The sequence below is a fragment of the Vulpes vulpes genome, chromosome 15, assembly GCF_048418805.1.
Source record: "Vulpes vulpes isolate BD-2025 chromosome 15, VulVul3, whole genome shotgun sequence".
Taxonomy (NCBI): Eukaryota; Metazoa; Chordata; class Mammalia; order Carnivora; family Canidae; genus Vulpes; species Vulpes vulpes.
Window position 1 is genome coordinate 54,725,665 of NC_132794.1, and position 249,297 is coordinate 54,974,961.

General features: G+C 39.0%; 3 protein-coding genes and 1 non-coding gene across 10 annotated transcripts; 1 reads left to right on the forward strand and 3 right to left on the reverse strand.

Annotated features, from left to right (window-relative positions):
* Positions 1-5,930: 5,930 nt before the first annotated feature.
* CEP152 (centrosomal protein 152) lies at positions 5,931-94,037 on the reverse strand. Of its 7 annotated transcripts, none has more exons than XM_025998673.2 (27): positions 93,898-94,037; positions 88,103-88,196; positions 79,736-79,839; positions 79,450-79,522; positions 79,084-79,362; positions 76,899-77,064; positions 74,479-74,619; positions 73,259-73,398; positions 69,997-70,197; positions 65,176-65,323; positions 63,250-63,341; positions 62,255-62,418; positions 47,223-47,427; positions 40,742-40,870; positions 40,068-40,177; positions 39,175-39,303; positions 38,905-39,040; positions 33,875-34,156; positions 31,322-31,453; positions 26,636-27,286; positions 23,163-23,304; positions 18,810-18,977; positions 15,510-15,606; positions 14,383-14,486; positions 12,479-12,635; positions 12,126-12,229; positions 5,931-7,281 (listed from the first exon to the last, which is right to left on the reverse strand). In XM_025998673.2, exons 2-27 carry the CDS (start codon positions 88,187-88,189, stop codon positions 6,248-6,250), a joined length of 5,175 nt encoding a protein of 1,724 aa, XP_025854458.2. In that variant the 5' UTR covers positions 88,190-88,196; positions 93,898-94,037; the 3' UTR covers positions 5,931-6,247. The 7 variants fall into 7 exon arrangements, with proteins under 7 accessions (XP_025854458.2, XP_072594575.1, XP_072594577.1 ...); XM_072738474.1 differs by having other exon boundaries at positions 93,984-94,023; XM_072738476.1 differs by lacking the exon at positions 18,810-18,977.
* Positions 94,038-103,057: 9,020 nt separating this feature from the next.
* SHC4 (SHC adaptor protein 4) lies at positions 103,058-230,982 on the reverse strand. The gene is made up of 12 exons (XM_025998674.2): positions 230,103-230,982; positions 191,597-191,667; positions 163,049-163,112; positions 159,758-159,877; positions 148,923-148,976; positions 143,833-143,884; positions 133,704-133,827; positions 132,048-132,219; positions 129,382-129,442; positions 122,344-122,523; positions 112,353-112,606; positions 103,058-105,484 (listed from the first exon to the last, which is right to left on the reverse strand). The coding sequence occupies exons 1-12, from the start codon at positions 230,688-230,690 to the stop codon at positions 105,329-105,331; spliced, it is 1,896 nt and encodes a 631-aa protein (XP_025854459.1). The 5' UTR covers positions 230,691-230,982; the 3' UTR covers positions 103,058-105,328.
* Positions 152,543-154,457, forward strand: EID1 (EP300 interacting inhibitor of differentiation 1). The gene has a single exon (XM_025998675.2). The coding sequence runs from the start codon at positions 152,790-152,792 to the stop codon at positions 153,363-153,365; it is 576 nt and encodes a 191-aa protein (XP_025854460.2). The 5' UTR covers positions 152,543-152,789; the 3' UTR covers positions 153,366-154,457.
* LOC112920105 (U6 spliceosomal RNA) lies at positions 161,317-161,421 on the reverse strand. The gene has a single exon (XR_003235026.1). It is a non-coding gene; the product is annotated as a U6 spliceosomal RNA (small nuclear RNA).
* Positions 230,983-249,297: the final 18,315 nt, after the last annotated feature.

Below are 249,297 nucleotides of genomic sequence, written 5' to 3' on the forward strand. Positions count from 1 at the left end.
CAGATTATTGTGATAATTAGAGCAATCTTGAATATAGACTATGTATATGTTTATCAATATACTATTTTCTAAAAATGACAATTGTATTTATGTAGAATGTCTTTGTTCTTAAGAGATGCATGTTGGAATATTTAAGGATGAATTGCCATGCTGTCTGCAACTAACTTTCATAGTATAGTTAAGAGAAAAAATTTATATATTACATATATGCGGTGTGTATTTACAAATAAATATAGAGCAAATATAGGAATCTAGCAATTGGTAAATCTAAATGAAGAGTATACAGGTGTTTATTTCTACAGATTAAGAAGTTTTTCAAGATAATTATCAAGATAAAGGAAAAATGAGTACATAAAAGAAGAGTTTAGGAGAATACATAAAAATAAGAGAACTTCTGGCAGAATAAGACGTCCGCTATAACAGTAGGGGGGAAAAAGTCAAAACCCACCATATTTCAGGGGTCTGGAGATAAACCAAAGGGAAATAGCAACTTGAAAAGGGGAGCCTGAGGCATTCTTACCTGGGGCTATTTCCATTCTCTCCAGCTTGATGAGCAGGATGGTAGTGAAAACTAAGAGCTTCTCCCTCCAGCGTGGAAGGCAGGAAGCCCACACTCAGCAGTTTTGTTAGTCAAAATAGAAAGCTGTTAGAGGGGCAAAACAAAGTGTATAGTTCTGCTTGCCAGAGACTGTGGTCCCATTTGAGACAAGAATCCAGCAGACTAGTGAAAAAATTGGCAAGAAGACTGCAATGAGGGGTTCAATATGCTCTCTGCACATCTGTGCCTGAGTGGCTGCATGATATAGGGAAGACTTAGAGGGCCCAAGCTCACCACATATCCCTGGGCTGACAAAGAGGATGTACACATGTGCACAAAAGATCTGGAAAGGCTCAGGGAAATAAAAGTGGAGGCAGACAAAAAATTGTCTGAACTTGGACTGCATATCTCCACACACCCAAGGGTATTATCAGCAGAGGGTAGAAGAGCTACTTATTCAAGATTTTTGAGTACAGTCTGACTAATCTTTGGATGACTATATATATATATATATATATATATATATAGTCATAAATAGTCATATGCATATAAAACAGCATATATATACATATATATATATATATATATATATATACAAGGGCATCCTCTAAAAGCCAGCTTAAAAACTAAAAACACAAACTAAAATAACTGAGCAGAGAAATAAGCAGAAGGAGAGAGATTTTTCAGATTAAGTCCAGGCAAATTACAAAACAAACAAATTAATAATGATTATAACAAAAGCCTTGCTGAAACACTCAGGGGAAAAAATGCCAAATTCAAAGTTGCTGTAATGTTACACAATATCTCCAGTTTTCAGTAAATTTATGAAGCATATAAAGAAATAGTAAAGTGTGACCCATACTCAAGAAAAAAACTATCAAGAGAAACTATGCTTAGATGTTGAATTTAATAAACAAAGACTACAACTCACAGAAGAACAGATACTGCACAATAATACATATATGAGGTGTCTCAAACAGCCAAACTCATAGAAACAGAATAGAAAAGTAATTGACAGGAGGAAGAAATGGAGAGTTGCTGTGGGTATAAAATTTTACTTATGCAAGATGATTAAGTTCTAGAGATCTGCTGTACAACACTATGCCTCTAGTTAACAATACTGTATTGTGCAATTTAAAAACGATTAAGAGAATAGATCTCATATTAGTGTTCATAGTACAATAAAAAAGGACTATAATGCAGCCATTATAAATTTGTTTAAAAATTTAAAGGAAACAATGATTAAGAGGAAATAGGACAATGAATCAACAAGGAATCTCGAAAAACAGCAATTATTAAAAATCCATTAAAATTCTAGAGTCAAAAACAGTAATTGGAAATTCCTAGACAGGCTCAATAACAGAATTTAGATGGTGTTAGAATCAGCAAAGTTGTAGATGAATAAAAAATGATCCAATTAAAACATAAGATAATAAAGATTAAAGAAATACGTACAGAACCTTAAAACCTGTGGCACAGCAGCAAATATATCAATATACATATAAGCCCCAGAAAGGGACAGAAAAAAATAATGGAAAGAATAATGGCCAAAAAGCCTCCTAATTTGATAAAAATATTAATCTACAAATCCCTACATCTCAAGAGATCCCAAGTAGGATAAACACAAACAAATGCACACCTAGACACACTATGCTCAAACTGTTGAAAGCCAGAGAGAAAATTTTAAAAGCAGTAGGAGAAAAACAATCACAAATAGGAAAACAATATGATTAACAGCTAACTTCTTATCAAAAACAATGGTGGCCATAAGGCAGTGCAAGGACACATTCAAAGTGCTGGGGGTGGAGTGGTAGGAACCAAAAATTCTAAATCCATCAAACTCTATCCTTCAAAAATTATTAATTTGAAGTATATTCCTAAAAAAGAATTTGTGGCTGGCATAGTTACCTTATGTGGAATGATAAAAAAAAAAACAAAAAACAACAACATAAAAATTTTAAAAAATTAAAAAGTCCTTTAGATGAAAGGAAATGGAAATAGACTCAGTAACATGAGTCCAGGGGGAAATAGGAGAAGCAGAAGCAATAATAAACATTTTTAAATGTATACATGTTCCCTTATACATATCCTCTTCTCTTTTCTTAAATTCTTTAGGAGACATTGTATAAAACAATAATTATAACAGTATTGTGTGTAGTGTGTGTGTATATATATATACATAATAAAACATACATGTAATATAAATGACAATAGCACAAAGGAAGGGGAAGGAAATAAAGCTATGCTGGAACAAAGTTGCTACACTATACCAGAAGTTAGTTAATACTAATCTAAAGTAGTCTGCAATAAGTTAAGATGCCTAATGAAATACCTAGAGCCACTCAGAAAATGACTTAAAAATAGTAAAAACCTAAAATAAAAATGGTACCCTAATAAACATGTTTAAAACACAAAAAGGGTAAAGGAATAACCCGATAATAAAAAGACATAAGATATAGAGAAAGCAAATAGCAAAATGGCAGATGTAAATCCAACCATAATTTTATTAAATTTTATGGACCAAAAACTCCAATCCAAGAGCAAAGCTGTGCTGTGTGGGAAAATAAACAAAGAAAACAAAAACCAAGATCCAACAATGTGACGACTGCCAGAAACCCACTTCAAATTAAAAGACACAGGTAAGTTAAAAGAACAGAAAAATATATGTCACATAAAGTTATAAAAAGAGTGTTGAAATGGCTGTATTAATAAAGGACAAACTGGACTTTAAGACAAGAAATATCACTTGAAACACCGTGAGACATTTTATAATAATAAAAAGGTCAATACTTCAGAAAGACATAACAAATATAAAGATATGTATGCCTAAAAACAGAGTCCCAAAATACATGAAGTAAAAACTGACAGAATTGAAAAGAAAAATAGACAATTTAACAATTATGGTTGAAAGTGACAATGTTCTACTCTTAATAACAGAACAGACCAAAAAAGTCAGCAAGACTATAGCAGACTTGAGTAACACTGTCACCAAATTGACCTGACATTTTCTAATTCTCCATTAAATAAGAGAAGAATATGCATTCTTGTCAGATGCATGTGAAACATTCTCCAGTATAGACCATATGCTAGACCATAAAACAAGTCTCAAGAAATTTGAAAGGGTTCAAATCATTCAAACTTTATTCTCCGACAAATAAAAACAAACAAACAAATTCAGAAAATATCCAATACTTGGGAGGATGAAGTGACATATTCCTAAATAATCCATGGTTATAACCAAAAGAAATCATAAGAGAAATTAGGCAATATTTTAATTAAATGAAAATAAAAATACAACATATAAAAATTTATGAGGTATAGCTTATTCAGCGCTAAGAGGAAAATTCGGAAGTTTAAATATACTAGAAAAGAAAGGTTTCATATCAATAATCGAAGCTTCTACTTTAAGAATAGACAAAGAAGAGCAAATTAAATCTAAAGCAAGCAGAAGGAAAGAAACAATGAAATAGGAAACAAAAACAAAAAAGAAAATCAAAGAAATCGAAGTTCTTTGCGAAAAATAATCAACAAAACCGGTAAAACTTCGATTAGGCTAAGAAAAAACAAGAGATGACACAGAATACCAAAATCAGAGATGAAATAAGGGACATAAATAACCACCCAAATTAAAAGGGCTATAAAAGAACTAATCTTACACAAATACTTTCAGAAAATAGAAGCCAGGGAACTGTCCAACTCATTGAGACCAGTATCCCTTGTGAGCATTCACATGCAAATCCTCAACATACTAGCAAGTAAAACCCAGCAACATATAAAAAAGATAAGCACAATGATGAAGTTGGATTTATGTGACCATGACATCTATGAGGCTCCAACTTCCTTTCTGTTCTGACATCACCCTTCAAACTGATGTAAATTGCTGGTAGTTTGTGCAATCTCTTCATTTATACATGAATCAATATAAACCTTCCTTGGTGGTTGTTGTGTAGAGTGTACAAAATAAAGTAACTTAATCTTACTGAAATTATGGACATTAAAAAATATTGAGGATACCATAAAAGCAGCAGAGACCAAGAAGATTTCCAACTTCAACCTTGATGTTGAGGGTTGAGATACCTGACAAAGATTTAAAACAAAGATGAAAAAGAAGGTGAGCAATGAGCTAGATTTTCAGTTCAGTTATAACCAGAGTTTAAATCAATCAATCACCAACCAGATCCATGAGAAACATGGATGGTTTAGGGGTTTGCCTAGAATGAGAAATGACACCCTAACTGTTGGAAAATGAGCATTGTGTCTCCAGGAATACAAGAAGGACTTATATTCCTGCTCATTTCAACCCAAATTCTGAAATCCAGGTCTAAATTTTAAGATTATCTATATCAGGTCACCAATTTCCAACTTCTCAAAGGTTCACTTCTAGGTTCTTGCTTTTAGAGATGGTTATCAGCAGGATGATGATGCACCTTGCCAACCATCCAACCACAACCCAACTTAGCCTGGTAAAAAATACACCCAATCAATCCATAAATACAGTCCATAACACAATTGAGGGTAAGAGATATGAAGGAAAGCTATAATAAACGTTTTAAAAGCATTTGTACTCACCAAAAACTTTCATATCCATGTCTAGGAAGCTGAAAAAAAATTCATCTAGAAACAATATTTAGGTGGACATTCATTTCTGCATGGTTTAGAATTATAAGCTTCTCCCCAAAGCATTAGTAAGTTAGCCAGTTTGGCACTATAAATGAACATAAAAATCTAATAGTTTAAAATTTTTGCTATATGATGTTTTATTATTTCAAATTTTAAAAAATATTTTATTTATTTATTTGATAGAGAGCTCACAAGCAGGGGGAGCTGCAGGGAGAGGGAGAGGGAGAGACAGAGGGAAAGGGAGAGGAAAAAGCAGGTCCTCTTCTGATAAGCAGAGAGCCTGATGCAGGGCTCAATACCAGGACCCTAAGATAGCGACCCAAGCTGAAGGCAGACACTTAACTAACTGAGCCACCTAGACACCCTTATTATTTCAATTTTTAAAAAGTAGTATTTCAGATGAAAAAAAGACTGTGTAAAACCACAAAAGACAAAGTCTCTATCACATGAGATTTGAAATAATGCAAATGTCAATTTTAAAAATTCAGATTAATATTTTAAATAATGAAACCAGGACACAACTATGAATTTTGTGGCAATCCTTGCAATACTTCTTTTCCGCTGATTGAGAGCAAGAATCCAAAGTCTGAGTAGATATTTCCTGGAAAAGTAGGTCAAGTAAATCTACAACCTCAAAACATGACTAATTTCAAATATTGAATTTGGCTGATCATAAATACAAATCATCAAGATTTATATTTTATTCTGGATGAATTTCAAACATATCAATATAACACTTCTATATTATGAATTACAAAAGAATTCATAACTATTCAATAGACCATATGCAAGTTTATTTAAAATAATTTAACATTGCACAGAAAGCTAATTTATAAGTATAAAAATAGATGGTTTAGCAACCAGATATAAAGCACCACACAGAAGCAGATTACATATATAACACCAGGCCTTTGGAAGATTAAGGCAACATTAATATCTCATATAATTTTATGAGAACACTTTACTCATATGATAGATGTTATTAAGCATCTCAAAATAGACAGAGCCCACCATTTTTTCAGTATAAAGTCTTCCCTTCCAGTTTTCTTGTCAATATATTAATGATTCTTCTTAAATACTGTACAACAATTAGTCTAGATTGACAAATGGGCTATCAAAGCCACTGTCTTGTTGGCTAGGTAGAGGAGCAATTAATTTTCTCGAAGGCTGCTGACATACAGATGATGGTACTGCACTGCTCAGTTTTTTGAAATCTGACTTTAATTTATCAGCCTTATGGTGATGTAGGTGTCTAAGAGTCACACTGATCTCTGGCTGGGAACAAAAGGTTTCTTCTGACAGGTCTGAAGTGTGACCACTATGACATTTCATTGGTTGACAAATCACATTATTTTTCTCTGTATCTGAAAGACAACTGGCTGCGGAAAACTGTTTGAAATTAACAACTTCAGCAGGTATATCCAGAGTTTCTTGTGGTCTACCGTGTAAGAATGACACTTCGTGACTGTTGCAAGGTAAAGTGGCACTGCTGGAATGCCAGCCTATGGAGTCATCAAGGTCCCCTCCATCCTTCACTGGAGTTTCCCGAACACTCAAACTTTGACTTTTCTCAGATGCAGCATTTTCACTTTCCATTAGTGGATTACACTTATAGACTTTTAAACCACGTCTTTCATTAGGACCTTGAAAGGTTGTATGTGTGGATCCAGATTCAGAAAGATTAGGGGTATATCTAGGGGAGGGTTTATTTCCAAAGGATCCAAGAAAGGAGTATCCAGTTGAATGCTGAAGTGATTCAGAGCTGGTATCACGGAGGTCTTTCTTCTTGTGCAAACCAAAGCCTTTTTCACCTTCACAAGGAACAAACTCAGGAGAAAAATTTTTTGGCAACGTGTCTGGCTGTCTGTAATTGTTATCTCCAAACTGGAAGTCTGAGTGTGACCCTTTGGAACCCATGTGCTTTATGTCCCCATGCTCTGTGTCCTCTAACCGTCTTCGTAAGTTACAAGCAGCCCTTCTCTTCGGAACTTGGTCACACATACTTCTAGGAACAGTTTGTATACTGTTTGATTTGCTTTCTGTATGACGTGGTGTATTCTGATTCACATCATTTCTTTTTGACTTTTCAACTCCAGTCAGCATCTCTGAAGTCACAGGTAGTACTATTATACACAAGGGAACACAAAATTAGGGGAAAACAAAATTAGGAGAAATTTAACATTAAAAGATGAGGGGAAAAATTATGATTTTATGTATTTCCAAAGAATGCATATGTTTTAATCATTCTCAAAGAAAATACACTAATGCTGGACATTTTAAAATATGATCTTACATATTCCACTAAATAAAGTTAGGTAATTTTGTTACTGAAATCTGACATTATTGTTATGCATCTGATTATTTTCTGCAACAGATATAGCATTTCAAGAGCTAACTGTAATGTTTCTAATTCTGCTCTGATGAAGAAAATTTGCTAGAAGAACCCCAACGCCCAATGCCTACATAAGCACACCTACACACACACACTCACACAGAGTAAAAGCTAAAACAGAGTTTCTGATTTAAGCTATGATTTAAGCTACCTAAGACACTAAATCTAATCACAGGCAAAGCAGCCACACAGCAAATATCAGAGGCAGCATCTCTCTGAGTAGTGTATCTTAGACCCTGGATTATGAAAAGGGTTTGCATTTACTAGGCACATTTGCACAGCTGCCCCAAATCTTTTATACCCAAGGTTTACACCACCATTCTCAAATTTATACAAATAATCTCTGCGCTTTTTTGAAGAATGTCTACTAGTATCAGACTTGTGGATTCCTGAACAATCTCTGCTTCAAGCTTTCTAGAAGTTCAAAAGCCCCATTTCCCCACAGATACGTTCAAAATCCCCCAGTGTGACTGGATATGTATCACATTTTTTATACCTTTCCATCAGCTTTTGCTTTATATATTCTAAACTTATTTTATTATAAACAGAACCCATTTATAGGTTTTCAGGAGTCTTCTTTACCATTATCAACTTCACTTTAATCCCTTCAGATGCTAAGTATAATTTGCTTAATACTGTATTTATCTAATATCAACACTGCATTGCTTCGTATATTATTCTTAATTCCTTCATTTTGAATTTTTGATGTTCTCATAGAAATAACATGTCTGGATTTTTAAAAAATTAAAATTATGGTCTTTTAAAAAGTGAGTTTAACCTATTTATGTTTAGCATGATTGCTGGTATTTGATCCTACAATAATTTTCTATTTACCCATGCTTTCTAGTTGTATTTTTCCTCTTTCATGATTCTGCTAGATTGAAAACCTCTTCTTACAAGTTTTTCGCCCTACTAGCTTGAGAGTTATATATTCTGTTTCTCTACAGACTAGGCTTAAGTCTTAGTACACATACTTAAACTTGCATTTTTCTAGCAATGGCTAGAGTTATCAGTAACTGTATCTTTTCCTTGAAAAAGCAAACCTTTTAGCATATTTGTTAAATTTCTTCTACAATATGTTCTTATATCATTTTGAGAATACTATAATTTTCTAATATTCTCAGGTCCTTTTGTTTGTTCTGTTGTTTCCATAGGTATAAGTTCTGTTGGTTTTTTTTTTTTTGGCTTGTCTTACTTTCAGTTTGGTACCTTTTACCATGGTGCTGGCTTTCTACAGATACTTGGTGATTTTTAGTTGAATGCTTATCTTCTAGATGTTCTGAGTATGGCATTAGCTTGTTTAAAAAAGTTGAGGGCAGCCCAGGTGGCTCAGCGGTTTAGTGCAACCTTTGGCCCAGGGCATGGTACTGGAGTCCCAGGATCGAGTCCCATGTCGGGCTCCCTGCATGCAGCCTGCTTCTCCCTCTGCCTGTGTCTCTGCCTCTCTCCCTATGTCTCGAATGAATGAATGAATGAATGAGTAAATAAATAAATAAATAAAATCTTAAAAAAAAAAAGTTGAGAATGTAGTGAAAGGAACAAGCCGAAGGGCAGAAAAACCTAATAGCTGGTACTCTGAGCATGTAGGCTCTAAGTTCCTCCTTGGTGTGACCAGCAATCTAGAGCCTTTCCCTTTCTAAGACTCTTTGTTCCTGTTGCTCTTACTCCAACCCAGTGTTAAGGGGAAGGGAAGGGAAAGGAGAAGGACTTATAAAAAGGGTGACCCCACCTAGTTACTGTGCTCTAGAACACCAACTATTTATCTCACTGGTATCCCCTAGGCTTACAACTTTCCCTGCCATATCCTGTCTTCACACATGGAACAGTCTTTGATTCTTCTCCTACTTTTAGCTGTCATTTTCTGGCAGTTTCGAACTGAGGTTTCCATGTTTCATGTGTCTGTTGGCCACTTGTATGACTTGTTTGGAGAATTGTCTGTTCATTTCTTCTATCTTTTGATTTTTAATTTTTGTTTTTTGGGTGCTAAGTTGAAGTTCTTGATATATATTTTAGATATTAACTCCTTATATATATCATTTGCAAATATGCTCTACCATTCAGGAAGTTGCCTTTTTGTTTTGTCAATTGTTTCCTTCACTATGCAGAAACTTATTTTGCTGTAGTCTCAACAGTTTGTTTTTGTTTTCCTTGGCTAAGAAGACATACTCAGAAAAAAGCTGCTAAGGCCAATGTTCAAGAGATCACTGCCTATGTTTTCTTTTAGGAGTTTTATGGTTTGATGTCTTACACTTAGGTCTTTAATATATTTTGAGTATATTTTTGTGTATGGTTTAACAAAGTGATACAGTTCATTCTTTGGCACGTAGCTGTGCAGTTTTCCCATCATTAAAGAGACTGTTTTCTTCCCATTGTATACCCTTGCCTCCTTTGTCATAGATTAATTGACCATATAATCATGAGTTTATTTCTGGACTTCCTATCCTGTTCTACTTATCTATGTGTCTACTATTGTGCCAGCACCACAGTTTGATTACTACAATTTGTAGTTTAGGTTGAAATCTGGAATTGTGATACCTCCACTTTTGTTCTTCGTTCTCAAGATTGTTTCTGCTATTCAAGGTCTTTAGTGGTTTCATACAAATTCTAGAGTTGTTTTATTTCTGTGAAAAATACTATTAACACTTTGATTGGGATTGCACTCAATCTGTAGATTGCTTTGGGTAGTATGGGCATTTTAACAATATTACTTCTTCCAATCCATGAGCATGGTATGTCCTCCCATTTGTTTATACCATATTCAATTTCTTTCATCAAGGTCCTAAAGTCTTCAGAGTATAGGTCTTTCACTTCCTTCATTAAATTTATTCTTAGGTATTTCATTCTATTTGATGAAATTATAAATGGGATCATTTTATTTCTCTTTCTGATACTTTGTTATTAGCACATACAAACACAGCAAATTTCTGTATGTTAATTTTATTTATTTATTTATTTTTATTTTTAATTTTTTTTAGAATTTTATTTTATTTTATTTATGATAGTCACAGAGAGAGAGAGAGAGAGGCAGAGACACAGGCAGAGGGAGGAGAAGCAGGCTCCATGCACCGGGAGCCCGACATGGGATTCGATCCCGGGTCTTCAGGATCGCGCCCTGGGCCAAAGGAAGGCGCCAAACTGCTGCGCCACCCAGGGATCCCCTGTATGTTAATTTTATACCCTACAACACTACTGAATTCATTTATTTTAGTCATTTTTAGGTGTTGTCTTTAGGGTCTTTTATTTATAGTATCATGTTATCTGCAAAAAAGTGACAGTTTTGCTCCTTTCTTACCAATTTGGATTTTTCTTATCTGACTGCTATGACTAGGACTTCCAGTACTATGTTGAATAAAAGTGGTAAGAGTAGACATCTTTGTCTTGTTTTTGATTGTAAAGGAAAAGCTTTTAGTTTTTCCTCATTATGATGTCAGCTGTGGGTTTATTATATATGGCCTACACCATACTGAAGTATAATTCCTCTAAACCTACTTTGTTGAGAGTTTTTATCGTAAACTGATGTTGAGTTTTATCAATAGCTTTTTCTATATCTATTGTGATGATCATATGGTTATATGGTTTGTGGACTTAATTTTGTTAATGTAGTGTATCATATAGATTGATTTGTGGATAATGGACCATCCTTACATGTGCAGAATAAATCCCACTTGATTATGGTGAATGATCCTTTTCAGGTAACTACTGAATTTAGTGCTAATATTTTTTCAAGGATTTTTGCACCTGTATCTGTCAGAGATTTGGCTTCTAATTTTATTTTTTTATAGTATCTTTTTCTGGGTTGGTATCAGGGTAATGCTGGCCTCATAGAAATGAATTTAGAAGTTTTACTTCCTCTTGTATTTTTTGGAGTAGTTTGAGGAGGATAGGCATTAAGTGTTTGGTAGCATTCACCTTTGAATCCTTCTGGCTCTCAACTTGTGTTTGTTGAAGTTTTTGTAATTACAGATTCAATTTCAATTCTAGTAACTGGTCTGTTCAGATTTTCTATTGCCTTCTGATTCAGTCTCAGAAGACCCTATATTTTGAGAAATGTATTCCTTTCCTCTAGGTTGTCAATTTTTTGACATATAATTTTTTGTAGCAGTCTCTCTTACAATCCTCTGTATTTTAGTTGCTACTTCTCTTTCATTTCTAATTTTATTTATTTGAGTTCTATCTTTTTTTCTTGAAGAGTCTGGCTAAAGGTTTATCAATTTTATCTTTTTAAAAAACCAGCTCTTGGTTTTGTTGATCTTTCCTACTATTTTTTTTAAATCTCTATTTCATTTATTTCTGCTCTGATCTTTAGCATTCCCTCTCTTCTACTAACTTGTTTAAAATGTTTTCTGTCATTTCTAGGAATGGAAACTACTATAGGGAGCTGATGGGTATGCTCAGTCTGCCTACTTGAACTGAAAACTCTATACTCTTTTTTGGAAGTTTCTAGCATAAGTAAAACACAGGCACAACTTTATAAATTCTCACTCCTTACATTCCTGTTCTTCTTCATACTAAAAATATTAAATATTTAAAAGAGAAGGGAGGAAAAAACTCTTCAAGTGACTCATTTTGACATACCTGACTGTGGAGTTTTGCTCTGGGATTTATTAGAAATTGGTGTTTCCAGCAATTTTGCCATTGTAGCAAGTTTGCTAGCAGCATTCATAATCTTTTTCTCAGCCCTGTGGGGAATTCCAGAATATTAAATTAATAATAGTTTAAAGGAAAAAATGAGTTTCCTTAGCCCCAGGATTTCTGTTTTCCTATTAGTCCTGCCAATATTTGGGGTAGTACAGACATAAGCCTCTCTTAACCCCTAATGGATGATCATGTAGAAATAGTTAATTTTGTGGTTCAGGAAAATGTTTAGAAAATGACAACATGCTGTCCTGGTAGTTTCAGGACACATTGTTTGTTTAGATTGAACTTACCCTTCATGTTTTCCATCATCCTGTAAAATCTGTTGGAGGCAAGTCAAGTAATATTTGCGCATCTTTCGGGCGGTTTCTTGACGTTCTCGCAACACCTCTGCTTTTACCATTTCTGCAGCTCTTTCCTTACTCTCTTGAATATAACGAAGCATATCACCTAGTTGCGAGGTGAGGGAGGGAGTTGGTGGGGAGGAACCCCAAAAAAATGCACATTTACTAGCAGTTTTTCAAAAACGGGGGAGGCAGACTTCAGATCAATTTTCTGGGAGGTGAAGTGACCAGAGATATAAACATTGGACTTTTCCACAATCATTAAAATGGAATGTTTCAGATCCCTATTTTGGGAGATTCAAAGGAGAAATAATCTAAAAGTCCTTTTAGAATGATGATAGCCACATATGTTAAGGAAACAGCATATCCTTTAGCAAAACATTGTCATATTCTAAAACACTGAGGCAAGAAAATAAATATGAGAGGCAGAAACTTACACATTTCAAGTATGTATTGTCTGATTAAGAGAGGGAGAAAAATATACATAAAAGGTGAGGAAGAAAAGAAGAAAGAACACACAAAGAAATACAGAAGGAGGATATAAGAAGTGGAGATTCATATTCCCATTTACTTAAGCTCTGAAAATCCATGTTTCATTATTTATTCAATTCTTTCAGCAGCACTTATGAGAATCCAAGTAAATATAATACTACAATCCATGTACAAAATGCCAAGGAGGAGGATGAGACTTATGTTGCCTTCTGAAATTTACATTTAAAAATAGTTCACTGCTTTGAAGTTTTCTTTTTATCTTTGATTCAACATGATTTGATTAAAACTACCATTACTTAAGGTCAACATTTTTTTTTTTTACTAAATCTAGGGCTACATCCTACCTCTAGAATATCATCACTCGATTATATTAAAGATTCAATTCATAGAGCAATCTCCCTCAATATCAGTAAGCTCTTCCTGAAAATTAGATGCTCTACACAAAAAAACACTAACTGAAAGATTATTTCTCATTATGTGAAGTGGGACAAATTGGAATACATGTCAACAGAAAACCTCCAACCAACATCTAGAATGTTAAACAATACACATACATACAAGTTAACATATGAGAATGAAAAAAAAGCTTAAAATTTGACTTCCCAACCAATATGATTGTTAACAAAAAGTTGCTTTGTTTGATTTGTAGTAACATGCCCTGTGTTGGCACCATCAACAACTGAGAAACAATTTGTCTTTATTGATACTGAGTGGGCTTTTCAAAACATCTACACAAGATTCTCATAATCTACCAATTACATTTGGAACTTACCTCTTCCACTCATTTTGTTAAAAATGAAACCAATTTTAAAAGGTAAACATACATTTCTCCTGTATCAGCACTGGTTAGTGTTCTGGGACAAACATACAATCAAAGCAATATTGTAATTAAAATACAGGAGACATTCTACTGAGAAAACATAAACCAGAGAAATGCTCTGCAGGGTATGCTGCATCACCTCTTACTGCAAAGGACCTGAAAATGGCTTAATCTATTACCAAAATATTTGAGAAAGAATAGAATGATGCCAAACTAGATCTAGTTTCTATGGTCTTTAAAAGCTTATGGTAGAAAGTAATACTTGGTAATTTAAAACCCACATGACATTTTTAGCTATTTAAGTTTTAAGATTATGAAATTTTTAGTTCAATATTAGTGCCCAAGAAAGAAAAAGCATAATTAACAATATAAAATAACTCTACCCTCAGGTCACTTCCACAAGATATTGGGCAAAACGATTCATCGCTGTGTAATTTAGAAAAGAACAAGGTGGTTTGGCAAATTCTCTGAAATTACTAGTGCTACTAATAAAACAGGCTCAAACCACCTTAAAATCTTAGGACTCTCCTTAAGGACTTACGCTTAATTTTTTTTACAGCTTTAATGTACTGTCCACGAAGTTCTTCCAAGGCCCTCCCATTGCACAGCAGGCAAGCACTTTCTATGGCCCCTTCTGACAATGACCTAAAAATGAACCAAATATTGCAAATAAAAAATAAATAAATAAATAAATAAAAATAAAAAAAACAAATATTGCAAATAGAGATTAAATATCTATCTATATATTCTAATACCAATTGAGATGTGCTTTAAAAAAATCATGTGAGAATCTTCGCTATAGTTATTTAAAATAGAAGAAAAAGAAACAAATGTTATGGTTATTTATATAAATTATGATAAATCCACATAATGAAAATATATGAAGTTACTAAAAAGCATATTATAGGAGAATATTTAATGACATATGGAAATGTTTATCTTATAACATTAATAAAAGCTTACAAAATAGCTTACACAATAACCTCAGTTTTTAAAACATGTACATGTGAGTATAAAGGAACTTAAATGATATAAAACAAGAGGTTAACAGAGGGTATCTACTAGGAATAGGGTTTGGAAGATTTTCCTTTTTTATAGTTCTTGCTATATAACAAGTTTTATATTCTTGGTATGAACATTATTTATATAATTGATGTTAAAAAATTAAAATACTTAGAAATAAATAATTTCTTTAAAATAGTAAAAGTTGGGGCACCTGGGTGGCTCAGTTGGTTAAGGAACCAACTCTTGATTTCAGCCTCAGGACGTGATCTCAGGGCTGTGAGATCAAACCCCAAGTTGGGCTCTGTGCTGGACATGCAGCCTACTTAGGATTCTCTCTCCCTCTCCCTCAGTCCTTTCCACCCCCCCCCCCAGGTCCCCACTCCCCCCCTCACATGTGTCCTCCCTCTCTCAAAAAAATAAATAAAAATAATTTTTTTTAAAATTTTTATTTATTTATGATAGTCACACAGAGAGAGAGAGAGAGAGAGGGGCTGAGACATAGGCAGAGGGAGAAGCAGGCCCCGTGCACCGGGAGCCTGACGTGGGATTCGATCCAGGGTCTCCAGGATTGCGCCCTGGGCCAAAGGCAGGCACCAAACCGCTGCGCCACCCAGGGATCCCAAAAATAAATTTTAAAATAAAAATAAAATAGTTAAAATCTACCTTGGTGGTGTTTTACAAAGTGTTCTCAGTTCCTCCAATTTATTCTTCATGTCATTGTTTTCTTCTATTAATTCTTCAACAACTTTACTATTCTCTTCTAAAAAAAGAAAATTAATGGTATATTGGTTAATCTTTTCTTTCCTTAATCTTCCTCTCCCTGAAATTCCCAGTGCACATGGTGCACATAGAGGAGATTGTAGAAATGGCAGTTGCTCCCTGTATCATTCATTCCCTGATAATCCTAATCTGACCATTCCCTATTCCGATTTCTCAGCACTTAAAATCAATATTACATCCACATCTTGCTTTGGGTTACACACTGTCTTGGAATAGGTTTCCAACTGTTTCATATGCATCTATTTTGTTTCCCAGCTAGATTGAAGCTCTGTGGAAACATACTGGGTCTTCTATTCCCATGTTTCTCCTGGATCCTGGTATACAGTCTATGCTCATATAAATGAACATTGAACAAGCACTGCTATACAAAATAAGAAGAAAATTAAGATTAAGTAAGTACCACTTTCACAATTAATGCAAGATTTTCAATTCTTTGGACTTTTAAAAAGAGGATGAGAAGACTGATGGAGTCCATATGGAACAGAAGACAAAGCATGAACTTCAGAGTGAGAGAGACATGGGTTTAAATCCTAGCTCTGCTTCTTGGGCAAATTACTTAAACTTTCTGAACCTGAGTTTTTTCATATGTAAAACAGAGATAGTATTACTTACCATTAAGATAATAGAAATAAAATAATAAGTCCACAGCACCTTATACAAAGTCTGGCAATACCAATGTTTAATAAATATGAACAAGACACACCATGTTTCCTATGCCACCCTCTCAACACACCCTGTAAATTGAGTAATGAATCATTCTATTCCTCCTAGTGATTGATATAACTTGCATGTTTTTAAATTACTCACTCTTATTCCAACACTTTTCAATAAGTGCTACCAAATCAACATGGAAAATGAAATTTAAGAAACAAAAAAGAAGTAACCATTATAGCAAAAACATTGTCAACTAAAAGATGTACACTAAGACAAACATTGAAATCAAATTATCAAATGACTTAATTCTGACCCTGAACCCTTTTATAGCCTCATGTTTTGAGCTAAGTACCAATTTCCTAGATTATTTCTAAATCTATGAATTACAGAAGATAGCCTCAAAAAGCACTACACAGAATAACTATAATCACAATGCATGGTGATAAATATTATTTATAAATAATGAACGTATCCAGCTGCCTTTGTCACTTTATTACATAAAATAAATATTCTTGATTTTCATCAAATTTTACAAGAGCTACAAATAGCTCGTTTACCCTTCTGGCCTCTCCCAAAAAACTAAACCATCACCATGGGAATTACAGTTGTTAAAGTTTTTACTTCAAAATTCTTAAAATCCTATCTTGCCTTAAAATAATTATCATCTATCACTAACAGATTTGGTAAGCAGTAGGTGGAAATGAAGCAAATGGCTTCTCTTTGTCAATATTATTTACCGAGTGTGCTATGTTGCCAGGTACTGTGTGCTAAGTGCTCAGTCAGGACTTGATCCTTCTCATCACCAAGGCTACGCTCCAAAGGACAATATAGACAAAAATTAATTACAAGGATGATATGGTAAATGTTAAGAAAATCATTGGAGCTGCCGGCAGTGTCAAACAGAAGCAACCAAGTTGGGGGTGGTTAGGAAAGCTTCCCTGAGGAAGCAATGTAGTGGGGGAGGGAGGAGTAGGAGTTAGCCGGGCAATGTGATCAGGATGGGAATACTGATGTTTTGGTAAAGGGAGATGAAACAGACAAGAGAAAAGAGACAATAAAATCCATTCTATAGCCCTAGGAGAGAATAAAGGGGCTGGAGCAAGATGAGGCTAAGGGGCTAGCAGATACTAAATCATGAAAGGCTTCTTAGCCTTAAATAAAGTGTTTCTATTTCATACTGAGGGCCAGATAAGCCACGGAAGGACTTTAAACAAGACAGTGTCATGATCCAATTTACTTTTTTAAAAGGTCACTCGAGCTGCTTGATGGGGAATGGATAGGAGGGACAAGATTAGAAACAGAAAGGGCCAGGAGGTAACCTAACTGCTGTCCAGGCAAGCAACAGAGTTGACATACAGAAAAAAAGGAAACCTATCTATCCACCTGTTTTTTTCTGGGTCACATAATTTTGGGGACCCTTGCATTCAATCCCTCATTCATTGAAACATTTATTATCATCGGCATGTTAACAGGCATCAGGACTACAATGATGAACAAGATACAATATATTCCTTATTATCAGGGAACTTAAAGGTTGGAAATGGTATCAGGCAAGTAAGCAAAAAATTAAATACAGAATGGTAACAGAGTAGGAGCCAAGACTGCTATGGGGCTACACAGAAGTGGTCCATTTGCAAGGAAAATCAAAGAGGTCTCTGCAGATAAAGGCATCTTTCTCAGCTGAACCCAAAAGGAGGAGGAAGAATTAGGCTAAATGAGAATGAAAGGATATGTAGGGCAGGGTGACAACACTGTACGCGAGGTCCAGCAGTACAATTCCTGACCAGCTCAGCAATCTGAGCCATTTCAAGTGTACAGAGAATGAGCACAGGAGATAAGTTTAAAAGGTAAGAGGAAGCTCCCTCAGAAGCCCAGTAGCCTCCCTTGTGCAAAAGCGGAAGTGGAGACAGCAGCAGATATCCCTTCCTGACAGCACTGTGAAGAACAGACTGAAAATACTGGAAGGATGCCAGATTGGGCCCATATGTCTTTGTGCACATGTCTCCCCTCTGCCTCGAATGCTGTCCTCATATTTCAAGGTTTAGTCAAGCCTTCCTTAACTCAAGCAAGAGAAAGAGTTCATTCATATCCTTTCTTCCAAGTTTACACAAGCATATCACCAGGAGCACTCGGTGCTGCACTTACTTATTAATCTCTTTTTAGGTCTCCTCACTTGAGGACAAGCTTCTTGAAGGAAGGAAACAGTCTTGTACGCCTATATCAGAACTGGAATTCTGTATGATGTATTCACTGCTGTGTCCCTAGTGCCTAGAACCCTGCCTGACACATAGTGGGCACTCAGTACCTATTCAATCCAAAAAGGAAGAAAGGAATGTGACCTTTTAATCAGAGCTCCAATTTTCCTCTTTGTAGTTCAGGAATAATAATTTGATTGGTAAAAAAAAAAAAAGGGGGCCAAATTAGTTTACCTTAATCCTCAAAGAGAATTGGTGCCTACATTAACTAAAATGTCACATTTGAACATTTCAAAGATCAAACACCGGTAGTAGGGCTACTTTAAATGCTAACCTCCAATTTTTTCCACTACAGCTTTGTGCTTTCTTTCTAAATGCTGAAGATGCCTACAGCATTTCTCCAGTTTTCTTTTCAGATCTTGACATTCCTGCTTTGCCTTTTCAAGTTCTTGGAAGCAGTGTCCACAGCATGAATCCTTAATTTCAAGGATCTTTTTCTTATCTGCAAAAATTAAATGATAGCAAACTTTTACATCAATTTAAACTAAGAACTGAAAAAGGAAAGGAAAGGAAGGAAGGAAGAAAGGAAGGAAACCAGGTGACATGACTAGAGGCAACAGTGCAATCAAAAAGAATGTGATGCTTAAGAGAGATCTGGGTTTAAATCTTCTTTATTTATTGGCAATAAGGCTCAGAGTATATTATATAACCTGAGACTTAGTTTTTTAGTATGTAAAACAATACCATCTATTTTAAAAATTGCTCTGAAACATAATGTTCAGCTCTTAGTATTGAATACCATTCCCCAGTAAAGGAACCAAGGACCTTCAAGAATTGGCTAACTCCAATACTGGGACAAGGGATATACAAGATGAAAGCCAGAAAGAAATTCCCAAAAAATACAGGCATGCCACAAGGTCGTAGCAGCCAGTTTGAAAGGATCCACCAGTTGAATATGGGGCAATTTTAACAGTAAGTACAATAATGAATTATAAAATAATAAAAAAATAGAAATTCATGAGCCATACCAATAATCCTACTCATAATGGAATGGATGGGTAGATATATGGATAAGTAGATTAAGTTGATACATAAATAGGTAAATGGATTGAGGGACAGATTGATAAATAAACAAAAAGACAGAAAAATAAATAACTATACCAACTAACAGGAGGATTCACAATTATAACAACATGCCAAATGCCAACTGATAAAAGTGGAGGGAAGTCTAGAGCTGGAAAAATTATAATTTTGCAAATACCACAGTAAAGATAGAATCAGACAAACATCATCAATGATTACTAAATATAAGGGAAATGTTTATGAGAAGGTGATTTTCATGGTTTTGGAAGTGTCTGCTAGAGATTGCTTATTAGTTGTGAGGTGGGGGAAAGCCACTGAAGAAACTGGACAACACCTTGACCAGGTGCTCAAATGAACTTCACCAATAAAAGACAAATGGACACTGTGCACCTCCACATGTGATAACACATCACCTATGCAGCGTTTCAGCCCAGAAAATGCAACCTGAATCTAATTATGAAAAAACATCAGACAAACTCAAAATGAGGAAAAGTTCTACCAAAAGCTGGAGGTGGGGTGGGGTGGTGGGGAGAAGGGAGATTAAGTCTTTCAGAAATGTCAGTATCATAAAAGTAAAAAAGAGGCCTTGAAAATATTCTAGGCTATCCCGGTGCATGGAGCCTGTTTCTCCCTCTGCCTATGTCTCTGCCTCTCTCTCTGTCTCTCTGTGACTATCATAAATAAATAAAAAAATTAAAAAAAAAAAGAAAAAGAAAATATTCTAGGCTAAAGGTAACTAAAGAGATGTGACATCTAAAGATTATACCTGACCCTGGACAGATTCGTGTACTGTAGGGGGAAAAAATAATGAGACATTATTGGGTCAGTTGACAAAATCAGAATACAAACAAGTTGATACAATATGTTTATCAAATGTTAAATTTACTATACTAACGTTATAAAAGAAAAAACTCCTATTTTTTGAAAATACCCACTGAAGTATTTAGCGGTAAAAGGGCACAATGTATATATTATATAACATCCTCAAATGGTTCAGGAAAGGAAATGTTCACATACTCACACACACTGAAGAGCATAAAACCGTATAAAACATTATCAACAAATATATCTAGGTAAAGGATATATGAGTGCTACTTGCAACTATTTTTACTTTTGTAACTTTTCTGTAAGTTTGAAATTGGCTCCAAATGAAAAAAATATTTATTTATTTATTTATTTTTTTAATTTTTATTTATTTATGATAGTCACACAGAGAGAGAGAGAGAGGCAGAGACACAGGCAGAGGGAGAAGCAGGCTCCATGCACTGGGAGCCTGACGTGGGATTCGATCCCGGGTCTCCAGGATCGCGCCCTGGGCCAAAGGCAGGCGCCAAACCGCTGCGCCACCCAGGGTTCCCTGAAAAAAATATTTAAAGCTATCAGGAGGTACAAATGTATATAAATTGTGTCGCACGGTACCTGGCAGAGAGCAGCATACAATAAATAACAGCTATTGCTATTAGAAATATATGGAATTTGTAAAATTTAAATAATATAAAAAGTGATACAAAAAAATAGATTATTACTATTCACATAATTGGTATAATAAAGTAGGAACACAAATTGGCACAGGCTCAAAAGCCAGTACCCAAAAATTTGATGTAAAATCACTGGTCCAACAAAATTATTCTTGGATCTTCCCTGACTTCAGTTTCCTTTAAACTGTGCCATTTATGTCCACAAGCATCAAAGAATTAATGAAGCATCACAGTGGTATTATACGTGGCATTTATATTTTTCATTTAAGATACTGTTTTAAAACTAGAAACCAGGCAAATGCTCACTGACAAGATAATAAATTACAGTATATTCATAGAAAGGAACACTATGCAGCAACTAGAGCTACATGCATTAGCATAGGCAGGTATCAGAAGCTTGCTATGAAGCAGAGAAGAGCAAGTTACAAAGACTACAGTGAACATTTTTATAATGCTATTAGACAACGAAACAGCTTTTTCAGGATTACCTGTATTTGGTCAAAACATAAAGAAAAGCAAGAGAATAATTTTTAAAAATCAGAATATGTGTTACCTTGGATTGTAAGGAAGTTACAGGGATGGGACTGTGGTCAAATACACAGGAGTCTTCAACAGTACTGGTGACGCTCTAGTTCTTAAGTCAAAGAGTGGGCTCCTGGTTGGTAGGCTTCATGACTTACAAGTGTATCACATATTTTCTTTGCATGTATCAACTATTTCATAAATTTAACTTACTTTAAAGAATTATAAGATATTAGGAGAATATAATCAAACAGTTAGCAATGGTACTCTCTGGTGGTAGTATTATAAAGGACTATAGCACTTAGTATATATTTAGGATTACTAGCCCTTTCTAATGAATTGGTTGATGTGTTTGGTTTTAGGGAAAAAAAGACTGAAGAAAGAAAAATCCTTTTGTACTCTGATTTGTCTTAAGTAAAAACTAATTCCTTTCATATTGATAGGACTTCCCAAAGCCAAATAATATCCAAAATTTGTTGCTACGCATTTCATAAATTTTTAAATAAATTCTCGGGTTATTCCAAATATAGTAACAGACATACAATGACACTGAAAAGTAAGAAACAAAATATAAATTAAGTAGTATTCCCATATACCTAATTAATAATAAGTTATCCTCAACCATCTAGAATCTAGTAGTGAGGAAAAAGGGTCTATGGATGATCAGGAAAATAAACTGTCAACTCTTAGGAAAGGCAGGGGTTCTTTACAATTCTGGTAATATAACTGACTAAATTAGAAATTGTGGAAACTAAAATTATTAACCTAGTATATATGAGTTGTTCTGACAATTCTTAGTTCTTTTCCAGGCTGCAATAGAGGCAGCAGAAAAGAAACAGAAAGAGTGGGTATGTGTTTGTATGTGGAGGGAGAGCAGGCTGCAAGAGATCAATACCTTGAAAAGGACTGGAGCCTATAAAGGATACATCAGATGCTTGTTCAGAATTCTAGGTGATTAGGCAATATAAATCCAATCAGCATGCCTCAGTGAGCTCTGAATATGTCAAGGGGCTTCAGTACAATACAATAATTATTTTTCAGAATAACAACTGTAAGTCATTATGGAAATGTTAAGCTATTAATTTACCAAATATTCAAGAACACAAACTATGTGCCATTCACTCTGCCATGTATTGGAGAGGAAAAGATAAAACACTGCTCCTGCCCTCACAAAACTCACAAATCAGGAAACACCTCTTCAGAAAGATTTCCATCAAAAAATTGTTGAAATAAGCTTCAATTATATGAATGAGAAGGTCTCCGTTATTTGGCAATTCTTTTACATGAGCCCTGGGACTTCTCAATAAAGCCAGGGAATGAAAACATGACTATTAAAATTCTCATTATTCTCCTTATAATAAGAACTACTTATGAATGGAGCGAAGACCATGAAAAGATAGAATTCAGAGGGTCTAAAGCAGCCCCATTTCCTAAATGCAAAATGAAATCTAAAGAGAAGACACAGATTAGGCACAAGTAACAGTAGCCACTTATTTACTCATAAAAGTTGTCCACATCTTTGACTTCCTTTTATCCTCAAACCAACCCTCTGGAACTGTTGAGTATGAATGTTACAAAGACCAGTAGGAATAAAATCCCATTACCAGCTTCTGCTTCTGTTTCTTGAAAGGCTAAGGGCTGAGCACAGCGTCCAAAAGTAGGTGCAGGAAGGACTGCCAGGACTCCAGGGTCTCCTCTGCCAGTGACATCTGTGGCAGGATCCTTAGAGATCTTGGCCATATTTCTCTAAAAGAGATTATCTTCACAGTTAATGCCATGTAAAAATCTTTACACAATTCTCTATTTAAAATGCTAATATTAAAAATGTAGAAAGAAAACATTGCCTGAAAAAAATCTTGCCTAAACCATCACCAGTACTTTTCTTAGGGTGTTATGTGAATATTGTCATTACTATGAAGTAGTCTACTATGACTGTAATTCTCAAATTAGAACATTATCTGACAGAGGACTGGTGGGCCAACTATGAGACAGACAGGAGATAGTTTGCACACATACATGTAAATTTAAGATTTTTAATGGTCTATGTGATCAAATCACAGGACAAACTATCTGAAATCACAAAGGTTCTTGAAAATCCAAAACATTTCACTGCAGTAGGGATCGAACTCATTAGAAACTATAATACCAAACTTTTGCCTTTCGAGACTTTAAAGTAACAAGAGAAAAAAAAAAAAAACATTTATACAGTATGTCACATTTCTAAATACTTTAATATACACTGTCATTTTGTCAGGAAGTTCAGCTGAATTCCAAAATTAGAAAGAGAAACTGAAGCTAACCTAAACATTCTGTACAAGACTATTTCTTCACTAACACTTAGTGAACACTTTCAGTGTTCTAGTCCCTGTTATGACAATACAGCTACTAAATTCATTAACGGTGAGACATTCCTTTTAGGCAGTATTTTCAGGTTCTGGACAACTACTAAATCCCAGTGGAACACAAGTGATCTTGAGAAAGCTACCTTGTTTAATTACTTAAAACAGATCATATAAATTTGATTCTAGAAGCCTTGATTTTGATTATAAGAAACTCATTTAACTGGCTTTTGGGAACCTACCTATGATATGCATCAGAAGCAGAGGTCAGCAGTTATCGAGAAAATGCAAACTCCAGGCAATCGAGAGGATATGAGGCTGAGGCCAAAAGAAGTAATAAAAGTTGAACTCTAAGGTAGCCAATGTTTCCAGTTTCTGCTCAAAACTGGAGAAAAGCCAGGACGACAAAAAAGCAGGAGCAGCAACCTTCTTGTCTTAGTTTTAACTTGACTTTGGTGGTAGAAGACAGAACACACATCCTTAAATTTGTTTGAAAATTCTGTTCCAATTGATGTTTTTGTTTTCTTTCTTTCCATTATGACCTGTAGTATTGTATTCTGATAAGGCATTCATTTTCTTGGAAACTACATTTTTAATTGATTGCATTCTGTCCATTTTTAAAAAGTTTTGATCACCTAAGTTATTTTAATGAAGACTTGTTTTATATATACTGATCATTTTTTCCTGTCTTAATTTTCATGAACAGTTCTAAAAATGACACATTTCATCAATTATAATTCATAGTTCTTCATATTTATGGCACCTCTATTGCAAATTTATAATCACTGTTTACAGTCATTGCTTACCTCAAGCTCCTGAGCTCAGATAGCTCTCAAACAGCAAAAGATCAAGTATTCTTCTATGACAAATGCCAGAGAAGGCATTTGAAAGCCATGATTATCTCAGGAATAGAATCTAATCCCACCCAACAAAAGTCTAAGTTCTTAACCAAATTATGTGGTTCTATCTTCACAGACATGTGGGCTACATTAAGTCATACAGATGATTTTCACACTGCCATAGCACAATTATAAGCCCAATACAGAGACCCTAGGATTGATTATATATTAATAGCAGAGGAACAGTATTATATTTTCCTGATTTTTGTAGCAGAGATTGCCTTCTCAGGAAAGTAAACCTGAAAGCATAAAACATGATTTTCCATCACTGCTTATGCTTATAACTGGCTATAACTAATTCTTCATTATTTTTTTCCAAAAAATTTTCAGTTGAGTAGTATAAGCAGTATTCATGGAAAGTGTGATTTTTTTTTTAAAGATTTTATTTATTTATTCATGAGAGACACACAGAGAGAAAGAAAGAGAGAGGCAGAGACACAAGCAGAGGGAGAAGCAGGCTTCATGCAGGGAGCCTGATGTGGGACTTGATCCCAGGTCTCCAGGATCACACCCTGGGCTGAAGGCAGCGCTAAACCGCTGAGCCACCCAGGGATCCCCATGGGAAGTGTGATCTTACTGTGTTATTTTTACATTGAAAACAACTCTTAACAACTCTACAAAACCCAAGGAATTAGGCCATACATTTGTACCTTCTTTTTAGATAAGCAACTATAATATATGACTACACAGGTAACAGACTAGTTATCCTCAAGTGTGGAACTGGAACTTAGATTTTTTTCTTCAGTTTATAACCCTTCCCAGTAAGTATTAAAACCAAATGTTCAATCTTGGCCTTGAAAAATTGTTCATCATGATATCTTAATGAAACTTTACTTTATTTTAAGATTTTATTTATTTATTTATTCATGAGAGACATAGAGAGGCAAAGACACTGCAGAGGGAGAAGCAGAGGGAGAAGCAGGCTCCCCCTGCTGAGCAGGGAGCGCCACATGGAGCTTGAACCCAGGACCCCAGGATCACGACCCACGCTGACCCAAGCCAAAAGTAGACACTCAACCACTGAGTCACCCAGGCATCCCATGAAACTTAACTCTTTCGTCTCCTCTCAGACAAACCTTATTATGTCAGCAATTTTTTTTCCACCTCTAATTCCAAATGTTGAAATTGGCTGATCACAATGCCTACATATCATTCTGGATTTTTCATGCATATCTCATTTCTTTAATCATAAGCCAGCAAGACTTCAGTTTTTTCAGATCTTCCACAGAAACTAAAAGCTGGTGTCAGAGACTATTTAGACAACTAAAAGGATACAATTAACTCATTTTACATGTCACATATAGTACACCAACAAAACTGGGATTCAGAGTTTTGTGTGAGTGAGCCATACTTCTAATTGCTTGTTTCAACAACAATATTTTTTGTACTTGGTTGGCATTTTTTGGCCTTTGTGACACATATTCCTGGAGGGCAAGAAACAGGCTTCCAAACTCTTTAGAAGCTCTTAAGAAACCCTAGTTTAATACAATGCATATTTCTTGAAGTGGTCATGCCCAAAAAACAAAAACAGGAATGAAAGTTATTCAGTTTTTCATAGCTCAGGCCCCTACAAAGAACGGCATATATTTTTTAGGAAAGAGGTCTAGTGCCTAAAAGCTCTGCCTCATATCTGTAGCACTCTGAAGAAGCAAAAGTTTTTTTGGCAAAAAGAAATAAGATTCTTTGGATTCACTACAAAAAGTTGTTAAGCTACTGGTAAAAACACAAGTTTTATGTCTATAAAACTGTAAAACGAAGAAAGGAAAAAAATACCATTTGCAACTTCTACAATCACCTTTGATGTTTATTAATAGTGCTTTTCACTTATCAGGAACATACCTTTTCCCACTCTGAGTTGGTACTTTCTATAGCTAGGGAGAGGATATCTTGAAATGCTTTCTGTATGCAGGCCTTTAGTTTTTCAAAATATTGTGCAGATACCCATTTTGAAGAACAAGTTGAAATGAGATCCAAGAGTTGCTTGTCCTCTGAACCACTGACATGTTCCTTTTGGGTGTCCTTCAAGAGAAATTCAAGTATACTGAGGATGTCTTCCTCATACTGATAGATTTCCAGTTGGATCCGCCTGGCTTCCTGCATGGCCCATTCTCTACGACTCTGGTCTAGACATGTTTGCAATTCTGTCTCCTTCTGAAGAAGTAGTTCAGTTTTTTGTTTCACAAAGTCTTCTTTGGCTGCTGCAAGTACCTCATTAATTTTATTTCGATGATCATCTAAAAATTGCCGGTAATCTTGCTCATTTTGTTCCTGAATTCTGTGGATTTCTTCTTGCTTTTCTTTGTTCCATTCACTCCGGGCCTTCGCCAGCTCAGCCCTGACAACCACAGGGACTTCCTCGTTCTTTAACTCAAGCTCTCTCTGAAGAGAATGAATCTTCTCTTCCAATTCTTTTCCAGGTATTCCACTTTTTTTCATATTTTCAAGCTCGCTTTTCCATTTCTCTTTAGCTTCAGAAATAGCATATGATATCTAAAAGATATAATGATGTACATTTAAAATCTTTAGGATGTCCTCATGAATTAAAAAATAAAAGTAACTATTTGGGATAAGACATTGCTCCTAAAATATACTTATACTATACTCAAAGATCCTTTCCTTCACTGTTTTTAAAATACTTCATTTATTTATTTGAGAGAGGGAGAGAAAGAGCAGGAGGAGGGGCAGAGGTAGAGGGACAAGCAAACTCTCCTTGCTGAGCAGGGAGCCCCAACATGGTGCTTGAACCTAGGACCCCGGGATCATGACAGAACTGAAAACAGATGCTTAACTGACTGAGCCACCCAGATACCTGTCTTTCCTTCACTTTAAATCACCTAATATATTTTATGACTTATATTATTTAGAAAACACAGAAAGAAACACTTTTTTGTATTTATTGTCTTCACTTACATAAGGAGCAGATTAGATAATGACCTAGAGTCACTTTTTATAAATTCAAAAAAGTTACAAGGATTTAAGTGTTAAAAGAAGAGGGCACTCCAAAAGTTTGGCCTAGAAAGTGGTGATTGCTAGAAATCAATTCTATCTATCTATCTATCTATCTATCTATCTATCCATCCATCCATCTATCCCTCCCTCCCTCCCTAGCTCCCTCCCTCCACCTATTCTAGTTGTTGAAATAGGGTATCTATTTCCTGAATCTTCAGGTATTATATAATCTTAGCAAACATCAACTACAAAAATTCTTAAACATGTTATACGGCTTTATTCAATAATGCATTCCTGAATAGTTGAACATAAATCAAAATTTTCAAATTGTATTTTAAATTTACCATCTAAGATGAGCTTGTAAAATTCTTTTGCTACCAGCAGAATGATTGAGTAGCGATGTGAAACATGTTTAAAGAGTGCTGTTTGGGAAAACAGTCTTGTCACAGTGGATCCTGGAAATCATTACCAGGTAACTTGGTGGAGGTGGCATATCCCATGGAATTTGGATGACCTGCTGACCTCACCAAAAGTGTGCATCCTCTCACATGAAGTTGTACAAAGCAAATCTGACAGCATTAATCGAGTCAGTGGTTCCTGATAGTTTCCACACATTAGATCACCCAAGAAGCCTTTAAAAATCCTAATACCCAGGCCACACTCTGTACCATTAAAACATTAAAGCCTGGGGGATGGGAGCTAGGCAATAGTAGTTTTTTTTTTTTTTTTTAACAGATCCTCAGGTTTTTCTAATGTTTTCTAATGCAGCAAAGTTTAGGAACTTTGACACTTCCGGACTTCAGAAAAACTGGCTTTAAATTTTTATAGATCTTGATGGATCACTCTCATCTTACAAGAATTCTCCAGCCAATGCTATGTAACTGGCCCTTGCTCACCTTTTTTGGTTTGGAGGAGGGATCCACAAAATGTTAACGTTACGTTCTGTGGCTGAATAATTATTTAGAATGGTGCTACTCAAACTCTACTGTGCTCTAAAAAACCAGCAGTGTGTATCACCTAGAAGCCTGTTAGAAATGCAAATTCTCAAGATTCACTGCAGGCCCACCAAATCAGCATCTCTAGGAATAAAGCCCAGGAATCTGCTTTAACAAACTCTCTACAAATCTCATGCTTGCTAAAGTTTGAGAAGTAACACATTGTCCTCTCATTTTTTTTTCCTAAAGATTTTATTTATTTATTCATGAGAGACAGAGAGAGAGAGAGAGAGGCATAGACACAGGCAGAGGGAGAAGCAGGAAGCCCAATGTAGAACTTGATCCTGGGACTCCAGGATCACACCCTGGGCTGAAGGCAGACACTCAACTGCTGAGCCACCCAGGCGTCCCTGTCCTCTCATTTCTGTATTTCTGCATCCACATACATTTGGGTCTCCTATGTTCTTAAGGAAAGGTCTCTTGACTACTTTATTTTCTATATCCTACCCAACTTAATTATTCTTGACTTCTGAGGTCTGAGACACATGCACATTACCACATTATTTCCTCTTTCTCTTAAATTTCCTTCTGAAATATTTCAGCATACTAAAAAAGTATAGAGAATAATGCAATGAACCCACATAATATCACGTAACTTAAGGAAAATGTTAAAATAGTTTACTTAGGCTGAATTATTTCCTTAAGTAATCTGTGGAATAAGATCATGAATATGACATATGAATGATTCAATGTCTATTACACACTTTTTTTCCCCCAAAATGGTTGTAATATTGTGAGAACAGTATATATCTGACACTGCAATCTATTATAGTGTTTGTATTACAATTAGGAAGAGAGATTTTACACATACGGCAGAAAAGAGCACCTTAAGTTTGTTATTTGGACTTCTCATGAAGACTGTATGTCCATATTCTTGGTGTACTTATCCATAGATTCTTGTTTTTCTCATAAATTTGTATTGTTTTTCTTATATATTAATATTAATGTTTCTCATATTTAGTTCATTTATTTTGCTTATTTTTATTATCCTGTCACTTTTTTTTATTACAAAAGCAAATGTGTTAAATGTTTGTACCTGTTTTATCCTCTTCATCTATCTTTGCTACTTTTTCCGTTGTCCCAAAATTAAGTTATTATGGTATAGATCTGAAATATTCAATTTCCTTTTTTTATACTTTCATTTAAAAATGTTTAACTTTGGGGATCCCTGGGTGGCTCAGCGGTTTAGCGCCTGCCTTTGGCCCAGGGCGCGGTCCTGGAGTCCCGGGATCGAGTCCCACGTCAGGCTCCTGGCATGGAGCCTGCTTCTCCCTCCTCCTGTGTCTCTGCCTCTCTTGCACTCTCTCTCTCTCTCTCTCTCTCTCTCTGTGCCTATCATAAATAAATAAATAAATAAATCTTTAAAAAAAATGTTTAAATTCTTTTGGGGGAGCAGGGGGGCAGAAAAGCAAAGTTTACTGAGTGATAGTACAAAGCTCCAGAAGAGGGAAGGGACCCTACTAGAGAGTTGCCCTAAAAATGTTTAACATATATATATATATATATATATATATATATATATATATATTTTTTTTTTTTTTTTTTTTTTTTTAAGATTTTTTTCAGAGGGAGAGAAAGGGAGAGCCAGGGACAGAGAGCATGAACAGGGTGGAGGGGCAGAGAGAAAGGAACAAGTAGATTCCCTCTGAGCATGGAGCCCCATGCGGGACTCAATCCTGGAACCCCAGGATCATGACCAGAGTTGAAGGCAGATGCTTAACCAACCGAGCTACCCAGACACCCCAAAATGTTTTCTTGATCAATTTAGACTTTCTTGTGATGTATGTGTGGGTAATCTTAATTTTTCCAAAGTGCTATCTGGCTATCATAAGACTACTTATTATGGAATAACTCCTTATCCCCTTGTTTTGAAACATTTAAGCTTTTACTCATAGTTGGGCCTATCTCTGAAGTCTATATAATACAGAATGAAAAAGAATTCTATTTTTGTGACTCAACACTGAATTGTCGCTTTCCAACATATTCTATTATGTGTTAGGGCTGGACTACTATTTCTTTTCCAGAACATTTAAAAAATTTCTAGTCCTTTCCAAGTAAATTTTAGTACTATTGTGTCAAATTTCAAAACCATGTTCAGTTTATTGGCATCTTGATTAGAATTGGTTTACTCTAATAAATTGTAAGAATGCAAATGATTACATTTCTGGTCAAACAACATGACATATCTGGAAAGGAGAGTTGGCTATTTTCCAAGGAGATTATAAGACAACTGACAGAGCATAGGAAACAAAGCATATGAAAGAAAATGGACAGCTATTAATAAACAGATAAACACCTGTTCTGAATTTCTTCTATAGATAAGGCAAGATCAAATGGGATTTAGTTTTACAGTTAAGGTTACCTTCCTGATTACGAGTTTCAAGACTCTAAAATACATTCTTTCTCCCTCAACATCTTGATGATGAGAACAGACACCATCAGCTAGGCTCTGAGCTAATGCTTAACATGCCTGACTGTATTTAATCCTTCTATAACACTGTGAGTAGATACAAATTCCTGGGGTGAAGATGAGAGGTCAGGAAAGAGGCCTTCTTGAAGCTTCTTTCCAGAGAGTGCTTACCCGTCTGGCCACAGTGATGTCTTGTTGTTCTTCCCACTTCTTCTGTTCTGCTCTTACACGTGCTTTATACTCTGCAAGATCAGGCATTTCTTCCAGCCATCGATGACGAGCATTTTGTACAGCTGTTTCTACCTGCAATTGGGTATTGCAAGAGAAGGAGGTAAAGTAAGGTATAAACTTTCAGAAGGATCCCATATGCAAATAGCAACTATGATTTCATGTGCATTTTATACTGTATTGCACTACATTAGGTACACTGACTTCAAGTACTCCACCTTATCCCAAACAGTGGATTCTAATCCTTCTGTTCTAAACCTCTCATACTGTTCCATGCAAATGCCACCACAGGAAGTAGGAATCTGTAAACATTTGATGGCCAATACTATTATTGGAAAGCTTCCTACAAAGTAACGATTGTCATTTCCAACAAACTCCTATTTATCTTGAGAAAAAGGAGAAGACATGCAGGAATGCTGCTTGGAGTCAGCGGCTGTCCAATCAGCACACTCACCATATCCACAGACTTCATGCCTTACCTATAAACACATTAACACATGCCAGCATGCACCAATATAGTTTATAGCCTTGTACCTAGCAAGTTTTCCTACTATCTTGAGTTTGCAACTAAAGAATGAGGGTGATACATCAATTCGGGAAAAAATTTAAGACCTGATGAATTACGAAGGCAATCTGGTTGTAAATCTGTCATGAGTTACCACAAGATCATTTATTAAATAATCTTTCCTTATTTCCTTATTTTGAAATACACACAGACACATACATATCTATATCCATACAAACATACAAAACCAAAATTGACATAAGGGGCTGAATTGCTTTGGAAAATGCTAATAAATACATTTAGAGGTAAAATCTGGGAGTCAAAAATACAGGGAAGAGATAAAGCTCCTATAGAAGTTTATATTCTTTAAAAAGTTATTATAAATATTTCCTTCTGGGCAGCCCCAGTGGCCCAGCAGTTTAGCGCCGCTTTCAGCCCGGGGTTTGATCCTGGAGACCCAGGATCGAGTCCCACATCAGGTTCCCTGCATGGAGCCTGCTTCTCCCTCTGCTTGTGTCTCTGCCTCTCTCTCTTACTCCTCTCTCTCTTTCTCTGCCTCTCTCTCTCTCTGTGTGTCTGTCATGAATGAATAAATAAAATTTTAAATAAATAAATAAATAAATAAATATTTCCTTCCTACTGTATCAGGTTTTTCTTCATAAGATCTATGATTGTATACACCAGAGCAGCACCCATAAATACGTCTCTTTGCCCACAGAACATTTTATTAACTTTGTTCAAACCTTAGCATTACAGAAAATTATTTAACTGACTGAAGATGCCCTCAATTCCATTACATACATTTGTACATACATTACATCCTATACTGTAAGGATTCTGTAAAATCATGTAGAACAATTTTAAAAATAGGCTGAATTCCAAGTATTTACCAAAAGCTAAATATATTTTCTAAAACTTTAGGTATTATCCTAAGATTTTATGTCTAAAATAGTAAATAAAAAATAAATAATATTATAGTAAGGCCCAGGAACCTCTAAGGAACTAAATACCCTGTCAGGTGCTCTGTGAGGTCAAAACTATTTTCAAAATAATATTCAGACCTTATCTTTTTTCACTCCCATTCCTTCATGTGTAAGTAATACAATGCTCCAGAGGCTACATGCTATGTGGTATGTCACTGCTCTGACAGCCAATGGAAAGTGTGCTTCAGTATTTTTGTTTTTAAAAAATTTCTCAGATTCATTTTCCAATAAGTAGACATAACACATACAGAGAAAAGCTTTTTAGAGTCGTAAGTTTTTAAAAGTGTAAAGGCATACTGAAACCAAAAAAATTCAAAACTCACTATAATGATATAGATTTTTAAAAAATTAACTCTTCATTCCATTAATACAGAGCTATACTTTCTCAGTATGACATTTCTTGGAAACCAAGTAACATGCTCCAGTTAAAAATGAGCTAGCTTTCTGAGTGCTTCCAAGGGAAGGCAATGGCACTGCTTTCTGGCAATGTATGGGATTTACAGACAACGTCCCATTTAATGGGGCATGCTTGCAGATTTAACTCTGCAAGTCTCAATGTAATTACCGGGGAATATCTTACTTGCTTTAAGTTTGCTTAATCTAAAATTACCTTAATCTAAAATTACCACTAATTTTAGATTAGTGATTAGTTTATAGTGAAGTATGAACATAGAACATAGTGGAGTATGCTCTATAAAGTTAGATACGAAGATTCACAGTGAAATTATGGTTCATTCCATTATAAAACCACCACCTTTAACCTCAAGCATCCTAATGCTTAGACTGAACTCAATGGGGCAGTCTGAAAACTTAAAGAATACACAGAAAAAACAAGGAATAACAGAAACATAATGAAGAAAATTTTAGTAACAACCTAAGAGGTTCTCTATCCTAGAATGCACAAAATTTTTAAAATATAAAGTTATGAACAAGTTCAATGGTACCATTTTACATGTTTTCATTAGTAGGCAGTTTCAATAATTTTACTATAATAAGCCATAATATTACCTGTTTGGCAATATTTTCACAATATTTGAGTTCTAATTCAACCTCAAGTTTCTTCAACTCCCCACTGATAGCTGTTTCTTTTTCTTGCTCTAAATCTTGCCGGATCCTTCGCTTCTGTTCTTCTATCATGACTGTCATCTCTTTCTTAGAAATAACATCTGCGGTGGTTACTTGGTCAGTTTGGCTGCAACAATCTGAGGTCTTCTTTTTCATTGCCTTTATAGTTTGATCCAGCTTAGACTGCCACTCCTTTTCAAGCTGTTGAATAAGTTCTTGTTTGATCTGTTTTCAGAAGAAAAATCATATGAAAAGAAAAAATATTCAAATAAGCAAAAACTGGAATTAATAGCTAGCCAAAAGAGCAACCACAGCTGTGTTTGAAAACCATCTAGACATTGTTGTAGTAATTCCATGAGATTTAGAAACTTAGTCAATGAAAATATATTCTCAAGTAAATCCTGAAAGTTACTGTTGGACCCTATATATGTGACATAAATGACATGGAAGATTTGAGTATACTGCATAAGGTTAGGCTATCTTGTTCTCAAGATGCAACCTTCTGGAAGCTTTGACTTTGCCACTACAAAGATGGCATGATTTTTTTTTTCTTATGAAGAAAACTTCTATTATGTTTTTTCCATCAACACCAGGCTTTCCACAAAGCAGGCACTGGGTTAAGTCTAATTAATGAACTTAAAACTGAATAATCTAAAAAAATAGTTTTACTTACTTGAACAAGTTAGAAACTTATTTGTTATGATATTAAATTCTACTGAGTCAACTGTGCATTCAAGAAGAGGGAGGCAGCATTATTAGAATAATATCTTAATGATAACTTTCTACTTTCAACAGTGTACTGGAATGGATCCAAGCAGTCTGTCTTAGGCAAAACTATGAAACAGCAAAACTTGCTTTTCCCTTTTCCTGTTTTCCACCTTCTGGGTATCCGGAGTTCTCAAACTGCTTCCCTGGCTACCACAATCCCAGGCTGCTGTATTGCTGCAATTGAAATGGCAACCTTGTGTAACAGTTTATGCTTTCCTGATAGTCTCACAAAAACATTACCAATTCAGATTGGTATTTTTTTTCATTACTAAAGACAAAATGTTTTATCAAAACTAGCTGAAGAATTATCAAATAGTAATTGTCAAGTGTCAGATAAAATTTAATAATTTGAACTATTCATATAACATTCTCTATGTACTCTAGAAATCCAGTTGATCTGAAAACTCTAATAAAGTTCTACTCAGGGATCCAATAACCTATAACAGTTTCCATCTGAAAATTTTTAAAGCGGTTCTCTGGAGGTTCCACCGAGATGCAACGAGAAATAACACACTGAAGTCCACAAGACATAATGCTAAAAGAAGTATACACTTCACATACCTATTGACATTCAAAAGAGAGCTTTTGTCCCTTTACCATTAGTTCTGATTCATGACTACCTGGTTGTCTGGATTTTTTCTGGTTCACACCTGACCCGGCTTATTTTGGTCTGAATTGCCATCTGATACCTTTCCACCAATGGCACATGCCAAAAAGATGCTATCTATTTTTTTTCAATGTTGTATGATGTTGGAAACTGGTGACTGAAGAACCCATTTCCTCACAATCTGGTCATGGAAACCATAGTTGTACTAATGCTATAGGGCAGTCTCAATTACATGGCTGAGAAAGTTGTTCAGGATCATATCATATATCACTGTTACTTTCTGTTGACTTTAGAAGGAATCTTCAAATTGTCTTATCTGTGTATATCTATCCTTCAGGAGTTGTTCCATATGTATCCACGTTTCCTTTTGACCCACAGCAGAACACTGCTACTAATTTTCTGTTTGTTTGTGCATAGGTAGATTTACTACATAATAAGCCAGCCAAAATTTAACTATAACAGAACTAAACTAAAACAGCAAACATCTATTATTTCTTATCAATCTCTGGGTCAGCTGGGTGGTGGTTCTGACCTAAGTCAACACTGTTGATCTCTGCAGGCAGTTGAGGTACATGATCTATAATATAGTTTCATTCACATGTCTGGGGGTTAGCTCGATATCTGCTAGAAAGTTGACTTGGTCACAATGTGTCATCACTCAGCAGGGTATCCCAGATCATTCACACAGTGGTGGTCACTGCATTTTTCAGAGCATCAAGCTTGTATGCCCCAATGCATAAATGCTTTTTAAGGCTCTTTTTACGTAATGTTTACTAACATCTCAGTGGCCAGAGCCAATCATGTGGCCAAGATCAGATTCAAGGTGTGAGAAACAGACCACCTCTTACTGAGAATAGCTACAAACTCATACTACAATACTAGTGCATGCATTCACTGATGGGAAGAACGTGCAGCCATTTTTGCAATCTACCACAGTGGGGAAAACCTTGCTTACCTCTCTTTATAGAAGTAACAGATTTATCAAGCACAGGGATTTGCCATTTGAACATACTGGAGGTATATCTAACTTTAAAAGTTTTATCATTAAAAGGAAGTACATTTTTGGATAGTTTTAAAATATTTAAGCTTGATTTGCATGCCCCAGAAAGCAAAAGAACTCTAAGGACAGACTCAGCATGTATTACAACCATATAAATGAGCCTTAAGGTGTATAGAAGTGAAATTATGAATGGGAATACTGCCCACTTTTGCCTTGTCTGAAAATTCATGACCTCCAATGATTATTAATACACAGGCTGAAGAGTTCTGTGTATGTGACCTTTTCCCATTCTCTGAACAAGCCAGGCAAAAATGTAAGCAAAGTTCTATGTGTCAATAAAAGTTCTAAAACATGGAATTCAGCCCCTACTTAACCCACAGCCTGACTCAATAAGCATTTCAGAAAAGAGCACATACAGAACAGGAAAATACACCCCAGGCCTCTCAGGGTTGCCTATCTTATGAATTCTGTATCCAGACTAAGTTACTGACCCGAAAGCCAATTGCAGGGAAAATGGTTTATGTCCTGCAAAAAAGGACTACTCTGAAAGTTCCCTAGCTTGCTTGCTTGAGTTTAGAAAGATTCTTCTATTGTGTGCGTGTGAAACATTACCTAGGAAAACAGATTGGTATATCTTTGCCTACCTCTAGAGGATATGAAAAGATTAAATAAATTCTCTTAAATTTAAAGTTCTGTTCTGACTGGCTTATAAAGATTAGTAAGTTTTATAATGGGTTTATGTAAGTCTAAATAAAAAACTAAAGTATTTCCAGAGAAGGAAGGAATTATATATACTTCTAATGTGGTAAGTACTCTGGCCCTTTCAATAAGGGTGGATATAACTACAAAGGGCTAGCACAAAGCAGTGTTGCAGGGTGATAAGTCTTCTGTACCTTCATCATTCTATACATGCATTAAATCCTATGTTAAAAAAGTGTAGAACGCCACAACAAATGAAAAAAGTCAATTTCATTACATGACAATTAAAAATTTTTAAAGAAAAAAAATATATCCTGTAAGCTGTTTTGGAAGGGCCAAATAGTAATATTAACTTTTCTTCTGTCCTTGTGTACAAGCATTCATGAGCCAACATCGTAGAGCTGTTACTTGCAAGTGACCAATTTATGTGATCCAATTTTATAGTTAAATTGATTCTTTAGAAGTAAAAGAAAATATTCCTGAAAAGAATGACCTCTTTGAGAGAATTGCTCTTTTGTTCTTGTTAATTTATATATTTATAAAGAAAGAATCACAGTAGAGATCTATTTCAATTTTTTTAAACATTACTAAAAGCTAAGTCCTTAATTTCTAAGTAATTTAAGATCCCTCCTAACTTTTAAACTGCCAGCTCTAACTAAAATAGCTCTTTAGAAGCTCTTTTTCCATTAGATGATATGTATACATGACATGTTTTTCTATTCAAAAATAATCAAAATATTAAATGAGCTGAATTCCTCATCTGCTCTTTACTATTCTTTTTAAGTCTGTAGTAGCAATAGCCTGCTTTTATATAACTTTGTTCAGGAGCGCGTGGCTGGCTCAGGTAGTTAAGCATCTGCCTTCAGCTCAGGTTGTGATCTGTGGGGTCCTGGGATCCAGCCTTGAGTCAGGCTCCCTGCTCAGTGGGGAATCTGCCTCTCTCCCCCACTTGTACTCTCTCCTGCTATCACTATCTCTCTTTCTCTCAAAAAATAAAGTCTTTAAAGATATATATAGAACTTTGTTCAGAAAAGCCTCTGTATAGAACGTTCACTCAAGCCTTTAAAAATATTTTCTAATCTTGACGCAGGTGGCTTTCAAATTGTGGTCTGTCGGCTGGTCCAAAGTGGAAGGGAAAGTCAGACATGTGTCTGGATGAGACTCTGGCCAGGACAGGGAAGAAAAGAGGGATGACTGTTTACATGTGATTTTACTTCTGGACACTCACCAACAGCAACTTGGATTCGGGCAGGAGGAGGGAGTACAGCTTCCCTAAAAATGAGAACTTCCCTGGAAGAGGTCACATTAACAGTGTGACCTTGCTCTCCATGGCTCCATACCACCACCTTCCTTGTCATAAGTCCCAAGTTCAAATTCCTGCCCTTCCCCCCAGAAGAATAAAATGACACTTAGGTACTGAGAGAGAAATGGGTCGGAGAAAAATGTTTCAGAGCCAATGTTGTATGCAGTGCTCACAGGACTAGGAGGTTCATCTGCAGCCAACAAATGATTGCAAAATGAGGATCCCTGGGTTTCAGACTCACAGTGACCCAGGTCCACTCTTGTTTATTCATTCATTCATTCATTCATTCATTCACTTGTTCATTCATTCGTTCATTCATTCATTTATTTTTTAACCCAGTTTTGGCTCTTAGAATAAAGACATAAGGAAGAATCATTTTCTTCTATATGGATGTCATTTTCTACTAAGATTTTAGTAATCATCTCAAGATTTCTATGCTTTATGAGCTATATTGGTGTGATACAGCCAAAAGTAAAGGGACTTACTTCTATGTATGCCTTCCGCATGTCACAAAAGAATAAGTGTACTGGTTTCCATGACAACAGTGAAGCCAGAGGAATGAGATGGAGCAAACATAACATGAACTTTTCCCATACCTTCTGCTCCTGCGCCTGTTGCTCCTTTTCAATGGTCTTCCTGAGAGCTGATTCCAGATCATCCTTCTCTCTGCACACTTCCAGATAACATTCTTGCACAGCAGCCATCTCCTTATTCATCTTATCTAACTCAGACCTTGAATACACAAAACCAGCAGCTAAATGACCACAAAAAAATATAAGGGCTGCAAAATAATTTTTCTCTCAACTACAAAACAGGAGAACGCTGTCTCTACAGCTTAAAGGATAGTTATACTCTCTTGTTCTCACCTAAGTTGCAAGCGAGCCCCCTCGTAAACTTCAAAGAGCTGCTGCTTCTCCAAAGCATGCTTTGCTAACAGGCTTTCACGTATTTGGGCTTTCATGGCTTCATGGTGCTGCTGGTAAGTCCTCTCACATCTAGAAAAAAAGAGAGCAGACAGCAGAATCTAAAGCAGTACCTAGCATTACTAGAAACACCAAGATGAATTGTTGTTCTTTTTTTCTTCTTCCTTCCCTACCCACTCCCTCCCTCCCTCTAATACAAATTATAATTAAGGTCAGGTTGGTTTGCTCCAACCAAAAGTGGTAATAATTAATTCCCAATGGAGGAGCTTAAAGAATCTTCAAAATTTTCTTTCTTCAAATGTTTCTAGAGAAAAACGTGGGTAGCAACATGGGTAGGAGAATGCTCCAGTCTTTCAAACAGATAATAGTCTTTGGTTGAGGACTTGCTTACAAATAATTAATTGAAATAACATTGTTCCAAAATTTCAAGGTATCTATACTAAACATAAATACTAGCAGTACTCAACTCACAAGTAAGTTATGTTCCAAAAATCTGTTTCCAAGTTTATGATTTGGTATTTGGAAGACATACTCTCTTCCAGATTTCTTCCTTATAAAGAACAGTTTCCCAGACAGTCTATAAAAACCATAAAGCTATACTATTTCAATGAACTACAGCTTTGATGGTGATATAGAACCCAACCCACTACATAACATCACTGCCATGGAAAATGTGTTCCGAATTCTAATTTGAGAAGCCAGAGACTCATATTCTTCAGTCTGAGATCTCAGTAGGGAGGGTTCATTCCATAACTTTTCTTGAATCTTTTCTTTAGCCACAGGGGGAAGGAGGATAGAGGCTGGAGGCAGGCATTAGACCTCCATATACTCCTTACCTATCCACAGCTTCCTGTTTGTCACGGTCAAAATCTTGTACCATTTGTCTCATCTGATTACATAAGTCTTGGTTTGTATTTCTCAGTTTTTCTTCAGTTTCTTTAAGTTCCTATATACAAAAGAATACAGTAGAGGAAATAAACATCATTTTCATTGATGTGCCCAATCTTATTTTTTAATATCCTCTGTGCTTTATCTCTAGCCTGTAATGATGATGTATCATTTTCATCATTCTACAAAGTCTCTTTAAGCCTTCTAAGAGTAGAGAAGCAGCTTTCTGATAGGGCTAAGACTTAAAATTTTGTACTCATTTTGAACTATATGAAATGAAAACATTAAACGAGAGAAGTATTAGCTAACCAATGTCTTAAGTCTTAGAATTCAATAATCTTCACAACCATATAAATAAACAATGTTGAACTATTTGGTCAAGAAAAGAACACCTCTGGTAGCCATGCTTCTCTATAAATAGGAAACTGGAATTACACCAACTTACCTTCTGATGAAAGTACTACCTCATGACCAGTAATGGGAAATAACTGGAATCCTTATTCACCTACTAATAAACCTATCTACTAAATCACATTACCTCTGGATTTTTGAAGTCTGTTATATCCTTTGAATTTAATGAGGTCATAAAAATTCTCACAAAATACAGGAGACTTTTAATTACCTGATTTTGTTGCTGTAAAACATGAATTTCATTTTCAAATCGCAGAATGTCATCTTTGACAATCATATCAGAATTAGAAGAGCCAGGCCAGAATTGATTAGTTGGGTTTTCCGAGGTATCTATTTTAGTCTAAATGTTAAAAGAAATCAAAAGCTTTTCAGATTTTAAAAAAATTCTAAGTTATGCTTTTAAAATAATTTCATACTTAAAAAGAAATTGCAAAAACAGCACAAATAATTTCCATAACTTTTATCACTGTATCCAAATATAACCACAATACAATGATTAAAACCAGGAAATTAACTCAGATGTGATCTACAGATCTTATACAAAATTCTCCAATTTTCCTCTAATGTTCTTTTTTTCAATCTGGATCTAGTCAACAATTCCACATGGCATTTAGTTGTCATGTCTGATTAGTCTCCTTCAATCTAGGGACAGTTCAGTCTTTGTCTTTCAAACCTAAGACTTTGGAGGATCCCTGGGTGGCTCAGCAGTTTAGCGCCTGCCTTTGGCCCAGGGCGCAATCCTGTAGTCCGAGATCGAGTCCCGCGTCGGGCTCCCAGTGTGGAGCCTGCTTCTCCCTCTGCCTGTGTCTCTCTCTGTCTATCATGAATAAATAAATAAAATCTTAAAAAAAAAACTAAGACTTTTTGGTGCCAACTAGTTATTTTGTAAGATGCCTTTCAATGTAGGTTTCTCTGATATTACTTCATTACTAAATTCAGGTCATCCGTTTATAGCATGAATGCCAGAGAAGTGATGTGTGTGCTCTTCAGGAAACACATGATGTCAATGTGTTTCATCAACTGATTATGATCAATAAATGAAGGTAATATCTGCAGGAACCTTCACTTTTTCTACTTGTTATTAGGAATAAGTATCTTATGAAAAGATACTAGGAGACTATGCAAATATTCTATTTTTTTATATTATACTATGTTTAGCATCTATTTTTTTTCTGTACTTATTTATGTAATCAGCATTAACTCATAGATCTGTATTTTATTCAACAGGTACAGTATTTTAAGATTCATTATAAACTTTGGCAAATTGTTTCCCACAAGATCATGCAAATGTATACTGTCAGGTAGTCCATCTGTGAGACTGTCCAATTCTCTTTGCCTCCCCAAGGTCAATGACTGTTTTGAAATAATTACTGTATTTTATGGGGAAAGGGTAGCCAACACCTGCTATCATTTGCATTTCTTGCATTGCCATCAGAGCAGAACCTCTTAACATGCCTTCATAATTTGTTTTTCATCTTCCCAGATTTGTCTGCTTATACAATTTCACATTTTACTCTTACCATCTAAGTGTCTTCTTTATCTACCTTTGTGAATTATTTATTCATTGTATTCACAAAGATTTTTTTTTAAATATCTACTCCATTTGACTTGTTGGTTTATGTATTTACCTGAAGTCTGAGCTCTCTTTTACAATGTATAAAAAATATCCTGTATCAAGATTCATTCTCCTCATTGGGGAGGTACGGGTATCTCATTCACATGTAGGGTAACAGAACACCCAGGTTCTGGTTCAGTCTTCTGATTCTTAGCCTTCACTTTTCTTTACAGGGAGACTGCTCCAGTTGTTGATTTTCCCCTTTTCACTTGCCATCATTGTCCAGAAGCCACTGCTTCTACTCTAGCCAGAGGAGAGAAGAGCTACAAATATCTACTCTGTGAGGCTCTCTCCAGATGTAGAGGTACTAATGAGACTTTCAAGGATTTTACTGACTCATTAGAATGGCTTTAATTTTCCTAACTTGGCCTCCACTTTTTAAAGTTTATGATATTCATTTGTGCTTCCTTCCCCATTGGTGAGTTTTATATTATTATGAAATGAAATGATTGAAAATAACGTCATACTGATATGACAGGGGAAACCAATTTTCACAGCTAGGTATTACGCTCTGTTTTGACATATTATCAAATTGCAGGCACACACGGACTAGGTACTTGTACCTATCAGCACAAAACCCTTACTTAAGGGTTGCCTGGGTGGCTGAGTTGGTTAAGTGCCTGCCTTCAGCTCAGGTTGTGGGCCCAGAGTCCTGGCATCGAGTCCTGCATCAGGCTCACTACAGGGAGCCTGCTGCTCCCTCTACCTATGTCTCTGTCTCTATCTGTCAAGAATAAATAAATAAAATCTAAAAGAAAAAAAAAAGACCTTTAAAAAGAAAAAGACCGGGATCCCTGGGTGGCGCAGTGGTTTAGCGCCTGTCTTTGGCCCAGGGCGCGATCCTGGAGACCCGGGATCGAATCCCACATCGGGCTCCCGATGCATGGAGCCTGCTTCTCCCTTTGCCTGTGTCTCTGCCTCTCTCTCTCTGTGTGACTATCATAAATAAATAAAAATTAAAAAAAATTTTATAAAAAAATAAATAAAATAAAAAAAAATAAAAAAGAAAAAGAAAAAGACCACTTGAATGTTACAATGAAACTTCTTTCTAAAGTCAGAATACTAAAGACATTACCTTCAAGAAAAAAAGACACGTAATATACCAATTCTTACATTACCTTCCTAATTTCTATGTCTAAAAAGATTCTGGATAAGAACTTTCTGAGTTGGCTACTGAACATTGCCTATCAAGTACCTTGGAATCAGAGTATTGTTTTAACCACAGCTCGTGGCTAGGTAATGATCTCCACTGAGTAGCAGATACAAAAAGGCCTCTGTGTTTTATTTATTATGCTAACAAAAAATTCAGTGTAGATATGGATCCTGACTGCTAGACTTATCTTCCTAAAGACTTTACTACATTCTACCTTAAAGGCCCAGTTGTTCAACTGGAATGAACAGCAACGAATTTAGTTCACTCTCAATTAGTGCATAGTGCTACATATGGACAAGTTCCTAATATTCATCTTAATGATCCTGGAAATGTCAGAGAGCAGTACTGTTTGAATACTCAAATGATATGAAAGCAAAAACAACAGAATTTCTGTGATAATCTTTAATTTTTCTGTATAAGATGGATATGAATAAAAATAAAATATACTACAAAGTTATAAAGCAATAAATACAACCAAATACTTTTAAACATTCATAAAAGAAACATGCTAATTAAGATTACAGAGTAAATATTTTGCTGCCCTTTTCAATACTTAGAAAGGCTGTAGGAAAGGATTTTGATGACCTAGTTCTCTTTAAAAAGATATCCAAGGAAGTTTAAATTGACATGTTCTTTCTCTTAACATCCCTATAGCAAGCAGAGAAGTTCAACATTACTTCATTAACCTCAGGACTTAATGCCAGCTATATTATTCCAAAAATTGATATAACATCTATATGTTTTTGGCCTCAAAGATTCCAGACAATTGAAACTTATACAATATAGACTTCTAGACACATGCCCTACTCCCTAGTTATACCAGTTATTTGTTACATCCTTTTTTATATACTTCTGCTCAAGTCTGACATGTTCTTTCCTACCTTCTCTCCTGCCTTTATCCTTCAGGATAGAGATCAAATATTCCCTCCTTAAAAACCTCACTAAGGTTTGCCTTACCATCTCCCCTACAACCATGCCTGGTTAGTTATTCCTTCTTAGAGCACTTTGCAACCAGTATCATCCTTATTACACAAAGTTATACATGTTCATCTCCCTCCGGATCTGTACTGTTGAATACAGTAGCCATTAACCACAGATGGCTATTGAGCACTTGAAAAATGTTCATTGACGATGAATGGATAAAGAAGATGTGGTATGTGTTTGTATATACATGTGTGTATATAAACACACACACAATGGTAAATATAAATGGATATATATACAAAGGCAATGGTAAAGATCTCTGTGATAGAAAGATCTTGGGGGAAAAATATATATATATATGTACATATATATGTACACACACACATACACATATATATAATGGAATATTACTCAGTCATCAAAAAGAATGAAATCTTGAAGTTTGGAATGATGTGGATGGAACTAGAGGGAACTAGAAAGACAAATACCATATGATTTCATTCATATATGGAAATTAAGAAACAAAACATGAACAGAGAGGAAGGGAAGGAAAAATAAATTAAGACGAAAACAGGAAGGCAAAGACTTGACTACAAGAAACAAACTGAGGATTGCTGGAAGGGAGGTGGGTGGTAGAATGGGATAATTGGGTGATGGGCATTAAGGAGGGCACTTGAAGTAATAAGCACTGGGTTTTTTATGAAACTGATGAATCACTAAATTCTATCTCTGAAATTAATAATATAGTATGTTAATTAAATTGAATTTAAATAAATAATTTTTAAAAAGAGAAACATATCTTATCCAATTGAAATGTGCTATAAATGGACAACACAGGTCAGATTTCAAGGACTTGGCACAATCATGAAAAAAGCAAACAAAAAAAATTCAAACCATCCCATTAATAATTTTACATTGATTACATATTGAGAAGATAATATTTTGAATATATTGGGCTAAGTAAAATATATTATTAAAATTAATTTCACCATTACTTTTACTTTAATGGAATCACTAGAACATTTTAAGTTACATATGTAGCTCCATTATATTTCTATTGGATAGTGCTGTTCTAGATTCTAAATTCCTTCAAGGAATGGCCATTGTTTCTTTCACTGAATCCCACAAGACCTTGCACAGAGTAGATTTTTAAAAAAAGCTTCAGCTGAATGATTTGCTCTTCTTTCATGTACTTCCCAACCCTGCTTTCTAATGTTACAGACTAAGTAGAAAGTTCATTAGAAAAGATGTGGGAAATAAGAAGCAAAGGCATAGTTTGAAGGTGTCCATGAACTAATTAGATGACCATGAACTTGAGTGTTTATCTAAAAAGTATGTTGGTTAAATTACTACTTCCTCTCCCTTTCCCCCATCTAGAAAGGGATCAATATGTGTATTAATTCAACAAAGATTTACTGAGCAAACACGCAGAGAATCATCAAGACAATACTCCCAAGAAATCCCTATATAGTAAGTGGAAGCAGGACAGACATAAGCAGCAGAGGCTGGTAAGTCACACTTTTAAGAAAAACCAAACGTGGACTGCTGAGAAATCACTATGGTAAAAGAGTGGCTGGACAAAAAGTATTCAACAATGAGATAGCTCTCTTCATACTATGGAGGCAAAAGTTAAAGTTTTAAAAGCATAAGACATGGCCACCATCATCTACTACATACGTGGATGCATATCTGTAGAGCAAATGCCATCAGTAATTCCAGTACAGAACAAAGAAAGAACCATGGACACCTGAGCTAAAGTTCAGACTCAAAACCAGGTTCCTACTCTCCTAAATCTTAGGCTACTCTCACCAAAACACTTGAACTAACCAACTCTAACACAAATTGAAACATGAGGGTTTATTCCCATCTTTTGTAAAAAACATGGAAACAAGACAGCTTGATTTAGAGATGTTACATGTGCTGAGGGGAAGGGAGGTTCTTTCTCATTTGATTATTAACACTGAAATCAACATTGTCATTGTACTTATCAGATACAGTTACTCAGCAGAAGGAACCAGACTGGTCAGAACTTTAACAGTGAAAACACACTATTATTTTTTGGAAAACTGATACAATTAAAATTTCATAATAATAAACATCATAAAACATCTTGCATAATTTAATAGGATCGTTTTAATGAATACAACTCCTAGTTGTATCAGGAGATAAAACAGTAATAAAGGGAGAAGTAAAAATCATTTCCATCCAGAAGGAAAAGGAATATAGCACCCACATTCATTTCCTCCTTCCCTTTCCTTTTAGTTACTAGGTCTTGTATGTATCCTTTTCTACTGAGACCATAGATGGATTGGGAGTTGGACATATGGTAGGGTGAAAAGGCAACTATGAAATGAGGGCAATGGTAAAGATCTCTGTGATAGAAAGATCTTGGGGAAATAACCTTGACCAACTCACTAGTCAAGTGTTTTCATTTCGATTTGCCTTAAGATTGACTCTGTGACCTCAGAAGTGCCACATTTTCTTCCAGCTTCCTTTTCCTCATCTGTAAAGTGAGGACACTAACTGAAGGATATAAAAGTGGATTCAGTGATTTTGACTTAACTGGTTTCTGCACCTTTCCCACTCATAACATCACTACTACATAATTAATTTCCTTATATAGAATGAAGCTTATTACAGGAACATGGGCCAGAGAAATCTCATGGACAAAGTGCTAAAGGATCTAGTTGTGGAGAACTTAAGACTAGAACACTGTTGGTATAAACCAATCTTGAGGAAATGTAGGTATTTGTTACATAGATTACTTCCTTGGATTTGTGGTAAAGGAATTTTACCTAATTAGCATGTCATTTACAAGATGCCAAAAGGAACTAGAAAATATATTACTTTATGTGGCATTCCTTTCTTTATACTAGACTTCTAAATAATGTCAAATGAAACCCTGGAAGAGAAAGGTTTGATTTAAACATGAAGATTATAAGCATGTTTTTTTATTAAAGCTTTTAAAGATGGGTTTTTAACTCTACAAATTCTACAAACCTCAACCTTGATGCTTTTTTCATCTTTCTCCGCTTGTTGAAGAGTTTCAATTTTCTTACGGCAGTCTCTGAGATCATTTTGTAACTGAGACACCAGATGACGCTTTACCGAGTTGCTACCCAGCAAACGCTGCACTTCTGCTTTCAGCTTCAGAATGACCTCATCTTTGGAAAGCTCGTCATTTGGCTCTTCTTGCTGTACAATGCTAATGGAGAAATTATCATATTTAATATTAAAGCAAGTAACAAATCAAGCATGGTCATTCCCTGACTAACTGACTAACTGCAGTTGCGACCAAGTTGTGTGACCTATACAACTACACACTAGTATTTCAAAAACAATTTTAAGCTTTGTCTTAAACAAGGATATCATTTTTGCTATGTCCCCATATATAGAAGTAAGTTTATTCATAAGAAGACTATTATTATGCTTAGATTGCCTGCCTCACTGAAAGGAGTTCAGTCATGTGAATTTCAATATGGCATGCTTTTTTTGTTTTTGGTTAAGTTGCATGCTGTATATGCATGCCCTTTATGACCCTATGAGAAACAACATGAAAATAAAGGAGGCAGTGAAAAGTAAAATACTACTCATCTTAACAATTTCTGTATCTCTTTTATTAATACACAAGTCTGGGTGGTTATCTGAGCAACTGGGGCAAAAGTAACAAAAATAAAGGCCATGCTAATTTAATTCCAACTTTAGTTTCAATAAATTTCAGAACCGAAATTAGAACTTTGCTCCTAGCCATAATGGATTCAAAGTACCAGATTTGTCTTCCCGCCTTAAAAAAGAAAACCTAGAAAACCAAACAAAATATATTAAATGGTGGTTTTCAATCATTAGACAATAGGCAGCACTGCATAATGATCTCTCAGAAAAAGAAAACAAACAACGTGAGCTCTGATTGCTGTTGCTTTCTCCCTGGGAATTTTGTAGCCTGTGGCACAGGGAGAGAAAAGCCAAAAGCAGCCTAGCAATTTCACCAAGTTGTAGAGCTCAGTTTGGGAAGGCCAAAATGGCTAGAATTTGATGAGGGAAATACTATGGGAAAGGTAGCTACACAGAAAGAGAGCTCTAGATATTTGTATATCCATGTGAGAATATTACTGCAAGGCCAGGGAAAGAACCATAGGAAATGAATAGAGCTGGGGATATTGGGGATTCCAATGAACCATACTGGAAAGGTCATCAAATTCACAAATTATCAAATATTGCCTTAGTAATGGGGCCAAATTAGCCCCAGATTAAATAAAATCTCCTCTAAATCTGACCCAACAAAACCTATAAAGCCGTGAAAGGGCCAAATGGATTCCAGAAAACTTAAGTGTGTCACAGAAAAAGAATAACAATATTTTTTTTAAATACAACAAAAATCTAACATCTCAAACATAAAATTCAAAATGTGCAGCATCTAATCAAAACTTATGAGGCATGCAAGTAAGGAAAGAAAATATAAACCATAACCAGAAGAAAAATCAATCAACAGAAACTGACCCAGCAATGATGCTGGCAGTAGAATTAATTAAATATATTCCATATGTTCGAGGTAAGAGAAAAAGCATGAACATAGTGAGGAGAGAAACAGAGGATATAAAAATGACCCAAACTGAACTTAGACTAAAAATTATAACATCTGAAATGAAAAATATCCTGGATGAGATTAACAGCTTATTTAATTGCAGAAAAGATCATCAGGCATAAAGACATAGCAATAGAATCCTACAAAATTAAACACAGAAAGGCGAGTAAACAGAAATATATTGAGCATGTTAAGTTTTCTAACCTCATTGTACCTGAAATCTTATCAAAGAAGAAAGGAAGGTTGCAGAAAAAAAATTTTTTTTTTAGGATTTTATTTATTTCAGAGAGAGAGAGAGAGAGCAAGCAAGAGCAGGAGACAGAGAGTGGAAGAAGGGGAAGCAGACTCCCTGCTGAGCAAAGAGCCTAGTGTGGGGCCAGAACCCTGGGATCATGATCTGAGCCAAAGGCAGATGCTTAATGGACTGGGCACCCAGGTGCCCCCCCAAATTTTTAAATGACCAAAATTCTATTTGATGAAAACTAAAACCCTACTAAAACCTACAAGCTCAATGAATCTCAAGTAAAAAAATGAAGAAAACCACCATAAGTTATATTAACATCAAATTGCTGAAAACCAATGATAGAAACCACAGGAAAACTCCTAGAGAGGAGAGAATCAGAGAATGGAGTCATGAATTCTGTGCATAAATACGTATAAGCCTCAGTCAAAACCCTGAACTATGTATACATGCACAGAATAGACCCACAAGCCAACAGAGCAAATATTTGGAGAATTTAACTGAAATTTGAACCACACACACAAATCTCACAATCTCAATGACTAACTCTTGAGCTATGCATTCAAGGACAGGTTGGTACCAATGTGGCAAAGGCTTGGACAAATAAACTGAGATCTGAAACACCCATACAAGCTTCTACGCAACCTAAAAATCTTAACATCTAATACAAGCACACCACAGTGGTATCACAGATTTGGATGCAGACCACCACATTAAACAAATATTGCAATAAAGTGACTCAAATGAATGGCCAACTAAGTTGAGCAATAGTGTGGCCTAAAAAACAATACACGAATTTTAATTTAAAAATACTCTGTTGCTAAAATATGTTAACCATTGTCGGAGCTTTTAGCGAGTTGTAATCATAGATCACAGATCACCACAACAAATATAATAAGAAAGTTTGAAATATAGTGAGAATTACCAAAATGTGACACAGAGACATATGATTGGCACACACTGTTGGCGAAATGGCATCAATAGACTTGATTGATGCAGGATTGCCAATTTGTAAAGAAAATGCAGTATCTGCAAAGCACAATAAAACAAGGTATCCTTGTATATAATCTAAAATTATTCAACATGCAACTAACCAAGAAAATGGGACCAATTTGCAAGAAAAAAAGAAAACCTATAGATGACACAAATGCTAGAGCTACTATCACAGAGAGTCTTCAAAGTTTAAAGTAGCTATTATGTCTCTATTCTATGAAATAAAGGAAAACATATTAAAAATGAATGAAAAGATAGGAATTGTCAACAGAGAAATAAAAACTATAAAGGAACCAAACAGAAATTTTATCATTGAAAAATACTTACCTGAAAGTTAAAAAAAAAACAAAAACAAAAAAAACCCCTCACTGGATAAGTTTAATAAAACAGATGACAAAAGAAAGAAAAGAATGAGTAAACTTGAAAATAGCTCAGTAGAAATTATCCAGTGTGAAAACAGAAAAAAAAAAAAAAAAGAATCAGAAAAAAAGAACAGTGTCTCAGGAACTGTGGGACAACACAAAAAAATTTAAGTTGTATAATTGGAGACCTAGAATAGGACAGAAGAAAGAAGCAGGGACAGAAAAATATCTGAATAATGATCAATATTTCACAAATTTGATAAAGGACATGATAAATTTACATTTTCAATAAGCTCAGTAAACCCCAAATGAAATGAAAAAAACAAAAACAAAAAACAGACACATCATAACCAAAATGCTGAAAAGGGGAAAAAAATTCTTTAAAACAAAAGAAAAACGACACTTTACACACAGGATAATGGTCCAAATAACAGATTTTTCTTTAGAAACCACCAAGGCCAGAGATAGTAGAAGAACATATCTTTAACACGCTGAAATAAAAGAACTGTTGATCCAGAATTCTATAATCAGCAAATAAAAAGATGTTTTCATATAAGGACACCTAGAATTTGTTGCCAAGAAATGCTAAAGAAAATTCTTCAAACTAAAGGAAAAATGTTATCTACCAAAGGGAAATCTCTAAAACTACAAAACATTACTGTAGAGAAATTAAAGACATAAGAGAGAGGTATAACATATGCCCTGAAATTGGAAGACTCATTTTTTTCCCCTCCAGCTTTATTTATGTATAATTAAATAGCAATTTCTTAAGATATCAATTCTCCCCAAATTGGCCTACAGATTCAACATAATCCCAATTAAGATTCAAGTAGATTTTGTTGGCGATATTGATTAGCTAATCATTAAATTTATTTTGAGATACAAAGATCTTCGAATACTCAGAACAATTTTGAAAATAAACAGAGTTGAAGGACTTGTCCAACACATTTCAAGACTTACAGTAAAGTTACAGTATCAGGACTGGTATTAACAAAAAGAGTAGGGAAACAGAATGGAGAGTACAGAAAGAGGCCACAAATGGTCCATTAATTATCAACAAAGATATTAAAGCAATTCAATGAGGAAAGAAAAGTTTTGCTGACAAACGGTATTAGATCAACTGGATATTGCTATGAAAAAAATGGACATCAATCCTTACCTCATATCATACTAAAAACCTAATTCGTAATGGATCATAGATATAAATGTAAGAGGTAAAACTATTAAATTTCTAAAATCTTAAGAAAATTTTTGTGATACGGTTACATTAGAACACAAAACCATGAACTACAAAAGAGATAACTAATAAATTTGAATTCTTAAAAACTTAAACTTTTGCTCTTCAAAAGATACCATTAAGAACATGATAAGGTAAACCAGAAAGTAGAAGAAAATATTCACAACATATATATATCAGATAAAGGGCTTGTATACTGGAATATATAAAGACCAAACAACATATACAAATAGCAATTAAACACATCAGGAAAAAAAGAAGAAAAAGAAAGAAAAGCACATCAAAAGATGCTTTGGGGTATCTAGGTGGCTCAGTGTTAAGCATCCAACTTTTGACTTTGGCTCAAGACATAATCTCAGGGTTGTGAGATTAATCCCAATGTTGGCTCCATCTATGCTGGGCCTGAACCTGCTTAAGATTTTCTCTCTCCTTCTGCCCTTTCCCCCCCACCTTGTGCATGTGCAATCTCTCCCTCTTTCCGTCTCTCTCAAATAAACAAATACATTTAAAAAAAAAAAAATCCTTAGATCATTAGTCATTAGGTAAATAAAAATTAAAACCAGGGGATCCCTGGGTGGCTCAGCGGTTTAGTGCCTGCCTTGGGCCCAGGGCGTGATCCTGGAGACCCGGGATCAAGTCCCACATCAGGCTCCCTGCATGGAGCCTGCTTCTCCCTCTGCCTGTGGCCCGCCTCTCTCTCTCTCTCTCTCTCTCTCTGTCTCTCATGAATAAATAAGTAATCTAAAAAAAAAAAAAATTAAAACCACAATAAGATTATCACTACACACACTACAAATGCTCAAATTAAAAAAGATTAACACCACCAAGTTTTAACTGAAACTTCAGACATTGCTTTTGGTAATGCAAAATAGTATGGTTACTTTGAAAAACAGCATTTATACTATCAATATCTACATAAAATAAAACAGAGGACCTCTAATGCAACCTTAAAGAGAAAACAATTTGGAGCATAAGTGGAGCAAAAATGGTACAATTTTCTCCATTATTTGCTAATAATATAATTATATCTAGAAAAACCTAAAATATAATGGAAAAATTACTGAAAACAATAAGAGAGTTAGAAAGTAACACGTTAGGGACACCTGGGTAGCTCAGCAGTTGAACAACTGCCTTTGGCTCAGGGCGTGATCCCGGGGTCCTGGAATCAAGTTCCACATCAGGCTCCCTACAGGGAACTTGCTTCTTACTCTGCCTATGTCTCTGCCTCTCTGTCTCTCATGAATAAATAAAATCTTAAAAAAAAAAAAAATAGGTTATAACTCTCTCTCTCTCTCTCTCTATATATATATATATACACACACACATACATATATGTGTGTGTGTGTGTATATATATGTACAAAAAAATACTCAAGAAGAAATAATAGAAATGAATACCCTATTTACTATCGTAAAAATACATCAATTTTACAAGAATTGTGCAATAACCTAAATATAAAAAACTAAAACAATTCTTGAGAGACAAAAATAGATATAAGTAAATGAAAAGGCATGGTATATTCTTGGATAAAAAAAATTCAACATCATTATAATATCAACTCTCCCTAGGTCAATGTATAAGTTTAATGTGATCCTAATAAAATATTCTCAGGATTTTTTTTCCTGGAGCAGAACAAGTTAATCATAAAGTTCATTTGAATGTAGGATCAAGAATAATCAGAAAAATCCTAACAAAAAACAGCAATTCCAGAGCGATGGTAAAAACAAAATATAAGGCAAAGCATTAAAGCTTTTAGAAGGTATCATAGGGCTAACAGGAAAGGTTTCTCTTTTTTTTTTTTTAAGAGATATTTATTTATTTTAGAGAAAAAGTGTAAGCAAGAGCATGAGCAGGGTGGGAGAGAGAGAGAGACAGAATCACTGAGTCAACTCCCTAATGAGCACAAAGCTGGATCCCAGGACTCTGAGACCATGACCTTAGCCAAATCCAAGAGTTGGTCACTTAACCAACTGAGCCACCCAGGCACCCCAACAGGAAAGATTTCTTAAAGGGAACATACAAAGCACTAACCACAAAGAATGATAAATTTGACTAAAGTTAAAAAAAAAAACTTCCATTCATCAAAAGACAAAAGGTTAAAAAGTGAGAGATATTTACAATACATATAACCATCAAAGAATTCATATGTGGAACAGATATTTATAAAAGAAAAAAACTTCTAAAAATCAACAGAACGCATGTACACACAAAGTCACTTAAAAATTGAAGAGGGACATGAACAAGTCACACACATACACTGACAGACACACACACCCCACACCCAAAAGCCAATAAACAGTTTTTTCAATGGAGCTCGATCTCATTAATATAGGACAATAGAAATTAAAACCACAATAAAATATCACTACACATTATATGGCTTAAAGTAAAAAAACTTAAAATATCAAGTATTAACAAAGAGAGCAACCAAGACTTTCATACACTTCTCATGTAAATTGGAACAACCACTATGGAAAAGAGTTTCCAATACCTGTTAAAGTGAAACACATATACCACAAGCAATTTTACTTCTATGTATATACCCAACAGGAATGTATGCACATTATACTAGGAAGTAACATAAAGAATCTATGGTTAGTAGGATGGCAAATAAACTAGACTATTCATATAAATAAAGCACACATATACATATTTATATATCTAAGTGAATGAGCTACAGTTATATGCCACACCATGAGTTTCACAACAAAATGTTAAGTGGAAAAAAATCTAAAGAACATCTATATCTATGAAAAACACACAGGATTAGCATTAATGCTTAATGGAGAATGACTGAATGCTTCCCCATGAGATGAAGAGCAAAACAAGAGTATCAGTTTTTACCACTTCTATTCAACATTTTACTAGAGATTCTAGCTAAAGCAATTAGTTAAGAAAAATAAAAGGCATTCAGATTGGAAAGAAAGACATAAAATGATCTCTATTTTCAGATGATATGATCCTATACCAAAAAAAAAAAAATCCTAAGCAGTCCACTAAAAAACTATTTGAACTAAATTAACAAGTTCAGCAACGTATCAGGATACAAGATCAATATATAAAATTAAATGTTATCTCTATACACTAGGAATTCACCACCTCAAAATAAAATTAAGAAAACAATCCAGCAAAAAAGAATAGCCAAGAGAATAACTAGGAGTAAATTTAACAAAAGAAGTATAAGACTCTAATACACTGAAAACCACAAAAATACAAAATACATTAGTATATGGAAAGAGATGAAAGACCTAAGTAATTGGAAAGACATCCTGTGTTCATGAATCAGAACCCAATATTGCTAAGATTACAATACTCCCCTAAACTTATCTACAGACTATATGCAACACCAAACAAAATCCCAGCTGGTTTCTTTGTAGAAACTGATAAACTAATCCTAAAATTTATTAGGAAATGCAAGAGATCCAGAATAGCCTAAGCAATCTTGAAAAAGACAAAGTTGAAAGATTCATACTTTCTAATTTCAAAACTTATTACACCAACAAGACAGTATGGTACTGGCATAAGGACATACAGGTCAATGGGATAGAAGTGAGAGCCTAGAAATAAACCCTCCATTTAGAGTCAACTGATTTTTCACAAGGATGTCAAAACAATTTTGGTACTGGGTCAATTAGATATCACATGCAAAAGAATGAAGTTCTACATCATATCATATAGTAAAAATTAATTCAAAATGAATCCAAGATCTAATGTAAGAGATGAAACTCTTGGAGAAGAAAACATAGGTATAAATCTTCAGGATCTGGGATTAGAGAGTGGTTTCTTAGATAATCAAAAGCACAAGCAACTAAACAAAAAATATGTTGTTTGACTTCATAAAATTAAAGACTGTGCTTCAAAGGATGCTATCAAGAAAGTGAAAAGACAACCAACAGGAGAAAATTCTTGCAAATCATATATCTGACACAAGATTTGTATTTGGAATATATAAAGAACTCTCAAAACCAAAAAAAAAAGGACAACCCAATGTTAAAATGGGCAAAAGATTTGAAGAGGTCTCTCCAAAGAAGACATACAAATGGTCAAAAAACACAGCAAAAGATGTTCAACATCATTAGCCATCAAATAAAAACTATATCATTGGCAAATCAAAGCCAAATAGCAAGTGGTGGCAAGGATATAAAAAAACTGGAACCCTCATATATCGCTGGTGGGAACATAAAATGATACAGCCACTTTGGAAAACACCATGACCATTTTTCAAAATGCTAAACACAGAATTACATCACTCTGCAATTCCACTCCCAGATATACAGTTGACCCTTGCTTGAATAATATAAGTTTGAACTGCACAGATCCACTTATACATGGAATTTTTTTTTTTTTTTTTAATGTATGATAGTCACAGAGAGAGAGAGGGAGACGCAGAGACACAGGCAGAGGGAGAAGCAGGCTCCATGCACCGGAAGCCCGATGTGGGATTCAATCCCGGGTCTCCAGGATTGCGCCCTGGGCCAAAGGCAGGTGCTAAACCGCTGCGCCACCCAGGGATCCCGGAATTTTTTTTTATACAGAAGTTTCGTAAATGTATTTTCTCATCCTTATGACTGTCTTAACATTTTCTTTTCTTTAGCTTACTTTAAGGTAAGAATAAAATATATTAATACACATAACATACAAAATACATGTGTTTTTTTTTTTTTTTTACAAAATACATGTTAATCAACAGTTTATGTTATTGGTAAGGTTTCTGATCAACAGTAGACAGTTAAGTTTTTGGAAAGTCAAAAGTCATATGCAGATTCTCAATTGCACAGCAGGTCAGTGCCCCTAATCCTGTGCACTGATCAAGGGTCAACTGTCTATCTAAGAGAAATGAAAACATATATCCACACAAATCTGTGTACAAATGTTCCCAGTAACATTATTCATAATAGCCTAAGTAGAAATAACCCAAATAAATGTCCAATCAGCTGATGCATGATTAAGTCAAATGTGATATATACTCACACAACGGAATATTATTTGGCTACAAAACAGAATAAAGCACTGATAACACACTGCAACGTGAATGAACTCTGAAAGCATTATGCTAAATGAAAGAAGCCAGCTACAAAACACCACATACTATACAATTCCATTCATGTGAAGTATACCGAATAGGCAAATCCATAGATAGAAGGCAGATTAGTGATTCCCTGGAGCTGTCAGGACAAGAAGGGGTAATGAAGGATGTAGGTAAAGCGTTTCTTTTTGGGGAAACATTCCCAAAACGTTTATTGAAATGTTCTAAATTAGGTTATGGTACTGGGTGCACAACTCTCAATATAGTAGACATCACTGAACTGTACACTTCAAATGGGTAAATTTTATGGTATTTTAAATACATCTCAGTAAAATTATAGAAGAAAAAGAGCATCTAATGTATGAGTTACCCTTTGTATAAAGGCAAACCTAATCTATAGTGTTTAGGTATGATTAGGTCTTACAAGATAACAGAAAACAATTGCTACAGCATTTAGGATAGTCATTAACTTCAAGGTTATGATTAGGAAGAGACATATGTACAGCTGCTGGCGTTTATTTCTGGGGGGTGGTTTCATGGGCATTCACTTTAAAAATCAGTGTTTACGCTATACACTTAGGGTTTCATGCACTTGTCTCAATTTTAAAAGGTTTTTTTTTTTTTTAAAAGGTTTTAAAAGTAAAACAAAACTATAAAAATTACTAGAAAAATCCCATCAAGAAATCATACAGCTAGAGAGTGATGGATCTAACTGCATAAAAATTTTAAACAGGAAAACTCTCAGTATCCAGCTAGGATACACAGAAATAGATACTGCCACATGATGTGGGTAATAAATTACAGAGCTGCTTGGTAGCATGTATCAAAAACCTCAAATATGTGCACACCTCCTAGCGAGGATATTAACTCACATCCTAAGGAAATAAAGATGTGAATGAAGACTTGACTACAAAGATGCTTATGATAAAATAATATTGTATTACTTATCATAAAAAATTAAACAGTGCATTACTATAGTTCCTTCATCTACAAATCCATCTCTAAATATATACAATATTTATTGACATCTTGAGACTTCAGAATATACTAAGTTAAAAAAACACATTAAAACAATACATTCAAAAAAAATTTAAAAAAAATAAAACAATACATTCATTATTATTTTATCTTTTAGAAATACACAAAATAGATAATATGGAAATTATACATCAAAATGTTAAAGTGGTTTTCTTCATGGCAGGTAAAGTGAGGTAATGTTGCCTTTAATTTTCTTCTATTTTCTTAATCTGTATTTTCTAATTTTTCCATAATAAAGGAAAAAGTTACTTTTGACAAGAAGTAGTTGATAGTATGTACTCTTAATATGTGATGAAAATGGCACCTCATCTCTGTGAGATGCCACAAAACCCATGAGAAAAACATCCATCAAATTCCAAGAGGGGCTTCCTACAGAATACTTGACCAGTATTTCTCAAAACTTCAGTGTCATCAGAAATAAGGAAAGTTAAGAGAAACCTAAGGAAACATGATTCCAAAATGCAATGGGGGTATCCTGGATGCAATCCTGGAACAGAAAAAAGGACATCAGGCAAAAACTGAGGACATCTAAATAAATTATGGACATTAGTCAATAACAAATGTGTCAATATTAGTTCATTAATAGTAACAAAAGCATCATGCTGGTATAAGATGTTAACAGAGGAAAATGGGTGCAGAGTATAGGGAAATTGTACTAGTTTTTCTGATAATCAAAACTGTTCTAAAAACCTAAAAGGTAGTTCTAAGAAATAAATAATAGTATCTTAGTTTAATTTTTACTGTTCTTCAGTTTCAGAGGATTCCAAATGAAATGTTATACACACACACACACAGAGTGACAGAGGGGAAAGGAGAAAGAATGAACAAAATATTCAGGGTTTTTAGATGTTACATTATCAAAGGAGTTCCTTGTAATACACTACATATTTATCAATATACACAACATCTGTATAGGTAATAGATATGGTGTAAGTATGTCTATATAGATTTCATCTACTTAAACCACTTCTATTTATACAGAAATATAAGATAAAAATATAATTCACAGAAAATAATTATATAAGAAATATAAAATATATTACAATGCATCTTCCTGTGCTGTAAGATGCGGTGAACTTTTAACAGAATGCTTACTTTGCTCAGTTAACAAATTAGGCATCCCTAATTTCTTTTCTTACTGAATGCTGACCACTGAAATAGCACATCATGTACTCCTAGAGAAAGCCAAGTTAGAGAGTGGGGAAAGTGCTTGCTAAAATAATTTTCTCTTCTTTCCCAAAAGGGAAAAAGTCAGCAGTGGTGACCAGTCCTGCTGAGCCCCGTGGAAGTCAGTTCCCCTAAGTCCAAATAAACTGTAGTCCCTTATGAAGCCTGCTGAGAAGACCAAAGGGAAAAGGCATTCCACTTGTTAAATGTTTATTATTTGAGCTTCGCAGCCAACTATAATACGGGAGAGGGGAAGCTGTCTGCAAGCTGCATGCAGATTTAGCTACTCAAATTCCATGAATGTGAAATAGAACACTGAGGCTAAACCCTTCAAATTTACTAGGCAGTAGCTTAAGGGAGGTGGTAGTTGAGAATAAAAGCTTGGAGCCGCTAATATTTGGGTCAGTGATTTGAAAGCAGCTCAAGTCAACAAAGAACTAAAATTCTCGACACTGGGAAAACTGTGGCTTCCTCTTGTTGTAAGAATCACAATCCAGCAGAGAAAAGGTACAAATCTCTTCTCTCCTATATCTCCTCACTTTGATCTACGAATAAATATTTTTACTTTTTCCTCAAAGCCGAATATCTATTAAACTGCTGGTGGGTGGGATGGCTAAAAGCTAACTTTTCTTTTTTTCACTAACCTGTGATTCAGAGACTTCTAGCTAAATCTCAATGACCACTCATTCTGTGCTTAGTTATTCTCCACTTTCCCAGCTACATGTGGTAGAAGTCCTTTTACTATGTCAGTGATGTGATATGTCTCAGGTTGGATATTTATAGGACTGTGTTTTATATTACTGTAGGATTTTGGCTATGAGTACTAACTAAATACAAAGGGAAGAAGCAGAATACATTTTAGAAGTTATCGTGATGAAGTTAGTCTACCTGAAAAGGTAAAACATATAGACACACACACATATATATAATTTTTATATAACATATATATGTATTATTTTCCAAATTCCCTGGTTAATTATAGCTCAAAGTAAAATAATAACTAGAGAAAAATCTTTTTTGAGATGAACTAAATCTTTAACCCTCTAAAATAGAAGACATAAGGAAGAATGAAGTTGAAATTAAAAAGGTTTGTCATGTAACTACAAACCAACAGATTTACATGACAATAAAGTTTTGGGCTCAAGTATTGGTTCTGCTAATGGTCTCTCTTTATAGGCAAAAAGAGTTCAGATCTTTGAGAACTAGTTTTCCCAACCCGAAAATGAAAATAGAGATCTGATGTTTCTCCAAGGTTGAAATGAAGATCAAAAACTTTTTACAAAGTATATGTTGAATTAAAAAAGAATTAATATGAAAAATGAATGCTATATTTTAGCCAATCATCTACTAAATAATAATATTAATAGCTATCAATGACTAAATGTCTAGTATGTGCGGGGTGCCTGGGTGGCTCTTGATTTTGGCTCTGGTCATGATCTCAGGGTCCTGGAACCCAGCTTTGTGTTGGTCTCTGTCTTAGTGGAGAGTCTGCTTGAGATTCTCTCTCTCTCTCTCTCCTTCACCCCATACTCTACCACTCACAGGTGCATACTCTAATAAATAAATATTTTTTTAAATGCCTAATATGTGCAAGAACATATTATATGGGGCCCTTTATGCCTTAATCCTCATTTAACCTCCAAGAGACATCTATAATCTACTTAACAGAAAAAAACTTGATGCAAAAACAGGCTCAGAAAAGCCAAGAAATTTGCCCAGGATCACAAAGCCAGTGATAAATGGCAAAACTACAAATCAAAACAAAATCTGGATGTAAAGACCATGCTCCTTCCACTAGCCATTTAGAACTAATCTGGCATTCAGAGGAAACGAGGCATTCACAGTAGTAAATTTTCCAGATAACTAACTGGAAACTTTTATGTAAATCTACCTAAAAACTATAATACATACAACCTTTTTTTGCTTTAATTAACCAAAGGGGAAGGCTTTCTTCAATAACAGGATCATGACTGTGGGCATTTTGAGGGAGATCACAGCTATAGTTCTGTAGCTCTCTCCTTGCTAAGTCTGGGCTATCTGACCAAAACATTGGTATTACCTCTCCTAACCCGCTGCCCCAGCTACTCTGCAGTCAGGAACTCAGATAACTCATGAGATACAAACACAAATCTAAGTCAGTAAGAGCCTGAAGGTGCTAGTTGTGCTATTGGCATCCTAGTTGTGCACATATGCTAGTTGTGCTATTGGCATCCTAGCTTCCTTCTGGATTGTATCTGTAATCTGTTGATGAGAGTCCCTAAAGATTGACCCTCCAGATAAATGGAGCCTTATTAAACCGAATTAACATCTTGTTTCACAGGATTACCAGATCACTTTATATTTCAATTTTCTGAATGTCATCTTACTATTTTGAAAATGAAATCACAGGATTAAAATACTTAACTTCTAAAATCTATTATAGAGCAAACCCTTCAGGAGATTCATATACGTAAACATAACAGGTAGTAAACACTCTCATGGAACAAAAATGATGGTACCCAGTCTGAAACTATACACTTGCTGGTGCAAGTGTGACATTTGTATGTATTCAAGAAAGGCTCTCCTTAGCTTAAATGCAATCTCTGCCAAATATCCATCTTTCATCCTTTTTCCACACCAGCAGAAGGAATGACTGGATAGATGCCTCTTTGTATATCCAGGATAATGTGTAGCACACAGCATTTAGCTGCTCACAAGTATGCCTCCCTTTCCTTGCCCACACACATGTGAACTCCCTAGAGGGAGAGTTTCATCCTCATCTTTTGTCCTCTACTCCCAGAGCCTTGCATAGCACCTTCCAGACCACAAGTGCTTCAAAAATATACATCCTGTCCTTCATTCATCTCTTAAGTGTTTAACAATACCAAAATGTGTTCCCTCTCCCACCACCCCATCCTTTTCCCCTCTGTTCCTTTCATGAGATTGCTAAAGCATCTGTGTCAAACAGTGGTATAAAAGACAGAATCCATATTTTAAAAGTAAGATCACAGTCAAGATCCTAGGGAAAATTAACGCTTATTTTTTCACATGCCATTGATAAATGCCTTCCACACACAGTTCAAATAAAAATAATACATCCTTACCTCAATAATAAAAGATACATAACCTCAGTCATAGAATTTACTCTGTATATTTTAACTTTAATCATTTTTTACCTTATTGAAATTGACATGTCTATTGGTACTGAAGATAGTTCAATATCAATAGTTGAGGTTTCTGTTCATTTTTATTTCACACATTTACACCTCATTAGAAATAACTAAGGCATACTGTCCCACATTCAAGAATCCCTAGTCAGCTCTCATTTCATGCCTGGTGCCACTCATTTACATGTCTCTTCAGTACTATTAATGAGACTTTTCTATAGTAAACTATTTGCTTAATACCTCTTCACTTTGGATTTTTTCCAGTTGACTTTCTTAATACCCAAATCCACATATGATTCAGTGAGTTCTATATTTAATTCTCCTTCTGAGTCACTTGGAAGTATTCCTAATTTTGCGGCAGATTCATAGAGAGAAATTTCATCTTTCAGTTCTGTTAATTCTTCCTAAAACACAAAATTGTTGACAATTATTTTCCTACATGAAGGAATCAGTCATTTATCTATGCTTCAAAATTCATTTTAATGATCAACAGAAAGCAGAAAGGCTTCTTCACATACATTAAATAACAACTTTAAAATGATGCTGCTACGAACATGGGTGTATAATTAAAATATCTATATAACTTTAGAAAGGCTAGCACATATCAGGTTTTCCAGAAAACTGAATGAACCAAGGAATAAATGAATGAGAAAGCAAACATAAGGAGCTTCTCTCATCCCTCCCTTACTTTTTGTCCTCCATAAAAAGTGTCCCTTGAGCTGACAAACTGATGGCAGCACTTTTTGGCTTCCTGGAGGATAGAGTAGACTGGTTTGCCAAGAACGTGTTGTACTTTAGTCTGCCGGTGAGAAAAGGCAAAATATGTCTTTCCAACAGAGGTAATACTGGAACTCTTCCTCCAGTGGAAAATGTAAGAAGGCTGGAGGAGGATGTGAGAGAATTGCAGCTAAACTGCAGGTCTCCCACACCTGTAGATATACTTATCTCTGGGATATACCCATAAATGAAAGGACATGCCACATGGAGGTAACAGACAGGCAGACTGATGGGGGGTGGGGGTGTGGACAGGTGGTGGACAGGCCCTGGCTCTGCAGTCAAGACAGACCTGGGCTTGACTACCTAACTGTGTGGGTGAGACTGTGAACAACTCTCATTGCCTGGTCTGGAGATGGGCCAACCACCTCTTTTATAGAGAAATCCAAGGTTTAGAAAAGTGATGTAAGCACTGCCTAATTCAGTTACCCACAGAGTCTCTTCCAGGTGGCAACACTCACTTGCAAAGCCTTGTTCATGTTTTCACTCATAGCGTGTGCTTTTTGTGCTTGCTGCAGCTGGAACCGTAGCTGAGCCACCTCCTGTACTGAGCCTACGGAGGGGGGGAAATCATAGAACACACCAAAAGTAAAGGGACAAAGTACCTATGATGTACAGAAGACTACAGAAGGTGGAGTTCTGCATTATCACCTTTTCATTACTTTCCTAGGAGCTCGAAGGTATAACCAGTGGGACCCAGAAAGCATGGGTCCAGACACTTCCAAGATGTGTCCACACACTTAGTATGGCTCTTCATATGTCCTTGGGAGGTTGAAGACTTGGACTACTGTGATCGTGCTATGAATCAAATCAGCCACGTCTACAGACCTTAATACCAAGAGTCCTTTAATAGGAGCATAATGTTCCAACTCATAGAAAGCCAAAGCAAAAATTCTTTGGAACCCATTTCTACCCTCTAATAAGAAAACTACATCTTGCTGCCTTTAGCTTCTTTCGAAATGCTTTTATTTCCACCACCCCCACCTCCACATGTGAAAAAAGCATATTCGGGCAATGCTTTGGAAACTTCGGTAACCTAATGTTTTAAATGTACTAGGGGAAGGCTCCCATGTAAAAGGGACTTTATTGGGCTTCCTCAAAAGAAAAAAGAGCATCTGGGAAATGGTTAAGCAAAGCAATGATGGCATATTATGCAACTAAAGAAAATCATATTTTCAAAGCCTTTAGTGGCAAGGAAAAAAGGCTCACTAAATAATGCCATGTGAAACATGAGGATACTAAAATGGGAGAGGGGGCCAAACAGTGTATGAGCCAAATTCTGCCCCCACCAAAAACATATGCACACTCATATTCTGACAGTCTTTGAAATCTTTCAACTTTTGAGTAAGCTGCTCTTATATACATTGTGCCAACAGTCTGAATTGGCTTTATATGCCATTGTGTGACTTTCGTATGTCAGCTAATGAATAACCATTGAGCTATTTTCACAGCAGGAGCTACTCACCAGCAAACAGGGAAGTTTTATCTGTAGGGCAGTTTGCATAAATGTGATTATTTTATTGCCTTTTACTCTAATGTCATTCTATAAAAACAAGAAACAAAAGGACTGCTGAAACTAAGGACAAAAAGTGTATGTCTCAAACTTAATACCATGAAAACCATATGAGAAATCATAAGCGGGATGCCTGGGTGGCTCAGCAGTTGAGCATCTGCCTTTGGCTCAGGGCTTGATCCTGGAGTCCCGGGATCGAGTCCCACATCGTGGTCCTTGCCTGCTTCTCCCTCTACCTGTGTCTCTGTCTGTCTCTCTCTGTGTCTCTCATCAATAAATACATAAGATCTTTAAAAAAAAAAAAAAAAAGAAAAGAAAAGAAATCATGACAAAAATATAACTCCCTAGCTTCAACTGACCAGATAAGTGTGAAAGGGGAAAAAAAATTTAAAGAAGTTTCACAAAATGGTAGAAATGCAGGATCAGTTTGAGTCTAAAAAGTGGGATTTCATAATCATTTTTACTTCCCAGGGAGAGAATATGCCTTAAAACATATTTTATTGTTCAATTTTTGCACATTCGGCCTCAGTATGTTTTCAAAAAATGCGCTATGTACAGAAGCAGGGAATTGCCTACAGTGTGGGTAGGTAATTTTGCTTGAAGGAAATACATTCAAACATTAACAATAGTTCTGTGTAGTAGGATCATTGGTTATTTTTATTTGCCGTTATCTTTATTTGCCACTTTGTACTTGCTTGTGTTCTCTAAATTATCTAATGAAAATACACCATACCTTTATGCATATACAGTTAACAATGTTAAAAAAATTGTCACTAGTGAACTTTTCTGGATTTTTATAATTCGTGGATCCTATGTTCTCTCTGCTCATCATACTAGCTTCGTGGGATGACAAGAGCCAATCTTGGACACCCACCTGAGTGCAAAAGGTTGGCACACTGTTTCTGACTCTCCTCCAGACTTCTCGTCAATCTGTTAATGATCTCAGTCTTTTCTAATTTGGTTGCTTCTTGATTCCTTTCCAGTTCTTTCACTTGATCTTTCAAATGACAACAGATATCTTCCTAAGGAGAAAAAGTATCCAAGAAGTCACTTTCATGATCAGTTATTAAACACTAAGCTAACAAATATGATACATAGATCAAACATAAAATCACTACAGAGCAGCATCACCTCTTTGACAAGGTTAAGTGCACAGGACTGGGAGTTAGAATAAACTTTAATGATCTTGGGTGAGTCATCAACTTCTCCATCTGTTTTTTCTTTTGTAATTATGTTAATAAAGATTAAATCCAGTAATTTCTAAAGTCCTTTCTGTTCTACAATCACAACTCACTGATATTCTAAAATTAGATTCTATTCAAGCCAAAGAAAATGTATTATAATTCAATTTACATTTTACACTGTCACTATAAGGGTACGTATATATATTTAGGCAGACCACTTTGAACCATGCAATCTGTATCCTAAGACAGCAAGGATACAGATAAACACATGGAAACTCACTCTATTCTGAAGAGCCAAAAGCTCATTCTACTGAGCAGCCAAAAATAATCTCTCCCTCTTCTGAACTTCTTTTATACTTAATCTGTTTCTCTTATATTTTTCTTTCTACCTTTTACGTATTTTTCTTAATAAAATCTCCTTGAAGGTACCTATGCAGTATCTTACACACAGTGAGTGCTACAAAAACAAACAAAAAAACCTTTAAAAATAAATGACAAAGAAAACCAGACAGGATAAATGTGTATGTGTGTTTGTGTGTGTGCACCCATTCATTCATGTGTGTAACTATATGGAGATATATAGAAAACATGGAGCATGCATACAATATATTCAAATTTCTTTAAAAAGAAAAATGCATTTGGGAGTAATAAGCCATGGGAGTCCCATGCCTAGGTAGTAGAAATCACCACTTCTCATTCAAAAAAGACTATGTAGGCTGGATTCCACACAAAAAATAGAGCATGAGATAGGCAGAAGTAAATTAAAGGAACTGGTTGAAGTTACCTGAAAAAGCCTGAAGAAAGTAAATAGTAAGAAGAATATCAAGAAAGAGATTTGAAGCAGAGAAGGCAATTGGGGCCTGATCCGTAGGATAATCTAAAGCTTAATACTGCCCTAAGGACAGTACCACAAGGTACACCTTATAAGGATAATGACAGCATCATTAAGCAGGGAAAAGAGACTCTGAAGTCTCTTGTTTTAGTTTGCAAATCCATGTGAATTTTGCATACTATTTCATAATGTAGTCATGTCTGCTTTAAATTTTTTCTACCAAATTTCTGAGCAAAGTGAAACTTCTGGAAACTGCTCCATGTTTATTCAACAGTGCAAACCTCTTGGCACACTGCTGCTGATTCCCAGGCCAGCTTGAAAAGCATGGTTCTGAAGCGCCAAAATAACATGGCAAACACAAGAATGGGCTAACATTAATGACAGTGTGAATGTGTGTGAGAGAAGGGGTGGGGAGGCCATAATACCTTTTATAAATAAGAGACTAAGAGCTGACAAAAAGAAAGTTCAAGAAAAGGGAGATATGAAAAACATACTATAAAGAGAAGGCTGACTGTGGCAATAACTTGACTAAATGCAACAATCAACTGAACCACATTTCTTCCTGTTGACAAGTTCAGGGGAAACCAATTACACTCATAATAAACCTATGCGGTCTCTCTTTTTTTTTTTTTTTTTTTTTAATTTATTCAGAGAGAGAGAGAGAGAGGCAGAGTCACAGGCAGAGGGAGAAGCAGGCTCCATGCAGGGAGCCCGACGTGGGACTCGATCCCGGGTCTCCAGGATCACACCCCGGGCTGCAGGAGGCGCTAAACCACTGCGCCACCGGGGCTGCCCCCTGTGCAGTTTCAATATCAAAAAACAAAATGAGTGGTTCCTTCTTTTCTATGAGTAGCTTGAGTGAGAACATTTAGTTCAAGAGGGTTAAAGGCAGACATCTATCTTTAAGACTGAATGAGAAGGGTGGTGATAGAATAGCTGAATCTTTGGGAGCAAATAGAGCTCAACAAGATTTCTAGTGCACAGAAAAATGAGGATTAGGCCACACAGAGGTCTGTGGGAATTTCTCAGCCAAGAGAAAGTGTTTCACTGGAGCCTTTAAATCTAACACTAAAAGAAAGTTAGAAAGTAGACCAGGCAAAAGTCATGACATAGAAACCAAAGTTCACAACTTTACCTAAAGCTGTAGATTTCAAGACCAGAATGAAGAAAGATTCTTTACCATCAAAGAGATAATCGGAGATCTAAGCCTGACATTCAGAGATCTCAGAACACGACATGTCCATGAATGGGAGACAGAAGGCAGGAGAGCCCAGGAGAGGGTTTGCTATCAGAGAGTCTGTCACAGAAGGAACACAGAGCTCCAAGAAGTTTTGGTTGAGTATAATAATATGATTAGTTTACAATTATAGTCCTTTCCCACCAAGAACAAGCTGTTCATAAAGCAGTGATTTTTAACCTTTTGCAAGAACCTCTTGCACGGAGAACCTCCTGCATGAACTTCTTGGGAAATCTGAGCACGTTTGTGGGTCTTCTCAAAAAACAAAACGAAAAACACATATATGGACGTGTAAAAGAAAATCATACCCACAATTTGAGAGGATCTATCAAAGCCTTGGCATCTAATCATAAACTGCCTTAGGGGATGCCAGGTTAAAAGTGTATAACTAGCACAACGTGCTCCATGTAAACATTGACTCTGTTAGCACGGTACGCATATAGTGCATAGCACATAGGGACACAGCTATATGTAACTATGTGAAAGCTGCTCAGAACCTTCCTCAGAAACTGGCAAACTTATTTAAGTTCATTTACTAAATTATCCAGTTATTTGTACCTTGCTCCTATTTTCAAAGAGTTGTTTTACTTGTCTGGGTGATGTGCTGAATGGAACATAGGAAAAGGTTTATCTGAAAGGGAAATATTTTATAGCTCTTCAATAACTTTTATAAATAGAAAAAAGGACAAGGGACAAAATGTAGAATGTATGTATGGTTACCAGTTAGTTAAGAAATCAACCCGCTCTATTTAGAACACACTCATATACTTTTCTGATTAAAGGCAGGGATCTCCCATCTCCTGGTTGATCTTTACAGCACCTCTCTAATCAGAAATCTCAATATGTATTCTGAGATAATATGGATTGTCCTTTTATTAAAAATACTGCTGAGCCAAATGATTCCAAATTGACAACACAAAAGAAATAACCTCAGAAACATCCCCAAAACGAGAAACTATAAGCACTGTGGAATCATCACTTTGCAAAACAGTTATGCAATTATATCCACAGGCTAGTATCAGTGCTATGGTCTGCTTAAAAAAATAAAATAAAAACAGTCACAGAATGTAACAGTGGAAAAGATCTTAATCACACTTTCAATTTATGGTTCAGGTATCTGAAGCCCAGTCAGCATAGAATCAAGACTTGGTTCTGTGTTCTAGTCCAGGGTCCTTCTATTAAAGTGGGGGTCAGGGGAGTGGTAAGAACAGAGAATAGAGTGAGCACAGGGGTTGAACACAGCAAGAATTTCTTCCAGCCCTTCTGTGTAACCAAAGTCAGCAGAGAATGGCACTCTATCCTCAACCCTGCATGGAAAAGCCACCAGATTCCACCCCTCTTGTCATCCAAGAAGGCCCACTATCCAAGTCCAACTAACTTTAATGCTACTACACAAACACAGCCAAGATAAATAAAACTATATCTCAAATGCCATTTGCTTAAATACTAAAGATTTTTTCAATAATTTGGCATAGCCCTTGTCCTTCCCCACATATTCTTCACACCAATCAAAATCACAATATTCCTATTAAAAAAAGCTATTTAGGAAAATAAATTTAATAAAAAGTCATATAAATACATATAAAAATAAAATAAGACAGTATACATTTATTACTGGCAATAATTCAGTACTTGTGTCCTTATGTACATAATCTTCTGTACTTCTACCTAAAACACGGAAAAATTTAGGCAGGTGCATAAATAAGAAATAACCCAAATCAGGATGAATTTTAAGTGCACTGGGATTTGCCATACCCTCCCATCTTATTTTTCTGCTCTTCTTCTCTCAGGTTAATTCTGAAATTACATGAAGAAAAGTACACTCTGAAATTTTATTCATTCAAGTGATTACCTGGGGTTTGGAACACAAGCAAACCCACCAACTGACTCACCCACATCTTACATTTTGTTCCCTTTGGGGCAAAAATAATACACAGAGATGCTCAAGTTACAAATCTCAGTGATTTTAGGTCAGACTTTCTTCCCTTTTTTTTTTTTTTTTACAGTATTCTCAAAAATTAACTCCCAAGAACCACTTCTAGAATTGTCTAGAATTTACTCACAGGTTAATTACTCAAGAAAGGCTTTCAATAACTTGTGTCCCAGGATACCTCTCAAATTCAGACCAGCTCCCAGAACATTCACTCTTTTCAGTATCAATTTACTCCAGGGCAATAAGAACAATATGTATAAATACTCTACAAATAAAGGACTAGTAATATGAGAATTGAGAAAGTACTGACCAGTCCTCTAAGAGAATTTCCAAAATTAAGCCTTCAGGGCATATTAATAGATTGAAAATATTTGGCTCTTAAGTTTTACTCACAAACACCTACTGCAAGCATCCAAAATTTCCATATTATGAACCCCACAAAATATCAGTTGCAAAAAATAACCAGCTTTACTGGTTTAGAACAGTTGTTCATGTGAAATCATCCTAACCTGCTCCTTAAGTGCAGTAACTGTAGCATCCAATTTCCTTTGTAAGGACAACACTTGCTCTTCATGCTTCTTCGTGAGGCCCATAACAACACTCTCATGTTGCTCTCTAGAACGCTGAAGTGATTCAGAATGATGGAGGTCCAGCAGCTGCTGTTTCAGGCTCTCAAGAGCCATTTCAGTTGTCCTGGACTTCTTAATCATCTAGTTAGATACACACAAGATAGCCATGTTTAAAGTATTTTGACTCTGTACTCTCCTTATGGACTTTAACTCTAAAAATCAACCATCCTTTAAGAAAAACAGACAAGGAAGGGTCTCCCTATGGTGGCTCTAGTTCCTTAAGACTTCCCCTAGCTGGAACCCACCAGGCCCATGGTTGCTGGAAACATTATTCTCTGAGAAAAAAAGTCTGTAGTTATCTGAGGAGAGTGATAGAGGATTTTGCTTTGCATGATGGCAGTATGGGTACCAGAAAAGGAATCTGCAGCTACTGTCCTGGCCCCAGTGCTGTTTGCATTGCTCTGAGCCCAGGAGGGGTGGGGATGCAATCCAACTGTTAAAAAAATCCAACTCAGAGAAAAATGACAACTGTTTCCTGAAAGACTAATGAAAATTGTCAATGATCACTTGCTAAAAACAAAGTTTTGAAAACTGTATCTATACAGTTGTTGAAAAATAATGCAGTACTAGGCTAAATAATGGCTCCCAAAAGAGGTCCATAAACCCTATGAATATATTATGTTACATGGCAAGGGAAAAGTAAGGCCATAAACCAAATTAAAATTGTTAATCAGAAAACCTTAAAATAAAAATGATTATCCTGGATAATCTGGGTGGGCCCAATGTATCCAGAAAAGTCCTTAAATGAGGCAAACTGAGGCAGGAAATTCAGAACCAGTGACTTCTGGCTCTGAAGATGAAAATGGGCCATAAGCTAAGAAATGCCAGTGGCCGCTAGCAGCTGGAAAAGGCAAGGAAATGGATTCTTCCCTAGAGTCTCCAAAAAGCAGTATAGCCCTGCTGACACCTTGAATTTTGCCCATGTCAGACTTCTGACTTCTGAACTGTAAGATAATAAGCATTGTTTCAAGCCATTAAGTTCATGTTAATGATAGAAAATCAGTACACTTTGTGATTCTGTTTTACTTATATTTTCATTTATTTTTTTCTTAAGATTTTATTTATTTATGAGAGCAAGAGAGAGAGAGGCAAAGAGGGAGAAGGGGGAGGCAAAGAGGGAGAAGGAGAAGTAGACTCCTTGCTGAGCAGGGAGCCTCACAACAGGGTTCTATCCCAAGACCTGACCCGGGGATCATGACTTGAGCCAAAGGCAGCCACTTAACCAACTGAGCTACCCAACCATCCACTTATGTTTTCATTTATGCTTTATTTCTTATACACACAATTTCTAACTTATAAAAAGATTAAAAAGTTATAACCTTTTACTATATAAAAGTAATTCAACTTTTTTATAAGAGCTATCAGTTTTCAAAAAGCTAAAAATGTTAATAGTCTCTATCACACACAAAAATTAAAATTTCAAATGAGGCCTATTCTTCATTTCTATTCCAGAGATTGACTATTTCAATATTGTTTTAAGTGCTTAGGACATTTATTCATTTGTTCAATCAATAATGTGAATACTTTGTACCAAGCAGGTTCTAAGCACTTAAGGACATGATGACAAGATAGGCAAGGTCCAAACTCACTACTTTCTGGTGGGAAGAGACAATCAATAACAAGTAAACAAATGAGATTGTTTCAGATAGTTTTAAAATAGAATAATAGGATATGGCATGATGAAGGAGAGTAGGAATATGGAGCTATGGGCTACTTTAGAGATAAAGTGACTTGTTTGGGGGGACACTGGAAGGATAAGGAACCAGATGATACAGCATTGTTCAAATTCTTTCACAAAACCATCCTCAGAATTAGCCACAAATCTCATCCAAAACCTAACTCACAATTTTATAGTCACTTCAATTTTAACCACCACCCTCCTCCAAAATGTTATTACTCTCATGAGTCACCCCCACCCCCACCCAGCTTGGCTACTAATGTCTTGGGACCATTTCCAATCATTATATGGCTATCTATCTCATTAACCAAAGAACATACCACCGCTTTATCTGTTTTTAAGATTTTATTTTGAAGTAATCTCTACACCCAACTTGGGGCTCAAACCCACAACCCCCAGACCAAGAGTCACACGCTCCACTGACTGAACCGCCCAGGTGCCCCTGTGCCACCACTTTAAAGGTAAGTCTGTTGGGGTCAGGAAATTTAGGTGCTGCTGTTTTGTCAATAACTGGCTTTGTAACCTTGGGCAAGTAATTTGGCCTCTCCAAAACTTGATTAACTCATCGATAAAATCATAAACACAATGCTTCACTAATCAAAATCCCAGTAAGATTTCTTACAAACATGAAAAGTTGATATGCAAAATCTAGTAAAGAAAATGTGACAAAGAGCTACAAAATTTTTTAAGAATACTAACAGTAGCCCTTGTTTATCACATTTCAAAACAAACCATAAAACTATAATCATGATAGTATCAGAGTAGGAATAGAGATATATATGTGATAGAAGGCAGGGAAGACTTAGAAAAGAAACCCCTTGAGCAAGGGGTGTTAATCAACTAGCAGTGTGCTGTGGAAAGGACCTTCCAGAGAGAAGAGACAGCATATACAAGTACATAAAAACAACACACCCACTACAGAGTTTGAGGAGAATAAGGGAAGACGTAGGCAAGGATCAGATGGCCATTTCAGTGCCATACCTCATCCCATAAGCAAAGCAGGGTCAGGCTTTAAGCAGGGGAAAAACAATCAGTATTTCAAAAAGACCAACCATAAGAGAGAATTTGGAGAAGGGGTAAAAGACCAGAGACTTTTACCCTGCACCTGAGCGGCTCAGTCAGTAAAATGTCCAACTCTCAATTTTAGCTCAGGTCATGATCTCAGGGTCATGAGATCAAACCCCAAGCTGGTCTCTGCACTGGGCGTGTAGCCTGTTTAAGATTCTTTCCCTCTCTCCCACCCTCACTCCTACTCCCCCAAAAGAGACTAGAGACTATCACAAATGACTGGGTGAATGCAAGCACCATCCCTCCGAGGTAAGGGAAACAAAAGCAGACTTATGGTAGAAAATGATATAAACTGTAAAGTTCTGCTACATTTAGTCCCACATTACCAAAAGTTAAGTAACCATTTCATTAAAATAAACAACCTTTTACCACAAATAATCATGATAAAATATTTACCTGTTCTTCGTTCACTTTTAATGCTTGTATTTGAGTCTCCAGTGCTTTTATTTGTGCTTCAAGCTGTATTTCTCTTTCTTTTCCATTCTGAAAGAGTTTCTGTGATTCTCGAAGGCTGAGGGTCAAACCATCCTTTTCATCTAGAACATTAAAAATGTTTATATAAATAATAAATTCCTGTACAGGGATCCCAATTGTCACAATCTCTATCAAGTATCAGATACAAATGTTCAGTTCAATTCAGATAGTAAACTTGAGCTGATTTAGAGAAAACCAGGAAAAGTTCCAAAAAAGAATGCACGAGTGACACCAAAAAAAAATTGAGAGAACCAGAACCACTTCCTTCAAAAATCTTACTGTATTTTTTGGGGGACCACAAGATTTCCTAACAATGATTTCAGCATTTGTTTACTTGAGAAGCAACATGGATGTGACAAATCTCTACTAACCAAAGAAAGACTCTGAGAACTATTTGTTTTTTATACACAATGCAATGAACTTTTAAATTCACCTAATCTTAAATTCTTCCCACATACTTTACTGTAACAGTTTACAAGTTCTTCTCTCAAAATAAATTCTAAAAATATTACAGAAAGAGACCTTTTCACTATCAATTAAGTTTGAAACAAGTTAGAGTTCAGTCACAAAATTATTCTATAAATGAAAAGTCCAGCACTGACCAAAACTACAGAAAGCGTGAAGAGTAAGCAATTTTCATTTGAACTTGTGTTTATTCTATGTGCTTTCCCAGTAATGGCTCCATTTTTCTCCTTGACACACCCAAAGGAGTTCAGGATCACTAACTCTTACTTGGATTAAAATCTTATGTTAATTTGTAGGCTTAGAAAATGTATTACAAGCTAAACACAAGTCTCTGGGAATTGGAATACTTCATCCAAGGTAAACTGTACAAGGAAGCAACAACTTATTAGGATAGAATGCTATCAGCATAGTTAAATAATGTTCACTGATTCTAACAGCCTATAGAAGAGAAAGGGAGAAAACGAGGACCTCGAAATAGAATGTTCTGGTGAAAAGTAATCCCAAGGCAAGGTGTCAAAAGTCCAGGGTTTTTGTTTCATGTTGACTGACTCATTACTGAGCTCTCTGACCAAGTACATCAACTCTCTAAGCTTCATATTTAAAATGAGGCTATTAGAAAAAGATATCTAGTTCTAGTGTACCTCATAAATGATAGCACCCAACAGGTGTCATCTTACCTTTGATTATTAGAAGCTGGTGATTCAGATATCTAATTTGATGCTCACTTTCACTTAACTTTTCAACTAAATTGTCTAGTTGTCTCTCTTTTGCTTTGTTAAGAACCTGAAGTTGGATAATCTGCATATTTTCTGCAGAATCTGCATTAAAATTAAAGATAATTTATTAGATAAATGTAAATTTGTGGATACAACTCATTATCATGAAATCAATTCAATGGATTGTGACTAGCATTAAAAAGAAGAATATATCAGAGTGCATCATGTAGTATGAAAAACGATTATTTTGTGAAACTTTTTAGTTATATATACTTATTTACATAAATAATATTATGAGACCTCATCACAATGTAAAAAATGTACTTCTTACTGTGGTCACTGTTAGAAAAGTTTAAGTCGTCACTGGTCTAGAGTGTAACCCTGAGTCACTACTATTTTGGCTGAAGATTAGCATATACCAATTACAGTGGAACAGCATTCAGTGTGCTCATAAAACTGAAAAAAAAAATCAGCTTCTATAAAGCCATTTTTAAAGAACATTTCTGGACATTCTTCTCGAAATATTTTATTTTAAACAGGAGTGGGAATTATAGTGCATTTACATTTATGCTAGCACATAACTGCTACATTACCAAATGAATGAATAGATTAATAAAGAATTTTTGAGGTCTTCTTTCAGACATGAATAAAGTCATTTTAAGAACCATTTAAAAATGACTGGAGATTAAAAGAGAAAAAATATTGTGTAGAAGAATAGTGCCTCAACAACAAAATGACAAATATTTTCTTAATTTTCTACTAGAACAATGCTTCTACTTGCTAACAAGCAAAACAATCATTTTTTTTAACAATCTTCATTTTTTAAAAAAGAGATATGGTTAAGACCAAAAGAAACCCTTAGAGACTGAAAATTTTGTTACAAATCAACTTAGAATAGGGCTAGCCCAGGAATGAGCAGCCTATAGGCTACACCACTCCCCAAAGTCATTTTTTTAAACTACTGTAGCTAAAAAGCTGTAATCACTAAATTCAGCACTATCATGCCATGAAGTTATTTAATTAATTTCCAAATGTCAAATTTAGGCAAATGTGTAACTTACTTAACCAAAAGATAAATCAACTTGATAAAATTCAGACTGTTAGAGTGACAAGGTTATATACAAAGAAAGACCAGAAATACAAATGCAACTAACACAATGAAACTGAAAGAGCAAATACCAAGATGTGAGGCCACTGATGTGATGCTTATTTACTCAGTCTAAAACCAGTTATGCCACACAGGCTGGACTTCCTCATCTCATTCCATAAAACCTCTAAACAAAGAGAGGTGACCTCATATTTGCTCTTGATTCCTTTGGGGGAAGTGAGGTCTCGCCTCCCCCTATAACTACCCCACAGCCCACGTGTATGATGGAAGCAGTACTCTGAAGTTATAGCATGAAGTCCAGTTTACTTGGTGTAGCCCAGGAAACCCAGAAAAGTCAATGACTTTTCCCCTGCCTCTTAAATGTGAAACAAACAAAAGTCTTGCTGCCACACTCTAGAGTCACACTGGCTCTTCAAAATGCACAACAACTAAGCTATTTCACATGCCAGAAAGTGTAACAATAAAAGTTAAATGTATGAAACACTTCATAGGTCAGTCACAGCATAAGTTCTAGCTTTTGGTTTTGGATGTGTCCTCACCTTAAAACTCTAGTAACACTTTTCTCATTCTCATATTTATATATGCACTATATAAAGGGAATTTTTTTTTTTTTTGGAAATGCCACATGACTAAATTTGAGAAAAAGCTAGTTTAAATTCTGAATATTAAATACTTTATATCAGAGTTGCCCAATTATTACACTAAAAGTCTAAAAATAAAAAAAAACTTAAGATAATGGCTGACTTACTAAATTACATATCTACATAGTAATGAAAAATCCAAGATTGAAGGGAAAATTCTATTTCACTATCCAAATTAGACTTCAGTAAGAAAAACATGAATCTAATGAAAAATCTTAACCAATTAGAACTGAAATATATCGTTGAGAAGAACATTATTAATGTTTTATTTTTTTTATATTAATGATTTATTATGGTAAGTTTCAGATAGATAAGGTAGAGAGAAGAGCACAATGAACCCCATGGACCCATCTCCCAGATTCAATAATTATGAACCTATGGCCAGTCTTGCTTTATCTATATCTCCACCCAACATTTCTTCCAGCAACATATTATTTAAAGTAAATCCAAGACTTCAATCAGTTTACTCATAAATACTTCAGGATCTCTAACAATAAGGGAACTTAAAAAAAAGAAAATCAACCACAATTCCATTATCATACTTTGAGAAAAAATAACAACTATTGAGTATGTCCAGTGTTCAAAACTCTCCATTTCTGTTATTAAGAAATAAATATAAACTTGATACATACTTCCATTAGCTTCTAAAAATTGTTGTTGCAGGCTTTCAAATGTGTCACTTCCTGCTATCTCCTGGGCTGGTGAGTCATTATTCTGGGCAGAAGACTGATAAGGTTTGTACGTCACTTTATATGGTTCCAAAGCTTGACAACTGGGACCTTGTGATGTAACAAATTGCTATCAAAAGATAATAAATGAAATTGACAATCAGGATTTGGCCTTTTCTTTGAAAATGATCTAAATTAGACACCTCAATTTTGTTATGAAATTTAATTGTGGTACAATCACAAACTTTATACATATAATCTTTGCTTAAAAATGTATCGCTTAGAGTTATTTAACTCTCTTAATTAAAAGTCTATAATATATATAATTTTATGTACCTTAATTGTACTTCTGAGCATACAATGGGGCCAATTCCATAAATAACACTCAAGAATTCCAAAGATTGTATATAAATATTTAAGAATGATTTAGTTGATGCCAACATCTTTGGAACATAAAAATGTATGTATTAAATAACAAGAATATGTGGTACAAGGCCTCATATGTAATAAATATTCAGTAACATTTGTGGAATAATTAACATTCCACAGAGTTAGAAGAGAAAATGACCACCTTAAAAGGATCAAAAAGTCATCCTGTCATTGGGTGACACAGAATAGCTGTTGGCAAAAAGAGAAAAGCTATTGGCAAAATCAATGTCACTCAGACTAAGAAGCAGCCACCTATATCCTAAAATCTTATAAACTCTCCCAGGGTAAGAAATTTAAAAAGTGTTTCTTTCCTTAACATTCATCCTATCTACTGCTGTTATCATCACAAAACAAGTATCAGCTTAAAAGTAGTCAACCTAGGGCAGCCCTGGTGGCTCAGCGGTTTAGCACCTGACTTCAGCCCAGGGCGTGATCCTGGAGACTCGGGATCGAGTCCCACGTCAGGCTCCCTGCATGGAACCTGCTTCTCCCTCTGCCTGTGTCTCTGCCTCTCTCTCTCTCTCTCTCTCTCTCTCTCTCTCTGTGTGTGTGTGTGTGTGTGTGTGTGTGTCCCTCATGAATAAATAATAAAATATTTTTTAAAAAAAGTAGTCAACCTAAAATTTGTCATAAAGGTGATAAGCTAGACAAATCAAGATAATAACTAAACAGTGTCATCTACATAGATTTACCACTTTAAAACTATATCAAGAGACCTGAATGTGGGGATCCTGGGGTGGCTCAGTGGTTTAGCGCCTGCCTTCGGCCCAGGGCGTGATCCTGGAGACCCGGGATCGAGTCCCACATCAGGCTCCCTGCATGGAGCCTGCTTCTCCCTCTGCCTGTGTCTCTGCCTGCCTCTCGCGCGCGCTCTCTCTGTCTTTCATAAATTCATAAATGAATAAATTTAAAAAAAAATCTTAAAAAAAAAAAAAAAGGAGACCTGAATGTAGCTTCTCACTGAAGCTTGGTGAAATGGTAGAAGCCAGAAGCAGCAGCAAGTGAGGATGGTTATTCTCTGGTAAACTTAACTTTTGCCATTTAACTGTTTCTATAAAGCCTCTCTTTAAAAACTCTAACTTAAGATCATGATTTCATTAGATTGTAAACAGAAAATAGCATGACTAATTTAATTTTTTTTTTTATTATTTATTTATGATAGTCACAGAGAGAGAGAGAGAGAGAGGCAGAGACATAGGCAGAGGGAGAAGCAGGCTCCATGCACTGGGAGCCCGACGTGGGATTCAATCCCGGGTCTCCAGGATCACGCCCTGGGCCAAAGGCAGGCGCCGAACCGCTGCGCCACCCAGGGATCCCTTTTTTTTTTTTTAATTTTTTTTTTTATTGTTTATTTATGATAGTCACAGAGAGAGAGAGAGAGAGAGAGAGAGACATAGGTAGAGGGAGAAGCAGGCTCCATGCACTGGGAGCTCGACGTTTTTTTAATTTTTTTTTTTATTATTTATTTATGATAGAGAGAGAGAGAGAGAGAGAGAGGCAGAGACATAGGCAGAGGGAGAAGCAGGCTCCTAGCATGACTAATTTAACATGAACCTGAATAAAAGCACTCTCAGGGATTTTTGTACTGAAAATAAAGCCTACCTTTGCACTTATGTGCATATTTTAAATATGCACATTTTATGTACATTTTTAAAATATGCACACAAGCAAATATGTGCACACATACACACAAATTTCTGAAAGTCAATCCTTACAATACCTGGAAATGATTCCTTTGAGGTTCTGAAAATTTAATTACATTGGTTGGTTGACTATTAAATTCCTGCTTCTGACCATTGATAAATGGCCTAAAGTTTTCTGGAAGATGATATAAATCCGTCTGTTCATAATTACTTGGAGGACTATAACCACTCCCGCCTTCATCTCCACCTTCTTTGGGATGGTAGCCAGGATGCTGGTCATCATTTTTACTTTGATTGTCTTCCCAGCCGTTGCTACGTTTCTTTCCAACATATATATCCCGAATCTCATTATAGTCCTATTAGATAACAAGAGTAAAAATAAAAACAAAGGGACTACGATCCATTCCCACTCTCACCAAAGTCATTACCCACCAGATACTTACATTTACATTTTGAGATTTAGGCAGCACTTGATGCTCATGCCAATTCATCTCCAACTGCTCAGAGCGATGTAGCCTTGAGAAAAATCAATACTTTAGAGCCTATCACTTATTTGGACATAGATATCACAAAGAACCCAATATTATAACATGTTTTTCCTCCAATCTTCACCTAAAATTCTAACAATTAATCTACAATTTTACAACCATGTACATTATTGCCTACTGAGAATCAAAAGAAAGAGCATTATAGAATTGCAATGTACAAGAAAAAGCGTTCAGTCCTTACTCTTCGTCTGTGCCATCCTCGCTGCAGTCCGAATAGTGGAGCTCGGGGGAGGACAAGTCATCATCTAGCATATCATGCGGAAGGTCAGTGAGTAACTGCTGCAACTGAGACAGGAAAGTCAGCATCAATATCACCCTGAATGAAACATGAGATGCCAAACCACAGCTGCCTTGCAATGAGTGATTTTGACTTTAGAATCAAAGAAGTTCCGAATTTCTCCATTTAATAAATTATTGAAATTCCACATAAATTATGTTCATCATTTCACTTGGGAAACAGGGGAATACACAATATCAGGATTTATATTAGAAGGCTTTTTTTCTACAAATGTCTTAAATACACTTAACATTACAATAGAATTTTAAAACTTCTTTATGGAAACACAGCAAGTCGTGATAATGGTACAATCATAGTATTATGTTATCATGGGGCAGACTGGAGTCTCAGAATCCTGTCCTGCCAGTAATCAGACCTTGGGGACTTGACAACCACACATCCCCCCGGGGAATCTGAGTAGCCAGCTCTACTGTGCCCAGGTGGTAAGAACAGAAATACCAGCAGCAGGTGGCCAGAAACCCTTAAAAGCTCTAATAATCTGACAGAAACCCCTTGGAGAGTGACTAATTAGCAGACTGCCATCTAATTCCAAAGATGAAAAGATACATGATACTCAGCTCTGGTAACACAGTTGAGTAAAAACAGAGCTTTAAGATTCAGTTTTCTACAGAAAATACTCTGAAAAGCATAATTCCAAACCTGACATAAAAGCATTTGACTTCACTCTCCAATTTTTTTCTAGAAAAAATTTTTCTTTAGCATTCTGCCTATAAAAACTAGATAAATTCATTTAAGTTTCAAGATAAATGGTGATTAAGAGATGAATGAATTGTCTTATTTGTCGACTGTCAGTATCTGTAATGTCTTTCTTCAAGTCCCAATATATTGTCCTAAAATGTATAGCAATCAGAAGATTCAAATGCTATATTAAACAGAAGAGGGCTGCTTATGACTTCTATTTTTTTTTTAAGATTTATTTATTTATTCATGATAGACACAGAGAGAGAGAGAGGCAGAGACACAGGCAGAGGGAGAAGCAGGCTCCATGCCAGGAGCCTGACGCAGGACTTGATCCCGGGACCCCAGGATCGTGCCCCGGGCCAAAGGCAGGTGCCAAACCACTGAGCCACCCAGGGATCCCCAGGACTTCTCTTTAAAATTAAGCACTAGTTAAATCAACAAGTTGACTGAGTCCTCCATAGTACATAAATGAACCCTAGAGAATTATGCAATGAGTGAATTTTAAAGATACTAAATACTCTGCAGAACCTTGGGGAAAAAATGAGATGCTCCTTAGTCTATGGCAAGTTATTTTTCTCCATTTTAGAAGAAATGAAATGTAGTATAAAGCATTTTTCAGTATTATATTTATAATTAAAAACCTTATGAAAGGAAATAAGTATGCGAAAAGTTAAATGAAAGTATTACGGGGGCACCTGGATGGCTAGTTGGCTAAATGTCCAACTTTTGATCTGAGCTCAGGTCTTGATCTCAGGGTCATGAGTTCAAACCCTCCATTGCCAGCATGGAGCTTACTTAAAAAAAAAAAATATATATATATATATATATATATATATATATATATATATAGTATGTATATATACATGTATACACACACACACACACACACACACACATATTAAGAAAGGTCTCAAAGGAATGTTTCAATTGCTAACTGAATTTGGGAGAAGTCAAATTAGGGAATGGAAAAGGAGTACATGAAGAGGGGAGGGAGATACTTCCTTGTTCCCACATATATTTCTAATATTCACTGTATTATTTTTTCTTTTAGTTTTCTCAATCTATTTTGTTCTTTAAAAATGACACAAGAGAAAAATATTCCATTCCAATGAAAAGTTAATTTCATCTCAAAATTTATTTGATATTAATATTAATAACTAAGACCTTGATTTATTGGTCACCTGCTCATGCTGGGTAATTGAAAAACCATTTTGAGAATTAGCTATATCAGTCAGACTTAACCCAAAGGTATAAAGAATAAGAATCACACAAAAGAATCACTAAAAGCTAACAGAACACATCAACATATTAGTATGCTACATGTGTGCCTCAAGTGAAAGGTAGCAAAGTGATTTGAGAAAGATACAAAATTCACTAAGTAAAAAACATATATGAGGTCTTTTAAAAGTAGTCCAGCCTGTTTTATCTGTAATTATGCATCACTCCTTTAACGAAAAAGACCGTCCCCATATACTACACAGAGAAAAATTACAACAAAATAAATTTCTTATACTTACATCAAGTAAGGACTCCTGTACAGAAAGAATATTTTCTTCTAAGCCTTCAGTGAGGTCCAAGTACATAGCCTTATAATTAAGGAAAACGTTGACAGGGACATCTGTACAGTACATATTTTCCTCTCACCAGGATAGAAAAAGCTATACAATAACTAAGCAGTTCTTGTAGCTTTTTTTGTGATACCACAAAATTAACAAAACTGGCATCCACAGAGGAAAATTAATTTGAGCCTAAGCAGTAAGTTCATCAAAATGCTTCTGGATCCACGGGTGAACTTAACAACTAGCAAAATCATCCCTATAGTGTTTTATAGGGATGACTATAAAATATTTTACATATATGCTAACACTTTGAAAGCGTTTCATTCACCTTCAAAAAATTTTTCCATGAAGTTCTTTGGCATAGCTGGGCCATATTCCTTGGCTTCCATAACTCTCAAGACAGGGAAAAGCTAAATGAGGTGAGTTCTCCTAATAAGGCCATTCAAGAACAAAATCCCACCCCCAAGGCTTCCATTCCCAGAACCCAAGTGTGCCCTTCCCATATACATTGTCAAATGGATTTTGGTTTTGGTCACTAAACTTTATACCATAAAACACAGAATTATCAGATCAACTTAGCATGTTACCAAGTCGAGAATTTTATAAACTATAAATTTTCTTCGTTAAAGATCAACTTAGCTACCAAATACAGATTCAAAGGCAAAGAGAACTATCTTTATAAATGATGACATTTAATCCCACTCATTACTTTGAAATTCATCAGATTGTTTTTTGGTCCCAAATGCAATCTTTTCAGTGGGATGTTATTGTGCGTCAACTGAACTTAATAATTAAAGAGATACCTTCCCTACAAAAAAAGATCATTTGCCATTGCTAAGGCTTCCACTGAAATGCATTCTAAGCCATTCCATAAACTCCTCTCCCTTTACTACTTCACAGGTTTCTTCTCTAACAAGAAAAAACTGAGGGAATTTTACTCAAAGAATTTCAGCAGCAAAACACTTTGCAATTACCCATGCAGAACATCCAAAACAGCTAGGTTTAGGGGGAATGTAAAACAGAGAACATGTAAACCTTTTGTTAGGGTTTTCAATTTAAATTAACGAAACAGACTGTCTTTGGAGACTATGATCTTCAATATTCATGAAAGAAAGAGCTCTGATTACAAACCAGACATATTCTTCCTGTAGAAAAGCAGCATATGGAGTAGCCAACATTCATATGGCTTTTAAACAGGTTAGTTAATAAGTATACTGGAAAGATTCTGATATTTTAAAATATAAATTACTAAATAATGCTTTTGGGAATATACAGTAAATAGAATCTTCATTTTAACATAAGAGCCAAGTTAAAAACATCCTTGGAAAGGCTCAATATGGGAATGAGAAAGGGCCAAATAACTTGGCAGCTAGAGCCTTAGTTTATGAATTATACTACACGAAGAATTTTTTTTTTTTAAAAATCCATTCCATTAGTAAGCTACATTTTATGTTAGTGGGGAAAACTCTGTCTAGATTACCACATATCTGAAAAAGAAATACAGCAGCATTTGTTAGACAATATCAGCCCCACAAATGACACAGTACTTTAGGCCTGGAAAGAACACTGGAGCTCCTCCAAGCCAAATCTCTCCTTCTTTATAAAGGGTCTGAACAAACCAAGGCCCAGAGGAGGGGAAGGGCATGCCCATGAAAGTGAGAGTTACAGCCCCAGAGCTGGCACCAGAACCTGTATCTCTCCATTTCCACTCCAATTTTCTTCTACATGACATTCCATTGGTCATCAGAAGTCACTTATTTCTACCTGTTTATATACAATCAAGCTACAGTTTGCCAGTCATGTTTTTGTTCCCATTGTGACAGTCCCTGAAAAACACCTGTATGTTTTGAGAAATATCCAAAGAAACAATCCAGAGGAAGTATAAGAAATTGCTAAAGAAAAACATCAACCATAGGAATACTCAACCATTTGTTCCTTTTTCTCAGGTGATAACAAGAAAAGGCCACTAAATAAGGCAAATAATATAAAATGTAAACAAATACTAGCTTCATAACTCCCTCTAGTGGGGACAAAATGCCCATCTTTCTATAATTACATCAAACAAGGCAATTAAAAAGTAGAAGAAAGGCTATGCAGTAGAAGCCCTACCTTTTTAAAATATAGGATTTCAAGCTCAAATGAGCTTTATTATTCTATTAGAGAAGCACCAATATAAAAACCAAATGGACTCAAACCAGCATGGCCAGGTGTGAGTTTCTCTCTGCCATCTGCTTCTAAACCACCTGCATTTCTACTCAGGATCATTTTTCAGACTTCAGATTAATCATTACTAAATAAACCATCATCAGCAAGTCTCATTTTGACATTGCAGATTACTAGTACTTTTGCCCCAAAACACCAGCTCCAAAATACATGCATACATACATAGAGTCAAACAATCACAGAGCTGTTTTTGGTGACACTGAAGAAAGTACATGTATACTCCAGCAAACTGTGAGATCCCCAAAGGACAATCTACCCTAACCTATGGGTGTACCAATAACTTTGGAACCTGTAACCACTCCTATCACAACAGTAACAACTATAGGTCTCTAACCTTCCACAATGAAATGACAAAGCACACTGACTTAAGTGAAAAGTATTTTGAAAAAAATCACATTGTTACATTATGAATGAGTTAATAAAAGAACTTTTGAATTCCTCTTTCCTGGGCCAGCTTTTTTTTTTTTTTTTATAAACTTATTTTTTATTGGTGTTCAATTTGCCAACATATAGAATAACAGCCAGTGCTCATCCTGTCAAGTTCCTGGGCCAGCTTTATAAGTAAAAGTTTGCCTAGAATACTTTGGATGAGGTCTACTTAATAGCAAAGACAACTACATCCATAATTCTTAAATGGTACAGCAAGAAAGTAAAGGGCTCCAATAAGCTGCAAGGAATATGGGTGATATAAATACTAACTGATGTGACAGCCTATCTCTATGGTATCCTCACCCTTGCTCATCTGCACCCTAATCTGCTGTTTACTGCATAGAAGATTGAGTTTTGGGTGTAACATGGGGTGAGGCTGTGGATTACGCACTTCTCTGCTATGCCTTGGCCCACAGTGAGCAAACTTGTACCATTAAAGAACTGATACTTTAGAAATGATTATAGTACCTCACTTTTCTGCAAAACTCTTGGGGATTTTTTTCAAAATACGGGTCTCATCATGTGGTTTAAGATTCCACTGGTCTAAATGTCCTCTGAATATTGAAACACTCTAAAAAATGAAGTGATTATTTCCTTTTCTGAAGATTAAATGCAAATGTACCTTCTCCCCTCACTCTTCAAAGCAAACAATGGCTTGAACAGAAATGGAAAAGGCAAGATCATAGTTGTAGAGCTGCTACTGGGATGGCATGGAAGTTGGAACTTGACTGTGGCTTATTCACTGACTTAAGGATAAGTGTAGACAAAATCTCAATTGCCCCAAAGTACCCAAATTAAGCTCAGCAACTGGCCATTCATACCAGAGGGTCAAAATCAGGATTACTCTACCATTTACAGAGAGAGGATCTCACAAATCCTTAGTAGGAGAGACTATGAGTCAGATATGGTCCACTTGGCCCTACAGTACATCCTCAGGGATACAGACATTCCCCCTACATATGTGAACTGACTACCAAGTGATTCACTAAGTAGAGAAAGCAATATGCATTAGCCCTCTACTAACACTTATAAGCCAGCCGTTGATTCCAAAACTACCAACCAGGGAACAGGAAAAGACCACTCTTTTCTTTAACCTCACAAGGCTGTGAAATGTTTTTCTATAGTAGGTTTAGACAGGTCAATCGGAGGAGATTGAAATAGCCTCTGGATATGCAAACAAACCTAGGTTTGATTAACCAATTTGTCATTTTAACTTGCAGTGATGATATATACAAAACTGAATTTTTATGAATAATCCTGAATTTTGTTGGTGAAAATCTGAAACCCTCTAGCCTCTGATCTTACTTCTTCCCTTGCAGCAATTAGAAAGAAAAAAAAAAAGGCAAAAACACTTATTAACATGAAACATAATCATCATGTCGGAGTCAAGTTGGCTAATATGGTCTTTTCTTCTACTTTGCTAGAAACTCATTCTTAGATATTTTTACTTCTTGAGAGCTCTTTGTCCTCTGGAAATTCCCTATCCCAGTTTATAACCTATCAAGAAGTGATCCCTAGGGCTATTTTCTATATACCTAGAATTAATTGCCTCTTTAACTAATGTCCCCCTTAAAACTTTCACCACACAATACACCTCTAATTAGTTCCCTCTAATACCCTAACCATCTCTCTAATATCTTTTCCAATGAAAAATCACCTGTCAGATTGTTTTTTCTTCTTCTTTAAAGTCTACTATAATAATTACTTAAACTGATCCCCTCAAGAATCCCAGTAGCTAAATTCCAGCAAACTATCCAAAGCCATCAGGGGTCATGAAGACCTCGTGCTGTGAGTTCACAAAGTAATAGAAAATCCTCACCCCCATCCTTGCCACAACAATTGTGGTGAAGGACCCTGTCAAAATCTAGAAACCCTGGTCGGGGTAAGACTCCAATGCCCTCAGCGGCCTGGCGGAGAATTTACAAGAGCGTAGCTGGCAAGTCCAAGTGAATCAGCCCATGTTGGTGTGAGAGGACAATGGCCAGCTGGGGATGGACAGCCACTGCTCAGATTCAGCCTGCCTGCTGCCATGTGCATATGTGGCCAGGGCTTAGGACCTTTCCAGACAAGCCAGAAATTCTGAGTTGTTACATGAAATTTTCCAATCTTTAAATATAGACTGAACTTTTAAAAACACTGCACAATCAAACAAGACAAAATGTCTATGGACAAAAATCCACTGAGCTGCCAGTTTTCTATCTCTACCCTAACTCTACTGCCAACTACATGGGCAAATGATCATATTCTTTGCTTCTTCTTAATACTAGTCCACAGTAACTATTAAAAAGGATTGTTTTACATATTAGAAAATGGATCATATCAAGCATAGCCTCAATACAAAAGAAGCTTATCATAGTCAATCAAGAAATTTATCTCAAACTAAAAACAATCCTAATAAATTGACTTTCACCAACTGCTGCTACTACTGCTGCCACCATTTACTGAACATTACTATGTGCCAGGAATTCTGTTAAACTCGTAGATGTATATAAAATATAATCTCCTCCTTTGAGGAGATTATAGTCCTTTTCTCCTTGAGTCTATTCACCACACAGCATACAGTAAGATCTTTATATACATGATCAGGTAACACTTCCCTGCTTAAAATCCTCCTGACTTCCATTTTCTCCTGGAATAAAATACAAACAACTTACCATGACAAACGATTTGGCCCTAGCCAACCTCTTTAGCCTGTTTCCACACTCATTCCTTGGTTACCCAATCCCCATATCACTGCCTTCTGGTTGTTCTGCAAATATACAAGGTCTCTTCCCAACTTGTATGCTTTACACTTGTTGCATGTCTTGGCCGAGAATATTCTTCCTCAGGCTTCTGCACTGGCTGTTCCTTTTCATAAGTCAGAGTCTAAGCTCAGGCATTTCCCCCTCCAAAAGACCTTCTTTTATCAGTGCCCTACCAGTTACTTTAATTTCATTCTATTTTGTTCCCTTATCATTTATCAGTGCTAAATTATCACTCACTCAAATTATTTTATTCATTGGTTTACTTGCTTATTGCCTGCTTCCACAAGGATGTAAGATACCTGAAGCAAAGAACCTTGCTGGACTTGTTCAAGGCAAAGTTCCAGGCAACCAGAAACAAGGTCTCTGCCTCCAAAGCCAACCACTACCACCTAAATGCAAAGATCTTAAAGAATCTAATCATTTACTGCATTTTAGTCTTGTTTCAAAAAAGGAAACATTCCACTCAACCACATTTTAAAAGTTCAAATACTGATCAAGTTTTAGGGGGTGACAAAAAAATTCTAAATCCCTTCCAAATGACACAAGATGGTATCATTTTGATCAGGATAAAAACTTCAATATTGGGTTTAGAGTCTTTTTTCTGAGTAACTTACCTCTTTCTCCCTTTCATAATCTTCTTTGTCATACTCTTCATCTTCGTTTTGTGTCTGCAGTGCCACACTGCCAAAATCTAATGACATGGTCTTCCTGTGGAAAGAGGAAGATGCTTGATTTCTAAATATCCCATAAAATCTCCCCAGACCAAACTACACAAGAGATGCCATATGCAAAAAAGACAACAGCAGCCAGGGAAAAAGATATATGTAACTCATGCATGACAAATGGTTACTATTCCAAATATAAGGAGAGTGCTTACAAATCAATGTGATTTACAGAAAAATAGCTGTATGACATTAATTCATAGAAAAGAAAAATGCATCGAGGTGGCTTAGTAGGTCAAGGGACTGCCTTTGGCTCAGGTCATGATGCCAAGACACTGGGATCCAGCCCTGTGCTCCCAGCTCCCTGCTCAACAGGGAACCTGCTTCTTCCTCTCCCCACACCAAACCTCCCCCCTCCCATACTTGTGCGCACTCTCTCTCTCTCTCTCTCTCTCTCTCAAATAATTAAATAAAACCTTAAAAAAAGAAAAGAAAACTGCAAAAAGCTAATAAACCTGTGACTAGACCTTTCTCATGGTCTGGAACATATAACTTAAAACAGGAAGATTTTTTTGTTCACACACAAAAAATAAGATAATAAACTAGAAATATGCCAAGACAAAAATTTTAAGAATATGCTCAAAGTTACTAAGTTGGTTTATTAAATATCGCAAAGGGAGCATCCTCCACAATTTGTTTCATCCTTTGAATATCACAAATCCAAATGTCATGTTTCACAAAAAGAAAGCCACTAAATCCTGAGTTAATGACTGCCACCCAAAAACCATTTACCATCTGGTAAACTGTGTAGCATACAACAAAAATATCACTGTTAGACGTCCTGCTCTTTGGCTTGATAAAATCAGGTTGTAGCAAAAAAAAAATACTCAGGAAAAACAGAAGTGAAGACTGTGAAGCTGTACCACTGTAGAGTTCCAATTCCAAAAGCAACAGCAAAAACTCTCTGCAGAATGGCTACTGCTGGGGCAGAAGCAGCAGCAGCAGGAGGTGGGTTTTCAAGTACTTACAGTCAAGAGCCTGCTGATGATTTGAATTATACTTAGGAATCGTGGCTACACAGACTACCCAGAATTTCAAAGGTCCAAAGAATCCCAACAAAAAAGGAGGCAGGCGTCATCAATTACCCAGCCTAATACTGCCTTCCATTCACTCCGCTCTTCTGCATGCCAGGGAAATGCACTTTGATGTGAGCCTGAGCCACAATTCATTCACTGCACTTTTCCAGACTCTAAAACGATATTAAACTGGAAATGAATTGAGAAGCATAGGCCCAGGAATTCAAATACATTTTACCATAAAGAACTTAGCTCCTTCATGTTAACAGTTGAGAACTATGATCACAAACTTTTCGGTAAGGCAATAGCTCTACAAGCAAAAGATATTCCACTTCATCAGACCTAGCGCACCTCTGATTATATGACACCGTTCCATTTGTACCACTAAGAAAAAGATGTGGCCAATTAAATTATGACACATCATTAATTTTAAACTGCAGCCTGACTTTGCAGATATTAAAATTTGAAAAGAAAATGTGTACTTTAGAATGGATGAAATAGGGCATTACAGACTAACACAAATATGAATTTTAATGTTGAAAATCCCCATACAATGAGTTTCTGTTTTTCAAAGACTAACTTATGTTTCTTGTCCCAACTGTAATTTGCAGTCCACCTTCTTTATCCCTCCCGCTCTGGTTCCTACACCCAGACCATCCCTTTCGACTGATCAAATCAAACCCCTTACATCAACTAGCTTCTGTTTCTTAGACCAGACCTGCTCCTTTCTATTCTTGTGCCAGAGCTAAGAGGAGGAAGGGAAATGTGCATTTTTTCACTAAGAGGGAAAATACGTAAATTTAAGGAATCTAAACCTCATCTCCACCCAACCGCTAAAAGAACCTTTTTGTACACCTGCATAAGTTAGAGAACTGAATGTAAAGAGCCTATAACATAGCTGAAATGGTAAGGGAAAAATACACAAGCTCATGTCTCTAGGGTTTTTTCATTACTGCAAGTGAACATGAAGTCTACAGAATTAAACAAATAATGAAAATACTAGGCCACTGAAATCCTGGCTCCTTTAAAGAAATTAGATTAAATTGGACCTTAAGGACAACCCTGAATTCTCCAGGCAGAAATCATCTTTCCTCCTTCTGATATTTATAGTATTCTCCACCTCTTCTTGTATTTTATAGTTAAAGCCAAAATATTGATTTGGGTTAATTTCTCCTGTATTAGACAAAAGAAAGGAGAGGTTTTCTTTTTTCAATCCTTCACTAACATGCCATCAATTCCTGTTGAATATTGAAAAAGAACATCAAGCTTTACAACAGCCCATTGCTAAATACAGCTATTTTAAATAAAGAGCTACTTTTTCTCAGAGAATAGTGAATTCTGCATGTATTTTCAAGTGAAGAAAATATAAGAGACCAAAGTGTATCTCTTTCCAATGGCTTTTTAATCCAAACTATGTCATTAAATAAAGATCTGCAAATATCTGGAAAGACCAAAATCTCTCCAGACTGGAGAAGAAAAGATACAAATTAAGTTTTTCTTCTCAAAAATGCAAACTACTGGAGACCTTAAGAAACTATTTCAGCATAAAGAGAAATCAGATAAACTTAACTGTGGATAAATAATCAGCATTTTAACTAAAATTTAAAATAAAAGCTAATTCTTTTCCACAATTTATTAATCACTACTAATTACCACTGTTATCAGAGACTTTAATAGAACAATAAAAGAAACTTTTTTTATTTTTTTTAAGATTTTATTTATTTATTCATAGAGACAGAGAGAGAGAGAGAGAGAGAGAGAGGCAGAGACACAGGCAGAGGGAGAAGCAGGCATCATACAGAGAGCCCGATGTGGGACTCGATCCAGGGTCTCCAGGATCACGCCCTGGGCTGCAGGCGGCGCTAAACCGCTGTGCCACTGGGGCTGCCCTAAAAGAAACTTTTTTAGAAGAAAAAAATAATAGTAAGACAGTAAACCCAGAAGCCATAAAGGAAAAACTTGACAGAAACTTCACCACAAAAAATAAATTCTTTATATGGCAAAAGAGACCTAGTTGACAAGTCAGATATTATGTATGAAAAAAACACTAACAAAGTTGAGAGATAAAATAATAGTAAATGTATCATAAGAAAAATATTTGCAAAACACATGACAAAAATCCCAATATACAACTTTCAAAAAGAAATGAGAAAGAGACAACCCAATTTAAAATGGGCAACCAACACAATTCATTTTTAAAAATAAGTGTTAAATGTTCAATTAACTTAGAAGATGTGTAAGTCATGAAGAATGCAGTGTCATTTAAACACTGAAATGATTTCCAACCGCTAAATTTAAAAAGAAAAAAAGGTTAATAACACTTAGTGGTGGCTATTTTGTAGAAAATAGGTAACCTCAGGAATTGCTGCTGAGAAGCATGAATTGCAAAAACCATCCTGAAAATTACCATATTAATGTATTGAAAAAGAACATTTGTCCTAGTAAAAGTACTTTTGAATGAATTTGGTGATACTATACTATTAATAGAAATAATGATGTATTTCTTTGATAGCTGATCATTAATCAAGATGCAGGATAAGTGAACTATATGCTTTTTTAAAAATAGTTAATACTTTCTTCCCAAATAACTTTTTCTGAACCTATTGATAAGACTATGTTCTTTTTTTCTTTTTCTTTTTTTTTTTTTTTTTTAATTTATTTATGATAGTCACACACAGAGAGAGAGAGAGAGAGAGAAGCAGAGACACAGGCAGAGGAAGAAGCAGGCTCCATGCACCGGGAGCCTGACGTGGGATTTGATCCCGGGTCTCCAGGATCGCGCCCTGGGCCAAAGGCAGGCCCCAAACCGCTGCGCCACCCAGGGATCCCCCTTTTTTCTTTTTAAACACTGAGATCAGAAGGACTCCATCTCAGTACTCGTTTTGTAGTTACTGGCTACATTTTCTTTGCCTTTCTTGCTGTGAGAGGGAAAACCAATGAGTGTCTTGGTAGGACAAAAATATCAAAAACCAAAAACACTGTTTTCATGTCATCCAAAAACCTGTAAGCTCTCTGAAGGCAGAATTAAAATGCATGTCCCCCACGTGTTGCACATAGCAAGCACATAATAAATATTTGTTGAATATGATACATTCATGGGGCCCTATAGGATTCAATATTTCAATAAAACTTTCCCGGGCACCCACTTTATAACCTAGATGACATGTTATCAGCCTTCGAGAAACAATGATATAAATTAATAGTTACCATAATACATTGTAATAAGTTCTGTAATAGAGGAAAGTATAAAGCACAAATTAACTCTGACTAAAAAGAAAGGGCAGCTGAGAGAAGTTTCACAGAAAGAAAAGGCTTTTGGTTACAACGGACACAATACTGCAGAAAGTGGTTAAGAATAAGGGCGCTCGATTCTAGCTCTCTACCTATCAGCTGTGCAAGCCTAAGGACACGACTTCCATTTTCTTATGAATAAAATGGGGGTAAAAAGAGTACCTACCTCAAAGATTGGTTATGAAGATTCACAAGATAATGAATATAGAGTGCTTAGCACTAAGTACCAATCGATACATTTTAGTTTTGTTATTATTATAGCATTCTTACCAATGAAGAGCCTGCAGCTACAAAAGAGGTCAAAACAAAGAGGATTCAGTGCATCCCAGAAAGGTGAATATGCAGCAGGTAGGAAACCTTACTTCGACTAATGCAACCTTTTCTAGGATGAAAATGCCACCTCCTTATCGTGTTGCCCCAGGAATCAGCCACTTTTTTGCACTCTCAGACTATATTTCTTACACTTTTCTTAAGCCTCCAATTTCAGCCTCTCACTTAGTTGGGTGCATTTACATATCCAGGGAGTGCATAGCAACTGCCACGCGCTGTGAAGGATATGGTGAAATTCAGCTTAAATCAAACTCAAGTTCGTGACTACAAGACAAAGGTCAAGTGCCACAGCGGGGGGTGGGGGGTTGGGGATCGTGTATAAACGCCCTAGGAAATTCCACTTACTTGCTTACAGGCTAGCTTCCCTTCCAGGATGAGAACAACCAGGACACTGTCTGAGACTTGCAACGCCAGGCTTAAAAGGCCTGGTCGCTCGTTCAATTATTTACCAAGCACTTGCTCCAGATTACAAAGTCTAACAGGACTTCGCAGAGGAAAAGACAACAGACGTGTAAAGAAGTGATGGCAATGGTCTGCGATCAGCGCTCACGACGGCAGCCTGGACGAGGTGCTGACGCCGATTGCAGGTGCGGGAGGAAGGCGGCGGGGAGGCAGCCGCGGGCTGCAGCGGTCCCCACCGAGGAACCCCCAGCTCGGCGAGCGCGAACCGCCAGGGCGAGGCTGCAGCGCGGGCGCAGGGAGCCCGGGGCTGGCTCCGGCCGCCTGGGCTGCCCGCGCCACCCGCGCCGGGTCGCCACGCGTGGAGTCCCCACTGTGAGCCGGGCGCGCGCCAGGCCGGCCACCGCGGGGCTCCCCAGGGCGCGGACCCCCGAGGCGCCGGGGGGCTCCCACCCGCCCCTACTAAGCAGAAACCTGGGGTCTCGCCGACTCTTCCAAGTCCAAGCCTGAGTCCCGCAGCCCCCGGACAGTCCATCCCCGCGGGGTCGGAGGAGGGGGCGGCTCAGCCCCCGGGACGCCACAGCCCGAATCCCCAGGGCCCCGCACCTTCTCCAGCCCCAGCTCCAAGGCCAGCCGAGAAGCGAAACTCACCGGCGGCCGCGACGCTGTCACCACGGGGAAACCCTGCCCCCGCCGGAGACCGACTCCTAACAACCCCCCTTGCCGGGGTCTCTAACCTGCTAGCGCCTTCCTCGTCACAACCGAACCCAGGGGCGCGGGGCCGCTGACGAGCAGCCGCCTCCTCCAATCGGCGGCTAGAGGCTGGCCCGGGGGGCGGGGCCGTGCCTGCCCGAGCCTGGGCGCGGAGGCGGAGGCGGAGGCGGAGGTCTCCGCCCCTCTCAAGCTTGCTTGAGAATCCCGCCCGCAGTTGCGACTGTGTGGCTGTTTAAAAGCGGGCGCCAGAGGTGGCGGGAAGGTCCTCCCGTGCGCCCATTGGTGAGTTAGCGAGCCAATGACGAAAGGGTTGGCTCTAGAGGGGGCGGGCTTACGGTTGCTTAGAGACGCCGAGCGCCAGGGTTTGGGCCTTCGCAGAGCATGAATCCGCCTGGACGGGGGCCCCTTGCTGCCTCCTGCACCTGCTGGTACCCCCTGGGCCCCCCCGCCCCGCGCCTTCCACTCCTAAACCTCAGGTCTCGGCCGCAGCACACGGAATCCCTCACATTCCCCCACCGAATCCTTTCCCTTAAAGGTTTTTGCGCTTGCCCCTTTGATTCTATAAGGTTCCTGCTTCCCCATCACCTAAACACGCTTAGGTGTAGTTTTATTTTGTCTTCTTGCTTACTGGGTCCTGCCTCGTTTGAATTTGTGTTTTCTTGCATTACCCAGGAGATGGCACATTTCCCCCACGTGTCTATTCACTTCTTGAATTTCCCCCAGGTGTGAATGTTCTTGCCACTTTAGGTATAGTTAGCCTGTCCTTTAAGAAAGGGCTGCCTAGTGTAGACTAAAGCCTGTTCTGTATCCACCTTCCAACTTAAAAGGGCTTCAGTGCATATCAAGGAGTTGGTAGCAGTAGGTTCGCACTTCTTTTTAACACTTTCCCATATATAGGAGGAAACCTTTCCCATACAGTATGGAGCAAAATGGTTGTTTAAGGCTCTTCATAATCCGTCTAGTTTTCTTTTGCTACCTAATCCATCCAACTTACTGATCCCTGTAACCCCATTGACTAGCATAAGGGTACACATGCCACGTAATAGGTACTCTCACTCAATCCTTAGCAGTAAGTGACTGAAATTACTGGCTGAGCTTCCTATGGTTCTCAGAGTGCTTTTGTTTTGCTCAAATTCTTTCTTTTTTAAAAAGATTTTATTTATTTATTCATGAGAGACACCGGCAGAGGGAGAAGCAGGTTCCATGCAGGCAGCCTGATGCGAGACTTGATCTGGGGACCCTGGTATCACACCCTGAGCTGAAGGCAGACACTCGACCGCTGAGCCACCCAGGCGCCCCTTTTTTTTTCACCTTCATTGCCCTATCTTACTTACCTACTCAGTCTTCAAGATAGATGAGCAACTCCTCATCTATCTTGACATGTGTTTTTCATTTATCTTGACAAGCCTTTCATGACACACTTGTCCCCCTTGACAGAAATGATCCTCCATCTGTACACAGTATACATATCTTATCATGTTTATTATCTTCTATAATTAGCTGTGTGTCTGTTTTACTCAGTTCAATGTTAATAACTTGAGGTACTTACATTACTTCTTGGATATCAAGCATGCTTAAAAATTTTTGTTAAATGAGTAAATGAATGAACAAATAAATGATGACTTCTGTGCCAGAAAAATGTGAATAAAAGGCATTCAGGTAAATGGCAGTTGTTGAAACCTGAGCCAAGGTATCTGTTAGTGGGAACTAGGCTTGGGTGAAGATGGAATGCTATAGCAAGGATGCTAAGTGATTCCTGTTTCTTTTCTTATAAAAAAAAAAAAAGAAAAGAAAACTTTACTTATTTATGACAGAGGGGGGCGGAGCGCAGAGGGAGAAGCAGGCTCTGTGCAGGGAGCCTGACATGGGTGGGACTCGATCCCGGATTTCCAGGATCACACCCCCGGGGCCAAAGGCGTTACTAAACCACTGAGCCACCCGGGCTGCCACCGGTGATTCCTGTTTCTTACAGTGATGAACACATAGAAGATATAAGGGGGAAAGCACATGAGGTGACAATGTTTATAATCCCTTACCTAGTGCTTTAGAATTTGAGTTCTTTCACAGACACTAGCTCATGTCCTTACAACAAACTTATGAGGGGCTAGGACAGGTATTCATATCCCATTTTACCACAGAAGAAACTGAGAAAAAAAATTAAATGACTTGTCCAAGGCTACACAGCTAATGCAAGACAGAAAGGATCTGAGCACATTTCCTTTATCTCCAAATCCAGAGCTATTTATATTTAATATTATATGTAAGTGAGAGTTAAACATGTATGTCACAAAAGATGAAAAGTAAAGAATAAATCAGAGCCTCAGAGCCCCCTTGCCTCTAAAAATGGATTTGGGTGAAGTTATGGGTATAATCAATGAAATTTTCTTGACTGCCTATCCTGTTTAATTCCTTGCCTAGGTGCTTGAATATAAAATGTGAGGCAGGACCCCACCCTCGAGATACTCATTCTCTTTGACAGTGCAAAATACATAATAAGACAAATACACACACGCACATACACAAACCCACAAAATAATAGTTTACTACATGCAATGTAAGAATGGGGGTGATTCTGAGGGAAAGTGATCATCTAGGAAAAGATCTATCAGACAAAGTTCTTGGAGGAAGAGGAAAAGAGAGTCAACAGGAAGGTTGTTAGCATGAGTGATTGCAATGTGAAACCAAACCAGCAAAAATAAAAGATCCTTATATTTATGGGGCACCTGGGTGGCTCAGGTCATGATCACAGGGTCCTGAGATTCAAGCCCCACCTTCAGGTTCCCTCCTCAGTGAAGAGTCTATTTGTCTCCCTCTTCCTCCCCCTTCCCTCTCCTCCTCTCCCTGTGCTCTCTCCCTCTCTCTGTCTCGCTCTCTCAAATAAATAATGTTTTTTAAAAAAAGGGTTCTTATATTTAGACCTAAGAGTGGAGAAGCAGACCAGAAGGAGGCAGCCAGTGGGAGAGCTCGATGCCTAAAGAAATGGGAAAGACATGCTACAAAAGTAAGGTATGGTATACACAAGGAATGAACATGTCCAGAGAAATGCAAGTAGACAAAGTCAATCAGGAGTAATAAAAATAAATGTGGGGTAAGAGAGAAAAGCTGCCAAAGGTCTTACATGCTGGATTAGAGATTATTTCTGGAATGTTGGGTCATTTGCATTTTCTAAACAGACACACCTGTGAGCTGGGAGGGACGCTACCTCTACTAGACTTGTTTACATTTCAAGGGGCAGTGTCTTTTTTTTTTTTAAGATTTTATTTATTTATTCATGAGAGGCACAGAGAGAGGCAGAGACACAGGCAGTGGGAGAAGCAGGCTCCTCACAGGGAGCCTGATACGTACTTGATCCCTGGACTGGAATCACATCCTGAGCCAAAGGCAGACACTTAACCGCTGAGCCACCCAGGAGTCCCTGAAGTGCCATGTTGTTGATGAGATATAGTCCTTCCCAGGCGGCCGGGGTGGCTCAGTGGTTTAGCGCTGCCTTTAGCCCAGGGCGTGATCTGGGAGACCCGTGATTGGATGATTCCCTCCCTGCATGGAGCCTCTCTCTCTCTCTCTCTCTCTCTCTCTCTAATAAATAAATAAAATCTTAAAAAAAAAGAGAGAGAGAGAGAGATGTGGTCCTTCCCATTCAGAAGATATCTAAAGGTAGAGCTAAACCATCATCCCTCCCTTTTCCTACCTTCTTCTTGGGGTCAAAAGTATTAGGTCAAAGCAAAGCCATCATGAAATAAAGAGCACTATCCTTAAAAGAGGCCTGAACTTAAAGATTTGAGTTCAAGTTCCTACCCACTAGCTTTTATTCAACAGTTTATTTAACCCCTCTGAGACTCAATGTTCTTATTTAAAAAGAGAAATGATAATATCCACTTTGCAGGATTGCAAAAAGGATGAAATAAGATTGTGCGAAAGAACTTATAAACTGTAGAAATGCTATTTAACTGTTACTTAACTGAGGAAGATCAGACCATTATTTGCAGTTTATTGATTTAATAATATTTTTTGAGGAGCCACTTTGCACCAAGCACTATTCCAGGGGCTCATTTAATATTGACACATGAGTCAAAATGCCTGCTCCAATTAAGCCTCTAATAATGGAATCTACTCCTGCCCGCAGCCACTATAATTTCACCACCATCACTTCCCCACTGCCCTAATATCTGGTCATACCTGACTGTGTCAAAAGTGAGCACCAGACCCAAGTTGGGTCACTCATATTCTCTTCCCAAGTAACTGAAATAAGACTTCATGAAAGTGACTCAGCTGGCAAACATACAGAGGAGAAACAGGCTTTTTTACAGTTGCCTGTATTTTATGGGAAATATACTGCTTCCATACATGGAAGTATATGTATATAGTGGAGCCTAGACTGAAGATCACGACCTTCTGGCACTCAAAGCCATGGATGTGCCTGAGGCTTGCAGTTTGTGAAGCCTCACAGTTCAGCTTTTCCTTGAATCCTACGATAAACTGAAACTCAAAACAATCTTTTGACTTGAGCTGACTCAGGTCATTTAGGATTTGAATAGTGTGTCCTCTCCACAAATTTCATATCCACCCAGAACTCAGAATGTGACCTTATTTGGAATAGAGTCTTTACAAATGTAATTAGTTAATATACATGAGGACAGATCCTAAATCTAAAACTGGTGTCCTTTATTTATTATTTATTTATTTATTTATTTAAAGATTTTATTTATTTACTCATGAGAGAGAGGCAGAGACACAGGCAGAGGGAGAAGCAGGCTCCATGCAGGCTCCATCCCGGGACTCCAGGATCACGCCCTGGGCCGAAGGCATGCGCTAAACCACTGAACAACCCAGGGATCCCCCAGACCGGTGTCCTTTAAAGAAGAGAAGAACTCGCAACCAATGTAACATCCTGTGTCAATTAAACACACGTGCACACAAATATATACATTATCATAGTACAGAGTTCACTTTTAAAATAAAAATTTTAATTTCCTAAAAAAAAAGAGGAGAACATAGACACACAAGAAGAAGACAGTCATGTGAAGATGAAAGGAAGAAATAGGAGTTATGTCACCACAAGCCAAGGAACACCAAGGGTCACCAGAAACTGGCAAGGAATTCTTCCTCAGAACCTTCAGAAGGAGCATGGCCCTGTCAACACCTTGATTTCAGACTTCTAATCTCCAATACTGTAGAGAATAAATTTCTATTGTTTTAAGCCACCTCGTTTATAGTACTTTGCTGCAGTAGCCCTAGGAAATTAATACAGGTGTGTTTTCATTCCTTGAAACCAAATAATTATGATTAAGATGCATTTGTGACAATAGATTGATTAGATCGATTATATGTGAATAGTCTAAACCAGTGATTCTCCAAGTATGATCCATGACCCTCTGGTGGACCTCACGGATATTCCTGATGGTTCATTAAATGATACAGATCACATAAGTTGTTTCTTCAGTTCTCATGGGAAAATAACTTGCAATTTTATAGGTTTTTATTTTTACATACAACTAAGGTTTGCCTAATAGGAATCTATCAAGTAAGATATGAGGCATTACTAATGTTTTGAATTTGTAAACTAAAATTATCACATTATTTAAACTTACCAAAAATGGTGTTTCATCATTTCTATGTGCAAAATTATAAAACTCCTGCTCGGGCACACTTGAAGGTAACTGAAATACCCACTTTTGGGAGAAAATTGTAAGTTTCTTTCCCAGGAAATTTTGGGTTTTAAGAGGCGCTTTTCCTATGTCTTAGTTATGAACTATCTTTGCTTGGCTTCATCAATATCAATTTAGTTTGTTGTACAGTGTTGGGTTACCTCAGGTGTGTGTAATGTTAACTCCTTTAATACATAAATTCACACTTTTCCTATAACTTGACTTTAACATAATATCCAGGTTCAGGTTCAATTTTTATCATTGGTCATTACTAAAGTCATCAATTTATAATTCCTCTGAAGTCTGCTTATTACTTTATTGAAATGTATTAGTTAAAATTTGTTCTATTTAAACAACTGATGACATATTATCAAGGCAAGTGAGAAAATTACTCCTTTTTCAAAAAATCTGTAAGGCAGTATTTTGGAAAATAAAATCATGTAAATGATATTTCTCCCTTAAAAGTAAATAAATAAGCAAATCCTGATGTTCCTCTTCAGTTCTCTGTTGTCACAGAGTTATTTTTTCACTACCCTCCAAAAAATTAATAAGTAATAAAGGAGGATTAGGGGATGGAAGGTATGTGGGACAATAGGTCTTCTGCCTCTTATGGAAGAGGTCTTTGGCCAAAAATGTGAGAGCCAATGGGCTGGATTTAATGTTCAGGATTTTCAACAATAACAAAGTTTTTAATCAGAAAGCCTGTAAAAGCTATCAGAAGAAGTGACAATGACCATTTGATAAAGATCCAAAGCTACAAAACTCGTAACCGAGTGTGAAATGCAGACCTTCCCAGATGCCATAGTACTTCTGTTTCTTAAAACAAGATCATTAAATTGGTGTATATTTCAAACGCTTACATAACATGTTCAATGCATATTAATGTAATACAACATAATACCATTCACACAATTACAGGATTTATTAAAAATGTTCAGGGATTTGAACACTTAAATAGTATAGTCCAGTAATGGGATACATGTTTAAAGTTATTTGACGTTTGTCTGGCTTAGGTCATGTTCCCAGAAGTGAACCCTGGGATAAAATTTGCTACATAGGATTTCCTAAAGAAAGGCTTCCCAGGGAAAGCTGTTAGGGAGTGAGGAACCAGGACAGGAAAGGGGAAAGGCCAAGCAGGTGTGTGGTTTTAGGAGATACACTGACCAGTTGACCCCACTGGGGATCTCTGGAGTTTAAACAGGATGGGATACACTCTTGCAACAGTGATGGTGGCAGGGAAGGGGTGAAGGAAACTCACAGGCTCATCTGGCTCTTGGTGACTCAAAACAACTCCCCTTACCTGAGGCTGTCCTCAGAAAAAAGAGCCACTCTGCAGGCAGTTGGGGGCAAAACACACAGAAGCCAGCAGAGGGACATGCCTAAATGAATCAAGGGATCTGAGAGAGTCCGGGCAAAGCTGGCAATGTCTCCGTACATCTGTGTTTGCCATCCTTTGATCTTGTCAGCATTATCTCTGGAGACAACATCAAACATTACATTTGAAGCCCTTCATGAAGGTGGCTTCATGCAGCTCATTTAGATGACCCCTTCTAGTCCTAGTACAAGGGGACCTAAGGTGACCAAGATGATCCTACCAGTGAAAGTGTTATCTACGTTTTACCCCCAAACATTTGTTAAATTAAACTTTGTATTTTGGTAAAAATTGTAGGTTCCCATGTAGTTAGTTGTAAGAAATAATACAGGGAGATCTCCTGTAAACTTTACCCAATTGTCACCAATAATAACATCTTTTTCAAAACTATACTACAATATCACAACTATGATATCCACATTGATAGTCATAATTCAAAACAACTGCACCACACAAGGATTCCTCATGTTGCCTTTTTAAAAAATATTTTATTTATTTATTCATGAGAGACATAGAGAGAGGTAGAGACACAGGCAGAGGGAGAAGCAGGCTCCTTGCAGGGAACCTAATGTGGGACTCGATCCCAGGACCTCAGGATCATGACCTGAGTGGAAGGCAGACGCTCAACCACTGAGAGCCACCCAGGTGCCCCAACTCATGTTGACCTTTTATATCTGTACCCACTTTCCTCCCTCCTGCTGGCTCCTTCCTTAACACCTATTCTCCATTTCTGTAATTTTATCATTTCACGAATGTTAGGTAAATGTAGTCCTATACTAAGTAACCTTTTGGGATCAGCTTTTTGCTCTGCATAATTATTTGCAGATTCAGCCACGTTGTATGTATCAGCCTGTTATTCCTTTTTATTGCTGAGTAGTGTTCCACGGTATGTCTGTACCACAGTCTGTTTAACCATTCACCCACTGAAGGAACATCTGGGATATTGCCAGCTTTAGGTCATACAAACAAAGCTACTATAAACATTCCTATCCGAGTGTTTGTGTAAACATAAGTTTTCATTTCTCTGTGATCCAAGCCCAATGGTGTAATTACTGGATTGAATGTTAGCTGCATGCTTAGTTTCTTAGATAAGCTATCAAACTGCTTTCCAGAATGACTGCACTATTTCACATTCTCACCGGAATGCGAGAAAGATGATGAGAAAGTGTGATCCACTTTCTCCTCATCAAGTCAGCATTTAATATTGTCAATATTGTTCATTTTACCCATTCAGATATGTGTGTGGTAATATCTAATTGTGATTTTAATTTGCATTTCCTAACTGGTTAGTGATTTTGGACATATTTTCATGTGCTTGTTTGACATCTATATATCTTCAGTGAATTGTCTGTTCATGTTTCTACTTTCTTTTTACTGTTGAGTTTTGAGTCTTTTATATATTCTAGATATTAGCCCTCTGTCAGATAGGTGATTTGCAAATTTTTCCCCAGTCTACAGCCTGCCCTTCATCCTTTTTACAGAGTCTTTCACAGAGCAAAAATTTATTATTTTGATGAAATGCAATGTATTAGTTTTTCCTTTACCAGATCATATCAAGTCTAAAAACTCTGTTTTGCCCCATATCCTAAAAGTTTTCTCCTGTGTCTTTCTTTCCTAAAAGTTTCATAGTTTTATATTTTACGTTTAAATCCATAATCCATTTGAGTTAATGTTTACGTAAAGTGTGAGGTTTGTTCTCTTGCCTACAGACGTCCAGTTGCTCCAATGCCATTTGTTGAAAAGGCTGTCCTTCTTCCACTGAGTATACTATCCCTAGCCTCCTCCTTGTGGAGTCACCAGAGCTGGTGGAGTCCCTCCACTGGTGTCCACAGGTGCTAGGAGGCAGTCCTCCCAGAGAGTTCGCTCCAGATTATGTTACCACACAATTCACTGGCCCCAGGGCACTGCACGCTTCCTTGTGGTTTCCCAAGGTTCTGCCCACACCTTTGTAAAAAATCCCTTTATTAAACCCTCCTCGCATTACCCAATTTAAGTGAACCATCTGTTGTCTGTCAGGACCCTGATACATCCTGCAAATGATAAAGTTTCCAAATCCTAAACATCAGACATATACTCTCAATTGTCACAAAGCAATGATCATTTATTTTTTTTTTGAAAAGTTGTTTACAGATATTTATAGGCAAATGGATTTCCACTTTAAAACAGATGAAGATAAGTGTGTGTGATTAAAATAGCATGCAATAAAATATTTCTTCTGTTGTTTCATTTTGTTTGAACTGTGTCTGCGGTACTTGTAAGTGCAGTATTTGCTTATCTAACTACTATAACATTACAGTCAAATACTGATTATCCATGTACTGGTGCATCATGTACCAGTATCCATGTTCTGCTCATATTGTTTATACTCTCTGCACCTATTTCTACCAGGAACTTCTTCCTGAAACCCAGTTAACACTCTGCTCAACCAGACTGAGATCACAACCCTACTCTGACTCTGATAGGTGACTAGATCACCCACAAATTTCTATGATCTATACTCACGCTGACCCCCTTCACGAAGACAGATCATCAAAAACCAAGATATATGTAAAAGTGATGAAACAGCCATTATTTCCTAGTTGTATAAAAGGAAACAAACCTACCTAAGCAATCAGTGGCAGTAGAGTAGAATAAAATCATAAACCCTTGCAGAAAAATATTACAGTTCAGTGTGCTTGATTTCTGATGATTTCTACCCCAAAAAAGTTTCTTGTATTTTATTTAAAACTTAGCAAATATATCATAATTACAAAGATTAAGTTGTATCTAGCCAAAATGAAGTGGGGTTAAGGCAACTGTCCAGATTACTCAGGATAAAAAAGCATCCTAAAGTAATGGCCAAACCACTATATGCAAAGGCAAGTAAAAGACTGAAGCAGTTTTCTGCTACTCCAAACAACCCAATCCACTTCCACCATCACTACTGAGAGTACTCCAAAGTTTCAATGTTTTTGACAGAAAGGCTCATGGTCTCTGCTACCTGAATGTTGATTTCAGTTGTGCCTTTTATTCTGTGAGTACAGATACAGACTAAAGGAATAAACTCAAGTTTTCATCTTAATTATACAAACTATCAGTGCTGACCCCTAATAAATGGAAAACTTGCTTTTTATAGACTCATGTTAGGGCAGAGATACATCTCTGAATTCACCTAATCCCACTCCCTTATTTCATAGACAAGGAAACGGGAGTCCAGTCAGGTTCAGCAGCTAGCTCAAGGTCACTTCGAGAGACCTGGCCAGCACTCTTCTCTACACAACACTTAATTACACCATCAGTTGATCAGTGTACCTACATGTGGCAGACCTTTCCAAATGTTTCATTCAATGTGTTTTCTCCCTTCTGCATTTTGTCTGATCATATCTAGAAAAGACGCTGAGGATACATGTAGGTGAGAGACTATGACTCAGTCACAGCCAATCAGGAGGATATTTCCTGATACTTTCAAATAAATTCATTCTTTAAATAAGAATGAAACCAATTTGGATGTTGAATATGAACACTGGTCTGCCTTCCATGTTTTCAATCTATGCACTCAGGAGCTTTCTCATGAGTGGGGGTGGGGGAGGAAAGAGGGAGAAATATGATGAACTAGAAATGACTGATAGATTTGGCCTCTCTTCAGCTTGTTCTATGCTGCATATATGCAGTTTGAATAGCAAAGATTGAGAAATACGAGGCCAAAGAATCTAGGCTCCAACCCTTTAACTAGTGAATGGGACAGGCCAATGAAACAGACCAATGCTTTCAGTGGCTTTTGATTTGATTCTACCGGCATAGACAGAATCCAAATTCAACGTCAAATTTATTTTAATGTTGCAGTGAAAGTGCTACTAAACAGAAAACGTAGTAAAGTTAGTAACTATCAAGCAGATTGCTTCTTATTTTTGTAACAAGGAAAAACTCTTTTTGGCAAATAGTTCTATAGTTATAGAATATGAAGACAGTTAGAACTAATCTCCCCAATATGAAAATGTCCCCAAATTATCAAGTTGAAAGGCACATACCACTGCCCCAGCAGTTCATCCAAATAGTCTCTAGCATGGGAAATTTTAATTGTGCTTTTAGCTTGCTATCAATGCAATATGGCCTTAAAAAGTGACATCCGTGCATATGTATAATTTCTTTTCAAATGGACTAATCCTCTTCCCCTTTTATAAGTTTCACTTTCTGAAGATCAATCTTTGTTATTTCTTTGTCTGATAAAGGACATAGTCCCATGACGGTCTTGGAAAAAATGTACTTCACAGTTTGTGCTCTATTTTGTCTATAAACCAAGTTTGGATTATCTTTGTGTCCTAACACAAAATGAACTTTTTTGAAATATTAGTGTGATGGCACTTCCATACTGTCATTTGTTAGAATGCAAAAGTCCTGGATTATTATCTTTTCTCACTGGTTGTTTAAGGCTTACTTCGCTTCCAGAAGAGATGATTGGCAAACTGTTATCCATGTGGTATCTGATAAGGTGGCCGACGTTATCGAATACGTGATCCTTGGTCCTTACCTTGAAAAGGAAGTACAAAGTACTTAGGTTAAATGATAATAGTTCTCTCAAAAGATGTAAACAATCAGGAAGAAAAACAGACACATCCTCAAAGGAGATATTTGGCTGAACAACAACAACAAAAAAACCAAACATACTTTTCAACTCTATATCCCTTAGTAGACAATTGTCTCATTCCCCATTACCTCTTTTTAAAACAAATAAAAAATATATTTTATTTATTTATTTATGAGAGACACAGAAAAAGAAAGAGACATGGGCAGAAGGAGAGGGAGAGACAGGCTCCCTGCGAGGAGCCCAATGCAGGACTCGATCCCAGGACCTTGGGATCATGACCTGAGCCAAAGGCAGATGCTCAACCACTGAGCCCCCCAAGTGCTCCCCCATTATGTTTTTAAAGCAATTTTCCCTCTGAGTTAGAAAAATCCAAATTTGCAACCAACGTTTTGCCATGTTATTGTTTGACATATTCTATCATGTCACCAGTCCTATAAATATTTAACTGTACATACAAGCATGAAGTCTATAATTGGTTATAATTATAACCCAGCAAGCAGACTGTTTCAAAATATCTTGTGTCCGTAGGAAGCAGGCCCTTCTGGAGAAGTCCTGCCTCTCCTTGGAGGCTTAACACAAATCCTGTCTCCTTTGAGAAGCCTCCTCAGACCTTCCTAATAGGCATTCATGTCTTCTTCCTGAAGACTTCATGGTAGCTGATTCCTAAATATTTGTTATATGGAACTTCTTGTCTGCCTGCCATAGAAACTTGGTTTCCCTTCACCTGCTTTCTCCTGAGGACTTTCCTCCCTAATGTTACTGCATCCTTACTCTGCACTGGCAGAAGAAATTACTCCCCATCATGACTCCACTGGCCATAAATATTCCTGTTGGGAGGGTGGCTGAGAATTGTCCAAGAGTGGGAAGTCACAGCCAGAGAATACCTTGCTACATGATTCTGCTACCTCTCTCTACAAGGTATTTTTTAGTTCTGTTTCGATATTGGTTTTCAGCATATTAAAAAAACACAAACTTATTGGAATTGACCTAATCTGAATACAACTATGAATTAGATCATGGTAGTGTATCAACGTATAAATTTGATTTTGATCACTGTACTATGTCTGTGTAAGAGAATAGCTTTATTCTTGGGCAAGGAGTATGAGGCAAAGAGCACAATGTTTCCAACTTAGCCTCAAATGGCTCCAAGCCTTGAAAACATTTTTAACTCCTTCATTTCAACACCAACCTATGTCAGATCAGCTGATCAGTCCTGCCAGTCTGTGTTTTTAATTCCAGCTCACTCTGCCCTCCTCTCTGTATTTCTCCTGCTTCCATTCTGGTTCAGGCTTTCATTAGTTTTTATTTGGAAGCCCCTCATTATTTTTTTCTCCAAGCAATCCTACATACAGATGTCCAATGAATCTTCCAGTGCAGGGATTATAAACTATCCACTCTGTAGCCAAACATCCCAGGGATGTTTAAGTTTGCTGGGGTGTGTTAAGTGGGAGATGCCCAATAGAGATTTTTTAAGTATTTTGAATTAAAAATGGGGAGATTTCCTACAAAAATTTAGTTTTGTGGCTTCTTTGGTAAAATCGAATCTGGCTACTCTGGGCCCTTACTCCAAGTGGCAGCAATTGACTGAAGCTGCATGTGACTGTCCCTCTGACACAGGACACTTCCCAGGTCATCATAGCCTACTGCACTCCATGCTCATTCACCTTAAATTCACCATTTGCCCACCTTTACACACTGCAAACATCTGCTGCTATGACCCCAATCACAAGGTGCCTGGGTGCACATTTGTGCACATGTGTGTGAGATAACAAACCCCTATTATGAGATCTACCTCCTGAACAAGTTTTTAAGTGTACGATAGTATAGTTAACTCTAAGAACAATGCTGTACACCAGATCACTAGAACTTTTTCATCTTACATGACTGAACTATACATTATACATTATACATTATACATTATACATTATACATTAAACAACAACCCATCTCCTCCTCCTCACCGGGCCCTGGCAACTACTATTCTTTCTGTTTCCATGAGTCTGACTACTTTTGATATCTCATATCACTGGAATCATGCAGTAGTTGTAATTCTGTGACTGGCTTATTTTAATTAGCAGGATGTTCTCCAGGTTCATTCATGTTGTAGCATGTAACAGATTCTTGACTTTGGCTGAATAGTACTCCATTGTATATGTGTGTATGTATACATACACATTTTCTTAATCCATTAATCCATCAAGGGACATTTAGCATGTTCCTACCACTTGGCTATTGCAAATAATGCTGCAATGAAGATGGGAGTGCAAATGTCTCTTTAAGTTCCTGATTTCAACTCATTTGGGATAAAAACCCAACCAATAAATATAGACCATATGTGGGTACTATTTTGAATTTTTTGAGGAAAATCCATACTATTTTCCCCAGCAGCTACACCATTTTACATTCTCACTAACAAGATACGAAGGTTCCAATTTCTGCACACCCTCACCAAAACGTGTTCTTTTCTGTATGTTTGTTTTTGATCATGGTCATCCTAACAGGTGTGAGGTGATATATTACCATGAATTTTGTTGCATTTCCCTGAGGATTATAGCCGTTGAGCATCTTTTTAAGTAGCTGCTGGCCATATGTATATCTTTTTTAGAGACATGACTATTCAAGTCATCTGTCCATTTTTTAAAATTTTTATTTATTTATGATAGTCACACAGAGAGAAAGAGAGAGAGAGAGAGAGGCAGAGACATAGGCAGAGGGAGAAGCAGGCTCCATGCACCGGGAGCCCGATGTGGGATTTGATCCCGGGTCTCCAGGATCGCGCCCTGGGCCAAAGGCAGGCGCTAAACCGCTGCGCCACCCAGGGATCCCCCATTTGTCCATTTTTTAATCAGATTGTCTTTTTGCTATTGAGTTGTAGAAATTTCTTATATACTTTGAAAATCAACCCCTTATCAGACATATGGTTTGCAAATATTATCTCCCATTCTTATTGCCTTTCACTCTGTTGATTGCTTTCTTTGCTGTGTAGAAATTTTTTAGTTTTATATAGTCTCACTTGTCTGTTTTTGCATTTGCTTGTATTCTTGGTGTTACATCCAAGAAATCATTGTCAAGAGCAATATTATGAAATTTCCCCCTTATGTTTTCTCCTAGGAGTTTTACAGTGCCAGATCTTACGTATAAGTCTTTAATCTATTTTGAGTTAATTTTTGTGTGTGGTGTAAGATAAGGGTCCAATTTATTCTTTTATGTATGGATATCATTTTCCCAAAACCATTTGTTGATAAGAGTATTCTTTCCCCATTGTGTATTCTTGGCAACCTTTGCAAAGATCATTTGACCATTTATGCAGAGGTTTCTCTCTGGGTCTCTATTCCATTCCATTGGTCTATATGTCTGTCTTTATGCCAGTACCATACTGGTTTGATTACTCTAGCTTTTAAATCAGTAAGTGTGATGTCTCCAGCTTTGTTTTTCTTTCTCAAGATTGTTTTGGCTATTCAGGGTTCTCTGTAGTTCCAAATGAATACTAAGATTATACTTCTATTTTTATAAAAAATGCTCTGAGAATTTTTATGGAGATTGCATTGAATTTGTAGATTACTTTGGGTAATATAGAGATTTTAACAATATTAAATTTTCTAATCAATGAACATGGGATGTCTTTCCATTTGTGTCTTCTTTAATTGCTCTCAGCAGTGTTTTACAGTTTTAGTGTATAAGTCTTTTGCCTTCTTGGTTACACTTATTCTTAAGTATTTTATTCTTTTTGATGGTATTGTAAATGAGATTGTTTTCCTTACTTCATTTTCAGATTGTTCATTATTATTATTATATACAAATGCAACTGATCTTTATATATTCACTTTCTGAATTGTTCATTGTCATAACAAGTTTTTTTGTGTAATCTTTAGGATTTTCTAACATATAAGATTATATCATCTGAGGACATTATTTTACTTCTTTCTTTCCAATTTGGATGCCTTTTATTTCTTTATCTTGCCTAATTTCCCTGGCTACTACTTCCAGTACTATGTTGAACAAAAGTGGTGAGGGGAAAAACTTTGTTTTTCACTGTGGGTATGGTATTAGCTCTAGGCGTTATACATATGGCCTTTGCCATGCTAAGGTAATTTCCTTCTACTCTTAGCTTGTTGATTGGGGTGTTTTTTATCATGAAGGTGTGTTGAGTTTTGTCAAATGCTTTTTGTTCATCTATTGAGATGACCATATGATTTTTATCAATCATTTTGTTCATGTAGCGTGCCACATAGATTGATTTTCTTTGTTGAACCTTCCTGGCAATCCAGGGATAAATTCTACTTGGTCACAGTGTATGATCCTTTAATGAACTGTTGAATGCGGTTTGCTAATTTTTTGTTAAGGATTTTTGTATATATGTCCATCAGACATACTGCCCTTTTTTTTTTCTTATAGTGTCTTTTTCTAGTTTTGTTATATGGGTAATGCAGGCCTCATAAAGTGAGTTTGTAAGTATTTTTTCCTCTTCATTTTTTTAATAAAGATTTTATCTATTTATTTGAGAGCGAGAGAGAATGCACAAGAGCACAGGTGGGTGGAGGAGCAGAGGAAGAGGGAGAAGCAGACTCCTCTCTGAGCAAGGTACCCAACTCTGGCCACTGGATCCCAGGACCTAGAGATCATGACCTGAGTAGAAGGCAGAGGCTTAACCAACTGAGCCACTCAGGCACCCCTCCTCTTTTTTTTTTTTTTTTTGAATATTTAAGAAGTAAATTAATTAATTCTTTAAATGTTTGAAAGAATTTACCAGTGAAACCATCTGGTCATGGACTTTTTTATTGGACAGTTTTTGATTGGTGATCCAGTCTCCTTATTAGTAATTTGTTCAGATTTTCTATTTCTTCATGATTCAATCTTGGTAGGTTGTAAATTTTTAGGAATTTATCCATTTCTTCTGGGTTATCCAACTTGTTGGCATACAATTGTTCTTAATAATCTCTGGTAATCATTTAATTTAATATAATCAATTAATTTGGCATCAGTTGTAATGTCTCTTATTTCCTTTCTGATTTTATTTGAGTCTTCCCTCTTGCTTTCTTAGCAACCTAGCTAAAGGTTTGTCAGTTTTGTGTATCTTTTCAAAATATCAAGTTGTAGTTTGTGGATTTTTCCTATTATATTTCTACTCTTTCATTTATTTCTGCTGTAATATGAAATATTTCCTTCCTTTTGCTAACTTTGGATTTAGTTTGCTCTTTTTATAGTTCCTTGAGGTGTAAAGTTAGATTGTTTATTTGAGATCTTTCCTTTTTTTCAGAGTAGGTATTTATCACCATCAACTTCCTTCATATTGCTTCTGCTGCATCCCATAGTTTTGGTATGTTGTGTTGTTTTCAGATTTTTTCTAATTTCCCTTTGATTTCTTCTTTGAAACTAGTTGTTCAAGAGTGTGTTGTTTTATTCCACCTATTTATGAATTTTCTTTCTGCTATTATTTTCTAGTTTCATTCCATTGTGATAAGAAAAGATACTTGGTATGATTTCACTCTTCTCAAATCTCCTAAGACTTGTTTTGTGACCTAACATGTGATCCATCCAAGTATTTGTGATCTAACGTGTGAATGCTCTGAGTATGCTTGAGAGGAATGTATATTCTGCTGCAGTTGGGTGGAATGTTCTGTATATGTTTCTTAGGTCCATTTGGTCTACACCGTTGTTCAAATCCTTCTGACTGGACATTCATTCAATCCATTATTGAAAGTGGGGCATTGAGATCTCCCACTATTATGGGATTATTATTTCTCCCTTCAGTTCTGTCAATGTTTGTCATATATTTGGGTACTCTGATGTTGGGTGCATATACATTTATAATTATTATATCTCCCTGGTAAATTGATCCTTTTATCATTATATAATGTCCTTCTATGTCTCTTTTGACAGTTTTTGACTTGAAGTCTATTTTGTCTGATACAAGTATGGCCATCTCTGCTCTCTTTTGGTTACCATTTGAATGGAATATCTTTGTCCATCCTTTTACTTTCAGCCTATATGTGTCCTTCAATCTAAAGTGAGTCTCTTCTAGACAGCATATAGTCGGATCTTGCTTTTTATTTATTCAACTGTTCTATATTCTTTGGCTGGGGAGCCTAATCCATTAACATTTAAACTAATTATTAATAGGGAAGAACTATTACCATTTTGTTAACTGGTTTTTGTCCAGGATCATCTCGTCTATAGGCATTTTCTGCCTAGCCATACATTTTTTTTTATTGGCTTAATACTATTCTTCTGCTCTGTCTGTCCTTGTACTTCCTTCCCTATGCTCTAAATGTACCCCTTTTAAAATGTTGCTGTCTCTCAAGGTTCATCTTACATGTCAGACCCTGCAAGAAGCCTTTAGTTTGCCTCAACCAGAGCACTCCTTTATCCTGAGAAACACCATAATACTTTGGTTGAACCATTCCCATGTCATTCTTGGATTTTTCTTAATTATTCTTAATTATTCAAGTTTCTGTTTTACGAAATTATAAGCTATAAGCACTCTGATAGCAATGAAAATGTATGTAATATTGGACAACGGTCAACTGTGAAGTAGGTATTCATTGTACTTCCATGTAGTAGGTATTCATTTAGTTTACTGAATTGAATTGAGAAGGGGCAGAAAGTGCTGTCCTCTACTTAATACTCCAGGGTGACTCCCTCCCAAATGCCTCCACTAGCAATTAGTGAGCACTTCCTAATCTAGGTGGAGGGTTCAAGAGAAAGGAAACCCTTAGCTTTATCGTGCTTCAATATCAGGGTTTGGACCAATCATTCAGAATAATCTTAATTAGAACATTCTTTGAAAACCATAGTAAGAGGTCAGTGATACCTTCCCTTCAGGATCCACCAGAAGAAGATGCTTTGCCTGGCCTCCCTGTAGTCCACTTAGCACATACTGGCCAGGAGATGTTGCACTCTCTCGAACCAGAAAGTCCCCATCTTTCACCAAGAGGCTCTCTGCTGCCTTTCGGCTCAGCTTGCCATGGTAGCAGTCTTCACTCCGCAGCTGCTGCTTAACATGTGGCAAAGAATGTGAGCTGGCAGGCTGGGCCGTGGCACCAGGCTGAACAGTTTCTGGTGCTTCTAGAGTCCAAACATAAATAGAGACATCACCAAGTTACCTCCTCATTCATTCATTCATTCATTCAGCACATACAATTTGAGGCCCTACTGTGTGCCATGCACTGTTTAAATGATGCTGCTTCTGGAACAAATGGGGTTTTTGTTTCTAGAACTTCCAACAGGCTTTAATTTTAATGGTCCAAACATTGCCTTTGGCTTCTGTTACCAGGAAAAGCTTCCCCAGGTGCAGTTTTCTTTTCAGATGAGAAATGGAACTGACCCATGAAAACTGCTTTCATAACTGCAGAAAGAAGCACTTTATGTCCTAGGGGCTGTATGTTAAAGAGAAAGAGGCTTATGCAGTACCTGGATCGCAGATAACTTCTAAAAACATTCCCAAACTCTGAAAAATGCCTTCAGTAACTTTACACTATGCCTGTTTTTAGTAATTAGCTTTTTTCTTTCAAACCAAATTACTAATGTGCTTCAGAGATGCTTCTTACCAAAAACTCCAAAGCTATGCTGAACCTCACAGCATAGCTATTAAATGGCCTCCTATTTAAATGGCCAATCTGGTGTTTGTGTCATTCACCTGCATGAACAAAGCAGAGTTCATCTGGTAAAAGAAGGCAAAACATCAGGGAGGCCCTGGTCTGAGGCAGCTCCCCACAGTTCTGCAAAATAAATATCATCTAGAGTCAAGTGAGGATGAAGAGGTATATCCAGGTGGCACTTAATTATATTATTGATATTCAGAGTGATAATAATTATTCTATAGTTCCCACTTATTAAGTATGATAGGCACTGCTCAATGCTCTCTATATATTATCTTGTTTGGTTCTCAAAACAGGGCAGGCAAGGAAATGGATTTTAAAAAGACTAAATGAAAAAAAAAAATAAATAAATAAAATAAAAAGACTAAATGACTTACCCAAAGTCACACTGCTAATATGTTGTAAATCTATATGAAATAAGATCTATTTGACTCCAAAGCCCAAGTTCTTAATCACCATGCTCAAAGACCATTGCCTTGAATGTGAAAATCTTTCAGTTTTCGAAATTGGCCTAGCCATTCTACTTCCATAGTACCTACAACGGTCCCTACCAGAGAGCAAGGTTATCTGGATCATATACAGCAGAAGTAATAACATAAAATTCTTAGGTCTGAAGATATGTTCTTTTTTTTTTTTAATTTATTTATGACAGTCACACAGAGAGAGAGAGAGAGAGGCAGAGACACAGGCAGAGGGAGAAGCAGGCTCCATGCACCGGGAGCCCAACGTGGGATTCGATCCCGGGTCTCCAGGATCGCGCCCTGGGCCAAAGGCAGGCGCCAAACCACTGCGTCACCCAGGGATCCCTGAAGATATGTTCTATATGGTAAATTTACTAGGAAAGTCACCACAGAAATCAGGCTTTGTCTTTTTAAATGCAAAGGATCTTTTACATAGAAACTAGCTTTCATCTTTATAAATGCAAAGGTGTGTTTCCATGTCCTTATGCAAGGGCATAAGAAATCCTCTTAACTCTAAGTTTTATGACTTATATGTGATAATCTCATGAAGTCATGTGTATCATATATATTATACATAAAATAGGCAACCAGGGCATTGTAGACATAACCCAATTCCCCTGTTAATATGTAATAGTTTTGTCTCTACTTAGGCACTTCCCTCTGCATGACACAATTATGATGCAGCACTCACAAATATATATTTTTGAAAATATCTTTAGTCTATATTTAATGGCTGAAAATATTCTCTCCACAAACAACCAGATCTATCTACTGTTGCCAGAAAAAGGCTGAAGAAACGTGTCCAGATTTGATGAATAATAAATGAAGTTGGCCTTAGTGCTGCTTGCTTGCAGGCATAAAAAAAGAACTCAGAGAAGCAGCCATCTACATGTTTGTGTAAGTAAAAGGGAAAGTGTATGAGTGGAAGAAAGATGCATGCATGCGTGTGTGCACACACATCATAATGCATGATGGCTTCCAGTTTATTCTGAGATAAGGGTGGAGAGCTTTTGGACAAGGACAAAACAAAAGAAAAACAGACATTATATCATCTTGAAAAGAGGCAACAGATCACAGGCCAGTCTGAGGTTATGGACAATATTTTCCTAACACAGTTTCCCAAATTAGCACAAGAACAATATACACTGTACTGGGACATTTTAATCATCTAAATATTTGCCGAAAATCTAATTTTCCTAAAAGCAGAATATCTGACAGATTTTTTAAAAATTTTGTTTTAATTTTTAAAGTTATGCATGCTGCTTTTTAATATCTGGGAAACACAGAAAAACAAAGAAAATGAACCACTAGTGGTCCCATCACCAAATACAACTACTCTTTAACATTGTGGTGCATTACCTATTATCGACTGCTTCCTTACATAATGTTAACTTTGAGAAAGATAATCATAATTTAAATCTAGTTATTTAAAGTTGCCCTACAAAATTTAATAAGCTATTGATGTTATATAATTAATAACATATTTTTTCAGAAGTAGCAAAGGTTAAGGAAGCAACAAGAAAGGCCACTTTATATTTAATAGAGACCTAAAAAGAAAGTGATAGGAATCATGGAAGAAAGTAATCATGTTATCTTGGAGTTCCCATAGCAACTGAAGACATTTATTGCTCATGATCAGAAATTCAGGTAAGCACAAGATAGATATGAATATCTACACCCATAAACATCTGATCAAATAAAGAGGGCATATGGCTTAAGGGAGAAAAAAAATCTAACATGCAAAATTAAACAACTGTAAGTAACCCCAATGACAAAGAATGAGACACTTAAAGAAACCAATGTGAACTGGGAAGACAGCATAATAATGCATTCAATTTTTTTTAAGGATTTCATTTATTTATTTACAAGAGACACAGAGAGAGAGAGTCAGAGACATAGTCTGAGGGAGAAGCAGACTCCCTGTAGGGAGCCCGATGCAGGACTTGTTTTGGGACCCCAGGATCAGGCCCGGAGCCGAAGGCAGACACTCAACCGCTGAGCCACCCAGGCATCCCGATGCATTCGATTTTTAAAAAGCACATGCAATTGGGTATTTTGGAGTAGTAATGACTATTATATTAGCAAAGACTGAAAAAAAATCAGATGTTCATCAATAAGGGAATGGATATATAAACTATGATGTACTTATACAATATAATACTATAAAACAATAGAAAATAACAAAGGTTTGTTCATCCAACATAGGAGGACCTAAATATGTAAAGCAAATATTAAGAGATTTGAAGGGAGAAACAGCAGCACAGTAGTAGTAAGGAACTTCAATATCCCATTTTCAATAGATAGGTCATCCAGACAGAAAATCAGTAAGGAAACATTGGATGTAAACTATACATTAGACTAGATTGACTCAACAGACATCCACAAAACATTTTATCCAAAACCAATAGACGCACATTCTTCTCAAGTGCACATGGGACATTTTCCAGGATAGATCATATGTTAGGCCAAAACAAGTCAATAAATTTTAAAAGAATGAAATCATATCAAGCATCTTTTCTGACCACAAGGATATGAAACTAGAAATGAATTACAAGAAGAAAACTAAGAAATTCACAAATATGTGAAAATTAAACAGCATGATACTGAACAACAAATGGGTCCAAGAATAAATCAAAAGATAAGTCAGAAAATATCTTGAATACCACATACCAAAATACTACATATCAAAACTTGTGGGATGCTATCAAAGGCAGTTCTAAGAGGGAAGTTCAAAGCAACTAACACCTATATTAAGAAAAAAGAGAGATCTCAAATAAACAACCTAACTTTACACCTCAAGGCTACCCTGAAATAAATAAACTAAGCCCAAACATAATAGAAGAAAAAAATATCAAAGAATAAATGAAATAGAGAATAATGAATAAATTAAATAGAGAGTAAAAAGACAACACAAAATAGTCAATAAAACTAAATAAACAGAATAAGCAAACTTTTAGCTAGACTTACCAAGAAAGGAGTGACTCAAATAAAATTATAAATGAAAGGGGAGACATTACAAGTGACACCGCACAAAGGATCATAAGAGACTACTCTGAACAATTATATGCCAATAAACTGGATAACCTAGAAAAATGGATAAATTCCTAAAAACATAAAAACTATCAAGACTAAATAATGAAGAAATAGAAAATCTGAACAAGTGAATTAGTAGTAAGGAGACTGAATCACCAATCAAAAACCTCCCAGCAAAGAAAAGTCCAGAACATGATGGCTTCACAGGTGAATTCTACCAAACAGTTAAAGAGAAAGTAATTCCAATCTTTCAAACAGTCTTTTTTTTTTTATTTTATTTTTATTTATTTATGATAGTCACAGAGAGAGAAAGAGAGAGAGGCAGAGACATAGGCAGAGGGAGAAGCAGGCTCCATGCACCGGAAGCCCGATGTGGGATTCGATCCCGGGTCTCCAGGATTGCGCCCTGGGCCAAAGGCAGGTGCCAAACCGCTGCACCACCCAGGGATCCCGCAACTATAGTTAACAATAGTGTGTTGCATATTTAAAAGTTCCTAAGAGAGTAAATCTTAAAAGTTCTCAACATAAGAAATTTTGTAACTATGTGAGGTGATGAATGGATACCACACTAAAGTTAGTGTGTTAATCATTTTGCAATATATACATATATCAAATCACTAGTACAATGTTATATGTCAATTATATTTCAATAAAACTGGAAAAAAGAAAATAACAAAGGATATTACATGCTAATTTGTAAATCTCTAAAATGGAAGAGTGAAATAAGCAAGTATAGAAGGAGGTTATCATAACTTCTAAGGGGGTATAACTTTTATTTCTTTTTAAAGGAGATAGATAGGGGCACCTGGGTGGTTCAGTGGTTGAGCATCTGCCTTTAGTTCAGGGCATGATCCTAGGGTCCTGAGATAGAGTCCCACATGGGGCTCCCTGCATGGAGCCTGCTTCTCCCTCTGCCTATGTCTCTGCCTCTGTGTGTGTGTGTGTGTGTGTGTGTGTGTCTCTCATGAATAAATAAATAAAATCTTTAAAAAAAAATAAAGGAGATAGATGATAGGTTGATAGGTAGGTAGATAGATGGGTGGATGGATATGCATAAGTATGCAGATAGATACTTAACTATTCATTAACATTCTGGTAGTAATCAGAAGAAACTGCTAATATGTAGGGAGTTGAATACAGTATTAAAGCTTGAGAAGGGACATTTTATTTTATTTTAAATACCATATTTATTATTTGGATTTTTTTCCATGAGTACTTGTGTTACTTTTGTTTTTGTTTTTTTTGTTTTTTGTTTTTAATTAATTAATTATTTATTTATTTATGATAGTCACAGAGAGAGAGAGAGGCAGAGACACAGGCGGAGGGAGAAGCAGGCTCCATGCACCGGGAGCCTAATGTGGGATTCGATCCCAGGTCTCCAGGATCGCGCCCTGGGCCAAAGGCAGGCGCCAAACCGCTGCGCCACCCAGGGATCCCCTTGTGTTACTTTTGAATTAGAAAAAAAAACCCTGTTTATAGAATAAAAAATGTATACAAATATCAGGATAGGCACATAACTAAAGACAAAATCGGAAGATTAAATTTGTGAGAAAAGTGTTGGGGCTGGCGGGCAACTCTCAGTTTTCTGTTGTGGGAAGAAAAGCCTACGCTTTTGTTCCCCCACGACATGTTAAAAACGACTCCATTTCTGATTTGAAAGGACTGAGAGTAGTCAGTTCTCTTCATTGAGAGTTTTATTTTACAAAGTTGCTATGAATGCTGATTTAGTGAAAACTGAAACACCATCCACAGGAGAAATGCAGGGTTAGTTTTCTCTGAGCCTCAGGACACAGCAAGTTCCTGAGTCGATCAATATATAACCTTGTTTTATGTGTATTTCTATTTAAAGTTACCTTATTTCATATACATTGTTGATTCAAGAACACTGAACTTAAAAGCCAACACATGCCTGAATGAAGCTTATCTAATATGTGGATGTGGATTTTCTCTGTAAGGTACATCACAATCTTCTGCACTTACGAGCGATATATGGCACTTCAGCACAACACTTGGAGATGATATTAATGAGCAAAATCAGCAGCAAATAGCACAAAAACTCAAAGTACATGGCAATAAATGGACTGCAGAAGGTACTTGTTTATAACAGAAGAGACGGAACAAGAAGGCAGAGCATGACCCTACTTTCACCTTAGCTGGAAATGGGTGCATTGGGCAACTCGAATTTTTTGTTGCTCTGTGCACATCTACGTATGACCACAGAAGTTCCACATGAGTGTTTTGGTGTTACAAACTAATATTAGCAAGTAAACAAATTCTCAAATATGGAATCCATGAAGTATGAGAACTGACTGCATACCGTTTATCAATATGGAATCTTGGGCATATAAAAATTATAGAACAGGAATTTATTTGCATTATTGAGGGGAAAAACACATTCACCTCTGTAGAGTGTCTAAAACGTTGTTAGAAAAAGATATTAACAAAAAAAATGTCAATAATAGGGCAGCCTGGGTGGCTCAGTGGTTTAGTGCCGCCTTCAGTCCAGGGTGTGATCCTGGAGACCTGGGACTGAGTCCCACATTGGGCTCCCTACATGGAGCCTGCTTCTGCCTCTGCTTATGTGTCTGCCTCTCTCCCTCTCTCTCTCTCTCTCTCTCCCATGAATAAATAAAATAAAATCTTTTTAAAAATGTCAATAATAAGTGAAAGTTCGAGATAGTACCCAGAGAAAAATTATCTGTAATATAAAGGAAGAATTATATGCCTATTAAGATATATTATAAAGCCATACTAGTTAATATACTGGTAATAGAACAGGGAAGTAGGGCAATAGAAAAAGTATAATAAAGGCCTAGAAACAGATTCACATACAAAGAAAGAATCTAGTCTAGTGGAGAGTGATATTAGAGAAAGAGGAGATTATTTAGTCAATGGTGTTTGCAAAACTGGATCACTTACATAGGCAAAATTAAGTTAGACCCTCTACTTCACAGAAAATATAAAGTTCATGAGAAATAAATATGTAACTGTGGAAATAAAACTACAAAGACAGTGGAAGAAAATATAGTACAAGCTAGATAAAGAAGAGAAAATTTAATCGATAGTGGAAGGAAAGCACAGAAAAGGTAAAAATGGAAATCAATGAAACAGAAAATAGAAAATAACAGACAAAATGAAACCAAAACCTGGGTCCTTTAGAAAGATCAATTAAATTAATAAATCTCAAAGAACACAGATCAATAAGAGAGAACACAGAAATTATATCAATAACAGGAAAGAAAGAAGGCATCCTTCGGGCAATGAGGATAATAAAAGAACATTGTGGGCAATTTCATGAGGAATTGACTCTAAGCAAATAAAGGAGAATCCTAAAAAAAAAAGAAAAAAAAAAAGGAGAATCCTACTAAGTTTTTAAGGAAATTACATTGCCAATGAATCATAATTTCTCCTTGTCTATGGCTTTTGGGCCTCCAAAGCAACTCCAATTTATCAAGTCCCCACCCACAGAAAATAGGCTATAAATGTGGTGAAGCCCCTAAAAAGGGCACTTTCTCCAACATTAACTTTGGATGTGTACACAAAGGATAATGGCAGGAACAACCCAGAGGACAGTCGAGGCCCACAGATAACAATGGACAAAGAAATTCCTCTCATAAAGCTGGACCAGAGTCCAAGCAAATCATTTTCTCCACTTCCAGCTCAAGGAGTCTTCACAATTACCGCACTACGGGATTTGGTAATTGCTATGTACCAGTGACCCCTGTGTGTCTTGCAAGCTTCTCTTTTGTGAACATAGGTTTTTTATTATGGTAATCTTATCCCTCTTTTCACTACTAAATTTGGTTGTGGAAGGCGACAGACAACTTAGCAAATAATAAAAAAACAATAAGAATAATAAGAATTCCCATCCAATCCTGACTGAAAGGACTTTACATTATCCAGATGTCATGAACTTTAAGCTACATGCCCTAGCCGTTTTTTAAATTTATTTTTAAATGTAAATTTAATTAATTAACATATAATGTATTATTGGTTCAGAAGTAGAGGTCAGTGATTCATCAGTCTTATATAATGCCCAGTGCTCATTATATCACATGTCCTCCTTAATGCCCATCACCCAGTTACTTCTTCCCTTACCCCCTCCCCTCCATCAACCCTCCTCAGTTTCCCATGATTAAGAATCTCTTATAGTTTGTCTCCCTCTCTGATTTCATCCTGTTTTATATTTTCCTCTCTTCCTCTATAGATCATCTGTTTTGTTTCTTAAATTCCATATATGAGTGAGGTCATAGGATAATTGTCTTTCTCTGATTCACTTATTTCATTTAGCATAATATCTTCTAGTTCATCCACGTCATTGCAAATGTCAAGATTTCACTTTTTTTGATGGCTGATCCCTTCCTGATAGGGATCCCAATAAAGACCCTGCATGCCAAAGCCCCATCTCAGTGTTTGCTTCCAGAGAACCCAATCAGGTTGTTTGGGTGCCAAGGCTGATTTTGGAAAGCTTGCAAGACAATGGCTCACTTGTCCCATGGCTGGCAACCAGGACCTTTGTTTCTCAGTTTAGGAGTTAAGGTGGTCTGGTAAAGCCCAGGCTCACCAAAATCTGCTAAATTTCATCTTGTCATTGCTCATACTAACTGGAAAGTTGCCCTTGGCAGTCTGGAGAGGCATTCTCATCTAGCAAAAGGACTTTCTGAATGATTGGATCTCCATCTTTGGAGTGAACCAGGTTTGGCTCACCCAAATTTGAACCCAATACACTTTAATATTTTATAAAAAGCATTTTTGGGTTTACTTGTTTTTTAATTGGCTGTAGGCTTTTGATTTGCTTTGATTTTACTTATTTATGTTCCTGTTTATACATTTACCTCTGGAAGCAATTTAGTAGGAAAATGATGTTTGTCTTACTGTATTTTACTCACAGTATCCTAAAGAAAGGAGCCACTTTATTTTAGTACCATATAGATGACTTACCAAGGAATTTTGAAATGAATAAAATTAAAACCATCACTAAACAGAGCCAAATAATAGTCACTGTTCCTCATGCAAACCAACAAATTCAAAATTATCTCCTGGTTTAGATAGTCCTTCCTTCAGCAAAAGCACACAGCAGAAACTAAAAGTTGGGAGCCAATTTAAAGTGTCTGAAAAGATTATTCAAAATCAAAGTCCCAAAACCTCGAAATTCATAACACTTCACAATTAACTGTGGTATAATATTGAGGTGAGAAACAATCCTTTTCATTCCCTAAAAATGAGGCCACTGAAACAGCCTTCCTGAAACTGAAAGACAGTATAGTGAGTTGAACAGCAGCACCCAAAAGGATATGTTCAAGTCCCGATCCATAGTCCCCATCAATGTGTCTTCATTTGGTAAAAGGGCTTTTGCAGGTATAATTAAGTTAAGGATCTCGAGATGAGATCTTCCTGGATTTAGAGCCCACCTAGAAGAGGAAGGTATTGTCCTAGAAAAAGGAGGGAGAAGTTTGGAGACATAGAGGTGAAGGCCATGTGAAGACTGAGGCAGAGATTGATATGTTGACAAGCCAAAGAACACCAAGAATTGCTAATAGTGACCAGAAGCTGGGAAAGAGGCATGGAACAGATCCTCCTCCAGAGTCTCTAGAGGGAACCACTCCAAAACTGTGAGAAAATAAATTTCTGTTGCTTGAAGACACTCAGTTTGTGGTAACTTGTTACAGTAGCCACAGGAAATTCATACAGATAGTGAGCAGTGACTTACTTTCACGGTGCCATGGGCTCCCCAACACGTGAGCTGAGCTTTGATTTGGGGCAGAGCCAAGTGTACTTTGAAAAGCCTGTGTGTTTATGTAGCAGGGATCATTGAAGAAATCCACTCGACATGTGTGCTTCATTAATGAGGCATCTCGATGGGACTGCACTCCTCTCTCCTGTGCATTACCTGTAATGATTAATGATCAACATATGTCTTACTTTGTAAACAATAAGTAAAATCATGTTTGAGTCTAGAACTGATAGGAAAGGAAGAGCCACTCCCCTCCTATACATATTTGAGTACTGACTTCTAGACCTGTAAAAACAAGATACACACCAGGCTTTCAGGGAAAGCACCCTCTCCTTGGCCTCCCAGACCCTCCCCGCCCATCCCTCAGCTGACCTACTGCTTCAACACCAGGTAGGAAACAAACTAGGAAGACCCAAGAGAGGAGCAGCCAGAGAAAAAAAGACAGCCGACTGTCCAGCAAACATCACAAACCCACACATAACACTGCTCAGGGCTGTGGTCCAGGAATCAAGAAAACACATATGTCATACAGAACATGAATATCTATTATTTAAACTGCTTTAAAAAAAAGATTTTGTTTGAGAGAGATATGCAAACAGTGGGGAGGAACAGAGAGGGAGACACACAGGCCAACTTGGGGCTCAATCCTTGACCTGAGTTGAAACCAAGAGTTCGATGCTTAACCCACTGAGCCACTCAGGCACCCTACCTTTTTTTAGAGAGAGCATGTGCACATGGGGCATGAGTGGGCAGGGGAGGTGCAGAGGGAGAGGGAGAGAGAACATCTTAAACAGGCTCCACATCCAGCCCAATGTGGGGCTCAATCTCACCACCCTGAGATTATGACCTGAGCCAAAATCAAGAGTTGGATGTTGAACCAGCTGAGACACTCAGGTGTCCCTAAACTGTTTTTCAAAACCTTATTACTTAAATTATTAAGAATGGAAAGTCTGTCTTCTCTCTATGCCCAAAGTTTTGTTTTGCCAAGCTCAGCCTCTAACCAACTGTTGATGTTTATTCTGGAATTTAATGGAAAGACCTCACCCCTTAGGTTATCACCTTCTTCCCTCTTACCCTGTTCCCTTCTCTTCCATTCTGTTCTATACACTGTGGCCAAAATGATCTTTTTTTTGAAAACCTAGTCATATTTTTCAGCGGCTTAAAAAACTCTTTACTGCCTCCCATTCCTCTTTGGATAAAGCTCAAACTTTTTTTGTCTTTTTTTAAAGATGTTATTTATTTATTCATGAGAGACACAGAAAGAGAGGCAGAGACATAGGCAGAGGGAGAAGCAGGCTCCCCGTGGGAAGCCCGATGTGGAACTCGATCCCAGGACCCCAGGATCACACCCTGAGCCAAAGGCAGATGCTCAACCACTAGGCCACCCAGGAGGTGTCCCAAAGCTCAAACTTTTCAACAAGCCCCAAGTTCTGGTTCCATCTACCCAGCTTCCCTTGCAACTCCATGTTCCTCAGTCACTTTGCCCTTCTGGAAGAATAATCTCCACTGTAAGGCCATTTTCTCTGATTGCCAGGCTCTTCCCACACTCTTCAGGTGTCAGTATAAGCATCTCTTTTCTCAGTAGAGCCTTCTCTGACCTTCTTAGACTACACCAAGTCTCTCTGCTTTGCTAGAAGTTTCTTCTTCACCTTTGAAGTCCATATCACAAGAAAAATTAATTCTATTATGTCATTTTGTTTAATGCCATCTAGACTGCATGTTCCGTGAATGTAGAGATCTTTTCTTCTAGCACATGCCTGGCACATACTTATGACAACAAAGTGTTACTGAATGGATGGGTAATAGCACCATATTTCAGTACCTGATGTCAGGAAATATTTTGTACCATCCAGATGGTTCTGTCCTCAGAATGTCAGGATAGATGGAACATTTATATTTTTGGCCATATGTGCTATCATGAAGCTGCCCTGAAGTAATGACATTCACATTCCATTGTCTTATCATAAAGCATCAGTCAACATCAGTCCTTTTATTGTTTCAGTCATTAAACCCCTTTAATGTGGTCCAAAAAGAACCAACTTTATATCAGATTTCACATCATGATGAATAGTGCTAAAATTCTTATAAAATATGGAGACCCAAGAGTATATCAAATAGGAGAAGCCCAGTCAGAAGACTACAGCCTTACTACCTACTCCTTTTCTCTTGGTCTGTCAGCTGTTACACATCACCTTGTCCTCCCTCATATTCTATATGTGGAATATCCTGAGGGAGGAGTGAGATTTCTAAAGAAGGAGGGGTGGTCAGGGCATTTCGTTTCTTTGTTGCATTTTACAATATATGACAGTCTCCATTTGTTTGGTTACATGGATCTATGAATATTATCTAGTTTAAACTAAACTTACTTTCATAAATGGCTAAGTGGTTAAAGATCACTACAAATAAATCAAAGATTGAAGATCACTTTTTTTGTTACAAAATCTTCCTCAGCTGCATTATGAGCTTATAAACAAGAATGACCTAATTAAATCAGAACATTGGTCTCCCAAAAGTTAAAATGATCAAGATTTGAAATGTGGATTTATGTCTATTTTCTTTATCAAATGCTCTATTGTATTTTGGGATATACATTTAGATATTATCTTGAGATACTGAAACATTATCTAATGATAGTACTCACAGCCACTATAATTAGCAGGACTCCTAACTCTGGGGAACAACAAAGGGTTGCAGAAGGGGAAGTGGGAAGTTGGGTAGGTAACTGGGTGACGGGCTTTAAGGAGGGCATGTGATGCAATGAGCAATGGGTGTTATACTATATGTTGGCAAATTGCATTTAAATAAAAAAATATGGTAGTGAGGATTAAATGAAAGAATGTGGATGAGACACTAACAGAATAGTGCCTGCTTAATAAATAATTAATATCTGCTCAGTTACCTATTTATTCATTGATGCTGGTGCTCTGCAAATGGTTCTTATCTCCTGCTATCCCTTTCTGTCTGTACCTAACTCCTATTTGTCCTTTAAGATTCTGTTCTGAATCCACCTCCTTCAAGAAGCTTCCCCCTTAGTGCTTCCCTCCCCAAGGCTGGGTCAGGCGCCACTCCATAACATAATATAGGTATGTGCTTACTTGTTCGTCTGTCTTCCCCTTGAGACTGCAAATTCCTCGAGTCCTTAAGAAGAGATTAGAACCCATTTATCTGCATATCTTCATCTTCAATGCCTAGTATAAAGCAGGTGCTCAAAAGAAAAATGTTTGTCAGCTGAATGAACAGATGCTGAATCTGCCTCAGTCTTCCTTTCTCAGCATATTTGACCCCGGTACGTTCTGAGTCAAACTTTAGCACAGGGCACGGACTCATTTGCCCCTTATAGAGAATGGCATGAGGTAACAACATCAGGTTTACCATCCCATAGAATTACACAAAAGCATTAATGCCTGTATCCAGTCTCTCTTGAAAATGACCATTTCTTTTTTCCAAATGCACTATTATATTTAACTCAGTAATGTTGCCTTTAATATGTATTTCACTCTATACCCAAATTTAAAATCTTTATTGGGTAAAGTATGTGGCTGATGAGAGTTTAACCACATACGCCAGCCATTGTGCATTCCAAAATTTATTTTTGCCAAGTATTACTCCAAGAACCGATCCAACCTGTTGAAGAGAGGATTGGTGGCAAAAAACAAATACATAGTGTACATAGTGTATATACTGTAAGAACCAAAGTTTTTAAGTGCAAGCCCTTAGGGCTTGTGAGAATTTAATGTCTTTTTGATCAAAAATATCTTATTTCCATTTAGAAAACATTATTCTATTTTGCTAATTTTTTCCATAAAGGAATTTAAAAGTAGGGATAGAGGGACACTGGGGTGGCTCAGTGGTTGAGCGTCTGCCTTCAGCTCAGGGCATGATGAGATCAAGTCCCACATCAGGCTTCCTACATGGAGCCTGCTTCTCCCTCTGCCTGTCTCTGCCTCTTTCTCTCTGTGTCTCATGAGTAAATAAAATCTTTTAAAAAAAGAAAGCTTTAAAAAAAGAAAAGTAGGGATAGGTATCTTTTATAAGTCTGGTGATAAATATAGTTAACTTCTCCAAAAACCAGAAGACTATTGCAGTACTTATAATATACTGAAATTCAAGTTGTAAGTCAGTATTTGAATAAATAAATGTCTTGGGAGGAAAAGGCCAGATCTTACTGAAAATATTTGTATAGGTGTCTCTCAAATGCTTATGTATAAATCTCAAGGAAAAGCCATAAAAATTATGTATTTGCTATTCTGGCAACTGCTATTAATTTGCTCACTGGTCAAGAATTTCAGATAAGTTTTTAAACATATGCCCTAGTAGTCACAGGCAGGCCCCAAGATAGGAGTACTTGATTTCTGGGTGTCTGTGAATGAATGGACACCATAGTAGTAAAGTCCTCCCTACAACAATAGGAGTGGCCTTAATTGTTGTTGCTCCTGGAGCAGGGGTTGAGTTCTTCTAACTTATGGTCTTAGTGGCTGAGGTCTAGGGAGATGGCTTCCTAGCATTCTGGATTCTCACTGGAACTTAGAACTGCTTTTCTAAGAAAACAATGTTGTAGCTCTGATTTTCAAGGGAAGAAAGTATCCAGCTGAAGGACTTTTTCCAAACTGTGAATACCATCTCTCACCTCACCAAGATTCTGAAAAGTTCCCAGTTATTAACTGTTACCTTAAGGCCACCACAAGGAAGGTAGCTCTGTACTGGTTTCCAACCCTCTCAAAGTTGGAGTGCAACTGAAGAACAGCCACTTGCAATAGAAACTTCTATTGTATTTGTCATTCCAAAATATGTATTTAAGCTCTAGTACAGGCAAACCAGAAGAGTAGAACATGGTGCACTTGTCTAGGAGATAGTCATCATGGCTAAAATTAATTCTGGAATGAACTAATTCTGGAAATATATTCCAGGCTCTCAGTAAAGTCTGTTCATAAGTTTGGATCTGCTTATATTGGCTTAGGACATATATAAATCACAAAAGAATAAGGGGTTACATTGTTTGTTGGATTTGAAGGAGAAATAAAACCAAGATAAACAGAAACAATAAGTTGGATTCTATGACAAGATTACATTTACAAAAAGAAATATCTTGAATAAGACTGAGACAGTACCTCTATAACCTCTATAACCATTAGTTCCTTCACAAATGTATGTTTTGGGGGCTCTTGACAAAAAACTAGGAGACCATGCCCCTTTTCTTCAATGGTAGTGTTGTGATTTAGCATATGGTACATCATTCTAGTAATGTTGATTTTCCTTCAGTGAGTTCCCCTCAGAAGCCATGTGACTGTGCCACATGTCACATGGCTGCCACACAGGCTGTGCCATCAAGACTGTTTAACGGAGAGGAGGAAGATGAGCTGGGAAGGGAGGTATTTGATAGGACCAAAAATTCGGGAGTTCTTTGTCTAGGTCCAAGACTCTCTCTGCTGTCCTCTCTATGTGCAGTGATCTAGGATGTGGTCCTGGCACACCAGGAATTCTAGTTTCCATTTATACTTTTCTTCTAGGAGCCTTTGCACTTACCTTTAATTTAATTTGTTTTAGTCATATTACTTAGAGTTAGGTTAAAATTGTAAATAACTTTAAAGAATGGCATGGAATTTTAATAGCTACCAAAAAGAACCATATTTTTAAAGAATTAACAATACCATCTAAACCCACTACTTCTGTTATTTTTGCATGGTGGAGGAAGGTAGGAATCATAGCTGTACCTAAAATGATAAATTTTTATGTATCTCCCACATATAAGAAATAATAAAATTTAAGGCACCTGGGTGGCTCAGTCAGTTAAGTGTCTGACTCTTGATTTTAGCTCAGGTCATAATATCAGAGTTGTGAGATCGAGTCTTATGTCATGCTGGGTGGAGCCTGCTTGGGATTCTCTCTCACCCTCTGCCTCTGCCCCCTACCCCCTGCGCGCGCTCTCTCTCTCTCTCTGTCTCTCTGTCTCAAAAGAAGTAAATTAAATTAATAGGTTACAATGGCATAATTCCATAAGAAGAATGAAAATATTCTAGGGGTGCCAGAGTGGTTCAGTCAGTTAAGCATCTTCCTTCAGTCCCAGGATCAAATCGTACATCGGGCCTCCTGCTCAGCAGGGTGTCTGCTTCTCCCTCTGCCCCTCGCCCTGCTTGTGCTCTCTCTCATGTGCTTGGGCATGCTCTCTCTCTCTCTCAGATGGATAGATAAAATCTCTTAATAAATAAATAAGTAAAATATATATATACCCTTAGAAGTGACTACCTTCTAGGTGCCAAATTCCTGCTAATTTAATTTGAGTCCCTAAGCATGGCTATCCAACTCTATTTCTCCACCATCTTATCAATACCATCCAGTTATCTCCCTCTCTAATGCTATAAAACTTTGCTTCCCAAAGAAATATGTACCTTCAACAATTTAAAAAAATCAAATTACTAACTAGGGCATAACTTTATGACAACGTATGTCCAACCTGGATGGTTGATATTCTACATTTGTGTTGTGGAAAAGTTGTGCCCAACATAACTATCACGTGCAGTAATAAGACATTTAATGCCCTAGGAAGTAGGGCAAGTAGAGTAGATGGGACCCCCTAATTGAGTCTCTTGCATTTCAGATTTCTTTTTGTTTTCTGCTTAAAGATTTTACCTTAATTCTAATGGATCTGACAAGCATTGATTTTCACATTAGCTTAATGTCTGATCTTCTTTGAAGTGGAACTCCCTTGAGTTTTAAGCAGAGAAGCATCTTTCCAGGAAGACCTCTCATGATGTTACAGCAGTGAAAGACCTCATAAGGTAGAATGATAGTGTGGTAGAGCCCACAAGAGTGAGTCTAAGTCATGAGCCTGTCAAGTGACACATGCGTGGCATTCTGGGACTCTCAGAGTGTGGAAAGCCGGCCGCTGAAGCATTATATGTTTGGTTATATAAACCGGACTTCCCCAGGAAGTCTTTAAGAGCCAGGGCCACACACAACCACATGACCTACAAGGAATAAGGAGAGCGGCAGATGGCGGAGGACAATTGTACCTACCTATTGCCCTGCTTTGTTCTAAACAGTTCTCATACACACTGCTGCACTTGGAGTTTCCAGGCTGCACAAACAACAAATTGTGAAACATTTACAAACATAGTATATATCCATACTTTCAAAAAGCAACACTAGCAGATGCTCCCAGCAGAATACAGCTGACAAATTCACTTTCCGACAGGAACTGAGATTCTGGGTGGGGAGCATAGACTCCTATGGGAGTGCATTATTTGGGGGCTGCAAAGATGGGTCTGGAGCGAGGAGTCATAAAGGCTGCCAACATAAGGCCTATATCCTGAGGGTTGCTGCCTGTGCTTGGGAGGTTCCCAGCCAGGACTCAATCCAAGTCTCAGGCCAGAAAGTGTGATTTCCAGGACACTTTGTATAAATAGTATTTAGCAAACCTCTATCTAATAGTGACAGATTGGAGCCCTATTCTACTGAGGTTTATGCCAGGCTCATTTTTCAACCTTGACAATCTCATCCATCAGGGGTTGCACTGATCCCCTATGGATCTAGATCTAGATTGTCTTCAACAGTGGGATGATATCACTGATGCCTTCGAGAAGGGCAATATCTATCCTTCAGAAAGACTGATCTGGAAGTACCATGCAGAATGGTTTGGGGGAATGAAACTGGAGACAAGGAAGGAGTTTTCAGAATCACCTGGGCAAGTAAAGACCAGAGCTCAGAAAGGTGCAACAGGAATATGAGAGGTAGGATAGATTCAAACGATTTCATGGCAGAATTCTAGGTCTTAAAGACTGAGTTGATGTGGAGCCCAAAGTGAGAAAAGCAAAAGACTGCAGATTAATGAAAGAAGAGCAGTACTATTAATAAACATGAGTAAATCTGTAGAGGAATCTGATTTGGAATCAAGGAGAAAATGCTGATTTCAATCTTAACATAAGCAATGTAATGTCTATTGCATTATAGCTGGAGAGATAGGTAGTAATTGAAAACAAAGGAGCTGGAACAATGTGTATACAGGTGGCATACCAGAGGAGAAACCAAGGTCGAGGCCAAACACAGAGCAAGGGTGGTAAGGGCAAGGGCTTGGATTTGTAGGTGAGTGGAAGAAAATAAGGTCTAACAAGAAAAGATGTGATAGCATTATCAACAATAGCCAAGCTATGGAGAAAGCCCAAAAGTCCATTGACTGATGAATGGATAAAGAAGATGTGGTATGTGTGTATACACACACACACACACACACACACACAAATGGAATATTACTCAGCCATCGAAATCTTGCCGTTTGCAATAATGTGGACAGAGCTAAAGTGTATTATGTCAAGTGAAATAAGTCAGTGAGAGAAAGACAAATACCATATGATCTCACATGTGGAATTTGAGAAAGAAATCAGATGAGGGGCCCACCCCCCGAGTGTTACAGCCCCCCGGCAGCAGAAAAAAAAAAAAAGAAATCAGATGAATATATGGGGGGGGAGAAGAAAGAGGGAAATAAGCAACAAGCCATAAGTGACTCTTAATGACAGAGAACACACTGAAGGTGGATGGAGGGGACTGGGTGGGGGATGGGCTAGACAGATGATGGGTATTAAGGAAGGCACTTGTTGTGAGGAACATTGGGTGTTATATGTAAGTGCTGGATTACTGAATTCTAGTCCAGAAACCAATTTTACACTCTATGTTAACTAACAAAATTTAAATTAAAAAAAAGATGTAACTTACTTTGAAACATACCAAAATTAAGACGTGCTGATGGATGATAGCTATATAGGATGACAGGGCAAACCTGGTGAAATGTTAAATGTAGTTAATCGTAGACTCTAGACAGTGAGTGTATGAGTGTTCAATGTATAACTCTTACATAACTTTTCTGTATGTTTGAAAAAATTGATAATAAAATGTTGGACAAAGGTTTCAAAAGCTGCAAAAGAGATGGGGGATAAGAATGACACAGCCTTAGAAGATAATAGAAGAGGTCTACAAAAAGGAAGGGGCAGCCTACAGGTATCAAATTCTATAGACAGATTCAGAATATTGATGAAGAAAATTGATTTGAACCATCAGTGACCAAAAAAACCATTGGTGACCACTGTAAAAGTGATTCCCATCAAGTCGTCAAGCAGAATTCAGATCTTAGAAATATAGTGCTGATGTGAAACCTGGGATAGAGACAATGTTTTCTAGTTTATGGGTAAAAAAGGAAGATGAGAAGGAGACAAGACATTATGAGCTGGTTGGAGGAATCCAAATTTATTAGCAGATGGAAGAGGGATAACCAGTAGACAAAGAGAAAATAAAGACTGAGACAGGGGTTGATGCAACAGAACAAAGGCAGAGGGTTGAAAGGAGGAGAGGATATCAGGAGGTCAGGTGAAGGATCAGCTGTGGAGGCCGTAGCTAAGGATGAGCAGCAAGGAGAACATAGGAAGACTGGAGATGGAGAAGGGTGATGTTAAAAATAACATGCTGGACTTCCTAGTGAAGGGAGATGTGAAGTCATCCACATCGGCCAAAGTTGGGGGATTCACAGCAAAAATGATCTAGTGCAGGCTCCAACAATGATTCATTCTCTGGCTCTGTATTGAGGAAGATGATACTTTCTCTAAACTAGTGCTTGAAAACTCTCAAATTAAACTCTCTAGTGACAAGGACAGAATCACATTGCTAAGTTCCGGTAACAATAAAACATGACTTACCAAGTAGCACAACTTTTCACACCGTATGGGGCAGTAAGCCATTTGTTCTGTGGCTTGGACTTTGATCCGCACATCTGAAACACCACCTGCAGGTGGCTGCTTCCCTGGGATTTCATTGTAATACTCATGATCTTCTCGCTCCTCAGCATGATCATCAATAGGCACCCCCTCACTGTAAGGGAAAAAAGAATCCCCAAGAGGCTGGGCGGGAATTCAAATGCTGTAGGGGAGGCAGAGGGATCAGAACCATGCAAATCATCTGAAAAACTTTGCATTCATGTTTTAAGTTTATAGCTCTTCTTAAGTGATGTCAAACATCTGGATGGAAGCAACCAGATGGTTGAGTTGTTTAGCTTTCCATAGACAATTAAAGTAGGGTAAGCCAACAAAAAGTGCCAAGGGTGATGCTTTTGTGTCTCCTCCCAGTGATTAAGAAACACACATACACACACAAACACATATATGAACTCTGAATGTAAGTCATTTTTGCCAGTGGAGCATAAAAAAAAGTTTTCCTGAGTATCTTCAGCACACTTTGATTGTACCATTTTGGAAATATTCTCCTAAAAAAAATGTTAGATATTGGGCAGAGGGCCTAGTCCAGTTTATTAAACCAAGATGAGAAAAATAAGAGAGCTATGGCCAGTTATCTTGTCTGCACAAATCTGGAGGAGTATATGGGATTCATAAAGAAATATTAGAACCATATGTGGCAAGTGGGTAGATTTATGTAAACATGCATTGTTTTAAAAATTGAAACAGGACAAAAAAAACCAAAAAACAAACAACTTTTCTTCCAAATTGGAATTAGTAAAAGTTTCTTATGAAAAAGAATAAATCAAGTCCTTTTGGACTGAACTGATTCCACTAACAACTCACACAGTCTTGTTGGGTTCATTACATGTCAACAAAACGATAGCACTAAGATATTGAGTGTTACCCTGGGAAAAATTCAACATCAAGGCCTCCTAAGAACCCCCCTCCTTTGTTACCCCAGACCACCTTATAAAGGGTGTTGGCTGATACACAACATAACTAATTGGGGGAGGAGTATATTTAAAATTAAACAAGATTGAGTTTTTGTCCCTTGGGTGTGAGAGACCTCACTGCACTCCACACATGCTGAAGTCTGTCAGGCCTAAAGGGCTTGGCTTTCCTTCCAGAGTTTCTGTGCCTCAGATAGAACAACCAGATCCTTGGGTCACATCACCTTTCAGCCCTCCCACCGTTTAGCTGGAGCTCATCTATTTACACTGCAAACCAGCAAACTAATGGTGATTCTTGTTACAGACATTTGATTCTTACTATTTTGTTCTTCATTCTTGATTTTTTCTTTTCTTTTTTTAGTTGCAAGAGATCTGGGATTGGAATGATTCTGAGAAATGTATTGATGTCTGTTATTTTATGATAATAGTTCATTAAGTCGTAGCTCTCTATATCAGAGAAACAGGGCATATTCCTGTTTCTCTGATACAAAGCAAGAGGAAATATCTGGATAAATATAAATGGAAGAAGAATAGAAAATGACATTATTAGTTTGTACTGAAACTGCCTATTTGTAAGAAAAAAATATTAATTTCATTAGTTTGAAAATTCACTTTAAAATAAAACAAAACAAATATAGTAAGTCAAATAATTATAGAACTCTTGGCTGACCTTTCACAAGAAGTATTCAAAGAAGGATTTTTCAAATACTGTTTAAACCGGAGTTCAAAAGCCTGCCCTATGGTGCTTATGACATCTTGGGCCATTCCACTGCGGCACTCCAATATATGGCAGGCTGCAAGAGAACATACCAAAACAAAAACAAAAACAAAAACAAAAACAACAAAACACCTGTAATAAGTTGTCAACAAGTAAAGGTTTTATATAAAGTCAAAATCATTCCACAACACAAACTTTTAATTGAGTGAAACGGAGCAGGTTTACAAGTTCTTTTCAGTTCTGAAGTAGCGGAAAAGAATACCTCATTTTTCATATGGATCAAAGAGAAGAAACAGTCATATTTTACATTTAAATATCGCAAAAAAATTGACAAATTCTGGTCTCCAGACAGGTATTTTTGGGCCTCCATTTTTTATAAAACTAGAGTGATCTTAATCATGTGACTTGTATTCAATGTTAGCTCTAGAATTCGGTACAAAAGATGCTTAGGGCAGCAATCTGACAGGAAGATAAGGATCATGCTGTCATCTTTGCATGGTATTTTGTCTTTGCAAAAATATAACTTTCCAAATCTCCCCCATACCCTGCTCCCCTCAAAGTGAGGGATGAGCTGCTGGTGAAGATAGGAGCTTATAATACCCCTTTGCCCTGTCATTGCCACTAGAAAGTAGTGATGGCGTGGTAATCCCTGTCTTCAAAATTCTACTAAAGTACTATCTCCATCAAGCATCAAAAACAAGATTAAAAAAAAAAAAACAAGATTTTGTGACAATGACATGACCAGAAGATATTAAAATTTTTATTAGATAATTTCTCTGACAAGCAGCTACTGAGAAGGGGGGAGTTTGCACATGTAATTTAAATAAATAAATTATGAAGGGTGCAGCTGATGGAATATCACAAATGAGCAAATCTGCTGCTGCTGCATAAAAACAGGAGCTTCTGTTCAGGGACTATAAATTCACCTCCCACCATATGGAATACCATTCTTGCTTCGGTGGGATATGGGGTCTTGCTTAGAGCCTTGCAACATGGCAATTTATTGAAATGGAAGTTTCATAAGGATGGCTTAGAAAGAGCCCTGAGGATAATTTTTATTTGGAGGCAATAAGTCCCATGAGAAATAACATTTTTCAAAAATATGTTGGTTTGTGTAGCCTGAAGAATGGAGGGATGAGAAAAAGCTTGATAACAGTTAAATATATGCAATAATGTTGCAAAAATTGTTAGCTATTCTCTAAGAACAGAAAGGCTTAAGCAAGTGCATGGGGAATTAGAGTAGATGCCGAGAGTAGATGTGTGTGAAACCAACAGAAGGACACATTACTAAAAGAGACACCTAAAGAGAGAAGAGCTGTCTTTATAGCATGATTCAACTGTGCTGACTTGGAAGCATGATTTCACACTTGCATTCTCTTGGAAAGGATTCTATATCTATTTAAAGCAGAAGGCAATTCATTTACATCTGGTAGAATTTGCAAAGCCTATACCAGTACGTAATAGTAGAACCTACAAGTGTTTCTTCTCTTAGCCTTCTATTAATAATTATATCTCAAGGAATCTCAGACAATTCTTATTCCAGAACTAACTTGACTTTCATTTAAAGGATTTAGATGAAGGAGCACCTTGGTGGTGCAGTACGTCAGGTCATGATCTTGGGGTCATGAGATGGAGCCCCGTGCCAAGCCCCCAGGCAGGTCTCCAAGGTGAGCTCAAGTCTGCTTGGGATTCTCTCTCCCTCTCCCCTTTCTACTTGTGCTCCCTCTCTAAAATAAATAAATAAATCTGTAAAAAAAATAAAATAAAAGATTTAAATTAAATTTTTAGAAGGCATGTGTTTGTATGTGCCTGTGGGGGGGGGGGGAGGAGTTATTAAATCAAACAATGCCAAGGTGTCAAACCTCTAGAATTATCATTACCATCTCTTATAAGGTTGTCCCTTTAAAGAAGTGACTTGGATCCTAATATAGACTTAGGAGCTAATTCTAGCTTCAAAACTTAATTAAGAATGTCTATAAATATATATCCTTTCTAACAAAGAAAAATGATTGATCTATCTTTAGGCTGTCATTTTAAATTGCTCTTTCTTTTTCTCTGCAGTAGCTTCACACATGACCAACACATAGAAGGTGTTTTAAAAATTGTGTTGAATAAATCCATATTGATTTTCCTGAATTGCATCAATACTTCTAGTGTGAGAAGTTGTCTTCAATTGCATTGAAATGGCACCTGCAGTGGACCCCTAGTGAGGCAGGTTCTTCCAGCCATTGAGTGGTACGAATCACTACTTGGTTTGCTCTTGGAGATATCCTTAAACCTACAAAGTGCCCTTGGAAAGTGCCCTCCAGTTGAGCCAAGAGAAGTCGTATTACCTTATGATAAGAAAAGGCAATTCACTTGAATTCTTTTGTTTTTCATCTCACAAATTTCTGGGTCAATTAAAAATAAAGTTAAGATCAGAAATCATAAAAGGATACAGGAAATTATTTTTTAAATTTAAATTTTTCTTACGTTCAAGAAGAGGTCTAGAGCTGAAGATAGGGAAGATAATGAGAGAGACAGGAAATTCAAATATTTGCACATACATATACACACCCGAAGGAAAATGAAAATGTATTTCCCTTTGAAGGGATGAGAAAACAAGAACACTTAAAAGAACTCCATGGAAAGATCCAGATTCAAGTTCAAATTCCAATTATGCCACAATCTGCATGATCCCGAACAAATCACTTTTCAGAAATACCCTCATCTGCCAAGACAGAGCACAGGTGATGTTTGAAGTCCCTTACTGCTTTATAGAAATCCTAACCTCCCTCTTTCACAGCAGCTTACACCCTCTGAGGAACAGACATGTGGGCTCTTGTGGCATGTGGGTACTCAGGAAGGAAGGAAACACCAAATCCACCAAACATCTTCTACCTCTTCTCACATACTTCTAAAATGGTTTTACTTGTCTCAATTCTTCTGATTCTGATACTTTGAGGATTTGGTCCTGTTCTTGGGCTGATGCCACCAACACGTTCTGCTTTGCTTTGGATAACCTCATCAATGCCATATTACTTTTTTGAGAAGATTAATAGAAAACAAACAGTGGTGCCCATCACCATGAAAGGATGACACTGGACGAAATGGTTGACCCTGTGCGATGTTCTGTGCAGCCTCACTACTTTCAGCGAACACACATAGTGCTGTTGTTGCTACTCAAAGTATGCTGCTCTGTAAAAAACTGTCTTTTTGAGGTTGGTCATGGGCCAGACGGGCTCTGAATCACATACAAATGTGCCCACTTCCCAGTATTAGGCTCACCTCCAAAGGTCTGGATAAGCAGCTAGGTTGGCCAAGAACTGACCAATCTTTAGCTAACGGGAAGAATGAAAGACAAGTATATGGAAAGTCCCAATTGCCAAAAAATAATGTGACTTTCCAATGATATGATAACTTGGTATGGAGGCCTGAGATGGAATCAGATGCAAAATGGGTTCTTTTCATTTCACCTGTAGCCAGATAGACCCACAACTCTACCTTTGGGTATCAAGTATCATATTAAGGAGAATTTTTTAAAGTCTTAGATTCATATTCTTCAGCCTTTTTCATTTGGTTTCCTAATTGGAACAAATGAACAAATGAACAAATGGCTGAGAACTATTCTTAGAGGATAATGGGCCCTTCCCTACTAGTTTTATATTTATTTTTAATAGACCAGGGGTATTTTTTAGATTTAGATTTGTTTTTTTAATAAACTAGAAATTCAAAAGTGCAACTTCTCAGGTCAACCACCAGATGGTGCTGGGGTACTGAGCAAGGAGTCCTCCATGCCTAGGAAGAAACCAGACCAAAGAAGCAAGCTTCCAGTCAGACCAGAGTTAACCCAGGGCAATCGTGCATATATTTTATAACCATAACCATAAATATAACTAAATAGGTTAATTGAAACTGTTTTTACAGTCTTTAAAAAAAATTTTTTTTTAGCTTTCTTCAGAGACTGAGAACCATGGCCATCCTCTACCCAGGTAAACTAGGGCCTTCTTTCACATCTTAGACTCAGAGAAAATCTGTAAACCTTCCTGGATGATGACATATTTGGAATAAGAGGTGAAGAGAATATAGATTTCCTATTTACAGCAATTACAGGGGCAAGCCGTATTAGTCACTAAGTAAACTCAAAATGTTCTTAGAGAAACTTAGCTTTTCTACAGAAAAGGCCTTTTATAAAATGAGGAGTTCACTCAAGGGTCCTAGCCAAGATGGGAAAAAGTGACAACTGCCCTGCCTTGAATAGACTAATGCTGAAAAAAAAAAAAAAAGTGAATCATGCAAATGGGAGACAGTGGGAACATTCAGGATTCTCAGCATGGAGCCTGGGTTTCCTCAGTCAGCTAGGCTCTTCCTCATCCCTGAGGTCTGGCTCTGTTAACTGCCCCACTCAAAGGCTTTTTCCACCTTCACTCCCCCTAACTCCTTTTCAGTGTGTGACATTCTGTGCTGTCTTATTCTGGGATGACTTTTCTCCCCTAGAAGTTTGCTCTTCCTCCTTCTTAGATGATACTCATCTCCTGGTTTTCTCTCCTCCTCATTCCCACTCATCTGGCTCTTTGCTGTCTCCTCTGACGACTTCTACTCCCTGAGGCCCTCAGCCCTCTTCTTTGCAAGCTCCTCCTTGGGTGATCTTGCTTACTCTTAGGGTTATGAAGTTGCAGTTTTTCCAAACCTGCACCTGAAGGCCTGGTCCCTGTTTCTTTGTCTGTCTCTCCCACCCCCACACTCCCATCCCCCATAACAGTAACACCCCTCCCTATATCCTCCTGCCTGCTAAACATTTTCCCCAGATGAACAAAACTCACTAGGTAATTCTGTAACTTCTTCTTTCTGGTTTCACTATTTTCTTTACTTATTCAAGGATTTAGAACATATTTTCTTTTTACAAATATAATAAATATTCACTGCAGGAGTTTTAGAAAACTAAAAAGGCACCAAAAAAAAATTATGCAAGTCTCCCTACCTAAAGATAACTGCTATTAATATTTTTGGCATCTTTTTCTTTCCAATATTTTTTCTATACCTCCAAAAAATTACCTGGCGTCATATTATACACGTTGTTTCACAATCTACTTTTTTGCACTTCATAACATTGTCAAAATTTTCCCCATGTCATTATTTATTCTTCTATAGCACTAGCTTTATTTTTTTAAAGATTTTATTTGTTTATTCATGAGAGACACACAGAGAGAAAGGCAGAGGGAGAAGCAGAGGGAGAAGCAGGCTCTCCATGCAGGGAGCTGAACATGGGACTCGATTCCGGGACTCCAGGAACACACCCTGGGCCGAAGGCAGCGCTAAACTGCTGAGCCCCTTGGGCTGCCCTCTAACACTAGCTTTATATCAAAGCATAGTAGTACATTCTATAGATTCATTTACACAATTTGCTATTTATGAATATTGAATTAATTGTATTTTTTCAATTATATAAATATTATATGACAATGATCTTTATTGCTTAATCTTTGTGCATGTCCTAATTATTTCATTAGAAGTTAAACTGCTGGTTCAATTTACCTTTTTAAGGCTTTGGCTGCAAATTGTCAACTTGCTTTCCAAAACATTTGGATCCACACTCCTACCAACATTGTTAAGAATAAACTACTTTATTTTTTTTTAATTAATTTTTATTGGTGTTCAATTAACCAACATACAGAAAAACACCCAGTGCTCATCCCGTCAAGTGTCCACCTCAGTGCCCGTCACCCATTCCCCTCCAACACCCGCCCTCCTCCCCTTCCACCACCCCTAGTTCGTTTCCCAGGGTTAGGAGTCTTTATGTTCTGTCTCCCTTCCTGATATTTCCCAACATTTCTTTTCCCTTCCTTTATATTCCCTTTCACTATTATTTATATTCCCCAAATGAATGAGAACATACACTGTCCTTCTCCGATTGACTTATTTCACTCAGCATAATACCCTCCAGTTCCATCCACGTTGAAGCAAATGGTGGGTATTTGTCGTTTCTAATTGCTGAGTAATATTCCATTGTATACATAAACCAAGAATAAACTACTTTAAACCCCATTTTACCTGTCTTCAATATTTGGAATTTGAAGATGAAATGTGCTACCTATTTATAATTTAATTGCTAACAAGGTAGCTAGTAAACTTGCAAATTTTTTAAATGTTTCTTCGTGCCTTGTGATGTTCTTTTGTAAAGGTATGCTGAAGACCTGGGGGCTGATTCACTTGTTTATTAGCTGGCTAAGCTTAGGAAAACAATCTCACTTTTTTCAATGCCAGTGTTTGCTTTTATAATAAAAGAATAAATTAATACCAACCTCAGTTGCTGTAAGGATGAAATGACACAATGCCTGCCATATGGTGAGCACGCAATAAATGGTAGATTCCCCCTTTCCCCTGTTTCTTTAGTGGATTCTTTTTCCAATGTATAATAATCCCTGTTTCTTTAATTGCAATACTATTCCAAATCACACAGGGTAATAATAATGATAATAATAATAATAAGCTTTCATTTATTATATACTTACTATGAGACACATATTGAGATATTTGCATCGTATATAATTTCACATTAAGTCCTCAGGAACATCTGGTTTCTATTTCTTCAACAACCTTCATATCTAAATTGTTGCCAAGTTCCATTAGTTCACAGATTTGTCCAAACTTTTCCTTCCTCTCCGGAATATAATCTAAACCGGACCACTCCTGCCTAGGACTAATGAGATGTCCTCCAAATTGGACTCTACAATTCCAGACTATTTTCTGCACTCCAGTATCACTTTCACAGATACAAATGCCAGAAAAATAATCAATCTGCAAATTCAGTAAAATGGCAGAAGTCAGAATAGTTGTTATAAAGCTCAAAATCTTCCATGGCTCGCAATGACCTTTTGGCCACCATTTAAAGCCCTCTACAATTTGTTTCTAGCTGATCTTTTTGCGATGGCTCCCCTACTTCTATTCCTTCTGTTTTCTGGCAACCCCACCCTCACACACACTCACACACCACCCAAACATATGACCCTAAGCTCTCATCACAGGGTTCTTTCCCCTGGGCCTGTGTTCGATTCTCCCATAGATCCTGATGGAGCACCTGCGATGTCCCACATGCTGCTGTTCAAACACCCTTTTCCATGACATCCTACATGCTGTGTGTTTCTCTCTCCCACTAAATGAGGAGTCCAGATTGGCCAGGAATTATTTTGCTTTCACAATAATTAGCTCAGCCCCTTCTGTATTAGTATGGAATTAATAATTATTTGCAGGCTTAAAAGCTGTATCAGCACCTCTGTGTACAAACCAAAGTCCAGGGGCTCAGGCGAGGAGAAAGGATTTGACACTAGATGGGTGTGCAAGGCGGGGCTATGATGACAATAAAATGGCTTCTCACAGAAGTTTCTATAACCAAGTAAATAAGAAAGGGGAGGAGAGGGACACCTGGGTGGCTTAGTGGTTGAGCACCTGCCTTTGGCCCAGGGGCGTGATCCTGGAGTACTGGGATCAGGTCCCACATCGGGCTCCCAGCATGGAGCCTGCCTCTCTCTGTATGTGTCTCTCATGAATAAATAAATAAACTCTTTTGAAAAAAGAAAGGGAAGGAAGAGGGGCGCCTGGGTGGTGACTCAGTGGTTGAGCATCTGCCTTTGGCTCAGGTTGTGATCCTGGGGTTCTGGGATTGAGTCCTGCATCGGTCTCCTCACAGGGAGCCTGCTTCTCCCTCTGCCTATGTCTCTGCCTCTCTCTGTGTGTCTCTCATGAATAAATAAAATCTTTTTTAAAAAAAAAGAAGAAGAAAGGGAAAGAGGAAACTGGAAACGGAGGAATAAGGATGAGGAGATGCTAACTTCTTAATCCAAAAAATTACCCTATTTTTTTAAGATTTCTTTATTTATCCTAGAAAGAGTGCACAGGGGGAGGGACAGAGAGAGAGAGAGAGGAACCTCTAGCAGACTCCCTGCCGAGCATGCCCCCCCCCCCAGGTAGAGCTTAATCTCAAGACCCTGAGATCATGACCCTTAGATCATGTCCTGAGCTAAAATCAAGAGTCAGATGCTTTAACAGACTGAGCCACCCAGATGCCAGCAAAGTTACCTTATGTTTCTAAGTCATCTATTTTCGAGGCAGACCCATTATCCCAGAGAAGCAAGCAAGCAATGGACATCAATCTTTGAACTCCTCACCACTGTGTTGACTGAAGAGCAATGACCTGCCTGAGCTATTCAGTGACTGATGACAAAGTTACCAAACATCTAGACTTCCCGATCTATTTGTACTTCCTTTCACCTTTTCCTTTCAGGTTAAAAGGCTTTGTTGTTCAGAGGCCTTACCCAAAATAGCATGCAGTTATTCTTTCAGGAAACACAGGCTTAATTAAAAGAGGTTGTTCTTTTCTAGTATCTTTTCTTGTCTTCCATTCCTAAGCCCTTATTCCCCTTCACTAGTTCCTGTCTCTCCTACTCATCTTTGATGGTTATCCATTCATTATACAATTTACAGTGAATCCCTTTCAATGGAGTATTGCTTAGTTCTTGTCACCTGTTTCTTCTTTTCCATCTCTCAGAACCATGTTCTTTTGGCATTCGCTGAACATCTACTACATCCCAAGTCCTTTGTTAGCAGCTGGTCCTCATCATTTCCTTTTTGACCATCATAATGGCTTCCAAACAGATCTCTCTGCCTTAAGGTTCTCTCTGAATCCATCCTATTCCTAAATCAATCTTCCTGAAGCTCTGCTTTGTAAACAGCATTCTCCACCCATTTGCTCAAAGATTAAGTCCTTATTTATCAGTTCTATCCTATCTGTCCTCTACATGTCTTTATAGCTCTTTGAATTTCCAAATTCTACTTCACATGTACCTAATAAATGTGTTGGGGCAAACTCTATCTCTGGGGTGGAGAAGATGTTGCCCTAATTAGTTTCTAGTTAAGGAGAAGAAGCAACCTGAGACTTATCCCTAAGAGGAGTCTGAATGTCCCAGAATCAGGGATGAGAAACAACACAAACCATGTCTGTCTAAGGAGGTCCAATGACCTAAGAAACTTCAGGCCTTTATCCCAAAGTTTCACTGGGAGATGAGTTTACTTAGGCAACCTTGCTAAATCTTGAGATAGGAAATCCAATCAACTTACCCTTCCATTTATTGAGACACTCAACAAAAATAGTTATTTTTGTTGCAACACCTATGTACCTGGCTTTTTTTTTTAATTTTTTAGTTATTTATGATAGTCACACAGAGAGAGAGAGAGGCAGAGACACAGGCAGAGGGAGAAGCAGGCTCCATGCACCGGGAGCCCGACGTGGGATTCGATCCTGGGTCTCCAGGATCGTGCCCTGGGCCAAAGGCAGGCGCTAAACCGCTGCGCCACCCAGGGATCCCTGTACCTGGCTTTTTGATGGGTGTTTTGGAAACAACAGTGAATAAGGTAAGCAGGTTCCTGCCCTCAGGGAGCTTTCAATAGGAAGGACAGACACTAAACATATCAACAAATGAGAGAATAAAATAATAAAAATGTAGGCTAAGTGCTAATAAGAAGAGATATAAAGTATGATGCAGCAGGTTGGGATATGCTCCTGGAGATAGGAGGTGGTATCAGTCAAAGAAGTCTCTCTGAAGAAGTGACATTTAAACTAAGATCCAAAAATGAGAAGAAGACAAACACTCAAAGTAACATGCCAGATTCTTTGAACAAACGCACAGGTTCAACACACAAATGTGTTGAACATAAACACACACATACACACCAAGGCTGAGACCAATGCAGGCCAATAATCTCACTGGCTTGGGTCTTCTGTGTAATTCATTCATCCACTGGAGATGAGGCAGCCAGCTGCAGTATAACCAAAACAACTTCTCTTTTAATTATACAAATAGATAATAAGCTTTTCGTATAAGTATCCCTCAAATGACTGGGATTTAAATCCCAACTGTATATTTATTTCTACTTCATTCTGCTAGCAGGGCTATTTATTTCCAACTCAAATTCACATAATATTTCTAGAACCCAGTATAGCACTCTAGTGATCCTCATCACTCTGTATATTGAAAAGAACTATTTGTTACTTTTTAAAGGTGGTATAAATCAGCTCTTAAGAAAATCTAGAAGTTGCTTTCCATACCTCGTTGATTAACTGGATCTTTAGCTACGTAGGCAACATAGTCTGTAGTATCCTACAAAAGAGGGAAAATGATTGCATTTAAAATGAATGGATTGTACTGTTGAAAGATAAGAGTACATTTAGGACATGTAATGAGATGAGGACTTAAATACAAATGTTTCTGCCTAAAGAGAATAGAAAAGCATGCTAGGAGAGAACATAAATACACACTGCATAGCTTGGCCAATATGGAGTCCACATCCTCTGCCCCTTGGAGAGAGAAGTTGAAAATATAAAATTTAGAGGCAGATTTAGTGATACTTATTCACTAAGAATAAAAAAGAATCCAGATAGGGAATATGTTAAGATATACGTTCTTTTTTTTAAATTTTACTTAAATCTAATTAACATATAATGTAATTGTTTCAGAGGCAGATGTCAGTGACTCATCAGTTTTATATAACACCCAGTGCTCATTACATCACGTGCCCTCCTTAATGTCCATCACCCATATACATATCCAGCTGTACAGTGGAAAGGAAACAAACAAATAGTAGAGACAAATATATATAATATAATTCCTTGGCTTTATGAATGGAATGGTAAAGTTGAGTTAGCAGCAGGGCCAGATTCATGGGCATGTGACCTGTGTAGTCACACAGGGTCCTGTACTTAGAAAGACCCATGCTTGGTTTAATACTATGCTATTACTGTCTTTTAAAAAATTTTTATTTAAATCCAATTAATTAACATATAATGTATTATTGGTTTCAGAGGTAGAGGAGAGGTCAGTGATTCATCAGTCTTTTAACACCCAGTGCTCATTACATCACCTGCCCTCCTTAATGTCAATCATCCAGTTAACCCATCCCCCCACTCCCCACCCCTCCAGCAACCCTCAGTTTGTTTCCTATGATTAAGAGTCTCTTATGGTTTGTCTCCCTCTCTGATTTCATCCTGTTTTATATTTTCCTCTCTTCCTCTATGATCCTCTGTTTTTTTTTTCCTTAAATTCCACATATAATTTGAGGTCATAGGATAATTGTCTTTCTCTGATTGACTTATTTCACTTAGCATAATATCCTCTAGTTCTATCCATGTCATTGTAAATGACAATATTTCATTTTTTGTGGCTGAATAATATTCCATTGTGTGTGTGTGTGTGTGCGTGTGTGTGTGTATATATAAAACATCTCCTTTATTCATCTGTTGATGGACATCTGGGCTCTTCCCATAGTTTGGCTATTGTGGACATTGCTGCTATGAACATTGGGATGCAGTTGCCCCTTCGGATCACTACATGTATATCTTTAGGGTAAATATCCAGTAGTGCAATTTCTGAGTTGTAGGACATACATTCTTAAAAAATGGTTAGGGAGCATGACTGTCTCCTGTGTTGAAAGGTGAAATACCAGGGGTTATGCCATTAGAAAAAAGGCATAAACTAGGAGGGGTGCCATGATTTCCCAGTTGTCCAAAGAGACACCATGTATGTCAGAAAAAAGTCAATTACAGAGACACATTGGGTTCTGTGGTTGTTAGTTTGCTTTTGTGTAGTGCGAGTTAACTTAAATAACAAAGCAAAAATATAAAACATTTATTTGATCAATATCTAGAGAGGAAAAATCATTTTTGAAAAAGAGAACCCACAAAAAATCTAAGGAGTTCAAAAAGATGTGTTGCTGACTTTGTAAAAACAAACAGAAAGCTACTTGGTAATTCTGACTCTTACTGAAAACAGTAAAGTGATGAGTGATAAGATTTTAATAATTAAAGATGCTTTTTGTTATCTCAGTTCTCAGGGAAAAAAAAATACACACAATGCCATTTGCAGATTAGAAGTACGACTCTCCAGAGGGAAGATGCAATCAACTGGCAGGAAATAAAAGCCCGCGTGTAATACCCTCAAGGACAATCACTTAATAACCCACAGTGAAACACACAGGAAGCAGATCTCAGGGTCAGCATAACTTGTCTTCAGTTATTTTAAAAAATAACAAACACCTAAACAAATTTATCTTTTGATAAAAGATAAAAGGGTTGAAACATCTTGTAAATAAATAAGGTCATATCTATGAGCTTTGTTTTATATGAATGTAGAAGTAAAGCCACAAGTGCTGGGGGCGTGGCTGCTATTTATAAAGTTGAAGAGATGGTAAGATGCCAGCAACACTCTCAGATGCATTAGATGATGGGAAAGAGGTTGTGGGACCTCATCCTCAAAACATTATCTAATAGTCTTATAGTTATAAAATTCTATTAACTGTAAATATCTAGAAGAATCTAAAGAATGTTAAATGTCACAAATAGTGGAAAAAAATACAAGAAAATATATTTGTGACATACTTCTAGGGCACTTTTAAAAAGGAGAAAGTATATATAGATACAGAAGCATTACCAAGAACTATCTTCAGGGCTGACTGGAGGAAGACAAGTAAATTATCTTTGACAAAAGAGTAAAGGTAAGAATGAGCAAAGATCAAGAGGTAAGGAAGAGTAGCCAGTATTTCTTAAACTTGGGGGAGAAATCCAGTTGAAAGAAAGGTATTACTTTGGGCCACGGAGACTTTTAGCATCTTGCAGCCAGTTAGCTGTGAAGTTGTAAATTATCTCAGTGAGTATCCTAAAAAAAAAAAAAAGCTATGTGCTAGCAATAATGCGATAGCTATCTCCCATCACACTGTGCTAGGCATGGTGCTAGCAGGTTAGGTGCATCAATTCACATAATTCTCACAATGCTTTAAGGCAAGGGGGATCATAGATGAGGACCCTGAAGCCGGGAGAGGTTAAATAAGTCAAGTCTCCCTGACTCCAAAGCCTGGCACTTCACTTGGGGGACCCTGAATGCCAAAGCTGTGGTCACTCCAGTTTTCTGTTTTAAATTTGAAGAGCAGACTTTTGCCCCAGCTACAGAGAACACAGGGGTCCCACTCAAATCTAGGTACAAACTTCCCCACAGCATTACAAATTCTTTACCATTTGTTTTTGATAAAGGCAGTGCTTTGGTGGGTTGAAAGTACTAAAGAACTAAAGGTATGTCATGATGATCTAAAAAGAATTAGGATTCTGGAGAACTATGATAGACATCATGTAGGGCTTGCCTAGGGTAAACGATGATTTGCGTATCAGTTCTGAAATGACAGCAACCCTTGAAACCTGAAGCAGAAATTTAGGGCAAACATCTATAATTATTTTTAACACTTCACTTATAGAACTCATTACTTTAAATAGTTTAAGGAAAGTATTGGAGTTCCTTTATGGATGACTGAGCTATAATGGGTTAGGAAGAGAAGAGACAATGCTGGCCTTTTCAGGCTGGATTCAGTCAATCCTCTGCTACCAAACATATCCCTTTTTGTCATTGTCAAGGCCAGATTTCAAGGCTGGATGGATGGGAGTTCAGGTTCAGTACTGGACCCCCATTGCCACTGCTACTTGCTAGGCACCTTGCATGCCCCCTATTTGTACTGAATCCACAATTAGGCATCTGTGGAATCTCTTGAGGAAGAAGTAGAGCTCTTAAAATTTGGTTTACATGTTAATTAAATGGTACCACCATGGAACTAATATATTCATTTGAAAATAATTATGCCCCAGATTGAAACATAAGGAAGTAGAGAAGCCCAAAGGGAAAATTAAGTATCCACTAATAAAAAAAACAATGATTTGAAGTCCTATAAATACTGCTTTTCTTCCATATGCTTCAAATAAGTTCTAGAGACAGGGTGTTTAGGTTTGACATGCTTGAATATTTTGAGTCCCTGGTAGTCAATGTGAAGACAAGTTATTATTCAAATGTTTTAAAGAATAGGGTAATTAAACAGTATTTAAGTATATATTTCAGACATAAAAAAGTTACATCAACAATCAAGTGAAGAAAGTTGCTCACTTTAGATGCCAGTAAGGCAAGCAATGATTATAGCAGAGTAACTTCAGAACATTATTTCCTTTTAGGATAGACAATAATTTTTCCTTTTAAATATTTAGCATAGAGGTCAAAACTTTGCAGGCACATCAGCCACCAGATTTAGTTTTTACTACGGTTCCATACTTCTCTCTTAGGTTTCTGAGTTATATGTCCTATCACTTATGACCCTCCATTTTATTCCTGAGTTGGAAGTGAGAAACTAAATGTAGTGGATAGGGAAGAAAAAAAAAACTGTTATAGTGGATTTTATTGCCTCGTTTCTGAAGGATACAGTCTTGAATAATAAATGCTCAGCAGAAAAGAAGATAATACATTGTCAATTATAATAAGGCCTACATTTGTTTCCCCCCCCCCCATACGTCTTCTTGACTTTACTACTGTTCAACCCTTATGAAAATCAAAGTCGGTCCTCTTTTAGCCTCTATATGTTTGCAGGGAGAAGAAAAACATCCCAATGTCATGGAGCAGCAAATTCCTCCTTCTACTCCCTCAGTTCAAACAGATCTGTTTCTTGGTCAGTCACAGGCTTCCTAAGCCTTCACTGCATCTCTCCTTTAAATCTGGTTCAGAAGTGATAGAGTAGGGAGTCAGGAAATGACCCTCCACTCTGTAAAGTAGGCTGGGAGAGCGAGCACTTGCTCAGTCTCCCACAGTTCATGGGAAATGAGCATCCCATGGCCTCTATGGAGGAAGGAACTGAAATTCTCTCCTGCCAGCTAAGTGTTCCTTCCATGAGCCTCTGCAAACCTGGATGCCCATTTTAGATTAGACTTAATTGCCTTGGTTGACAGCCAGAATGGCAACCAGGCTTCCCCTCACATGACAAATCCAATTGCTTAATAGGATCTACCTGGAACTCTGTGTTAAGAAAAATGCTGAGAGGGGACTGGCAACACATGTATGACATATTTGTTTTTCATGACTTAGATAATTATCTACAAGAAGAGTCTCAGATGAGAACTCCATGACTCACAACACGATGGAATACTGATAGCTCATCTATGAATCCAAATATTTTAAAAAATCAGTAACAGAAAATATTTTATCAAGACCAAATTTTGTATTGTACATGGCTATTCACAAATCATAATAAAACATTGGAAAAGATACATCATGGCTAACATGCTTTACATGGAAGCTCTTTTAACTATTATAAAAAGAACTTTTATGAATCCATACTTACAGGATCTCCTCCAGAGGCAAAAGAAATAGATTGCATATGATGATTTGCAATAATCTGTAAAATACAAACAAACATATATAATGCTGCAGATTAATTATGCCTAGTTACACACAATCTAATAGTAATGGACATACATTTGCATGTTTTGTTTTTGCCTGCTCAGCATCCCTTTGGAAACTACTGTATCCATAATCTGTAAGAATCTCCTGAGGTTCAAGTAGGTTTGACATGCCCATCTCACTGAGACTCTCCTTATGGCTGGACATGTGATCCAGGGTTCACCCATCAGAAAATACCATCCCCTCTGGATACAGCAAAGCCAATCAGTATCACGGGGAGGAACTGAAATGGGCAACAGGAAGGATTGCACTTCTCTCTGCCATTAGGGCCTTAGTTTAAGTCCAAATCTTCTGGGAGCCATCTTTTGCTGCCATGTGGGAAAAGCCTAATGGAAAAATAAAGCTTTCCCTCTGGGGAATATCAGAGTCGAGAGTTAAAAATATTTAAAAATCTGATGGTAACATCTGTTCCATCACTTCAACTAACCATCCCTCTTTATCTTTTTATGCATTTTTTATATTTACTTATTTTTATATAAGTTAGCTTGAATTGGATTTCAGTCATTCACCACCAAACACAAACTAAGGCACTAACATTAAGATCCTCAATATGAAGTTATCCATGTGAACTGCATTAATGTCAGAAGACCATCTCCTTCATTTGAGATTTTAGACTTGCTTATTTGGAAACCACAGCATAATGACATATTTATTTATTTAGATTTTATTTATTTATTCATGAGAGACACAGAGAGAGAGAAAGGCAGAGACACAGGCAGAGGGAGAAGGAGGCTCCATGCAGGGAGTGGGACTCGATCCTGGGTCTCCAGGATCACACCCTGGGCGGAAGGCGGCGCTAAACTGCTGGGCCACCAAGGCTGCCCTATGACCAATTTATAGAGACGTATCTGTCATGCTGTTTTGAAGGGTCACTGAAAATATCAACTGCATCAGTTGGCTAATCTCATCTTCAGAATTGTTTAACCTAATCTACATAGGATTCTGCTTATTGATTTGATAAGATGGACAATTTTATTCTTAGATGCATTTTAATGGAATTGTATAAATACGTGCATCAAAGAACTTCTCAAGAAAGATAATTTTTTCTTTCTTTGTAATATCCCCAAAGTGGAAACAATCCCAATGATGAGTACTGTGATATTCAAAAATGGACTGCTATGTAGCGAAAAAACATATTTCTTGGGCAAAAGAAGCTAGACACAAAAAATATACACTGCATGGTTTAATTTACATAAAGTTCAAAACCAGGCAAAAATGTTTTATTCTGTTTGAAATGAGGATGGTGGTAATAATGGGGCAAAAAAAAAAAAAAAAGAGAGAGAGAGCAAATGGTTTTATGGGATTCTGCAAATGGTATTTCTCAATCTGGGTAGTGGTTACAAAAATATGTCCGTTTTGTGATAACCAAGGTGCACATTTACAACTTGCATACTTTCCTATGTTTATATTTCAGTTATGAGTGATTACTAAAAATAAATCAATATACAAAGATCAATGTCATTCCAACACAGCAGCACTAGCCAATTATACACTGTATTGGGTAAGGGGTACATTTTACAAGAGTACCACTATAAAACTAGTACAAATCATGTAAGGCTTTTTAGAAAATTTCATTGAAGGATATAAATAAGACACAAACAAGCAGTAAGATACACATCACTTCTATGGATGAGAAGACAATATTGTAAAGATGTCAATTCTCCCCCAAATTAATCTGTAAATTCCATGCAACTCCAATGAAACTTCCAACTGTCATTTCAAGCTACTTCTAAAATTCACATGGAAGAACAAATGTGCAAAAAGAGCTAAGATAATTTTTTAAAGAACAAAGAGAGAAGACTTTCCTTATCAGCAAGACACATTGTAAAATTGTAGAAATTTATTTAAATACAAAGTCTAAAAACAAACTCACACATTCATTGTCTTTCAGTCTATGATAAATGTGGCACCAAACAGCCAACAAAAGGACAGTGATTAAATTAGTCGAGTTGAATGAATTAGCTGTATATATGTAAATAACTATTTAAATAAATCCTGTCCTCATAGTATTTATATAAGTGAATGTTTTATCCATAAAAGATCTATTCAAACAGTAGAAGACAAATACAAGATTACGCTGTGATCTGTGAGGTAGGAAAACCCATCTTGATAGAAAGGAAAAGACATACAGAAAAAATTAAAAGCCTTCTATTTGATTACAGGAAAACACATTTTAAAACTTTTGTCACCAGAAAAGACCCCTGAAACAGGACAAATAACAGGCAGGGAGAATCTATTTGCAACATGTAAAACAAAGTATTCATTTAGTTTGTAAGAAATTCCTACAAGTCTATAAGAAAAAGAAATAAACCAAACATAAGAGCAGTTAATTTTCATAAATAACACAAATGTTCAATAAGCACACTGAAAAATACCCAATTTCCAAGAAATCAAGGCTATGGAAAATAAAACAAGATGTCATTAAATTGATAAAATTGCTCAACAAAACTATGTGCGGCAAGGATACAGATATTCTCAAACACTGCCGAGGACAGGCTACATTTGTACAGCAATCTTGGGAGGCAGTTTGAGAGCATGAATTAAAAACTAAAGTATGCATACCCCACAATTATGCCTTCCCACTTCTAGGTTATTTATTCTAGAGAAACCCATAGTTTATAATATTGAAAAATCGGAAAATTTGCGTGCAAAGTTAGGTCAACAACCGTATAGCTACACAAATGAAATGCTATAAACACACACACCACCACCACCACCACCACCACCACCACTCATCTGCGTACACCAACAAAGCTAACCCTTCAAGACATTGCAGAGGGGCTTTTTGTTTTGTAATCTGAAGACAGTTACGTAAGACATGCAAAAACAAAACAAAACAAAAAAACCCACACACAGAACAAGATTTTTGCACAGGCTGTAAAGGAAAAGGACAAATGCAAAGGAAAAGGATTTAAAGAATACACACTGAAACTGACGACAGTTAACCTCCTGTGGAAATAGAGTCAAGTACTGCTTCAGCGGGTAGCTAAGAAGATAGATAATATGTTTGTGAATTTAATTTTTTTTTTTTAAAAATGGGGGAAACAGAAGTAGAGCTGAATGGATCAGTTCATAGTATGTTGGTCTGTGGTTGAGAACACTGTGATTTAGCGGTGTGGATGCGGGAGCCCTGCGCACAGACGACAGGTGCAGATGCGAGGGTCTAGGGGAGGGAAGGGGAGGAGGGATGGGGAGGGGGGAGGAAGGATGGGGAGGGGGGAGGAGGGAGGGGGAGGGGGTGGAGGGATGGGGAGGGGGAGGAGGGATGGGGAGGGGGAGGAGGGATGGGGAGGGGGAAGGAGGGAGGGAGGAGGAGAGAGGGGGAGAGGAAAGGGGAGAGGGGGAGGGAGAGGGATAGAGGGGGAGGAAGAAGGAGGGAGGGGGAAGGAGGGGGAGAGAGGGGGAGGGGGCAGGGGGGAGGCTGAAACGTCGTAACAGAGGCCACGTAAAGTATCTCCAAGTTTACAGCACCGTAAGGAGCGGGACGGTTAAGCAAAGCGAGGATAAGGCGAAGGCGACTCTCCTAAACGCAGGGCCTAGCTAAGCAGTAGGAACGCACGGCCAACGGGAGCCCCTCCCGCCGCAGGAGTCAGCACGCCCCGCCCCACGGGCCCCCGGGAGGCGGCGTCTGGGGTCGCGCAGACGCACGGGGTCACGCAGGCGCGCGGCGTTGGCGCACGCGCAGAAGCGCCCGGCCGCGTAGCTCCGTCTGCAGGGACGCCTGGCTAGAGGTTGCGCCGCGAGTACGATGTCGGAGATGAGCGAGCTGTCCGAGCTGTATGAAGAGAGCAATGACCTGCAGATGGATGTGATGCCCGGCGAGGGTGACCTTCCGCAGATGGAGGTAGGCGGCGGGAGCCGGGAGCCCTCCCCGAACCCCTCCCGCCACGGGGCCCAGCCGCAGCTGGAGGAGGAAGGCCCAATGGAGGAGGAGGCGGCCCAGCCAATGGCGGAGCCGCAGGGGGAACGAGGCCTTGCTCACCGGCCCAGCCCGGGGGAGCAGCCGGGCCAGCTCGCCGGCCCTGACTTCGAGAGCGAGGACGAGGGTGAGGAGTTTGATGACTGGGAGGACGACTACGATTATCCGGAAGAGGAGCAACTGAGTGGTGCCGGCTACAGAGTATCCGCGGCGCTGGAGGAAGCCAACAAGATGTTTCTGAGAACATCCAGAGCCAGAGAAGCAGCCCTGGATGGCGGGTTTCAAATGCATTACGAGAAGACCCCGTTCGATCAGTTGGCTTTTATCGAAGAGCTTTTTTCACTTATGGTTGTCAATCGCCTGACCGAAGAACTCGGCTGTGATGAGATTATTGACAGAGAGTGATTCCATGCTGTTCAAAGAGGAGGAAGCTACTTGAGGAGAGACCCGACATTCCACGGTCTTTTGGGCTCATTCCAGATAGATAGTAACGGTGCCAAGGAAAAAAGTCGATCTTCAAAGAAAATTGTTGTTGTTGTTGTGCAGAGTAGAATAGGGCAGTGACTGCGCTCTTAGGAAAGCATTGTTGGAGACGAAGAAGAAACCTACCAGGACTGTGGAAATCTGTTTTCAAGAATGTTCCTGAAACACCTGCCGCTTAGACTTTGTTACTGATCCCGGTTATTTTCCTTGCATTGGGGAAAATAACCTTTCATATTTCACTATAAGGAATGGTTTTGCAAGAATAAGTTATGACCAAGACAAACTGCCAGTACAAGACCCCCACTGATACCAATTACGTGAGAAAAAGTAGTAACATCCAATTTAGGACACAAGATGTCTGAATCGTTTGGACTGAAAGCCTACTGAGAGAACTCTGGAGGTTCCACTTTGTGGTCTGTCCAAGCCAGTGTTTAAAGGCTAAATTGTTAGTGTAAAAAAAAAAAAAAAAGGGTATTCTTCACTCTCCCAAAAAGATAAGCCCAAGAAGAAATATGTATCATGTGTGATCTATCTCAAAATGTTTTCAAGAGCATCTGAAATTTTGTTTGTACATGTATCTTGATCATTTATAAAGCTACTATGATCTATAATTCAAGAAAATTTGTCTTGCCATTTTTAAAACTCAAAAATTAAGACGTCCGTAATTTCAAAGTTAGACATTAAAATGTATGTGAAAGAACAGATTATTTCTGATACTCTTACATACTAGAGAAGTTGTTTTACTTGCTCTCTGTTTTTCATTTAACTTACAGGTGAAGGACTTTGGTTGAACTTCATAATATAAGAACTGTTAAAGTGAAAATGTCAAGTAAAAGGAAAGCCCTACAGCCAAAAAGAAAGACTGAACAATTATGCCCTCAACCCTTAAAGGTTTTAAAACCTGCCCAGAAATCCACCTCAGTATCTGAAGTTTCCCTCTGTCTCCTCCTCTAATTACGCTTGTCATTGGTTATGCACCAGCATTCGAGATAATAAAATTTCTTGTTCTGTGTATTTTGTTTGTTTGGCCAAGAATATTGTTCCCATACTTTATCTAAACACTATATTTTATTGTATTGTGCTATTTTATCTTATCATTGAAACCACTTTATGATTCAAATTTAACCACTATATGGGAAAGTGCTCCAGCTTCAAATAACTGATTTATAAATTAACTTGTGGATATTAAACTTGGCAAATTCCTATGAAAGAACTTGCCAGCCTGAGAAAACCTGTCCTATTAGCATGTTGCTGTGGTTATTAAGGTTCTGAAGTTGTATAAGAATAGTAGTGATTCTGTCAGAAAGCTGTGCCCAGTAAAACAGTATATTAGTAGGTCTGATGATCAATAAAAAGGTACTGGATGTTCCTGCTCCTTATGGCACTAAAGGACACATCCAGTACAATACCACAGCTCAGCCTCAGTTACAGTCATCTTGCCTCTTATGGGGGTGGGAGGGTCCTTTTCCATAAAGTAGAGGACTGGCGAGGGTGACCATAGTTACTGAAACACTAGCTTGGTGAGGAGGAGGATAGGTAGATGGGACAATAATAAGCGAGATGTTAGCACTTACCATCCTAATCTGCCTCTCCGATGCCTTACTTTCATTGCATTTTCAAACAGCTAGTAGCTGCAGCTAGATGAGTCTGATTATTGCTTCTATGATGTGAATTAACTGAATGTGGGAGTGGGGCAAAGGATGCCAACACACACATAACTAACCAGTAGCATGTACTTCCAGATAGAGGTGTCAGGAAAAAAACTGATCTTCCAACCAGGAATTGTGATTAGGTTCGTCTCTGGGACTGAGTAGGGAGCAAGAGGAGAGGAAAAGAAAACTACTCCCTGTTGGGTTTGAAGGCTCATTTTGAGAAGGACCTAGACTCCACAGTGGACCCCTCTGATGGTAGGTCTTAGAAAAATAGGCAGTAATCTGAGAGACCACTGAAATTAATACTTGTTTGTATTTACTAAAGATAGAAAATAATAACATTTTAACACCCCTTTTAGAAGCATAAAATCGCTTGTGTTTCTTTTAAAGGTTAAAGCTAACACTGGAATGAGGTGACCTAGTTCAAATCTGGGTTAATGGGAACTAAAGAACAGAGTTCTAGAGAGATTCTGGTCCTTACTTTGTGAACAGGGGAAAGGAAACCTTAAAAAGCTTATGAGTATGTGGGGTGATGGGGCATAGTTTTCTGGATCTTTTCATATACATTTTTATTAGAGCAGACTGTCTTACCCTGGCTGCCCTAAGGACACATCTATTTTGTTTAACTCATGCTTGAAATTTTCATTTTTAATTAAAGAGCAACATCTCATAATCCAGAGACAGCAAAACTCCCAGATTTCCATTTTTTTCCCCCAAAAGTTGAAGATCTGGCAGCCCTTGACCTATAGTTATGTGGGAAAAAGCATCCAATTCCCCTTTATATAGAGAAGGTATTGTACTGCCATGTTTCCCAGTGTTGTCTCCCCAACGTGGAAGCCAAGTGGCACTCACCGTATATCATTATGCTTGCACCATTGTTTTTCTTGCACCTGGACAGTTAGCATTACCTGTCTGGCCTCTATATATTTGAAGTTGCCTCTCTTCATAAAGACTAAAAAATGTCTCCATTTTCTGCCTATTTTACTTTCTTTATCTCTTTATTACCCTTCTCGGTAAAATTTTACCACCTCTTAGACTTGGTAGTAGGATTGTAGATATGAGTAAAGAATAGTGGGAGGAGGAGCTACTGAGACTGACATTTTTGCTTAAGTCCCTAACATATTAAAGTATATCAAGGAAGTCTGCTTGGATTTTTAAAATGAGTATATAAAAATCCTTAAAACTTGCTTTTCCAAAATGTATCTTCCATCCCAAAATATGGTAAATTTTAAAAATTGCAATCATTATATGTTTAATATAATTTCATTCTCTGCCTCTGAAGTTCTTTCGAAAGGACATTTTCTGGGAATGATCTGAAAGACCATTTCTGTGAATGGTTATATTCTTGAAGTTGTTTTCAGTGGCTGAAGATGAATGCGAACTGACCCATAAATACTCTGTCATCTATGAATGTATCTATTAACTTGAAACTGTTTATGTTTTCAGTCCAAAATATATCTTAGAAGCATGAGGGGAGGCATTAGTATTTCCTGGTATTTATCTTAGAACTTCAAAGGGTAGCTGTCTTTAAGGAGAATTTAATTACTAGATCATTTTCTCATGTACATCTATCTATACGGTTGATTCTCTGCTGCCTTCATACCTTGAACATGTTACATGCCCTTTTGATGGGATTTATAAAGCTTCTTGAGTCGAAGCATCCACAGTGACACATCTTTTTTTATACCCCACCACCACCAAGCCATTCCTACCAGGCCTGCCGAATGATTCAAAATTATTCTTAAAAATCAACACCTGGGTCTGAGATCAATGAGATCCTAACTTCAGTCTTCACTCCAGCAGTGGGCTGAACATAACCCCATTCCACGCCACCAATACAGAAAAGATGTCTCACTTCTAGAGGCACTCACTGCTACAACTACTGGTAGTGGAAGCCACTCATGCCCACTGTCCCTACTTCTATTCTGCCAAAACGATGATGGGCATGTCACAATACCCCCCTCTAATAGCAGTAGCCTGGAAAAATTGTAGAAGGAGAGAAACAAATGAGAATAAACTATGCCCCCTACCCTTACACACCACAACTCTATTCTTACTAAATTCCACATTCCTTCAGTCACTCCATAGAAAGTACCATTTTTTAAAGTGCTTGTTATATTCTGCACATAAGGCTGTCACCATGATGGCTGTAGATTTGCCTACTCTTCCTCTCCTTCAAAATTATGAGATAATTCAAGTGCTTCTATACTCAATGAATCTCACTCATACTAAGGCAATAAGCACTCCTGGTACCATGCACGTGGATGAAAACTAAAAATAAATTTTCCATTTACAAATGTCTTAAGAGCAAAGCATCTGAAAGACTGAATGATTGTTTCACCTTCCACCTAGACTTGCATCTTCAAAGCACAGCCTCAAATGTTCTGCTGTCATTATACCAATGGTACCACCTCTCTTGTATAACCAATCAGGGCCCAACTAGACACGAATTTGTTTTGAACTATTTCAGATTAACCATTTTCCTCTATGGTGTTTTATACTACTGTGTAAGCAATATATTTTATTCTGCTTTTTTTTTTTTAAAGAGTTCATTTACTTATTCATGACAGAGAGAGAGAGAGAGACAGGCAGAGAGACACAGGCAGAGGGAGAAGCAGGCTCCATGCAGGGAGCTGGACATGGGACTCGATCCCCGTCTCTAGGATCAGGCCCTGGGCTGAAGGTGGCGCTAAACCACTGAGCCACGTGGGCTGCCCCTTATTCTGCTTTTGAACTTAGAAGATAAAGCAGCCCTCAGAACAGCAAGTGATTTTTTTTGGCAAAAATATCAGAGTCAAAATGTATATAGCTGTACTTATATGTTACTGAAAATTTCATAATTTTATGTTTTAAAATATGCTTTCCCTGTTTATGACTAGTTTATGAAAATGTCTCAAGGAAATAGGAAAAATGGTTGAGTAAATAACAGTTGGTACTGGGAGACTGGCACTGTGCTAAGTGATTTACATTGATGATCTTACTGAATCCCCTAAATAACCCAATGAGACATATACTACTGGTAAATCCACTCTCTCAAAAAAATGAGTGGGAAATATCAGAAAGGGAGACAGAACATGAGAGACTCCTAACTCTGGGAAACAAACTAGGGGTGGTAGAAAGGGAGGTGGGCGGGGGGTGGGGGTGACTGGGTGACGGGCACTGAGGGGGGCACCTGATGGGATGACCACTGGGTGTTGTTCTATATGTTGGCAAATTGAACACCAATAAAAAATAAATGTATAAAAAATACATAAATAAAAATTAAAAAAACAAAATAGGAATAATAATTTTAAAAATCCACTCTCTCAGAAACTCTGTGAATAGGTAGTATTATCTCATTTCACTGACAAGGAAAATTGAGTGGTAGAGTAAATTGCTGGTTAGTGGCAGAGCCAGGATTTCAACCTATGCTGTGACCTCAAAGCCCCATAGTGGTTTTGTTTGTTTGTTTGTATTCATGAGAGACACAGAGAGAGAGGCAGAGACATAGGCTGAGGGAGAAGCAGGCTCCCCATGGAGAGCCTGATGTGGGACTTGATCGCAGGACCCCCAGGATCACGACCTAAGCTGAAGGCAGACGCCCAACCACTGAGCCACCCAGGCAGCCCCCATAGTGTTTTATCTCAGCCAGTTACACATTAAATCTTCCAGGTGTCCTTGATCAACAACAATCCAGAGAGGAAAACCTTAAATATTAAGAACCTTGAATCACAACATATTAGACCAAGAACAAAAATAGACTCTAACACACATAAATAACCTGATACAGGGAATTTAGCTTAAAACATAAAAAGCAAGTCAAACAGTGCCCTAGTTTATAAGGTACACATTTAGTCCAGGGCCTGTATATCTTTTATATTTGCTTCCACCATGCTGTTCTTTGAGAAATAAGGTTCACAACGAGAACTCAGGCATATATACCATGGTATCATAAATCATCAAAGAAACTGTGTTTATGTTATAACATTTTTTTTTTAAACATAAAGATTATTTTCTATTTTTTTAAATTTTTATTTATTTATGATAGTCACACACAGAGAGAGAGAGAGAGAGAGAGAGAGAGGCAGAGGGAGAAGCAGGCTCCATGCACTGGGAGCCCGACGTGGGATTCGATCCCGGGTCTCCAGGATCGCGCCCTGGGCCAAAGGCAGGCGCCAAACCGCTGCGCCACCCAGGGATCCCTATGTTATAACATTTTACAAAGCATTTCAACCTTAAGAGTTGGAAGAAAATGTTTTATGCTTAAATTTCAATTAGCTAGAATATTAACCCTAACATCACCCCGCCCCTCTGTCCTTCATTTGCACCCTCATCCAACACAGTCTGTTAGTTCTGAAAATGGAATTGCTTTCCCTTTGGGGAGCACTGATGGACAGTAATAAACAACTTGCCAAATGGTATTTACAATGTTATTTGCACCTTAGTTCCTATTACAAAGCCAATTAGGTAGGGGCAAGTATGCAAGCAGTTAAATGCCATGACGGGTTAATAATACTGTCGTTCTAATTATTGTCATGCATAAATCCTTGGCAGATTTTTTTCCCCTTGTGCCTTATTAAATTTTAGGCACACTCTGTCTGAAATTTTATTTTCTTTATTGTGCCCAGACTCTTCTAGAAAAAACATGATATGTTAAACTATAAATGACATTCGTGATCTTACCTGTTGGTTGTCAATATTCATCAATGTGAGGCTGCATGTTGAGATGGTCAGTTTAATATTCATTCCCGAAAACTGAAGATTACTTTTGCCAAGAACTGTTGATAGGAACTTAACTGGAGGCTTTAAAAATAGCAAAACAACACTCTAAGTTAAGGGTTTTGTTACAAAATAATATGAATGTTTTTATGTGTTAAAAATGGGTCAAAACACATGCTCTTCCTCTCTATTTTACTTTACTTTAAACAAATTAAATGAGACGGAATGCTATTTTTTTAATGAACAGTTTTTAAAAACGGAATGAAGCAAATTCTTTAATAAGTAGTGAAATCTGAGCCCTCGAACCTTTCTCGTACATCCCAAGTGTTGGGAGAAGGGATCTGCTTTATATAAAAGGAATTCCGGTGAGAGTTTGGGCTAGCTGAACTTTCCGGTCCCTTTGAACACCAGAATCAAAAAAGAAAAAAAAAAAAAGAGCTGGTGTAGGTTTTTTTGTGATCATTAAAAAAAGTACTATGAGACATACCAAATGTATGGGACACAGGGAAGGTGGTGCTAAGGAGAAAATTTATAATTATAAATACTAACATTAAAAAGGATGAAAACTCTCAATTCAAGAACCTAACTTTACAACTTAAGGAATTAAAAAAAAAAAAAAAAAGAACAAACTAAACCCAAAGCTAGTAGAAGCAAGGAAGATTAGAGCAGAGATCAATGACTAGAGAGACTAGAAAAACAATAGAGAAAATCAATGAAACCAAAAATTAGTTCTTTAAAAGATCAACAAAATTGACCAATCTTTAGCCAAATGAACTAAGAAAGAAAGAAAGAAAGAAAGACGACCCAAATCACTAAAATCAGGAACAAAAGTAAGATGGAGATCTAACTACCAACTCAACAGAAACAAAAAGGATTATAAAAGAGTGCTATGAACAATTGCATATCAACAAACTGAATGACCTAGATGAAACAAATTCCTAGAAACATTAAACCTACCAAGACTTAATGATGAAGAAATAGAAAATCTAGATAACTAAAACTAATAGAAAACAAAAGCAGAAATAACAATAGAAAATAACAAATGTTGGAAAGGATGTGGAGAAATAGAAATCCTGTGCACTAATGGCAGGAGCATACCATAGTACAACTGCTATGGAAAACAGTATGGCAGTTCCCAGTTCCTCAAAAAATTAAAAGTAGTATTACCAAATAATCCAGCAATCCTCCCACTTGTTATATACTCAAAAGAACTGAAAGCAGGGACTTGAATAGGTAGTTATATATCCATGTTCCTAGAAGCATTATTCACAACACCTAAAACATGGAAACAATCCAAGTGTCCATCAACAGAAGAATAGATAAGCAAAGCATGGTACATACATACCATGGAATATTATTCTCTTAAAAAGGGAGGAAATTCCTTTTTTTTTCTTTAAATTCAATTTAATTAACATATACTGTATTATTAGTTTCAGAGGTAGAATTAAGTGACTCATCAGTTGTGTACAACACCCAGTGCTCATTACTTCAAGTGCCCTCTTTAATGCCCACCACCCAGTTATGAAAATATGGAATGCTTCATGAATTTGCAACTCATCTTTGTGCAGGGGCCATGCTAATCTTCTCCGTATCATTCCAATTTTAGTACATGTGCTGCCAAAACGAACATGGGAGGAAATTCTAACACATGCTACAGCATGGATGAATCTTGAGGACATTAAGTGCAGTGGAATAGCCCAGTCACACAAAAAAAAATACTATGATTCCACTTACGTGAGGCACTTAGAGTAGTCAAAATCATAGAGACAGCAAGTAGAATGGTGGCCGTCAGGGCTGGAGAAATCAGGGAGTGCAGTCATTGTTTAATGTGTATAGAGTTTCAGTTTTACAAAATGAAAAGAGTTATGGAGACGGGTAGTGGCGATGGTTGCACAATAATGTGAATGTATATAATATCACTGAGCTGTACACTTAAAAATGGTTAAAATGGTAAATTTTATGTTATGCATATTTTACCATAATTTTTTAAATTGGAAGGGAAAAGAGCATAAAAATATACAGCGCATAGAAGAGTTCCTGGAATGTATTAAGTATGCAATAAATGTTAGATATCAAAGGAAATTAACTGAATTTTTTTTCCTTCCATGTGTACTTTTTTGGAAAGATGATAACCTGCTTTGTTTTGTTTTATTTTGTTTTGGGGTATGAGCTCCCCATTTTTGAAATGAGAAAGTCTTAAATGAGTGAGCCTGTTTGTTGGGATCATCCAGTAAAAGCATCCTATTTGCAGACATTACAGAGGCAGGAGGAGGCCAGAGGCTACTTTGGGGCCATAGGTTTCATCAAAGAAACTAGTAAATAGGGAGCTCTAATAGAATTCAAGGCTACTTATCAGTGGTTTTCTATGCCTTGTGGCTCATCTGAGTCACTCTGGGTGACACTGGATTAGCCCTATACAAAATAATGAAGAATAATAAAGAATGAGGCAGGGTGGTATGAAAATAAAGCACTAAGCTGGAAATCTAAATACCTGGCTTCTATAGCTGGCTGTTACCATCATCATCCAAGTTACTCAAGACAGATCTCCTATGAGCCAGTCTAGTAGCTGGCAAAATAAGAGGGCTAGACTGGAAGATCTCTAAAAATTCTTTCTCTCTTAAACAACCTATAATTCCATGATATCCATAGTTATCTTAAGGCCCTTTGCACCTCCCCTTTGGACATTCCAAAGCAATAAATGTTCTAGGGTTAAATCCAAGTCTATGCAACACCAAATCTTATGTTTTCTTTCAAGCATGAGCAGTGCCTTCCACTCATGGGTTATTATCTCACCTCTACCAGCACCCACATTTCCATTTGAAAATAGGCCAAGGAGTCTAAAAATTCTAAAATGTTAAAATGCAGAATAGATACATTATAAAATAATGAAATTGGAAGGAACCACACCGGTCATCTGGTTCAACTTAACTTTACAGGAACAAGGATGGGGTCTTAGAGAGAGATGAGATACTTCAAAGGTAAGTAAACACGCAGGACTGGAACCCAGACTTTTTGACTTGAAACCCAGGCGCTTTCTTCATTCTGTGGCTCAAGGCATCACCATTTCAGACAGTGTCAGGCAAGTCAGAAATATTGGAGAGACAAGAACAACTTTCAGTGCATTTCTGGTGTCATGCCAACTGATAAAGGCCATCCTGGACTTCAGCTCATTGGGTAGAATGAACTAACAACTATTTTGATATTCTCTTTTATGTTTAGAAAAACATAAAACAAGAAAACCACACTGATATTTACCTTTCTCTTTTTAATGGCTCCATTTGCCCCAGAGACGGCTTCACACAGGCGACTTATTGCTTCCCTACAGAACAGAAACCATAGAAAGACTTAGCATACTAACATGCAGTGAATGATCAATAAATGCTAGCAAGTGTTACAGATAAAATGTGCACACATATAATGGAGAGTCTGACATAAATTATCTTCCCCTATTCCCACAGGATAAAGCATTGTACCTTGTCCCTCTGCCGTAAACTCCCAGAAACCCAGCAACAAAAAAATAAGCAAAGGAGAGCAACAAAGCCACTTTACAATAAGGAGTCCTACTATTCACCTTCTTGATCTCTTTTTTCCTTGATTTTCAGGTTTGATTTTGAGCCAAAAAAGAGGGGTAGAACTTTGTTGTCTGAGGATAATTCAGTTTTACTTTCAGCAAAATCCTCCCTGTGGTGTTATGAATAAAAAGCTTCCTAGTTTCTCAGCACCAAAGACAATGAAATACAAAAGAATCTGACAGTAGGGGAAGTTTAAAAGGATGGGGAGAGAATTGAACTTCAAGGTGGTCTCAAATGGAGCTTTATTGACTGAGATACTGCGACAAGTCATTGAGCTTTCACATAATTCCGCAGAAGAACTGAAAATCAATAATAAATTTCCTCCTTTGCTTATTTTATTTATTTATTTTTTTCGCCCTTACTCTGCACTGTACTTCCTGAGAGAAAGGCACCACGAATATATGAAGTTGGTCCTTAATGGAAGTGGTGAATGAACTGGCGCCCTCCACTCCAGAAATGCAGTTATAACTAAGAGCTTTTGTCTCTGGAACTCAGCATTCACAACAGCCGGAGCTTTCACTCAGTGTAATCTGAACCATAACCTTGTGGCTTTCAACACATATATTAAACATTTCACAAAGCACATCTCTAAGCTCTTTCCTGGATTCACTGGAGATCATTGCTTAAATTAGTAAACTGAATTAGTACACACACATATGCGCACGTGCAGCATTGCATTATAATTTTTATACATATTTCATGAAAAATATTTTCTTTGAGGTATTTTTGATTACTAAAGGAAGGAAGGAACATTCAGAGGAATGCAGACCCACTAAAGAAATCTCTCCATCTATATATAGTACAGATACAGCTATATAGATAAAGGTGCATTACTGCAGATTTAATTCTCAGTGTTCTTCTAGAAGACAGTTTGGAAAGATAAGTAGAATTCCCAAAAATTCTGGGCATAGTTTTAGATTTATAGTGTGTGTTTTAGTTTTAGTTCAGAGTCCTTTTTTTTTTTTTTTCCGGTATATGAAACTCTTCTCCAATGTATTCTATTGTCTGATTTTTGCATAATTACCTGTAACCAAAACACAGAATGGCTTTTTGGTTTGGCATATTTTCTCAGGATTTTATATTTATAGTTTCTGTTGGATTCCAACCTTTGTTCTCTGGATGAAACAGGACTGCTCAGAGAGTTTGGCTATTTGGTTGGTTGATTAATGTTTGAGTCATCTTAATGATTATTCAAGAATTGATGAGACACATAATAATAAATCTGAATTAGCCTCTGGCGTTGCCAAAATAGCTAGTTCAAGCACCTATGTTGTTGATAGCTAATAAAGAGGGATTATATAAAAGGTATTATCAGATCCTTTACTCCATGAGAGCAAACTGGGGTGCTTTTGTCTAAAAAAGCCCCTTGTAAATGGTTTGAAATAAAAGTAGAAACAAAGGTGGGCATTGATGCTGCCAAGTATAACAACAGTTATTATTAGTTGTTACTTTTTTATAGCACCTTGTAGTTTTACAAAGTGCTTTCTCAGGCATTGTTTTTTTTTTTTTTATTCTCAACAGGCAATATCGTCCAGCAAAAAGTAAAGTTGTAAATGGGAATTAAAGGGAGTGCTTTATAGCATGAGTACCTCTCGAGGACCGTTTGGAAGGATGAAGCTTCCTGGCAGAGTGGAGTTTGGAAATTCCAGACAGAAGGAGGAGCATGCGTAAAGACAGGAAAATATAAATTATCATTATCTGAGGGGAACTACAAGTACTTTGATATTGCTGGAAGAACAAGAGTGGATAAAAGCTCAGAGATAGGATTAGACTGAAAACTTTTTCTGTAAAGGGCGATAAATATTTTAGACTTTCCTCTGTTACAACTACTCAACTCTGCCATTATAACTCAAAAGCAGCATTAGACAATATGCAAACAAATGAGCATGGCTATGTTCCAATAAAACTCTATTTCCAAAAGCAGGCAGCTGGCTATATTTAGCTGAAGGGCCATAGTTTGCCAACCCCCGGATTAGATAATTCATACAAAAGAGATAGAAATAGTTCAGTTTTTAAAAACAGGAAAATGTTCACATTCATTATAATTTTAAAATTGAAAATTAAAACAACTATGAGACACTCACTTTACTCACATTAAGTAAGCAAAAAAAAAAAAAATTACAAAGGCACTGTTGGGGAAGATGGGAAAGAGTCCACTTCAGACGTACTTATCCATTCCTGGGGGCCTGATTAGCATTTATACTGTTTTCCTAGAGAGTGATTTGGTGAAAGACGATAAATCTCTTCACCTTTGTCAGGGCTTTTGACAAAATGAGGAGATTTTGTATTGAAATAGCATTGAGTATGTAGTAGAATAAACATTTTAGAGTAAAAAAACCAACTCCATAGCTTGTGATATAGGCATAAAATGTATCATATAAGTATTTCCACTTGGAATGTTAAGTATGAAGACTATAGAAATAAGGGTCTATATAAATGAGTAGGTGGAAAAGTAGAACTTGGAATGGTATACACACCTTGGTAGCAGCTACATAAAATTAATTGTCAATAAATAGTGATATACAAAGAGGTTTTTTTTTTGTTTTGTTTTTTGTTTTTTGGTTTTTTTTTTACAAAGAGCTTATAAACAATGACTTGGTTTGTGTGTTTTTTGTGTGTGGTTTGTTCTCTATTTTTATTCTATCAATATTTAGCTCTAAATAATGTTTTCCCTTCACTGTGCAGTTGACTGAATAAGAAATCTTTTAAAATATTAAAAGAATGCAAAGTAAGTTCTTCAGCAAGAGTTTTGCTTATCTGCTATGAAAATGTGAGGGCATGTCAAAGATGTCCCAGTGAGGGAGGGATACAGCTTTCTCTCTTTTTGTCAACACCCACAGAGAAATGTGGCAATGTTCATGTTACAGATAATAAATGATTTTCTTTATTTGTATCTTTTTCTCACCTCACCTTAGCCTTTAACTCTTCCCATCTTTATGGCTGCTAAATCCAGATTTATTTTTTCAGTTCATTTGGTAGACTTGCTTATTTTATTTCCCCAAAGTTTCATAAGAAAAATCTTTATCGATTTAGCAACACTTTCAAAATAGAAATCCCTACCTTTAGAATAATACACAATGCCACTGCAGGGAGCCTGGATTTGTTTTTGTTGTTGTTGTTGTTGTTTTAATTTAAATTTAATTTGCCAACATACACTGTAACACCCAGTGCTCATTTCATCATGTTCCCTCCTTAAGGGAGCCTGGGTTTTAAAAGGAATGGCTCCTATTTAGATGGCCAGGCCCAGTACTAAGTACCTTATGTACATCATCTCATTTATTCTTAACAATGTCATTTAAGGGACACCTAGGTGGCTTAGCGGTTGAGCCTCTGACTTTGGCTGAGGGGATGATCTCTGAGTCCCGGAATCGAGTCCCACGTCGGGCTCCTTGCATGGAGCCTGCTTCTCCCTCTGCATATGTCTCTGTCTCCCTGTCTCTATCTCTCTCTGTGTGTCTCTCATGAATAAATAAATAAAATCTTTAAAAAAAAAAACAATGTCATTTAAATCTTTAGTTCTTTATGATTCCACTCGACAAAAGAGCTGCAGAAGTGGATCATTTGGGTATTTGGAGAGGATACATTTGGTGGTTTTGGAGAAAACTTTTTCACTCCGTACTCAAATGTGCTTTATTGCCAAGTACATATTTAGACTTGGTTCTTGAATTATAATGGTGATCTGATGCTTTAATGAAATTTGGCTGACAATGTTTGATATTTTTTAAATGTGTAATCAAAGAAGTACAGCTACTATTCCATATTAGTCCTGCATTTCTCCCCTAAGTTCCATTTAGGTTAAATCAGTTTTCTTTTTCTCTGAGTTTTAATTCCACAAAATAACTTCAGAATAGATTAGAAGTTGAGTATAACAATTAGTGTTTTAATTTCATAGAAATCTCATTGTGACCTTTTTCCTGATACGTAAAACAGTCCATTGGCAAAAGTGTATTTTCCTGCTTATTTGTAAGATTATATTTAGTGACATTCTTTTGATTATCAAAGATTCTCACTACAGGCAGTGCTATTTCTTGTGCCTAAGAATGTTTCTCAAAGTTTCATCACTAATGTCCTTGCTGAGTTGAGTGTAGAGAAAGTTTCTCATCTCCTATTCAAGTCAATATCAAGCACATGTGGATGCTTTAGGGTGAGACTATAGTACAGAATGCATAAATTTTGTCCCCAGGAAATCTGCAGTGAAGCAGTGCTGGATAGGGTTTTTCCCCCTACTCCATGAGCTCTGTTAACTCTGTCTTCAGTAGGTGTCATGTTTAAATAAACCAGATGTCTAATAAATTTTAAAAAATAAACAATATCATTTCAAGATAGCTATTTTATACCCACTTTACAAATGTGGAAACTAAAGTTCAAAGAATTTAAATAACTGCTTCCAAATAATGCAGATGGTGGGAGGAGCATAATACAAATCCAGGTCTGAATTCAAAACCTACACTCATTCTGTGACCATACTGGTAGGTGCATGGAAAGGAAGGCATCTCACACTCTCAGGACCAGGAAAAGAATATCAGACCTTCCCTTGTCCACTCTCCCCAACAAATGAAGGTTTCCTTTTTGCCTAATCCTTACTCTAATGTGTCTGGAGTAAACTAGCAAGAGAATAAGGCAGAGTGGCAGGGATCAATTCCAGAAAAATCTCAAATGGATGACCCCTGCCCTTTCCCAGACACTACATTCTCTACACTGGCTGTTCTCTCCTCATGGAAAAAAAGAGCATCCAGAGCCCAGCTGTATGCCCATGTGGGCAAACATTCTCATGTATGCATGGGTATACTCACTCTAAATTTTAAAGTCTGGGACACCACAAAAAAGGAAAATCAGAGGCCAGTATCCTTGATGAACATCGATGTAAAAATCCTTGTTAAAAAAACATTAGCAAGCCAATTCAACAATACATTTAAAGGATCATATATCATGATCAAGTGAGATCTACTCCAGGATGTAAAGATGGTTCAACATCTGCAATCAACATGACACTCCACATTAACAAAATGAAGGATAGAAACCATATTATCTCAATAGATGCAAAAAAAAAAGTATTTCACAAAATTTAACGCCCATTTATGATTTTAAAAACTGTCAACAAATTGGGTATAGAGAAAATATACCTTAACATAATAAAGGCCATATATGACAAACCCACAGCTAATATCATCCTCAGTGGTGAAAATATGAAAACTTTTCTTCTAAGATCAGGAACAAGACAAGGATGCCCTCTCTCCCCACTTTTATTCAAGATAGTACTGGAAGTCCCAGACAGAGCAATTAGGCAAAAGATAATAATAAAAAAAGAAATAAAAGGCATCTAAACTGGAAAGGAAGAAGTAAAACTATCACTATTTATAGATGACATGATACTACATAGAAAACCCTAAAGACTCCACCAAGAAAATGTTAGGATTAATAAATTAATTCAGTAAAGTTGTAGGATACAAAATTAATATATAGAAATCTGTTGCATTTCTATGTACTAATAATGAACTATCAAAAAAGAGAAAGGAAAACAAACCCCTACAATCAACAACACAAGAAACAACAGGTGTTGATGAGGCTGTTGAGAAAAAGGAACCCTTGTGCACTGTTGATGGGAATGCGAACTGAACCGGTGTAGCCATTGTGGAAAACAGTATAGAGGCTCCTCCAAAAGTTAAAAATGGAACTACCTTATGATCCAGCAATTGCACTAGGAGGTATTTACCCAAAGGATACAAAAATAATAATTCAAAGGATACATGTACCCCTATGTTTACTGTGGCATTATTTAAAATAGCCAAAATATGGAAGCAGCCCAAGTGTCCATTGCCTGATGAATATATAAAGAAGATGTGGAAGTTATATATATAATGAAATATTATTCAGCCACAAAAAGAATGAGATCTTGACATTCGCAATGACATGGATGGAGCTAGAGATTATGCTAAGTGAAATAAGTCAGTCAGAGAAAGACAAATACTATATGATTTCAGTCATATGTGGAATTTAAGAAACAAAATAAGCAAAGGGAAAAAGACAAACCAAGAAACAGATTCTCAACTATACAGAACAAATTGATGGTTACCAGAGGGAAGGTGAGTTGGGGGGTGGTGGTGAATGAAATAGGTGATGGGAATGAAGGAGTGCACTTGCTGTGATGAGCAGTGGGTGTTGTATGGAAGCACTGAATCACTATATTGTACATCTGAAACTAATATAACACTGTATGTTAATTTACTGGAATTAAAATAAAAACACAAAAAGAAAAAACAATCCCATTTGCAATCATACCAAAAAGAATATCTAGGAATCAATTTAACCAAGAAGGTGAAAGACCTGTATGCTAAAAAGTGTAAGACTTTGATGAAAGAAACAGAAGAAAACACACATAAATGGAAAGATATTCAATGCTCACATACTGGAAAAATTAATGTTGTTAAAATGTCCATAGTACCCAAAGCAATCTACACATTCAACGCAATCCCTATCAAAATACCAGTGGCATTTTCCACAAAACTAGAACAAATAATTCTTTTTTAGATTGATTGATTGATTGATTGATTGGTTTTGGAAAGAGAGAAAGAACACACACATACACACACATGTACAAGTTGGAGAAGGGGCAGAAGGAAAGGCAGAGAATCTCAAACAGACAGAATGCAGAGCCCAGTGCAGGCTCCATCTCTTGACCCATGAGATCATGACCTGAGCTGAAACCAAGAGTCTAATGCTTAACAACTGAGCTACCCAGGTGCCCCTAGAACAAGTAATTCTTAAAGTTTATGTAGTACCACAAAGACCCTGAATTGCCAAGCAATCTTGAGAAAGAAAAACAAAGCTGGAGATATCATGCTTCCTGATTTCAAACTATACTACAAAGCTATAGTAATCACAACAGTGAGGTACTGGCATAAGAAACATACATATAGATCAATGAAACAGAATAGAGAGCTGGAAATAAACATATGAATATATGATCAATTAATTTATGACAAAGGGGGAAGAATATATAATGGAGAAAGGATAGTTTTTTCAATAAATGGTGCTGGGAAAACTGGACAGTCTCATGTGAAGGAATGAAACCAGACCACTATCTTAGAGCATAAGCAAAAATTAATTCAAAATGGATTAAAAGTTGGAATGTAAGACCTGAAACTATAAAATTATTATAAGAAAATATAAGCTCCTTGACATCAATCTTAACACCCTCTTTTTAGATCTGACACCAAAGGCAAGAGAAACAAAAGTAAAAATAAACAAATGGGACTACATAAAATTAAAAGCTTCCGCACAGTGAAAAACCATCAACAAAATGAAAAAACAACCTTCTAAACGGGACAAGGTATTTACAAATCATATGCTAATAATAGGTTAATATCCAAAATATATAAAGAACTCATATGACACATAACAAAAAATAATCTAATTTAAAAATGGGCGGGGCAGCCCCGGTGGCGCAGTGGTTTAGCGCCGCCTGCAGCCTAGGGTATGGTCCTGGAGACCCCAGATCGAGTCCGTGTTGGGCTCCCTGCATGGAGCCTGCTTCTCCCTCTGCATGTGTCTCTGCCTCTCTCTGTGTGTCTCTATGAATAAGTAAATAATTTTTAAAAAATGGGCAAAGGATCTGAATAAACAATTTTCAAAGAAGACATACAGATGGCCAACAGACACACGAATAGATGCTCAACATCACTCACCATCAAGGAAATGCAAATCAAAACCATAATGAGATATCACTTCACATCCTTTAGAATGGCTACTTTCAAAAAGACAAGAAATAAGAATTACTGGCAAGGATACGGAGAGAAGGGAATCCTTGTACACTGTTGTTGGGAATGTAAATTGATGCAGCCACTACGGAAAACAGTATAGAATTTCTCAAAAAATTTAAAATAGAAATACCATGTGACCCAGCAAATCCACTACTGGGTTTCCATCAGAAGAAAACAAAAACACTGACTTAAAAAGACATATATGCACCCTAGGTTCATTGCAGCACTATTTACAATAATCAAGATATGGAAACAACCTAAGTATCCATCAATGGACAAATGGATAAAGAAGATGTGTGTGTGTGCATGTGTGTACACTATGAAATAATACTCAGCCATAAAAATAATGAAATCTTGCCATTTGTGACAACATGGACAGAGCTTGAGGGTATAATGCTAAGTGAAACAAGTTTAGAGAGTAAAGGCAAATACTGCATGATTTCACTTATATAGGGAATCTAAAAAACAACAAAAGAAACCCAGACTCATAGATACAGAGCACAGACTAGTGTATACGTGTGTATGTGTATACGTGTGTAAAATCTGTATGTCCTGAAACCATTGACTGATTGCCAGAGGAGAAGGCATTGGGACAGGGGCAAAATGAGTGAAGGGGATCAAGATACACAAATCTCAATTATAAAATAGTCATGAGATGCAATGCACAGCATGGGCAGCATACGCTCTCTAGTCAATAATACTGTATTAACTTTGTATAGTGGCAGGTGGTAGCTAGACTTATTGTGCTGATCATTTCACAATGAACACAAATGTCAAATCACTATGCTGTACGCCTGCAATTAATATAATATTGTATGTCATTTATATCTTAATTTTTAAAAAGGAATATTACAGTCAGTCAAGGCTTAGCAGCATTACAGATTCTGAAAATCTCTTAATATATAATTCTGCTCAAAAGAAAAAAAGAGGAACTTGGGCTCATGAACTTGCTTTTAAAAAGTGGTGATATTGTACATCTCTGTTCATAGCAGCATTATTCATAATAGCTGAAACACGGAAGCCACCTAAATGTCCACCAATGGATGATTGGATAAGCAAAATGTGGTATATACAGGCAACGGAATATTAGTTAACTTTGAAAAGTAAGGAAATCCTGAAATATGCTATAACATGTTAAATGAAATATACCAGTCACAAACATCTAACTACTACACATTTCTACTTACCTGAGGTATTTACAGTAGTCAAATTCATAAAGATGGAAAGTAGAATGGTGGTAGCCAGGGCTTGGGGTTAAGAGGGACTAGGGTGTTATTGTTTAATGGGTACAGAGTTACAGTTTTGCAAGATGAAAAGAATTATGGGGTTGGCTGGTGGTGATGGCTGCATGACAAAATGAATGTATTTAATAGCACTGAACTGTACACTTAAAAATGGTTAAGATGGCACATTTTATGTTATGTTTATTTTACCACAATAAACAAAGAAAAGAATACAAAGAAAGTGGTTATTAATTTTTTTTTCAGAGATTTGAGACTCCAGAAAGTCACAGGCTCTCTCTTCAATGAAAGGTCTGTTTGTATAAACTTTTCTGTTCAGTTTTAGAGGATCCCCCACTCTATCCCACCCCCACCACAGCCAGAAAACCATCTGTGGGGGCTCTTGGGAATCCGGAGATCCCAGGCTAAGAACCGCTGCTTTAAAATAACCTCTCAGATCCTGCTTTCTCTGCTGATATCAGAGTTAACAAATCTGCAACCGCAGCCAGGGAAGAGAGGGATGCTTGCATTTTGTTGCCTTTCTTCACAAAGATCTTTTCTTTCCCTCAGACTAGGACCCAGAGATTAACTGTAATGTTTTCAAGAACAAATAGTACTTTCAATGCTTTTCTGGAGTTTCAGCCACACCCTCAGACATTTTACAAATGCAGGAGAAAAAGAAAACAGAGAACCCAGAAGCAGGGATTTCTCACAGGACTTGGGGGTGTCCTCACCATCCCAGCTGCCTCTGCAGCCTGCATTTCTGCATCACCCTTTTAAAACTGACTCATCATGAGATGTTCTCCAGCTAGCAAACATTCAGCAAATGTCCTCTCCCAGAGAAGCAGAATTTTCAGAGTTTAAATGGCTAAAGCTTTCCATTCTTGAGCCTGCACTAGAAAGAAAGAGGGAGAAAGGCCCCACAGCACCAACAGTGGCCACTTTGTTTATTGTTTTGCCACATGAGAGGGAAGGGGAGAGTGGGCTGATGTAAGAGAATGAGAATGCAGTGGAAGATTGCTTTTAAGCATATAAAACCCTGCCTACGCCATAAGACCAAAAAAAGATATTTTGTCTGTCTTAACAGAGTCCAAACGAACCATCCAAACAAAGCCACCTTTCTTCATTGACCCTTGGCCACTACAGTGCTTAAGTTATAATTTTTCTGTGTCTTTAACCCTTAAACAGTGAAGCTCTTCTGGAAGCAAAGTTGCCTAGCCCCACCCTCGTTTTAGGTTTGGAAGGCAATATCACAATCCAAGACAAAGCAGAGTGTTTAATCGAGGGAGGGCTGTCGGACAGATTGTTTGGAGTGAATGTCAAAATGCAGCTCTTCAGTAAATAGGAAAGTCAGAAAATGTGGAACATGAAACCAGGCAACAGGCCCAGGGGAATGGTTCAAGGCAACTCTTCCCATCTCCTTGCGTGCGCGCGCGCCACACACACACACACACACACACACACACACACACACACAGTGAAGGAGTGGTTTCAATTTTGTCCAGGCATGTAGAAATGATAATAATTTTTAAGCACAGCAAAAACCTCTCCCAAATAAAACTCAAAAATAATCCGGCAAAACAAAATCACCTGTGTCTCCCAAAGGACTTTACCTTCCTTTTCATCTCCAACCTGAATCCTTAAAGAAATCAGTTCACCATGTCAAAGGGACAAGTTGTCAACATCTCAGAGTTCCTTCGAACTGATGAATGAAGGGACTTGTGAGTACGTCAAGTCCCACGTCAGGGTGGTATTACATCTTAAGGTTGTTTTAGGAAAACTAGTACCTTCTTTGAAATCTTGGCCCGCAGAAGATCAAGGCCCCGCGATCTATGTGTTCAGTTTTGTTCAGCTTGGTGAAATTAAAGACATTTAAAATTTGGTGTCGGCCCTCAGACAAGACACTTTAGAACATGAGCCTGCCTCCATGGCGATAAGCGCACAATGAATGCACTCAGTGCCCACAGATGGGTAGAAAATCGAAAGCTTCAAACTCCCTTTGTGCTATTATCAAGGGGCATCATCCCTGCACCCTAGGAGAGTAGACACAGCCCATAAAATATATCCTTTCATTTAGAAATAGACACTTCAGGTCCCAAGACGGTCAAATAAAACCTTTCAGTACTGCCCACGGCTCCTACTCTCACGCTGACTTATTGCACCTCTCTGTTCAACCTGAATTATATTTAAAATCTGATTCTAAAGCACGCTTGCAATTCTACCCAGCTCAGCAACCACAGAGCACAGTTGTTCTGTCTGCTTCATGATGCTGCCTTTTGGCTGTGATGTAAATGTAGCCCCATCAGGTGCACTTTCATGAAGTGAAGGGCCCCAGCAGCACGCCTCCCCTACAAGTCTACCCTGGTGAACAGAAGTGAAGCGCCGATTTTCTCCTCTCCCCACAATGATTTCCTGTAATGGAATCACATATTTCAAAATGCAAATACCTACACCCAAAGTGTTCAAGCCCTATGAAAATGACAAGAGAGATATGGGGTTGACTTCATACAAAACACCCTGAAATTTGTAAATCCAAAAATCTGTTTTCCATTACTTTGGGATAAACTAGGCTATTCTAAAACTACTCCTGTTTTAGACAAAATATTCGAAATATTATGAAGGCATGTCTTTGGAAGTGAAAGAGTGAACAGTATGGTCACTTCCAAGTCAAAGCTCGTCTTTTCAAAAGCTAAAACAGATCCAACTTATCCACCCTATTTCACTCCAAAGGATGTTTATCTACTTCCAAAAAAGTAGACCTATCTTCAAAGAAAGAAGATTGGCACTATTTCAGATATTTCAAATAGTTTGCTATAGAGGTATCTACACTACTGAGCTAGACAGTAATTGGTAGAATGAGTATATGACTTTCACACTGCTTTTTTAAAAAAATAACTCTGATTATTGAAAGGCCATTTGGCATATATATTTTAGATTTTACCTGGTAAGTCCCCCCCCCCCTTTTTTTAAATGTGTGCACACACTTCAGAGCAATCAATAACTGGCCTTGCCAGTTGAGTCCACTGTGGCAAAAAATGGTAGGACAGCGACTTGCCTGCATTTCTGCTAAAAATTCAACAGCATAACCATTTAAGTAGGTAGGTAGGTTGATTTAAGAATCAACTAGGATGCTAGTTAAAATGTAGATTCTGGGACTATTTCTGGAGATTTTAATTCTATAGGTCTGGAGTATGCCTAAGAGCCTCCAGTTGATTCTTTTTCTTTTTTAAGATTTTATTTTTATTTATTTATTCATGAGAGACACACTGAGAGAGAGAGAGGCAGAGGGAGAAGCAGGATCCATACAGAGAGCCTGACATGGGACTCAATCCCAGGTCTCCAGGATCACACCCTGGGCTGAAGATGGCGCTAAACCGCTGAGCCACCTGGGCTGCCCCCTCTAGGTGATTCTGAAGCAGATCATTTCAGGCACCACACAGTTGATTAAAACTTCTATTGGACCCACTGCACAGGATACCTGGTTCTGTGTTCCACAGTTTCAACCAGATGGTTGAAACTAGTAGATGCTAAGGAATTAGGTCACCTATTCTGAGCAGCTAGGGTAAGGATGGCCACACTGCCCATACACTTGATGATGTTCCATTTAGGGGAAAAATTGTCTTCAACTCAGTCATTCAGTATGCTGGGATAGATATTTGGTCTAGTCCCCTCTATTCCCCCATCCTCTTCATCTCTGCCAGCCTCCTTGTAGGAAGGGCTTTCTCCCAGAGGGCATCTGGAGATCCTGAACATCTTTGCTTATATCGCCCCCAGAACAAACAGGTGATGAGCAGTGACCTGCATTCTCTCTCCCATATGGCAGCCTGGATGCCAACAGGCCTCATCCACCTGTCTTTCAAAATGCACTCACGCTCTAGGCAGTGGTTCTCAAGCTTGGCCACACACTGGGGAACACAAGGGAACTTTAACAAATCCAGAAGACAGGGTCTCATCTCCAGACTGATTTAATTGGTGCAGAGTGGGGCTTGGAGACTGGGAGTTTTAAAAGCTCCCTCAAGTGTTTCTAACAGAGATGAAGTTGAGAGTCCCTTAACAGCAGCAGTTGGCATGCCTCTCCTGTAAAGGGCCGGTTAGTAAAAACACGAGGCTTTGCTGGCCATCCGATCTCTGTCACAACGACTCAATTCTGCAGCCGCAGTAGGCCAGTAGCCACAGACAATACAACAGATAAATGGGCATGAACGTATGACGGTAACACTCATGGACACTGAAATTTGAATTCCATATAATTTTCATGTGAAATGAAACATTCTTTCAGAAATATTCTTCTTTTGATTTTTTTTCCTGAACCCTTTAAAAAGGTCAAAGCTATTCTCGGGTCACAAGGTGGCAAAATCAAAATCAGGTGGTAGGCTGAATTAGGTCCCAAGGCTGTGGTTTGCTGAGCCTTGTCTGGAGCAAACCAAAAATGAATGTTAGAGCCTTTGAGATCATGATCGTCTCTAATGGAAAACCATTAGAGCACCTTTAATCTTTACAAAGATTATTTATATAGATTTTGGACTTGGTCTTATTCAGTTTCCTGGTACAGGAAGCGGGGTTTTATAAGAGATGGGACTTCTATGTAAATATGAGAATTCTGGAACTCCTTTTACAAACTGTGAATTATCATCTCCCATTCTTTATATCTCCCATTGGAGCTCAGTGGAGAAAGAGGGGAACTGAAATCCTTTTTTGTTTGTTTGTTTTAATATCAACTAACCTTCATAAAGTGATGCTATGTGCATTACATCCTGTGCAAAGTACATGAAAGAATACAGAAGTGGAAGTGCAAAATTATAGTAAATGTTAAAAGGAAAAAATATGAAGGGCTTTAACTGATCTATAATTCTTCTTCCACATGATAACAGAACCTGGGGAAAGGCTGGTCAAGTGGGCTCTGCAAGGAGACAGCCAAAGTTCAAAAAGTAGTGCTCTTACAAGTTCTGTGACCCCGAGCGAGTAATTGCTTTATCCTAATATATCTGTCTGCTTTAAGAAATGGGTCTAACCTGCTTTTTACAATGCCTAGTGCCCAGAAGAGTACTCTCTGTGTTATAACTGGCGTGTTACAGATATGTTGTGGAAGAGATCCTATTACGTCTGTTATACTAATGGACAGTACAAGTTTCTACAAGGGCAGAATGTGTAAATGTTTAGGCATCTCCATGGCATTGAAACACAGACTGATCCCTTCTTCCCAGCTTCCCCGTTAGCACAGAGGTACTCACTGCCCCTATTGTTGGAGTGTTCACTGCTAATGGCTCACAGCTAAGTTCCTTCCCCTAGAAACTCTCTTCTCCTTAAGGCAGTTGCCTTGCCCACAGTTATGTCCCTTCTCCAGAGACAGCAGGCATCCAATGACAAGGCAATATGAAGCTCGAAGGCCTGGTCTGTTTGCCCATGAGACCTGTTCAGGCCTTTGTTGAGATGACATTGCTGGTCAACCTCTCCCTGGCGGGTCCTGCATCCTTCACTCTCTCATGTGTTGATCCTGAGAGCCCACACAGTAAGCCTCTGCATTTAGCTGTCCACCTCAAAGTCTGTTTCTACACCCAGCCTAAGCCCTGCTAATGAGCTGCTGCCAGAATTATGCTACCTTACATTGGCATAGCCATTTAACCAGAAGATATCTTTTTTTAAAAAAAATCTGTGTTGTCACAGGTGACAGTGGAAAAAAATTATTTTCAGAGAAATTCTCATTAGTGGCTCAGATAATCTGAATCAAAAATATAACACCCTCATATTGTTCAAACGTACGTGAAAACACCCATTTTCATAGAGTAGGTGCAGCTCTCACAAGCTATGATTCATGTTTAATTAAAGGGGTCAGAGCTGCACACTTATTCTGTTAGGCAATTCTCAGTTTTCCTAAGGAGAATACCAATAGGAAATGGAACAAATCTGCCTGGCAGGTGGAGAGATGCACCAACTGTCCTGCATTTCCTTTGGCCACAAAGCTCTCTTTTTATCAAAGAAAGGACTCTTTCATGCTGAGATTAGTTTTTAATGAATTTTGAGTGCCTTCCATCTGGCTCACTCTTCCCAAAAGGAACTGCATCATTGATTTTTCTGGCTATATATACACATACATATAGCAAAATTAGAACACGCTGCTCTGGCATTCCCCAGGCTTTGCCCTTTTCTTTAAAACAAAAACAGAACAACAGGCGAAAAAAAAAACCTTCAGATGCTTTTGGGGATTTTCTGAAGAATCGCGTTTTCAAAATGAAGGGAATTCCCTGAATTCCCTATGATCCATGGCCTAACTGTAAAGCTCACTTTGAAACCACAGGATATACTTCCCTTATACCTGTGGTTCTCAAAGTGTGGTTCCCAGACCAGCAGCATCAGTTATACCTGGGAACCTAGTAGGCATGCAAATTCTTGAATCTTAAACTCTGGAAGTGGGGTACAACATTCTGTGTTTCCACAAGTCCTCCCAGGGACTGATTCCATTGCAGGCTAAAGTTTGAGAACCACTATCTGACACAATCTTTATTTTTTCCTTAGTAGAGATCAGAAAACATCACTAGAAGTATCTTCACCTACAGATTTATGAGTTTCTTTATGAAGGTTCTTCCAGAAAGAACTCACTAATAAGGAATCTGGCATGTTGAACCCGTGCCAAATTCCAAGCTGAGGACAGAACATTTCCTTATTCTGCCACTTTTGGCTTTCAGCATTTATTTTCCTGAGCTTTGTTCCTTAAAGTTCTCTCATTTTGATGAAGCCGAGTACACAAGAGTCAGGCTGATCTGGTTTCTGGTTCCACCACTTGTTAACCTGCTAGGTGACCTTGGTGAGTTCCGTAATTTCCCTAAGTCTCAGTATCCTCATGGGCAAAATGAGATTAATAGTGATATCTATTCTACAAATGTTAACTTTTGTGATGATGACAATGCTGATGATAGCAACTGTTACTTAGTCATAAACTACTCTGTAGACTGCTTGCTAATAGTTGAAACTAGAAAGAGGTTAAGGCCAGGTCCATAGGGATTGAGAAAACTTTTTCTTCATTTGAGTCAGCTCCTTGAGCCCCAAGGGTCTTTGAACCAAACTAAGCATCTTCAGTGAATTAAATTTTATTCCTTTGTTTAACAATATGTATGAATGGTACCATGTGCCAAGCACTCTGCCTTGGAGCTAGGGGCCAGATCCAATTGTCTAAGAGCTCCTCACTCTGGAATTTGACCTCATTCCGCCAGATTCCATGTTCGTAGATTCTCTAGGTCTTTTCTTTTCTCTGACTACCAGCAGTGACCATGGAGCCTTCAAGACCTCCAGAGTCACCTCAAGATCTGTGATCAAAGCCTGAGAAGACCTGAAACCTCTCTCTTAATAAAAAAATATTTATTGATCCAAATATATCTAGGGCACTGTTGCTTGGAAACCTGCCAGGGCTATGGACCAGGCTTCCACAAGAACCTTCAAACCCAAAGATGATGGATGGTGGAGCTCTTATGATTAGTCCATTGAAGTAGAACCATAGGGGGCCCAACCCCTTCTGGGCCAGACACAGTCTGGGATGCACTCTGGGCTTTTTCAGGAGGCTTCTGCAGTTATAGTCTTGGTGTTTCTAGGAACAGAGGTTCAAAAACCCTATTCTACTTGCACTGTTAAATGATTCAGACCAGTGTGTCTGTCAAAATCAAAATTAGAAATCTATTCTCTTGCTCCTGAAGAACATTTGCACTGAGTATAATTCAGAATGCTTGGTGTGCTACAAAAATTCAGTTCTGACTTCTACAGGAAACCAAAAAGGGCTACAAAAGGGAGATACTAAACTGCCTTCTCATCTGGCTCTGCAAATAAAGAAGGCCTGGGGGGAAAAATCACTGGAGAAAGCTATTTCACTAAGCAATCAGAGCTAAACACACTGAGGTCTCCCCAAAATGCATAGGCTTTAACATTCATGCATTTTAAGCTCTGAATTAACTTGTTCCTCCTCAAATACTTGAGGCCATCCTCTACCATCCACACTTAGACATGGACAGCTAACCATCCACTTAGCTCAGTACACGTGTATACATGACCTTTTTGAGTGTGTGTGCTTGTGTATGTCTGATAATATCTACATACCTGTAAGTTTCTGTACACTCGTATGGATAAATTAGCAGGCCCTGATTTTAGCTGCAACATATTTTTAGAAACCACTTCATAAAATGGATCACATTTTCCATGGAAAAGATGCTATAATTGGGAGTTTCATTCCTGACCAAAGCGTCCTCCACAAATAAAATGTAGATACTGTAAACAACTTGTCATAGGACAAAAATAATGACCATTTTACAAATCTTTATAAATAGTTAAAGCATTAAAACACTGCCCTAAGTCCTGTAAAAGGGAAATAAACATATACAATATCTATACATGTAGTCTCAAAGTGTCTGTCACCCCACAAAAATACAGCTCAATTGAATTATGTTCTAAAAGTAATGTGCTAGCTATCATAACATGAAACATTGGATTAACAATTTAGCAAACCTTGGATTTCAGTGGAGCATTTTGGAGATGATTTAAATAGTCTCAATCTTCTTCTTCTTCTTCTTCTTCTTTTTTTTTTTTAAAGATCTCCAAGGAAATTGACCTAATGTCTTTTTTCCCCTATGAGGTCGAAACCTATGTTTTACTGCATCTGCTACCTCCATTTTATAAGCTTCTTTCTCCTCTTGCTTTTTCTGTTCTTCCTCCTCTTCAGCCATTCCACTTCCAAATACTGGATTATTATGGAAGTACTATATTTTCACAGTGCAACTCTGTCCTGGCCAAAGATGATTAGGGCAGGATTAGATCCCAATCACTGTCTCCCCTGGGAATTTGATATTTGGAACTGAGAAAACCAGAGATGGGTAATCTCTGTAGTCCTCCTGCTGAGGCCTTGGGACCCCTGTCCTTCTACTGGTTTGCTCACTGCTTTTCTGGTTCTATGAGCTGCCCTCTTTTGGCTTAAGCAAGGGAAAGTCGTTTTCTATTATTCGAAGTAAAAAGACTCAATAAATACACCTATGACAGGTAGATGCGCTTAAAATTATTTCTTCCACCTGAAAGCTCAGGTCAAAGCAAGTACTACTCATTCTTAACAACCTAGAAAATGTGCACAGCCAATGATAAAAACACATAACAAATCAATAAGCGCTATGTATTTTCAGTTTCGGTATTAAACAGATGATAGGAAACCCCTTATACCAAACTGTTACTCTTGGTTATCTCCAGTGATTTGTCTGGTTTTTTCTTTTATTTCACCTTACTTTCCAGTTCCCACAATAAGACAAATTTACTTTTTGTAATCAGGGGGAGAAAACACAGTGAAACAATATTAAGAATGAGATGTCCCACAGAGGATTGACATCGGTGATGATGAGCACAGCCATGCTGTTGTTCTCCCACTTAAAAGTGAATTTTAAGGATGACTCAGGCCTGCTGTAATTCCCTTAATTGTTCCCCACCATCTTAATCTGGCTAAGAGAGCAGTTTCTTCGCTTCAAAGCAACGTCACTAGGAAACATTAAGTAGTGCAGGGATAGGGTATGGAATGAGAGTACTTGGGTTTGAGCCCTGGCAAAAGAGCTGTGTGGTCATGGGATGGTCATTACCTTCTCCAAGCCTCAGCTTCCCCTGCTTTAACACAGGAAATTATAGTGCCCTCTTCTCAGGGTGTCTGTGCTGGTCATAAGAGACCATGGATGCAAAAGCTCTGTGCATTAGCTGTTGGTACCTAGTCTCTTCTCCTGTCCTACGGGCCATCCTCTCACCAGTGTTACATTTCTTTGTTAAGAAATTAAGAAGAAGCCATTCTGGCCTCCTTACCAAATTATCTTGGCTGATAAACTCAGGCCCTGAAGCTTTAAGAGGATAACTTTCTCCTACTGGCTTTCAACAAAATAAAGTTCACTTATACAATACTGAATACTCCCAAAATAGAACTCATCTAGTAACTAGACTTCAAAAAAAATAGTGAAATACACATATCATAGAATTTACCATTATGACTGTTTTAAGTGTCCAGTTCAGTGGCATTAATTTGTCCACATTGTCATGGAATGATCACTATCATCCATCTCCAGAACTCTTCAACTTCCCAAACTGAAACTCAGTCCCCCATGAAGCACTCCCTCCCTCCCAAGCATCCCAGCCCCTGGCAACCACCATTCTACTTTCTGTCTCTGGATCTGACAACTCTAGTTACTTTATATAAGTGAAATCACAAAATATCTGTCCCTTTGTGACTGGCTTATATCACTTTGTGTAATATCTTCAAGATTTGCTAGGATCTGAATGTTTGTGTTTCCCCAAAATTTGTATGATGCAATCCTAACCCCCAAAGGTGATGGTAGTAGTAGGTGGGGTCTCTGGGAGGTAATTATGTCATAAGGATGGAGCCCTCATAAATGATATTAATACTCTTACAAAAGAGATATCACAGAGCTCCCCAGCCCCTTTAGCAATACAGTTAAGTCTGTGATTCAGAAAAGGGCTCTCACCCAACCATGCTGTCCCTTGATCTCAGACATCCAGACTCTAGAACCGTGAAAAATAAATATCTGTTTTTTATAAACTACCCAGTCTGTGGCATCTTGTTACAGCAGCCCAAACAGATTAAGACAAGGCTCATCCATGTGGTAGTGTGTACCAATTTCCTTACTTTTTTTCTCGACTTTATTGAGGTATCATTGACAAATAAAATTGTAATATTTTTAAAGTGTGCAATGTGATCATTTGATATACATATCCATTATGGAAGGACTCTCACAATCAAGTGAATTAACACATCCATCACCTCCCATATTTAACTTTTGTGTGTGTCTGTGTGTGTGAAAATATTTAAGATCTAATTCAGCAAATTTCAATTATACAACGCAGCATTATCAGTTATAGTCACCATGCTCTGCATTAGATCCTCAGACCTTGATTACCTTAAAACTAAAAGTTGGTACCCTTTTACCAACATCTCCACATTTCCCCCAACCTGCAACTCCTGGCAACTACCAGCACCATTCTACCCTGCTTCTAAAGTTGGACTCTTTGTTGTTGTTCCACTTTTTTTTTTTTTTTAAGATTCCATATATAAGTGATACAATGCAGTATTTGTCTTCTCTGGCTTATTTCACTTAGCATAATGCCTTCCAGGTTCATGGATGTTGTCACAATTGGCAGGACTTTCTTCTTCTTTTTTTTTTAAGATTTTATTTATTTACTCGTGAGAGACAGAGAGAGAGAGAGGCAGAGACACAGGCAGAGGGAGAAGCAGGCATCATACAGAGAGCCTGACGTGGGACTCGATCCAGGTCTCCAGGATCACGCCCTGGGCTGCAGGCGGCGCTAAACCGCTGTGCCACCAGGGCTGCCCACTTTCTTTTTTTAAGCTAATATTCGTGTGTGTGTGTGTGTGTGTGTGTGTGTGTGTGTGTGTGTGTGTATCTCACATTTATTTATTTGTCCATCAGTGGATACTTGGGTTGCTTCCACCTTTTGCATATTGTGAATAATACTGCTCTGAACATGGATGTACAAATATGTTTGAACCGTCATTTTCAATTCATTTAGAACTATACCCAGGAATGGAATTGCTGGATCATACAGTAATTCTATTTTTAATTTTTTGAGAAACTCCTATACTGTTTTCCATAGTGGCTGCACCATTTTACATTGCCGCCAAGAATGCATAAGGGTTCCTAATTTCTCCATGCCCTGCTAACATTCATTATTTTCTGTTTTTTGAATTTGTGTATGGGTGTTTTAAATAATGGTCATTCTAAGGAGTGTGAAGTGCAATCTCATTGTGGTTTTGATTTGCATTTCCCCCATGATTAGTGACATTGAGCATCTTTTCATGTATTTATTGTTTATTGCCCAGTTAAATGTTTTCTTTTGAGAAATGTCTATATAAGTCCTTTGCCCAGTTTTTTATAGAGCTGTTTGGTTTTTTTGTTGTTGTTGTTGAGTTGTATAAGTTCTTTATATGTACTGGATATTAATCCTTTACCAAATATACGATTTGAAAATATTTTTCTTATTCTGTGGGTTGCCTTACACCTGTTCATTCAAATAGTAACTGTGTACCTCTATGTGAAAGACATTGTATTAATGACTGAACCAAACAGTACCATCGACGGTCTACCCTCTCTCCCTTCATTTTACTCTGTCATGCTATCAGAACCCTTCCCAATGCATTTTTTTAATTACTAGATCTTTGGAGTCTTCTAAAAGGAATTTAATTGACTATTTCATCTCAGATATCTGAGAAATGAGATCTCAGTCCTAAATAGGCTGTGTGGAACTGGGGAACCATGAAACTTGAGACCAGAAGAGACAGTCATTGTACACACACATACACACACACACACACACGTGCGTGCACAGGGCCCAAAACCTCCAGCAAGAGCTTCCTGACATTTACACCTTTACACTTCCACTTAAATCAGTGCTTGCCTAAGAATATTTGACAGTGGGACCCCTGGGTGGCTCAGCAGTTGAGCGTCTGCCTTCAGCCCACGTCATGATCCCGGAGTCCCAGGATAGAGTCCTGTATCAGGCTCCCTGCATGGAGCCTGCTTCTCCCTCTGCCTATGTCTCTGCCTCTCTCTTCCTCTCTCTGTGTCTCTCATGAAAAAATAAATAAAATCTTAAAAAAAATAATATTTGTTCAGTTTATTTTAACTGTTCTCACCAGCTGATAAAGGCTATAAACCTTGACCCTGGGACACTGGACGCTTACTGGAGTCTTAATATTCTTTCCTGACCCCTGAGCAATGGCACTTGTTTTATCTAACCATATATATTCCATCTCAGCCAGAGTGCTTGTTTTCAATCCTTAGCATGACCACCATAAACTAGAACTTAAAAACTTTCAATTTTTTCTCCTTATCACTCTCCTCAGTAAATTTCTTCAATGAGGAGCATTCCCTTGCATAGGCTCAGTCTTGTATACCCACATCGGGCAGTCCTTATTTTGCATGCCATGTAGGCTACAATCCTATTAACTCCAATGGTCTCCTCAAAAGTCAACAAAGAACCCACACACTGGATTCAGTACAGTTACTCAGGGTTTTTTTTAAAGATGTATTTATTTGTTTTGAGAGAGAAAGAGAGAGACAGTTGGGGATGGGGGGCAGAGGGAGAGAGAAAAACTTTAGCAGACTCCTCACTGAGTGCAGAGCCCGAGTTGGGCCTCAATCCCACAACCCTGAGATCAGGACCTGAGCAGAAACCAAGACACAGACACTTAACCAACTGTGCCACCCACGTGCCCCAGTGACTCCAAGTTCTATGCAGAGGTACACAACGTTTATCCATGGAGAGCTGCAATCAATTCCCTTCCTATAATCCTCAGGACATTTAGATAAATGCCTGCCTATTTTCAAACAAATCTCTTCATTTAGCCACCAAACATACAGATATTTGACCTCTACAGAATACTTTCCCTCCTCATATTCACATGCCTTAGAAACCACAAACACAGGCCTTTATGTAAATGTTCAGCTGCATCGTGGATCTGCTTTGCATCAAATGGTTGTTAACACACATGCACACACACACAGTATGCATTTGTCTCCAAAGAACTGCCTTTAACGTCCTGCTGAAGCCAAAGAATCAAAATTTCAAGATAGTGAATTAAATTTGCAGAATCACTGTTCATTAGCAGTAACGTTTCAAACAGGAAATTAGTCCAATTACAATATCCTCTGAGTTATGATCTCTGCTTCCTCATTGCTTTACCTAGTACCAAATCACACAAATAGCCTGCTTAGTGTTGATAGCAGCAGTTCAAAAACAACAGTACTCAAGGTTTTTCTTCCCCATGGAATAGAGTGGAATGGGATAGATAAATTAATCCATCATGTGCAGCCCCTTACAATCAGCTAGAGGAAATTAATCTTAAACCAGGACCCTAAAAAGGGAGCATTTACCACCCATTGTCTAATGGCTCCCCATGTTTCCTTCATAGACCTCCAGAGATGGCAATCACAAGAATGAAGCAAACCCATTGCCAGCTGCTGCTTCCCAGCTGTCCCGGAGCCTGGTGTGGGCAGATCCTGTGCTGGGTGTCTGGTGCTTAGCCTGACTGATTTTATTACCAAAGATGAGTTACAAACATAAGACAATAAATACAGGAAGAGGACAGAGTAGCAGGAAAATGATCTTGAGGTCTCTCCACCAGCAGTGTGCCCTGCCCCTTGAAGTAAATGATGCCTTGTGATAAATGTGATGAACTAAATATCCCCTCGAGAATTTCCCATGAAGTTCTGTTCTTTAGGGTTGAAAGTCAAGCCCTGTCCCACCAGCTCCACTTATTGGGTTCATCCTGAAATGTTGTTTATCTTTCCTTCGGTATCTGAGGCAGGTTCCTACCTAGAAGCAAAGAAGGGAGGCCTCTTTAGGGGCAGAAGGAATGTTTTTTCTTCTTTGCATGATGTCCACATCATACTTACTCAAAGGAGGGAAAACAGGTTTAAGGCTTCAATGACCTGACTTATTTTGTGTGAGTGTATATGTGTGCGCGCCCTGAATTAGATCAAATGAGTGTTTTGTTTTCTTTAGCTTTGTTTTAAAAACCAGGATAGAAACTCTTTTAGAAGAGAACAAATGGGGATGCCTGGGTGGCTCAGTAGTTGAGCATCTGCCTTCGGCTCAGGCTGTGATCCGGGGATCGAGTCCTGTATCAGGTTCCCCTATGGCCTCCCCATAGGGAGCCTGCTTCTCCCTCTGCCTGTGTCTCTGCCTCTCCTTCTGTGTCTTTCATGAATAAATAAAGAAAATCTTTAAAAAAGAGAGAAAGCACAAATGACTATATCATTCTTAACATGATTTTCGCTTTCCCTTTCTCTTATTTCCTCTTGATACTGTTTTCTAGGCATTTTGATGTCTGCTATAGCTGTGAGCCTTTGTTGTCGTAATGATCCTGTTTCTCTTTTCTATCAGGAAAACTTCCTCCTTCGCCCTTTTGCATGAATACCTGGTTACTCAAAACTGAGATCTGGTCCTAAATCAGTCAAGAGGATAAATGTCTGGGTGAGAATTATTGAGGAACAACAGTAGAAGCCACCCACAGGGCTCCTTTGGGAACTAAATCTGGAGTCAAGGTGAAGGGATGTGATTGAAGCTTTGAAAGGGGTATGATCCAGGGAACTGCTGAGAAAGTGAATGGCCTCTTGTCCTTTTCTTTTTTTCTCTGCTCTATTTGAGTACTCTCTGTGTTCTAGAAGTCCTGTGGATTCAGTCCTCAAACAATGGCAGAAAAGTCTGTCATGAAGACAAGAATTCTACTCTACCTTTCTTCTCTGTTTCAAATGCTGACCCACCTGCTATATCTTAATCATGGCTCCTCCTCGAACATCAGGAATTTCCTGTTGCTGCCTCCTGGTTGTCTAAAATAATGTATTCACTAATTTAGAGATGGTAAGGCCACTTATCCTGGGTGGGATATCAGCCTGAAATATCATCGTTTGTATCTATAGTGGCAATTAGATACACTAGCTTATCAACATTCACACCTGATGATTGTAAATCAACATTTACATTTGACGATAAACGTGGGGAGATAGCTGAGGTTGCACAAAATAAAGTTCTTTCGTTTGGAATTCTAACTGGTCCAATGAAATCCTTCTTCTTGGATTAAGTAGGATTATGAGTTAAATGAAACTTTGTGAATATGTGGACTTTAAATTTAAAATAACTTGAAAACTGATTAAACCTAATTTTTTAAAAAGATTTTTATTTATTTTTTTGAGAAAGAGAGCATGAGCTGAGGGAGAGGCAGAGAGAGAAGGAGGAGAAGCAGGCTCTCTGTGGGATGCCCGATGCAGGACTCAATCCCAGGACTCAGGGATCATGACCCGAGCCAAAAGCAGACGCTCAACCATCTGAGCCACCCAGGCGCCCCTAACGTTTTAATGATAACATCCATCCAAGACTATTGGTAACAAAGCAACTTGAAAAGTGGCCAAATGTCGAAATACATATAAGCGGAGAGAAGAGGGGTGGGTGGCTCAGTTAGTTAAGTATCTGCCTTTGACTTGGGTCATGATCCCAGGGTGCTGGGATTAAGCCCCATGTCAAGCTCCCTGCTCAGCGGGGAGCCTGCTTCTCTTTCCCCTTCTCCATCTCCTTCTACCTGGTGCTCTCCTTGCTTGTGCTTTCTCTCTGTCAAATGAATAAATAAAATTTTTTTTTAAGTTGAGAGAAGAAAGGAAAATGAAATAAAGAGGACAAAGAAAAGTAAGTATTTGGGAAGTAGGGTAGGAATTAAAGGTTTTAGAAAAAGTGAACCACTCTTGAGCTTCACAAATCTGCCCAGAGCACAATGTGCCATGCCTGAATCACACATGCACACGTCTATGAGGAATAACGTCTAGATACTATGCCAGGCACCTTCCCTTGGGTGTGTACATTAGTTACAGACTGAATCTTCATGGCATAAAAAAAATAATCTTTTACCATTTACTAAACAATATGAAAATATAGCCTTACAAGTTCACAAAGATTTAAATAATCGATACTAAAAATAGATACTACATGGTTGAGAGGCAAGAATATCAAATAGTCAGTTCTGCGGAACAATTTAGCAATACACACCAAATGCTTTCAAAAGTTATATTGTGTGCCTTGAAGACATTGCGTGAAATGAAATAAATCAGTCACAAAGGGACAAATACTGGATAATTCTACTTACATAAGGTACTCAGGCTAGTCAAATTTATAGACACAGAAAATAGAATGGTGGTTGCCATGGGCTAGGGGAGGAGAGAATGAGGAGTTATGATTTGATGAGTACAGAGTTTCAATCTGGAAAGGTGAAAAAGTTCGGAGATGGATGGTAGTAATAGTTGCACAATAACACGAATGTACTTAATGCTACTGAACAGTACACTTAAAAATGGTTAAGATGGGGTCCTCAGTCGATGGCTCAGCCGATTAAGCATCTGCCTTTGCAAAGCTCAGGCTGTGATCCCAGGACCCTGGGATCCCACATGGGGGTCCCTGCTTTGCGGGGAGCCTGCTTCTCCCTCTGTCTCTCGTAAATAAATTAAAGATTTTAAAAAATGGTTAAGATGGTAAGTTTTATGTTATGCATACTTTATTATAATAAATAATGGTTGTGAATATTTAGCAACAGGGAAATGCTCAGGATGGTAGAAATAATATCAACTATTTCCCAGATTTTTTATAAAAATCATTTAAAGTTCATATATGGAAAAAGGACTGGAAAGGTATTCCAAAATACAAAATGTTAGTAGACATAACCTTAAGTGAGATTATGAATGATTTTCTTTTTTCATACTTTTCTGTATTTTCCAAATGTTCTAAGTAACCACACAGTATTTTTATAGCTAGAAAATAAAATTTAAAAGCCCAGCCCCTAGACAGATGGTAGCTGCACTTGTGGTGAGTACAGCATAAAGTACTGTTGAATCACTATGAAACTAACGTTTAACACTGTGTGTCAACTATACAAAAATATATTAAAAATTAAAAAATAAAAGCCCCCCATCTCTACTCTCTTACCCTGCTTTATTATTACAGTAATGGCACTTATTACTACATGAACCTATATTGCATATTTATTTGTTTCCTTGCTATATAGTCTTGCTTCTCCAGCTAGAACATAAACTCCATGAGGTCACAGAAACTTCTGCATCCTTAATTCTAGTACAGTTTCAGACACTTAATCGGCACTCCATAAATATTTGAATGAAAGAAAATGAATAGATGAATGAAAAAAAATCAGTCATCCTCTGGTAAGGAAAATGGGCATTTCTTTGCCCTGTGCCTCCATTCCAGGTACCCGGGGTAGCTACTTTCTTTTTTTCATCTGTAATCTGTTCAGGATTGGGAGAAAGGTTTTTCTCCAGGTTAAGGATCGTTAGGATGAAAATAAAGCCTGGACATATCCAAAGTAGGAATACTAGCAGAGGAAGTCATCTAAATACCAGGTCACTTGCAGAATAGGTGAAGGATCTGAGAATGAGAAAGAGAAAACTCAGAGGAGAAGAAATGCAGCTACCTCCAAATCCTGGGAGGTAGCCAGATGGAACCATATTTTTATTCCATAAATCTCCATTGAGCCTCTCCATGTGCCAAGAACTAAGGTGGCCACCAAAAGTACAAAAGTAGAATTAAATTTCATCTATGTGGCACCATAGGGAATACTGAGGGTCAGTGAGAAATTTGGGAAGACAGATTAAAATGCATCATAGTGAGTCCAAAATAGCACTTCCTAAAGTGCATTTCATGGAGCCCTAGGGATATGTGAGATGTTCATTTACCTTACACGAAAAAAGGACTCTGGAGCCAAATAAGTTAGACAATCTTGAGATAGAATTCTTTAAACTCCTGCACAGCACTTCTCAGGGTTTTTAATATTATCTTGTATACTACACTCTCTTAGAGAGCAATATTATTCCTTTTCCCAAAACTTTGAACCACATGACACTTTTCCTACACCTATAATTTCATGGGATGAGAATTAAGAAGTGTTTTCCTGTCTTCATAATGAGAACATTCACCTTTAGAAAGGGTAGCGTGCAACCACAGATGCAGATGGGCACGGTGGCTTGTCCCTGAGACACACAGTGGCACCATGTAGAACAGATGCCTGAGGCTTCATCCTGAATCACTCACATCAACCCAGTCCTCTCACCTTATCCCCTCACCTCACAATTCTCCCAGGTACCAGTCTCGGCACTTCTTTGTTCCTCTTTCCATTCTTGCCTTGAACTTGACCTTCAGACCCCATGCCTTATACGTCTGCTTCTGACTTATGCTCTGTGTACAGTAGTACATGGTTCTTCCCCTATGCAGGGTAAGGCTCCCCTGGTTCAACTCTTCCATATAGCTCTCTGTACATAAAGGAGGAAGACTCAGGTTCTCATGTCTTGTAAATGGGGAGAACGTGATACAGAAAGCTCTTCCCTGCTCTTCTTTTCAGCTACTTAGTTCAAAAGGTCTGAGATTCTCTAATGTTTAATGGCCAAGAATACACTTAAATACTTTTGGTACCCATAAAATCAGCTATTTCTATGACTACATCATCTTATCAGTTTTTACATGGAATACAGATGCTCCACCACACACTGGGGAATCTTTCACATGATGAGCCACTCATCCTAGGTCATTGAGCTATGTCCTACCTTCCAGCCATAAATAAAAGCCCATGGTGACTTTGAAGGCTTGCAAGAAATTCCCACAGGGAGAAACTATTCTGACTGTAAACTGTGGTTCTCAAAGCCACTCACTTTTTTGTTCTCTTACCTCGTAACTTGGGTTCTCATTCCAAAATCCAGTGACCTCATTGATTGCAGTACTTCAATACAGCCCATGTACTGGAATAAGGAAAAAAAAAGAATAGTTAGGAAGAAAATAGCACAATGATGTTTCTCATCTTTAGAGTGATTTCCTGGGAAACACCTTAAGCCAGCTTCTGATATCAATTTACACTGGCATGCTCAGCCTACCATTGATATTTCTAACCATTAATGGACATGTGGCTTCAGCCTCAGCTCTTTATAAAACACCAACTAAATCCAAACTATGATACAGGTAACAGAGATGATGTAAGTTCATTGGTTAAGAGCCTGGGCTCTGGTGCTGGACTGTGTGAATGTGAATCCTGGCTCTGCCACTTATTTGTTATGGAACTTCAGCAAATTCCTCAACTTCTCTGCACTTCAGTTTTGTCCCTGGTAACATGGGGGATACAATTAGAATTGTTTTGAGAGTTAAATATTTTCACATGGGTGAAGCTCTTAGAACAGCGCCAGGTACATGCATGTACTCAATTGTTATGTGAGGCAAATAATACAGGAACCGTGAAGCCTCTAAAGAGATAAAACAAGCATACAACCGCATAAATACAGAATTCAGCAATATAAGACATTACTTTTTCACAAGATCATTTACTAAGAGAGTTCAAAAGAAAGGAGAAAAGAGTCATGTCTTACAGCAGGAATTAGTAAATTTACCTTAAACACAGAGTATTTGAAAAGGAATTGTGCCTTATAAGCTAAAAGACAGTTTATATTTAAGGCGACAGCAGTGAGAACCACGGGGACAAGAGCGATGTGGTCAGTCTGTGCGTGAGAAGCTATATGTTGGCAGCAGTATGGAAGTAGGTTGTTAGTGAGGGGAAAGGTGAGGAGTCCCTGTGGAGGGAGAAGTAACGAGAGCCACCAAGGAGAGATGGTGGCAATAGGAAGGAGGGGACAAATTCAAGTGACATCACGGAAACAGATACTACATGATTCGGCAGTTGATTTGATCTAGAGAATGGGAGACAAGGATGAGTCAAGGATGACTCAGATGTTTCCAGCCAGCGTAGCAGAGGGAACAGTGATTCCATGAACAGAAACAGGAAAACCAGGAGAGGGAAAGATGATGGGTTGGTTTGGGACCCATTGACTGAAAGACATTGGTGGGGTATCCAGGAAATGATAAGCCTGCAGTTGAAAATTGGATTCTGGAATGGTGGAGAAGAATTAAGCCTAGGGATGGATGCAGACTTAGTAGTCTTCTGTGTAGCTTTGCCAAGTGAGGCCGTGGGAGTAAATCCTCTTAGCAGAGCCTTAGCTGACAAGGGAGAGTGTTTCTCGGAGAATGAGCTCGGAAATGTTATGAGAGCCAAGCAGACTGATTGAAAGTGATCTGTCAGTTCCTTGGAAATTATATGCCTTCCTGTGTAGCTTTCCTTGGAAGTCTTCCAGCCTCCCTCTGCTTGGAAATGGCAAAAGCGCCGTGGAAAGATGGCAGGATCCAGGGGATGCCTCCTCAGATATTTCTTATAGTATTTCTGAGCAAATTCTGTAGATTTAGCATCCTATCAGCAAGTCAGCCTACCAAATGTTGCCTAGAGCCTAGTGGGAGGGCACACTGGCCAGGACACTCACCTGGCGATTCTCAGCCAGATGCCTTTGTCAACTCCTCTTGGGTCTCGAGTATTGACACACAAAAAACTTTTTGAACATTTTATACCATCCCAATCACACTTAACTCCCCAAAGCTTGAACACTGGGAAAGTGGGTGATGTCTAGAGAGTTCCAGACTTACTAGGAATGGAAGTCTGGATTTGGGGGATATGGTGGAAACTCAGAACTCTCAGAAACTATCAGGACAGGAGGTCCCAAGGGTCCAAGCTCCATGTTGAGGTATGTTAAAAAGATTGTTTTCATACCCTCACTGGCTGCTCTAGCTCCTCCTGCCTTTCAGTATCTTCTCCCATTTCAGAATGTGGCTCCTGCTCCCCTGTTTCCTGCACCCCTCACCCTGGAAAGAATGAACTCCCCACACAGTTGGGATACAGGTCGTGGCTACATGTTCAATTCCCACAGGAGGTTTGGTCAGTACAAAGGTGGGTGTCATCTTTCCCTTCAGCTATAAATCATCAAGTTAAGATGAGGTTTTAGTAACCAGCCCAAGACATATTTTTTGAAAATATAAACAAACACCTATGTTTTTCCACCTACACTTTCCACCAGAGTGATTTTTCAAAAATACACATCAGATCATGTCCCCCCATTGCTTAAAACCCCCGGCATTTATTATCAAGACAGATGTGTTACTATAAGCCCCCAGACCCTATGTTTCCTGGCCTCTGCTTCCCCCCACAATTTCATCTGTGTCATTCTCCCCCATACATGTCACTGCCGCACTGGCCTTCTTTCTGTTCCTCAAGTATATTCAACTCTTTCCAAACACAGGGCCTTTGCACTTGCTGTTTTCCCTTTCCCCTTCTCCCCTGCTCTTCCCTCATCTCTTTCCAGGACTGACTCCTTCTCATCCTTTAGGTTTTAACTTATATATCACTGCTCCAGAAGCCCTTTTCTGTCACCCTTCATTACAGGCCTCACCTGTCACCTTCATGCCACTGATTATCGGGTTTGCTTGTTAGCTTGCTTGTTTACTCTTGTCTTTATTCCCTTGACTATAAACACTTATCAGCATTGTATTCCCAGCACCTGGGACAGTGCCTAGGACAGATTGATACTCAATAAATACTAGTTGGAAGAATGAAAAAAAGCTTCTATTGTTCAACTCCAGCAGTGTCTTTAAAATGAGCAGAGGGAAAAAATAAAATAAAATAAAATGAGCAGAGGGAGAGAAGAGATGGAGGGATGTGAAGGTTTGACTGGTCTCTCATCCCGGGGGATAAATGAGGCATACAGGAGAAAAGAGGACTCAGAAGGAGACTCAGGAACTATAAACTAGGCTGATACCTTTGGGAGACTTCTGGATTTCTCTGCCATTTCCTCTGATTTTCATTTGTCCCCATCTTAGAGATTGGCAACAAATGACTTACATGGAAGAGGTTTTGTAGTTAAGTGGGAGGCGGGGGAGAGTGTGCCCTCCTCCTCGGGCGGTCCAGCGGCAGTGGGTGGAGGAAAGCCCAGGATGATAAAGGAGAGCCCAGGATGATAAAGTTGATGGTGGGGAATTTAACAGGAAGGGAGAGCAGGCTGTGTATCTGATAGGAATGGGAAAGAAGGCAAACAGAGTCAGTTGGATAGAGATGCTCCAAGGCCAATGAGGCTCAACATCCATGTGAGGGAGAGTGTCACAGTGAGGGTGATTCTCAGTCCAGTGACATGAATCACCAATGGTGGGATGTGGCTTATTAGTGAGGAAAGGGGTTTTTCGTGGGGAGACAGATAACAGGGAGAGAGAGAGAGACTCTCCCAAGGCTTTGTTCTTAATCACACTTCGTGGCAAAAACCACCTCCTCTGTTTCCTTCTAAGACAGATCCAGGCATTGCTTCCAATCCCCTTTGCTTCACCGAAACCTCTACTTTGCTCCATATACTTGACTGTCGGCAATGACACAAGGTGACACCTTCTGTCAGCCTCACTGTGATAAACTGAAGTTTCTGAAGAAATGTGAGTCATGCCTGAGGTGATATGACAATGAGTACATTTCCCCTTCCACAGCAGGCCTGTGTTGAGAAAGCCACTCTGAGCAAAATGATAGGAGGGACTCAGTGCCTGATATTTCACAAGTATCCTAAAGCCCAGAATGGACTTGGTCTTCCCATTAACTCACATAGTCCATTTCACTCAGAAACCATTGCTATGAGGAAGCAGGAAGAGGGCAGTGCATAAAAACAATCTGTCCACTTGTTTGTTTAGGTACCTGATGACAACATAAGCAGATAGTGGTTGAATGTCAGGTCCTGAGAAAGGAGACATTTGGTTTATTGATTTAGGTACAAATGGGAATGATAATACCTCCCACTCATTTATTAAATGTGGATCTGAACAAGATATGGTCTCTGTTCTTAAGAAACCCAGCCTCAGGGACACTTGGGTGGCTTAGTCATTAAGCATCCAACCCTTGATCTCAGCTCAGGTCTCTATCTCCTGGTCATGAGTTCAAGCCCCATGTTAGGATCCACGCTGGGCATGGGGCCTACATTTTAAAAAAAGAAGAAGGAAAAAAAAAAAATAAATAAAAAAAAATAAAAAATAAAAAAAGAAGAAGGAAAAAGAAAAAGGAAAGGAAAGGAAAGAAAAGAAACCCAGCCTCATAAGGATAAGAGAATCATGAAAGAGATTATTTATCTTTTCTTTCTATGAGTTTAGTCATTATTGTTAATTCCATTTAGTAGGTGGAAGCATTAAGGTCTATTAAAGGGAAACGCCTGGCTCAGTTTCATTTATTCAGTGAGACTGAATCAGGGTTTATCCCAGAGCCTGTAGCCCATTTCTGGGACTCTATGTGGAAGTCTTGTATAACAGGAAAAGAAAAAACAGAAAGGGTCACTGAACTGGATCCCACTGACCCTTCCTTTGGTCTACTGAAGTGGGTAGCAGTGAGATGAGCCCAGGGGCCACAGCTGTGAGAGCAGAATGAATCAAGCTTCTTCTGAGAACTACAGGGGGTGGCACATGAAACAGAAGACACTCCCTAATTCCTGACCCTGAGAGGACACGGAAGACCTTTATTAGAGGCATACAAGGGTGGTGAGAAAGTAGTGGAGCTTAGCAGTGCTCAGACAAACTTCCTATTCAGCACCTGACAGACAGCTTACCTAACTCCTAGCTCAAGCTCTCTCTTCACGCCCCAAGGCAGCAATAATATTTTTGTACTGTCTGAGCTTCAACCACTTGCTCCCAGGGAGAGGTGAACAGCCTATTCATAGCTGTGTGTGTCTTGGGCTTTGAAGAAATTACTAGGGTTTTCAGAGAGGAGGAATGATAGCTAGTTTATCAGAATTGCTCATACCGACTCTTTTATAGAATGATGACTTTGACCATATTACCTAAGGAAAAGGATATATATTCTTATATCCTCAGAAAGAATGTCTGAAGGACACATAAGAAACTGGTAAAAGGGACACTTGGGTGTCTCAGTGGTTGAGCGTCTGCCTTTGGCTCAGGTCGTGATCCCAGGGTCCTGGGATTGAGTCCCATATCAGGTTTCCCTTAGGGAGCTGGATTCTCCCTCTGTCTCTCCCTGTGTGTCTCTCATGAATTAATAAATAAAATATTTTTAAAAATAAAGAAATTGATACCAAAGGTAACACTGGTTACTACTGGGAATGGGAGAGAGGCAGGTTTTACTTTTTACTTTATACTTTTATACTGTTTATTTTTTCTTAATAAATAGGTAGTATTGTTATAGAGTTTAAAAGTTAAATAAAGCCTACCTTAACCTCTAGGAAGCACAGTTCATTCATTATTAAGCAGGATTAAATCTCTTTTTTTCTGTGGCATACAGTATTTCTTTCTTAGACTGTCCCTGCCCCTGTGCTAGGAGTATAGGCGACTATCATTCATAAGAAGGTTTCAGGCATAGGCCCTGCATGTGATAAGACAGGGAAGAATGACACTTTGAAACTATCAGAACACTGAAGAACAGTGTATGATGAAGTGTGATATGACAAGGGTCTGACCCTCATGCAATAAATGTTTGACAATAGTAGAGGCCATCAATGTGGCCCAAAGACACTGCAGGATTTTTCTGCTCCCTTTAGATAACTTCTAGTCTTTCTCACTAAGAAAGGGGAGTTGGAGGGAGGACATTCTCTTCATAATCTTGAGACATTGTCTCCACTTCCTTTCTTTCTATTCATGCCTCAGCTCACTGTAGTAGTTCTAGCCTCAGAACTCTCCTGAAACTGCCTGAGCAAACCAGTTACCTTGTCTTCTCTAGTGAACGGTTTCTGTTTTTCCGGTTCACCTGCCTAGAACATTGCCCTTGCTAACCTCTACTCACCTCATTCTCTTTCCTCTGACCCTCTCTCCCTGCTTGGCTCTCATGAGAGCATTTTCTCTGATTCCTCATCATCATCCTCTGACTGTTCCTTCTTAGTCTACCTTGCTAGTTCCTTGTTTTTACCTTTTCTTTAAACAATGGTCCCTTCTCTCACACTATACCATCGGTTCTCAACTCCAACTGCATCTTAGAATCACCAGGGAAGCTTAGAAAATTCTGATGTCCAAGTTCTACCTCAGTCCCATAATCAATCTCTACCATGTATGCCTTCAGTTATTACCTGGGTTCTGGTGGCACAGAGATTTTCAACCCAAGTTCTTTCACATGATACAGACCAGTATAATCACATGAATATTCATTCCAATTGCATCTCAAATTCAGTAAACCCAAACTATTCCTCTACTTGCATTTCTGATCTCAAGCTACATGATCACCATCCACCTAGTTACATGAGCCAGAAAACTCAATTCTTTCCTTTCTTTCAAATCCCTCATCCAATCAGGGGCCAAGCCCTGCCAATTCAAGCTCCATCTCAATTCTTGGATCTGCTCTGTCTTCTTTCCTCAACTCCACACCCTGCCCCAATTTTTACAATCCTCATTTGGGCACTCTGCCTCTCAACTGCATTGTGTGCATGTTCAATGTACCTAAAATGAACCATATTAATTTGGCTGGTATTAAGCAAGAAATCAATCTTTTTGTTCAGCTCTGTAGCCCCAAACCCTACTCCCCAAACTAGATCTTGATCTCAACAGCCCCAGGGAAAGGGGACCTTCGTATTAATACAGACAAAAATGTAAGACAGGGATTTTGACCTTTGACAGTCCAGGTACACAGATGTAGGAGATTTTAGGGATCACCCAGTGTATTCTTTTCTCTACCTGAATTTCACCTTAGTGGCTGACTTTTGAATATAACCCCCACTACAACAGAATCTCTGCTGTCCCACCCTCTGAATCTGCCTTTCCCAATGCAGCTAACGATTAGTGATATCCGGCATGATATCACTCCATCCTATCCTACTCCATTCACACTTAATCTTTACAGGGCCCCCATCCTCAGATTAGCTTCTCAAATGTATAGAACTTCAAAGTCACCCGAGAAACTTAAAGAGCAGATTTTAAAAAGAAATTCCTGCGCTTTGAGAGATTCTGCTTCAGTAGGTCTGAGTAACTGCATTTTAATAAGCATTCAGGTGATTTTGCTACAGGTGGTCCGAGAACCACACATTAGAGAAAACAGCAGTCCCTAGGAAAAGCTCCAAATTTCTTAGTTAGGTGGACAAATTCCCAACTATCTCCTGCAAAGGTCACTTCTTTCATGAATCCTCTCCTCTTCTCCCCCTTCCTTACCCACAGTCTTGACCACACTCCCTTTCCTAAGCCTTCCTCTGAACACTCTGTGGACTACTAACAGACCTTTTATAAAACTCTAGTTTCCTGTATAGCACTTTTTATCAATGTGTATATCTCTCTTTTAAGCAAAAATTGTGTCTATTTCTTCTTTGTATCCTCAGTGTAGAGTGTAGCTCACCAATGTTCCTGAGATGAATAAGATGTGACTTGAATATCTTTTGAGAAAGGATAAGATGTGTATACAAAAATAATCACATTAAATATTTAGATAACATTAATCCCTTATCCAAACTAAATCTCATCTAACTTAGATCTCCCAAAAGCACAATCATAAAGGTCAAAAATTCAGTGCTTAATAATTATGATATTAATGACTGAATTAATTCAGATATAAGAAAGTAGCCAGATGATGAAGACACACTCAGAACAAAGTGGCCTAAAAGAAGAGAACCGAACCTACTCATTCAACTACTTTGTTGCTATTTGGGAAACCAGATCTGATTTTTCAAGAGAAGCCAGAAATTAGACTTTATCTGTAAGTTTTCCTAATTTCAAAAGCCTATAGGTCACAATAAACAATCAAAAAGTGAAATTAAGAAAGCAATTCCATTGTAACAAAATCAAAAAGAAAAAGATGTTTATTAAAAAATTAAATAAATGCAAAGTTTATACTTTTAAAACTATAAAATATTGTTGAAAGAAATTCAAGAAGATCATAATAAATGGAAAGACATCCACCTTCATACATCAAATGATTTTATGTTGTCAAAATTAATCTACAGAATCAACTAAATTCCTGTCAAAATCCCAGATGGCTTCTTTTGCAGAAATTGATAAACTGATCCTACAACTCATACGGAAATTCAATGAGCCCAGAGTTGCCAACACAATCTTGAAAAAGAACAAATTTAGAAGACTCACATGTTCCAATTGCAAAACGTACTACCCTAAAACACAATCAAAACAGGTGTGGTTTGCATAAAGATAGACACATATATCAAAGGAATGGAATTAGAATCCAGAAATAAGTTCTCATGTTTACTGTCAACTGATTTTTGACAAGGATGCCAAAATAATTCAAAAGGGGAAAGGATAGTCTTTTAACAAATGGTGCTAGAGCAACTGAATATCTACATTAAAAAAGAATGAAACTGGACCCCATATCTTACACTATAATGCAGAAATAAACTGGATGGATTCAAAATGGATCCAAAACCTATGTATGAGAATTAAAATGATAAAAGAAAATATGCAAAAATCAGGACCTTGGATATAACAGCAAAATCACAAGCAAATAAAAAATAGATAAATTGGATTTCATAAAAATTAAATATTTTTGTGCTTCAAGGGATAGTACCAAGAAAATGAAAAAAACCACTCACAAAATGGGAGAAAATATTTGCAAAGGATATATCTAATAATGGACTTGGATCCAGAATACATTAAAAAAAAAACCTCTTATAACTCCATAATAAAAAGACAAATAACCTACTTTTTAAAAAAGATTTTACTTATTTATTCATGAGAGACACAGAGAGAGAGAGAGCGAGACAGAGACACAGAGGGAGAAGCAGGCTCCATGCAGGGAGCCCGATGTGGGACTCGATCCTGGGTCTCCAGGATCATGCCTGGGCTGAAGGCAGCGCTAAACCGCTGAGCGACCCGGGCTGCCCAAATAACCTACTTTTAAAGTGGGCAAATGATCTAAATAAATATTTATCCAAAGAAAATATTTAAATGGCCACTAAGCACACAAAAGGATGCTCAATACCATTACTCATCAGGGAAATGCAGAACAAAATGACAATGAGAAACCACTTCATGCCTTCTGAGATGGCCTTCATTTAACAGACAAATGGACCAAAAATAGCAAGTGTTGGCAGAGATGTGGAGAAACTGGAACTCTCATACAGTGTGGGGATGTAAAATGGTGCAGTCACTAGGAAAAACAGCTTGGCAATTCCCCCAAAAAGTTAAACTTAGTATTACCATATGACATAGCAAGTCCACCCCTAGATAAATACCCATGAAAATGGAAAACATGTGTCCACACCAAATCTTGCACCCAAATGTACATAGCAGCATTATTCATAATGGCAAAAAAAAGTAGAAACCACCAAGCACAAGCATCCATCAGCTGATAAATAGATCAATAAAAAGGACACGATGCATTGGAAAACCTTTCAGCAATAAAAACGAATGAAGTACTGATACACACTACAACATAAAGGAATCTTGAAAACGTTATTCTAAGTGAAAGAAGGCAATCACAAAAGACCACATGTTGCAGGATTTCATGTATATGAAATGTCCAGAGTAGTCAAACTGATAGAGATAGAAAGGAAGGCTGGAAAGTTTGGAGGAATGGGATGTGACTGCTAACAGGTCCAGGGTTTCCTTTGGGATTGATAAAGATGTTCTAAAATTGGAGGTATTTGCACAACCATGTGAATATACTAAAAACCACTGAATTGCACACGTGAAACAGGTGAATTGTACGGCATGCAGATTACATCTCAATAAAGCTGTTACCAAGCAACAATAACAGGCCAAACAAACATTATCTGCAAGGCATCGTGTGACCCTGATCTAAACTATGCAGGAAATATGGTCGAATGGATGGATAATGAATAAATAAATGAGGCATCAGAAATCATTAAAGTTGTTTGACATCCTCTTCAGCACTCTTGAGGCAGAGTTCATTGCTCTCCCCTTGGGCTCCCAAAGCATGTTGATCATACATACCCCAAGGTTGCACTCACCCAGTGGTGCTGCAATTTATCTTCTTAAATGTCTATGCCTGCAGCTGGACCGTGGGCTTCTCAAGGGCAGGGAGTGAGTCTTAGTCATCATTATCACCAGCACCTCTTACAGTGCAATAAATGATTTATTTGAATGAAGTAGCCAAGAAATGATATTCAGGAAGTCTCAAAATAACCTGCCTCCTAACTGGACCATCTGTAATGTGTTCTTTCTTAAAGGGATATGTTGCTGGTTAAAATAATCCTGAAGTGAAGCCGGTCAAAGCCCTCCTTGCACCAGAGTTGAGTCTGTATGTGTGTCATATGAGAAGGGAATGGAAGGTTCTTCCCTGTTTAGTACAGCAACAATCTAATGAAAACCGGAGCAGGTACATGATGGGGCTGCAGGGCCCCTCCCCTGGAACAAGGAACAACATTGGGGAGCAGGTTTTGGGGGGGTTCATTGAGACAACAAGAAGACAGGCCTCAGTGAAAGAGGCACAAGTGGTCTTGGCAAAGACTGACTTTTCCTAGAGTGATCCTGCAGGACTTTTGAAACTTGCATCCAAGAACACAGAGCAGCTGACACCTTCCCTTTCTCTACCATTCTCTGTTCTCTTATGTTTGTTTTTCTCCAGAGCACTTACTGCTGACAGTATTGTGTATTTGTTTGCTTGTTGCTTGTCTCCCCCTCCAACTAGAACGTAGCAGCAAAGAGTGGAGACCACTCCGTCTTCAACACCTAGAATACCACCTGACACGCAGTAGCCCTCAAAATAACACACTTTGATTGATTATACTTCAAATACACACACACACACACACACACACACACACACACATTTTGGCTGACTGAATTGAATATATTTTGAAAAATCCAAATATCTACCCTACTGAAAGCTCCTTCTCCTGCTCCAGGTTCAAAAACCTGAATATCTGGGATTGTTCATTCATTCACACTCAGGGTCTTGGCAACCAAGATACTTCAACCCCGAGTCCTCAATGTTTACAAAGATGAAATCTTCTAAAAGTAAGTTGCGTGTTCTGCTACTTCTTCCAAAAGCACGAGCTGCCTCGGCAGGGTTCCTGCCCAAGCCAAGCAGGGCTGTGAAGGGGGTAAAGCTCAGCAACCCTTGGCCACCCTCATCTCCTATGCTCTTTCCCAACTAAGTACACTCCTTTGCCCACAGCAGATGGAGGAAGCATCTGTTGTTTTAAAGTCCCTCTAAGGCAAGCAGAGCTGATAACCTCTTAAATGTAATCTCCTGGGGAATTTTAGAATTAAATAAGGGGAGTTTTAAATTGATTCAGAAGAAAAGTTTCTTTTTGACAGCAGTGGGCAATCCAGTATCCTGCAAATAGAATGTCCTGAGTGCCAGAAACCCAGATAAACAATAAAGATCTTGATCTGGTTGGCACTCTGATGACACTCTAATAGACTTGGGTATGAGCTATCTACAATTGGCCAAAGAAATCTTCTAATTTGTCTAAAGAAAAAAAAGTACTGGCCATCTGTGGGCAAGGAAAGCATGACAACCATCTGTATCACATGAGGCAGCTATGCCGTGTCACATACCAACAATCCTACTCCCATTGAGAACCCCTTACACACGGGGATTTTTTTGAACTGAGAGAGGTTTCATCTCTGCCTACAGACCTGAGCACAGACACAGTCACTCAGTTGGAGGTCATCCCTGTGGCAAAAAGCACAGTGAGAACTTTTGCAGGGCTATGACCTCTCCCAGGAATAACCAGACACCCACGCGTGGGGAGACTCGCACAGCTCTCTCTGCAGCTGGGCATGGCCAGAAGAGCCATCCTATGCAACCACGTGCTTGGACACAGAGATTTACACTATTTTCATAAGTTTTATCTCATTTGATCCTTGTGATACCCCTGGGTAGGAGTCTGACACTCCTTTTATAGGTAGGAAAACTGATTCTCAGAGGTTTGTTGTTCTGCTCAAGGGCCACAGAGCTGGTTAATGGAGAAGAACCCACGTCTCTTTATGCTTCAAGCTGTGATATTTCATGTTATCTCCCTGGCCTGGAGAAGTTTACGATCTAGGAAAGACTCCAAGCCCAGCATCTTTCAAAAGTACCAGATACTACATAGTGACGTTAGACACTGGCTTACCAGATCAGTACCTCCTATGGATGAGGCATCTGCTGACAGCGATTCCCCCATGGTACCTGGGTCAGGTAGGAGTTTTACCCATGATGCTTATCCTCCTGAAGTGCCCCATGCTCCATGATGGCTATAGTCTGGGGCAATATTTAAAATGAAAATGAACTCAGGGAACTGAAAACTTCTGGCCTGAAGATACTACACTGCATCTCTCCTCCACCCATCCACCCAAACCCATTATAAGTAGCAAAGAGCTGATACTGCTCTATCCTCAATACCTAGAATACTGCCTGGCAGACAGGAGCCCTCAAAATATACTTTGGTTGATTGAATTGAATATATATTTTTTTTATTTTGTGATTCTATTTATATGAAGCATCTTTTTTAAATTTTTATTTTTATTTTTTTAAGATTTTATTTATTTACTCATGAGAGACACACACAGAGAGAAAGAGAGAGAGAGAGAGAGAGAGAGAGAGAGAGGCAGAGACACAGGCAGGGGGAGAAGCAGGCTCCATGCAGGGAGCCTGATGTGGGACTCGATCCCAGGTCTCCAGGATCATGCCCTGGACCGAAGGCGGTGCTAAACCACTGAGCCACCCGGGCTGCCAACATCTTTTTTCTTTTTTTTAATTCAATTTGCCATCACATAATATAACACCCAGTGATTGAATTGAATATATTTTAAAAATCCAAACATCTACCCTGCTGAAAACTCCTTCTGCTCTAGGTTCAAAAGCCTGAAATTTAGATTTATTCATTCAATATTTTGGGGGGGGGGCATCAAGAGAAAGAAGAGTGGTAAGGCCAGCCATCTCTGTAGGTGGCAGGTGTTTATATAATCTATAATCTCACAGTGGCTTGAAGCATGATTGCTGCATCTACCACCTCAGACAGTAAGTATTGTGCTTCATTCGACACCACGTCAATCACCCTCTGTGTTCTTGAAAAACAGGAATTTCATTATACAAAGGTGGATTTTCCTTGGCCAAAATATTCTCCATGTGCTCTTTGCAGAAACTCCTTAACGGCCCTGTATCTAACATTCCATTTTAATGTTTATTGAGATTCAAAAACTGCACCCGATAGCTCCAAGCCAAGTCCCTTGTGGGGCCGAGAAAATGTTAGCACTGTGTCCCAGTCTCCTGAGAAACTTTTAAGAGATTTTTTTTTATCACCGTGTAGGCCTAATCCTAGGAGACTGGGAATCCTGTTCTCTATTGTTCTTGGAGAAAGTCTCTAAAGTGGCGGGACTAGTTCCTCATAATGAAAATGAGAACTGGAATACCAGCCCTACTCAGATTAGCTGCTTTTGTAATACTAATTGAGTATGCTCTCCTGATGGACTCAGCGAAATCCCAGGTTGTGTCAAAGCATTAATACATTCAGAAAAGGAGTCTTAACAGTACTGCTTACAGGAAGAACAATTGAATAATTGATCCCAACAGCCATTTAACTAGAGACCTACGGTTTAAAAAGCAAGCTTTCTCTTAATCCCTGGAAGACTTTCACTCCTCTGGACACTTTATCCTTCCCCTTTGTCTTCATTTATCTACTTCCCCCACTCCCTTCTTTGTATATGTGGGGGTCATTGGGGCTGTTCCATAATTATTTCCAATTTTTTGCCTTCCCAGCACATAGTAGGATTACACTTCTTCTGCCCCTTTGAAGCTGGGTACAGCTCCTGATTTGACCAATAATATTCAAGGGGACTATCACGGAGAGTGTTTTTTCACATATCCCTTCTCTTGCAATTGGAGACCTCAGGCCAGGTCCCTGAGGGAGAATAACAAAGAGTAGAGTTCCCCAGCCAATTTGCTGTGGACACACGGTATAAACAAGAAATAGGGATCCCTGGGTGGCGCAGCGGTTTGGTGCCTGCCTTTGACCCAGGGTGCGATCCTGGAGACCCGGGATCGAATCCCACGTCGGGCTCCCTGCATGGAGCCTGCTTCTCCCTCTGCCTGTGTCTCTGCCTCTCTCTCTCTCTCTCTCGGTGACTATCATAAATAAATAAAAATTAAAAAAAAAAAAAAAAAACAAGAAATAAACTTTTTTTTTTTTTTTTTTTGTCTAAGCTGCTGGAAAGCTGGGATTGCTTGTTAACAGAATGACCTAGTATATTGTGGCTGATACAGTAATCACTGTATAGGGAGAAGGAATATGCCAGAGTCTGGGAGCATAGGATTTGAGAGTCAGGCAGGTCTGCATTTGAATCTCAGCTTTGCACGTACTAGTTGTGAAACCTGAGGCAAATAACTTTACATATCATCTCATCTTTATCTATAAAATAGAGACAATAACTTATCTGTTTCATAGGGTTATTACCAGGTTCTAATATGGTAATGCATGTGTGGTGCTGAGCATGGTGACTGGCACATGGAAAGGGTTCAGCGAATGACAGTGATTGTCCTGGAATGACAGTGTTGTTCTTCTCCAACCTCTTCAGTTCCACCTGCCTCCTACTTTGGGGAGTGATGAATAAGTCTCAATTATCATGAAGGGACCTCAATCAAGACTACTGTTCATAGGATTGTGATAAACACTGGGGTGCAAGGTACTACGGGACTGTGTAAGAGGGGGCTCCCAACTCAGCCTCACGGAAGATTTTTCAGAAGGGATGCTGGTGTGAGTCATGAAGGGAAACTAAGGAGAGGTTGGAGGAGAGATTTCCAGGCAATGAACATAGCATGTGCAACAGGGAAGGGCAAGAATAAGGGGTGGTGCCACTAGGTATTTATCCAAAGGACACAAACATAGTGATCTGAAGGGGCACCCGCACCCCAATGTTTATAGCAGCAATGTCCACAATAGTCGAGCCATGGAAAGAGCCCAGATGTCCATTGATAAATGAATGGATAAAGAAGATATGTGTACACACACACACACACACGCACATACACACAATGGAATACTCAGCCATCAAAAAAATGAAATCTTATCATTTGCAATGACATGGATGGAACTAGAGGGTATTAAGCTAAGTGAAATAAGTTAATCTGAGAAAGACCATTATCACATGATTTCACTCATATGTGAAATTTAAGAAACAAAACAAAGGATCATAGGGCAAAAGAGGGAAAAATAAAGTAAGACGAAATTAGAGAGATAGACAAACCATAAAAGACTCTTCCCTCTAGGAAACAAACTGAGGGTTGCTCGAGGGGAGGTGGTGGGGAAGTGAGGTAACTGGGTGATGGGCATTAAGGGGGACACGTGATGTAATGAGCACTGAGTGTTATAGGCAACTGATGAATCACTGAATTCTACCTCTGAAACTACTAATACACCATATGTTAATCAATTGACTTTAAATTAAAAAAGGGGTACTGCAAAAACACCAAAGACTTTGATATGACTAAAATCTGGAGACACAGCTGGGAGTATAGGCAGAGGTTACAGTATATCTGTTATCAAGCTAGTCGTCTGCCCTCACAGTTCAGTAGGATATCAATGGGCAGAAGCTGGGTCTCCTTTACTTGCATTTTTAGAGCCTGGCACAGTCCATGGCACATAGTAGGATCTCAATAAAAGTTTACAGAATGTATGATGATCATCAACAAATTCCAGGCTACTCAAGCTTAAGTGTGATGCCAATTTCTCCTCATTCTTCCATAAGTTTCCAAACAACACTTCCACCCAGCCCACTTCTCAGACCCAAATAAATACAAGCTAAAAATATAGCCCAGGTCATGAATCATAAATGAGATGGAAAAGCAGTGACTCACAGAAGTTAATCTGCTTCTCAGGAGAGTGTTGCTGGATGTCCTTTGCTGTGAAAGGTAAGGCAAAATGCCAGCACCAGCACTTCATAGATAAGGCTAATGTACTTCCCAGGCTTGCCACGGGGTACCCATCCAATATTCTAAGGCTCCCATTCAGAGTTGCCAAGGGGCAGCGGCCCCGTGCATCCCATACAAGACAGCAGAGGGACGGGCCCAGCAGAGGCTGACAAAGCTCCTCTGGGTGTGTGCTCAAGAAAATGGTATGGGGCCCCATCTACTATTTCAGTGGTCCAACATGTGCGCCATCTTGTTGGCTATGGCCTTAATTTGCTTACAGTTGTAGCCAAGGCAACACCTTTGCAGAATGACTTAGCTGATGACCAAGCAGTTATGTTTTGTATCTTTGTTTCATTAAGTTGTGAACTTTAATCTAATGGTGACAGTGTGTTTATGATCTCTTCTGCCAAGCCACAGTCACTTAATATGCTGCATCTTTGGGGATTTAAGGCCTCATTTGTCAGTTTTGACCTTCTCGGAAATACTCAATAAATTATGCCCTATATCCTTATATCACACAAATCTGACTCAGCTTTCAGTATTCAGGACCTAGAGTTTTTTATTGAATCAGACATTACTGGAGGAATACTACACATTCACAAATGAAAGCATCTGCAAGTTCCACCACAAGGGAAACAAACTTAATGGCTCCATCATATGCTCTCTTCTATCCCCCTTCTCCCACCCAGCAGTGTCTGCACCCATCCACCCACCCCCCTTTAGAGATTCAAACACCCTTAAACTTTTGCTCCTGCCTATCAAATTAAATCTCACTCTCAAAAAATAATCTGAAATCTTATCTAGCAGTATATTTAACTAAATTACTATTAAACACTACAGGTACCATTTAATTAAGTGCTACTGGAAAAGGCCAACATTTTTTATCATCAGTTGTCATACTTAGTCAAACATGATGTCCCCAGTAGGAGCATTTATATTGGTGGTTTTAATCTTTCCAGCTCTCTAGGACTGTAACCATGCCCGGTGTGTGGTCATGTCTGGAGGCCATGGTGGCCAAAGAGCCTCATTCATACCATCCTCCCTCCAAGTCACAGCACTTAAGTCCTCCATGAATGGTTGGTTGTTCTGTTCTGCTGAAACCACAACTCCCATTAGTCAGTCTCCCACATGATGATAAACTGCTGAATGACGTCGTACTAGTTTTCAGCTTTTATGATTTCTCTGAAAAGGAAGCAGCCGCCAACAACATGCCTTTGGAGAACTGCAGTCCAAATGTTAATCATCTCTCATTACACTTCTTTTTACTTGAAACACAAGAGTTTTCTGCAGCTCAAGCCAGTGAATCCTGACTCCTGATAATACGACTAAAAGGATATTAGAGGTTGAGGGAATTTAAAGATTATCCATTCAAACCCCTCTTACTTTTCATGGATAAAAAATTAAGTGGCTTCTATGATGCCACTTGGCATTTAAAAGGCAAGCAAAGTAGAGGCCACTAAAGACACAAAACAAAAGTTGGAAACATATAAGGAGAACCATGATATGGTGGAAGTCGAGGGCACAGAGAGTTACTTGGAGAAAGAGGCTGTTAGCTGAGTTCAGGGCAGTGGAGATGACCAATAGTCTACAAGGCTGGAAAATGTCCACTGAAATCTGGCAACTGTTGGCTTTCACTGTTGGCTTCAGTAGAGTAGAGGAGTAGAGGGCAGAGAGCAGGGGATTTAGAATGTGATATAGAGGGATCCCTGGGTGGCGCAGCGGTTTGGCGCCTGCCTTTGGCCCAGGGCGCGATCCTGGAGACCCGGGATCGGGTCGCGCGTCGGGCTCCTGGCATGGAGCCTGCTTCTCATTCCTCCTGTGACTCTGCCTCTCTCTCTGTCTATCATAAATAAATAAATAAATAAATAAATAAATAAATAAATAAATCTTAAAAAAAAAAAAGAATGTGATATAGAGGTGAGGAATTAAACCAAAAAGCATAGTGCTCTTGTTTGTATTTTTGCTTTGAGAACTTTATGCCTTAACAAAAAAAACGAAAGATAAACTAAGGGTGGAAGTTATTTTAAAAATGGAACAGACTTGCACACAGGCTCATCTGATAGAAAGGTTGACAATAACAGGACAGGGGAAGAGGATGTAGGATCACAGTCCCCAAGGAAAAAGAGTGAAGCCTCTTTGTAAAATGTGTAAATACGGATTCAAATAAGTGCTCATAATAATGAGTCAGATTGTCCCAAATGCCTGAATCAAACAGCTTTCAAACTGGAAAGAAACATTTGCCCTTTTCATATGTCTGGATACTATTTGGGGATTCTTAAATATTCTTATAAACTATCAGGACCCAGCCGAAGTTTGAGTAAGTGGAAATGCTGTTAGGATGGTCAGCAGCATAAGCCTATGACTTCAGCAATTGTACACTTGCTTCAGAAGTAAGTCTCAGGGGCACTGTGATCAGAGCTAGAAAGGGATGACTTGCTATGCCAATATTTTTACAAAAACAAAACCCTAGACTCACAGAACCTTTGCACTAAAAAAAACAATTTGCCTCAGTCCTCAAATTTGCAAAGCATAAAAGACTTGAATAAGGTCATGCAACATCACAAAACTCTAAACAAGTATAGACATTTGCAAATTTGTTCACTCTATCACAGACGTCAAGTTCCCCAAAATTCTTTTTTTTTTATATATTTATTCATGAGAGACACAGAGAGAGAGGCAGAGACACATCTGCCATGCAGGAGCCGGATGTGGGGCTCGATCCCAGACCCCAGATCACGCCCTGAGTCAAAGGCAGATACTCAACCGCTGAGCCACCCAGGTGTCTCCTCAAAAATTCTAACATAGATTTTTGAATCAAACTCACTCAAGTATAATTTCAGATTCAATTTGCTGATTTTATAGCTCGTAATCATTTAAAAAAAAACTCAGTATTTTTAGCTGAAGAGAAAGAAAAGGGTGCAAGGAAGATCTCTACTTTCCTTTAAAGTCCATTAAAGTCTCTACTTTTCTTTAAGTCCATGTGGTGGATCACTAGTACTGTTGTAATTATATTAAATAATGATTTGCTACAGTGTGTGTAGCTGGTTCAGTCCGTAGAACATGTGACTCAATCTCAGCGCTGCGAGTCTGAGCTCCACGTTGTGTATGGAGATTATTTAAAAATAAACTCTTAAGAAAAAAGTAATGACTTTCTAGGCTATATTGTTCAGTTTAATAATCAAAAGGATAGGACAGTGAAGTAAAATTCTAGGGGCAGGAAGTAGCAAATGGTTGTAGCTAATAATGAGGAATTTAGTTCAGGGTTGAGACTTTCATGGAAATCAAGAAGTTTCTTTCCTTCCCTAGCCACTGACTACATTTCAGACTTCCAACTATTGCCTTAAATACCCCTGACCAATGGCATTTATGCATACACATATGGGAACCAAGAAGAATAGGTGACATCACACAGATGGGTCGCGGCCTGCCACTCCCATGGTACCCGAGGAGGGTCTCTTTTGATAGCATCATTTCCTTGAACATTCTGAAATCCCATATCCTCCAGAAAGTCTTCTGATGCTTCCACTGAAGAGCTGAGATGGACAATTCTACCATTACCGACAATCCTCCTTTTCAACAGCCTGAGCCTACAAACTTTGAGGTGGTGCAGGGCTTCTATAAAGCTCTGCACAGCTCTATGTGTAACACTGTGTGGTGATCTGTCTCTGTCCCATCCACCTTAAAACATGAGCTCCTAGGAGGCCACGGTGGAGATTCTGGGTTGCCTACCTATATCCTTCCCTCCTTTTTCCTTTCCTACTTTCTTCCTTGCCAGCAGAATCTCCAATGAGCCCACTGCTTCAAAACCACCACTTTCTGAGCTTTCCTTGAAGCCAGGAGACCAATGAGATATGAGAGGATGTCATCAGGTAGGACTTCAAAGAAGGCTCCTTTAAAAGGGGCTAACTCAGCTAAGAGGTACCCCATTTTTGTCTTTGCCCTTCCTTCTTCCTGCTGCTTGGAAAATGCACATAATGGGGAGGGTGCTCCCATGGTCGTGTCACAATCTTGAGTGAGCCTGAGAATGGAAGCTATGTGTTAAGGATGGCCAAACAGAAAGATGGAAGGAGCCTGGGTTATTGATGACTGTGGGACCACTATGTGGCCCTGGCCTACCTACCTATGGACTTTTATACATGAGTGAAAAAGAAAATCTGTCTTGTTTAAGCTCTCCTTATTTGAGTCTTTGTGATAACCTATTCCTAAAAAAGATACAGAGGCCTTTTAACCTGTGCTGTGCAGTTGGCATTTGAGGAGTCAGGGTTCCTGTGTGACTCCCTTTCTACCAAGCAAGAGCTCTCTGAATAGGTTCTAGACTAGAATCATTTCAGTAGCTCATGAGCAGATTTTGCTATGTACCAGAAAAAGCAACATTATAATCCCTATTATCTGAACATAGTGTTATAGACTAATACCTTAAATGGAAATGTCCTACTTGACAACTTCAAGTGTCCTAAACATGGCTGAGAATACAGAAGCAACTGACCAAAGAAATTTATTTTTTAAAGAGAGAGAGAGCAAGCAGGGGTGGGAGGAGGGGCAGAGGGACAGGGAGAGAGAGAATCTTGAGCAGGCTCTATGCCCAGCAAGGAACCCAACATGGGGCTCAATCTCACAAGCCTGAGATCATGACCTGAGTCAAAATTAAGAGTCAGCCATTTAAGCAACTAAGCCCCAACTAATGAGGTTTTTTTTAATGAAGTCAAACCCTAAAGCTTCTGCTTGTGTTTTTCTTTTAGGAAGGCATCTCAGTCCTTCATTCAGAGGCCATTTACTCTTGATTTAGATACAGTGTTAACACATTGTCCTCTTAGGAAGGCCAGAACCTCAAACTGAAATACTGGATTCTTCCAAAGACAGGCTCACTACCAAGAGCAAACAGTGACAGCTCACTGAACACAAGGAACCTGAAAACTTGTAAAAATATAGACATATAAATTCAAAAAGCTCAGCCGTTTGGGGACTCAGAGTGCAGGGGCAACTAGCCCATCTCAGTTATTGGCTCCTGTCGATCTATCCTGGATCCCAGAACAGCACCATAACTGTGATACTTGATCTTAGCCAAAAGGCCAAGAAGTGATAGCACCATGACTGTTAAAATGAAGATTCCATTTCCACCAGAAGAAAAAGAAGGTTACATTCCAGTCTGCATGCACTCACAGGATAGACCCAAGAAATTTGAAAACACATGTCCACACAACAACTTATGCATGAATGCTCATAAGAGCATTATTCATAATACCCAAAATGGAAACAACCCAACATGTCTATCAACTGATGAATGAATCAACAAAATGTGGTATATTCACAGAATGGAATATTATTCAGCCACAAAAAGGAATGCAGTACAGATACATGCTGCAACATGGATGAATTTTGAAAACACTTTGCTAAATGAAAGAAGTCAGACACAAAAGACCACCTATTGTATGATTCCATTTAAATGAAATACCCAAAATAGACAAATCTATAGAAACAGAAAGTAGATTCATGGCTGCCAGGGGCTGGGGTACGGAGGCAGAGCTTAAGGGTACCGGGCTTCTTTTTGGTGTGAAATATTACAAAACCTGACAGTAGAGGGGGCACCCGGGTAGCTCAGTTGGTCAAGTGGCTGACTCTTAGTTTCAGCTCAGGTCATGATCTCAGGGCCATGAGATGGAGCCCCATGTTGGGTTCCTTGCTAGGCGTGGAGCTTGCTTGAGATTCTCTCTCAGCCTCTGCCCCTCCCCCCAGCACACACACACACATACACTCTCTCTAAAAAAAAAAAAAAAAAAAAAAAAAGTAATATAACAAAACCTGATAGTGGTTATGGTTACACAATTCTGTGAATATATTAACCTCTTCCAAAAAAAAAAAAAAAACCCAATTGCACACTTAAAGTGTAAATTTTATGGTATACAACTTGTATCTCAATAAAACCATTATAAAAAATAAACCATAGATCTGGAGAAAATACCTGGCATTTCCCTCTCAAAAAAATTGTTTTTTCATTCAGTTATCAACCATCTCTGAAGAGAAAGAAGCATATAATTTTCATGATGCAGAGGCTCCCATGTAAAGTATTTTAAGTTTTAGAAGATTGGCTTTGAAAGGGAAGAGCTTCAGTTATCTGAAAAATTCAATGGTTTCCTGGCGATGTCAACTAAGTGAGTTGACTGTATCAGGATTCCTACCGGTGGGTGTTGACAGTGTCTGTGGACACCTCATTTAGAAGAGACATCCCCCCTCTTAACTCACTTGAACAGTTGGGCGATGACTCACAGACTTTCTGTCCTTTCACTCCCGCAGAGCTGCTCAGTGTGTGTAGGAAGCACTAACTCACTAGCAGGTGAGCCACCTCAAAACCTTTCTGGAAGTCAGCAAGGTAAATCCTAATAAAAAAATATGTCCCATAAGTATGCACATGCTTCCTGGAGGTGTCTGGGATCAATACTCGCACCCTACCAGGACCCAAGAGCCCCCCAGAACCACGTAGACATCCTCTGTCATCCTTCTCCTTCCTTCTTTCTCCATTTCCTTCCCTCCTCCACCCGCTTTCCTCCTTCTTTTCATAGGTAATAGCCTCCTTAGGAAATTGGATTCTTAGATTTTACAAAGGGAGATTTAGAAGTGTACAATACATCCCAGGACGGAATCCCTTTCGTTTGGTCCCTGTTGGGCTTTGCTGCATGGCTCTGTCCTCCCTCCCTGCTCATCTGTCTTGCTCTCCACATACATTCCGCACACTCCCTCACAAAACATTCCTACCACTGGACTAGGCACAAGGATGTGGTACTTGCAGTCTCAGCCTTTATCTCGGCAGAATTTTGCAACTTGTCATAAAAGATAAAGAATGTAAGATCTGGTGTTGAATAAAAGTTTCTTTGTTTTTGAGCGAACAGCTTATAGCTACTCCAGATGGGTTAACATATTTTTTTTTTTATTTTTTTTAAACTCGTCTCTGTATTTAAAGGGATTAAGAAGAGATACTCGAAATAACTTAGACGGGTCCTGAGCGTCCAGCATTATGTAGACAGCCATGTGTTGGCTCCCATTGGCTGTCTATCCACAATGTAAATGTTGGGGAGTTGGGGGTAGGGAGGTGAAATTAGAGGTAGTCTTTAAAGTTTCAGACTTTTATTTCAAACTTTCAGGACTTCTGAGATATTTTCTTTCCAAATCAAAAACTCTTTCCAAGTATGTCTTCATATAGCCAGAATAAGTATCTTTAACATCATTTTCAGAAACCAAAAGGAAGCCAGCACAAAAGTAGATGAGCCTCTGGTCAGGGTTCTCCTCCATCCCTGGCAGGCTCCATTCCTGGCTGAAGTACCAGGCCTCACGCTCTCCGGCAAAGCCACTCGGGTCTGTGGGCAGAAGAGAGCAGACCCTGTCTGCTAGGGAATATTCCTCCACACTTGGCACCTCCTCTCATCTGTTCAAGGGACATCACATACAATTAGATCGACCTCTAGGAGCTGAGTCGAAGTCAAATGGTGAATAAGACGTCAAGATCCTAAAAGGATACCACCCTTTCTGGCCCTAAATAAGCTAGTCTATATACTAGAATGCCAGTAAAAGAATGTATTTAATTCCAGGATTATCCTCACAGAGAAATACATTAGACAAAACTATAGGCTGTGCTTTCTAAAACAACATGCACGTGCCTGGGTGGCTCAGTGGGTTAAGCATCTGCCTTCAGTTCAGGTCACGGTCTCGGGGTCCTGGGATTGAGCCCCACGTGGGGCTTCCTGCACAGTAGGGAGTCTAAAACAACCAGCACGCTCACATTTACAGATAAGCCTCCACATACAGGGGTGAGTTGTTGCAAGGTGCCTAATCTCACTTAAGAATCTCTTACTTTGGGATGGATCCCAGCCCCTCCAGCTACACAATAAGTGGAAGAGCATGCTCCTAGGCTGAGGACCAGGATCCTCCTCACACTAGGAGCCCCCACCTCACCCCTGGTGGGGAAAGCAGCTGAGGAACTGAAGAGAGCAAAGCTGAAACAGTGCAGGGAAGATGAAGGCCTCCTCCCCGATGGGGTCAGGGGGGTCAGAGAACTGTCTCTCAATAGAGGAGTGGCCAGAAGTGTGGCCCTTTGTCTGGGACATTATGCTGCTCCTGGGGGATCAGCACATAGTGCCATGTGAGGGTGCCTCCACCTACCAGTCAGAGAGGGAAAAGCTCGTGGTAGAACAGTGTGCATGCTATAATCTTCATCCGTGTCAGCAAGTATGTTGATGTGTTTATATAAATAGACAATGCTGGGCACCTGGGTGGCTCAGTGGTTGAGCGTCTGCCTTTGGCTCAGTCATTATCCCCGGGTCCTGAGATCGAGTTTCGCATTGGGCTGCCTGCAGGGAGCCTGCTTCTCCCTCTGCCTATGTCTCTGTCTCTGTGTGTGTGTCTCTCATTAATAAATAAATAAATCTTTCCAATAAATAAATAACTATGCATTGCTTTGGAAGAATTCTGAAAGAATACAAAACAAACTGTCATTAGTGGTGATTACCCTAGAAAAGGGACCTTTACCTTCTACCTTCTGCACTGTTTTAATTTTTACCAAAATAAGTATGTATTACCTTTGACATTTCAGAAAATACGAGGAAAAATTAGATTAGCTAAGAGCTCAGAAAAGTTAACACTCATTACTCTTCCTCCCTTATTGTAATGAAAAAATAAATAAATAAATAAACAAACAAATAAAATGCAAGTGAGAGAACTGTCTCATTCACCAGGATCGCATAGCCTTTGCATCCCTAGGAGTGCTGGGTAAATAGGAGTTAAGACATAGCCACTCTGGTGAGTAGAGCATCTTTTCCCTGGAGCATATTTCCAATAGTTAATGTTACTGCACTGAAGAAGATGTGTATTTTTCCCAAAGGACAAACAAAAGCTACTGAGAACAAATTACATCTACCCTTGTAACAAAGTCTATTCTCTCTGTTTCATGGTTAGAAAATGCTATGGAGATGCAGAGGGCACCTTATAAAACACAGACTGTCATGAAAAGAAACAAAAGAGGGTCTTCACTGAGTTGTAAGCTGGCAATAAGGTTGACACTGGTGTGGGGAACTCAAACCTCACATGTTTTGGGTTTTCTTTAGAAAAAGAGAAAGGCTTAGGCCAAAGATGAGTTTCTAAATTTAAATCTCCATCCCCAGAGACAGCCCTCTAGTTGCTGATTCAGTTTCACCTCCTAAAAACAGGGTCTTGGATAAGATTCTGCAGGAGCAGTCAGGATTACCTGCTGTATTCCTAGCTGTGGGTTTGTTTTTTATTTTCCTAGTTTGCCTTGGGACACTCTCTATATATCATTTCCCCTGAACAGAAACTGTTTGGAGAGGAAGTATTCATTAAATGCTATCTGCTCTTCAAGGGCAAGATGTTGTTGTCAAGTTTAGTAGGAAAAGGAAATAGTGGAAGGTAAAACATGCTGTTGTGGTGACAAACTGGAAGTGTATCCTGAGACAGATCAACAAACCAAGTTGCTGAGCTGTTAACACAAAATACAACAATAAAAAACTCTGCTGACTGGTTGCCATTCAACCAGCTTGCCACAGCCAGTAGAGATGGCCACACCTTCTGCTGCCACCACTCGGAGTGGAGACTTACTGAGAACCTGGGTGTGTTGGTGGCACACCTGTATGGGGCAATTGCAATTGCTGCTGGAATCACATCATTTAAGTAGACATTAACCAAACTGAAAATAGATGAGTTTAGGGGATTTTTTAAAAAAACATTGTTATTTCTGCAAATATTAAGTCAAAAGTTTTTGAAAGACTTTCTGAAGGCAAGTTGCTTTTAAAAAGTCAAGTGAGGGAAAAAAAAAAAAAAGTCAAGTGAGGGGATCCCTGGGTGGCGCAGCGGTTTAGCACCTGCCTTTCGCCCAGGGTGCGATCCTGGAGACCCGGGATCAAGTCCCACATCGGGCTCCTGGTGCATGGAGCCTGCTTCTCCCTCTGCCTATGTCTCTGCCTCTCTCTCTCTCTGTGTGACTGTCATAAATAAATAAAACTTAAAAAAAAAGTCAAGTGAAAGACTACATGTACATCACACAACTCTTAAAGATTTTTAAAATGAAACGTTCTGCACTCAGCTTGCTTTGAAGATCTCACAGCTCATATCACTCTGAAGACACTGAAAGGAATGTAAGGAAAGAACTGTGGGCAGAATTTACACAAGAACAATGAGAGGGGTATTAATCATCGCATCTATAAAACTCCGAGAAAAGGCCTTGACTCTATGACACAAACGTACATTTATGGACATTTAACCAAAACATCAAAGGTATATGTGAAGCACTTCCATCAAAGAAGAGGCCTTCTACTATGTAATATTAAGAAACACTCCACTCTTCCCATCCTCAAAAACCACCTAAAATCTCTCTGCCTTCATGGGATGCTTGTCAGGTAAGGATGCCTAATCTCTGCCCAAGGAAACTCTACCCATCTCTCAAGACTCAACTGAGATGAGGCTTCTCATGAAACCTTCTCTAATCATCTCAAATGGAAGAAGTCCCCTGTCCTCCACGATATCCCACGTGCTTTACTTGGATCACTTTGGTGTCATTTATTATGCATTGCCTTCTGTTACAGTAATTTGTGTGGATGTCTTTGCTCCCTTTTCATACTGCAAGAATTAAAGAACCATGTCTCATTCACCACAGTAGTGAAAAGAGCACTGCCTTGGGAGTTGGGAAACTTGAATTTTAGTCCTTGCTCTTTGCTGATGAGCCTTGTGACCTTGGGTGGCTTAACTCACTCTGAAACAGAACTTTGTAGTCAATGTATCAGTCTGCATCCTGAGCCCAGAGTTAAAGGCACCATGCTGAGACCAGAGGGGAAGGAGGGGCAGTGCCTTTCAAGGACCTGCAGTTGGCACTAAGGTAAAAAAAATCATGTTTGAATTATATACTTCATCATTTTCTAATGAATGATTCATGTAAATTATCATCTGATGACCCTGAGAGGAAAAATCCAACTGTTGGGGTTGTCCTAGCACACCAGTCATTTTCCTCAAGTTGCTTGCATCCTGGCACTTCTTCGCCTCTAACTAAAGGAAATTTCCAGCCTCGACACAGGTTCTATTCTTAAAATCTACTGGTAAGTTACTTGCTAAAACTGTCAATGCACTTCCCTATGGAAATGAAGGCACCAGTACTGGTAGGATGCCACAGTTGGGATACCAAGTTAGCCTGTAATGCCATTTAGCCCAGAGTGCACCTGAGTCAGGATCGAATCTGCTGTGGACATACCTGACCCACAGCTGATATCCACCCCTCTCATTCCCACCCCTTGAGATCCTGATGTGGAAGCCCAGGGAGTATTGTGAGGTGGGGGTGGGGGCAGGGGTAGGTGAGGAAGTGAACTATAGTTTTGAGAGAATTTGTGGAATTAAAAGAGAAGAAAGAAGAAAACTTGAGATAATGAGAAGTAGCTTAGGTTACATTTTTCAAAAGCCGAATGACTAATCAACTGTTTATTCTCCCATTCATGATCACCTCCTAATGCACATCCCAGGGTTATGCACTTCATCCCACTGCCTCAGGCTGCTCAGCCTCAGTACCAAGGGCCAGTTGGGCCTGAGAATTCTTTTGTGGTGGGGACTATCCTGTGCCCTGAGGAGGTGTGGCTTGTCCCTGGAATCTAGTCACTAAACCCTGCAGCACCCACCTCTTCGCCAGTTACGACAATAAAAATCTCCCCGGGCATTGCCAAATGTCCCTCGACTGACAAAATCAACCATTGTTGAAAACCACCACACCAAATGGACTCAGCAGAGGTTTTTGAACTGTGTAGGCTTTAGAATCACATAGTGAGTGTATTAGAAACAGAGGTTCAGAGATTCTGATGCAGTACGTTGAGGAGGGGGCTGCGAGTTTGCTTTTTTTTTTTTTAAGGTTTTATTTATTTATTCATGAGAGACACACAGAAAGAGGCAGAGACTTAGGCAGAGAGAGAAGCAGGTTCCCTGTGATGTAGCCTGATGTAGACTCCCAGGATCCTGGGACCACGCTCTGAGCTGAAGGCAGACGCTCAACCACTGAGCCACCCAGGTGCCCTGGGAGTCTGCATTTTTAACAAGCATTTTTAACTGATATCAGTGGCCCTCAGGAAGTATTTTGGGAAATACTACAATGAAGATTCAGTGAAGTAGGGGCACCTGGGTGGCTCAGTCAGGTAAGCGTCAGCCTGCAGCTCAGGTCATGATCTCATGATCTCAAGGTCCTGGGATCAAGCCCCACGCTCAGCTGTGGGGCTTTCAATTGATTTTTACCCCAAGGCACTTGTGGCCCTTTGAAAGTCTGCTTTCCTCCCTCCATCTGGGACCTACCATGTGGACAGGCTCTGTAACTAAGCTTTTTATATATTTTTTTCATTTGATCCTCTCCTTCACCATAGGAGAAAGCTTATCAACTTTTAACATTATCTCTCTGGAAAAAATTCATTGTCTCAAAGTACTGGGATACAAACTAACTTCTGACCCACAATGTCTTCACAAAATAGGGACGGCCTGTGCCAGTCCTAGAGCTCCACAATCTCTCTAAACTCTGCAACGTGGTTAGGATGGGCAAAGGCTCTCTGAGTTGGAAAGGCAACGTGTCTCTCATGGGCTCGCCCAGTCCCCAGGACCCTGTCCCCATTACATAAAGAAGTCCTCGTATGTGGCCCAAGGGGAAGACATTCTCAGCTTCTCTCCCAGATATTCCAAATTAGAGAATGAAAGACACAAAACATGAGAGACACCTAACTCTGGGAAATGAACAAGGGGTAGTGGAAAGGGAGGTGGGTGGGGGGTTGGGGTTACTGGGTGAAGGGCACTGAGGGGGGGACTTGGCGGGATGAGCACTGGGTGTTAGGCTATATGTTGTTGGCAAACTGAACTCCAATAAATAAATAAATAAATACATACATACATACATACATACATAAATAATGAAAGACAAAGGGATTACCAGTGTCTTCCCAATCCAATACCACAGGTGGGTATGCAAAGCAGCCCCCTTTCACCTTTGGGGGCAGAAGGTGACATAAGTGAGTGAAACTGGGTGGGATTGTAGCTCATCAGCCATCTCTAGCCATCTCCTGACATGTGGGATGTGGGATGACCAGACCATGGCTGTTGGCTCTTCTGAGAAGCCAGAAATCCAGAGTTTTATACAGAATTTTTAAGCATTGGCAACTAAACCAAAAACAAAACAAAACAACAACAACAAAAAACAACCTTTCCTCTAATTTGAGCAAACAAAACATGTCATTAAATTTGTTGGCTTATGACCTCTGTGTTCCAGATTCTTTTCTGGGTAGGACACTGCCTACACTATGCATTCTTTCTCCTCTCTCTTACTCTCTCCAACCCCCTTTGCCTCTCAATCCCAACCTCCCACAGACAATATAATTTCCAACTCCTCCCAAGAACCTTCGGTCTCATTTTCCATCAGAACCCTTGGCTGCCAGTGTCTGACCCTGACAAACAGGGACAACTCTTTAAACTGCGTTCCGTCTTTGTCCAGCTTCTATGGGTGGGCTGTGCTTTCCTTTGTGGCACTCTGCCATGCCCTTCCGCCAACAACACCCCCTTTGGTTGCTGGTTGCTTCTGGATTTCCCGTTAACTTGCTTGAACCATGTGTCCTCCCTGTCCTTCAGGGGCAGTGATGGGAAGAGGATGGGTAGTTGATACTGATGGATCTCTGAGGATTACAGAACCCCAAACTGCATTCTGGCCAAGCCCCAGGGAAGTGGCAAGTCTTATCAAGGGGAATGGCTGGAGGGTCAGCTAGGGAGGCTGGATTCTCAGCAAGGGGCTCTCAGAATAAGAAAGGATTCTAGCGTGCAAATGGAGGTCTAGACACAGGAGCACTTCCTGTCTTCAGGGCACTATCATTATCCTCTACAATGAACTGAAGGTCAGAGGCCCTTCCTCACGTAGGGGCGCAAAACAAGCCTCCTGATTCACATGTGATCCTGATTACAGGTTGGAGGATGAATAATGACCAAAATTGAAATCATTGCCAACCATGCAAGAAAAGGCTCGGTGTCAGATTTCATGTCACTCTTAAACAAAAATTTAAATTTTTATTTAAAAAAGTGATTAATCACTTTAAAAAGTGATTTAAGTGATTTTAAAATATATTTGTAATGACATTTCTTGTACACCTGAGTTTATGGTCACAAATTTATACTTACTCATCACCATTGCTATGATATCGACAAGTTTCATACGTTTTCAATCCATGATCTCAATCAAAAATCTAGTTATCCGAAGCCTCTTGACTTTTCTAAATACCTGCTTGTTAAATTCTCCTGTTTCAGATACAATCTTGTCACGTAATGGCTATGTGGGGGCAGCACCAAGTCCTACATCTTTTGGTAACCATGATCTTGATGCTTTAACACAAATCTGACCTGACCCCTGTCACTCTCTCTGCTTCTGCTGTCCCCCTGTCCCCCTCACCCCCTCACCGAGATCTGGAGCTTGTTTCTTTTAGGAGAGAGGAAGAAACCCCAGGTACCTCATATTCCTGCTGTTAAGGAGGGGTGTGGACCGGCCCTGCCTCCTGAGCTGTACGCAGCATGTAAATCACTCTTCTGGTGATGAAGCTCTCATACTGGGAAACAAGATTGGTTCAAGCAATCCATGTGATAACATGGTACTAGCTTTAGAGTAATATGCAAATGGAAGTGAAGGGAGAAATCATAATAGGGAAGTGACCCCCAAAAGCTGTGGAACATGAATTAATGGAAGCCAGTTTATGCACATCATACAAGTCCTGGCTCAACACTGGCATGTTGCCATGCACAGGGACCTCCTTAAACAAAAAAGTGAAAAATTGATAAAGCCAAGGCATTTCGGGCTCCTTGCCACTCTGCCTCACTTTTTCCTTATTCGTTGCTTTTGAAAGACAATTTTTTCTATTAGAAAAACACGTTTTCATTCTGGTCTTCTTAAAAAAAAAAAAAAAAAGCGCACACACAGCATTTTAATCAATAGAGAAGTGGCATAACGTGTTTAGTCCAGGGAATGAGGACAGTTGAGGCAAGACTCCGGTAAAAAAAAGAGTGCTGTTCACAGAACTGGGAGTTCTTGTCTGGGCTCCACCACTAGAACCTGTGTGGTGTGAGGTAAACTATTTCCTATCTCTGAGCCTCTGTTTCCTCAAATGCAAAATGAAGGTTTTGAACTTGGGGATCTCTAAGACTCTCACTTCCAGTTAGTGCTCTAGTGGTCAGGGGTGGGCAAGGATTGGAAAGATCAGAGGACATGTGAAAGTTTAAAGGGAATCACGGGGGGGGGGGGGGGGGGCACCTGGGTGGCTCAGTCAGTTAAAGTCAGCTCTTGATTTTGGCTCAGGTCATGATCTCAGGGTCGTGGGATCGAGCTCCAGGTCAGTCTCCCATACTGGACATGGAGCTTGCTTGGGATTCTCTCCCTCCTTCTCCCTCTGCCCATCCCCCTGCATGTGCACTTACTCTCTCTCTCTAAAATAAATAAATAATCTTTTTAAAAAAATAAAAATTAAATTTAAAAATGTTTGAAGAAGGGAATAATAGGTCAAATCTAGCAGGATTTTTCTAAATTCTAGCAGAATCTACTTTTACATTCACTCCAAAAAAGAAACAGGAAGGAAAATATAACACCCTCAATGACAAATTGTCAGTTTTAGATGGAAGTACTTCCTCCCACCCATATTTTACCTCCCTTTTTAACCACCGATAACTTACAAAAGAGGGAAACGAGCAGAGGCAGAAAGCTATCTCTGTTATCTGCGAGGGCCTGACCCACACCACCCAGGTCTGCCTTTATTTTACAGAAATCTTGCGACTATCTCTTCAGGGTTTTCCCAAACTTCTAAATCTCCCTCTTTCAAGGTTAAGGATACTAGACTGTCTCTGTGTGTGGTAAGGCCTTTTTCTTTTAGCACTTTTGTCCAGAGGGAATAGAGAAGGGTTAACTCTTGCTATTCCTATAGTCCTCAGGTTAGACACCAAGCCCCATCCCGGCCTGGCTGGCTAGACCACATGAGCCATGACCCCGACCACTGTCATCCACTCTGGCCTGCCCCCTGGATGGGGCTGCCCTCCACCCCTCTCTGGAATCCGACACTTGGATGCTTTTCCACGACATGACTCCTCTTACACTGACTCTCTAGAGCTGAGCACCTGTGCCCAGGGCCAGTATGACACATCCCCTTCTGCTTTACTGCTGAAGCCAGCTCAGTATTAGCAAGAGGGTGTTTAGGACATTTCTTTTCCTATTAATACAAAGATGTTAAAAATGATTTCCCTTAGGAAACTGTCCTGAATCCATTTTCTAAGCAAAAGAGATCCTAATAGGTCAATGGGAAAGGAGACCTGGAGTCTCAGGATCTTAGGTAGCATTTTGCTCAAATATCTTATTTTAAATATGAGAAAATGAGGCCCAGAGAAGTGAAATGATGCACCTAAGGTCACCCAGCTGGTTAGCATCAGAACCATTACGTTAATGCGTATCTCATAACTCCTCAGCCTGTGCTGTCCTGTGTGAAAGATACTTGGGGCAGATAGAACATTGTGGTACCATGGATAAGTCTAGTCTACACAACAGATAATAAACAATACTAGTCTACTGGCTCCATAATAAGCCATAACATTGGATGAGGAAGGATGGATGGTAAGAGTAGGCTGTGAGGTTTACAAAGGAAGTAAATAAAATTCCTCAGGATAAATTCATATTTGCACACAAAGCTGATGAGCCCAATACCCAAGAACGCTTATTTGGGCAAACACATAGCAGTAAGCGTTCCTGAGGACTGTTACGGTTTGAACTACAACCGTCTCAAAATGAAGTTGAAGCCTTAACTCCCAGAATCTAAGAGTGAGACCTTATTTGGAAGCCGATATAATCAAGTTAAGATGAGGTCATACTGGATGAGTGTGGGCTCAAGTCCAATGACCCGTACCATTATAAGAAGAGGGAAATTTGGACATGGTCACATAGGCAAGAAGCCACTTGAAGACGGAGGCAGAGATTGGAGTGATGCTTCTCCAAGCCAAGAAATGCCAAAGATTGCTGGCATTCACCCAAAGCTGGAAGAGGCAAGGAAGGATCCTCTCCTAGAGCCTTTAAAGAGAGTACAACCCTGCCAATACCTTGGCTTCAGACCTCTAGGCTCCAGAATTGTGAGAGGATAGATTTCTGCAGTGTAAGTCACCTCGTTTGTGATTATTTGTCACAGTAGCCTCAGCAAACTAACACCAAATGGGGAAATCCCTGGGGTGGGTTGGACTGAAGGGAAGAGATTGAAATCCTGCAAACAAATGCAACTAGTCAAGGCCTGTATGTCAGTCCTGGAATAAAGCAGTCCTGCCCAGTGTGGTCCTTCATCCATGACACTTCTGTTCACAAACTTCCAGGATGGCCTGTCTTGATCCGAGGTGGCGTGAGGGGTGGGGGAAGAAGATTAGCACTGGGGTGAGACAAATCTAGATTTGAACCCTGTCTGCTACTCACTTAGGTTGGAAAGGGTAGAGAACATACTTTGGAGGGCTCAGTGTCATTCGGAAAATGCAGCCTCCCCTGCAGAGCTGCTGTCAGAACTGCTATACTGGCCTGTGGCGACCCTGGCATAGTTGGTTTCTTTCCCTCTGCTTTATTTAGCTTTCAGCTAGATTTCAAGCAATTTGGGGGTTGGGAATGGGAAAGGGAACTAAGATTTTAAACACCTCTTATATGAAGAAAAGAGCTGGAGTCACTAAATGAGGGGCTGGGGAGCACCTTCAAGGCCATACAGAATCCTCTCATTCTAGAGATGAGAGCACTGGTCACATTGTACATTTTCCACATTCACCACAGCTGGTGTTGGGCAACTGGGAGACCTCCGAGTGAATGTTCGGTGATGGATAAAGTGACTTGGGAATACCTCGTAAAGAAACGAGACTTAATCTTATGGTGAGAACAAAAGTCACTATTTGGCACCACGTAACAGACCTCACTTACCTCACTGCTTTGCTTAGACTGGGGTCTGGTTGTCCCACTTCTGGTCTGGTATCTCTCAAAGAATGCTTACTGGCCTACCTTCCTTGAAAGATCTTCAGAGGGTTCAAGGTCTGAGCTTAAATGAAAGTTACTCAAAAATAGGTGCTCAGAATTCATAAAACATTTTTAGCTGTATAACCAATTCTATAAGACCAAAAGAAGAGTTAACTAAAAAAAAAAAAAAAGATATTTAGGGATTTAGGGGCACCTGGGTGGCTCAGTCACTTGAGCATCTGACCTTTGGTCTCAGCTCAGGTAATGATCTCATGGGTCAGGAGATGAAGCCCTGCACTGGGCTCCGCACTCAGAAGATTCTCTCCCTCTGCCCCCCCCCCCCCCCATTCACACTCCCAAGCTTGCTCTCTTTCTCTTTCTCTCAAATAAGTAATCCTTTTTAATCCTTAATTAAAAAATAATACTCAACCCAAAGTCAAATCTAACTTAGAGTAGAAGGCAAATATAGCTCCTACTGTAAAGATAAAAGATGCAAGAAAACAAAGACTAACTATAACTCTGTTATTTTCTCCCAAAAAGGAGGCAGTATCTTCCATGTCTGCCCAAGCAACTGCCTTGCGTACTTCCGCTGTTTTCTTGCTCTCCCTAGCACCCAGTACGTGTGACATATTGTATTTACTTGTTTATTCAATCGGGGCCCATCTCTACTCACGAGAATATGAGTTCCACAGGGGCTCAGACTTGGTCTCTTTTATTCACGGATGTATCCCCAGGGCCTGGTACAGTTCCGGTCACATAATTGGTTCACAATACATATTTGTTGAATAAACGAGTGAATGAATAAACAAGTTTGGGCAGGGAGAGGAGCAGTCACATGGTGTGGATAAGGAAGTACGATACGCGGCTACCTTATGCCTACAAAAGTTGCCTCTAGGGGCATCTGGGTGGCTCAGTGGTTGAGCGTCTGCCTTTGGCTCAGGTCGTGATCCCGGAGTCCTGGGATGGAGGCCCACATCAGGCTCCCTGCAGGAAGCCTGCTTCTCCCTCTGCCTATGTCTCTCCCTCTGTCTCTCTGTGTCTCTCATGAACAAATAAAATATTTAAAATCTTTAAAAAAAAAAAAAGTCGCCTCCATGTCTACTAGCCAGTGAGAATATCTCTCTTGCTGCTCTGATTTCATCATCACTAAGCAACTTTTATTTTTTAAATTTTTTTAAAAATTTTATTTGTTGATTTATTTCTTTGAGAGGGAGTGAGCAGGAGAAGGGGCAGAGGGAGAGGAAGGGAATCTCAAGCTGACACCGCACTGAGCCCTGAGCCAGACTGGGGGCTTGATGCCATGACCCTGAGATCATGACCTGAGGCCAAACCAAGAATCAGATGCTCAACTGACTGAGCCCCACAGGCACCCCTAAGCAACTTTTTTTTTTTTTTAAAGATTTTATTTATTTATTTGAGAGAGAGTGAGAAAGAATGAGCAGTGGGGTCGGGGCAGAGGGAAAAGCAAGCTCTCTGCTGAACAGGTTGCTCAATGTGGGGCTTGATCCCAGGAGCCTGGGTTGGTGACCTGAGCCAAAGGCAGACAGTAGATGCCTAACTGACTGAGCGCCCCCCCCCCCCCCCCCCCGCCGCCCGGGGCCCCTAAGCAACCTTTGATTTAAATCTTCCTATATGCACCTTCCTACAGATGGGGATACAAGGATCACAACTGGGGTGCACTTGGTAGGATCATTTTTAACTGTAAATTAATAGGTTGGCATTTCATATTTTCAAATTGGTTTCTATTTAAAACAATTTAGAGGAACAGACTCTCAACCAGGCTGGAAAGCTGTGGTGAAAGGAGCCAGGAGTAGCACACAGGGGAACTTGAGTTCTAACTCTCCTTTTGCCTCACCTGTGTGGCCTTAACAAATCACTTTTTAAAAGTGATTTTAAAAAGTGATTTACTGGGCTTTACTTTGCCCACAGAGGCACTGAACTTGATAATCTCTGAGTCCCTTCCATCTTTCCAAGTTGGACTTCTATAAAAATTAATAAAGTAGGCTCTTCCATGTATTTTGACTTCCTCTGAGAGGCATTAACAGGTGTCTCATGTCATCGTCTATTGGCGGTATAGTGTGGCTCACCTGGCTCATGGGGGTCAGCGCCTTCCCTGAGGTCAGTTATCATCACCATGAAAAGACAATGTCCTCATTAAAAATCTAAACTGGAAAACACCCTAGGGGAAGTGGAGGGCACACAGCAACTCTTTTCACATTCCAAATTGTACAAGTGCGTGGGTGTGGGGAGGTGGAAGGAGATGCAGAACGGGCGGAAAGACAAGGCAGAGAGTAGAGGATGTCTAGGTGATGGAAAGGCAGGTGCAGAGAACATGGGTTTGGAGTCGCTCGGTTTTCCACTACAGCCTGGTAGACACTTGGGCTGACGAATGAGAACGTGCCCATTTCAGCAGATACGTGAAGCTATTTCCATTATGAGCCATGTCACCATGGGGGAGGGCAAGAACTGAGTGTCCCATAAATTTATCTTCCTTAGAGGTCTGACTTATTCATTTGCCAAAGCTGTCCCACGCCTGCTCTCCCTGTAACTTTCTCAGCATTCATTATCTGGCTGTCCTTGAGATCTTAAATGTCCATTTGTGATAGTTGGTTATCTCTCAGATTTACACCTTCATATCAGACTTCTCACCTGAGTTCTGGTCTTACATGACTGCTTACCTACCAATCAATACCACGTAGATATAATTACTTTAAACATAATGTGACAAAAGCAAACTTAGCACGATCCCCTTCCCAGCTCACTCTGCTTCTATCAATGACATCACTAATCCCATTCTGAGGCTTAGATTTGAAGTGATTTCTCACCCCTCAGAACCTTTTATCAATAATCACCCACAACCTCCATAAACAACAAGAACAAAGTTGTCAGTCTACTCACTGTTCAATAAATGCTCACTGTCCTGCTATTTGTATCATGAGCTGAAATGGTCTGGTCGACCACCCGAGACTGCTGAGGTGTCTCACAGAGGCTCTTGTCTTCACCTCCTTTCTCACACCTCCACCTTAACCCACCAGCCATTCGTGCCTAAACTCTTGAAGTAGCTTTTTTTTTTTTTTTTAATGATAGTCACAGAGATAGAGAGAGAGAGGCAGAGACACAGGCAGAGGGAGAAGCAGGCTCCATGCACCGGGAGCCTGACGTGGGATTCGATCCCGGGTCTCCAGGATCGTGCCCTGGGCCAAAGGCAGGCACCAAACCACTGCGCCACCCAGGGATCCCTTGAAGTAGCTTTCTGACTGGCCTCCCAATCTCTAATTTTTCCCTGCTTCCATCCATCTCAAATAAATCCAGGTGGATCCTTTTTGAAATCACTTTCAGCAAGTCACAGTTTGTCTACAAACCGAGCGAGGGCTCCTGTTTACCAATCACAGGTGTTTACTAACTCCTCCTTTGACATTTAAGAGCTTCAGTCAACGGCTCCTCTTCCCCAAGCCACGCACGATCTATATTTGTCTCTACTCAACTCACATTTGTTTGAGCATCAAGTGTGTGCTAGTCATTCTACCACCGACTACCCCCCAGCATCCCCTTCCTCAGTTAAGCTCAGCTCATAAGATCCTCGCCTGCAGCCACCACAGTGATACCTGCCTTTCAGACTGCTCATACTCTTGTCCTGCCAGGAATCTCCTCCTTTCTGCCAATCCAGATCTGATACCTCTTCCAAGACACACCTTCTCCCAAAGGTTCCCCATGTGAATGAATCCCAGACCACACCAATCTTTTCCTTTCTCTGAATTCCTTCGGCATTCTCACACCAGATTTCTATTGCTAAGTATTGTTCTCTTATTATTTCACATGCATTTGTTGCTTTCCTCGACTGAAATGTGAGCTCCAGAAGAGCAGGAGCCAAATCTTTTTCTCTTCTCTTACCCAGATCTGGAACGAGCAAGGGCCGACGTGAGGCCAGGAAGGGCCCTGATTTTGCACATAGCTCACAGACAAGGCCCATCTGCCGCAGTGTAGGCAATAAAGGTAAGGGCACCAAAGACCGGAGACTAGCTCTTAGCACAAGCACGGAGACTGGGCCACGTTCTGAGACATACTTGTTACATGCTGAATTACATTTTAAAATATAATTCAAGTTCCTTACACATCAGGCATTCCTCTAGTGAAAAAAACCCAAATCTCTACCGAAATACAATGGCTGATAGAGCCTAGCAGGTCTCAATCACTAAACAGATTTGAAATTCTTCACTTTTCTTGGCCAGAATGCCAGGTCCAGGGGGAACAAAACGACGGCACCATCTCTCGCTGACTCTATCAGAAGTTGTCCCTACCCCTGGAAGCTACCTACAAGTTAGCACCAGTCCATGTCCTTGAATCAAAAGTTGCCTGACTTCAGTACAAGCCAGATATTCCCAGGGAAACCTGTAAGCCCGGCTCCCCTCCTCTCAGTCCAGTTACACAACGTCTTGTCCAAACCTAGAACCCAGCCAGGTGGTGTGCAGCCAGCCCCTTGCAGAACGCCCGGAAAACGCCCCCTTCCCCAGGAGTTCTTAGAAGGGGTACAGAGAGGGAGGCAGACTTACCCTCACATAGTAGTTCATGCCCATCCCCAACAGGTGCTGCAGAAAATGCCTGTCCTGCCTGCTCCCTGGGGTGGGCTGCCCAGGGCCAGGAAGGGGACAGGCCTCCGGCGTTAAGACAGTTGCCCTGTGCCCCACCGGGCCTGGCTGCGGCAGAGGTGCGGACCCGGCCCTAGGGAGACCGGCTTCGGGGGAGGCCGGGCTGCTGGGAGCCGGGTCCTGGCTTTCCTGGAGCTTCAGCCGGGGCACCTCTTTGGTACCCAAGCAAAAGTTTTTCAGACTCAGCAAGGTGGCCGGGTTGGCCAGCTTCACGCTGGCCATGCGAGGGATCAAGGTGCACAGTGGGGTGGGGCTCTCCTGGGCCGCCAAGGTGGCATCTTCAGGCGGCAGGTGAGGTGCCAGGGTGGGGTGGGGAGGCTGAGGCGAGCCCTTGTTGCCCCCCGCGCCTCCTCCGGGGCCGCCTTCGTCCAGGGACGTGACGGACTCGTTGCGGAAGCGGCTGTACTTGGCCCTGTGCAGCATCCCGGGGCGCCCGACGAGTCCTGCGCACCGCACCAGTCCCGCCAGGCCGTCCTGACCGCGGCTCCGCATAGCCCCGGCGGTGCCCGGCCAGGGTACCGCTGCATGGATCGCCGGGGCGGGAGGCAACGCCGCGGCCCCCGACTCTGCGCGCTCCCCCGCCCGCCTCGGCGACAGCCCGGGGATGCTCGGGGGGGGGGCCCCGCCGACCGCAGTCCTCCCCGGCCCCGCGGCAGCACGCGGGGTTCCCGCCCCGGGTTCCTCGCCGGGAGAGCCCGGAGCCAGGCAGGCGGCGGCCGGATCGCTCGGGGCCAGCCCGGCCCGGCCCGCCGCGGCGCGGAGGTGCTTAGCGCCCCCCACCCCCAGCCTTCCCTTCTGCACAAGCAACTTTCAAACCTGCTCCCTCCGGCTCCCACAGGGCGGGGCAATGACTGGCCTGTTAACCCTTTATTTGTTCCAGTGATTGTTCATTTAAAAAAGGAAGGAAAAAAATGTCTATAAGAGCCAAAGGCCTTTGGGCCTGAGCTGGTCGGCCCCGATGGCTGGCCCCTCTTGGAAGATCTCCTCTTGCATCCCGTCCGGGCCACACGCCAGAAGGGCTAGTGCCGGGCGATGCTCCGCAGTGTTTCAGGGACTTGCGAGCCCTCCGCGCGCCTCAGACCCCCTCCCAGCCAGCCCACCCCGGCCCAGAGCTCCCCTCCCTCCTGGGCTCGTCTCAGAGCTGCTTTCAGGAGCCCGTTGGCAGCAGAAGGCTGAGATGTGCAGGATGATGCAGAGTGTTGAAATTTTTATGAATGAACTTTGCTGAATGAATTTCTCTCTGTGTGTGTGCAAGCTAATAAATCTGTGAATGAAGCTGAGAATAGCTGTAATTGACTGATGGTCTCAGGGGTGCTGGGTTTTTATCCAATCAGGCGGCAGCTTGATGACTCATGCACCATAAATATACTAAACTAGTAGCCAGAAGAAATAAAGCTGGAAGGAGAGATTTTATTTTGTGATATCTGATGAAAGGGTTAAAAGGGAAGGCAGTCTTTACCCGGAATGGTCAGGAAGCTGGGTAGCAGCAGGTTAAAAGGTCTCCTTTCTTTTCTTTTCTTTCTTTTTTTTTTTTTTTTGTTTAGATGGCCAGGAGAGCCAAGCAGAAGAGCTAAAATTTAGATCCATTGTTCCACGGATATTAGGACATATGGTACACAACTCCGGTGGGAAGCCGTGATGCATTTTTCTTAGAAACATAGTTCTTTTTTTATTGATTGCTGGTTCCATCTCCCGTCTGGTGCAACTTCCTGTACCTATCAAATGCCTTCTGAAGACATGATGACAACTGCAAAGGCTTAGCACACAGGAAGCCAGGAAGGGAGTCAGGAAAGGGAAATGCAGGTTCTTTTAGGAGCAGAGAAGAGGAAACTGCTGAAACCCAGGGAAGATGTAGACATCACATATCAGAAGAGATAAGAAAACCTCTGCTGAAGGTTACATTTCTCCGTAGGCCAAAGCTCTGACATCTGAAATTGTTCATTAATTTACAAATTAAAACAATGTGGCCACCGACTGCGGGAATCCGAGATGTCACCTTCATTGTCTTACTGTCCACGAGGCTGCATTGGGCTCATGTGTATTCATGACTTTGGTGGCTTGGGCTCCCTTGGGATCTAAACACAGGGTCGGAATTAAATGGTTGCTTACGACCAACCAAAAGGCATCCTGGCTGCTTCCTGCTCCCCCCAGAGCAAAAAGGCACCTTTTCACATCCTGTCTGCCAAAACCATTGGGATGTGTTTTTCTGCGGAAAGGCCTTTTTGCATCTTCATAAACCTTCCCTTCAATCCTGGCTGATCTCTTCTCTCCACCTCTATACCTTCTTCTGGCAACACTGAGAGAGTGGCTAAGGCAGTTGGACCCCCCCTCCCCATCCTGGAGGGCAAGGTGTGAAGTAGCCTTCCTCTTTTTCTTTCATCCCCTGGCCTCTTCTCCCCTCCCGGGGCTCCTTGCTGTCACAGACGCCCATGCTATGCGGCCTCGCGTCTAACAGACACGTTTTCAGGGTCCAGGAGATAATACTAGTCCCTGCAAAGCACTTGGCACCACATGCCATACAGTGCCTGCCTCGCTAAGTACGTGCCATTCAGTGTAAAAAAAAAAAAAAGCTGCTTTGAACCAGGGCCGCTTGACTCTGAAGCTGGCAGGTACTCTTATCCCCTGTAATACAGAGTCTACACCACGGCCCGCAATTGAAAACTGAGCACAGAGTAGGAAAAGCTGAGAAAGCCAGCACCATTCAAAGAAACAATTTCTTAACAATTGTGTGGGTCTGGGGAAAGAAGGAGCAACAGGAGCCCACCTGGTTAATGGGGGTCCTTGCTGAGGTCTCCTTGACTGGCGGAGGGGGTGCCCGGGGCAACCGGCTCACGGGGGTAGGCACTGTGCTGGCCAGACTCCAGGGGCTCAGGCAGTCCACATTCCTCAGGAGGACTGAGACCTCGGAGGGCCTACGGGCAGGGTGGATCAGGCGAGACTACGTAAGGTACGAAGGCAGCCATGGCCATCGTGGGCTGCTTCTCTGTCCCTGGGAGCCCTGGAGACCTTGGCTGTCCTGGGCAGCTCTGCCAGGGCCTATCAGGAAGGTGAAAGGAACCAGATCTGCGTCTTGGGAGTGAGGAACAGCCTGAGAGGCTAACACAGCCAGACAGCTCTCAGCCCAAAGGTGGTGGCTGAAAAGCTGTCCCAACAGCCTAAGAGAAGCTCATTAATTGAGTGCATCTCTATTCTAGGTATGTGGGCGGGCTACGTGGATGGTCTCCTTCTTTCCAGAACATTAGAATATCCTCTTCAATCAGTAATGCTAAAAATAATTAAAGTAAGAACTTCTATTTGTGGAACAAAAAACAGTTTACCTGCATCCTCGTTCCATCATTATAACAACTCCTGGAGGCTAGGAGGTGTTTTCATCACCACCTTACAGATGTGGAAATGAGGAGCAGATTAAGCTTGATGACTTGGCCCAGGTTGCCTGGCTATTGAACAATGATGCCAGGATTGTTCCGGCAGCTCTGGAAAGCCTGTACTGATAGCCACTATACCGTACTGCCTCCCAGGGCACCAGAGAGCTCACATCTAGATCCCAGGCCCATCATCTCCATGTTGCAGAAGAGGCAGTCAAGGCTCTGAGTTTATACTCAGCCACTCTGGTTTATTTACTGGCTTGTCTAAGCCTCACAGCCAGTGAGTCTACACAGCAGGTCTAGTGTAGAACCAAGTGCTGACTCACTTCAATCACATGCCCTTACCTGCTGTGATACCAGCCAGTGTGTACAAAAAACTAACTCACACTTGGCTTTCATTAAATGTTTAGTTTTTGTTCCCTTCTCCTCCTTGGAGATCATATCTATAAAATTCACCCTAAATACCTCACAGGATTGCTAGGAGTAAAAATATGAATAATAGATAAGAAAAGCCATTACTGTCATTAAATCATCGGAGTACCATTAACCCCTCTCATCACTGCCCTTGGAAAACAGGGCTCTGCTTCGACCACTACATTTGCATCCTTTGTTCAGAGACATCCCACCCGCCCCCTCCAAGGATGCCTGCTGTGAATCCACATGCCAGCTTCTTAAGGGACAGCCTGCCCTGGCTGGGCTTCTAGGATGGAACAGGCAGGTTCAAGGAAGAGCTGAGTCAGGCTGGGCCATGATGGGATCAGCCAGGTCCTGCTAGGATTTCTTAGAGGACTGGGAAAGAAGGACACCTGAGAAAAATGCCTGGCCAGCTTTGGAAGATAGCCCCATGTGAGATTTGGGACAGAGGGAGGGTGTGCCAGAGACAGTGCAGGAAGGCAGAGACAGAAGAAGACAGAAACAGCTCTGGTGGACTACAGGCCAATTGCTACTCTGGAACCAAGTAGAGCAGGTCACCAGGTACTTTATACCACAAGGACTCTTACTCCAGCCACCAATACCATTTCTATCACAAAGACCTGCTCCTGAAGAGCTTGTACCGAGAATGAGTTGAACAGCTCATCAGTGGGTCATGAAAACATTGCTTAATTTCTATTTCAGGGGGATAAAAGTCCACAAGACAATACTGATATAAAGTTCTTGCAAGGACCAAAATGCCACTTGAAAAATGGGGAAGTGAAATGGTGAGAGAAAGGGCTGGGTCTCAGAGAGTTAGGTCCCAAAAATAAAGGTAGGTCCATTCCTCCTAGAGTGGCTATTAACTCCAAAAGCAACATCTTCCTTTCACTCCCTCAACCAAATGCTTTCAGTTTTCCTACAGTCTTCAGTCTTGACAGGTAAACAGCTCTCTGATGGTTGCTACTGGCCCTTACTGGTTCTCTTTGACCCCAGGATCTGCTAGAAATAACACAGAAAAAATGAGTATTTTCCTATCTGTTAAAAATGAGATAATGTACCTGGAAGGACTATTGCAAGTGTTAGACATCATGCAGATGATACGTAGGTGAGTTATTCAGGGTCAGGCTTAGATGCAAAAACACAAAAATCCAAAAGAACAGTGACTTAAACAAAAAATGTATTTCCCTGGAGGTTGGAAGTTCAGGGATAGTGTCAGCTCTTGGCCACTCTTAAAGTAGAGTTGATCCTTGAACAAAATAGGGGATAGGGGTGCCGCACATCTGCACGGATGTAACTTTTGTTACAAGTGAGTATGTGTAACTTTTGACTCCCCCAAACCTAACTACTAGTAGCCCACTGTTGCCTGGAAACCTTACAATAACATAAAGTCAAGCAATATATATTTTGTATGTTATATGTATTATATACTGTATTTTTACAATAAAATAAGCTAGAGAACTAGAAAATGTTATTAAGAAATAGTTCTAGTTCTAGAGAACTAGTTCTCTAGTTCTCTCTAGTTCTAGAGAACTAGAGAAATAGTTTCTAGTTCTAGAGAACTAGAAAATGTTATTAAGAAAATCATAAGGACGGGATCCCTGGGTGACGCAGCGGTTTGGCGCCTGCCTTTGGCCCAGGGCACGGTCCTGGAGCCCCGGGATCGAGTCCCACGTCAGGGTCCCGGTGCATGGAGCCTGCTTCTCCCTCTGCCTGTGTCTCTGCCTCTCTCTCTCTATGTGTGTGTGTGTGACTATCATAAATAAATAAAAATTAAAAAAAAGAAAAAGAAAATCATAAGGAAGAGAAAATAGATTTATAGTAATGTACTATATTTATTGAAAAAATCTGTGTATTATAAATGGACCCATGCAGCTCAAACCCATGTTGTTCTAAGGTCAACTAACTGTATCTCTCCTCCTCCTAGTCCAAAATGGCTGACAGTGCTCTAACCATTTCATCTGCACTCCGGATAGCCAAATGGGTGAGAGGACAAAGAAGGACATGCTCACTCACTTTAAAGAAATGTCCTGATAGCCCAATACAATGTTTCCACTTATATCCCATTAGCCAGAACTTAGTCCCATGGTTGCTTCTAGCTATAAGAGACACTAAAATCTTCATCTGAGAATGAAGAAGTCTTTTGTCTGGTACATGTCTGCTACACATAAAATCATAGTCTGTTACTGAAGGAGAGACTGGAGACAACGGTATTTCCACCAGAGTTATATTCTCAAAAGACTCTTTACCTTGATAGAATTTAGAGCTAGCATAGGATAAAAATGTCCTTGGTCAATGTGGCCTGTTCTCTCCTTTTTTTTCTGCACCTGTACCTGCAGGCACACATGTGCACACACACGCGCACACACACAAAAACCACATAGGAATGACCCATAAAAAAATAGGTGCTGTCAGAATGGAAGCTTTCCTCTTCATAGCCAGTGGGAGAAATGGAGTCTTTAGGCCTATGAAAAGTAGTCAGGTGCTTCTAGAGCCAGCAGTGGGCAATGACAAGCAGTGGATCCAGGCCACTGCACATGGCAGTCTAAGGGGTTCACTAGGGTCAGGGATATCTTACAAGAAGGAGTGAGTGGGTTGTCGAACAGGTGGTCAGAGCAGCCATCAGGAGGTGTCTGACTCAGGAACATGATTCTAACTCTAATTGTGGACTGGCAAGAGAAAAAAGCAAAGACAGGGTCCTGGACAGATGAAAATTCTGGCACTATGAGCTAGCTAAGCCAAACTTCATTTCTAATCCTTTTCATTTGCCTGCCTCTACCAGCTAAAAAAAAAAAAAAAAAAAAAAAAAAAAAAGCTAAATACTTTCTCAGGCTTCCTTGCACTTGCAGGAGGTGGGGGCATATGACACAGCGCTGGTCTATGGGTTACAACTGGAGTCTCATGGGTCTTCTGGGAAAACATCTGCCTTCCTCATAAAAGGAGCGGACAACAACAGCAACGACAACAGCAACCAACCAAACAAACAAAAAGGGGCAGACAAAACTGGAGCCTACTCTTCCTTTTCCCATGTCTTCTTGTCTTTTGTTTTATTTTGTTTTGTTTTATTTGAGAGAGAGAGCATAAGAGGGAGAGGGACAGAGGGAGAGGATCTTAAGCAGACTCTGTGCTGAGCAGAGAGTTTGATGTGGGGCTTGATCCCAGGACCCTCAGATCATGCCCTCAGCTGAAATCAAGAGGTGGACGCTCAACTGACTGAGCCACCCAGGTGCCCCACCATGTCTTCCTGTCTTGAATGTGGATGTGATAGCTGAAGCTGTGGCAGCCATATTGCAACTATAAGGGAAAGGGCAATCAAATTGGGCCAATGGCCTTGACATCATTGAATCACTGAAACAAGACCAATGACCATCTCCAGATATGTTGTTATGTGAGAAAAATAAACATTTACTGGTTTATTTTTTTTAAGATTTTATTTATTCATGATAGACTGAGAGAGAGAGAGAGAGATTGGCAGAGACACAGGCAGAGGGAGAAGCAGGCTCCATGCAGGGAGCCTGATGCGGCACTTGATCTCGGGACTCCAGGACCGCGCCCTGGGCCAAAGGTAGGCGCTAAACTGCTGAGCCACCCAGGGATCCCCCATTTACTGGTTTAAACAGCTCAAGCAGCTCTTAGTTAAATGTTACCTATTACTTGCAACCCAAAGAATTACCATCTGCTACAACAAAAGTGGCAAATACAGAGGTACAAGATGAGCGGGGCTTCTGGGCAGTTATGAGAGGATACCATGGAGTCTAATAGAAAAAGTCCAAGTGTAATAAGACCAACTTGGGTTCAAATCTGCTTACTAACATGATGGCAGGCAGACTAAAGGCTCTCAAAGATATCCATGACCTAATACTAGGGACATGGCAAAAGAAACTCTGCAAACATAAAAGGTAGTTCTGATCATCAAATTCCAGTGTTTGTGTACAGAGCGGGGAGTCTCCCCACACCACCAAGCAATTCTCAGTGACACCAGCTGGGTGTCTTACAGTTCAACTCAATTCTGGCACTATCCGGAGATAGTGTTAGATCCCACAGGTTAAGACTGCCCACCACTCCAGATGCCAATAACAAGCCCGGGTTGTTATCTATGCCTCTGACAACAGATTGAAGGTTCCAATGACTTCTTCCATGGATTATAGGTTAAGAGCTCAGGGAGGAAGGAAAGAAGAAATGGAGAGAGGGAGGCTGGAAGGGAAAGGAAGAGATAGATAGATAGATAGAGAGATGCTTCCCTAAAGCCTCCAGAGAAGAATGCAGTCCTGCCAACACTTTTATTTTAGCCTGGTGAGACCCATGTGAGACTTCTCTAACATACAGAGCAATTGGATAAATTTCTATTGTCTATCATGTAAGCTAAGTTGGCAGTAATTTGTTATGGCTGCAATAAAAAAAAAACTAATATGGATTTTGACACCAGGAGTAGGGTGCTACTAGTACAGAATGGGCAACAAGGAGTGGCTGGGGGAATTTTGAGAGGCATGATCAAAAAAGCCTAAATTTCTCTGAATGCACTCTCAGTAGAAATATCAGACACGAAAGGTCCTGCAAAAAAGGTCACAGAATAAACTGAAAAGTATGTTCTTGGAAACTGGAAACTAGAGGAAAGAGAATCCCTCTTAAACAGTGGCAGAAAACTTAGTGGAATTGTGTCCTGCAGTCATGTGAAAAGCAGGATTTGTAAAAACAAAAACAAAAACAAAAACATATATACAAAAATAAAATTGAACACTTAGCAGAGATTTCCAAGCCCAGTGTTAAAAGTGAGGTCTAGTTTCTTCTTGCTGCTTTTAGTAAAATGAGAAAAGAAAATAACAAATTGAAGTAAGAAATGTTCAACAAAACCCCCAGGATTTGTTAGTTTTAAAAATCCTCAGACTATCTGGATGGCAAAAGATGCTAAAATTAACAAAACTCACTGTCAGAAATGTGCATTCTACAGCAAAAGCAAAAGGTATGACGCCTCCGAAGATGCTGGTCAGAGTACAAAGTCACACAAAAGGCTCTTAGATTAAGAGTGTGCCTCATAAATATCCCCAATCAAACTAGAGAGCTTAAGGTGTGTTCTCTGAGCCAGATCAACAACAGCCAAAAATAGAGATGAGATTATCTCGGAAAGGTCTATGAATAAGCCCCTTGTCTAATGGAGTAAATCCTCATGACACACATGGGAGACCCATAGATTTCTTGAGAATGTCATACCAGCAGAAACACAGCCAGCTTGAGCTGAAATAGACAGAATCCAAAATGAAAGAAGGCTGTCAATCCATCAAAATTCTATACACAAGAAACGGGCTGATAAAACTGCTCAGCCACAAATACATGCTACCCCCCACGAAAAGGAAGGATGATTCAGAAGACAGCCAGGAACCCAGGGGACAGAGCCACAGCCACAAAGGATTATTCCCACATCTTGACACCTAAAGGAATTTTCTCAGCTGGATTTAGAAATGACTTAAGACCAGTAACTCTTATTTGCTTTCAGTTTTCTCCCTTTTTGAACTGGAACACCTATAGCTGTTAAACTAAGTCTGTCCTATCATTATATTTTGAGAACAGATCATTTGTTTCTGAGTGTCACAGGCCTTAGGCAAAGAATGGATTATTACCAGAGCTTTGCCAACACCTTATTTAGATGATTTAGATGGTAAAACTTGGAACTTGTGAGCTGATGAGATTTTGGACTTTTAAGCTGATGCTATACTAGGCTAAGACTTTGGGGAATCTGGATGGAGGTGAATGTATTTTGCAAGTGGGGCAGATGTAAGCTTCAGTGGCCAGATGATGGAAATACCTTTGGAAGGTTAGAATAACAAATTTGTGCTGTTCAAGCAGCTAAGTTTGAGGTAAATTTTTTTTACAGCAGCAATACAACCAATAGTACTAATACAGACACCTTGTATGATGAGTTGGGGGAAAGATGCATTTTGCCCCATGGGATTAAAAAAAGCAACCACCACCACCTTAATAAATGAGTAAAGAAATGAGAAAAAAGTTTTGCCCCATCAAATTCTAATTCCCCAGATAAATGATATCTTCATTTATGCTTGTCAGAACTGCAGGATTAAAAAAAAAAAAAAAAAAGAACTGCAGGATTAACTCGAGGAGGTGTTTCCACTCTAATGTTCCATTCCTGAAACACACTTAAGAAATCTGTTTTGTTTTTCTGAGCCTTCGTTTCTACAAAGTAAAATGGGAATGGGGCGTCCATATTCTGTGCCCAGGTATTGAGCCGTGGACTGTTCATGGCTCTGTTCCCAGCAGTAACATGCTGCAATTGAAGAGGATGCCTTCCGGTGTCCCTAGCCAGTGAAGTGCTAGAGGTTCTCCAATGATAAGTTTTTCTTCAATAATCACACACATGTCCATGACTTCTATTCAGAGCCAATACTAAACCTCAAATTTTCTCTCTGGTTCAAGCTCATTAAGTTCCAGATTCAAATTTCAGATGACTTTCAAATTCAACAGGTCAAAAAATAATGGGATCCACCTTGATCTCCATCACCATCCTTCCATCCTCAGACTCTTCCCTCTCTTCACACTCCGTATCTGATCACTCATCAAATCTGTCCATCCTACCTTTGAATCGCCTTTTGACTTTATACTCAAGTTTCCACTCACATATGTTCACAAGGATGTCAAACCTTGGTCTCCTCTCACTAAGCCTCTCCCTTCACACACTCTATACACTCTTGTTAGAATTATCTTTCTTTCTGATTCAAAAAATATGATCGTACCGGTTCCTGAATTAAAATCTTTAATGGTCCCATGATTTACAGAATGAAATTCTAATCCTTCCCCCTGGCCAGCCCCATCTCGCTTTTTAATCTCTTCCCCAGTCACTATTCCTCGAAAATCCTATTTCTATCAAGCCATGCCCCTGGCCACTGCTCAAAGACAAGGGAACTATGTGAAAAAATATAAGTATTCTTATATAACTGTCCTGAGAAGCTTGGCTAATTTCGCCTCCCCCAATGCACCCTCTCCCTCATCTTCCTCAGATCCGAAGTCCTGCATCTTTCAACTTCTCAAAATCTGTTCTCAGATTCTTCATTCACACTGAGGCAAATGATTGATACCATTTTAAAGTGGTGTTGGTAGTGACCTGCCTTTCAGTAGATTTTATTCAGCTCATGAAAGAGGGACCAAACCAGCAGTGAGGTAAGTTTGGTTTCAAATGTGGATTAGATGAACACAAGTTTGTACAGTCCACCAGGAAAGGTGTTATGATGTAAGTTTGCCAAGTAAGAAACAAAACTGGTTAATGTACTACAGGGCAACAGAACCATAACCTTTTGGTTATCTTTTCTACTCGACAAAAATTATTTGCCTCTATTCTAGGCAAGGTCTACAAGCTAACATGTCACTTCAGAGTCTGAACCCTTAATTAATAGTAAAAAGCAAAGTCATACACAGCTACATTCCTCCAGATAATAAAATAATTCCCCGTTGAGCCTGTTAAAGATTGCTTCGGTGTAACACTGAAAGGATAAACTGTCCACCTTCTTACCTTATTCCCAAGTGTTTAATGATTTTTTTCAAACACATCAATGGAGGCAATCAAATAGAGGAATTTCTGGCATCGATCAGTAGAGGTAGATGGGTAGATTAGAATTCTAATGTGTGCTCTTCTGCTTGATATCAACTGTGAATATAAATTTGCTGGTAAAGCAAATAATGAAAATAGGGTGGTACTGCTCTGAATGGCTAACACCATCTGATGAGCTCAGTGATTTTTGGATCAAAGATAAAATTTTATCTATTGGGGTTTATTCTGGTGACCCAAGTCTAGCCAAGGCTTTGAAAAGCAAATCGGGTCTATTTCTGTCTACCGTTTCCTGGAAAACCCACAGGGCAACCTGGTTATGCAGATGCAACCTGAAAAGACTGCTGGTTCTGGAACAGACAGACTCAAATTTGAATCCTAATTCCACCACTTAGCTGATGTTCTCTGAAGCTTACTTTCCTCACTTGCAAGATTATAAGTATCAAAACTGATGAAGAAGTGGTTCCCACTAGGGCTTGTCTGTGAAACAGCATTTTCCAGGTTATATACAAAAAGTAATGATTTTATAAGTATGTAGTGGGAGAAGTGAACCATAACACTACGATTTGAGAGTTAAATGTAAATATTGTTGTTTCTTAAATTTTGAGATTGGGGATCCCTGGGTGGTGCAGCGGTTTGGCGCCTGCCTTTGGCCCAGGGCGCGATCCTGGAGACCCGGGATCGAATCCCACATCGGGCTCCCGGTGCATGGAGCCTGCTTCTCCCTCTGCCTATGTCTCTGCCCCGCCCCCTCTCTGTGTGTGACTATCATAAAATAAAATAAAATAAATAAATAAATAAATAAATTTTGAGATTGTCCTTATTTTGTGTGTGTGGTAAAACATCTTTTTCTTTTGGTTTTTAGTTTGTAAGTGGTTTTACATGGCAAAATAAAAGTTGACCACCCCATGGCCATCTCCAAATGATTTTTTTGATACTGCTCCGGGAACCACTGTGAGAGAGTGTGGATTTACTTTGGAAATTAAAAATATGTGTCCAGCGAGCTCTTATCACTGTAGTATACAGTGCCACTGTTTGTATGGTGATGAAAGTATATTACCCAGCTGGTCCTAGGGGTTCTTGAGGAACCACATTGACACAGTGTCTCCCATGGGAGTCTACTGGGGCCAGGCACCTCATAGAGAAAGAACTTGGGGCCCATGGGCAGCATGGAGCCTCTGGGGTAAGCCCTGGCCTTCTATTTAAGAAGAGGAATTTCATCGCACAGGCTTTTACTTCTGGGGGGGGGGGGGGCAGAGGGCATGGATAGCAATGAGAGGACCCTAACTTGTTAGTGGCTAGGGAACCTCCCTGACCTAAAAGTCAGTGATGAGAGAGAAGAATCCACTTTGCTGCAGGAGAGCAGGGACAGAGAAGGAAAGGAGGGCTTGGTGCTCCTACTTAGGAAACTGGGGCAGGGGCGCTGGTGGAGCTCTAACTGGCCAGGATGGGCTATGCAGCAGTATTTGCACAGGAGCTAGGACAGCCCCAGAACTTTTGTCAGGATCAAGGGTACTGGGATAATCTCAGAGTCCTACTGGCCTCTCTGAGCTGACCATGCATGTTTTAAATTCCTTTTTTCACTTGACATAGATCTTCATTGAAAGAAATAAAAATAAGCCAGGGATGAAAATCAAATTCACTCATATCTGAATTTCGACACAATCCTGTTACCATGTTAATATATAACCTCAGTGTCTTTTTTTCCCTACACTGACTCTTTTCCTAACAAAAAATAACATGATATTGTACAGTTTTCTACATTAAACAAACAAACAAAAGAAAAACCCAACATTTTTCCATGCCACTAGATGTACCATGTTATTTTAATCGCTACGTAGTACCATTGTGCAAATGTGCCATAATTTAACACACAGTGGGGGGGGGGGCATTTAGGTTTCTACAGACACACACTACGCTTGGGGGGCAATGATCGTTCTGGTAGCTAAATCCTTCCATGCAAAATGCTAATCAGACTCCAGATAATGCGCATATGAGCATCCACTGTACCATTCCTTCAACTTTTCTGCGTGCCTGAAAATTTTTATAAGATTAGAGTGAACACTTTTTAGGGTCCCAGGATACATCGTGAGCTCCTGTGAGCAGCAGCGCTGGCTCGCAGAGGATGCCAGTTTTCGAGGCCCGACGTGAGAGCTGGAGGGTGTGTGCACGGCCGGGCTCCGCGCCCCCTCTGCGGCCCGGGTGCCCGCCAGGCCCGGGACCGCCCGCCCCGCCAGCACCGCGCGGGCCAGTCTGCCAGGGCGCAGCATCAAAGCTGCAGGCGCGGGGAGAAGAAAAGGGCCTGTGTGCGGCGGCCCGGCCGGACTCCGAAGCCCCCCCCCCCCCCCCCCCCCCCCGGGCGCCGCGAGCCCCGGGGGAGGGGCAGGGCGAGCTGAAACGCGCCCCAACAGAGTGGGCAGTCAGGCCGTGGGCGCCCCCGGACAAAAGGGCCTCAGTGCGCGGAGCAGGCAGCCCCAGGGCTCGGTGGCCGCATAAAGGGAAGCTGTGTCCCCGCAGCACTCAAGTTCACCTTTGTCTTCTGGGTCCGCGTCAAAGGAAGGTTACAGAAGGAGCCTGCAGGCTCTCCTCCCTCCTCGGGGGTCTGGTCCATAGGAATGGCCAAGTTCACTCCCCAAGATGCTGGGAATTCAGATGAAAATAGAAACGTGCTTGCCTCCTCGCTGGGACGGCGGGCAGGGCAGCGTTTATGGCAATAGCTGTGTCCTCTGGCTGGGGCCAACAGGATAGGGAGAGTGGGAGGAAAGCCAGTACTGATTACTGGAACTGGTGGCCCTGAAGGGGACCCAGGCAGACACGTCACATGCAATATGAATTTGTCTTTGTCTGGGAGCTGGGGAGAGAACGGGACAGAGATTGGAGGTGAGCAGATTTCTCTCCACCAGACCCTAACCAGCGATCATGGATCATCGGTACAGATGCTGCTGCTGCTGCCTCCAGGCATCTGGGTGGCTCTGTCACTTGGGTGTCTGCCTTCAGCTCCAGTCATGGTCCTGGGGTCCTGGGATGGAGCCCCACATCCAGCTCCCTGCCGGGAGGGGAGCCTGCTTCTCCCTCTCCCTCTCCCTCTGCCCCTCCCCCTGCTCTCTCTCTGTCAAATGAATAAATAAAACCATAAAATAATAATAATAATAGGTGCTGCTGCTGCTGCTGCGTCTCTCAAAAGAGAAAGGCCAGGTTGCATCCTGGCCTGAGAGCTGCAGCCCATTGATCACCAGGGAAGGTCAGTGACCGAAGGGTAAAGGCTACCTTTCTTGGAGCTTTGCTGAGTCTTCTCCCAGAGTTGGCACAAAATCAGCCGAGTTGGGCCAGGTCTCTGCTGGCACTTAGGTAGGAAAAACTGCTCTTGGCTGAATTACCTGAATAATTACACTGGCCTGAAGCAGAGTGAAGAGTAGCTGTAACGACCAGCAATTCACAGCGCGGCTCTCCCTCCACCTCCACACTCCAGTTGTACATAAATTTTGTTATCCTACTTTTTGCTATAGAGGGGTGAGATGGTTAAAAAAGACAAACAAATGAAGGAGTTAACACCCAAACTTTGAATCTCAGACCCTCGTTTCATTTCCAACTTTGCCACTACTATCTAAGACAATTAACCCTATTCAATTGCCTTATCTGTAAAATGAGTGTGTGATAATCTGCTTTATATTGTTGCTGTTAAGAATGAAAGGAGAAAGCATATGTGAATGCACGTAGCATGGTGGTAAGATTTCAAATGAAATCTTTTTATTCATTTGTTTTTTAAAACTTGATTCTTCCTAATATCGTTTTAAATGGATTTGAGGCTTCTTGCACAAATAAAGAGTGCTACACCGTAAATAATAAATGAATACTTTCAAATTTTGCCCTGTATAATTCTGATTTCATCTTTACAACAAGAATGTATTCGTCCATTAATTTATGAAATAAATACACTGAAGAACCAAGTGGAAATAATAAGGAAATTAAGGTGACAGCAGTGGTGATAGTATACAAAGGATTTGATAGAAGAGCAAGTGAACTTGCTAGAAGTAGAAGGTCAGTTTAATTCTGAGCTCCTGAGCAACCAAGACAAAAAGGAAAATGATCATTTTCATAATTCATGGTGTCCACTGATGAGAACAAACCTGTTTCTTAGGATCACAAGCTATTTCTTTAGAAATTTCTTTTGAAAGTTTGCAAGAATAGCCCCTTAGTGCTGAGAGTGTGGAGTGTGTGCTCTGGGCTCGGAACACACATTTATAATTTTAAAAATCCATATCAAGGAGCCCCTGGGTGGCTCAGTCAGTTAAAGTATCTGACTCTTGATTTCAGTTCAGGTCATGATCTTAGAGTTCTGGGATGGAGCCCCATACCAGGTTCCATGCTAACTGTGGAACCTGCTTGGGATTCTCTCTCCCTCTCACTCTGCCTCTCTTCTTTACCCAGGGTGCACACAGTCTCTCTCACTTTCTCTCTATCTCTCAAAAAAAAAAAAAAAATCCTAAAAAAATCTTTGAACATTTGCAAAACTAAACACCATACTTTTGTGAGCACCAACAATGCTCTTTAAGAGTAGAGTGAGTTTGGTGGTAGGGTTGCTTTTCATAATGCTCTTCAATGATAGCCTGATGTCAACGCCCAACTCAGTGAGGGCACTGCTCCAAGCAGCTTGCTTAAACAACACCTTTGCCACCACCACCACCCACCACAGCATTGCTCATTTACTCTCCAACAATCCTGTGGCTTGATCTAGGGCCATCCTAGAAGATGATAGAGCCAAGAGTCCAAACCAGGTTTCCACACCAGTATACTTGGCTCCACCAACATTGACTAACTCATGGGCAACTGTAAGAGAATCAGAGAAATAAAGAGACCTCTTCTTTTATTATGACAGTTATCTCGCGGGCCAGAGAAAGGCAATGAGAAACAGAATAATGGAGGGTAGCTAAGTTAGTCAAGCTAACATGAACATGAAGAATTCAAGCTGAGAAGCTGAGAAAGGAGAGAGAGAGAGTTTACGCAGCAATGGGGAGAATGCTGGAGAGAACTGCTTGGGTAAATGCCCAGACTTGAAGCCTGAAGGTGGAGGTGGAGGGTGGAGGTGGAGGTCATGAGAGCTGTTGCTCTCTACTCCGGCAGCCATAACAAAGTACCACAGACTGGGTGGCCTGAGCAACAGACTTTTATTGTCTCACAGGTGTGGAGGCTAGAAGTTCATGGTCAAGGTGCTGGTAGTGCTGGTTTCTGGGGAGACCTATCCTCCTGGCCTACAGATGGCTGCCTTCTCAGCTGTCCTCACACAGTCTTTTGTGCAAGTGTGGAAAGAGAAAATGTGCCTGTGTCTCCTCCTCTTCTTAAAAAGATGCCAATCCTATTAGAATCAGGCCCCACTCTTATCTCTTCATTAAAGCTTTACTACCTCCTAGGCCCCCATACAGTCACATTGGGGGCGAGGGCTTCAACATATGAATTTAAGGGGGAACACAATTCAGTTCATATCAGGAGTCAAAGGTGGGGTCGGCGGGGTGTCCCTAGAACATAGTTAAGGAGAAAATCTAGATTTGCCAATGAGAACGACCCCCTCAGGCCTAGTAGGCTCCAGGACAGAGGCTAGTTCTACCTGGTAAAAAATACAGAGCTAAGAGGCCCTTTGGTGCACGGCGGAACCTCTGAAGGTTCTGACAAGGGATGAACATGCAGCATCACAACCACGGTAGTTGGTTTGAGAACCTTACAAACCCAACGCCTGGCTCGGCCACATAATGAGCTCCAGGACCTTAGGCAAGTTACTCAGATGCTCACAGCCTCAGTCTCCTTATCTGAAAAACAAGGCTAATAATGGGGCCCCTGGGTGGCTCAGTGGTTAAGCATCTGCCTTCAGCTCAGGTCATGATCCTGGGGTCCTGGGATCGAGTCCCGCTTCGGGCTCCCTGCATGGAGCCTGCTTCTCCCTCCGCCTGGTGTCTCTGCCTCTCTCTCTCTGTCTCTCATGAATAAATAAATAAATAATTTTTTTTTTTTTTACCAAAAAACAAAAACAAGGCTAATAATAACTACCCAGTTCACCGCAAAAGGCAGAAAATTGAGGTCGAGTGAGGAGTAGCAGTAGGGAAGAACAATTCTCAACCTCCCTACACCCACATGCTCCCAATCGCACATAATCTACTATAAAGTAAAATGAAATGGTAGATGTGAAAGTGCTGGGCAAGGGATCCCTGGGTGGCTCAATGGTTTGGCGCCTGCCTTTGGCCCAGGGCGCGATCCTGGAGACCTGGGATCTATTCCCACGTCGGGCTCCCTGCATGGAGCCTGCTTCTCCCTCTGCCTGTGTCTCTGCCTCTCTCTCTGTGTGTGACTATCATAAATAAATAAATAAGAAATTTTTTTTAAAAATTAAAAAAAAGAAAGTGCTGGGTAAGCTAGAAGGCGCCACATGAACGACAGGAAGGGTAATATCAATGACAGCGATGGTGACTGCGGCAGAAGCTGCACTTGGGCATTTCGTCAACTCAACTCGGCTGCCTGGGGGTGACAGGTACCGCGGCCAGAGCGCTGCAGTGGTGGCGCTGAGGGGCCCCAACAGGGGACCGCCCTGTGACTGCCAGGCTGGAAAGTAACTGTCCTCCCCTGCCTGCAACAGCGTGCCCAGTTACTTCCTCCTCTGCTCCTGGTCCCTCCCTTCCCTCTAACTCCCAACCCCTCCCTCCAAAACCTTAGATATTGAGGAGGCAAGAGCAGGCCAAGATGAAGCCCCAAATCCTTCCAACCAAGTTTGGCCCCGGGTGGGCATGCCCCCTTCTTTCCACTATCATGACTATGAGTGAATCCGGGGTACACACTAGGCTTGGTGGTCTGTCTCCCCACGGTAATGGGTGCTCTGGGGATGAGGTGGGGGTGCTGGGGCTGCCATCTTGCTGCCCTTGCCCAGGTCTACCCCAGTGGCTGGGGCACAGCAGGGAGCCAGATGGTAAGAGGAGAATGAGTAGGAAGTTGCCATTCCTGCCTCTGCCTTGGGAGAAGTCCTCTAAGGCTTGGTTTCTCTCTGGGAAAAGGGAGTGAAAGCATCCTCCCAGGGAGGGGGTGAGCACTACGTGACAGGACGCGGGTGAGATGCCAACGACTGGGCTGGGCACGCGGTATCCCAAAGGGGAGCAGTCGTGGCTCTCATGTCATTGGAATGCTCACCCTTCCCCGGGCTGCTTTGGTGCGTGCCCCATATTCCTGCTGTGGCATTTGTTCATATGCAGAATTCAATGTTATAATCATCAAAATCACTCTTCACTGAATGTCCATCATGTGCCAGGCAGTTTTAAGTACTGCACATTATTTCACTCAACCCTCACAACTCTTCATTATTATTTCTGTTTTATACATGAGGAAGCTCAGGGAAAGTTAAGTAACTCCTTCAAGGTGGGATGTGAAGCCCGGAACGTCTGAATCCAGAGTCTATGCTCTTAGCCTCCATATAAATTGCTTCCTACCCATTCCAAGGTATTGCCATTTATTTGCTTAGGACTCTTTCTCCTGGTTTAAATCATAAGCCTTTAAGGGCCAACATCTTGTTTTACTCCCCTGCTTCCTCTGTTACCTAGCACAGCATCTGGCACATAGTAGGTGCATGGGAAATAGCCACCATTTATGGACATGTGTATTATGCACTAAATGTACCGAACATGGTACAGACACTACCTCACTTATGTGTTAGGAGCGATCATGTTCATTCATCAGATGACAAAACCGGAGCTCAGAAAGGTTACATGACACATATGTGATCAGGGCCCTAGATCTG

Coding starts and splice junctions, on each gene's coding strand:
- CEP152 (XM_025998673.2), bottom strand. CDS start 88,189: ATGTCATTAGATTTTGGCAGTGTGGCACTGCAGACACAAAACGAAGAT. Junction 40,871..47,222: donor AAAAAAGCATCAAGGTTGAG/GTTTGTAGAATT, acceptor TTTAACATTTAG/ACTAAAATAGATACCTCGGA. Junction 40,178..40,741: donor TTTTACAGCAACAAAATCAG/GTAATTAAAAGT, acceptor TTTTGTATATAG/GAACTTAAAGAAACTGAAGA.
- EID1 (XM_025998675.2), top strand. CDS start 152,790: ATGTCGGAGATGAGCGAGCTGTCCGAGCTGTATGAAGAGAGCAATGAC.
- SHC4 (XM_025998674.2), bottom strand. CDS start 230,690: ATGCGGAGCCGCGGTCAGGACGGCCTGGCGGGACTGGTGCGGTGCGCA. Junction 191,668..230,102: donor GCATGAACTACTATGTGAGG/GTAAGTCTGCCT, acceptor TCCTTATTCCAG/TACATGGGCTGTATTGAAGT. Junction 105,485..112,352: donor TGGTGGATCCTGAAGGGAAG/GTATCACTGACC, acceptor TTCCTTTTCAAG/GTAAGGACCAAGGATCACGT.